General features: G+C 35.7%; 1 protein-coding gene, 1 long non-coding RNA gene, 1 other non-coding gene and 1 pseudogene across 9 annotated transcripts; 2 read left to right on the top strand and 2 right to left on the bottom strand.

The window, feature by feature from the left end:
• Window positions 1-38,447: 38,447 nt before the first annotated feature.
• LOC123601527 lies at window positions 38,448-44,690 on the bottom strand. The gene is made up of 4 exons (XR_006714148.1): window positions 44,599-44,690; window positions 41,020-41,156; window positions 39,372-39,506; window positions 38,448-38,872 (listed from the first exon to the last, which is right to left on the bottom strand). It is a non-coding gene; the product is annotated as an uncharacterized LOC123601527 (long non-coding RNA).
• An 8,526-nt stretch (window positions 44,691-53,216) lies between these two features.
• On the top strand, window positions 53,217-53,633 carry LOC123601526 (annotated as a pseudogene).
• Window positions 53,634-74,390: 20,757 nt separating this feature from the next.
• On the bottom strand, window positions 74,391-286,811 carry METTL15 (methyltransferase like 15). Of its 7 annotated transcripts, none has more exons than XM_045484835.1 (8): window positions 286,698-286,811; window positions 282,966-283,252; window positions 262,206-262,282; window positions 260,797-260,935; window positions 199,541-199,677; window positions 138,291-138,482; window positions 134,066-134,244; window positions 74,391-75,001 (listed from the first exon to the last, which is right to left on the bottom strand). In XM_045484835.1, exons 2-8 carry the CDS (start codon window positions 283,233-283,235, stop codon window positions 74,976-74,978), a joined length of 1,020 nt encoding a protein of 339 aa, XP_045340791.1. In that variant the 5' UTR covers window positions 283,236-283,252; window positions 286,698-286,811; the 3' UTR covers window positions 74,391-74,975. The 7 variants fall into 7 exon arrangements, with proteins under 7 accessions (XP_045340791.1, XP_045340785.1, XP_045340788.1 ...); XM_045484829.1 differs by lacking the exon at window positions 74,391-75,001 and adding an exon at window positions 94,449-97,979; XM_045484832.1 differs by lacking the exons at window positions 74,391-75,001; window positions 286,698-286,811 and adding exons at window positions 94,449-97,979; window positions 264,187-264,310 and having other exon boundaries at window positions 282,966-283,070.
• LOC123602784 lies at window positions 89,450-89,556 on the top strand. The gene has a single exon (XR_006714556.1). It is a non-coding gene; the product is annotated as a U6 spliceosomal RNA (small nuclear RNA).
• Window positions 286,812-288,358: the final 1,547 nt, after the last annotated feature.

The raw sequence follows: 288,358 nt of genomic DNA, 5'->3' as shown, positions 1-288,358 counted from the left end.
CCTTATAGCACCTAAGAAGGGAAGAGTGTGGCAAGCCTGCCTGGTGAAGGCCTAATACCTCAGTTCTGTGGGCAGCTGAGGCACTTGCGGTCCACAGGATGTCTAGTAGGAAGAAGCCCAAGAGGTGGGCAATGAGAGGCTTTAACAGCCATGAGAGCTTTGAAGTCAAGGAGCATCTATGAGCCTCAGTTTCCTTGTTGATCAAACAGGGATGAAAATATTTCCCCTATATCAACCTTTCAGACTGGTTGAGTGAACCAAAATATAAACAGATAAAATTTGTGCGAGTTCAGTACAAATCATAAATGCTAAGGATTATAATAATATAAGCAGTCTTACAGGTGTTTAAAAACATGTCTTACAAATGTTTAAAAAACACAATTTTGCATTGAAAGAGCAGGATCAGACAAAAGTGGGGATGGGATCTGTTTATTTGGGTCTTCTTTAAACACCTAGCAAACCCATTGGTGCATTGGGCTTATACCTCAGACATTCTTTCTGAAGGGGTAATATTTTGTCCCTAGAAAGTCCCTATTGGAATGATAGGAATGATTTTGGCTCTCCATTCTTTCTATCTCAGAATATTTGTGAGCGGCAGTATCTTCTCAGTGCATTTCCTTTTTGCTTAAGCCAACATAATTGGTTACTGTGGCTTGTAATTAAGAACTCAAATACTCAACATGTTACAGTGGAAAGACCTTTTGAATAAGTCAGAGGTGGAATGAAATGCCAGGCCCATTATATACTAAACTTGGACAAGTCACTTAACCTCTCTAAGTCTCAGTTTCTAGAGAGATTGTATAGATTAAATTACTATGAGAAAAAATACTGCATAGGCTGGTTGATGCCTAGAAGAGTTTAATATATTGCAATTGCCTTAATTCTTCAAATCAGTGGTTCCTTACCTGTCAGGATTAGTAACACCTTTGAAAATCTAACAAAAGCATTGGGTCTCTCATTCAAAAGATAATGTGCATAACATATCCACACATAATCTTGCATATAATTTCAGAAGTTCTTTGGATCCACTGAAGTCCAATAAGGGCCCAGCAAAATTAGGTTAATAATTCCTGCAATATATGGTCACTTATGACACATACTTATTTTCATTTTGAGTGTTAAATCCCTGTTTTGCCTCTGATGTCTTCTGCTACTGATACTATCATCAAGACTCAGTAAAAGAGGGCCCCTGGGTGTCTCAGTCAGTTAAGCATCTGACTCTTGGTTTCAGCTGAGGTTATGATCTCACAGTTCATGGGTTCAAGCCCTGCACTGGGCTCTACACTGACACTTATGGAGCCTGCTTGGGATCCTCTCCCCCTCTCTCTCTGCCCCTCCCCTGCTTGTGCGTACACTCTCTCTCAAAAATAAATAAACATTTAAAAAAAGACTCAATGAAAACTTTTACCTTTATAAACAATAACTACCTACAAAAAGCTTTCACATTCATCATATCATTTGATTTTCAGGAAAACCCTATGAGGTTTGTATTAGTGTCCTATTTTACGGACTGGAAGAAAAGTTTTTGCTTGTTTGTTCCATTTTTGTTTTTGTTTTTGTTTTTGTATTTTTCCTTTGTAAATAAGACTCGTGAGCACGTAGACTATATTGTTTTAGTCACCAATGCTTCACCAACACTTTATACAGTGCCTAGAACATGAGAGGTGCTCAGTGTGTTGGAATAAATGAAGGGAAAATATAAAAAAAGAACTCTCAGTTCCTGAACAGTAAAACTGAATAATTTGAGGCCAAAACAATACAAAGCTAAAACTCTATTAGAACTTCCTGGTGGACTTAGCCCAGTGTCATCAGAGATATAATGAGCTCTTGATAAATGTTGGTGGATGGATAGGTGGCTAAATAGGTGAATGAATAAAACATCATTTCTAAAAAGTGAAACCCAAAATTTAAACAAAAAGTCTGTTTCCTTAATCTATTACTGCCCAAAACTTAGTGGCTTAAAACAAGTATTTCATACTGGGGGATCAGGAATTTGGGAAGGGCTCACCTGGCTGGTTTATCTCTAAGCCATATGGCATCAGCTGGGGTGAACAGAGCTAGGGGATCCATTTCCAAGATGGCTTCTTCATTCACTTGCCTTGGCTTTTGCAGGAACTGCTGAAGGTGATCCGAGCTGGACTCCTTTCCCTCTCTATGTGATGTCAGAGCCCCTCCATGTTGTGTCTCTAGGGAGTATTCAAACTCCTTACACAGCAGCACAGGCCTCCAAAATGAAGAAGCAAAAATTATTCACCACGACCAAGTGGGATTTATACCTGGGATGCAGGGCTGATTCAATATCTGCAAAACAATTAACGTGATTCATCACATCAATAAAAGAAAGGATAAGAACCATATGATCCTCTCAATAGATGCAGAGAAAGCATTTGACAAAATAAAGCATCCTTTCTTGATAAAAACCCTCAAGAAAGCAGGGATAGAAGGAGCATACCTCGAGATCATAAAAGCCATATATGAAAGACCCACTGCTAATATCATCCTCTGTGGAGAAAAACCGAGAGCTTTCCCCCTAAGGTCAGGAACAAGACAGAGATGTCCACTCTCGCCACCACTATTCAACATAGTATTGGCAGTCTTAGCCTCAGCAATCAGACAACACAAAGAAATAAAAGGCATCCAAATCGGCCAGGAAGAGATCAAACTTTCACTCTTCATAGACGACGTGATACTCTATATGGAAAACCCAAAAGATTCTACCAAAAAACTGCTAGAATTGATTCATGAATTCAGCAAAGTTGCAGGATATAAAATCAATGCACATAAATCGGTTGCATTCCTATACACCAACAATGAAGCAACAGAAAGAGAAATCAAGCAATCAATCCCATTTACAGTTGCACAAAAACACATAAAATACCTAGGAATAAATCTAACCAAAGAGGTGAAAAATCTACATGCTGAAAACTATAGAAAGCTTATGAAAGAAATTGAAGTAGACACAAACAAATGGAAAAAGATTCCATGTTCCTGGAAAGGAAGAACAAACATCGTTATAATGTCAATACTACCCAAAGCAATCTACATATTCAATGCAATCCCTATCAAAATAACACCAGAATTCTTCACAGAGCTAGAAAAAACAATCCTAAAATTTGTATGGAACCAGAAAAGACCCCCAATAGCCAAAGCAATCTTGAAAAAGAAAACCAAAGCAGAGGCATCACAATCCCAGACTTCAAGCTATACTACAAAGCTGTAATCATCAAGACAGTATGGTACTGGCACAAGGACAGACACTCAGATCAATGGAACAGAATAGAGAACTCAGAAATGGACCTACAAACATATGGCCAACTAATCTTTGATAAAGCAGGAAAGAATATCCAATGGAATAAAGACAGTCTCTTTAGCAAGTGGTGCTGGGAAAACTGGACAGCGACATGCAGAAAAATGAACCTGGACCACTTTCTTACATCATACGCAAAAACAAACTCAAAATGGATGAAAGGCCTCAATGTAAGACAGGAAGCCATCAAAATCCTCGAGGAGAAAGCAGGCAAAAAATGTCTTTGACCTTGTCTGCAGCAACTTCTTACTCAACACGTCTCCAGAGGCAAGGGAAACAAAAGCATAAATGAACTACTGGGACCTCATCGAAATGAAAAGCTTCTGCACAGCAAAGGAAACAATCAGCAAAACTAAAAGGCAACCGACAGAATGGGAGAAGATATTTGCAAATGACATATCAGACAAAGGGTTAGTATCCAAAATTTATAAAGAACTTATCAAATTCAACACCCAAAAAACAAATAATCCAGTGAAGAAATGGGCAAAGGACATGAATAGACACTTCTCCAAGGAAGACATCCAGATGGCCAACCGACACATGAAAAAATGCTCAACATCACTCATCATCAGGGAAATACAAATCAAAACCACAATGAGATACCACCTTACATCTGTCAGAATGGCTAACATTAACAACTCAGGCAACAACAGATGTTGGCAAGGATGAGGAGAAAGAGGATCTCTTTTGCATTGTTGGTGGCAATGCAAGCTGGTGCAGCCACTGCGGAAAACAGTATGGAGGTTCCTCAAAAAACTAAAAATAGAACTACCTTACGACCCAGCAATTGCACTACTAGGCATTTATCCACAGGATACAGGTGTGCTGTTTCGAAGGGACACATTCACCCCTATGTTTATAGCAGCACTATCAACAATAGCCAAAGTATGGAAAGAGCCCAAATGTCCATCAATGGATGAATGGATAAAGAAAAGGTGGTATATATATACAATGCAGTATTACTCGGCAATCAAAAAGAATGAAATCTTGCCATTTGCAACTACGTGGATGGAACTAGAAGGCATTATGCTAAGCGAAATTAGTCAGAGAAAGACAAATATCATATGACTTCCCTCATATGAGGACTTTAAGACACAGAACAGATGAACATAAGAGAACCGAAGCAAAAATAATATAAAAACAGGGAGAGGGACAAAACAGAAGAGACTCATAATATGGAGAAGAAACAGAGGGTTGCTGGAGGGGTTGTGGGAGGGGGTATATGCTAAATGGGTAAGGGGCATTAAGGAATCTACTCCTGGAATCATTGTTTCACTATATGCTAACTAATTTGGATGTAAATTTTAAAAAATAAAAAATAAAATTAAAAAACAAACAAACTACAGATCACTTAAGTGTAATGGTTAGAGCTAGAGCACTACGTCTCCACTGTATTCTGTTGGTCAAAGCAGTCACATGATGGCCTGTGGCTCAGACTGGGGAAGTTGATCCCATATCTTGATGGCAAGATTAACAAAGAATATAAAGTCACTGTTAATCTGCTACAGTGTCCTTAACCAGGACAGGAAGCTCAGCAACATTGAACTACACAGTTGTTCTTATTGCCACCTTCAATCAGACTTTCCTCATGGCATAACTTTCATTTCCCAAATATCAGTAAATAATTCTATAAACCCTTAGATTAAAATTCAATGAAACTTGTATGCATATCTGAATTAATTTCCATGCTTCAGTGAGCATGTCTCAGGGGTAACATAGGAGTGTCTATGTTCTAGTTATTTAAGGTAATTCAAACTTCTCCAAATCTGGTGGGATCAAGCTGCCCAAAATATCATTACAGCTAAAAATTTACTCTACAGTAAAGTGTCATTACAAATCAACCCTGTGCTATCCACCTCCTGGGCATGAAAAAATTCAGCACCGCCACTTTCAGGATATTTTAGCATCTCAACAGGGAGTATGGCTAAGTAAGAGCTAAAATAGCACAATGATCCCAGAAACCACATAGAAGAAAGGAAATACAAATAGCACAAACAAGCACAGGGCATCTCGGACGATTCCAAAGAGAACTAAAGTTTATTCTCCACACTAGTTTCTAGAGGCTCCTTATTTTAAAGAATTTTACTTCTCATGGTTTTACTTCTCATGGCTAAAACCCCCACTCCCACAAATTCAAATTAATTCCATAGGCACAAGGATTATTTTCTCATTGTGTCATGATCTTAATTTCTACCTGTCACAAGCAGTTATATTACACATATATTTTCATTGACCCAAGGCTTTTCTATTAACTGATTAAAAAAAGAGGAGCTGGTTGGTTTGACCAAATTCAAGTGTACCCTTGGATTATTTAGTCCATAGGAACTTTCAGTATAAGGGCTGAGTATACTGGGGAGGAAAACATTTTATAAATGCAAGACCTGCCATACCTAAGGTAGATTTAGACACAAATTTGGAAACCTTAGAGTACAAAAGCAAAGGATAGGATTGGCAGAAGTTACAGATGGATCCCTAGAGAGGATAGCTGGGAGAACTGCCTTGTTTCTGATGGGACACAACTGTCCAGCCCCAGCATCACAATCTCTCACTCTTAAAGTGTCCATTGGAAAGCAAGATCCATGGGGAGCAAGATTCTGGTATTTGTGCTCACTAATGTATCCTAGACATCTAGAAAAGCACCTAGTACATAATGAGCATGCAATAAATATTTGTTCATTTTTAACAAATGAAGCTCTTGAGAATTACTTTAAAGGAATCCAGGAGGCTAATTGAAGGTGGGTGCAGTTCTGCTCATGCAGCAGTTAACTCTGCCCTGGCTAATGAGAATGGAGACAAGATACCTGCCAACACTGAGGCAGCTCTCAGGATCCTTGCCCAATGGACAGTGTCTAATGAGGGGTTCTTCAGTGTCAAACAGAACAACCCACCAGAGCTCAGAAGAGGGGCCCCACAGAGAAATCCTATTCTGAGATGAAAGTGAGAAAACTGAGAAAAGGGGACAATTACAAGGCTGCTGCAACCCTGTCAGCACTTGGGCATTCAGATCCCAAGCCTTGTTAGCAGAAAGGGGGATTGAGACACAATGGAGGGGACACCACATGATCTGTGGTGTGATACATAACATAATTCCAAGATTTATTCTACTCAAAATATAGGAGCAATGTGAAGAACATCACTATTCACCATCTTTTTCTCTTGGTTGACTTAGGAACTGGGGGTTGTGCCTAAGTCAACTTGAAGGGGTGGGCATATGTAGGTATGAGAAAACAACAAAGGCTGGCATAATCTATCTTAACCCCTAAAGCAAGAATTCTAGTCTCTCTCTTATTGAGATATTCTGAATCTGAAGAGTTTTTCAGCAAGAAAGTATATAATATCCAGTCTCTAAACTTAAAAAAAATTTTTTTGAACGTTAATTTATTTTGAGACACAGAGACAGAATGCAAGAGGGGAAGGGCAGATAGAGAGGGAAACACAGAATCTGAAGCAGGGTCCAGGTTCTGAGCTGTCTGTCAGCACAGAGCCCAACACGGAGCTCAAACCCACGAACCATGAGATCATGACCTGAGCTGAAGTCAGATTCTTAACTGACTGAGCCACCCAGGTGACCCCAGACTCTAAACTTTTTAACGCATCAAGAAGAATTGATTTGAACAGTTATCCATGGTAAGTTTTGTAAGATTCACAGTATAAAACTAGAGAATAAAAATTCTCAAAATCTAAGTAGAACACAAGCTAAAGAGATCCAGCCATTGTTTTCTGAGATACCAAAGATGATAAATAAATGATAGATAGATAGATAGATAGATAGATAGATAGATAGATAGATAGATAAAATGTACAAATAAAGGGGGGGAAGTCAAGGCCCATTCTGGTCTTATTCAATGCTTCATTACTAGCATGGCTAATAGTGATGAATTCATAATGAATGAAGGAGTTTGGCCTTGCACATTCAAGACACTGTCTTAACACTGTCAAGAAGTGGTGTTCACCAAATGGTTCATGGGTAACAGATGCTGTGTTCCCTTTTAGGAGCTCTGCTCTGGAAATTCTTTTCTGCATGTCTGATCACCTGACTCCTTGCCAGCCAGCCTGCTGTCCTCTGAGCTTTCTTCCACTGCCTTTTGTAATCAAACCTCATGAGAGAACTACATGCAGTAGGGCTCCAAATTAAGAATAACATTAAATAGCCTGAGATGCTCAAAGTTGACAAAGAAAAAGAATATTAGAAAGCAGAATATACAGTAATACAGATGCATAAAAAAATTCTGAGAAAAATATCCAAGTAATAATACAGGTGAGCAGAGCAATTATAGGTAATTTAAAAATATGTTTCCTTTATATTCTTTTTCTATTTTCTACAAATAACACAAAGTATTTTTACACTGAAAATATTATGAAAATATACGATCCTATTTTTTAAAAAATATTTACTTATTTTGAGAGACAGAAAAAGCATGAGTGGGGGGAGGGGCAGAAAGAGAGGGAGAAAGAGAGAATCCCAAACAGGATTCGTGCTGTCAGTGTGGAGCCAGATGTGGGGCTTGATCCCATGAACCAGGAGATCATGACCAGAGTGGAAATCAAGAGTTGGACGCTTATCTGACTGAGCCACTCATGCACCCCCCATTTTTATTTTTTAAAGAGAGTGTATTTATGTGTGTAAATGTGCATACATAGATGCTTGTATGTGTATAGAAAAACTCTGAAACTCCAGATATCAAAACTATAAGTACTAGTTTTAGGAATATGATTGAGGGTGAGGAGGATAAAAAGAAAGAACTTAACCTCTTTTCTTTCATTCTTCTGTAATGTTTGAATTTGTATTTTATAATAGATATATTTTTTTATAATAAAAAAGAAAAAATAAGTGAATAGAAAAGATACTCTAAAGTGTCCTTTTGGGAGTCAAGTCCATGAAAAATAAATCCAATGATAAAATGAACTGTGTTACTGCTGTGATAACATGTAGTTATTGACATGATAACTTAATGTTAGTATACCATAATTGCTATTACAACAGTATTTTAAAATTGTTATCAGTTCTTTTTTCTTCTTTTAGATTGGACTGAAGAAACAAACCTGAGCGATAAGTGATAAAATACCATTCTCTAAATATAATGAAGGGCTCGTGACTTACTGTGAGTCCTTCCTGAAAACAGGATGAGAAAAAAATGTAAGACCTGCTCCTTAAAAAGTTAGTTGATTTACAGGGAAGACTTCACACAGTGAGGGCAAGTGACACCATGTGGGTTAACAAGAAGCACACACAGAATTACTTTCCCTGGAGGACTTTAAAAATAGGCTGGTGTGTCTGGGTGAGTGGAAATGTGTTTCTGCTGAAAGCTAAGGACATTGGCTTGGTGACCCCTCAAGATCCCTTCTGGTCCTGTGACTCAGGCTTACAACTCTGGCTCAGGCATAAGAACTCCACCTGACCCAAATGGCCTAACTTGTATTCAATGGCTGTTGCTTCTCCATAGGCACAGATGTCCCACCATGTCCTGCTATACCTAGAATCCTTAATCCTAACTCTATCTGGATAGAGAGTCTAATATATCTAGCAAGAAAATGGCAGTTCAGAAGCAATTTCAAAACATGAGGTCTACAAAATGCAAATTGAAGAGATCCTATAAAATAACTGCCCTGTAATTTTCCAAAATGTCAATGTCATGTGAAAACAAAGAAAGGCTGAGACACATTCCAGATACTAAAGGGACATGGAAACTACATGTAGTACACGATCCTAGACTGGATCATACAATGGGGGAAAATGCTGTAAAAGACATTACTGAGCCAATAAATGAAGTTAGAATGTACTGTATTAATATTAAATTTCCTGAATTTGATAACTAGACTATGATTATGTAAGAGAAAATCTCTGTTCTTAGGAAACAGACACTAAATAATTAGGGAATAAAGAAATAGATAGATAGATAGATAGATAATAGATAGATGATAGATACATACATAGATACATAGATACATTAGATACATAGAAGATACAAAGATGATAAAGATACAAAGATGACAAAATTGTTCATAGATGGTGAGTATGGAAAAGGGTCTACAGAACTACCTTTTACTAATCTTACCATTTTTCTACAAATTAAAAATTATTTCAAAGGGAAAGTTTTAATTTTTTTTAGTGTTTATTTTTGAAAGAGAGAGACAGAGCATGAGCGGGGGAGGGGCAGAGAGAGAGGGAGACACAGAATCTGAAGCAGACTCCAGGCTCTGACCTGTTAGCACAGAGCCCAGTGCAGGGCTCGCACTCACAAATTGCGAGATCATGACCTGATCCAAAGTCAGATGTTTCACTAACAGTCACTCAGGCGCCCCTCAAAGGAAAAGTTTTTAAAAGTGAGTTCTAATGTTCATACCATGACTTATGAGTTTCACTCCCAGGATTCCTGCCTCCTCATTTGTTCCTAACCACCAGGAGTTGCATCCATGTTGGACAACCTCAAACACTTACTTCCCACTTGGTTCTGATCTCTGGAAACACCACAGTTTTGCCCCTCAGCTTGTTTCTCCTGGCTACCCCCATCACATCTGTAACCCCATCCCTTCAAGATCAGGATTCGGGCCAGTTACTCATATCTGGTCTGACCTGATGCTGCTCACATCCTGACATGACAGCTGTCTACCTTGCTCTGAGCAATGTCCCTGGCTTGTCCATTCTTGTTTAAAAAAAAAAAAAGCAAATATAATTTTCCTTATTTTCTTAGGAGTTCAGCAAGTTCAGTAAGCTGCAGGAGAAATGGCTCGCTTGCAATTCATGTCTGTGTATGATAGTGCTAGTGTGGGAATCTTAACCTAGAAAAGAAGGTAAATTTGGAAGGGAAGAAAGGAGGTAACATTTGTGAGTGTCACCCTCATACTAAGTGATTTATGTACACTATCTTGTTTAATCCTCACAGCACTGCTGCAAAGCAGATTTTATTATCCCTATTTTATAGATGAAGACATTGAGGTTCAAAGATGTTAAGCAACTTCAAATTCACACCACTAAATGATTAAGTCATTAATCAAACCCATGTCTTTATGTTTCCAAGCCTCATGATCTAAACAACTTCATTACATGGTATCCCAATTCTGTGGGTAAACAGTAGAGAAGTACTATCTGCACTGACTTATAATTAGCAATATCAAATAAACTATGAACTATTTTACATAAGCTATTTTGTTAAAGCCCAATAAATACAAGCCGCTTTATATTGATCTTTCATTTACATCTTCTATAAAATTGTTAATAAAATTCAACTAATTTAGGGGAAAAAATCTCTTTATTGTTAGCACTACAAGTGGGAGCATTGGTCTATTCTTTTTGAACACAACTTGACAATACGTAGCTACAGCCTCAAAATGTTTATAGCCTTTAACCTAGCAATTCCTGGACATCTATCCAGTATTGTAACTATGGAGACTGGATGACTTTATGCAGCAAGATATTTCTTGCAGTGTTATTAATAATAGTTAAAATAATCGTCAAAATGTCCAATGATAAGGGGGTGAATAAGTAAATCATGGCGTATATCTCCATATAGTAACAATGCAGTCATTAAAAATTATGTTTATAAAGAATAATGACATGAAAAAATTCTGTTATGGTATTGAGTGAAAAAAATAAAAATCTAAAATTAAATGTAAAGAATGATTGCAGCTTGGGAGAAACCTTCTGTATTTTAAAAAATTGTGTCTACCTGTTGGTTGGAGAATAGATTACAGGCTGATAGGTCAACCACTTATAAAATTACTGCATTAGTCCAGGGGAACAGTGTTGGAGGTGGACTGGACTCAGGTGTTAATGTGGGAGGTGGTAAGAATCTGTCAGATTCTCTTATATACTCTGAAGTAGAGCTGCCAGGATTTCCTAACAGATTTATTGTATGGTATGAAAGAAAGAGTAGAGTTAAGAATGCCCTCCAGCCTTTTGGCTCAAGCCACTGGAGTTACCATTTTCTGAGATGGAGACACTGAGGAGGAGCAGGCTGGAAAGTACAAATCAAGGCTTATATTTGGGGCATGTTACCTTTGAGATGATAGTTAGACATTCACGCAAGAATGTTGAGGCAGTTGGATATAGAACCCAAGTTCAAGGGATGGGCTGGGATTATGGATGGAAATTTCAGAACTGTCCTCCACTGAAAGCCATGTGACTTGGTGAAATCACTATGAAAAGTGTGCAAATAAGGAATACAAGAGAGCCAAGTACTGACTCTGTTCAAACAGATTAGGAAGATGATGAGAATAGGGCAGAGAGAGAAAAGTAGCAGCCAGTCAGGTGAGAGGTATAATGAGAGAGTACCACACCATAGAAGTCAAGCCTGTAGAGTCTTGTCTGTAGGGTCTGTAGGGTCTGTAGGGTCAAGTCTGTAGGGTTTTACAGAGGAAACTATTAGTGGTGTCAAAAGTTGATGGGTTAAGCAGTGATTGTCAGTAAATGGTAGGACCTAAGTTTTATTTTGTTTTGTTTTGAATTTCCCCTTTCTGATAGATATCAGAACAGGGGTTGCCTAGGGTGGGGAAGGAAATCATGAAGATAGATAGGAAGGGGACATCAGGGAGCTTGCTGGGTGATGAAAATGTTTTATATCTTGACTTGGGTGTGGGTCACACAGGTGAGAATACTGTTCAAAACTAATCAAACTGTACACTTAATATCTGTGCATTTTACTATGTGCAAATTATACTTCAATAAAAAAATAAAAATAAATTCTATTTTTCACATTTCTGGATTTTCTAATATTACTATAATGAACATTCATTACTTTTATAATAAAAAATAAACATTTGGAAACGAAGGTTGGATTACTGCATATGTCAAACTTCTTTGAATTGTAAAGGTAAGAATTAGCAGGATATTATTTTTTCCCTCAACCAAAAACCAATGTAAATAATAATTGAATAGTGTACATAATGAAAACTTTGCCATGGATTCCCCAGGGGAAACTCACCTCTGCAAGTAAAAAACTAATTCTTATAGATAAACCAGGCAAAATCTACTTCTCCACAGGTCAAGACTGGACACTTCAGGTGATAAGTAATTTTTGCATTTTTCACACAAAGAACAATGGAAACTAATGTCAAAATGTAGTTTTATGTCCTTGAGTAAGTCAGCTAACTTTTGTATCCAGGTTTTCTACAAAATGGCAATAATGCTGTCTGCAATTTGTCAATCTCATGGTCTTGAGACAATTCCATGAGCTAATGACCATGAGAGCTGTTTGTAAGTCATAAAAAATTCCACAAGTTCAAGGCCTGGGAAATATTAATACCATCTGAGACCATGGGAAGTTCCATTTATCTCAGTAAACTCATAGAGATGTGTATTTTGAAGGTAGAACTCAAAACCTCCTTCTTTCCTGGAAAAATAACCCAGAGTAATTGCCTAAACACCTGTGAACCTGAAGCATCACCTTCTTACAGTCAGCACATTTTTGTAGTACAATGAGAAGCTCATGGTCTGAGAAATTGACAAATGACCCTACCCATTCTATACCTTTCTCTAACTCCAATTTTCATTAGAATGAGAGCCCCTTCTTATCAGTTAGTTCAGAAGGAAGTTTTAATTTATCTAAATGGCATATCAACTTCTATATGTCCCCAAATGAAATCTCTTCTTCTCTCAACCCACCAACTTGCAAAACCTACTCTTTTTCTTGTGTATAAAGCAGCTTAGCACATTTATATAATCCCTGGAAGTTGTGTTTGCAGGATAGAGAATAATTAGTATTTTCTAGAATAGAGATCTGGACCAAGAAATTAGAAAGAAGACCAGGATGATACCAGGCTAAATGAGGTGGATCCTATCTTACAGGCAAATTGGTATCATTGAAAGTTTTTTAAAGGAAGAATATAATTTTTTCTATTAAGTGATGTTTTTAGAAATATGAATCTGGATTTGGTAAGCAGAATGGATTGAAAGGAGTCAAGTAATAGAAATCTCTCAGATGAAAGTCTATTGACGTGGTTCAGGCAAGTGGAGGTGAGGTCGTGAGAGCAATAAGAATAGAACAGAAATAGGAAAGTCAGAAATAGGATATAGTCGTGAAGAAAATGAAAATATGGTTTAGGGCATGGTGAGTTTAAGGTGACAGTGGGATCCAAACAGAAATGTCAGGCATATACAACTGAAAGTGCAGGAATAGGAAGCAAAAGAATGGCTTGAAACATAATTATTTTGGGAAGAACATTCCATCAATGTCATCATAGAGAATCTGTATAGTTGCCCCTGTCAAAGAGTGTAATGAGTTTATTAAATAACATATTTAACCATTGGACATATCAGAAATATATTTTCATCATGTAAATAATATTAAAAATTACTGAGATGTTTATACTTTTTTCCCCATATTCTTCAAAATTATTTTTTCCATAATCTTCAAAATCCAGTGTGGACTTTGCACTTACAGAACATCTCAGTCTGGTCTAGCCATATCTCAATTGCTCAGCAGCTAATTGCCTATGGGTAGTGACTACAATATTGCACAGTGCAATTCTGGATGATATTTTCCTGTTTCTCATAGTTTAGCATTTATAACAGAAGTCCGTAGGAGAAGGAAAACCTGATTACCAAGACAGAAAAGGTAAGAAGGTATATAAAATTATGTTTGTTTGTGTGCATCTGTATGTGTTTATATTTATGTGTACATTTGTAATGACATTTATTGAGTTTTTATTACATACCACACAATTAATTTACCATTTTGCATATATTAGTATGTTAAAATGGCTAAAACTACTCTGTGGAGTAAGTACTATGAATATTAGTCTTGTTTTATGAATTAAAAAATAGTCTTCATAAGATTAAGTAAAATTTTAAAAGTTATGCAATACTTAAGTAGATTTGAAAAAGTTATCTACCTTCTTTATTTTTTTATGTTTATTTATTTTTTAGAGAGATACAAGAGTGCGAGCGGAGAAAAGGCAGAGAGAGAAAGAGAGCGAGAGAGACAGAATTTGAAGCAGACTCCATGCTCTGAGCCATCATCACAGAGCCCAGTGGGGGGGGGCTGGAAGCCATGAACTGTTAGATCATGACCTGAGCTGAAGTTGGACACTTAACCAACTAAGCCACCCAGGCACCCCGTTATTTACCTTCTTTAAAGTGGACCAGTCTCATCCCAAAATCTTTGCACTTAACTTATATTAAGATTTGTGGGATTTATACAGGCCAAGATGGCATTACAGCATGGACTTTTTTTTGTGTGTCATATCCATGAAATACAGCCAGATCAACACTAAACCATCCTGCACACCTAGAAAACTGATTTGAGGATTAACACAACAATTTCCACAACCTGAACCACAGAACTCAGCAAGTATGTGGTGCGGAGAGGTGGACTGGAGGAGAGAGAAGCTGCGGTGGGCAGGGAGCTGTTTTTGCTTGTGGAGAGAAGATGGAGATGGGGGAGGGTATGGGAAAAGCACCTCCCTCCAAAAGCAGCTGAAGAGAAAGTGAAAAGGGGAAACAGCCCAAGGGACTGAATAAAAAAGGGAGAAAGGAGAAAGGAGAGGGTTTAAATTACATTAAGATTCTATAAACAGAGGGAGGGCAGAGTCTGAAACTCCACAGCTTGATACCTGGCGGTGCTCTGGTGGTAAGGACAAATCCCCAGGAGCAGAGACTGAGGTCTGGGGGTGGGGGGTGGGGGTCCTCAGGCCACACAAGGAGAGATGGTTCTCCTGCTAGGGGGACATTTGGTAGAGGCTGTGTGGCAATCCCACGGGCAAAGGTCCCAGCAGACCCCAAAGAACAACCACATTCTCTAGTGTTGAACAAAGTCATTAAGGGTGAAGCCTGGTGCCAGATGTGTGCTATGATTTTCCATAATCCTTGAAACATTGCTGGTATATAATCATGTGAACTTTTTCTGGGGTAGGCTGGCACCCAGCCACAGTCTCTGGGCATCAGCCACAGCACAGTCCTGTGAATGTTCCTGGGTGTGGCCGACACCCACCCATTTCTCAGTGAGACCCTCCCACAGAAGGTCTGAGTGGGTCAAAGCTGCAGTCCCTCAGAAGTGAGGGGTTAGAAACACAGCCACATCTGAAATAAACTCAGGAGGGAGGTGCCATCCGGAAACTTGATGGCTTGGTCACAGACAGTGTAAAAGCATGGAGTGTACCAGAGCTGGAGGTAAAAGACAGGTGCACAATTACTGATCGGGAGAACAGAGTTACGATACTAGAGACTGGGTAGCTGGGTGACGCCATTTTCACCCCACCCGCATATGGGCATACATGCCTACAAGCTCCACAACAATTCACCACAGTAAGTTGAGCAGCACCTTCTAGTGAACAATGGAGCCATTACACTAAGCCCCACCCAACTGGGCCAACCTTGATCTTCAGGAACACAACAGGTCTCTCTGCCTGCTTAGTTTATGGACTATAAAGTGTTTCAGAGTTTGACTTCTAGGGGAAAACTGTGTAATTTCAACCATATTTCAGTCTGTTCATTGGTCCATCTATTCATTTTTTTCTTCTTTATCATTTTTTTTCTTGAATACAGAAAAAGAAAAACATTATTTTTATTTTCAATTTTATTAAAAATATTTCTCTTTAATTTTTTTCTACTATATTTTTTACTTTTTTTGTAAATTTTCCAAATTCTATTTGACATCCATCATTTCTTTTTATTCTATTTCATTGTATTCATTTTTTTCAAATATTCAAACTTTTTCCTTTTTTTTCTTTTTCTTTTTTTTGTTTTTGTTTTTTATCTATCCCTTTTTTTTCTCTAATCTACAAAGCTCCTCTCAACACCCAGATCAAAACTCACCTAGGATCTAGCATCATTTATATGATTTTGTGTGTGTGTTGTTTTTAATTTTTTTAACTGATTAATTCCTTTTCTTCCTGAAAAATGACAAAGTGAAGGAATTCACCCTTAAAGAGAGTAGGAAGAAACGACAGCCAGGGACTTAATCAACACAGATACAAGCAAGATGTCTAAACCAGAATTTAGAATCACAATAATAAGAATACTAGCTGGAGTCAAAAATAGTTTAGAATCCCTTTCTGTGGAGATAAAAGAAGTAAAAGCTAGTCAGAATGAAATAAGAAATGCTATAAATGAGCTGCAATCTCAAATGAATGCCATGGCAGAAAGGATGGATGAGGCAGAGTGGTGAATCAGTGATAGAGGACAAACTTATGGAGAATAATGAAGCAGAAATAAAGAGGGAGACTAAGGTAAGCACAATTTAAGAATTAGAGAAATTGATGACTCATTAAAAAGGAACATCAGAATCATAGGGGTCCCAGAAGATGAAGAGAGAGAAAAAGGGGTATAAGGGTTATGTGAGCAAATCATAGCAAAAAAATTTCTAAACCTGGGGAAAGACACAGACATCAAAATCCAGGAAGAAGCACAGTAGACTCCCATTAGATTCAACAAAAACTTACCATCAACAAGGCATATCATAGTCAAATTCACAAAATATTGAAGCAAGGAAAGAATTATTAAAGCAGCAAGGGGCAAAAAGTCCTTAACCTACAAGGGAAGACAGACTAGGTTTGCAGCAGACCTATATACAGAAACTTGGCATGCCAGAAAAGAGTGGGAGGATATATTCAATGTGCTGAATTGGAAAAACATGCAGCCAAGAATTCTTTATCCATCACGGCTGTCACTCAAAACAGAAGGAGAGATAAAAAGTTTCCCAGATAAACAAAAATTAAAGGAGTTCATGATCACTATACCAGCCCTGCAAGAAATTTTAAGAGGGACTCTCTGAGAGGAGAAAAGATGAAAGAAAAAACAAACAAACAAACAAACAAAAACACCAAAAAAAAAACAAAGACTAGTAAGGACAAGAGACCATCACCAGAAACTCCAACTCCACAAGCAACATAACGGCAATAAATTCAAATCTTTCAGTACTCACTCTAAATGTCACTGGACTAAATGCTCCAAAAAAAGACATACGGTAACAGAATGGATAAGAAAACAAGATCCATCTATATGCTGTTTAGAAGAAACCCACTTTAGACCTAAAGACACCTTCAGATTGAAAGTAAGGAGATGGAGGGGTGCCTGGGTGGCTCAGTCAGTTGAGCGTCCGACTTCAGCTCAGGTCATGATCTCACAGTCCATGAGTTCGAGCCCCATGTCAGGCTCTGTGCTGACAGATCGGAGCCTGGAGCCTGCTTCAGATTCTGTGTTTCCCTCTCTCTCTGCCCCTCCCCTTCTCAAGCTCTCTCTCTCTCTCTCTCTCTCTCTCTCTCTCTCTCTCTGTCAAAAATAAACATTAAAAAAAAAAAAAAAGAAAGTAAGGAGATGGAAAACTATCTATAATGCTAATGGTGGACAAAAGAAAGCCAGAGTAGCCATACTTATATCAGACAGCATAGACTTTAAAATAAAGACTGTAACAAAACATGAAGAAGGACATTATATCATAATGAAGGGTCTATCCACCAAGAATACCTAACAATTATAAACATTTATGCTCCAAATGTGAGAGCACCCAAATATATAAAGCAATTAATCACAAACATAAAGAAAATCATTGATAATAATACCATAATAGTAGGAGACTTCAACACCCCACTTACACCAATGGACAGATGATCTAAACAGAAAATCAACAAGGAAACAATGGCTTTGAATGACACACTGGACCAGATGGACTTAACAGATATATTCAGAACATTTCATCCTAAAGCAGCAGAATACACATTCTTCTCCAGTGCACATAGAACTTTCTCCAGAATAGATCACATACTGGGACACAAATCAGCCCTCAACAAGTACAAAAAGATAGAGATCATACAGTGCATATTTTTAGATCACTATGCTATGAAACTCAAAATCAACCATAAGAAAAAATTTGGAAAGGTATCAAATACTTGGAGACTAAAGAACATCCTACTAAAGAATGAATGGGCTAGCTGAGAAGTTGAAGAGGAAATTAAAAGTTACAATGGAAGCTAATGAAAATGATAACACCACAGCCCAAAACCTCTGGGATGCAGCAAGCAGTCATAAGAGGAAAGTGTATGGGATTCAGGCCTTCCTAAAGAAGGAAGAAAGGTCTCAAATACTCAATCTAACCTTACACCTTAAAAAGCCTGAAAAAGATTAGCAAATAAAACCCAAAACCAGCAGACTGGAAATAATAAAGATTCGAGCAGAAATCCATTCTATCAAAACCAAAAAAAAAACAAAACAAAACAAAACAAAACAAAACAAAAAACAGATCAATGAAACCAGAAGCTGGTTCTTTGAAAGAATTAACAAAATTGATAAACTCCTAGGCAGTTTGATCAAAAAGAAAAACGAAAGGACCCAAATAAATGAAACCAAGAATGAAAGAGGAGAGATCACAACCAACACAGCAGAAATACAAACAATAAGAGAATATTATGAGCAATTATACGCCAATAAAATGGGCAATCTGGAAGAAATGGACAAATGCCTATAAACATACAAAGTACGAAAACTGAAACAGGAAGAAATCGAAAATTTGAACAGACCCATAATCAGTAAAGAAATCGAATTAGTAATCAACAATCTCCCAAAACACAAGAGTCCAGGGCCAGATGGCTTTCCAGGGGAATTCTACCAAATATTTAAGGAAGAATTAACACCTATTCTCTTGAAGCTGTTCCAAAAAAAAAAGAAATGGAAGGAAAACTTCCAAACTCTTGCTATGAAGCCAGCATTACCTTGATTGCAAACCTAGACAATGACCCCACTAAAAAGGAGAACTATAGACCAATTTCCCTGATGAACATGAATGCAAAAATCCTCAGTAAGATATTAGCCTACCAGATCCAATAATACATTAAAAAAAAAATTATTCACCACGACCAAGTGGGATTTATACCTGGGATGCAGGGCTGGTTCAATATCTGCAAAAACAATTAACGTGATTCATCACATCAATAAAATAAAGGACAAGAACCACATGATCCTCTCAATAGATGCAGAGAAAGCATTTGACAAAATAAAGCATCCTTTCTTGATAAAAATCCTCAAGAAAGTAGGGATAGAGGAGCAAATCTTGAGATCATAAACGTCATATATGAAAGACCCAATGCTAATATCATCCTCCATGGAGAAAAACTGAGAGCTTTCCCCCTGAGGTCAGGAACAAGACAGGGATGTACACTCTCACCACTGTTATTCAACATAGTACTGTAAGTCTTAGCCTCTGCAATCAGACAACGCAAAGAAATAAAAGGCATCCAAATCGGCCAGGAGGAGGTCAAACTTTCACTCTTCACAGATGACATGATACTCTATATGGAAAATCCAAAAGATTCCACCAAAAAACTGCTAGAACTGATTCATGAATTCAGCAGGATTGCAGGATATAAAATCAATGCACATTAATCGGTTGCATTCCTATACACCAACAATGAGGCGACAGAAAGAGAAATCAAGCAATCAATCCCATTTACAGTTGCACAAAAACACATAAAATACCTAGGAATAAATCTAACCAAAGAGGTGAAAAATCTACATGCTGAAAACTATAGAAAGCTTATGAAAGAAATTGAAGTAGACACAAACAAATGGAAAAAGATTCCATGTTCCTGGAAAGGAAGAACAAACATCGTTATAATGTCAATACTACCCAAAGCAATCTACATATTCAATGCAATCCCTATCAAAATAACACCAGAATTCTTCACAGAGCTAGAAAAAACAATCCTAAAATTTGTATGGAACCAGAAAAGACCCCCAATAGCCAAAGCAATCTTGAAAAAGAAAACCAAAGCAGAGGCATCACAATCCCAGACTTCAAGCTATACTACAAAGCTGTAATCATCAAGACAGTATGGTACTGGCACAAGGACAGACACTCAGATCAATGGAACAGAATAGAGAACTCAGAAATGGACCTACAAACATATGGCCAACTAATCTTTGATAAAGCAGGAAAGAATATCCAATGGAATAAAGACAGTCTCTTTAGCAAGTGGTGCTGGGAAAACTGGACAGCGACATGCAGAAGAATGAACCTGGACCACTTTCTTACATCATACGCAAAAACAAACTCAAAATGGATGAAAGGCCTCAATGTAAGACAGGAAGCCATCAAAATCCTCGAGGAGAAAGCAGGCAAAAACGTCTTTGACCTTGTCTGCAGCAACTTCTTACTCAACACATCTCCAGAGGCAAGGGAAACAAAAGCATAAATGAACTACTGGAACTTCATCAAGATAAACAGCTTCTGCACGGAGAAGGAAATAATCAGCAAAACTAAAAGGCAACCAACAGAATGGGAGAAGATATTTGCAAACGACATATCGGATAATTGGTTAGTATCCAAAATCTAAAATGAATTTATCAAACTCAACACCTTAGAAACAATCCAGTGAAGAAATGGGCAAAAGACATGAATAGACACTTTTCCAAAGAAGACATCCAGATGGCTAATAGACACATGAAAAAATTCTCAACATTACGCATCATCAAGGAAATACAAATCAAAACCACAATGAGATTCTACCTCACACCTGTTGAATGGCTAAAATTAACAACTCAGACAACAACAGATGATGGCAAGGACGCAAAGAAACAGGAACACTTTTGCACTGCTGGTGGGAATGCAACCTGGTGCAGCCACTCTGGAAAACTGTATGGAGGTTCCCCGAAAATTAAAAATAGAACTACCCTATGACCCAGCAATTGCACTACTAGGTATTTATCCAAGAGTTACAGGTATGCTGTTTCAAAGAGGCACATGCATCCTAATGTTTGTAGCAGCACTATCAACAATAGCCAAAGTATGGAAAGAGCCCAAATGTCCATCGATGGATGAGTGGATAAAGAAAATGTGGTATATATATATATATATATATATATATATATATATATATATATATACAATGGAGTATTACTCAGCAAACAAAAAAGAATAAAATCTTGCCATTTGCAACTACATGGCTGGAACTAGAGGGCATTATGCGAAGCGAAATTAGTCAGTCAGAGAAAGACAAAAATCATATGACTTCACTCATATGAAGACTTTAAGATACAAAACAGATGAACATAAGGGAAGGGAAGCAAAAATATTATAAAAACAGGGAGGGGGACATAACATAAGAGACGCTTAAATATGGAGAACAAACAGAGGGTTACTAGAGGGGTTGTGGGAGGACGGATGGGCTAAATGCATAAGGGACATTAAGGAATCTACTCCTAAAATCATTATTGCACTATAAGCTAATTAACTTAGATGTAAATTAAAAAAAATAAATTAAAAAATGTATAGATAAAAAAATATTTTATAAAGGATTCAAGAGAGAAAAAAAGACTGATGGGATTTATTTGATTGACTTTCTTTTCTGGCAAAAAATAAATGCTAGGGCTATTATCAGCTAATAAGTCATTGTGTACAATTTTCATATCTCAAAATAATATTCAAAATTGTGACTCTAATGATTGTGCATAAAATTGCATATGGATAATTATTTATTTATTTCTCCTTGTCCAGATTTTGGTTTCCTTCTCACAAGTGGGGCTTTGTTGTTCAGCAACACAAGTAACTTGTTCACCAGTTTGATTGGGTATGCAAAAAGGTATAATGGGATATATGTTGAAAACTAGATTGATTGTCATTCAATTACCCAGGCATGGATATCCCTGGGGGGAGAATAGCAATATAACTATAGCTCTCCATCCCACCTCATAATATTTGCAAGAGTTTTTTTTTGTTTGTTTATTTGTTTTGTTTGTTTTGTTTTTAGACTAGAAATATGGACCAAGAAATTAGAAAGGAGACCAGAATAATACCAAGCCAAATGGTGTGGGTCTTATAGACATATTGGTATCATTGAAAGTTTTTTTATAGGAAGGATATAATTTTTTTAGAAAGTGATGTTTTAGAAAGATAAATCTGGATTTGATAAGCAGAATGGATTGAAAGGAGTCAAGTAATAGAAATCTCCCAGATGAAAGTCTATTGATGTGGTGTAGGCAAGTAGAGATGAACTTACCTAGGTATCTAAGAGACTTGGCAAAAGCCTCCATATCTGCCCAACACAGGCACAGTTGACAAATTCAGAGCCCTAGGAGCAGCCCTGAAGATAGATATGCCAACTAAATGCCAAGTCAGATACATTCTCTTGTATCTGTCAACTCCACAGGTGGGCAATGAACCGACACTTTCTGCTAACATGTGGCAGGTTTCCAAACCCAAGGCTTCTCTTCAAATTGAAAACCAATTAGTCTCAAAGTACTTAATGATTAAATCCCTCCTCTTGGTATGTCTACAGACCTGTAAAATTCCAGCAGATAATTGCAGTAGGAGTAAAAGAGATCAAACTTAACAGTGCTTATAAAACACATCCCCACTAACCAAGGCTATCTGATGTTAGTAATATTATTGAGTACTCACTGACTATGTTTTCTCCTCTGCCTCCCATTGGTCCCTCCCACAAAAATAATGAGGGAAAGACACATATAGAGCTCTACGTGAAGAAACACACCATCACATTCAAGTTTAGGCACCTGATCAGATATGATACCTTAATAGACAAAATTCTGTTATTCCAAATTGCTTTAACTAGTTAGTTTGGGATTGAGTTCTCCTGACATCTCATGGAGCAGATCTGTCCCATGTAAAACATTTACTTCTGTTGTCCACATGCTGGGTATATGCTCAGCACAGCAAGCTTTCATCATCATCATCATCATCATCATCATCATCATCATCATCATCACTATTGCTAGCATCAACAATATTTCTGAGTGTTCTCTGGAATACATAACATATGATAGGCACCTTCCTGAGATTTTCTAGGAAAGAATTAGCCTTAACAAAATTTCCAACCTCTATGCATGCCTTAGTCCTTTTGAGACCTCAATCATTCCTTCCATAGATCCTAAAACAGTTACAAGTTATTGCAAAAGAGAAAATTTTCACCCAGCCAAGATTCCAAACAAGGGTCTAGAGACTTCTAGCAATGGGTGGCAATTTCCTTTTTTCTGTCCCCGACTGGATCTGTCCCCAATGGACCCTACACAGACTTTTACCACAGCACTTATAGCACCTTATGACATTTTTTTTTTTTTGCATTCTGCATACACACACACACACACACACACACACGCGCGCGCGCGCGCGCATATACACAGACAATTAGTGTTTCTAAAAGTGTGGTCTAAGGACCACCAATATCAGAATCATGAGTATGAGGTAATTGATAAAATGGTTTCCTGGGACCTACCCCAGTCTGTACAAATTAGAATACTTGGAGAGTGAGAAGTGGAATTCAGTCAGACAATAAAGTCCAACAACCATGGCTTTGAACCCTAAATCTCTCAAGTGTAGGGAATATGTTTTAGCAGGAGAAGAGATATTTAGGGTCAAAAAAGACTTTTGAGATTTCCTAAGTTACCCACTCAGGACAGAGACCCTAGTCCTTTCTGCCCCACTTGGTCTGAAAAGACTCCAACATCCTATTTGTCCTGTTAGGAACTCTGAAATATTTCACTTTGAAAATGAAGCTCCTGGTGAGCATAGTGCACAATTTCTCATTCTCACTGTCTGGGAAAAGGTCTTTGAGCAAAAGTGCAAACTGGGATAATAATAGAATTGAGTTCCTGGGCTGTTTAAAAAAATTACTATTAAAACTAATCACAAAAGAACTCCCTAATATAATGTAGGCTGGAACTTCTTAAAAATAGAAATAATGAATTCAAATTTGTTTATTTTAAATTCATTCACTAACTCATTTACTCATTCATTTATTCACTCCTAATCCAATAAATATTTAGTAAGCATCTACCATGTATGGGGCACTGATATAATGGCTAAGAATAAACAAGATAGACAAAGTCACTGCCCTTGGATGGCATAAATCTGGTTCATTTATTCACTCATTCATTTACTCATTAATTCATTTGTTTAACAAATTTAGTAAACATGATTTGGAAACAATTGGATGCTGTGATACATTCTGCCATGCAGACAGGAGAAGAACATTCATTGACTGAAATAATAGGAAAAGGCAAATATGACTATCTATTATTTGAGGAAAAATATAACAGGATGAGTGCTTTATAGGGTAGGTTTAGGAATTGGAAAGAAAAACATCAAAACAGGTTGAATAATACCTGGCTAAAAATTTAGTCTATGTTGCATACCTATATGTGCATATTCTTTTTCTACATATCCACTTAATTACTCATTCAAAATATTCATTAAGCACCTAATATGTATCAGCTGCCATAGTGGGTGAATATATATATATCACCCACTATATATATATCTCATATATATATCTTATATATATATATATATATATATATATATATATATCTCATATATATATCTCATATATATCTCATATATATATCTCATATATATATATATCTCATATATATATATCTTTCATATATATATATATATATACACACACATATGAGATCTAATCAATACCCTCGATGACTTTAGGGATGAAGAGAGAAATTCTGAGTACATGGCACATGGGCCACTTCTATTCTCACTAATGGCTGAAATCACTAAATTAACACAGTACCCTTTTCTGCTGAGCTTATATACAGCCTCTGAATATTCTAGAACATGGAATTCCATGTAAGCACTTAAAAAAATTCAGTGTAAGAGATATTTGGAGGAGGGCTGAGATTTCCCAGTGAAGGCCACTCTGGATCAGGTTGACCATAGATATAAGAGCACTGAAGCATTAAAATTAGCTCAAGATCTGCAAAATCTTCTATCAATCCACAGACTTGTGAGAAATGACATATTATTGTTATTTTAGTCATGAAATTTTGAAATGGTTTGTGGCATACACTGTAGCAAGCTGACAAAGAATTTGGTGTTGCACATGGGTTCTGCCATCACTAAAACATAGCATATGTGACATTGGCTTTTGGTCATAGGAGCCTACATAACCTGGAATGATGAGAATGGTCATGCACTTCATGTAGTGGTGAAACAATTGGTAAATCTGTCACTTGTTGTAACAAAGAAAAGAGAAAATGTAGTAATGAGTTTTTAGATTTGACCAATGTGATTTCTAGGCAAAATCTTGAAATATTTACTGGCTCTTATTGGCTGTGTTTAATAAACTGCTGTAATAAGGAGATGGTCTAAAGAAAAAAAAAACTAGCTAGTTTATAAGCAAACACAGAGGAAATATAGAGGGTTTGCAATTTCTGGCAGGAAACATAAAACTGCTTTTCATCTTTAGCCTCTCTAGGGAGCAAAAAACTTCTCAAAATAAAATATAGCTTGGGGGGTGCACCTGGGTGGCTCAGTCAGTTGAGCATCCAATTCTTGGTTTCAGCTTGGGTCATGATCTCAGGGTTTGTGATTGGAGCCCTGTGTCAGGCTGCTGTGCTGACTGCACAGAGCCTGCTTCAGATCCTCCCTCTCCCTCTCTCTCTGCCCCTCCCCTACTCTCTCAATCTCTCTCTCTCTCTCTCTCTCTCTCTCTCTCTCTCTGTCAAAATAAATAAACTTAAAAACTTTTTTACAATAAAATATAGCTTGGGGACAAAAGATGAAATCATAGATGTGGCTATCAGGCCCTTATAAATATCTGTGAAAGAATTAAGGCAGGGCCTAGTAGAACCTCTCTGCTATACAAAAAGGCTTATAAAGGTATTCAAGATGTGGCTTTTAGTTCATGGAGTAGAATCATATCATATTCAAAGGAAATCTGCAATATTTTAAATTCAGCTGGATTGGCAATGTTCTGTCAGTATGCACTAAAATGAATTGGGACTATAGAAAAATGTCAAAATTGTAGAAAGACCTTTGTGTCCTCAATTCTTTATAGGAAAAAATCAAGAGTATTTTCCAATATCTTCTTTGGAAATACCCAAAATGGATGGAAAAGAAACAACATGCCAGAAATCTGACCCAAGAGCCATGAAGAAGAATGGACTGGGGGCCATTCCTAGGGAGCAGAACTAAAGTCTATTAAAAGAACATTCCCTATCTCCAGAGTAGGAAAAAAGACAGGATATGCCCAAGAAAAGTTCAGAATTGCTATGGACCAGTGACTGCTATGTACTTTCTACTCTTCCATTTTCTAGATGGGAATATTTGTATTGGTCATTCCTCATTTCATTACTATATAGTGAATATGTATAGGGCAGATGACTTTTTCTCAAGAAGAACCTTATATGAACTTGATGTACATCATAATACCCTAGACTTTAAGCATAATGCCAGGACTTGAAATATGGGAGTAAACATATTTCACATATGACAGCATGTTAGTAATTGTGGCCGGAAAGCAGACAGCAGTAGATTGTTTGGAGTAATAGCCCCATGTTTTCACACCTCCCTATATCCATATTTTTGGTCATGTTTTCCCACTAGAACACATGACTTATTTTGGCCAATAGGAAATATCTGACACCAGCAAAAACTCAAAAAAGCTTTTATGCATTTCTGCCTTGATCTCCCTGATTCTTGACACTATCATTAGAACATATCTGGGTTAGTCTCCTGGAAGGAATGAGAGAAACATAGAAAAGAGCCAAGTGTTCTATCTAAAACTATAGTAAATCAGACCATCTCCAGCCAATTTGCTGGGGATTAGAAATCCTAGTGGGATTAGAGGGAAAAAAATGACAGATCTGTGAAACATAATCAAAGGAAAATCCTACTAGTCTTACGGTCTGGTTGTGGAAGAGGAAGAGTGAAAATGAGGCATTAAAGGTGATCACGGACAGTCATTAATCTGCTTAAAAACCTTCAATGCTTCTTTAGGAATGTATGTGATATCCTTACTAAAGTCTGAGCTCCATGAAGGACTGGGTTATTAGAAATCATCATCATTATCCTCAAAAACTGACATCTATTGAATACTGATGCTTGTTATAACAAGCATATCAGGCAGTGTACTAAATTTGAACAAGAAATTAAATAAACATCAGTTTTTGGCATCAATGATATAAAGGAAATGAGGTTATTTATACAGATAAGAATAACCTTTGCATATCTAGGAACAGAAGGCAAAAAATAAAGGGAAAAAAGGTCATCCAAATGAGCTAGCACACAAGTTCTGGGAGTTTGCTGCTGAGAAAGAATATCTCACCAAGTTGTGGTCAAAGATGGCCATGCTATAAAGCATTCTTCCTGAGTTGCACCTGCTTCCATGTGCACTGACCCTAATTAGCAAGAACAGCTGAGAATTCACTGCTTATGTCTGTACATGTACTATTCATTGTCAGACCCTTCATATACATTCCATAATTTAATCCTTACAGCAACACTCTTAGATTGATACCATTCCTTCCATTGTGTGGATAAAGTTCAGAGAGAAAAAATGGTGGAGGGATTCAGACTTAAATCTGTCTAACATTAAAACCCTTTCTTGGGGTGCCTGGGTGGCACAGTTGGGTAAGTGTCTGACTCTTGATATCTGCTCAGGTCATGATGTCACAGTTTGTGAGTTGGAGCCCCACATTGGGCTCTGCGCTGACAACTCAGAGCCTGCTTGGAATTTTCATTCTCATATTCTCTCTCTCTCTCTCTCTCTCTCTCTCTCTCCCCCCCCCACCCCACTCATCCTCTCTCTCTCTCTTTCTCAAAATAAATAAAGTAAAAAAGAAAATAAAAAACATAAACCTTGTCTTATTTTTTTATACCATGCAAGCAGAACTTTCAGACCACTGACTGAAAGAGAAAATTACCCCCACCACTATATGGTCATTAGTCCTCAAGAAAGAAGGAAAGAATACCCAATGGAAAAAAAAAAAACAGTCTCTTCAACAAGTGGTGCTGGGAAAACTGCACAGCAATATGAAAAAGAAGGAAACTGGACCACTTTCTTACAGCATACACAAAAATAAATTCAAAATGGATGAAAGACCTAAATGTGCAGCATGAAACCAATAAAATCCCAAAGGATAACAGGCAGTAATCTCTTTGACATCAGCCATAGCAACTTCTTCCTAGATATGTCTCCTGAGACAAGGGAAACAAAAGCAAATATAAACTATTGGGACTTCATCAAAATAAAAAGCTTCTGCACAGTGAAGGAAACAATCAACAGATCTAAAAGCCAACCTATGAAATGAGAGAAGATATTTGCAAATGGCATATCAGATAAAGGGCTAGTATCCAAAATATATAAAGAACTTCTAAAACTCAACACCAAAAAAAAACCAAATAATCCAATTTAAAAATGAGCAGAAGATGGGGCACCTGGGTGGCTCAGTTGGTTAAGTGTCTTGACTTCAGCTCAGGTCATGATCTCTCAGTCTATGAATTCAAGCCCCACATCAGGCTCTGTGCTGATAGCTCTCTGCTGACCTGTTACCCCCTCCCCTGCTCACACTTTATCTCTCTGTCTCTCAAAAATAAATAAACATTAAACAATTAAAATAAAAAATGAGCAGAAGACATGAATAGACATTTTCCCAAAGAGGACAACCAGATGGTCAACTGACACATGAAAAAGATGCTGAATATCACTTATCATCAAGGAAATACAATGAGATATCATCTCATACCTGTCAGAATGATTAAAATCAGTAACACAAGAAACAACAGATGTTGGTGAGGATGTGGAAAAAGGAGAACACTCCTGCACTATTGGTGGGAATGCAAATTGGTATCAGCCACGTTGGAGAACGGTATGGAGGTTCCTCAAAAAGTTAAAAATAGAACTACCCTACAACCCAGCAATTATACTACTAGGTGTTTACCCAACAGATACAAAAATACAGATTTGAAGGGGTGCATGCACCCTGATGCCTATAGCAACATTATCAACAATAACCAAACTATGAAAAGAGCCCAATGTCCATCAACTGATGAATGGATAAAGAAGTTGTGGTATATATACACAAAGGAATATTACTCAGCCATCAAAAAGAATGAAATCTTGCCATTTGCAACTATGCGGATAGAGCTAAAGTGTATTTTGCTAAGCAAAATAAGTCAGTCAGAGGAAGACAAATACCATATGATTTCACTCATATGTGTAATTTAAGAAGTAAAACAGATGAACAAATGGGAGGGGAAAAAAGAGAGGGAAAAAAAACATAAACTTTTTTTAATGTTTATTTATTTTGAGAGAGAGGGATGGAGAAGGCAGAGAGGGGGAGAGAAAGAATCCCAAGTAGGGTCTGAGCTGTCAGCACAGTCTGATGTGGGGTTTAAACCCACAAACTGTGAGATCATGACCTGAGCTGAAATCAAGGGTCAGATGCTTAACTGACTGAGCCACCCAGGCATCCACCATAAGAGACTTTTAATGATAGAGAACCAACTGAGAGTTGATGGAGGGAGATGGATGGGGGATGGGCTAGGTAGGTGATGGGTATGAAGGAGGGCACTTGTCATGATGAGCACTGGGTGTTGTACGTAAATGATGAATCACTGAATTCTACTCCTGAAACCAGTATTGCACTGTATGTTAACTAACTAGAATTTAATTAAAATTTAAGAAGAAAGATGTTAAAAACAGAACTACCCTAAGAACCAGCAATCACACTACCAGGTATTTACCCAAAGAATATAAAAATACTAATTTGACAGTATACATGCACTCCAATGTTTATATCAGCAGTATCTACAATTGCCAAATTATGGAAAAAGCTCAAATGTCCATCGACTGATGAATGGATAAGGAAGATGTGGGTATAAATATATATATGCAATGGAATATTATTCAGTCACATGAAGAATGAAATCTTGCCATTTGTAACAATGTGGATGGAGACAGAGAGTATTACGATAAGTAAAATAAATCACAGAAAGTCAAATACTATATGATTTCACTCACATGTGGAATTTAAGAAACAAAACAAATGACCATAGAGGGAAAAAAGGTGAGAAGCAAACCAAGAAACAGACTCTTAACTATTGAGTACAAAATGATGGTTACCAGAGGGGAGATGGGTGGGAGGATGGTTTAAAAAGGTGATGGGGATTAAGGAGGGCACTTGTTGCATTGAGCAGTGGATACTGTTTGTAAGTGCTGAATCACTCAGTTGTACACCTGAAACTAATATTATGCTGTATATTAACTAATTGGAATTTAAATAAAAGATTTTTTAAAAAGAAAAGAGAAAGAAAATGTCCCCCCTTTGCCTTCAGTGGGCAATGTTGAAGAAGAAACACTTTCTCCCCTCAAATACATTTCCGAAGAGATAAAAGAATAATAAACATGAATGGTCATTTCCAGTCAGTTGAATGATTATATCAGAGTTGTTGGTCCTTATACTCGATTCCTTAAAAAGAAAGAGATTCACCCAACTTTGATTAAACTACCACCACATCTTAAAGACTATTAACAGAGAAATAAAACAGTAGTGAGTTGTTTTTCTTTTCCAACTCTGTGTCCTTATTCTTTTCCATTCTCAATTACTATCCAAACCACCTGTCTACAACAGACAGGTTTGACTAAGAATTTGGTCATCCCAATTATAATCCCATAGATGGCACAAAAGGGCATTCTCCATGAGATGGATGCCAAGTCACATAAGGTTTCGTAGTGGAAAGTTGGACTGTTTCCTATACCCATAGTTACATACTGCGGTGTTAATGGAAGGATTTCTCCATTCCTAATAAAGGCTGGGAGGGAGTCAAGAGTCCTATGATGTCCTATCCTGTGGAGACACAGTTTGCTTGTTGTCTAATAAGCTATTAGTCTGACTCTTTCCTGGAGTGTCACTATAGACTTCACTGGACATAAGTATTTTCTTTTTTTAATGCGTATTTTATTTATTTTGAGAGAGAGAGACACAGAGAGAGAAGGGGAAGGACAGAGAGCGGTGGAGAGAGAGAATCCCAAGCAGGCTCTGCACTCAGTGCAGAGCCCAACGTGGAGCTTGGATTCATGAACTGTGACAAAGCCAAAATCAAGAATTGGACTTCATTCCTCTCTTTACTTTAAAGTATTGTAATAAACATACAACTTCCACCAATGTTCCAAGGCACTTCTGACTTCTAGCCTTCTTTGTCATTTAAGGACATACATAATGTCCCCTAAGACAGCGTAGTGTTTTGAGGGCAGGAGCTCTCTAAACAGCAGTTCTGGTGGTGGCAAGATAAAACTGAGAATAGAGTGTCAGATTGAGGGACCTATTACATAAAGTAGGGTAAAGCAGTAGAAAGCTGGTCCTGCTATATTCCTGACAGGCCACGAGGTACAGGGAAGAGGCAGCAGTCCAATAGGCAGCAGTGTCACAGAGGGCCAAAAGGTCAGGCAGGTAGAGTGTGGTGATGAGCATTCCAGACAAAGGTTATATGAATAGGTGGTCAGCATCAAAGAAGTAGCATGGCTGGCCCCAGCAGGGCCTGGGGTTTAGGAATAGGACTCTAGTCATCAGGATATGAGAACGGGATCTGCTGGTGATAGATACAGGTCCATTCTCAAAAGCACTAGAGTCCTGGAAAAGAAAGACACAAGGTAATAAGATAGCAATGATCTGACCTCAGGGATGGGGAGCAGTTGGGCTTGTCAAGGAGATCATGACAGATCAGCAGAGAGACTGAGGTCCTAAGCTCCTAAACTAGATTCAGGGTAAGATGTCCCCCAGAGCCTCTGTTGGTACTCATCTTTCCTCATAGAGGCATCTGTGAGGTTTACAGGGATCAAACCAGTCCCTATAGTGACTTGTAGATTATATAATTTTGTATTCCACCACAGGTTCAAGTCCAGAACCCTGAGCATGTAGAAGACACTTAATTATAATTATATAAAAGTATATTCTATGTGCTAGACACTAGTCGAGGTGCTTGTCATGTGTTATCTCATTTAGCTACATTCTAAGAAGTATATACTATTATTCCTATTTCACAGATAAGAAATCCCAGGCAAAGGCATATGAAGTAATTGCCCAATGTCATGAATTTAATAAGAGGTGACACTGGAATACAGATACAAATAGCTTGACAACAAGATGCAATCTATAAACTACATTGCTGATCTTAGTCATACATTGTATACAAAAATTATTTGCTAAATTCATATGATGTGGCGGACTCTGTGCTAGGTATTATAGATATCACCCATGTCTTCAAATAGCTTAGGTTATAGTGGGATTATAAATGCAATAAAGATAGTAACACTTACTCCTGGGCCCTGATGGGAGACTACAGAGTGCTATGAGAGCACTTCACGCCAGGACCCAATGCTCCCTTAAAGTGAGATCTCCTGAGGGATGTGACAGAAGACAGTGGTCATGAAAACAAAGGAGGGACAAGAAATAAAACGAACAACTTGCTTAAGCCCCAGGAGCAAGAAAAAGCATGATTTCTTTCAAATTACTGGAAGAAACTTGTGCAACAGGAGTGTAGAATAGATAGGGAGGTGAGAGGAAAGGATAAGAGATGTCACCAGAGAAGTGCATAGAGCCCCATTGTGCAGAACCAGGGAGGTCACATGCAGCAATCTAGACCACTCTGATGGAAAAGCCGGGAAAAATTTTAAAGTCGAGTAACATGACCAGATGTACATTTTGGGAAATTATTCTGGCTTCTGTGTGGAAAGAATGGATGAATGGATGGATGGATGGATGGATGGATGGATGGATGGATGGAAAATCAATTCTTGTTCTTCCTCCTCCATGAAATAGGCCATAGTTGGTTTACTTGCTCTGAAAACCCACCTGCCCCTCAGTCTTCTATGAGGGCCTAGAGCCCAGAAGACAGCCCCAGAGACCAAGTCTACCAGCAGGAATGCTATCATATGGGAACAAGGACTGATTTAATGGTGGTTTCCTTTCATGGTTTGCATGGCCCCTCATGTTCCCATCCCAGCCAGGCAGCCTTTGGTTTCTGAGACTTCATGCCCAGCTTTTATAGGTCTGACAAGTCATCTACAACCCTCCACCACTACTTCAGTAACTGTAAACATATGTTTTCTGTTCTCCCCACATCCCTGCATCAAGCCACAGGTCATGGCTTGATGCAGAGAAAAGGGGGCACAAAAAAGGTCTGGAATGTTTGGTGCAATCCCACTCACACAAAAGGTCTTGGCCTTATGTGATAAATCATACCTTCCACATCTGTCAGTGGTAGAACTGAAAGGGCACATCTTTTCTTCTGTGTGTGGCCGAATGGTTTTCTCCAAGCATTAAACAAGCCCATTTGAGGTACAGGGTGGCAGGGGTCATTTCCTTTATTATCACACACATTTTAACAATCCAGGTGCTCATAGAATACAAAGTTCTCTAACTGACAAGAAAGACACGGCTTTGAAGAGCCTTTGCTAATGCTTTTCAGAAGGAATTAGGTGCAGGAAATTCTAAGTGTTGTATTGAATTTATGCTGTTCTTTGTGTTTCTATCACCTTCTTTGTCATATGTACAAACCTTCTCTACACTTTTACCCTATCTTATCCTCCATGCAGAGAACCAAAGAGGAGAGAGGGGCCTATAGTAATTACCCACCTTGGGTAACAAGTGATAGGTTAGACATTTTTAATTCTTCTCTGTAAGATTAAGTCTTTTTTTTAACTTATTAGCAAGGTTAGTTTAAGACAACTTTATAGCCATTATGACTATAAAAATGATGTAATATTAGCATTATATCAAAATGACAGATGCAAAAGCCAGTAGGGAGAAACATTCTGAGCAGTATAAAAAGCTTTAAAAATGCAAAGTATTATGACTAGGTGTTTCATTAGCCCCATATTGCTATGACATCCCACCTCTACTCAATATTCTAGCATTCTTGTTCAGAATAGACCTGATGAAAAGAAATACTTCACTTGCATGAAACTTGGTAATGAAACAATCTTACTTTCCTGAGACTGAAAGAGATAGAGGAAGGAGGGAAGGAAAGAAAGAAGGAGGGAAGGGGAAGGGAGGGAGGGAGGGAAGGAGGGAAGGAGGAAGGAGGGAAGAGAGGAAAGGAGGGAGGGAGGAAGAAAGGAGACAGAGACAGAGACAGAAAACAAGAAATCAAGAAAATAAAAGAAAAAAGAAAAGTGGGTCACTGATAAAGCAAAGTGATATAATAAAACTCATGCACTTTATTCACATCGGGATGTTCCTGGGGCTCACATTTAGAGTTGATCTGCTCATATTTTAGGCACAACTTTAATGAGCATGATTGTTTAGTTTCCCAGTTCAAGGTATCCTGGAGGCAGGTCACAGGGAGATACACACTGGCAGCATCAGAAAGTGACAGCTGGCAGCCTGAGAGTTGATGAAGACAGGAAAAGTCTGAAAAATTGATACCAGAACTCTAAACTGGAACCCCCACAGGTTCAAACACAGAGCCCTGAACTCAACGGGCTCTGTTACAGCCCTTTAGAATAATTTATGATTGAGTCATCAGGACAAGATCAAATTAGAATGTTCTATTTAATAAAGAAGGGAACTATACATATATTTTCAAAGACGTTCACCAAAAATAATTTAAATGAACCTATTTTTATACACATGAGCGTTGTAACCAGAACAACTCATTTCCGTAGTTCTGGATAGATAGCTGACATTTTACTGTACATTAGTTACCTCTCAATTTTAATACCAAGCCACCTGCCCTTCTTACCCCTCACTGGCCAGGAAGCCATGCTCAGGAAACACAATATGTTTATGCTAGTACTACCCCCAAGCTTAGCAAAATTAGGCATATAAAGTTACTGCTACCCTCCCCAAAATAAAATCATACACTGCTAGCCACCCCAGCCCTACACAGATGATTCCAGACTTATCTGTCCTGCTGCCAGCTGCCAATCGTAAGTAATGTATGTTATTGTATGTGCTGATCAAGTTTAAATCCAATTTTAGCAGTCCACTTAAGAAGATATCCTTCTAATCTAACGGTCTGAGTTTCTTGTGATTTGATTTCTCTTTGAATCCCTTGTGCTGGATTCTCAAGAAATCAAATTATTGTCACCCAATAGAACTGAATTCTTGAACCTAGAAGAGAAAGATAATAGATTGACTGGGACCTAGAAGATGGAGCAAGAATCTACGTAAGTGGTATTTTGCATGCTTCTTTTCACAAATGTTAAAAAGGAAAAATCAGGTCACCAATACCAGAACAAACCAGAGATAATTCTACTGTGCAAATGGTTAAGGTTTCTAGATACTGTCAATACTTGAAGTAAGAATGAAAAGGAAAAAAAAAGAAGGCAAAGGATAGGTGTACAAACCCCAGGAAACACTTGTGGGTAGCATGCCAAAATTCTTTCACATCGTGCCAAGGAGGAAATAACCCTTTGGAGATAAGCTTTGCAAAGCCATTCATAAAAAGTCATAGTCAGTTACAGGTTGGAGGAAAGGAGGTATGTCAGTGAGGACAATGCCACAGCGGTGAACACCCCCGAAATTTCAAAGCTTTAAACAACAAAGGTCTCTTTCTTTCTCATGCTGCATCTTCATTGCCAGTCAGCTGGGACTCTGCTCTGTGTTGTCTGCTCACCTCCCTCCAGGATCTAGGCTAACAGAGCAGCTATTATCTGCTCATTGCAGTTCACAGTGACAGAAGGAAAGACAGAGTAGCAAAGCATACACTGGCTCTTAAAATGTCCACTTGGAAGTGGTCATGATCATTTCTCTCACATTCTCTTGGCCCAAATAAGTCACATAAGGAAGCTTGACTTTTAAGGGAGTAGGAGGTACTCCTTCAGGGGGCAGGGGCTTCAAATATGGGTGTGCTGGAAGGCAGTCATTAGACACTAGGGCAGAAATGACATGCTGTCCACCAGAGATCAGGACTTTTCAAAAGAACATACACAGAAATCCTGTGGAGGGCTTATTAAACTGCAGCTTTCTGGGGCCCACTTCCATTTGTCCTAATCTATCATCCTGGGTGAGGCCCAAGAATGTGCATTTGTAACAAATTCCCCAGTGATTCTGATGTTCAGGTCCCTGGAGCACATTTTGAGGAGAACTGAACTAGAGCTGTGCCTGGGAAGCAGCTGCCCAGACAGACACTGTACGTCCCAGCCTCACCCTTGCATCCAGATGGGGCCAAATGACTAGTGCTCATCAAGGCAATATGAGAAGTGATGTGTGTCACTTCTCCAAGTAAAGTGGTTAAAGAGCAATTACATATCCTTTTCTCCCACTCCCTTTTCCTATATGCTTTTTGGGTGTGGATGACTGGGAGATATTGTAGTTTCATCAATCTGAGACATCTTTCCCCATTGGCAGGAAGCACCCCCATCAGATTACTAGGGGAAAAAGAACACATGTTTTCTTTCATGCTAAACCCCTGAAATTTGGGGGTTTGTTTGTTACAGCAGGTAGTATTATCTTAACTAACATTGAAGAGAATGGGAAGAAGGTCAAGAGAATCTCTTCTGCCTCCTTAACTTCTACAAATGTCACTTTCTTTGATTCCCCTGCATTATATCTCTTTTCTTCTCTAAGTCACTGTGGTAACATAAAATTAAATAGATTAGGGTTAGAAAGTGGAAAAAACTCAGAATCACTTTAATTCCTGCCTATGGTCCCAGCTATAATTCACTCATTTACAGTTTATTTATTCATTTAACAAACCCTACCCAGTACCTACTTGCATATATCTAAGACATAGTCCCGCCTCCAAAAATGGCATAGGTATTACCCCAGCCTCTCCCACAATGATGGCAGATATCAAAAATTAAAAGAAGTACTTTTTCTCACTGAGTCCAGAGAAGGCCTCAGAATCCTTTATAGCAGAGTACTCCAGAAAGCCATTACAACTAAATCCATAATGGTGGTTTTACCATAAAAAAGGCAATATGTATCTAAGCCGTTTCTATTTGTATCTCAATAAATGGGCTTTTCCAAAGATATTGCAAAGAAGTTTGGTCTCATGTGGTCACTCATTTCAATCTACTTCTATGGTATTTTCCAGAGTAATAGAAACTGTGAAGACCAAGCTACTTGAAGCTAAGTTTCCACACTGATTAGGTTCCACTAAGCAGATATACCCACACAAAACCTGAAATGCAAAAATCAACATTGTGAGATTATAGCCTTACACAAGAGACCAGACCTTCTGGCCAGCATAACCGCGGAAGTGTTTGATTCTCCTGAGGCAGCTGTGAGGCAGGCTCTATAGGATAGTACCTGGCGTCAAAGGTACAAAGCAGCCAGTGTCTGTGGCAGTCAGGTTTCTCTAAACAAGTCCCTTGGTGTGGCTTGGCAATTCATGAGGCTGCATCGTACCTGAACAAGCAGGACCTACACTTGTTTCTGTCCTTTGTCCAGGTGACAGAGTCTCTTGTTTGGGTCCAACACTTTAAAGGCTCTTATCTAGCTCTCCTCTGGCCATCCCCTAAATACTGAGTAAGGAATATGTGGGGTCAATTGGACACACTTAATTGGAGCCCTAGTCCCAGAGTGTGCGTTGGGAATCATAGACTCAGATTCCTCACCTAACTGGCCCTGAACTTGTTTCCAGGGTATCTGTGGGCCTGCTTCCTGGGGCTGTTTTCTCCTGAGAGTGAGCCACACAATCAGTGTGGACACCTTTAGGTCTGAGAGTGGCTACAGGGCAACTTTCTTCCAGGGGTATAGATACAGCCTGGAGACGGTGGGTGCAGTGTCCACCCATATGCAATGAGAGTCCCTCACAGCACAAGAATGGAGACAGAGACAAAACGAGAAGGTGGAAAGCCTGGGCTGGGGACTGGGGTTATGCTTTCCTCATGCCATTATGCTTTGGTGAGGAACCCAAATGAGTCTGAGAATTTTAAAGTCTATCTTGACCTTCCAGCTCATTTAGGAGGTAAATTTCTCAATCAGGAAACATAGCACATTATGTTGTTAACAATCTGAAGCTGATGTTTAACTTTTGAGTACTTAGACATGTTATGTGAGTATCTACTCGTACTCTTGCCCCAAATCCCACAAATTTTAGTAGCAGAACTACTCAGTTCTCTAGCCACTGCTACATTCTGTAAACTACCTTATGCTCTGTAATAAACCTCCTTCGGCCTAAACTATCCAGAGCATATTTTGTTCTCTAAAACCAAGAACTCTGGCTGTTACAATTCCCTAGATGTTTAGAAAGGAGTGGTATTTTCCTTTTGTTGTAGATAAATCCACATCAACTCCAAAAATACAGAACTCTTCCAGTACCAACCATAGCTTTGATTTTCTGTGAGTGACTCTTCCCAATCCCAAGGTTCTGTACTGTAGCAGCAAGAGTATTGATGTTGAATGAGAGCCTAGGTTGGAGACCCAGCTCTAACACTTAACTGGTATGCACTTTGAACAAGCCATGTTTAACCTCTCTAAACCCTAATTTCTCACCTGAGGACTGAATAAGATAATATGTGTACTTTACTGAATGCAGATGTAACACTGTTATTTCTAATGCTGGACCTAAAGAAAAGAGTTAATAATAGCTGACTCATTAGGTATATTCCCTGAGGCCTTTTCTTTGTTTACTTCAGAAACCCCTGTTCCAATCACTCCCCTCTGGAAAACCAATTCCACTGTCCTAACTTATGACTGCATTAGGAAATATTTCTAGAAAGCCATTCAAGTGTTTCCATTTGCCAATTCCATTCTGGTACTTCAAGTTCTAACTCCTTATGCTACAGGAAACCATGTTCTTCCTTGCTTGCTATTTAAACGCTTCAAGGACTTGTCAAGCATTATTATGTCATACTCACCCTACTCAGGGATTTAATCACACACTCCATGCACTTCAAGACATATTCATTTTCTGGAGTATCCAATGACATGATCTGCAATAGAAAGATAAGGATTCAAGCATTTAAGTTCCTCTTTGGTTTTCTTGATTTTCAGAATCTTAAGGAATCTTTTAGAGTTAGTCCTATAGCAATACAAGTTTCAAACAGCTTTCATAGCATGATGCATTTTCTTTTCATTGCATTTTTCAGATTAAGAGCCTACCACAACAGTAGCCTATGCTTAACAGGAAGATAAGCTTTCTGTTTCTGGTTCAGAAACTTGGAAAAGGGAACATTTCAAAAGTTATTTTATTGGCATATTTCAGTCAAATGTCTAAAAATCCATAATGAGATGAGCAAGGGCTGCATTAAGTAATTTTTATTTTTAGAAGATTCTTCTAGTTTCCAATGGTCGCCACCAGATGGTCCTGTAAAGGTTCCCCCAGCCCCCAAAAGAAAATGATTACTTGGAATTGTGGAACCATTGAGACACGGCACCAAACATAGAAGCTTTGGGAAAAACTACTTTAAATTTTGGAAAAAATTGATACACCTATAGGCGCTGTGGCTAGGAGCTTGGGCATGGTAGCTCCATCCTTTGTCTTTCTCCAGCTCAGCTCTCCATTAGAGGGAGAGACTGAGCCCTGCAGTCAGTGTTTCCCAGGATCCCAGATCAGCTGTCTTCTGGCTGAGTTTTGACAAGGAAAGACACGGGTCAGAGATTGAATGGGGTGGGAGAGAAGCCAGGGCCTTTCTCTTCCTGCCTCTCTACCTGAGGCATCTTCTCAACATTTGCTTCTCCTTTATGGCTACAGCTCCTTGGTTTCACAGCTCAGCAGGTTTGTCTTAGTTCCAGCTTCCATCTGATGACTCCCTGGGCATTAATACCACTACATGTTTCATCTTTCTAGCCCAGAGATGGTAGTGATTTCCTGCTGTTTAACTTTGGAATACCTTACTACCTCCTCTGTGGGTCTCAGAACTTCCATCACCTGTGTAATAAATCCTTGAATTAAATTCACTGTGTTGGAAAGTCTTAAGATGGTTTCTGTTTTCTTGGTTACACTCTGATAATACAATGCGTTGATTTTTTTATTTTTTTATTATTTTTTTTTTAACGTTTATTTATTTTTGAGACAGGGAGAGACAGAGCATGAACTGGGGAGGGTCAGAGAGAGAGAGAGGGAGACACAGAATCCGAAACAGGCTCCAGGCTCTGAGCTATCAGCACAGAGCCCGACATGGGGCTCAAACTCACAGACCTCGAGATCATGACCTGAGCCGAAGTCCGACGCTCAACCGACTGAGCCACCCAGGCGCCCCAATGTTTTTTTTTTTAATTGGAGAGAGAGAGGGTGCAAATAAGCGAGGGTGAAGAGGGAGACGATCCCACGAGGAGCATGGGGACGGGGGCAGGGAGAAGGAGAGGGAGAGGAGTGGGGCTCATCCGAAAGGGAGCGTATGTTTACCCCAAGTGGGTCTCGAGCTTATCCGAAGCGGGTCTCAAGCTCACCCAGAATGAGGCTTGAACTCAAGAACCGTGAAATCATCACCTGAGCGGAAGTCAGATGCTTAGACTGAGCCACCCAGGCTCCCTATATGCATTGACTTCTGAAACAATGCACATGACCATTAGTGCACTAATAGGAATGTTAAGGACCTGGACCTGGGATACAGTAAGTCACTATATATATATATATATATATATATATATATATATATATATATTTTTTTTTTTTTTAGGATACTACATTAAATGAAGCGTAAATTGTGGAACAAACAGCCCCAGCAAGAGCCACAAGACTAAATCAGAGGCACCAGAAGAATCTGGGAACTTAATTGCCCTTTTCTTTTTCCTCTCTCCAGATAAAACAATATATAGGTGAGCAGCGAATGCAAGAATAATCACTCACCTATTTATCAGTCTGACTTTGGGCCAGCAGGTTTGTTATTGCTGCACTATTATACAGGCTACACTAAGATGTTCATTAGAATAGCTCAAGGAAACATCTGAAAATATTATGTCTGGTGTGTTAACAAAACAAGTGCCAAATATTGTATAAACCAAAATCACAGAAACGTCTGCCTTCATTTTGATCTCATTCTTTCATTTACTCATTAAGTTCCTACTGTGTGTCATTCTTCTATGTCCTATAAATATATCCCTGAATAAGGAACAACAACAAAAAATAATCCCTTACTTGTGTGGAGCTTATGGTCTGGAGTGGGTAGAGGTGGTATTTGGACCAGTATCAGCCAACAGGTGGTAAACTTCATATGAAAGACAGCCAATTAACACTTCGATATGTTTTCTAAGCTATTTCCGTCATCTTAAATCCTAAAAGGAAAAAGGAGATTGTCGTCTTACTCTCTAAAATACAGTTTTATAAAGGTACTGGATTTGAAGTTTGGCAAGTTTTGCTTTGAGTTCAAGTTCTTTACTAATTTTTTAAATCGTCTTATTTATTTATTTGTGTGTTTGTTTAATTTAAATTCAGGTTAGTTAACATACAGTGTAATCTTGGCTTCAGGCATAGAACCCAGTGATTCATCTCTTACATACGACACCCAGTGCACATCTCAAAAATTGCCCACCATAACCACTGTCACCGGTTTAACTCACCCCACCCCCCACCCTCTCCTCCAGCAATCCTTAGTTTGTTCTCTGTATTTATCAAAGATCACTCACATAGGCTCCCTGAAGTAATTTTAAAAGTAGAAAATTATGTTGAGATTAGAGATATTTAAGTTTGGAAAACTGAAATTAGTGAATAGCTCTCATTTTCATTTTATTCTTGATTTTCAGCAAATGGACCATGATGTGCTTGTGGATTGTTGCTGCTGTTCCAGAATTGGGGGTTTTATGTCATTAATTTTTCAGATTTATTTTTCTGCCTTATTCAATATCTCTACATCTGTGACTTCAACTACAGTTTCCTTTTTTTTTAATGTTTACTTATTTTTTGAGAAAGAGAGAGAGAGAGAGCATGAATGAGGGAGAGCCAGAGAGAGGGGCACAGAGGATCCTAAGGGGACTCTGCACTGACAGCAGTGAGCCCAATGCAGGGCTGGAATTCACAAACTGTGAGATCATGACCTGAGCCAAAGTTGGACGCTCAACTGACTGAGCCACCTAGGCACCCCAATTACACTTTCATTAGAACAGTTTATAAGGTCCCATGGTCAGTGAGAATATATTCTTTCTATTTTATTAAATCTTTTTTTCTCTGTTCTTCAGAGTAGATAATGTCTATTTTCCTATCTTCAAGTTCAATAACTTCTTTTTTTTTTTTTCCAGTTTCCAGGCTGTTGTTAATACAATCCAATCAACTTTTTAAGTGCCAGACAGTGTGTTTGTTAGTTCAATTTGGTTCTTTTTTATAGTTTTCATTTTTCTGAGATTTCCCATTGTATATCTCCTAATACATCTTTCCTTTTAAATTCTTAAATATATATTTTAATAGCTAATTTAAAATTAGTACTCCTAACTTCTGAGTCATCTAGGACTTGTTTCTTTTGGCTTCTTTATGTCAAAATTATTGGTCGCCTTATTTTTTATTTCTTCTTATATCTAGTAATTGTTAAAATTTTTATGCAAGACATTTAAGGTAACATTACATTACACATATACATATACTATACATGTATATATAAACATATATACATTTAGGTTAAATCACATTATAATGAGTCTGATTATTTCATCTTCCTTTAAGAGCTATTAAGTTTTGTTCTGGCAGGCAGTAAAGTAGCTCCTTCTTTTAAATGTCCTCTTTTATGGTCTCACAAAGTGCCTCCTATTCCTTCAAGTACATCGGACCAACTTCCTCTACCATAAAAACTATCACACTATCAAACTATCTCTTTTCAGGAGAAAAGAGTCTATACAAATGATCAGCAATTCAGAAGTTGTGCGTATTAGAATTCGAGATCCATTTCATCCTTTTATTCCAAGGGTACTTCTGTGTGAAGAACCCACTACACAGATTTGCATATGTATTATTTTGTATTACCTATAAAAATTAAATCCTGTAAGAAACTAATATAAATTTTGTAAAGTGTAAATAGTCTTTCCAAAATCAGTCTTAAAAAACATCTTAGTATAAAAAGCTTAATTTGAAAAAAAGGGATTATAATATCAGGGAAGGAGTACAACACTTTCATGTTTCAGATTTTCTGAAATTAGAGCAAGTAAGAACAGTATTTTGGAGGGAAAACAAACAATACTACTTGGTAATCTCCGGATGAAATATGCATGAGGACTAAGTCAGCCCATGTCTGAAAGGGTGTCTTTTTCCAGTTTGAGCCCACGCTGTAAAACCCATTTGTTTTGTTTTGTTTTGTCTTAAAAGAAAACTATATTTGTTGTAAAAAATGTTTTAAATGCTTAAACTATAAAGAAAAAAATGCAGTCTTCTCAAAGATAAATAGCCAAACATATTAAAGTATTTCCTTTAAATTTTTCTTATGCATGTGTGCATTGGAAATATATATATATATATATATATATATATGTATATATATGTATATATGTACGTGTATATGTATATAATATATTACAAAATTGGAATGGTGCACTCAATATGATGTGTCTTATGTATATCACTAAAACATAACATGGGCTTTTTCACATCTCTAAATGATCTTTGAAAAATGTGATTTTTGATAACATTTTATTGCATGGATCATTTACTCATCCATCCCCCTATTATTAAAGATTATATTGTTTTCAATTTTTTATTATCAAATAAATAATTGTCCCCATGTATGATTCTTTCCTTACAGTACACTTCTGAAATAGAAATGGTGAGAAGAAGAATGGGAATAAAGATGGCAGCATATGAAGCCAGTGTAATGTAGAGAGAAAAGCCTGAAGCTCAGAAAAAGAAGGTGGTTTTAGCTAGCATTGTTTTCGTAACTGAAATGAGAAGGAGGGCATGCCAAAGCAACAGGCTTTCATAAAATAGTGGCTCTGAATTTCCAACAATCATTGGAAAATGGGAGCTTAGACCAAAGACTTGTAAAGCTCCAGCAGAATTCTCCATAGCAGAGTATCCATTGTGTGGGATTTTAATAGGTGTTACATTAGGGAAGTGTTCTGAGGTATAGTGACTTTGAGAAATACAGACTTAAAGCGAGACAAGATTTTTGCTATTATGTTTTACTGCAGGACTTCCCAGAACCTTTAATGTTCTTCTATGTTTTTTAACACACCAAACAGAGACTATAACATGGAACAATTCCCAAACTTATTTGGCCACAAAATCTTTTGTGCACTAAAGTATCTTGAGAGAAGAGTGTTCTGTGGAACACCAGATTGGGCAAAATACTTGAACAGGATTGAGGAAAAGTAAATTATAGTCAAGGCCAGTGGAAAAACCACATCAGTTTAAGTTATAGATTAGGTTAAATTGTTTAATGGCAAGCATTGCATGTTTTGAAATCTTGATTTCAATTTAAATTCCTTATCTCTTTAAAAATGCCAAATGAGCTATATTCTTCTTTTGTCAGTACATAGCTCTACACAAAAGTAGGATTTGGTGGACTGTGAATTTCATCTCATCATGACATGTTTTTGTGGAGGCCATATAATGAGGTGACAAAGTCCCAATGTAGGAGTTAAAATAGAGTCATTGGCTCAGCCACTAGTTAACTTTGTGACCTTAGAAAATTAACTCAGGCTTCCTGAGCTCTGCTTGGCACAGTATACATATACAATAAATGGTTGGATCAATGAATGATTTGAACTAGATGTTCAGAAACTTTTCAGTCATTCTCACCTGGTGTCATTCATGGACTTCAGGAAGATCTAACCAGCTTCTCTGTGCCTAAGCTCTGATGGTAATCTTTTTCTCTAAGACCCACAGCATTTTTAATAATGATGCTATACTGTAAAGACATAAATCAAGAGGAAGACAGATAGTTCAACTTCCCATCAATAATTAAGATTTAAGTGCATTTCTGTCCTGCCTTTTACCTAGACAGATATTTGTGCCCCAGAGATCAGGGACCTTGCTCAACTACATTTTCTGTATTTATCTCCATAGTTCCAGGTCGGCCTATGGTTTATTTGCCCTCACAACAGAAATGTTCAGTCTGGGGTTACTAAGCTTCAGGGGGCCCTTGAAACCCATGAACCTGTGTATAAACATTTTCTTTTTACATGAGAACATTCATCTTTCTGGAGACACACCCCATGGCTTTCAGTAGATTTTCAAATGGAATTTTAAGTCCCTCAAAAAAGTTAAAACTTACTGCTTATAGGTTTCTTAAGGTTTTAGAGAGGTACATGAAGAACAAAACAGGCACAAATTAATGCTCAAGTTCAAAATACTAGTCTAAGTTACTGCTACAGTAATTTACCTATCATCAGAATCATCATCAACCTCAGGGCACAGTAATCAGCGCAATTGCTAAAAGGAAAAAAAAAAAGCTATTTAAAGGGATTTTCTCTTCCTCTTAGCTTCCCAAGATCCCAACTGCTACATGGAAAAAATAAAATAAAATAAAAAACAAACAAACAAAAAATCCTGTAGGAAAAAAATATCTTAATATGTTATAAAAACAGCAATTAACCAGATAGAAGTGTCATCATTGGCAATAAATGAGATAATATTTACCCATTTATTAGCCATGTAGAGACCTTAAAAAGAAACATTTCTATAGGATTGTCCAGTGTCATCAGAGTGCCTATGAAATAGTCCACAGTGATTAGACCTTTTTTGGAGAGGAAAGCCTGACTGCCTGTAGGTAATTTGGCTATCTTTAACCTAATCCTGATTCATTTTGGTGATATATTACCTTCTGCATGCTCTTGAGTTCCAGGTCCCAATTTATTAACTCCTATTCTAGATTAAAATCACATATGTGTCTCCATGCACCTCTGAACATCACTGTGTGACAGTGTGGGTGATGATGGTGATAGCTGATATTGGTCTAGTACTTAGTATGTGCCTCACAGAAAGCCTTGGAGGTAGTGACTATTATTAACAAGTTTACAGACAAGGAAACTAAACTATGGAAAGGTTATGTAAATTATCCTGGATCACAGAGACAGCAAGCCCAAACCAGAACTTAAGCCCAGTCACTCCACAGTTTATTATGCTACTTGGCCTCTATTTGCTCATATATTCCTCATTTCTCGTCAACCCAATTTTTTCCATGTTTGTTCTCCTCAGCTCTCCCACTCAGAATGTCAAAGTTCCTTCTATATTCAACTTCCATAAATTTCCAGCATTTTCTGCTGGCCAAAATGGAGTGGGATTAAATGGAGTCATCCTAGTGACCTAGGATGACCATTTAGGGACCTCGACCGTCATGCACCTTGTTGGTCAATTATGTCTGAATTCAGTTGTTTAAGAAAGGAGGTTGAAACATTTATGTTGCAATGGCCTTAACAAAGTTGGAGTTAAACTCTGAACAGTCAAGTTTAATAAATTATATGTAGAGGTTTTATGGATCACATGTAGAAGACTAGGTATACTGGGCTGGCCAGGGATAGATACTACATTGATGGCTATTTCCCAAAGCTTGGCCAAGACTTTTCTTCAGTTCTGTGCTATCTGTGCTAGTATTTATTTAATATTTTGATTTAAATATACTCTTTTTTTTAGTTAAATGAATATATTTATAAATGAAAGCTTATTTCATCACAATAAATGGAAAACTAGTACCATGTAACCTAAATAGAGGGCAATTTTCAAAGCAAACACAGAAACCATGTTGTCAAATTCTATCTAGATTTATGGCCTTCTAAGTCTAAGTTTCATGCTTCTTTCTTATTGTTAAAAGGGGAAATTATGTAGTATTAGAGAAAAACTAGTACTAAACTAGGATTTCTCTTTGATCCAATCAGAAGAGTTAAAGGGAAATAAAGAAGAGAATAACTTTTATTACTGTATGATTTACTCTTATTTAACGCCCTGTCTGCGCATTACCTAAAATTCATCTTGAGTAATACTGTCCAATAGAAATATAATGCACAGCATAGATAATTTAAAATTTTCTACTAGTCACATTAAAAAAAGAAAAAGAAACAAGAGCTTAATTTCAATATTTTATTTAAACCCAGATATCTAAAATATTATTTCAACATATTTAAAAATATAAAACTTACTGTGTGAGATATCTTACACTTTTTTCTTACAGTCTTTGAATCAGGTATGGATTTTACACTTATAGTACATCTCAATTCACACTAACCACATTTCAAGTGGTCAGTAGTCACATGAGACTAATGTTACAGTAATAGCACAAAAGCCCCACACTGCTTAAGGAACTATAAGCTGGAATCAGGAGGTCTGGGCTCTAGGACCCTTTGTGATTAACATGGTTATGACCCCTGGCAGCCAGTTAACCTTTCTGACCTTCATTTCTGTGCCTCAAAAGTAAGAGGATTTCACTGGCTGTCCCTGTGGTTTCAAGCTGTCCTGCTCTTGTCCTGCCATTTGTTTCTTTCCTACTGAAACTTTACCTAAAGCTTCAATCCTACTCTCAGAAATCTCCAAACAACAAGTTGCACCATAACCTTTCAAAGGTACACATTGTTGGTGAATATTGTCATAGAAGAGCAGATACAGGGATGGTTTATACATAAAAGTTACAGTGCCTTAAAGCAGCCTCAAAAGAAGCAGCAAAGCACATGAAAAATCAGTGTTCCTCTGCATGTTCTATCATTCATTAGTTAACTTATTCATCCATTCATTCAACCAACGTCCATTGAGCCTGCTCTGTGTCAGGCCCTATGTCAGGTGTTGGACTTAGACAGTTGAATAGGATACAATCTCGTCAGTGGTAGGATGGGTTGGGAAGAGTTTGGAGAAACAGTGTGACAAGTACCATTGACTGAACTCAAGTTTCAGAAGCAAAGAAATGGGACTCTAAACCCAATCTAGGGCATCCTGGAGAAGTGGACACTTAAACAATGAATAGGAGGTAGCCAGGCAATAAGCAAGAAGAATGTTTTAGATAGAGGAAGCAGCAGGTACAAAGGCCCAAAGGCAAGAGGTGTATCTGGAGAACACCAAGTAATTGTCATCAGATTCAAGGTGGAGATGGTAGTGAGAGATGACAATGTTGAAGTAGTAATTAGGGTATAGATTTGGAAAGGTCCTCAATGACATCTAAGGATTTAGACTTTGTACTGAAATGAAGAGCACTGAAGACTACCAGTTGGTTGCAAAAAAATATTTATATTTGATGAGTATCTTTCTGTCTGCAAGGTATAGAAGGAATAACAAAGAGCCAAGGAGATTGGTTAGGAGACTGCTTCAGCAATCAAGACTTGAGAGAAGGAAATGCATTGGAGAGACATTTAGTAGGGAGGATCCATGGATTGAATTGACTTGTTGCTGCTGGTGAGGGAAAGGGAAGAGGCAGAAGGAATGATACATGTTTTGGCTTAGTTCGCTAATAGATAATGGTGATATTCTCTAAAATAGGGACAAGAGAAGGGGAAACAACTTTATTGACCTGGAATCTTCCATATTTTGTAGAAGTTCTGGAAACTACTAAAGCAGGCTTGGGTAGGCTTTGGAAGGTTGCATGCACAGGAAGTGGATGCTTATCTTTGGTAGGAGTTATACATGTCTATTTCACATTCACTGGTAAGGAAACAAATGGATCAAAACATACAATAATATGAAGCTTTACTGCATGGTTTAAAATTACAGGTTTTTTTTTTTTTTTTTTCATAGAGACCTTGAATCATGCTGAAAGTAAGATAAAAGATGTTCCAGCAGTAATTTAGCTATCCTGGAAGTATCTTCCTACAAGAGTGATTTGGCCTCTAAAGTTTATGAATTACAAGGGAACAGTGTCTTTTTTTGTTTTTTCTTTTGTCGTCATTTTTGGTCTCTTTTAGCCATCCAAGATGAGGATTGACATCTTCATCAAAGCCAAGTAAGAGCTTCCCTTGGTTCAGGAAGGACCAAGTGCAGGTTTGCTGAGAACTATGAATGCATTCAGCTATTTATTCCCAGGTGTGGCACTGGTTGCCTTGTACGGATTTCACTGGTGCTGCTGTTTACAATTCTCATTGCAAAGACAAAGATTAGAAAAGGACACCAAATAAATGAGACAGCAATCATCAAGACAATTACTCAATAAAAGAACAGAGATAAAAACAGTAGGGTCAACAAAAGGAAAACCATATAAATCACACAAAAGATGAGAGAGAACCAGTGAGTCCTCTTCTCCAAATCTGGAAAAATGAAGATGATTTTTTTAAATCCTGATATTTAACTAAAAAAAATAGATTAAGTAATTACTTCTTCGGGGAGGTAAAAGCCCCCAAAAGGATCCTCCCCAAGCAGATATTCTTAGACAGAAAGCCATAGTCAGCTGATTTTTCCTCCAGGCAAGTAATAATAATACCAATAAAAATAATGGATTCCCTAATTTAGGTATTTCATTAAATTGAATCACAAATATGGCAGTCTCACATCCACTTGAAATCAGTCAATTTTTGTCAACATTAAAATGGCAACAGATACCACTGGGCATGTCATTTATTTATGGGGAACTTTGCCAAATAAAAATCTATTGTTTGCTGTAAGGAAAACTCGTTGGCTATTTTTAAAACAGAGATTGGTAATGATTTCCTCTTGACAACTGTTCACACACACTAGTGTGTGCTCATCCTAGTCCAGTGGAAACCTTGCAGTTAACAAGATTTCAAATAAGTCACTGCTCTCAAGTGTTTTCAATCCTGTTCAATTCAGCGCTGAATGAAGCTGGTTAGGAGGGAAACTGCTTGTCTTTCCAAATTCAGTGTTCCGAAAACACGTTGTTATAGTTAGTGAACACTACACGAGCCATCTAAATTTAGCAAACATTTTCATTCTCTTGCCCAAGCCCACCCACCGCAGTGGATGGAACTTTGATTTCATCCACCCTCATCTGGTTAATGTAAACCCCTTGGGTTCTACAAAGCCTGCTGAGCAAGAAAGCTGAATGCAGAAATGTTAGGAAAATATGTAACCTTTGGACCTAAAGAGGAGTGCAGGGGTGGGGGCAACTAAGACTACATTGACTAATTTCAGTTGGCTTTTAAACTATTCCTCACCTTATCCACATCAGATCTCCTTTGTTTGTCTGGGGAGCACCTGGAAAGATGCCTAATTAGGGGAAGCTGGCTTGCTGTTTATCTGAGGAGCTGGCCTTCAGCACTCATGGTGCCTCACCTCTGAGCAAAGGTCAGGTTAGGACATCATAGCTCCCTTCCATGTTGATGACTGTGAGTGCAGTCATGTTTAAAAATTTGTAGGCTTAACATGGAGTCTGGATTACCAAGGTTGAATGGAAGCTGCCTTGTACAGTATAGGACTGCTGTAGGGAAAGAAAACTTGCTCCATACAATGCTATACATAGTAGGTTGTCAATAAATTATGGGTGAATAAATAAATTGTAGCCATCTCTAAGCAAAAGGCCAAATCTATGGTCCTGAATCAAATCTGCAGAGCAATTTTTCTCAAACTTTACTGCTTAAGTGCAGCAAAGAATGTGAGGAGGTAGAGAAAAAAGAATGATCTAAGATTAGGCAAAAACAGGTCATTGTAGGAATTTCTTTGAAGTCTTAAAAGTTCATGCAAATTTTATACTCCACCCCATAGTAGGATATAAACATTTAGCTTATGGCTTCAGGTACCATGCTGCCAAATAGTGTGGGTAACATGGCAATTTGTCATTCTCTCTGTTATGTTAACTAAAGAAAAGTTTAGAAAAAGACTTTGTGAATGACATATCTACCTTGAATTTATATATCAAATGTTTGTGTAAATTATATGTAAATCTTTTTAATTTTATTTTTGGAATTTCATTATCAATCAGTAGATGCATTTTGATGTTTTCAAATGATTAGAAAGATTTTATACCTTAATATATTGAGGTCTGTATTAGGGGAGAAAAGCAAGTAATGAATATAGTAAGTAACCTTGTATTAACCACTTGGTATGTATCTGTCACTACTACAGTATAGAATTAGCTATTAGAAAAAAATTGCAAATAATATTCCAACATATGTGCTATGAAGATAAATGATTTAAAAAAAACCCTCTTGACATTTAGATACATTGCTTTATAATAACACCTTCTACATACAATGAGGATGCTATCTACAAGTTTTCTTCAGAGAGATGAAAATAAAGTTCCATTTTCCCTTTCTTATAGTAGCTGCTACAAATAAAAGAGAACAAAATTTCCCTACTTTTAATGCATTGAAAATAATCCACACTTACACCATAAGTGCTGAGTTCTTATACTTAGATACTAAGTTCCAGTTGTGAGTTTCAGGCAAGTGTGATAAATACTAAAATATGCAAATTAGATTCCTATTGTTCACTTGGGTTATGTTTTATTAGTGTTACCCAAAATTCTTGGATATTATATAATATATTAGATATTTTATATATCTTGGATATATATATCTTGGATATTGGAGATATATATATATATATATATGATCTCCATCCCTGCAGAATTGTCCAAAATCAGGGCCAGGGGCAGACTTTTATATCTCCATGTTGACCAGGGGACATAACCTTAGGTGAAGTAGCTGTGTCTCCAGGATAAGGCCAATCTCCTCAGGGGCCTCAATCATGAGCTATCAGTCATCAACATGCAGCCAATAGGGGAATTAGTATTTCAGTCTTAAAGCAGGTAGGATGGGTAATCAGGCCAACATACTACAATGACTACTACAGTAACCTCTGTTCGGTCTCCAGGATCATACAGGAACTCAACTACTTTCTCTTAGAAGGCAGACAAAGTATTCTCACTATCCCCGTGCCTTAACACAGTGCTTGACACCTAGAAAGTGCTCAGTGAGTTTGCTGACTAGCATTCCCCTGAAAATCAGAGTCAGGCTTGTGCTTCACGTGACACTAAGTTCAAAAGGACAAACAATCTTGGGTTCCAAATTGTGAAGGCAAAATCAAGTCCCTTTTGAAGTAGAAGGAAATTGTGGGCAAGGATAATTGTCAGATAATGTAAGAGAATGCTGTGTATAAAATATACATGTGGAAGAAACTCTTCTAAATTGATTTCATTATATTTTATTTTAATTATGACTGGTTTATTAGAATCAGCTCACTGCTTCTGCAGATTTCAATAAGTAGTGTGGTTGGTGGGAAGGAATCTGCTAAGATGTAATCTTAAACATGGATTGTTTTGAATAAATGATTTCATTCATTTAGCTTATGCTTAATACATATTCATTTGTGTATCAGGGACCATGATGTGCATATAAAGATAAGTAATGCTTGACTCTTTCATAGCCCTGGGAAGAAACCAGCACAAACTAATGATTATAGGAAATCAAGGTAAGAATTTTGTTGGAAAGGACAGAAGAGCCACTTCCAGAAAACAGCAGCAATGGTGTCATTAAAAAGATAAAGTTTCATTAATGTCTTTATGTGTACACCTCTCTTTCAGTGTAGAATCTAGTTATAAGAAAAATATCTAGGGGCACCTGGGGGGCTCAGTTAAGCATCTGACTTTGGTCAGGTCATGGTCTCACAGTTAGTGAGTTCAAGCCCCGCATAGGGCTCTGTGCTGACAGCTGAGAGCCTGAAGCCTGCTTCAGATTCTGTGTCTCCTCTCTCTCTGCCCCTCCCCTGTTCACATTCTGTCTCTCTCTCTCTCTCAAAAATAAATAAACATTAAAAAAATAAAAGAAAAATATCTAATATCTTCAGTGCATGTGGACCTCCCAGCATAGGAAGATTAGAAGTGAGTCCTTAAAACATTCTAGGAATTTTTTAGTATTGAGAATTTTTGTCTTCTGCCATCTCTAAGACCACACTCCTTTTTATAACTTCCATCCCCCCTATTTGTGAGCCACAGTGTGTCAGTGAAACATCAAAAGGAGAACAAAAAGAAAATTAGACCCAAATATGACTGAATGTGATTTTCAGAGCTGTACAAATTGAATAATACCAAAATTCATACAAATTCCTCAACATTTCTGTTGTGGTGAAAGATTTTCTAATTGTTCCTGCTCCTTCCCAACTGCCCTTACAAAGATATATTTTTTGTTGTTGTTAACCATCTGCTAATTAACAGAAATGGAACTCTTATGTGTCATAGAGTCTTGTGACAACCAAATCTAATTGCTCAAGATTGATCTTTCCTTCCTTTATCTCTTTGTCTTCTTTCCTTCTTCCTTCCTTCATTAATCTTTGAGCAAAGTATAAAGTACAAGGATAAAAAGGCATGACCCCTACATATACATATATGCATATTGATACATACACGTATATGATATATATGTATATGTATGCACACACATACAGTGCACACTTGCCATTTTAAATACATATATAGTAGTATGCAGAAGAGGCAGTTACACAATTTGGGAAAGAAATTCAAGGAAGGCCTCTCTCGGGTCCTCGTTTCCAAGATGACCAAGAAAAGAAAGAACAATGGTCATGCCAAAAAAGGCCGCCGCACGTGCAGCCTTCTGGCTGCACCAACTGCATCCATTGCGTGCCCAAGGACAATGCCATTAAGAAGTTCGTTATCTGGAACGTAGCAGAGGACGCCGCGGTCAGGGACATTTACGAAGCGAGTGTTTTCGACGCCTATGTGCTTCCTAAGCTATATGTGAAACTACATTACTGGGTGAGTTGTGCCGTTCACAGCAAGAGAGTCAGGAATTGCTCTCGTGAAGCACGGGAAGGACGGAACACCGCCACCCTGATTTAGACCTGCGGGTGTTGCCCCACGACCTCCACCAAAGCCCATGTAAAGAGCTAAGTCCTTAAGGATTGAAGAAAAACTGTTCTCTGGAAAAATAAAAGAAAACAGAGATTACACTAAAAAAAAACACAAAAAGAAATTCAAAGAAGGCTTCCCTGAGGATTAACACCTAAGTGATAAATGATGATGTGGTAGTAGCTACCCTTCAAGATGGCCCCCAAATGATCTTCATCTCCTGGTGTTCACATCCTTGTGTAGTGTCTTCCCACAGTGAAGCAGGGCAGACCTGCATGACCAAGAGAGGACTACAGTAAAAATGTTCTCTAACTTCCAATGCTAGAAAACAAAAGGCTTTGCAACTTCAGCCTTGGTCTCTTGGATTATTTGCTCTAGGAAAGCCAGCCCCCATGCTATGAAGACTCTCAAGCAGCCCTAAGCAGCGGCCCATGTAGAAGGGCCACCTGCCAACAGCCAGCCCCAACGTGCCAGCCATGTGATTGTGCCACTTTGAAAATAATCCTCCAGTACAGTTAAGTCTTCAAATGGCTCCAGCTGACACCTGACAGCAACCCTTGAAAGACCCAAAGCAGAATTGCCCAACTAACCCACTTCCAAATTCCTGCAGAGACACACTGAATAATAATAAATATTTATCATTGCTTTCAGTTATTAAGTCTTGGGGCAATATGTTACACAACAATAGAAGACTAATATAGTTGGGCAGGCTTAGGCAGGTGAAGGTCATGGGAGTTTAGTGAAGAAGGAAAATGGAAGGTGTTCTATGAAAAACAGAAACAACAAAAGCTCTGAATATGTCAGGAGCTAAAAATGAAACTCTAGTGCAAGAGAGTTAATCTTAGGATAGAAAAGTTTTTTTGTTGTTGTCGTTGTGGGTTTTTTCTAATGTGGTTGGAGAGGTAGCCAGAGCCAAGACATGAAGTGTTTTATTAGTTAATAAATTTGAAGTGGATCCCAACAAAGATTCTCAACAGCGGACTCTCTGCGTCTCTAGGTTCAGCTGAATTTACAGAGTTAAAATCTTTGTGGGCATAGCCTTCAAATATGCTTTTTAATAACATCCTCAGCTGATTCTCAAGTCCATGCAAATTTAAGAATGTGGTGACAAATGAAGAGCAATTGACAACTTTTTAAGAAAAAAAGAACTTAGTCAAAACTGAGTTTCAGATGGACCATGGCAGCTATGTGGTGAGTGGATTGGAGAGGGACAGACTGTTCACTGGCAGGCAGTTAAAACCGTTTTCACAGGGAAAGCTGCTCGCTTTCCAATCAACCTAGCTGAAATCCTATGTCTGATATTTGCTTATTATCCAGGACATCAAATTCAGACCTAATCTGGCCTTTAAAATCTAGCAATAGACCATACTATCTAATAATAGCTAATGTTTAGTGTACATTTATTATCTGCCAGGCATGTTAAGAAGCACTTTTATAACGCATAGAGAAGCTAAGTGAGTAGTTCAAGGTCACAAAGCTGGTAAGTGGCAGAGCCAGGACTCAAACCCAGAGCCAGTGTTCTCACTCAGTGTCTTCTAATGTGGTTCCTGTACTTCACAGTTTGTTATCCTGCAATGGGGTCCCCATGGAACACTTATCTATTTACCTTCAAAAATTTCACATAGCTAGTTGATCTTCACCACTCTGATTTTCTGTATAGCGTTTATCCTCCTGACATGTTTTCTCTGTTTCTAAAGCAGTGGAGAAAACACCAGCTCTGGAGTCTGTTGTGTTCAAATCCTGCCTTTGATTAAGTAGATATATGATCTTAGAGAAGTCTTTTAAACTCACAATTTGTTTTCTCATCTGTAAACTGGTAATAAAAAAAATGTTTATAAGATTATTGTGACAATTGGGGAAGAAAACATTTTTAAAATGCTTAGTATACCTCCTGGCCCACATGAGGTGCTCAATAAATGGTAATTTTCTGTCTCTTTCCTGTCAATGTCTTCTACAGTTCATAGGTCACAAACTCATGAACTTGAGAGCCATATGCATCTACTAGATACATTTAATTTGGTTGGTATAATGTTTTTTTGATGTGTGTGTTAAAAAATACATAGCAGAAAATTTACCATCTTAATCATTTTTAAGTATACAGCACTATAGTGTTAAATATATGTACATTGTTGTGAAATAGATCTCTAGAACTTTTTCATCTTGCAAAACTGAAATTCTATATCCATGGAACAACACCCCCTTTTGTCCCTCTCCCTAGCCTCTGGCAACTACCATCCTACTTTGTGTTTTAAAGAGTTTGACTACTTATACAGGTAGAATCATGCAGAGTCTGCCTTTTTGTAACTGGCTTATTTAACTTAGCATAATCTCCTCCAGGTTCATCTATGTTGTAGCATATGCCAGAATTTCCTTCTTTTTAAAGGCAGCATAATATTCCACTGTATGTATATTTCACACTGTTTTTATCCATTCATCTGTCAGTGGGCATTAATGTTGCTTCTGCTTTTTGGAACTTTTAAAATTAATTCTGCAATGAATATAAGTGTGCAGTATCTCTTGAAGGTCCTGTTTCAATTCTCTTAGATATACACCCAGAAATGGAATTGCCGGATCATACGGTAATTCTATTTTTAATTCTTTGAGGAACTTCCATATTGTTTTCCGTAGGGGCTGAACCATTTTACATTTCTGTTAAAAGTGCATAAGGCTGGGGTGCCTGGGTGGCTCAGTTGGTTAAGTATCTCGGCTCAGGTCATGATCTCAGGGTCATTAGATGGAGCTCCACGTCACGCTCTGCACTAAACATGGAGCCTGCTTAAGATTCTCTCTCTTCTGCTCTCTCAGCCCCTCTCCCACTCACTCAGGTGCACACATGGGCAAGTGCTCTCTCTCCCTCCCTCTCTAAATAATAAAAATAATAATAATAATAAAAGTACACAAGGGTCCAATTTCTCTACATCCTCACCAACACTTGTTATTTTCTGTTTTGTTTGTGTGTGTGTGGGGGGGGGGTGTTTGTGTTGCTTGTTGTTTTGTTTTTATCTCTTATTGCTAGTGGCCATCTTAATAGGTGTGATGTGATATCTCATTATGGTTTTTATTTGCATTTCCATGGTGATTAGTGATGTTGAACATTCTTGTTGGCCATTTGTATATCTTCTTTGGAGAAACATCTGTTGAAGTTTTTTGTCATTTTTAAATCAGTTTATTTGTTTTGTAATTGAGCTATAGGAGTTCTTTATATATTCTGGATATTAACCTCTTATCAGATATATAGTTTATGAATATTTTCTTTCATTCTGTAAGTTGTCTTTTCATTGAGTGTTTCTTTTGTGGTAGTTTTTAAGTTTGATGTAATACCGTTTGTCTACTTTTTCTATTATTGTTTGTGCTTTTGGTGGGTCATATCCAATAAATCATTCCCAAATCCAATATCATGGAGATTTTCTCCTATGTTTTCTTCTAGAAGGTTTATAGTTTTAGGTCTGACATTCAGGTCTGTCTTAGTTTATTTAGGCTTATTATCACAAATACCATAGACTGGATGACTAATGAACAATAGAAATGTATTCCTTACAGTTTTTTTAAAGAATATACTTAAAAGAATGCTTGTTTGTTTGTTTGTTTGTTTATGTCTGAGAGAGAGGGAGAGCACAAGGAGGGTAGGGGCAAAGAGCAAGGGGGGGTGTGGGGGACACAGAATCTGAAGCAGCCTCCAGGCTCTGAGCTGTCAGCCCAGAGCCTGACATGGGGCTTGAACCCATGAACTATAAGATTATGACCTAAGCCGAAGTTGGACATATAACAGACTGAGCCACCAAGGCACCCCTATTTCTTACAGTTCTGGAGGCTAGAAAGTCCAAAATCAAAACAGAAGCAAATTTGATGTCTAGTAAGAGCCTGCTTTCTGATTATTAGTTGACTATCTTCTTTCTCTGACCTCATATGGCAGAATGGGTGAGGGAGCTCTCTAGGGTTTCTTTTATAAGAGTATTAATCCCATGCATGAGGGTCTACCCTCACAACCTAGTCACCTCCCAAAGGTCCCACCTCTGAACATCATCAGATTGGGGGTTAGTTTCCAACATAATTGTGCAGGGACACAAACATTCATTCACTGGGCCCCCAAAATTCATGTCCTTCTCATAGCAAAATACAGTCATTCCATCCCAATATCTCCCAAAGTCTCAACTTATTCCAGCATCAACTCAAAAGTCTAAAATCCAAAGCCTTATCTAAATATCATCTAAATTAGATAGAGGTGAGACTTGAGGTATGATTTATCCTGAGGCAATTTCCTCTCCAGCTGTGAACCTGTGAAATCAAACATGTTATGTGCTTCCAAAAGACAATTGGACAGGCATAGAACAGGCATTTCCATTCCAAAAAGGAGAAATAGAAAAGGAGTGACAGGTCCCATGTAAGTCTAAAACGTAACAGGGAAAATTCTATTAGACCTTAAGGCTTAAGAATAATCTCTCTTTAGAGGTGCCTGGGTGGCTCAGTTGGTTAAGCATCTGACTTCTGCTCTGGTCACAATCCTATGGTTCATGGGTTTGAGCCCTGCATCGGGGTCTGTGCTGGCAGCTCAGAGCCTGGAGCCTGCTTTGGATTCTGTCTCCCTCTCTCTCTGCCCCTCCCCCTCCTCATACTCTGTCTCTCTTTCTCAAACATAAATAAACATTTAAAAAATTAAAAAAAAAAAAAAAGAACACTCTTTGGCTTGCTATTCTGCCTTCTAGAACCATAGGGCTAACATTGTCACCCCCAAGGCTTAGCAGAACATTCCTATGGCCAGCTCTCTGCTGGGGCCTGCTTCAGTAGTTCTCTCAGAATGAGGTTGAAATCCTATGGCTCCAGGAAGCTCCATCCTTTGAAACCTAGGTAGAGGCAGTCGTGCCCCTTGGGCCTGTGGTGGCAGAGATGGCACCACACAGATGCCACCAAAACTTGCTGCCTGTTCTGCTCTGCACTGGGGCCCAGGGGAGCAGCACTTGTGGTGGCTGAGGAGCATGGTGCTATGGAGCAAAGAGCAGAGCCCTGGATGCGAGGCAGTGCTGGGTAGCAAGCACCAAGTTTCTTCAAGTGCCAGAAGCCTCTCCTTTGAAACTGTTCTACCCTATGGGCCCTTGCACTCTTCGCCTGTGATGGGAGTGGCAAATCTGATGATCTCTGAATTGCCTTTGGGGTCATTCTTCCATGGTCTTATGGAATAGCTCTGCCTCAAGTTAAGTTGGCCCACTTACACTTATTTCATTAAACTATCACATGGCTACACCCTTAGTGTTTAATTTAAAAAAAAATTTTTTTAATGTTTATTTATATTTGAGAGACAGAGCATGAACAGAGGAGGGGAGAGCGAGAGGGAGACACAGAATCTGAAGCAGGCTCCAGGCTCTGAGCTGTCAGCACAGAGCCCAATGCGGGGCTTGAACTCACGAACTGTGAGACCATGACCTGAGCTGAAGCCAGACGCTTAACTGACTGAGCCACCCAGGCGCCCCATAGTGTTTAATTTTTTTAAATGTCGAAAGGCTTAGAATTTTGTAAATCTTTTAAGTTCTACTTCCCTTTTCCTTAACAGTTCCATCTTTAAGTCACTTTTCTCTTCTCATATTTTCCTATAAGCAGTCAGGATGTGCCAAGCCACACCTTCAACACTTTGCTTAAAAATAGCTTCAGCTAAACATCCAATTTCATTGCTCAAAAGTTTCACCTTCCACAAAACACTAGAACATGAACACAATTCAGCCAAGTTCTTTGCCACTTTATAATAACAAGGATGACCTTTCCTCCAGTTTCCAATAACATGTTCCTCATTTCCATATGAGATCTCATCAGAATGTCCTTTACCATCCATATTCCTACTAACATTCTTTTTAAAATTATTTAGTATTCTCTAAAAAGACTGAGGCTTTCTCTACAGCTCCTTTCTTTTTCGAGCTATAAATAAAATCACCCTTAACAGTCCGTTTATAACAATGTAGGTTTTTTTCTAGCGTGCACCTCAAAACTCTTCCAGCTTTTGCCCATTAACCAGTTCCAAAGCCATTTCCACATTTTTAGGTATTTGTTAAAGTAGCACCCTACTTCTATGTACATATTTCTATTTTAGTCTGTTTGGGATACTATAACAATACCATATAGTGGTATAAACAACAAAAATTTATTTCTCACCATTCTGGAGGCTGGGGAGTCTAAGATCAAGGTGCCAGCAGATTTGGTGTCTACTGAAGGTATGCTCCCTGCTTCACAGATGGCTGTCTTCTCACCATGTCCACACATGTCAAAAGGGGTGAGGAAGCTCTCTATGATGTCTTTTATGAGGGCATTAATCTTTTACATGAGGGCTCCACTTTCATAATCAAATCTTCTCCCAAATGTCTCATTTCTAAATACCATCACATTGGGAATTAAAGTTCAACATATGAATTTTGGGGAGGACACAAACATTAAATCTATAACAAAGTGTTTAATGTATTTTGAGTTATTTTTCTTTTTTTTTTTTTTTGATGGTAGAAAATCAAATTTACTAGTGTATATACAAGGAATCCACACAGATATGGGAATTCCAAAGACAGTCAGGCAACATGTATGTGTGTATACACACACACACACACACACACATACACATACACATATATATACATATATATAAATATACATACATATATCTGTAAATATTCATACATATATCTATAAATATACATATATATAACTATAAATATACATATATATATATATACCTTAGGTTTTTTTAATATCGTATAAGATAAAGGTAAATTCACTATTTCCGTGGATATTCAGTTTTCCCAACACCATCTGTTGAGACTATCCTTTCCCTGTTGTGTAGATTCAGCAGCACCCTGTTGAAGATCATTTAACCATAGACATCAGGGCTTATTTTGGGGCTGTCTATTCCATTGTTCCATTGGTCTATGTGTCTGTTTTTATGCCAGTGCCATACTATACTTTTTTGATTACTATAACTTTGATTACTGTAACTTTTTAAAATCAGGAAGTATGAGGCCTCCAGCTTTGTTTTGCTTTCTTAAATTTGTTTTGGCTCTTCAGTGTCCTTTCAGATTCCATATGAATTTTAGAATAATTTTTTTCTATTTCTGGAAACAATGCCATTAGAATTTTGAAAGAGATTGCACTGAATCTAAAGATCGTGTGGGAAGAATGGACATTTTAACAATATTAGGTCTTCTAATCCATGAACATGGATGTCTTTCATTTATTTGTCTTTTACAATTTTTTTTATCATTTTGTAATTTTTAGTGTACAAGTCTTTCTTTTCATTATTATCTTGTTATATATTAACTAAGAACTATATTATTTGTAATTCATATAGAGTACCCACTTTTTCCTTTTCTCTTTCCCCACTATTTTATTTAAGGAGTGTTTATGGTGATTAATTTTCTAGTATAGTCTTGAGGCCATAGGATGTCCCAGTGCAGTGTGTCTGAATAAGAGCAAGAATTGACACGTTCAAATGCACAGGTGACCAAAAAGGCCTTCTGCCCTCCAGTCTTTGGAAGCACCAGTGTGTCATTGGCATGACAATAGCTACAGGATCTTAGGCCATGGCTCAGTGTTGCTGCTGAAACTGGGAGGTAAGGTAGGAGGTGAGTACAGGGGCTAAAAGCCCAAAGGGTGCCCATGCTGGGAAGTCTGTTACCCAGCCTGTGTGTCTCAGCAGCTACAAGTCTGGAAACCATGGGCCTTTGCTGTCTGGATCCCTTATTGGGTTCTGAGATGAAACCAGTGTGAGGTTTGGGAAAAGCCACTATGGTTCAAGCCAGTGACAGGCATGAGGCTTTGCCAGAACCCTAGACATCCTTCCAAAGTTGCCCACATCAGAATTTCAGGCAGCCAGAATCAGGGTGGTGGGTCTCCATGAATGCCATACTTCCTGATCTCCTGTCCATTGTTCCAGCCTTGATCTCTCAAGAGATTAAATTATTAATCAAGAGATTAAATTATTAAATGTCTTTCTGCCTTAAATTTCTCAAGTGGTTTTGATTTTCCTGACCAAACCCTGTAAAATAAACTGATGCTGACCCGGGTAGAGACAGTTTCCAGTCCCCTCCTCGGTGAACACAACCCCACATTACTGTCAAGGGGAGACAGAGACCCTCTTGAGCTGCATTTCAAGAAGAGGCAGAAAATGAAAACTCCATGTGATGGTAAAGAAGGATATGAAAGACCACCCTGGAATGAGTGTCTCTTCCTCTTCCCATCCAGAGGTCACAGAAAACTCCAAGTGCTCCTGCTTTGAGAGTTTGGTTGTCCCCAAAGGCTGATGGACTAGGATTCACCCTGGAACTCATATACTGTCTTTGGAAGTAGTGTCCTAGTTGTTCTCTCGGAAATCAGGACTGGGACTGCAAGGCCTCCTCAGACATCTGGAGTTTTCTGGACACCAGAAACTCAGACTGGGTTTTGCTATGGGATAGGCACTCTTCATGTCTGAAGGCCTACAGCAGACTGAGTCTGTGGTGCCACATGAGATCGGTAGTCAGTGCAGTCAGTGTCAGCAGAAGCAGAGCGGCTGCTACTATCTTTGCAATAGAGGAGTTGGTGCTGCTGGCACCACTGCTACCTCCATGTTGGTGTAGGTGGGCTCTGGTGCTTCAGCAGGTTATACACCATTGTCATCAAAAATGAGCACTCACAGCTCAGCCACATTATGAGTTTGTGGGCCAGGGCTCCAGTATGGAAAGGTGAAGCACAGTGTGATGATACCTGAGTGAGTCAGTGGCTGCATCAGGGCTATAGCATGCATTCCTAAGGAAGAGTAAGGAGGCAAGGCCCATGGGCAGTGGCTGGAGAGGAGCAGCATTAGGACAATCAGCTTGTCCCAGGTCTGTGACCTACTTGGTTAAGTTGATTTCTAAGTAATTTATTCTTTTTTATGTTATGCTAAATGATTGTTTTTCTTCATTTTTTTTTTCTTTTTAAGATTATTTTAAAAGTTTATTTATTTATTTTGAGAGAGAGAGGGAGCATAGTGGAGGAGGAGCAGAGACAGAGGAGAGAGATAATCCCAAGCAGCCTTTGCACTGTCAGTGCAGAGCCTAATGTGGGGCTCAAAGTCATGAACATGAGATCATGACGTGGGATAAAATCAAGAATCAGACACTTAACTAAGTCACACAGGCGCTGCTTTCTTAATTTCATTTTGGATTGTTCATTGTTAGTGTATAGAAATGCAACTGATTTCTATATGTTGATTTTGTATCCTGAAATTTTTCTGAATTAAGTTTTTAGTTCTGACAGCTTTTTGTGTGTGGAATCTCTAAGATTTTCTGCATTTAAGATTATATCATCAGTAAATATCTTCCTTTCCAACATGGATGCCTTTTATTTCTTTTTCTTGCCTAATTGCTATGGCTAAAACTTCCAGTACTATGTTGAATAGAAGTGGTAAGAACGGAAACCCTTGCCTTGTTCCGGATCTTAAAAGAAAAGCTTTCAGTTTTTCACAATTGAGTATGACGTTAGCTGTGAGTTCTTCATCTATGGCCTTTATTATGTTGAGGTAGTTTCCATCTATTCCTAGTTGGTTGAGTGTTTTCATTATGAAACAGTGTTCAATTTTCTCTAAAGTTTTTTCTGCATCACTTGAGATGATTATCTGATTTTTTGTCTTTCATTCTGTTAAAGTGGTATATTACATTTCATATGTTAAACCATCCTTGCATTCCAGGAAAACATCCCATTGGTCATAGTACATAATCCTTTTAATGTTCTGTTGAATTTGGTTTGCCAGTATTTTGTTGAAGATTCTCACATCAATATTCATCAGGGATAATGGTCTATGGGGTTTTGCTTCTTTTCTTTTTATACCTTTGTCTAGTAATCAGAGTAATGCTAACCTCATAAAATGAGTTTGAAAGTGTTCTCTTAACTTTTTTGGAAGCATTTGAGGATTGGTGTTAATTTTCCTTTAAGTATTTGGTAGAATTCTTCAGTGAAGCCATTTAGTCCTAGCCATCCAGTTTCTTTGTTGGAAGGCTATGAATCCTGATGCATAATTGATTTATTTATGATTTAATCTTAGGAAGTCTTATGTTTCTAGGAATTCATCTATTTTTTTCTGGGTCATCCAATTTTTTGATATATAATTCTTCCTAGTAGTTTCTTATGACCCTTTTTATTTCTGTGGCATCAGTTATAATATCTCCTCTTTCATTTCAGGCTTTGTTGAATTTCCCTGTGTTTTTCTTAGTATAGCTAAGGATTTGTCAATTTTGTTGATATTTTCAAAATACCAACTCTCAGTTTTGTTAAAAATGTTACTATTGTTTTGCTATTCTCTCTTTATTTCTATCCTAATCTTTATTATTTCCTTCTGTTAATTCTGGGTTTAGTTTGTTCTTCATTTCTATTTCCTTGCAGTATAAAATTAGGTTGTTGATTTGAGATCTTTCTTCTATTTTATTAATGTAGGTGATTACCATTATAAACTTACCTCTTAGTTCTGTTTTTTCACCCCATACATTTTGGTATGTTGTTTCATATTCATTTATCCTAAGATATTTTCTAATGTCCCTCATGATTTCTTCTTTGACCTGTTAGTTGCTCAAGAGTATGTTGTTTGATTTCCACATATTTATAAATTTTCCAGTTTTCCATTTGCTGTTGATTTTTAGGTTTTATTCCATTATGGTCAAAAAAGATACTTGGTATGATTTCAGTTTTCTTAGATTTGTTAAAACTTTTTTTTTTTTTAACTGTTACATGGTTTGTAACCATATAACATGTAATCTATCCTGGAGTATGCTCTGTATGTACTCCAGAAGAATATCCATTTTGCTGTTTTGGGGTAGAGTGTTCTGTATATGTCTGATATGTTCAATTGGTCTATAGTGCTATTCATTTCCTCTATTTTCTTATTTATCTTATGGCTGGTTGTTCTATCTTATATTGAAAATAGGACATTGAAATCTCCTACTATCATTGTGTAACTATCTACTTGTCCCTTCGATTCTATCAATGTTTGCTTTATATAGTTAAATGCTCTGATACTAGTTGCATATATAATTGATATATCTTCCCGTAGAATTGATCCTTTTATCATTATATAATGTCCTTCTTTGCCTCTTGTGATGATTTGTGACTTATAGGCTATTTTTTCTGAATTAAGTATGCAAGTATGGCCACCCCTACTTTTTCTTGGTTACAGTTATATTGAATATCTTTTTCTATCTTTTCACTTTCAGCCTATGTGTGTCCTTATATCTAAAATGAGTCTCTTATAGGAGCACCTGGGTGCTCCTAACTGACTGGCTCAGTCAGTTAAGCATCAGACTCTGGCTCAGGTCATGATCTCTTGGTTTGTGAGTTTGAGCCCTGTGTCAGGCTGTGTGCTGACAGCTTGGAGCTCAGAGCCTGGAGCCTGCTTCGGATTCTCTCTCCCTCTCTTTGCTCTTTCCCCACTCGTGCTGTCTCTCAAAAAAATAGAACTTTTTAAATGGGTCTCTTATAGATACGTTATAGTTGGATCTCATATTCTTGATCTATTCAGCCACTCTGTGTCTTTGATTGAAGAATTTAATCCATTTAAATTTAAAGGAAGGATTTACTATTGACATTTTGTTCACTATTTCCTACATGTCTTATAGTTATTTTATCCTTCCTTTCTTCTCTTCCTTTCTTATGTTTTATTGATTTTTTTGTGTGTGGTAATCTGCTTTAATTCCTTTCCGATTTTCTTTTGTGTATCTTCTATAGGTTTTATGTGTTTGCATGGTTACTATGGGGATTACATGAAACATCTTATAGTTCTGGGGCGCCTGGGTGGCCCAGTCGGTTGGGTGTCCAACTTCGGCTCAGGTCACGATCTCGTGGTGAGTTTGATCCCCGCGTCAGGCTCTGTGCTGACAGCTCAGAGCCTGGAGCCTGTTTCAGATTCTGTGTCTCCCTCTCTCTCTGACCTTCCCTAATTCATGCTCTGTCTGTCTCTGTCTCAAAAATGAATAAACGTTAAAAAAAATTAAAAAAAAAATCTTATAGTTCTAACAATCTATTTTAAACTGTTACCAACTTCAATTATATACAAAAACTCTACTCCTTACATGTCCTTCCTAGTTTGTCAATGTCATAAATGACATATTTTTATATTTTGTATGCATTAATATAGTTTTATAGTTATTTGTTACAATTTTATATTTTAAATTCTTTGCCAGAATCAAATATGATTTATGCACCACCATTAAAGTATTCTGTGTTTGTTTACCATAGATTTATGATTTCATATGCTAATCATATTGCTGTTAGCATCCTTTTGTTTCAACCTGAAGGAGTCCACTTAGCACTTCTTCTAAGGCAGGTCTAATGCTAATGAACTCCCCCAGGTGTTGTTTATATGCCTAGGTCTTTATTATCCCTCCTTTTAAGCATTTTTTTAAATTTATTTTTGAGAGAGAGAGAGAGATACACACAGAGTGCGAACAGGAGAGGGACAGAGAGAGAGAGAGAGGGAGATGGAGAATCCGAAGCAGGCTTCAGGCTCCGAGCTATCAACACAGAGCCAGATGTGGGGCTTGAACCCATGAACCGAGAATCATGACCTAAGCCGAGTCCCTTCCTCAATTTTGAAGTGTCCCTTCCTCATTTTTGAAGAACAGTTTTGTGAGATAGAGTTTTCTTGGTTGGTAGTTTTTGTTTTTTTCTTTTTTTGTTTTTTTTCTTTCATCACTTTGAATACATCTCCACATTTTCCTTCTGGCTGATATATCTGCTAAAAATCTAATGAGAGCTCACTTGTGTGTGACAAGTTGCTCTTCTCATGATACTTTCAAGATTCTCTTTTTGTCTTTGAGTTTTAACAATTTGATTTTAATGTCTTAGTTTAGGCCTTGTTAGATTCCTCCTAGTTAGAGCTCTTTGAGCTTCTTCAACCATTATTTCCTCAAATAAGCTCTCTGTCACCTTTTCTCTCTCTTCTCCTTCTGCAACTCCTGTAATGCATATATAGTAGTCCCCCTTTATCTGCAATCTAGCTTTCTGTGACTTCACTTACCCGTGGTCAATTGCATTCTGGAAGCAGTTGATCCTTCCTCTGAAGTATCATCAGAATGTTAGTGGTAGCCTAATGCTATACCACAATGCCTACATCATTCACTTCACTTCATCTCATCACATAGACATTTTATCACCTCACCTCATCACAAGAAAAAGAAGAATGAGTAAAGTATAATATTTTGAGATAGAACACATTCACATAACTTTTATTATAGCATATTGTTATAATTATTCTATTTCATTATTATTGTTAATCTCTTAATATTCCTAATTTATAAATGAAATGCTATCATAAGCATGTAGTTATAGGAAAAATCATAGTATATATAAGGTTCAGATACCCTATGGAACACCCCATGGATAAGGGGGAATTACTATATTGTTCCATAGATGGTGTTCCACAAGTGTCTTTGGCTTTCTTCATTTTTCTTCTTTCCTTTTTTGTTTGTTTCTTCCTCTGAGTTGATAATTTCAAATGATCTGTCTTGAGTTTGTGATTCCTCTGTTTGATAAAGTCTGTTGTTGAATTCCTCTAGTGAATTTTTTAATTTAGTTACTATATTCTTCTACTTCAGAATTTTTATTTGGTTCTTTTTTCCAAAGTTTCTATTTCTTTGTTGATGCATGTTTTTGTCATTCATCATCTTCCTGATTTTGTTTAGTTGTCTGTGTTCTCTTGCAGTTCATTGAGTTTTTTGAGATAATTACTTTGAATTCTTTAATAGATAAGTCATCAAATTCCATTTCTTTTGGATCAGTTTTTGGAGATTTATTTTGTTTCTTTGATAGGGCTATGTTTCCTTATATTTTCATACGCCTTGTTATTTTTTTTCAGTCATTTTTTTTTGGTATTTTTATTTTATAGCCTTTTTATTTTTTGCTAGGATCTGGGCATTCAACAAAACAGCCACCTTTCTTGTTCTTATGAACTGGATACATACAGAGAAAGATCTTTCCCAATCAGCTTGGCTAGAGATTCTGGCCTCTCAAGTCTTTTCTAAGAAGGCATCTTTTCTGGGCTTGTATATGCCATTTCTGAATTAGAGGGGTTTGCTGGTTTCTTTTTCTGGAGCTCATAATCTCTCTCTCCCTCTGGTGTATGGGCTCATAATCTCTTTCTCCTTCTGGGGTATGTGCATACACTGCAGGTTTGCTTGAGTTACAATAAACCATTGAGCTCTTTTTTCTCAGAGGCCCCCACATATCCAAATATGCCAGTTCTCTATCAGCACTGTGAGTTAGGTAAGACATTGCCTGTCCCTCACGCAGTCCCCCAAAAAGCCAGAATGTTAGGCACACATTCCACATTTCCCTTTCCCTTCTTAGAAAAAAGTGGGCACTTTACCCCAAATGCATTAAGCTGTGTCAGCTTGGGGAAAGGACTACCATAGGTAAAATGCAATGGCTTTTCTTACCCATTTCAGTGCAAATTTTCTGGTTTTGCACTTGTTTGAGGTACTGTGTTGTCTTAACTAAATTTCTGAATTCTCATGAAGACTTTTGGTATATTGTTGTTAAGTCAGTGTCTCTGTGAGGAATGAAGTCTGGGATGCCTATTTTACCATCTCGCTCTGACATAGTGTTTTTGGAAAATTTGTATTTGATTATAGATCAGCAGAGCATGCAGCTCAATTTAGTCCTACTCTCACTTATCTTATACGGAGCCCTGAATGATCCCAGAATTGTCTTCCAGGCCCCTCTAGACACTCTATATCCATACATTTTCCAATGTTTGAAAACCCAGTATCAGAATACCATTCACAGGAAGCCTCACTACAGGAGTTTCACCTTCAAGAGTGAAGGGATTACCACTTCATGAATGAACTAATTCAACTGATAAATAGTCTTAGCCTTCAGAAATTGAATTTTCATGATTTTTTTAACACTAAATTGTAATCTACTTCTGTATTGTTTCTACTCATTGCTCCTATTCCTACCCTCAGGAGAAATTCAAACTAATTGGTCTGAGTTTGTTTTTGTTGTTGTTTCCTTTTAATTACATAGGGCAGTCCTTTATCTAAACATGAATACAATGACTCATTCTAGTTTCATCTGGTTCTGGATGAACATCCCCAAGCCCTTTTGTTGTATGAATCAAGGACTTCTTTCCATCTGTATGGCCTCCATGGAGTCTGGTTTGCTTTTGTCCTACCTAAAATTTTCTTTAAAGGACTCCAGAACTTAACACAAGATTCCAAATGGTGTCAAGTTAACATTCTGCTTTTTTGTCCAATCCTCCACATATTTTTCACATAAAATAATGCCAATTGAAGTCTTCCACATTCTATTCTTGTGAAAGGAATTCCACAGTTTCCAGACTCAGAGTCCTAAAGGAGGAATATGATTATCATAGAAAATAATAGGTTTTATTACTTCACTGAGACCCAACATACTCTGATATTTAATATTCCCCACCTAGCGTTCTCTCTACTCTTTTCTTATATTTTTCTTAATATCACCATTGTGATTCTTTGCTCAATTATTTGGTGGGTCCAGTGTTTTGTGTAATTTATTTGTTTAATACTATTCCTATTTGACTGTAGCCATAAGAAAAGGAATCTTGTTTATCTTGTTCATGGGTACAGCTGGTGTTTAGCATATTACTTGGCCATTATTGATCATCAATACATACTTATTGAATAAATAAAAATGCTCTCTCCATTTTTCTTTGAAGGTCATCTGCATTGGCTGGGTCTTCCAGGAAGCTGACATTGAGATGGAGTTATGAGTGTAATCAGTTTATTGGAATAATGTTTGTCAAAGATAACAGCGAGAGGAAACAGAATTAGGCAGGGAGAGCCTTGAACAGTCTTCTCCAATCCAATGAGGAGCTCTAGAGCAAAAAGTACTCATTAGAGGAATTCTGTGTTGGGAAGAAATAGACAAGCTCCAGTATCCCAACCTCTTGGGAGCCAATACTATGGTTTGATCATATTTTCTGGCATGTTATAAGCATTAAGTAAATATTTACTAAGTGAAATAGCAATATCATAGGATTCTTTATGCTCTCCTCCCCCTGTCCAGGAAGGAAAGATGTGCTTTAAAAGAGGATACAGTTCTGGTAGTGTATTTATTACAATTCCTCATTAAGAGGCAACAGAAACCAAATCTAGTTGGTATAAGTAAAGGAACATTTTTGTTTTTGTTTTTGTTTTTTTGGGGGGTGGATATATTTTAAGGATAAAGAGATGCCTTACAGATCCTGAAAGATGCCAGGCCTCACAGATTCTGGAAAGCCTTCTGGATCCCAGGCAGTGTTCCTCTTCCACATCATGCCTGAGTCTACAGATTGGCTTTCTCCATTTCTCTTGTTCTCCAGGGGAAAGTGGCCATCCAACATCTTATGAGTTTACATTGTATGGTTACAATACAAACTATCAGCTGCTTCTCAGTTCCAAATACCAATTCTCATGAGAAGGATTAGGCTAAATAATCTGCTTGGTTCATCCTGAATCATGTTTTCAGCCCAGTTCCAATCAGGGAGTGAAGTGGGATGGTAAGTGAGGTGGTTGGATTATACAATGGAAATATGGCTGGTAAATTCATCTCATGCTTGTGACCTGGAGGAGCAGTTCGAACAGAATGAAGATAGCAAGTGAAAGAATGTATCTCTGGACATGAAAAGATGTCATGGTGACTGTATCCCTGGAAATCTTAAAAAAGAAGATTTAGGAGCTCCTGGGTGGCTCAGTTGGTTGACCGTCCAACTCTTGATTTTGGCTTAGCACATGATCTCACAGTTTGTGAATTTGAGCCCCTTGTCAGGCTCAGTGCTGGCAGAGCAGAGCCTGCTTGGGATTCTCAATACCACACTCTCTGCCCCTCCCCTGCTTCTGCACATGCTTTCTTTCTCATTCTGTCAAAAATAAATAAATAAACATTAAGAAAAAAAAAAGAAGAGAAGCTTTAATGATGTGGTTTAGATATTCCCTTAGAGGCAAAACACCCTCTTAATGTCTCTTCCAGCTCCCATGACTCCAGTGATCAGGCACTCTCTCTCCTGAGGGGGGAGTTTCTTTTCTATGTCTTTTAAGACCATCTCGAGTCAAATTTACTTTTGGATCAAGCAGGTAAATGGAGATAGGGATCAAGGTGAAAGAACTACACCTCTCAGAAATCACTCAAGAGAACTGGTATTAATAGGGCGTGGATGTTACTCTCTATAAAAATCACTCATATAATTAAAGTTGCTTCAGTTAGGAGGGTAACTGATTCTGCAAATTTAATAGTCGTTCTTTTAGTTAAATCAGTTTGTCAAAGAGCATGATGGGTACAGCTTTTTATAAGTTGCAAAGCAGAACAAATAATAATTTCTTATATATATAAATTTAAAACCAAAATTTACAATGCTATCCCAACAAATACTTTGACTGTTTGGGTCTCAGTGTCAATAGTTCACTAATTCTCTTACATATTCACTCATTATTTCATCTAACAAACACATCTCACGTGTCTCCACAATGTCAGGTTCTATGCTAAGTTTGGGAGATACAAAGGTAAATCACATAGATCCTTCCCTTAAAGACACTACTATTTTGCAGAGATGGTCACATAAATAGGTAATCACAAGACACCAAAAAGTACTACAATGAAACCACATAATGGTGCTGAAGGAATCCAGGGGAGGCAGTAGGAAAGATTAACTGAAGTTTCAAAATTTAGATCTCTGAGATTCTACGTGTACTTTCTTTTTCTATTTCAGATCCAAAGTACTGCTTTTAGCATGAGGCACTTCTTCCCTAATTAATTTTTCATTTTTATACTTCATGCTTCAGTCAAAGTTGCAAGCCTGGTGTAGTGCTTTTTACTGATTCTGTAACAAATTAGCACAAACTTAGTGGCTTAAAACAACACCTTTTATTACCCTTACAGTTTCAGTAGGAAGTATAATACGACATGATTGCTTAGGGTCTCACAAGGCTAAAATCAGTTCTCAGCCTTTTGCAGCCCAAGATTCACATCCAGGCTAACTGGTTGTTGACAGAATTCAGTTACTTGTGGTTGTTCCATGGTGGGTTGATGTTCCCATTGCCTTGACACATGGTCCCTTTTATTTTCAAGCCAACAAAAGCACATAGCATCCTCCTTGTATTTTGAATACCTCAGATTTCCTCTTCTGCTTTAAAGGGATCATGTAATCTCCCTATCTTAAAATCCACTGATTAGTAACTTTAATTACATTTGTGTAATTCTGTCATGTAACAACATATTCATGGGTGTAAAACCAGAAAGAGATAAGGTCACAGAACAAAAAATCTACCTATTAAACCTGACATATGTATATTATTCTTCCTTTTTTTTGCTGGTTGATTCCTTTTGAATCACTATAAAAAGTGACCAGTGCCTTAGACAGAAGATGTACTAAACTCAAAGGCAATGCCTAATAAAATGAAGATTTCTTTGGACTAGGTCAGGTCATTAAACCACTTAGTCCTAATTTGTGGTTTTCTTTCATTAAACCTCTCAGTCATTCTAGGGTAGTCAGTAAAGGTAGAGGCTGATAACCGAGCTGATTGGTATTGACTACTTACCATGAATCAGGCACATAAATTCATGTAATCCTCACAATGCTCTTATGAAGTAGAAGTATTACTGTGATTATTTGAAAGATAAAGTAATGAAGATCCAGAGAGTCTGTATAGCCAGACAGGAAATCCTGAGATGTAAATCTAAGGCTACTATCCAGTGTTGTTTCTCCTGGTAACAAGAGAGAAACTTTCTTTTATATGTAAACTAGGTGGGAAAGAAAAAAGAGATGAGAAGGGAAGGGAATATTTATGTGTCAAACACATGCACACACACACAGTCTCATGGAATTCCCCAAGATATTCTATTTGGTTATATATTCTCCATTTATGGAAAAGGAAACTGAAGTTCATTCACGTTAAGTAATTTTGCCAAGACCCTAGACTTTGTAAGAGGTAACCAGAGAACCACGTGTAAATCCAAAGTCTGTAGTCCTTCAGTTTATGCTACCTGTCCTACAAGTGACACACTCCTTCCAAAGTTAAAAGCAAAAGTTTTGCCTATTAGGAGCAGGAAATGAAAAGAGAAATGTTCTGTGTGCAGTGAACCAGGATGTTATTAGCACCCATGAGGTTCTGGACACATCCATGGTGTCAGGCTCAAGTATGGAGCTGAATGTGCCCAATCTCTTCAAGAAATGAGCCCTGAGGCCAGCACACCTGGGCCTATGTCAACCACAAACATGCCAGGTGATGCCTCTTCTACTCAGGAGAACACCTTGGTTCAGCCAGGATACCATCTGGGTCTCTGATTAATTTGAAGGTGGGTTAGGTCTAAATACCTAGACAAACTGGTATTAACCTGTGAAATCATTCCAGATTGCTCTACAAAATGACATCATTCAAATGATATTTTTGTTCCCAGGCCTTTGATTTGGCATGGTTCAGCTGGCCTGAAAATGTTCTGCCAAAATAGAACTTATGCCACTGCTTTGACAGAAGCCACTTTTGGAGTCAGAAGATGCCAGGCCATTGTCCACCCAGCCAGAGCTCCTGGTTTGGCTTTCCTTCCAAACAAACCCTGGCCTTTCAAACCTTTCCTGTAGAGAGAGCTTTCTCCTACCTCTTCTTTAAGACTTCATAAATATGCCCAAGTAATTTCTTATGAGAAAGAGCAGAAACTTTATATATATACATTTTTTTACTTTTTCATTATTTAAAATTTTAAATAGACTTTCACATACAAAGGGGTCAGGTTATTCATTCAACAAGCATTTATTGAGTGTCTACTGCAAGTCAGACACTGTATTAGCTATCTTGGGCTCTGCAGTAAATAATATTGACAAGGTTTTTCAAAGAGCTTGGAATCCAGTGGAAGGAGACAGAAAACAACAAAGTAAATCCACACATAAGCAAAATAATTACAGATTGTAAAAAGTGTTATGAGAGAGACATATAAGCAGGGTTATGAGATACCAAAAATCCACAGAGGCAACTTTAGATAGAAGGCAGAAAAAGACCTCACTAAGACGGTGACATCTGAGCTGGGTCCTGAAAGGTGAGAAGGAGCAAAGAGCTGTTAAGTATAAAATTACAAGAAGAATACATGCAAAGGCCTTGAGGTGGGAAACAGCTTGGTGTTTTTGAGGAAGAGAAAGGCAGTTAGTGTGCTAGGAGGGTAGTGAGTGAAGGAAAAAGGTATTATGAGATAAAGTTTTGAAGGTAGGGAGAATCTAAATCATGGTGGCAGTAGGTGCTGGAGGCCACATTGTATATATATACGTATATAATATATAATATATAATATATATAAGCAAATATATATATTTGTTTGATCTTTCCACAAACCAGTTAAGGATTAATGTCTTTTCTACCAATAGAATTTAACCAACTGAATGGTGGCTTTCCTCCAAAGACAAGGAAGCCTAGCCTTGGAGAGCTACTATTAACCTACAAAATAGTTCCAAATTGCTGCATAAATAAAATTCTTCAAATATAATTTTTGTTTCCAGGCCTTTGTATTGATGGGGCCTAGAAAATTAAAAAATCTATTTAAAAATAAGAATTTTTCAAATTTCAAGAGAGACAACTTTAAAACAGTGAATGAGGGATGAAATTATATGAATACTTCCATCCAAAGTTGATAACGGAAAACAGGTTTGGGGATAGGCAGACAAAGACCTCTCAACTACTTCTGTATAAATGATTGTAAAATCTATGTTCAACCCCAAGATCACACCCAATTCCTATTCATGCCTCCTACTCTCTTCCATTGTGGTTCCTAATACCCTTTAGTTGGCAGCATACGTTGACATACAATATACATGAAGGGGTTAAAAGTTAGAAGTTCAATACTGATTTTAAAATAAGTTTTGTCAAATAGAAAAAAATGCACCCAATTATAGTGCCACTCACTGATTTTCCTTAAGCTCTATGTCTCTGTGTGAGTAGCAATGTTTACTGCCCTGACCTTTCTTATTTTGTTTGTTGGATAAGCTATCTAAGGAAGATGGAGTTTATCAGTTTTATTTTTTTATTTCCACTGCTGCCCTCAAACCATTCTATGAGATTTTTCTTCTCTGTCCTCTTAGGCCAATTTGTTAAGTTTTTTGGCCACTTCTGGATATTAATAAAACTGTTATTTTCAAATATTAGAATCAATCTAAAACAACATCTATCCTCAAATTTAGGTTCCTCTCTTTTCTAGTTTGGCATTGCACAATAAATCTACAGATTAGAGTGGGAAAGGGGATAGCCATTTCTTTGCTACTCTGATATCCCATTCTCCATATTCTCACCTCACCCCATTATGTTTCTGTGAGAGCACCAAAGTGAGAGAGCCATGTAGGCTGGTTCATTGGTCAGCTATTTTTACCTAAACATTCTGTCCTCCCAGCAGAAAGGTCAGACAGCATTTCTCACCTGTGCTATGAAGAAGTGCAGGCTGGGTCTGGGGACATCTCTAAGAGTTCAGATTCTCAAGCTCAATTTGCAAAGAAAGGAAGTAGACCTAATGTAGAGAGAATAATAAATTACATCACAAAAATTACATTATCTATACCATATACACTGACTCTCAATTTTCATCTACAGAGCCATTTTCATTCTTACAACCATGAAATCCTTTTGAGGGAAATCAAAGCCGAGAGAATAAGTGACTAGCTTCATGGCTCCAGGTGAAATGAACCTTCCAGCAGAGCTTATAAAACTTAGTCCCTCTCAAGTTTTGGCTTAAGAGATTTCTTAATCGTTAGCCATCTTCATTGAAGACCTCTAAGTCCTGCCTATGATGATTTTGCTTAGTTATAAATTTCCTGTTATGCCTAACTGAAACGTGATATGTGGCTGGGTAATACTGCTCTGTCATATTAAACTGCCTTAAGTTTATACTTAATGATATTCAAATGCAAGGACACACACTGTCATACTATGGCTTAGACAGCAACCTGTGTAGACTGATGAAGACTATATACTCCCTTACACCTGAACTGTAGGCCATGGTTTATGAAATGCTCTCTCACACACACATATCATCACACTGACTTGCGAGTAAGGCAGATACTCTCATAGAGAAGTGGGGCAAGGGACTTGAAATGTTCATGTTGCTTATTTATTTGTGTTGATGAATGATTGTTTCTGAATTCATACTTTAAGTAGTCTGCTTCAAATTCCATTAGGTTTAACAAGTAAGAGAGATTTCTTCTGCTACTGCCACACTGTCTGTAAGGAGAAACTAATGGAGCTCATTGCATTTTCCAGGTTGGCTAAACTTCTCAAATTCAGGTAGGATATGGGAGAGTGGGTAATCTTTGTAAATAAGAGTTGCTTGGTTACCAATGGCCTATTTTAATAGTTAGGGTAGGGAATGTATATAAGGAGGTTTATAATTCCTACTTCTCAAAATTTAAGTTAAAAATTTTAACTGTGATTTATTTTCTTAAATAGAGCAAAGCTCCTTAGGGACAGTGCCCAGGAAGTGAATGAATACCTGTTGATTGTTTGACAACATCACTTTGTGTTCTATATTTATACTTTTATCAATGTGCTAATTGAAGTACAAAAGGAATTCCCCAACTTGGGTCAGATGCTGAACAATAAAAAGATATAAAGGCAAAAACATGTAGAGCAAAAGGAGCGATCACCATTTAGAAAGACCAGGCTTTTCTCCAAAAGTCTTCAAACCAAGTAATTTTCTTTCTAGATGGATTTTACCATGAAAGGGGCAATTGTTTCAGCAAACTTGGGTTGATTCAGTGTTTAATAGGCTTAAATTGTAGATTATGGGTGGCCCTTTTATTTTTTTAATGCCAGATGTAATTCTATAATAAAACTACTTTTATTTATTAAAAACCACATACAAATTGTTAAATAGGAAATCTACCCTCTTTGCTCTTCCCTTGTTTTTCTCATTTCTTTCCAGTGCCTCTGAAATGGTCAATTTGCACATCTGTAGATTTGTGAATTTTGGCCATAATCCATAAATTAGAAACAATAATTTGTGTGGGGAATAAGTTTAGGAATTCCCTGAGCCTGCACTGATGGGTTAACAAGGCATAAAGAATTAGAAAGCCACAGGATGTTCACGTCCAAGTTTGGGTAAACTAGGTTAGGTAAATAGGTATAGAGAGGGTGAGGCAAAGGCCCCAGTATAGATAAGACAGAGCAAATGCCCCAATATAGAACAAAGGTATACAAGGTAAATAAGGTTAGGTATTCAGGGCAGAAACACCCCTTCCCCTCTTTAGTAGTATAGCAGAAAGCTGCTTCCACAGGAAGGAAGGACCAAATTAGGTGAACAGGTTAATAGGGTTATATACCTCTTCGGGGCAAAGTTGCCCAAAGCAGAGCTAATTAACAAAAGAAAGGTGCCTTTTTGACTCTGAGGTAGCATGCTCTGTCTTTCTTGTCCCCCTAGACCAGTTTAGGTAAACACAGGTTGTGCCTCACGTCTGCTGTAAACAAACTTCCACCAGGAGTCAGGATTTTGTTTTGTATTAACCCAAACCCTTAACATCATATACCTTCAAAAACCCCTTTCCCTCACGCCCATGAGTTAATATTGTTTCATTGCCTCTTTGTGCACTTCCATCACCATGTTTGTAAGCCTTCTGATCCTAATAAAAACGGAGCAAGTACCCTTAATCAGGGCTCTTGTCTTCTCCTGGACATTAGGAGAAGAAAAATCTGTCACATTTTTAATCCTGCATCCCGCTTTCTTGCTGGACAAGAAAGAACTCCAGACCCAGAGTATATGACAAATTTGTGGCCATATTTGTAAACAATTCCTTGGACCAGGTTATGGTGATCATCTCTATTTTGAATGCAGGCATTGCTCCTTATTTGTCTTTAGCTCCTGGAGCACACAGTAGGTATATAGTAAATGCTTGGAAAAATGAGTACATATGAAGGAAGTAGAGAGGGAAGGTTAGAGCTTGTATCCATTAGCCTAATATTGGTGGCTATCTTCAGTGTAGCAGAGAAACATTTCTAAGGGCAAGAGAAAAACCCTTCAAGATGTCCATGAAACAAACCATTGTGGCTACAACACCTTCTGTGCTATCCCCTCCCTACTCCTTTTATAATCTTTATCATTTATATTTTATTTTTTTCATCAACACTTTACTTAAAAATATTTACAAAGAAGCAAAACCAATCCTGATATAAATCACAAAACTCAATGCCTACAGGGGATGGAAATTGACTGGGATCTTCTAGGGAGATGCAAGTATTCTACATCTCAATGTGATTATATATATATATATATATATATATATATGTTATGTGTATATATATATATATATATATATATATATATATATATATATATGTTAAAGCATTGAAATATATGCCTAAGAACTGTGCTGATTAAAGTATGTAACTTTTTCCTCAATTAAAAATATATTAAAAGAAAAGAAATAGACCGGGTAACTTAAATACATTCACAATTAAAACAAAAATTGTGTTATTAACTTCCAGATAGATACTATTCCTTATAGAAGGCTCTACGCCTAAAGCTGCTCCCTTTTTAAAAGAGAAAAAAAGTATAAAAAACACTAGCAGCTATATCTCTCCCTCTCCCCTTCCCCTTTGTTTCTTTCCTTTTTTCAAAAAAAAATATTTATTAGCATTTTTCTTTCTGTTGTTCAATAGCTATGAGTTGAGTCTGACAAGGAAGGCTGCTGGCCTATGCAGAGGAAGCCAAACATAGCATGGGGCAGGTGTATTTGCAAAGAGGGTGGTGGCCCAGCAGTATCAGAAAATTGACTACCTCCAGGGAGATTGAGCAAATAAATAAATACATCAAGAACAATAAGAGTCAGGTTTCTCACTATTGGATAAAGAGCTACAAATACAGAAAAAGATAAAGCTAGAATAAATGCAGCTGCCATTGGGTTGGAATTGGATGTACCAGAGTGAGCTAAGTTTCCATTACAGATAAAGAAATAAATATAGATGTAAACATGTGTTTAGTTCCTAGCTATCTGCTGGAAAGGCTTGGGAGCAGTGGCATCTTAGTAGTAACGAATACCTCATGCTCTTGGTGTCAAATGCTAAATGAACCAGGGCTCTTTGAAGAAATGACTGAATCCGGGGCTGGGGCTGGAAAAGAACACGATGAACCTGGATCATCTTTGGTAACAGAAAGTAAGGAAATGCTCAAAGAAGGATAGGGGCATGTCAAAAGAACACAGAAGTAAACTTGAGGGGGCTCTAACTGGCCAAATAAAGGACAATTGGAGCCTTTAAAGAATGATATAACAAACTGTAACTCGTTGATTTAACTAGTACTCCACTGATATAAATAAATGAATGACTAAATAGATGGATAGAAGAGAAAGTTCCTGCATAGAGTGGAAAGCCTTCAATGAAATGTAGAAGGAATAATGGTTTTTAGAAAATTACCATTTGGCAAAAGGCATAGTAATAATTAGCCCAGGCAAGAAATTTCAGTGGATACTAAAACAGGTATGTGAAAATGAGACAAGGAATGAAAATTTTACATGGTTTCAAAGAATACTCTTACAAAGTACTTGTTAGTTACAGATGGAACAAAAAGTAGATAAACCTGGTCTCGATAAAGTGGTCAAAATGAACAACACTAGTAATGGAACAAATAGCCATAATGTGCAACTAATAAAATATAATGAAGAGACTACAGTGAGACAGTCTGGCCAAAAATACACAACGGGTATAATAATGGTTATATATCCAATAATGAAGAAACACTGGATGAATCTATACTGCAAGACATTCTAAAAAAAACAACCGGCCTGTCTTCAAAAGTGCCAAGATCATGCAAGCTAAGTCAAGTATGGATGCAAGAGGAGGACACTCTCTGAATTATGTTTATAGATGTCAGGAAAGGCTGATGAAAGGAGATGACTCACAAGTGGTCTTGTAAACATTGCCGTATAAACTAGAGAGGAAGTCATTTTAGGCAAGGGGATAGCATTTTCAAATTGCAGGGTCCTGGGTACTTGTAGTGAGCTGGGTATATCTGGAGCCTAGAGATGGTAGAAGCAGCCAGGGTAATGAGGTGAGGCCAAATTATAAAGGGCCATTTTCTTTGCTTTCTTTTGCAGAGTATTATATACATATACAGTTTGAGAAACTGAAAAAAATGATCTGAGTTAATGTATTAGTCCAGGTCTTCTGAGAAACAGGTGCGAAGACAGGATTAAATGTACAAGTTTATTAAGAGAAATGCCTGCATGAAAGGGAACTGGGAGGAAGCCGAAGTCTGGGAGAGTCATTTGGTTGTGACATACATCTGACGCTGAGTGAAGGAAAGGTAAGGAAAGTTGGTGGGAAGGTTCAGTAAAACCATTTATGAGTCCTTGAGCCAAAGCATTCCCCTGTTTCCCAGGAACAGGACTGCATTACTATCCTACCTCCCTCACTCAGTTACTGGTGAGAAGCAGCCCATAGTAGGCACAGCCTCAGTGCAAACACAGGGAGAAACTTCATAGTGCATCAGCTTGGATCCTTAGTCAATTAGGCTCCCTCTTGTAGAAGAAAGCAATATACATTCTCATGTACAAAACTCAAAAATATCTGATGATTATGAAAGGATTTAATTGACAGAAGAGGTGAAGGATATTCCAGGGAGAGGTGTGAAAAACCTTCAACTCAAGCATTTAGTACTTCACCTTTGTTGTTTTTAAATTATCAGTTGGCTTTTATTTACAAAGGAATCAGGCACTTTTGAGCCATGAGCCATGAGCACACTTATCAGTCTGCAGTTAATAAACATGGACATCTAATCCTGGAGAGCCTACCAACTTGCTTTGGCTTCTTAATGTAGTTAAAATTTCTGTTTTTATTTGGTCCATCTGTGGAGGAGGCTAACTTAAATATCACATAACTGTCTTTTTTTCTGGAATTACTTTGATCCATCATGGTAACACAAGTTGTTTTACACTGAACAGAAGCTGTTTAGTAATTACATATGTATTTCACTAATAAAATAGGGAAATACATTTTATTTATACTTAGTAGAAAAACACATTTCCCCCCCTTAAACACTAGGTTCATGTGGTAGAGAAAAGCTGGTAAAAAGGAATAGCAAAAGGGATCCTCAGTTTTGTGAAGGTTGGGAACAATTGAAATTACTGATCTTGTTGAGGTCCTATTGAGTCTGAAAAGAGTATGAATTCATAACACAATTTCAAGTTGTTTTAGTCTATTCTTAATTGCAAATTTTCTAAACCCTATTAAAGAAAGGAAATGGTCTTTCTAGACTCATTTTATCAGGTCTGGAGTCCCCTCATTCTTTATCAAGGGCCTGAAAAGTTCTCCAAATTGCATAAGTAACAACTATAAAATATGACTCACTGCATTCTTTTCACTGAGTAATGCAATTAACACTGCAATACTGTAGCCACTATTTTGAAAAAAATCTTATTAACATTTATTAACTGCTAGCAGAAATTTTTTTTAACCCTAAGAAAAGATTCAAGATGTCCATTATAGCTTTTAACAAACTTAACAATGTGCCCTTTCCTCAAAGTATGATTTGTCTGTTCCAAATGATGCCATTTAAAAACACAACAGAATATTTTATCAGGTAAAAAAAAAAAAATGGTGGCTAGAATAATTTGGGGGATTTTTTTTAATTTAATGGCAAGAAAATTATTCCAAAAATGAAATGCATACAAGAAATAGCTTAACTGGGGAATCATGCTGAAGATGTGCCTGTAAAACAGCTACATATATACTATATGTATATGTATACTCTAGCTTATATATGAGCTATAATTTTGACATTTGGTCTTCAAGATTATTCAGTTAAATGTCCTATAGTACCTGAATAAGATAGCAATATTTTATGAGTGGTGAAGAGGTTGAGGAAGGAAGATTTCCACTCCCTCTTTTTTTTTTTTTTTTTTAATAATGATTTGCTTTAAATATCTTTCTCTATAACCATCATTCCTGGCTTAATATATGCTGTGGTTGTTTCCTGGCCAGGAATGCATCAATTTACCTACAGTATAAACTCGTCTTTTAATGCTGATCAACCCTGGTGTAGTCAGCCTGAAGCAATTTTTAGAGAGGTTGCTAGTATGAATTAGTTTGATTTTGGATGTGGCTACAAAGATCTGTTTTGGTTATTTTATTTTTAAAGCTGTTTTGTAAGTCGTACCAAATGCATTGGCCCTTTAGAGAACAGGATTGACAAGATGCAGCTTCCTCCCGATCAGGGCCACTGCACAACATGGTTTCAGGGGGCATGGCTTGCATCTCTTCCCACGTGAGATGCAGTACAATAGAAGAAAATAAACTGTTCGTTTCTTCCCAGATAGTTATGGGAGAAAGTATTCTTAAAAAGGTAAAAAACTGATCACTGCTATAACAAAGCCAGGTATACAGAAAGATTGACATTTATTCTGGGCTTAATACCTTCCTGTCCAGTATGAAAGCCACTACACACTCGTAGCTACTGAGTTATTGAAATGTAGCTAGTCCAAACTGAGATGTGCTCTAAGGGTAAAATACATACCAGATTTCAAAGACTTAGTACAAAAGAAGGAATATGAGATATCTTGTTACTTTTGTATATTGATTACATGTTGGAATATATTGGATGCATTCATTTAAATAGATTATGCTATTAAAATTGATTTGAACTGTTTCATTTTACTTTTCTCAGTGTGACTTCTCAAAATTAAAAATTACAGTGTGGCTTGATTTGGTGGCTTGCATTGTATTTCCATTAGACAGCACTCATCTGGAATATTTGATCTACTCAGGTTTTTGGAAATAATTTTATCTCTTCTATTCATTGTGCCCAGTCAAAACTGTTACAGGAGCTCAGATTAGCCTTGGGACACTGCCCAAGTGGGTGATACCAAGACTGGGATCCTCGAAAACAACGTATGGAGCTTGAAGTATCTAGGACTGAAGGGACCAGGTGAACCTGAATGGTAGAAATTGTCAGCCTTGATCCTTAGATGTTTCACAGGGTCAGATTTGGAAATGCGATGAACTGAGATGTTTTTCTAGTGCTAGAGTTACTGAACTTGAGCCCATCATAGACATGAGGGCTTTATAACCACTCAATGTTACACAAAATTAGTCTGTGTGCACCTGTTTATTTAAAGAGACTCTGGGGTGCGTGGGTGGCTCAGTCGGTTAAGTGTTAAGCATACGACTTCAGCTCAGATCATGATCTCACGGTTTGGGAGTCTGAACCCCACACAGGGCTCTGTGCTGACATCTCAGAGCCTGGAGCCTGCTTCACATTCTGTCTCCCTCTCTCTCTGCCCCTCTCCCGCTTGTACTCTCTCTCTCTCAAAAATAAATAAACATTAAAAATAAATAAATAAATAAATAAAAATAAAGAGGCTGTAATTTTAAGAAGATTCTCATAGGAGGCCATGGCTTCAAAAATATTAAGGATCCTAATTCTACTTTTCAACAGAATTATTTATTTTTGCATTAAGTTGTATGAATTCTTTATATATTTTGTATATTAATGCCTTACCAGGTGTATCGTTTGCAAATATCTTTTTCCATTCAGTAGGCTGCCTTTTCATTTTGTTAACGATTTCTTTCACTGTGCAAAAGTTTTTTATTTTGGTGTCATCCCAATAGTTTATTTTTGCTTTTGTTCCCCTTACCTGAGGACATATATATAGAACAATGTTGTTAAGGCCAATGTCAAAGAGATTACTTATGTTCTCTTCTAGGAGTTTCATGTCTCACATTTAGGTCTTATTCCATGTTGAGTTTATTTTTTATGCATGGTATAAGACAGTGATCTGGTTTTTCCTGTCTTATAATTCTTTGTTATAGATTAATTGACCATAAAAGCATGGATTTATTTTGGCTTTCTATTCTGTTCCATTGATCTGTGTGTCTATTTTTGTGCCAGTACCATATTGTTTTGATTATAGTAGCTTTGTACTTTAGTTTGATATCTAAGATTGTGACACTTCCACTTTGTTCTTCTTTCTTAAGATTGCAGGATCTTTTTGGGTTCCATAAATATTTTAGGATTACTTGTCCTAGTTGTGTGAAAAATACTATTGGTAGATTGATAGGGATTGCACTGAATCTATAGATTGCTTTGGGTACTATGGATATTTTAACAATATTGGTTCTTCCAATCCATGATCATGGAATATCTTTACCTTTGCTTGCATTGTCTTCATTTTCGTTCATCAATGTTTTATAGTTTTCATGATATAGGTACAAGTCTTTCACCTCCTTGGTTAAGTTTATTCTTAGATATTTTGAATAGACATTTTCCCAAGGAAGACATACAGATGGCTACCAGCCACATGAAAAGATGTTCAACATCACTCATCATCAGGGAAATACAAATCAAAACCACAATTAAATATCACTGTCAGAATGGCTAGAATAACACACACACACACACACACACACACACGTGTTGGCAAGGATGTGGAGAATAAGGAACACTTGTGCACTATTGGTGGGAATGTAAATTGGTGCAGCCACTGTGAAAACCAGTTTGAAGGTTTCTTAAAAAATTAAAAATAGATTACCATATGATCCAGTAATCCACTACTGGGTATGTATCCAAAGAAAATGAAAACACTAATTCAAAAAAGATATATGCATTCCTATGTTTACTGCAGCATTATTTACAATAGCCCAGATAAGGAAGTAACTCAATTGTCCATCAATAGATAAAGAAGATGTGGTACATTATACATAATGGAATATCAATCAGTCATAAAAAAGAATGAGATCCTGCCATTTGCAACAACATGGGTGGAACTCAAAGATATGATGATAAGTGAAATAAGCCAGGTGGAGAAGACAAATACCATACAATTTCACTTATATACTGAATCTTAAAAACAAGACAAATGAACAAACAAAAAGCAGAAATAGACTCATATATACAGAGAACAAACTTGTGGTTGCCAGGGGAGAGGGGGGTGAGGAGATGGACAAAATGGGTAAAAGGGAGTGGGAGGTACAGGATCCCAGTTATGGAATGAATAAGTCATGGGGATGAAAGGTATAGTATAGATAACATAGTCAAGAATATAGTAATAGTGTTGTATGGTGACAGAAGACAGCTACACTTGTGATGAGCATAGCATAGAGTTGTTGAATCATCCACTATGCTGTACACCTAAAACTCATATGAACTCATATGAAAAACTCAAATGAATGAAACTCTAGAATGAAATGGCTCATTTAGATAGGATACTTCACAATTATTGTAAGGTAGTCATCCATGTCTATGACTAGTAGCCTTCTTAATAATGTGAACATGTGTATACACACATCATGAAAATGAAAGTGCATGGAGCTCAGTGAACAAGAATCACCAGCAATAAGTATAAGATGGGAAGGCTATCAATGGCATTAAAAGGAAAGACACCTGGTGTTGATTATGTCCCAGGACACTACTGATGAGTCAGCACAAAATTCCTGTAGCTCTTACACCTAAAGGTTAAGTTATAAATCCAGCTCTGCTTGAAAGAAGAAAACATCATTCACTTATTGCGTTCTCAATAGTTTCTCTCATCATTCACTTTGTGTTCTCAATAGTTTAACCTCTATTACAGAATTTAACCCATTATATTCTAACTTCTCATAATTTGCATATCTGTGTCTCAATTTATAATGTGGCTCTTCATGAACAACAGGCACAACTTTTCTTTTCACTCTTTTGCCCTCAGCGCCTAACAAGTGGATGCTCAGTAGATGGTGTTGAGTAAAATAAGTTAATTGTTGTTGCCTGACTTCTACACATCTGAGAATAAAAGATGATTTATGAAACAAATACAGCTTTAAAGATTAAAACTTAATGGAGGGCTAAATAAAAGGCTAGAGCTGTGTAGTTTTAGCCAAATCAAGGAGATTCAGCATTTGATCTCGTTCAACATCCAAAATTGAGCTAACCTGTAGAAAGACTGCACACAGATTGTGGCTGCGATACACTTTTCCCAGGCCCAAATAGTGCTGATTCATTCACCACAGTTTGTTTGCAAGTTAAGGAAACAAGCTTTTAAGTTAGAGAAATATAAGCAGTCTTAGATCTGGGAGTCATCAGGAAATGTTTGATATTTTAAAGAACTGACTGAAAGTTAAACAGGTTAATGTGACATTTCAAAGGGATTTTGAAATTCAATAGCTTTCTCTAGCAGCTGATGTTTATTCTCTGGTTGTAAGGCAAATGTCGAATTTCTTCAAAGGAACAATGATAGATTCTAGGATAGCTAGATAGGTTCAACGTTCACTATAGGTTTTGCTTTTTGTCTTCTCTGTGACCCCTCCCCATCATGAAAAATATATATGTATGTACACAACAGGAAATGGGAAAACCATCTGGCTGGCTTTAAAACATGGTTTTATTCTTCATCATCAAAGGGTTTCTGTGTGAAAATAAATTTATGGATAAAGAAGTAGATATGGTGCCATTAAAAAGAGAAAAGCAGAATCATAAAGAATATATGTAAATTTGGAAAGAGGACATAGTCATTTTTTCCCTTAACATATCAGCACTGTGCAGGAATGTAAGATGTTTGTTATCACTTAAATGAAAGTTCCATGGGTTGGACAGTCTCTTTCAGATGGACATATTCAAATTTAGAAAGACTAATGACAAAGCCATGTGATATCTAGTTAGGTAAGTTTGAGGAACTTATTTTATTGCTTAGAACCTGGATATGTATTGTACAATTGTGCATGTAAAATAATTTCATAAGTGTTCATTAATATGAAGATCACATTTAAGTGATTCAGTAAATTAGGAAAGCTAAAGAACACATTTTAAGGAATTATTAAACATTCAGGTAAAATAATTCTTAAGCATCATCTATTCCAAAACTATACTGGTGTAATCGTAAATAACAGAAATTCAACCTGAAGTGATTGTCTTTAAAAAAAAAAAAAAGTGATAGGAGGAAGGAAGGAATATAGTGGCTTATAGAGTCCAAGAATGAGCTACACAGCAAAATCATGGAAAAGGCATGGATACAGATGGGTTTCCAGAAAAACTGAGATCTGGAGTGAGAATGCTTCCAGGAGTAGCTCTCCAACTCCTATCTCTTTATTGTCTCTGCAGGTCACAGTCACTCTTTTTTTACATGGTGGGAATGTGCACTCCTAAGAGTTCTTCAGTTTTACATCTTTCAGATATGGAGGAGGGATCAAGAGATTTCTTTTTTCACATTAAATCAAACAATTTTAAGAAAAGAATGCATTATTGGTCTAGATTAGGTCAATCACTTGTAGTCAGGATTTAATCTAGTTTGCATCAGAATCCTCCCCTGGACCAATCAATTATTGTGACAAGAGTGGAGCAAGAGATTTGGGGAGGGGAAGCAGTCATGGAATAACACGACAGATTGCAAAGAAGTCATGTAGATGACAGTCAGCTCTAGAAGAGGCGGAGGGTACAATGGAATGTCTCATACAAATTCTGTCGTTTTACAGGTAAGCAAGCAAAGAGATGAATTGGTTTGTTGTAGCTTATATGACAAACTAGCAAAATAGCCAGAACTCAATAAATGAAAATAAAAAGATAAATGTTGATTGCTTTGGCCATAAACTGATAAAGTGTTGTATATACATATTTATGTTTAATACAATCACCTTATAAAATAGGTATTAACATCCTCATTTTTCAGATGAGAAAACTGAGGTCCAATGATTAAGTAAATTTTCTAAGGCTACACTGCTACTTGGTGTCTCAGGCCAGATTTATACAAAGGTCTGTCAGATTCCAAAACCTGTGCTCTTTAAAAATAATAATACTAACGATGAGATTGTTTTTATAAAGCATGTAAGTGCTTATTATAAATAGTTACACTGTGCTATGTTTAACACAGAATGAATAAACACCCCACATTCCTCCACCTAGAATTTAACATCATTAACAAAGAATATCTTCAATATATCACTAAGAAGAGTAAATAGATCAGCAATGTTTTTTTGTGTGTGTGTTTGTTTTGTTTTGTTTTTGCAAAAGGGACCCATCATGATGTATCTTATTTTTAAAATAAAAACAGAACATTTAATTTTACTTGAATTTAACTGGAAAGAAATTAGAGAGTGAAGAACTGCTGAATCTCTATTTTTTTTAACTATAAAAAACCCTTGTTTTTTTTACAGAAACAAGTTACAATTATGTAATGTACAAAATATGTAATGTACAAAAATGTACAAATTAATGTACAAAAAGGTTGGAATATTTTTAAAATAAACTATGTTTCAAATTTTCACAGTATTGAGTCCTTGCTCTAAAAATAAGGAAATTGGTGCACTCTACTTCCCTGTATCTTGACCTCTTAACCTTATAATTTTGGTGAGTTCTGTTAATTTTCAAGACTTATGCTTGTATTCTGTTCTGTAGCCATAATTCCCATAGTTATTTACTCTTAGTTCTGTATTACATGGATTCCGAGCTTATCACGGTACCCTTTACCAAACTTCTCCCTTATTGGTTTTTTTTTTTTTGTTTTTCTTATCTTGGTTTCCTTTATTTCATCATCAATAGTTACCTTTCCCTAAGAATAGCTCATGTGAGCCATATTCCTAGAGAATGCCTGTTGCCTTTGATTTTGATTTCTAGTACGTTTTAGATGCTGTTTCTAGAAAGTTTTGAGCCTTCTTGAATTTGTAGCTTGATGTATTTCATTAGCTTTGGAACATTCTCAGCCATTTTCTCTTCAAATGAGAAAATTTTGGAAAATTCTCAGCCATTTTCTCTTCTTCCTCTTTTCTCAAGATTCCAATCACACATGAATTAGACCTCTTATTGTAACTGCTAAGTTATTCATATTTTTGTGTTCCTTATCTTTTGTCTCTCCATGCATTATTCTGAATATTTCCCTTTGAAATATCTTCCAGTTCATGATTTATCTTTAGCTGGGTACAATTTGCTCTTTAATTAATCCACTAAGTTCTTAAGTTTGAATACTACATCTTTCAGTTGTATATTTTCAGTTGCTTTATTCTCTATAGTTTTTAATTCTATTTCCTTGAACATATTTATAGCATTTGTCTACATACCCTATGAGTATTTTTAAATTATCTATATTCTTCTCCTTCTTTTAAAAATTGTCTTGTCTCTTCATGACTGGTTATTTTTCTGATTCAGTAATAGACAATAAATATGAAACATAACATAAATTGTGTGCAAGAATTCTGCACCCTGCCCTCCCCACCCCCAAAGAGTATTTAAAATTGCTTTGGTCAAACAGGTAGGGACTCTAGCATCTAGGATCAGTTTAGTCCAATTTCAAGGACTAAGATGATTTGAAACTGAGTTTCAGTTCTTTCAAGGTCCAATTGACTTCCAGTTCACCTGTACTCCATAAAAGATTGTCAAAAGTTTGGTTTTCTTTCTCACTTGCCTTCTCTGGAATTAATTGGCAATTGGCAGTTACAAATGCTAGGGTTTCCTTCTTCTCCCAGATATTCTTCACTGCCTTATTAGCTTTCTATGTTTTCAAATAGACATTAAAAAAAACACATTTTTTTTCTAGATTTTCTAATTGTTCTTACTGGGATGTTTGGTCCAAGTTATTGTCTGCCATTACCAAAGCTGAAGTCCTGATTAGTATATACTTTAATTTGATGTCAATTTTAGCATCCAGGAAGACTCCATTCTCTGTTCCTTCCACTGCTTGTTATCTTGGCAACATACCCATCTTTCATCTGCTTCACAGATGATCATGGAGTGATTTCATAGCAATGCCTTCACTAAATGTAGTTCTTCACTTGGTATACCTACACCATGAGAACAAATCACATGAGACATTGTCTGGCTAGATTGGACAAAGGAAGAAAATCTGGTGAAGGAATTAGAGTGTGAGAGAAATAAAACTACAGAAGGGGTGATTTTGGAGAATGCAACAGAGAACAGGTTTTTATGGAAGGATAGACCAGTGCAAAACACTGCAGAGATAAGGTACCGCAAGAGGAAGATTAGGCTATTGGGTCTTGTAATTAAGAGGTGACCATTGTGCTTACTCTAGCAGCACATTCACTAAAATTCAAATGACACCAACAAGAGTACCATGGCCCCTGTGCAAGGATGACAGGCACATTTGTGAAATGTTCCATTAAAAAATTAAAGTCACCATTAATCATTAAGAGAACAGTTTCTATAGATAGTGTACTAGATTGGATAAATAAAAGACAGGAGAGGAGTCGGAGGTAGTGTAGACTTTAAGAAGTCAAGTTATGAAAGAAAACAGAATGATGGGTGTGGTATTTTGGTAAGGAACCAAAGGAAGACAGAGTCAAGGAGAGATTTTAGTCCTTGTTTGCTTTTCACCTAGGCACTTTTGAGTATGTTTGGCAGCAGAGAACAGATTAAAGCCTGGAGGGACAAGCAAAATTAATTGAACTAAATCCCAGAGAAAATAAAAAGAAAAGGAGCAAGGCTAATCTCTCCACTGAGATATAGGAGTACAAAATAGAGATAAAGGACAAGATTTCTAAATACTGAGATGAAGATAAAGAGGTGGGAATTACATGGATTCAGTTCTGTAGTATCTATTTCTATGGTGTTGTAAAAAAGGTCATCAACTCATTCTAAGTGTAAATAGTTCTCTTACCTTTCACTGACTATTTTCCCTTTAATATCTGCAACACACATATTTAGTCCTTCTCATTGGCTTTGGAGCCCTTTGGCATCCTTTCATTGCCTTTAGTGTGAAGAAGTAGGAAACTTTTTTAATACTTCCAAAGCAATCTTTTCTTACTTCACAAAGTACTCATTTCCTTTACCTCCCTCAAAATGTATTCTGAAAAATCTTATTATAAGGACCATGTAGGTCGGGTACTTACTGATATGTAAGTGTAGGAGGACAAATACTTTCTCCAACCTAAATGAATGTCAAATAACCTTAGCAACTAGTTCTTTTTTTTCTTATTTTGTTTTCTTATAAATGGAAACTCCACATGAAAAATGACTGCGTTTTATAGGTCCTGTCAATGTGTTGCAAACATTGGGGGCATTACATAAATAATAAATGGGGATAAAGCTTCCAAATAATAAAACTGACTATAACCCAGTCAATTGCTGCTAGTAATGTAGATACTGAACTTAAAATTACCAAGAATAAAGCACACACATCCTTAATCATGATGTCCAGAAATGTGAGTTACATTTTGGTAATTATAACTTTCAGTTAATTCATAAATATTTATTGAGTGTTTTCTATTTGACTCATAGCAACTGATGAGAAAGTACCAATATTATCCTCATCTTAAAGTGAAATAAATGAGGATTCAGGAGATTAAAGAGCCTGCCCAAGTTTGTATATTCAGCTAATATATGCAGACCTTGAATTCAAACTTGTTTTTCTGAATCCAAAGCCAATAGTGTTACTTACAATGCTATACAGCATCCTCCCCAGTCTAGGACTTATAATTATGAGTTGGATGATAATATTTTTCCTTGTGAAAGAATAAGAAATCAGAATATTTGATTGTTTATCGTAACAAATTCTAACCCTGTGCAAGGCAGACAAGTATATTGCCCAAAGTGTAAGGATGGATTTTAATGGATAGATGCAATTATTCAAGAATGAGAAATGGAAAATGTCCTGTCATTTGATTTCACCTTTGTTTTTTAGTGCCTGGGCAATGATATATTTAATAAGGCATGTACTAAGGGGCACCTGGGTTGCTCAGTCAGTTAAGCGTCAGACTTCAGCTCAGGTCATGATCTCATGGTTCGTGAGTTCAAGCCCCATGTCGGGCTCTGTGCTGACAGCTCAGAACCTGGAGCCTGCTTCTGATTCTGTGTCTCCCTCTTTCTCTGTCCCTCCTCTGCTCACACTCTGTCTCTCAAAAATAAATAAACATCGAAAAAAATTTTAATAGGACATATGCTAATGTAGAAAACTTGTTCAATATTTAAGGTAAAGAACTGTTTAAGGAGACGTGACATTACCAAAGAGGCAAACTTCTACTGTGCATATCAGAGTATTAAATTTTATTCTTTATTTTATTGTCCAACAATTTTGGTAGAATATATAAGAAAAGAATGAGGTGGACAAAAGTCGACGAAGAATTTTTAAGGTCCATCTAAATAATAGGCATAGTGACTATCACCACTGCATCTTAAGTAATTAATTCTATTGAACTTTTTAGTGCTTTGGGAAATCTATGCTGTAACTAGACTTATAAAAAATAATTTATATATATTTAAACTTTCTCTTAGTATTCCCGCAGATCATGCTGTGTGTTACCAAACATTAGCTGGAAATAGTAGCTATAAACAGATGAAATTTGAGAAAATAATATAAAAATAGTTATACTTGTTATACAATCCAGCCTCTTTAGAATATGATGCTGATTTTTATAAATCATGCTTCATTCAACATCGAACATATGGCATTGTGGTTCTGAGAAAAATATATCTCTGATCAAGATTTCTATCACTAAATTTATATTTACGAAGCACTTCACAAAATTCCCTTCTATTCTTTATTGCTTACCTCTTTCTATTAAAGAATGTTGCTTACATACACACACACACACACACACACACACACACACACACAAATCTACTAGATTAAGGCAGCAATCACAAAAACTCAGTAGAAAAGTAGCTCAATTAAAATTATACAATTTTGACCATAAGCAATTTTTAGTTAATTTTTAGTCATTACAGAAATCCTAACATGTAGGGCTGTTTGTGAGAGTACATGCTAATATTGTCTAATATTTCTTTATCTACAGTAAATATGAAACATAATGCCACCACAGTTGGTATAAGAAATTCACATACCAATGTGAACAGAAACAGGAAAGGGAAAGAGCTTAAAAACAAGACCAAGTCAAAAGCTTCCATGTTTAATGTTATCCTCTTGCTCTATAAGTAAAGCAAATTCCTTTAGGCCAGGGTCTGAGAGGGAGCTGTCTTGTCATCTGTTAGAGTAAAGTAAATATTCTATACACATTTGAAAATGGCCCTAAATAAATCTAAAATTAAAAGTTTTGAAAGAATAAAATAAAAAAGAATATCTGATAAGGGACTAATATCTAAAATATATAAAGAACTTACACAATTTAACACCAAAACAAGCAATCCAATTAAGAAGGGGACAGAGGACCTGAATACACCTTTTTCCAAAGAAGATATATGGGTGGCCAATAGACACAAGAAAAAATGCTCCGCATCACTAATCATTAGGGAAATGCAAATCAAAATCACCATGAGCTATCAACTTATACCTATCAGTATGTCTAGTATCAAAAAGACAAGAAAAAACTGTTGGTAAGGATGTGGAGAAAAAAAAAACACCCATGAACAGCTGGTGGGAATGTAAATTGGCATAAACACTATGGTAAATAGTATGGAGTTTCTTCAAAAAATTAAAATAGAAATGCCACACAACCCAGTAATTCCACGACTGGGTATTTACACCCTCAAAATGAAAAGACTAACTCAAGATGATATATATGCACACCTATGTTTATAACAGCATTATTCACAATAGCCAAGTTATGGAAGCAACTAAAGTGTCCATCAATACACAAATGGACAAAGAAGATATGATATATACATACAATGGAATATTACTCAGCCATGAATAAGTGAAATGTTGCCATTTCTGAAAATATGGTTGGAATTAGAGGGTATTATTCTAAGTGAAATAAGCCAGACAAAGAGAAATAACATATAATTTCGCTTTTATGTGGAATCCAAAAACCAACCAAAGAACAACCAAAGCAACAACAACAAACGCAGAAACAGAATCATAAATACAGACAACAAATTAGGTGACTTCCAGAGGGTAGGCAATTAAGGTAAAGGGAATTAAGAGGTACAGACTTAAAGTTATAAAATAAGTAAATCACAGGAATGAAAAGTATAGTGTAGGAAATATAGTCCATAATATTACAATAGTGTTGTAAGGTGACAGATAGTAACTATACTTACTGTGGTGAGCAAGCATAATGTATAGAATTGCTGAATCACTATGTGGTAAACCTGAAATTAATATAACATTTATGTTAACTATACTTCAATTAAAAAAAATAAAAGAAATATCACCTTAAATTTATTAATTTAATGGATAATACAGTGTAAAATAAAACTATAAAAAAGAAGTGAGAATTGTTTTGATTTCTTCCTAAATAGCTTAAAAAAATTATTTATTTAAGTAATCTCTGCACCCAATGTGAGGCTCAAACTCACAACCCCACGATCAACAGTCAAGAGCCGCATGCTCTTCCAAATGAGCCAGCAGGGTGCCCGCAAATAGTCAGCTTTTAATACATACTATGTAAGAAATATACATATACATTTTAATGGAATAAAAGTGCTGATACAGATTTTTTATTTGTACATTTATATGTACATTTTGAATTTTCCATTAAGAATTATCTCTTACTTTTTGAGTGAGAGATTTAAAATGAAATTAAAATTGCTTTTTTTTAGAAGTCTGCAGTGTAGATACATCATTATTTCTGCTTACTTAAAAACAAAAATCAGAAAAAAGAATTTTATAAACCTCTGAACATTTATTACTCTGCGTAGACTAAAGAAAATACGATTTTCAAATGCTCACAAGTGAATTTTAAGACATATAAAAAACCTACTTAGGCGTATTGGATTCTCTCATGAACTATTGGTTGTAACATAATAAATACTTCAATAAAAATGACTTTAAGCATAAATCATGTATCATATATTACATGAAATAGAAAAGATGTCTCTCAAATGACTCTAGAAACTACAAAGAGAAGATTATATAATAACTAATATACAGTACTTAAAACAAAATGAATATACAAAATAGAGATATCAAGTAAAAATTGTGTGCTGTTATTAAATTTAATTTCTTAATAAGCAACAAACTAAAACCTCTTAAGAACTGATGTACTACACAGTGGTATTGATGCTATATTAAAATGATTAATAGAAAGCAGTCAAGAAGAGATTCAGAAACGTAAGACACTTGTTTTATATTCATTATATTTGATTAGAAAAGAAATACACATTCATTTTTAAGACCAGTGTTTATTTTCTGTATGTACTGTTTGAATTTCACAAAAACATTTTCCAGCATAAACTCATTCATGTATTTTATTATATATCCTACAGCAAAGACTAAGAACCAGGCAAGAATGATTGTGGCAAACAGCCTAGTTACAGAAAATAACATATATTTTTACACTACAACATTTGAAACTAATTTGGTATTTATCGAAGAAAGGATTTCTTTCATGAACATTCAAGATTTTTTTCTATCACGGTATTAGCTTCCCAGGGCTGCTGTAACAAATTACCACACATTAGGTGGCTCTGAACAACAGAAACATATTGTCTCGTGGTTCTGGAGTCTGAAGGTCTGAAATAAAGGTGTCAGCAAAATTGTTGGCCCCCACTTCAGACTGAGGGAGAATCTCGTCCATGCTTCTCTTAGGTACTAATGGTTGCCAGCAATCCTTGGTGTCCTTTGGCTTGTAGATGTATCATTCTGATCTCTGCTTTTATCTTCATGTGACATTCTTCCCTGTGTCTCTGTCTTTCTTCTCTTCTTAGAAGGATACCATACATATTGGATTAAGGGCCTGCTCTGCTCCAGTATGACCTCAGCTTAAGTACTTACATCTGTAGTGACCACAGTGCCAAATAAGGTCATATTCTGATGTTCTGAGAAGGACATGAATTTTGGAGCAGAAACACTATTCAATCCAGTGCAGTCACTTGCCATTCAATGTTAAAGAAAAAATTCCCATACTATACAGGATCCAAAAATGACTGATGAATAAGTGAATCATTGTTATATATCAGTGTGATCTCCTATTTTCCAATCAGATACTCATACAGGAATTCACCTTTTGGAATTTTCTCATTCACAAATATGACTTACATGCAAAACATTTTTTTTTCAGAAAAGATTAGCAGATTAACCTGGGTGCATTCATTTCTTTCTAAATTGAGGACACTGCTTCCTAGAATATTTTCTAATTCTGCATAACTAGAAATTACTTTCACTGCAGAATTGCTCAGACTTGAATACAGCCTATACAGTAAAAGCTGTGGAGCACCTGGGTGAGCTAATCAGTTAAGCATCCAACTCTTGATCTTGGCTCAGGTCATGATCTCACAGTTCGTGAGTTCAAGTCCTGCATCGGGCTTTGTGCTGATGGCACAGAGCCTTCTTGGAAATCTGTCTTTCCTTCTCTCTGCTCCTACCCCACTGTGCTCTCTCTTTCTCAAAATAAATAAATAAAATTTAAAAAAATAAAGTAAAAGTGGCGCACAAGCTTGAGAACTAAAGTTAAATATCACAGAGGTAGATAAAGTAAATCTAAGGAGAATTAAAGTATTTAATTCTTATCTTTTGCCCATAGTTATGTTAATATTTTATTCACTTGTACTCACCAATTCAGAATGTCATCAGAGTGGAGAGAATGAATTTTCCCTGTATTTGAATAGTTTACTAAGCATATTAGTAGTATAAATATGATATCAGGAACTACTTAAGAAAGCAATCATTTATATACACCTTTATTCAACATGCCAATGTACCCTTTGACTATATCTCTCATTCATCCTTCAAGTCATAATTCAAGCATCACGTTGTCAGGCCTGGTTTCCTTCAGTAAATGAAATCCCTACTAGATGTTCTTATCCCTGTATTGCTTCTTTGTAGCTTTTACCACTGTGTTAATTTTACATTGACTTTTGTGATTATTTAACTACCATCACTCTTCTCCACTAGACTCTAAACTCTACAGGCTAGATACTGTGACATATTTTACTCACCTTTATTTCTCTGCCTAGTTCAGTGCTTGCTGAATAATTAAAAAAAAAATAGAAATGTTTATTTATATATAAAAAGTTTATATGTGAATTATGAATCAATGTCATTAAGAATCCTCTACCAAGTGAACGTCTCCTGAAAAAACATCTTACTATTACAGTACTGTTGGGTAAATAAAAACATTAAAGGGCACATTCCTTTTAAACTTTTTTTTTTTTTTAATGTCTATTCATTCTTGAGAGAGAGGGACAGAGTGTGAGAGGGGTAAGGGCAGAGAAAGAGGGAGACAGAATCCGAAGCAGGCTCCAGGTTCCGAGCCGTCAGCATAGAGCCTGCTTCCAGCCTCGAAATCACAAAACGTGAGATCATGACCTGAGCTGAAGTCAGACACTTAACCAAATGAGCCACCCAGGCAAAGGGCACATTCATTTTAATATCTTTAATATGCCCTATATTTTATTGCAATAGACTTGGTTGAATTATTTTGAATAGCTCAATTAAAAAATGCCAGATTCAAATGATGACAGATTTTATTATTTGTCAAAGACATTCTGGGATATTATTAAAATATAATTGACTTTAAATATTAGTTTTATGAAACATTCTCTATGAGGGCTATTGAACAATTTTGCATTTTTACTTTATACTATATAAAAATATAGTACATATCATATTGCAAAATTCCTTTAAAACAATGAACTCTGTAATTTCAAACGTGACATTTCTCAGTATGATGCATTTTAAAAATAATACTTGAAAATTTAAAATTTACATAATACCTGTATTTGAGAAGACTATGGTACTTACTAATTAATTACTCCTAAATAGAAATGAAAATTTCTTTGATGATCTTTACTTACTTATTATTTATTACTTGACCCATAGAAAGTTTGTTGCAAATCTGAATATCTAAATTCAGAACTTAGAAAATACAGATACAATTATAATCTCTATCTTCCGACAGTTTGAGTGTTCATACTTAAATAAATACACATAGTATTCTTCTTTTTAAAAATTTTCCATGATTAGGGAAAGGACTACATTTCAAAAGTCAAATATAATGCTCAGATAGAGACATTTTTCGAGTTTTGGGATGCTGCTTCTCCTTGAGTTGAACCTTCTGTGTCATGCTAGTATTTCTGAGATTTTCTTTCTAAGACAAAAAATGGTAAATACCTTCAATTTCCACATATATATAGTACATGTTTCTCTATAGATCCCATACTTCCTTATATTAAGTTATTCAGGAATATCCAATAAAAGAAGAGAAACTCTGAGGGAAAACTTGAAGGACCACATGATGAAAACTTTATCATAATTTGATGGCTGCTCTAAGCTTGGCTGAGCGTGCTCTGGGGTTATCCTGTACATCCTGATCTTCTGGAGTAAGTACTTTCTTGTGTATCAATTCCCACATTAAAGGGGCTCTGCTTATAGAGTCTCCTTCCTTGTTTTCATAACTTGAACGTAATTGTGATGCTTGTATCACCTTCTGTCTGGCACTTAGGTTAAACCTTTCTGTCATGCTTATCCCAAGCAAGAATCGTTTGACAATGCGATCCTCTAGTGAATGGAAGGAGAGGGCAACAAGGCGACCACCAGGTCTCAGAAACTTCTGAGCTGTCTTCAATCCTATGTAAAGTTCATTGAGCTCATTATTTACAAATATTCGAAAAGCTTGGAAAGTCTTGGTAGCAATATGGGTAGATCGTTGTAGCAAGTCTTTTCGTGCAAAAATAGCAGATGGAGGAAATGCACCTATAAAAAAATTTAGTAAAAACAGGAAAAAAGGAGAGGAAAAATTAATATTTTCCACTCTAAGTCTACGTTGTATTGTGTGTGCATATATTTAAGGAATTAAGTTTCTTTAGAAAATTGTGGCATTTCAGCCATACTTTCCCATTTTATTTCCAACCATTCAACCAAGATTCAAACTATTGTGTCAGAAACAGCTTTCATAACTCATAAGAGTAACTGGTGTCAAACACGGAGCAGATAAAGAGGTAGCCAAATTTTTGAAAAAATAATGATTAAAAAAACCTCCCAACTTAGGTGAAAGACATTAACTCACTGATACAAGAAGTTCAGTGAACCCCAAATATAATGAACAAAAGAAAACTGCATCTAGGCAGATCATAATCACACTATTACAAGCTAATCAGAAAAATCTTGAATACAACGAAGAAATACATTACATAAAGAAGAGCAAAGATATGATTAACAGTTATTTTCTCATTAGAACAATTGAAGCTATAAAGTACTAGAATAACATTCAAATTGTTAAGGAAAAATATCTGTCTTCCAAGAAGGCTATCTAAAACTATTCTTCAGAATTAAAGTTCAAAGACATTTTTAAATGAATAAAAAAATGAGAGGATCCACTGCTAATATGTCTGTATTCAAGAAATGCAAAAGGAAATACTTCCATGTTGAAGTAAAATGACACCAGATGATAATTTGCATATACAGAAAAAAAGAGATTACAGATACATCTTTATATATTAATTCTTCTCTTATTTTCTTTAAAATACAGGACTCTTTAAGTGAAATTATAACAATTTTTTACATTTATAAATATTTTAATATAGATAGATATGTCCTGTATATGATAGGCAATAGTGTGAAGGGTTAGAGTGGGTAAATGGAACCATACGCTTGAAAGATTCATGTTTTGCTAGAAGTTAAAGTTGCATATTGTGGTCCCTAGAGCAATCGATAAAAATAATGCAAAGAAATAAAGCTAATAATCTAACAGAGAATAAAAATAATACACAAAAATTATTGTTTAACACAAAAGACAGAAGAGAACAAGAAACAAAAATGATGCAAAGAGAAGACAAATAGTAAAATGGAAGACAGTAAAACCAAATATATCAATAATTATATAAAGTATAAATGTACTCAACATCCCAATATAAATGCAGAGGTCATCAGATGGAAAAATAGTGAGACCTAACTGTACATTGTCTAGAGAAATGTACTCTAAATATAAACACAAATAGAAGTGAAAGCAAGGAGCAGGCTGTGGAAAGTTATGCCATGTACACATAAGTATAAAGAAGAGAGGTCATTATATATTATTATATCATAATATATAATGATATTAATATTAGAAAAAACAAGTTTTTGAAAAACGGGACAATTCCTAGACCCAAAGAGGAACATTTCCTATTGACAAAAATGTCAATACAGCAGAAAGATACAACTATAAGTGCATATGCACCAAATAACATAGTTCTCAAAATTTCAATGAAAGAGAGTATCTGTACAAAAGAAGATGAACTTCAATTCTTACTACACACTATACACAAAAAGCAATACAAAATGGACCACAGACCTAAGAGTAAATACTAAACATAAAATATATATCTCACAAAACTCTCTTACCCAGAATATATAAGGAAATCTCACAACTTAATAAACAGAAGCTAAACCACCTATTTGAAAAAAAAGGGCAAAAATTTGGACAAACACTTCACAAAAAGATATACAAAAAGTCAGTAAACATGTAAAGACATTCATCATTATTAGCCATAAAAATGCACATTAAAACCACAATGAAATACCACTACACATCCACTAGATGCTACATCCTAGAAAGCAACAAACCATTGAAAATGACCCAAGAGGGGCGCCTGGGTGGCTCAGTCGGTTAAGCGGCCAACTTCAGCTCAGGTCATGATCTCGCGGTCCGTGAGTTTGAGCCCCACGTCAGGCTCTGTGCTGACAGCTCAGAGCCTGGAGCCTGTTTCAGATTCTGTGTCTCCCTCTCTCTGATCCTCCCCCGTTCATGCTCTGTCTCTCTCTGTCTCAAAAATAAATAAACGTTAAAAAAAAAATTAAAAAAAAAAAAAAAGAAAATGACCCAAGAAAGAAATAGATAATCTGAACAGAACTATTACAAGTGAAAGGATTAAACCAGTAATCAAAAGCAACCCACAAAGAAATGTCCAAGCCCAGATGGCTTCACTGCTGAATTGTGCCAAATATTAAAAGAATTAATAACAATACTTCACAAATGCTTCAAAAAAAGTTGAAGAAAAGAGAACACTTCTCAAATTACTTTATGAGGCCAGTATTACTATGAAACTAAAACCAAAGGCATCACAAGAAAATTACAGATCAATATCTCTTATGAATATAAACATTAAAATCCTCAACAAAATATTAGCAAAGCAGCATATTAAAAGAATTATATGCCATGACCAAGCTGCATGGTTATGACCAAGCATAGCTCAACACATGGAAATTGACCAATGTAATACATCGTATTTATGGAATGAAGGGAAAAAAAAAACATGATCATTTCAATTGATGCAGAAAAAGCATCTGAAAAATTTCAACACTCTTCCATGATAAAAACACTCAAGAACTAGGAATAGAAGGAAAGTACCTCAACATAATGAAGCCCGTATATGAGAACCCAGACCTAACATTATACTTAATGGTGAAAGACTGAAAGTTTTTCTTCAACGATCATGAACCAGCAAGGATACCCCGTTTTTTTTTTTTTTACCACTTCTATTCAACACAGTACTGGAAGTTCTAATCAAGGAATCAAACAAGAAAAAGAAATAAAAGGCATCCAGATTGGTAAGGAAGAAGTAAAATTATCTGTTTACAGAAGACAGGATCTTCTATGTAGAAAACAATAAAGATCACACGTATACACACCTTGTGAGAACTAACAAATGGATTCAGCAAAGCAGCAGTATATAAAATTAACATGCACAAATCAGTTATGTTTCTACACTTAATAATAAACAATCCAAAATGAATTTTTTTCACTAGGGTTAGTTTATTATTTTTTTTAAATATGAAATTTATTGTCAAATTGGTTTCCATACAACACCCAGTGCTCATCCCAACAGGTGCCCTCCTCAATATCCATCACCCACTCTCCCCTCCCTCCCATCCCCCCATCAACCCTCAGTTTGTTCTCAGTTTTTAAGAGTCTCTTATGTTTTGGCTCGCTCCCTCTCTAACCTTTTTTTTTTTTCCTTCCCCTCCCCCATGGTCTTCTGTTAAGTTTCTCAGGATCCACATAGGAGTGAAAACATATGGTATCTGTCTTTCTCTGTATGACTTATTTCACTTAGCATAACACTCTCCAGTTCCATCCACGTTGCTACAAATGGCCATATTTCATTCTTTCTCATTGCCACGTAGTATTCCATTGTGTATATAAACAGAATTTCTTTATCCATTCATCAGTTGATGGACATTTAGGCTCTTTCCATAATGTGGCTATTGTTGAAAGTGCTGCTATAAACATTGGGGTACAAGTGCCCCTATGCGTAAGCACTCCTGTATCCCTTGGGTAAATTCTTAGCAGTGCTGTTGCTGGGTCATAGGGTAGATCAAAAATTTGATTCCCAACAGCATCAAAAAGAATCAAACACTTAGGAATAAAGTTAAAAAAAGAAATGTAAAATTTATGCTATGAGAGCTACAAACAATATTTTAAAAATTTGTTTAAGATGGCAATACTCCTTCCTCCAAATTGGCTTAAGATTCAATGCAATCTCTATCAGATCCCAGCTGACTCTTTTATATAAACTGACAAGCTAATTCTAAAATTCACATGGAATTGTAAGAGACCCAGAACAGTCAAAGTGATCCAGGGGTGGGGTGGGGGATTAAAAAAAAAAAAAAAAAAAAAAAAAAAAAAAAAAAAAAGAGAATGAAGGAGGACTCACACTTAAGAATTTCAAAACTTTCTAAAAAGTAATGGTAACTAAGACAGTGTGGTACAACAGAGAAATCAAAAGAATATAATTGAAAATCCAGAAATAAACCCTTCTATCTATGAGCAACTGATTTTTGACAAGAGTGTCAAAGCCATTCAATAGGGAAAGAATGGTGTATTGAACAAACAGTGTTGGGACAACTGGATAGTCATATACTAAAAACTGGAGTTGGACCCTTAAGTTATATAGAAAAATTAACTCAAAATGGATCAAAGACATCAATGTAAGAGCAAAAATTAGAAAACTCTTAGAAGAAAAACAAAGGGATAAATATTAATGACATTGAATTTAGCAAATAATTCTTAGATATGACACCCAAATCACAAAAAAAAAAAAAAAAAAAAAAAAAAAAGAAAATTGTACTTCATCAAAGTTAAAAATTTTGTTCTTTAGGGGCACGTGGGTGGCTCAGTTGGTTAAGCAACTGACTCTGGATTTCGGTTCAGGTTATGATCTTTTGTGTCATGACTTTGAGCCGCAGGTCAGGCTCTGCACTGACAGTGTGGAGCCTGCTTGGGATTCTCTCTCACTTTCTCTTTGCCCCTCTCCTGCTCGCCGTCTCTCTCACTCAAAATAAATAAATAAGCTTAAAAAATTGTTCTTGAAAGGACACAATCAAGAAAATGAAAAGACAACCAAAAGAATGGGGAAAAAACTGCATATCATATAACTGATTAGAGATTTGTATCTAGGATATGTAAAAGAAGAAAATTACGAAGTGATGCATGTATGTTAGTATTTACATTTTAAAATATGCACATCAAAAGAGACAAGCCCCATCTAGTTTTCAAGAATAGGGTTAAATAAAAAGTGTTGATTTAATAAATCAATGAATATAATTTTATTTAGACCTACTCCATTGGCATACAAATTATATTAAAGTATAATGTTCAATGCATTTATACAGAAATTTTCTATTTAAATTTTTGTTTAATCATGTCTTAAAATTTTTGTTCCTAGAGAGTATTATCCTAGAGAGATGTAATCCTTCCAGTCCAGATTTTCTATGGATGATCTGAGAGTATGGCTGCAATCCTGGCACTTGAGTTTCCTTGGCATGCTTCTTACAGCAAAGTAAATTATACAAGGCTGATACCTCGGTACACATTTTAGTAACCTGCAGGTCCAGAAGTACATTAAGACACACCTGATTAAGCTTCTTGGGGAACTGGATCAGAGAATGAAAGAAATAGTATCTTACTTGTACCAGGGAGCTGAGAACCTGGCTGTCAACAGTTAACCAAATCAGTGTTATGGGTTCACTCTTTCCTCTACCAAAACTACTCTGATGAAAGGCTCTTAGAAGATGTTAGATGTTAGGAAATTTATCTTCTAACAACAGGTCTCTCAGAAACAAACTATCAAAGACAAAGCTGAAGAGGGAGATCACCTCTTTTCTATTTGCTATTCAATCTCCCTGCTTTCCACAGAATGAGTTTTGGTCACTGGGAAATGTATTTTAAAACATTTGAATATCTGAACACATATGCAAATCTTCATATTTTAGAGCATGAATTTAGAGGATGCTTCAGGAAGGGTGTATTCCTAAAGACTTGCATGATTCAAACCTTGCATAGTTCAACACTAATTTTCTCAAAGAAGAAATGTAATATAGAATACATTTTAATTTACATGTATTTTGATGTAAAATAGGAGGTTAACATCCATGGAGCACATGAAGCAACAAATAACGTAGCATTTAAAAAAATGTTTTTTCTTAACATTATCTCTAGTATTTTGTAGAAATAAAAGGATGGCTCAAAAGGTTAATTCCCTAGCTTTCCTGGTTCTTATCACATTTCAAGGATATATATTCGAGGATGTTGTTCTAACAGCACTGAATTAGTCAGACCTGGCTATATGTTAACTAATTTGATGAAATAACACAATGGCAGAGAGCTTAAAAATATTTGCTTGATATTGTCAATGAATGTATTTTTAAAAACTAATGAAAATAGAAAATGCTAAAATCATAACTCAAATCACCATGCAAATTCTAATATAAACAACAGCATTGGTTCATTTGACATAAAGTATGGTAGGCATTTCCATTTACCAGCTAAATGGTACCTTCCCATGGCTGAATTATCATTTATAATTCATTCAGCCAGCTAGCTGTGAAATTATGAGATCCCTAATTATTTTAAATGAAGGGATCTGTTTTTATTTCAAAGTATTTCACATGAGAATTTATTCATATTTTATATTATACAACCTCATGTTTATATAATTAATACATTAAACATATGCATACTGCATACGAATCTGCAGCTGAAAAATTAACACCACTGTGATCAGACAAGTTTTCTTTATAGGGTCTAATTAGGCCTTGCCAATGTCATATAATAGAGAGAGAAAATAAGAGCTTTCATTTTATTTAGGAATGGTCTTAAAGATAATAGGAGAACTCCAATCCATGAAAAGCTTTTCTTCCAGGGCTTTCTTATTTTGCTTAGAAAATCCTAAACTAGACTCTGTGAAATGGGTTTCCTGGGCAGGATTTCCAGGTGTGGTCTGGTGACCTCCTCAAGTCCCATCTTTACAGGAAGATAAAGAACTGCAATGGGCAAATGATGTGTTCCGTGGAGTTTTCTGGTGCTGCTCTGGGGATGAGAAGTACATATGCTGCCTTATTTTAGAGAAGTTCAATTTCTAGAACTACTCTTCCTTTATAAACTGGCACTTCTGTGTCTGTCATTTATAGGAAGAAAGGCTGACGATGCAGATTGTATAAAATGAAATTAAAAAGAAAAAAACAGAATTTAAACAGTCAGTAATGGAAATTAAAATAGTAAAAACAAAACATCAACTGGCAATGGTACACATAGACAAGAAGAAAAGACAATCCTACTATCAAGGATTAAGCAAAGATTTTTGGTCTGAATTAGCAAGTTTAAAGACAATCAGTAAATGTCCTGTGCCTGTAAGGTACCAAAAATGGGCTTGCTTGTGAAAGTCACTGGCCAGAGAGAAAGGGCCAGAGTTCTCCTAGGTAAGCAGAGACTATGTGGGAACATCTGCTGGACTCTAAATTAGGTCAGAGAAAGAAAAATATTAAAATGAGACCTGGTTCTTGCCCCTGAGGAACTAACTCCCTGTTTTGCAAGACGTCTTCCTTCTCCCACCTCCTTCTCATCGCTCATATCCTATTATCAGAAATAGAAACAGGTCTCTGCTCTTCCCTCTATCCTGAGCTTAGTCACAGATCTTAGATGGCTAATTCATTTGATTAAGGGATACAGTAGGTAAGACAGAAAATATTGACTCAATCACGAATTTGGTCCTTTGATTTGGTGCTTAGAGAAAATCTCTTTTGTGTTTTCTAGTCCATCAATGGACTTAGTTAACACCAGGCCAATGTGAATGAGTTATAAGTGGGCAGAGGTGTGCTTACTCCTAGTGGAGCACTTGTCACACTCTACTGTGATTACTAGGTTACTTGTGTCTCAGTACCTTGACGCTGAATAGGAGCTGTTTCATGTTCATTCTTCATATTCCTCATATTTAACAGAGAAGCTTGTGATTCTTAACCCTGACTGTATATCAATCACCTGTGGAGCCTTTGAAAAAAAAAAAGATGCCTGACCCCAGTCCAGACCTATGGAATCAGTTTCAGGTGTTTATTACATGGGAATCACTACTTTTAAAAAGCTTCACAGAGGATTTTGATTGCAGAACTACTATAGTAAACACTCAGTAAATGTTTATTGAAAAGATAATGGATAATGAATGGAAAAAATAAATGGATAAGTGAAGAGTATAATATTCAATCATATAAATGAACGACTAAATGAAGGGCATATTTTTAGTCACAGAAAACATTATGAACTGAATTTTCAAATAATGTGAAATGCCCTACTTTTTGGCCAAATGTGAATATGGGTAACAAATTATGATTTTAATGGGACAACTGAACTCTCAAATTTGCTAGTTATTTCATTATCTCAATATAATTATTCCTATGTATTTAATGATATTTGATAATGGCTGGGAATGAATGTCCTTAATGAATCAATTATTTGCACATGGAACAGAGCACCTGCAAATAATTTTAACCTCAGGAAATGCAAACTTGCAAGCCTTTATTAACTGAAAGTAACCAATGTGCAAGGTGAACGTTTTTGCTATTTCTTTTACAGAATAAAATAAGACATGAGAATGATCTTCAATGATATCAACCCAAAATTTTTTCCACAAAGATTAGTGCACAATACTGTTGATATTTTTTGTAAGCTTTTATTTCACTTAACACCTATGAAATCCTTAACCATGAGTTTTCTCAGTTCTTCAAAATAGCAGAGCTGCTTTCCTCCGAATACTTTTTTTTCATGTTTTGAGGTTTTTTATATCCTTCTAATACTTTATGATTGCAAAATTATGCTAGTAAATCTGACTACAAGGGAATTAAAGGTTAACATACATTTAACAGCAAGATGTTTTCAAGTTAAGTACACTTTTAACAACATATAGTTAAAAGTAAATGTACATTAAATCCACTATGCGGTAACAAGTTGTAATTTCAATTCAATTTTACATTATTTGATACTTACCTCTCACACAGTAATTTGGGAAAATTTCTCACATACGAGATTGACCCTAGCTGTTCAAGAAAACTGTTGAGTTCTGCCTCATTAGAGGTACTCGCTTCTCACATTCCAAATCAAGTTTGTTGTTGCAAGATTTTTAAAGTTCCTGACAGTCTCATATGGTTACTCTTCCCTTTCTCTCATATCAGCAATTTTTGACAGCTCTATATCCGAATTGTATCCAGAACCCCACCATTCTCACCAGTTCCACTATCACACTGGTCCAAGCCATCATCATCTTTTCCACACAGCCACCAGGTCAATCCCTTTTTTTCTTTTTTTGGGAGAGAGAGAGAGAGAGAGAGAGAGAAGGGAGGGAGGGAGGGAGGGAAAGAGAAGGAAGGTATGCAGTGAGAGAGGGGCAGAGGAAGAGAATCTTAAGCAGGCTCCATGCTCGGCATGGAGCTCAGCTCACACAACCCTGGGATCATGACCTGAGCTGAAAGCAAGAGTCCTACCCTCAACCAACCAAGTCACCCAGGCACCTCAGACCACTTCTTTTCATATAAAAATTAGATCATGTGATTATACTATTCAACACCTTTAGTGTCTTTCTATCACATGATTATAAACTGAAGGGTCGTCTGGCTGGCTCAGTCAGTTAAGCAGCGGACTCCTGATTTCGGCTCAGGTCGTGATCTCAGAGTCTCGAGATCCAGCCCCATATCAAGCTCTGCGCTGAGCGTGGAACTTGCTTAAGATTCTCTCTCTCTCTCTCTCTCTCTCTCTCTCTCTCACTTTCTCTTCCCTATGCCTTGATTGTGCTCTCTCTCTCTGTTCCCCTCTCCCCTGTTCGTGCTCTCTTTCTCTCAAAAAAGAAAAGATTTTTAAAAAGAAACAAAAACTGAAGTTCTTACCTTGGTCAAGTGTCTCTGTGCCATATGCAACCACTGCTTCCTCCCACTCCCATTTCTTTGACCTCACCTTCCTAACCTTGAGCTCTGTACTCTTAACTGAACCATGGCATTTTCCTTCCTGGGACCTTTGACTTCCCTCACATACCTGGATGGCTTATTCCCTACTTCATTCAGGTCTATTCTTAAGTATCACAGAATTAGATAGCCTTTGACCACAGTTATGAAAAGTAGTATCCTGTCACTAAAGTCCCTTACATTGTTTAATTTTTTTCCTAATATCTTATCAGGAACAAATATTCACTTGTTTACCACCTGTCTTCCTCCGCTAGATTATGTACTCAGTGAAAACAGAGAACTGTTTGTTCACTGCCATAAATCCTTTGCACCAAGAAGAGTTGGTGGATTTAACGAATGATTTCATTTGTACTTTAAAGTTATAAACATAATTATTATTTAAAAAACAAACAAAAACATATCATTAGTTGTACATGAAGTAAAACATTAATGTCATTACTCCTTAAATCCCACCCCAAGAAGCAACTGAGAGGTATACTTTATAATTTTTTTCCTGATAAACACATATAACATTGTATATGTAAATGTATCTCTGCATATAAATATACTTGTAAGAAGGAAATGCACAATAATCTGCAACTTGCTTTGTTTACTTATCATACTTTAAAAAATAATTTCAGGGGCGCCTGCGTGGCGCAGTCGGTTAAGCATCCGACTTCAGCCAGGTCACGATCTCGCGGTCCGTGAGTTCGAGCCCCACGTCGGGCTCTGGGCTGATGGCTCGGAGCCTGGAGCCTGCTTCCGATTCTGTGTCTCCCTCTCTCTCTGCCCCTCCCCCGTTCATGCTCTGTCTCTCTCTGTCCCAAAAATAAACGTTGAAAAAAAAATTTAAAAAAAAATAATTTCAGTTGTAGAGATGAATGTAATTCATTTTGCTTGTTCATATAACAAATGGGTGTAGTGTGAACCACAGTACCAGAATACCATGGTAATTAAGACAGAGGCAGTCTCTACTCTGGTGGCACTCAAGTTGCCATCACAGCAGTAACATTTAGGATTGTCTCTATTTTTGCTATCACAAAAATATTGCAGTAAACATGTGAATTACACATTTTAAATTTCTGCATGGTAGAAAACTCCACAAAGTAAAAAGACAGCCACATTGTGGGGAAAAAAAAAATATTTGTAACTATTTGAACCTATGATAGTCATCTATAGGATTAGAGTTTTTAGGTCAAAGGCTATTTACGTCCATTTAAACTTGAATCAATGCTTCTAAATTCACTCTCAATAGATTGTACCAATTTAGTTCCATCAATAGCACATCAGTCCATCCCCCCATATCTCCACTAGTACTAAAACTAGCTATCTTTTAAACAGTAACTAGTCTACTATACTGAGCAAATAATAGTTTATAGTTGTTTTAATTTACATTTCTTTGGCAATTAGTAGAATTGGGCATCCTACCAAATCTAATGGCCATTTGATTTCAGCTATGAATTGAGCAAACCCTTTGTCCATGTTCTTATTCTGAGGTTGCTTTTTTTTCTTTATTGATTTAAGAGAGCTGTTTATAAAATAAGGATATTAAACTGTTTGTCTTATATATAGTTGCAGATGTTTCCTGGATTGTGACTATCTTTTTACTTTGTGGAGTTTTTCTGCCATACAGCCATTAAAACAGTATATAGACTTTTTTTTCATATTTTTTTAGATTTTATCAAGTTTAAAAAGGCTTTCCCCATATCAACATTATGTAGTTACAATCAACTGTATGTTCTCTGGTATATTTCTAGTTTTATTTCCTATATTTAAATATTTAATCCACAGAAGATTTAATTTTAGTATGGTATGAGGCAGGGATCTAACTTCATTTTTTGAAAATTACATAGCAAATTATCCCATTACATGGTACATTAATTCCCTACTCATTTGAAGTACCACTTTGATCATATACTACATTAAAAATTTTTAATGTTGGGGCGCCTGGGTGGCGCAGTCGGTTAAGCGTCCGACTTCAGCCAGGTCACGATCTCGCGGTCCGGGAGTTCGAGCCCCGCGTCAGGCTCTGGGCTGATGGCTCAGAGCCTGGAGCCTGTTTCCGATTCTGTGTCTCCCTCTCTCTCTGCCCCTCCCCCGTTCATGCTCTGTCTCTCTCTGTCCCAAAAATAAATAAACGTTGAAAAAAAAAAATTTAAAATAAAAAAAATAAAAAAAATTTTTTTTAATGTTTATTCATTTTTTGAGACACAGAGAAACAGAGCATAAGTGGGGGAGGGTCACAGAGAGAGGGAGACACAGAATCTGAAGCAGGCTCCAGGCTCTGAGCTGTCAGCACACAGCCTGACACAGGGCTCAAACCCACAAACCGTGAGACCATGACCTGAGCCGAAGTCCAATGCTTAACTGACTGAGCCACCCAGGAGCCCCTAAAAATAATTTTTTCTTTGACCTTAAGTATTTAATAACTAATACTAAAATTGTAAGAACCCTAACTGACTAACCTAAACCTTCCAGGTTGCATTATATTCACCTGGCCAGATTATTTTCCATAATTAAACTTTATATTTCTCTTGTCATCCAAGTATAAAAATTGTATTCTGGTATTTTGAGCACACAATTTTTTTTAAAATTTTATTTATTTATTTATTTATTTATTTATTTATTTATTTATTTTTTGGTCTCTGCTCTTGTCTTATTCCTTTGCTCTAGTTTTCATGATGCACCTTTCTGTACAGGGTATCTTCTTTCTTAAGCATAGTTCCACAAGGATGAAATATATTTGTGGATCATTTTAAATCATACCCATTGTTTTCACCGATCCAAACCCTGATTTATTTAGTCCATTTATTAGTTGAATGAAATCTGACATTAACTGAAGTTGTTTCAATTAAAACTGGCATCAGCAATATTTGGTAAAATGCAGTAATGATGGGGTTAAGTGTCTGACTTCAGCTCAGGTCATGATCTCTTGCTTCCTGAGTTGGAGCCCTGCGCGTAGGGCTCTGTGCTGACAGCTCAGAGCCTGGAGCCTGCCTTGGATTCTGTGTGTGTCTCTCTCTGTTCCTCCCCCTCTCGCACTGTCTGTCTCTCAAAAATAAATATAGATGAAAAAAATTTTTTTAAATGCAGTAATGACAACCCGAATAACACATCATTCATTCACTTAGTATTTATTATGCACAGTGTACAAAACACTGGGGATTAAAATGTTTATGAGGACATCTTATTTAGTCCTTGCCCTCAAAAAATTTAAACCCAAGAATGGCATGTAAATATTGTGTAGAGGGCTATAAAGGATTGTACACAGTATGAAGGGAACAAAACAGGAAAAAAAAAAAAAAAGGAACTTTGATCCCCTGGAAAGACAGCATTTTCCAATCTACTGTTCTGGAGACAGTGACCTTGTGAACTATATAGCACTTTCAACCCCTATCCAAATACCAATGTGTCTGTTGTCAAGTGAGTCTGAGAAATGCAGCATGCTATACTCCTCTTTTGGAGAGCCACAATGCCCATTAGCATGGTAAAGCTCTGCAGATAATTGTTTAACTTTGTTTACCTCGTATTTCCAAACTTCCTGAAACAAAAACTTCAATTTTATAACCATCCATTCCATAGAATTTGTTTTCTGGGTAGGAAAATACTTAGAAGTATGCTTGGTGTTAATCACTCCACACATGTTTTTTCATTAAGATTTTTTTTTTAATGCTTATTTTTGAGAGACAGAGGGAGAATGGGGGTGGGGCAGAGAGAGAGGGAGACACAGAATCCGAAGCAGGCTCCAGGCTCTGAGCTGTCAGCACAGAGCCCTATGTGGGGTCTGAACCCATGAACTGTGAGATCATGACCTGAGGTGAAGTCAGATGCTTAACCAACTGAGCCACCCAGGTGCCCCTAGTTTTTTTTTTAAGTTTATTTATTTACTATTTGAGAGGGACAGAGACAGTGCCAGTGGGGGAGGGGCAGAGAGAGAGGGAGAGAGAGAGAGAATCCCAAGCAGGCTCCATGCTGCCAGTGCAGGGACTGGCTCGGGACTCAAACTCACGACCCCGTGAGATCATTACCTGAGCCAAAGTTAAGAGTTGGACACTGAGCCACCCAGGCACCCTCTCACATATCTTAATTATGTCATTAAATCCCTATAATAATTCTGAGGGAAAAGCAGATATTCGTATTTCCATTTAAAGGTGAAAAACTGAGGGTTAAAGGCCTCTTCCCAAGTTCACAGAGCTCAAATGGAAATCTGGGTCTTTTTAACATGAAGCCTATCCCTACACCTGTTCTTCCTATGAGACTGAATGAAGCCGACTCCTCCCGAAGAGAGGCCTAACATTTCTGACTAGTCCATCTGATAAACACACTCTGGGAAGGCCAGTTTTGTTTCGTTAAAAAAAAAAAAAAATCATTATATAGGTTTGTTATGTTAATTTTTCAGTTTCTTGTGGATGTTCTTGAGTTTTCTTGTCTTTACGTGTCCTCAAAACAAGGCAACAATTTTAAGATGGTACATTCACCAAACCACCTCATCTCCTTTTTCCTGATTAGAATTTAAGGAAGTTAAGATGAAATCACATGGCTTAGAGTGATTTGCAGAAGCTCTGATTCCATGTCTAGTGTTTTATTTCGGGGAGAAAATGAGCGTGGAATCTTTAAGCCTGAATAGCCTTTTACTGAGAGATGTTGTAATGGAACCCAAATCACTTTGCATCAAGTTGCAAGAGTTTGGCTTTCTCTACACTTTTCCCTTGGGGAGATGTGCATTGTTAGGCCTCAAGACGGCACATCTGGTGAAGGCAGAGAGTGCCCTGGTCTCTTACCCTGGGAACGGTAATGAATACCTTTGGCTTTTGTCCTTTTCGTTCTATTGAAAATAACATATTGTTAGCTCAGGTTATTAGACTGTACATTTGCCTCTCTTCTTCATCAGCTTTCTTGATAGTGGGTTTAAAAAAGAAACTGCTGTCATTATCAAAAGACTTTTGGGCAGGTACTGATTACATGTTTTTGATTAAGAATCTAGACTCATCCAATGCAGTACACACTGGGGCCTTTCCTGACTCACTTGCTAGGAAAGGAGCCCTTTATAGTTGTTTTTATGCTCCAAAAATTAGTGCTTAATATTCTCTTGCTAAGCAAAATGAGGGGACAAGCTTGTGTAAAATTAGAAATAAAGGGTTCTGGTGGCTAAAGTCTTGGGAAATTAAACCCAGCTCTAAAACTTTTTCTTTAAAGCTTCTTGAGAAATATTGAAAGAAAAGAATGAAAGATTGTCTATACATTTTATATTATGCATTTCTTGTAAATACAGTTTCAGCAAAGACAGGGCAGTGATCCTTGCTCTTGTTCTGTCTAGAATGCCCTTCTCCTTCTTCTTACGGTTTATGTCTACTCATCCCTAATGCTAAGGTGGCATCTTCTCCAGGAAGCTTTTGCAATGACCTTTTTATACATATTTCAACAAACTATTGCCATTCTACATTATTGGTCTATTAACATCTACTAGCCTGTAAAAGGTCCAAAGATCTTGTACTATCTTCATTTATATCCTCAGTCCCAGGTCTCAGTCCCAGGGCTAAGGCCTGGTGCACAGTAAGTGGTGAAGGGATAAAATCCACTAAATAAGAGACACTCCTCCAGTCCCAAAGATCAAGATGCACCATAAATGGTATTCTAAATGTGGACATTCCTGAAAGCGCTGAAATCTTTGTAAGATTTTGTGTGTATGTACAGTTTTATGTGGAGATAATCCAGGGTTTCTACTGAATTCTCAAATGCATCAGGGACCCCAAAGTAGGTAAATTCCTGGTAAAAAGAGTTGGCTGAGTTGTCAGCTTACAATTTACCGCCTTTAGTGACACCACCAAAAAAGCCTCTGCCTTCACGTAGTTTGGTTTTGCATTTTTAACTCCAGGGGTACCACCACTTAGCATCATCAGAGGCACGGATTGAGAACCCCCTTCATGCATGACAGCAGAAGCTGGAAACTGCATCAGTGAATACTCAGTTTTCTGCTGACTAACAAGGGATTTCATATTAAAAGTAAGAGAAAACCTTGCTTAGTAACAGTCTGCACTACATATAATAATAGAACACAATTTGTATGGGGAAGCTGTAAGATAGATTTCATTCATAAAAAAACACCATGCTTCTGGCTAGATAAATGACTTGAAGTCCCAGAGAGAAATTATCATTTTTAGTTCTGGGATACCCTTATGCTACTTACACTTTTTAAAATTTAATACATTCACATGTTCAAATGTATTGAGATTTTTAAGCTTGTGAATGAAATTAGCAACGTGCTGTGGCTGTCAACGTGATGCATTGCAATTCCCCCTGAGTGGTAGGGTTTAAAAATTAATTCAGCTCTCGCACCTGTTTGCCGGCATTCGTCTGTTGAATTTCCATCACATTTAATAAGTCTCTGTGACGCAACTCGTGTCCTTTTGCCTGGACTCCTATAATACAGTGTTAAATTCTCACCCATTTGAAATTCAAGTAATATTACAAATTTCAAACTGTTAATTAAAATTTGTGAACTTGAATGGTTCTGGATAAAATTGGCTTTACTCAGTGAGGTTCTTTTTAAACTTCTTCATCGTCTCATCTAATCCCCAACTCCTACAGGTTAAGTCTGATGACAACATGATCTCACTACGGGTGGTTGAGGCTTACAAATCCTCATACAATAGGGGAAAAAATCAAGTTATAGGCTTGAGCAAAAAAGATAAAGAGGAACATTACCTGCTGAGCTGAAATAAAAAACATGGCTTAGAATTAAAGAAAAGGACTGATATTTTTCATATATAATTTTTAAATAAAACATATAACACTATATAATATTATATACTATAATGTAGTATAGTACTATAATTCTATAGTATCTAAGTCTTAAAATGTTGAGGGTAGATGGCATATCTCAAAGTGAATCATGACTCCTTTTACTTATTTAGGTGGTCAATATTAAATTTAATTATTGAATCTTTAAGAAGGAATTGAGGCCTATTTGCCAAATACTGTAAACACAAAGCAGAAGAAGGTTCTAGCATATTTAAGACCCATAATAAGATACTTTATTTGAACCATTACTTTATTTGAACAGGGCAGTGCAGTACTGCCCTCTGAGTTGGGACATTTGCACTTCCCAGCACTGGGAGATAGTAACAAGAAAAGGTATGTAACTGTACTTTTTTGTGAGATGAGCACATACTCAGACCTGATCCTTGGGATCCAAGGTAAGTTGCCTGCCCTCCTGTAGCATACTTAACCTGCAGTGGTACACTGATCAGCTGTTTACAATGATCTTTAAAAAGTGTTTATCACTTCCACTGAAGCATAAGCTTGCAGAAGGCAGGGACTGCGTGTTACTCTCAGAAAGTAGGGAGTTTGCATTATCATAATTTTTCTCATAACACGCTTGTTGAAAGACTAACAGACTATCTGATTGAATTGAAGAATAGATGATTAATATCTCCAAGGGCCAATAGCATATGGATTTTAATTAAATCACAGGTTATAAGTAACTTTTTTCTACCACATCTAAATTCACTACTGAACTGCACTCTTCCATCTTTTATTTTTCCGCCTGTTCTATTCTACTACCTTCGTCTAGGAGCAGTGCTTTCAAAGGCAAAAGTCATATATGTCATTAACCTCATTAGGGAATTTAGACTAGAAAGAAAGTACACCTCTCCTCTCTAAAAATCTCTTAAATATGCACAAAAAACTATTACAGTTTTTAATAATAACCCTCACTAAGATGTACGCCAAATATTTAATAATAAGGATGTGATTAAATAAATTCTAATATTTCTTACTGATACACAGTATAGTGGCATCAAAGGTAGCATGATAAGATACCAAGTGAATAAATTTCAAAATTATATAAATTCAATCATTTCAACTAAATGATGTGAGGATAAAAAAAGGTAAAGAGATAAAGAAAATATGTAAAATTATAATCATGTTATGCTGGTAGAGTGGTGTTACAAGCTTCTAAAAGTTTTCACTTGAATTTCTTAACAATGTTGTATATATGACCAACAAATGAAAATGCTTATATAATACAGAAAATCATGGATTTTACATATTTTAAATATATTTTTAAAGTAGATTCTGTCAACAACTAGATAAGGTAAATTCTTTTTACTGACTAGCTTTATCAAGTGGCTATCATATGTCTACCATTAGGGTAGGTAGTTTTACATTCTAATTTCTAATCATCATAGCCATCTTATAAGTTAGGAACCATTATCCCTATTTTAGACAGGATTAGAGTGGTTATATAACTTGTCTAAGTTCACACAGCTAGTAAACAGCAGGGCTGAAATCTGAATCCTGGTTTTTGTATAATTCCAAAGTTAATTTCTTTTTCAATTACTCAGTAACACAATAGAATGCAGTGACATAAACCCATAAATAATGCAAGGGTGATGAGACATTAAAAAAAGACTAATAAGGAAAAGTGGGTAAGCAATATAGCAATACAGCATGTTGGCTTGATGATTTGAGTCTGTCATCAAAGTCCATTTGCATCTAAAGAGTACAGAGATAAATCAACAGCTTATAAATTCTACCTGTTAGATTACCTTTCTCAGCTTCAACTTTTGAGACAAATATCTGAAGCACACAAGACTCTAAATTAAGGCCTTCTAGTAGATTTTACATAAATGTTAATATTTTTTGTTTGTTTTTTAAAGGAAGGAAATGTAGTGCTTTCAACATCGTTGCAATGTATGCTGTGTCTAAAACAGCTCACTGAATAATAATAATTAGGCAACAGAAATCTCCATTCAACAATAATTTATGTTACTATTAATAACAATCCATTTTCCCTTTTCAAAATCCATAGACTTTTTGTGTGAGGTCTAACTTGTCACCTGGCTAATGAGATGCTGATGTACCTTGAATGAATTGGCAGCCAGCCCATCCTTAGAGTTCTTTAACGTGAGGAAGAAAAACTAGGTAGAAGGGTAAAGTGACAGCAGAGAATAATGTTTTCAACAAAAAAGGGGTGCTTTCCCCAGTCTTAGGCTTTTCGCACGCTGCTTCTCAAGGTTCAGGTTCCCAGTGCCTTTACTGCAACACTGCTGCATGCTGACATCTTAACCATTCCTTTAAAGAGTAAGACAGTTGTTGCTTGTATAGAAAGTCTTTCCTTTCCTGGTGAATTCGTTATAAAAAAATTTTTATAGTATTTGCTCTATTCACTCAAGTGCATTCGCTCATTCAATTATCCACTCACTCACTCATTCATTTTTTTATGTGCCCATGCAACAAGAGTTGAAAAATAAATAGATTATCTACTAGAGGTGCATCTCTTTTGGGCATTTAAAATACATTGTTGGGGCACCTGGGTGGCTCAGTCCGTTGAGCGTCCGACTTCGGCTCAGGTCATGATCTCACAGTTTGTGGGTTCGAGCCCCGCATCAGGCTCTGTGCTGACCGCTTGCTCAGAGCCTGGAGGCTGCTTCAGATTCTGTGTCTCCTTCTCTCTCTGCCCCTCCCCCCGCTCACTCTTTGTCTCACTCTGCTTGTCAAAAATAAATAAATGTAAAAACATTTTTTTAAATACATTGTCTGATTTAGTAATCCAAGAATCTTGTAAGGTAGTTATCATCACCCATATTTTGCAGATGAAACAACAGATTCAGAGAAGGTAATAAATGCCCAAATTTACAAAGATAGGAAATGACACAGCCGGCTCAAATCTACCTGACTCAATAGTTCTTGCTTTCGTTAATCCAGTTTGTTGACTTCTTCAACATATCCTCTAACAGATGGGTGCTGAGGCTATTCAGGAAAATGAGATGTAGTCACTCTATCTTTGAGCTCACACAGTATATAAGGGAGACAAAGTATAATGGAGCAAATGTTCATCAGATATATAAACAGCAGATAAACAGGAGATATATAAATATATTGAAAAAGTAAGCAACTTCAGGAGGAGGGTAAAAAGGAAAGTGCAGGAAGGATCCAAAGTAATGATACATAAGCCTAGTCTTAAAAGAAGTAGAGATTTTGTAGAGTAGGTAGGGGCAAGAGAAAACATGAAGAAGGACATATCCTGCAGAGGAAGATCATACAAAAAAGGATGGAAGTGAGAAAGCAGAAAGTGAGTTCTGGGAGCCTAAATGGTGAGGCTTTGGTATAGATATGGAGGGCTGTGGTGGGGAGTGGCAGTGAAGAAATTAGGTTAAAAAGACAGGCAGAAGCCAGATCATGAAGGACCTTGTTTTTCATGTGAAGGTGTTTAAATTTTGTCTTACAGATGATAGGAACCTATTAAGAATTTTATGGAGAGGTGTGATATTATGAGGCTTCTATTTATAAACATAACTCTGTAAGTATATTTTATAAACATGACTCTGGTAGAGTTTGAGGAGGTTGGGAGAGACAGAAGATAGAGTCCAGTTAAAAGATTAAGGTAGTAATTTTGGCAAAGATGATAAACGTTTACAATAAAACAATGACAGTGGAAACCTGGGGTTGGGGAAAATAGAAGGATTTAAGAGACATTTAGGAGGCAGAACTGAAAAGTTCTAGTGATAAACCTTTATACTTCAACTCAAGGTTGATTTGCAGGTTTTGATTTGGGCTTTTGGGTAAATGTAGTTAGGTGCACTGGAAACTGGGTAAATGTAGTTAGGTGCATTGGAAATAGACAAAGAGGAAGGGTCAGTGGCACTCAGCAAGGTAAGATTTGGAACACTGAACTTTATATGCTTGTAGGATACATTGACTGATATGTTCAGAAAGTTGGGCAAATATTGGTCTAAAATTCAGAAGAAAGATTTCAACTGCAGATGGGAATACAGATGATGTCAGATCTGTGGAAATGGATGTAGATGTCCAGCATCACATGTATTGTGAGAAAAGACCCAAGGACTGAAACCCCAGTAAATATCAACATTAAAGGCACAAGCAGAGGAAGAGAAATTAGTACTAAAAAATACAATCAGAGAGGTAGGAGGGAGATAAAAGGGAGATTATGTCATCATAAACATCAGTGGAGAAGGGGAAGGTAGTTAAAAGACAGAGAGTGGCAAAATATTCTGCTTCATTTTAGAATTATTTGTTTAGATGTCTAATACTCCATTAGAGTTTAAACTTCTTCTTATGAACATATAACAAGGATGGGTATATATATATATATATATATATATATATATATATAGAGAGAGAGAGAGAGAGAGAGAGAGAGAGAGAGAGAAGGAGAGAGAGAGAGAGATGTAGCTAGATATGGATGGATATATACATATATATGTATGTGTGTGTGTGTGTGTGTGTGTGTGTGTGTATATATATATATATATATATATATATATATTACTGAAAAACAAAGAAAGTAGGAAAAGGGAAGTCATCAAAAGGAAATAATCAAGAGATGTTAGAATTAAAACAGCAGTGCTTGTCCTGGTTTATTCATATTTCAATGTTTTAGAAGAAAAGGTTGGTCAAGTACCAGAGTGACACAGCTCAACAGATACACAAAATTGATGCTAACAATTATCAAGATTATGCTACAAAATGTCACATAACAGAAATAGAGGAATGAGAATTAAGCTTGAGATCAAATACATCAGGAATGAAGAGCCAATGGAAGTTTTTGAACAAGTAAATTAAATGATTAGTAAACTGTAATGTCTTAGGGGATCGGTTGAAATAATAAAAAATAAACACGAAATAATAAAAAATTGAGAGCGAAGTAACATTTAAGAGAAGAGAAAATATTAGTGACGAAATAGGATACAGAAGGGTCCCAGTACTTTGATTTATGTTTAGTTTCTTTGTATTGAAAACTCTACTCCCAGACTTGTCCCTTGGCTACTTATTCTTTAAGTCTTTGCTTAAAGGCCTCCATAAAACCCCTAACCTGCTATGTCTCCCTACTATACTTTCTCATGACTATTTTTTTCTTAACATTTATACAATTTATAATTCTCTCTTTGAGGGATTATTTGCTTATTGCCTGCCCCCCCCCCCCACACACACTGAGGCACAAAAAGATTAAATAACTTGTCAAAAATCACACATCCCTTAAGTAGCAAAACCAGGATATGAATGCAGTTCTGTCTTACTTGAAAGCCTATATTCTTCCTCCTATACCACACTGCCACAAGGAAAATAAAAGATGGACAAAATGCTATGATAGTTTAAATCAAAGACTATCCAACACAGGAGATCAGAGACGCAATCGTGAAAAAATGGCATTTATGCTGGATCTTAAGAGTGTAGATGTTTTCAACCAGTGGAAATGTTTTCAACCAGTAGAGATAGAAGGAGAATTTTGTTGTTTTGTTTATTTGTTGTTGTTTTTCCAGGTAGAGGATATAGCATGATCAAAGATATAAGCAAGGAAAGTACAAGTCATGTTTGGGGAAAAAGGACAGAACAATTAGGTAAGAATATAGGAGGATGATGAGAGAGAAGCATGAAAACTATGGCTCAGGCCAGAGAATGGACCCAAATATGGCAAACTTATGGGATAAAATGCAGCAGCAATGAAGAGCTAATGAAAGTTTTTGAACAAGTAAATTCAATGATTAGTAAAATTGTAATGCCTTAGGGGATTGGTTGGATGTTAATGAATAGAGCAAAACTCACTCAAATTAAGATAACAAAATAATAAAGGATATGTAGGGATCACAAAAAGCCAACTATAGGAAATACCATTAGACTTTACGGGAATTGGAAACCTATCCAACAAGCATTCTTTCCACACTTGTGTTTGTGTGTGCATTTGTGTGTGTGTGCGTGTGTGAACATCTCTTCCATTTACTGGATGTCTGTTCTTTCTGCAAACTTATTTCCTTCACTCTGCTCATGGTTCCCAGTTCTCTTAACTCTGATTTTCACCTTGCTCTGGACTGACAGAGAGTCAAATCTAGTCTCAATTCTACACTCCCAGTACCATATAATTATAGTTTCTGGGTTTGGTGGCTCACATTTTGAGAAAAGTATCTAATTTATATGACCTAATCAGTTGCTTCTTGGGTGACCTGGTATCAACATGACTGCCTAGGTGCACTGTTTCTTAATCAGGTATCAGGATCTGGTAGGAGACTGGGCAATTCTAAAGGAAGAGAGTGTGGGCTGGGCAGACACTTGTAAATATGAGTAACAAATGGATTTAAGGGGAGAGAGTGAAAGCAGGTAAACCTCTAAGGAGGCTCTTGTAATAGTCTACACAAGAAATAACAGTAGTGGTGGTAGGTATGGAAAAGAGAACTTAACCAAAAGCCACAATCAGAGCAGAATTTAATAAATGATCAATGGAAAAATGTGTGTGGGGGTGTGTGTGTCAGAAAATGATGCAAAACTATCTTTGAAGTTTCCATACCAGAGACTAGGAAAATGCCTGATGTAGTTTCATAAGACATTAGAGACTGGGAGGTTTAATATACCTTCCCTTTATGAGAAAATAAAATTGGGACCAGAGAGACAAAGTGACTTAAGTAACACTCAATTAGTAGTAGAGTAGGAATTAAGACTTGTGGAGATTGGGGGCGCCTGGGTGGCGCAGTCGGTTAAGCGTCCGACTTCAGCCAGGTCACGATCTCGCGGTCTGTGAGTTCGAGCCCCGCGTCAGGCTCTGGGCTGATGGCTCAGAGCCTGGAGCCTGTTTCCGATTCTGTGTCTCCCTCTCTCTCTGCCCCTCCCTCGTTCATGCTCTGTCTCTCTCTGTCCCAAAAATAAATAAACGTTGAAAAAAAAAAAAAAAAAAGACTTGTGGAGATTGGACTTGGCCAGGAAGTGGTGATAAAAATTTGGACCTTGGGTGGGGTAGAAGAAATGGTGCTGCAAGATTTCCAAGAAAATAGGCAAGAACACTATTCCATGGGAAGTGTTAGAGATACAAAAGGAAAGATACCTGTGTTAGTAAGGTGAAGATATAAGAGTAACAGAATTGGGCACTGAATAAGAGAGAAGTGGAAGCTGGTCAGGACTAGGGCTAGTCATGGTCAGGTAGGTATAGAATGTATAAGAAATCAAGTTAGCTGGGAACCAAGAACACTGAAAAGAAGGCTTACTAGTCACCAGTGGTAGTGTGAGTAGGAAGCCAGATTGACATGGTCAGTCAGCCAACTGGCAGCAATTGAATGGAATCCAGGTATTAACATATGCACAACAAACCCAGGAAGAAAAGATGGTTTTGGTGTAGAAAATTATGAATTTGTCACATTACACATTTTGAGATGGGGGTGTTGGCAAGAAATTCAGGTGGAGATGCCCTGTAGACCACTGGAAATATGGGAGTGGACCTCGGAAATGTGATCCTAGCCAGAGGCATATCTGTCTGTCTATCAAATGACCTGCTAAAAGTGACATTCTAGAGAGAAGAGAAGATGTCTCAGTGTAGCCTTATTTTGGTGGGGGTGGGGGGGAAGGAAGAGAAGATCTAAAAATAAGGCTATTAGTCTTGGACAGTAGAGTGGTGTGATTGCCACTGGAGATTTGGGAAAACTATAAATTTTATCATGCTTTGGTAGCATATTAGAACTGTTATACAGCAGTTACACAGCAACTCTTTCAACAAAAGACTACTGAAAAAGACACAAATTACAGGGTCCATTTTGTTTACCTAGGTAGATGAATTAAAGGGGAAAAAACCTCACCACTAGTCATGGCCTCCTTCTTTAAAGAACAATTCCTTCTTTAAAGCATTATTTGAATAATTGCAATCCTGAGGAGGACTCTATGGACTGACTGGAACTGTCCTAAGTAGTTCGTTAAGCTTTAGTCACCGTGCTAGTGCCACGTAATTCGAGTGGCAGGCATTTTAAATGGAACTAGTGTAAAATTCTGCCAAACAAGGAGATGCTAAGGATAACTATGGTCCAAATTAAGTCCTTGAGTTTAGGGAACTTGAATACCAGGCCAAGAAAAAGAAAGATGAGATGATGAGAAAAGAGAAAAGAAGGAGAAAGACAGAAACAATTGGCAAAAGAAGCAAAAACTAAAACACACAGTAAAAGATTACTTAAGTAGGAGCCATGAGACAGTAAAAACAAGAAAGATCTGAGTAAGCAGAAAATAGTAATCCTGGAAAAAAGTTAGTAGTAGAGAAGAGCCAAACAAAAATAATAATAATTTACTCGAGAAAAGAAGTTTCCTGTTGAGGCTGCAATACAATCGTTGAGTTGCAAAACTGTGTAGCATCCTGAACAACCTTTAAGTTGTCTTCCAGTCTTTCAGAGATCTGTGAAGCTCAGATAACTGTCTTTCTTAATAACATGAATAGACTTACAATAATTCCTTCTTATTATCACATATACCTTATAATAACCATTTATCACTTAAGTCTGCCTACATGTCTCTTTGATTTCCACAACCTAAATAGCCAAACATACGTTTTGCTCATCAGGTGAACCCTAGATGGAAAAGGGGAAGGGAAAAAGGAAGAAGCAAGCATTCAATCACAACAAACAAAACAGGATTTCTAAAGGGGATGTGTGTATATGTAAAACCCTCTGAAGACATGCTCATACTATATACATTTATGCATACAAGTGTGTGTGTGTGTGTGTGTGTGTGTGGTAAGTCAGTGGATGAAATAAATAGGAAGAACTGGAGATAACAGAACAAATCAGCACAAAATATGAAATAACTGTGTATATTTACTATTTAAAATGTTAAGATTTAAAATAATTGATAGAGACTATGCTGAAAGAATAAGAACAAGAGTATTTTTTAAAAATAGAACTTGCAGGGATGAATAGTGAATTTAAAAATTCCACAAGTGGGTTAACAGCAGATTAACTATCTCTTTAAAAGAGACTTAGCAAATCAGTAAAGGATCTTACCCAGATTGTAACATACAGAGACAAAGACACAGGAAATATGAGAGACGTGGTGAGGAATAAGTGCTGCCCAGGAGTCAAGAAAGTAAAGGAAACAAATCTGGAAAGAAATAATGTCTGATATTTCCAGAAATAGAACTATTAAAGAAGTTTGTTTTGTTTCATTAATGATCAATAAAAACAAAGTCACAACCAAGTACATCACAATTAAACAACAATGACAGGAAAATCTTTAAAGGTAGCCAGAGAAAGAAAAAGACCAACCATAAAATAATGACAGTTAGACTTTTCACCAACTATGATAAATGTCAAGAGACGATAAAATATTACCTTCAAAGTACTGAGTGAAAATATTCATAAATCTGTTGACTTTATACTCAACTAATTATCACTCAAAAGTGAGGGCAAAATAAAGATATATTTAGACAAAGTTTGAAAATATATCACTCACTGATCTTCAGTGAAAATATCAAAATATGTACTTGGGTAAGAAGAAAACTGATCCCAGAAAGGAGTGGGGAGTATATGCTAAGGAGAAAAAAAAGTAAACATGATGCTATATGCAAATAAGCACTATGAAGACTACTACCTAAATAGGGGAAAATCACTTTTTTGTTAATTCTTAGAAGATGAAAACTTCTTATTTATCACTTACGCAATTTCATCAGTGCCTACAACAATGTGGAGTCACAATAAATACTTGATTAAATAAATTGTGATGTATAAATAAAATGTGTCTCATCTCAATGTTAGGTCAAATTCCCTGCTTTGCTAATAAGGAAACTGAAGATATAGAAGACTGACCCAGTATTGTGTGACATATTGAATCTGATCCACCCTTTAGAGAACAGGAAAGATATCACAATGCCAAGATGATTATGACAGTTTCTCTTATTACTGTAGGTTTGAGTCTACTAACAATAGAAAGTGCCTATTGCTAAAGAAACTAGTTAGTTGGGAAATTTTATTATTAGCTGTCTCTTATCTCATCCATGTTCTAAACATCACAAGAACTACAAAGAAATGGACACTGATTAATTCATTCAAGAAATATTAATTAAACACCTATCATAAGCCAAATACTGTATCAGGTGTTGAAGATGTAACAATGAAAAAGATATATCTAATCCTTGCTCTCAAAGAGTTAGTAGTCCAACTGATAAGAAAGTCATTAAATGAATACTCATGCATTATGAGAATGTAGGAAGTCCTACTGCTTACTGTGTACTACACGCAAATGTAAGGGGAGAATATACGTTCTCTGGTTTATAATATGGAATGAGATTTTAAGTAATTAAAAATATGTGAGGCAGTATATTGTCACATAAAGAATAAATGGGTAAAATAAATTAAAATGCAAAACTACTATATTCTTTAAGAAAAACTTTTTTTTAATGTTTATTTATTTTTGAGAAAGAGAGACAGAGACAGAGCTTGAGCTTGCCCCTCTGGAGGGGCAGAGAGAGAGGGAGACACAGAATCTGAAGCAGGCTCCAGGCCTGTACAGAGCCCAACATGGGGCTCAAACACACAAACTGCAAAATCATGACCTGAACTGAAGTCAGACACTTAACCAACTGAGCAGCCACCCAGGCTTCCCAAAACTGCTAATTCTTGACAAAAATAAAAAGATGGGGAAAGATACAAAACAATTACATACATAAAAGATATGAAAAACTAATATGGATTCCTTTTATTTTTAAATTCTGAGGAATATCTTTTCCAGATATTCCATAATTTCTCAACTTCACAAAACAAAAGATATAACAGAAAATAATTTGGAAGCTTTTGTGTTAGTTTTTCATTATAATTAAAGCTTGGACATCAAACCTACTCTCATTCACTATTCCCCCTCCCAGCCCTAGAAATCTAACCTTTGATCTTTATCAACCTATTAACATCTGGGGTTCTCTTTCTCTGACAGTCTTTTGGGGTGGTTTAAACATTTAAACTTTGAAAATGAAAGCAGATGCTTGTCTTCAAAATATGTTCCCAATGTATACATATAACTGCTGATGTCTGAAACCTACTCTTTGGAAAAGTGCTGCACACTGTTGATCCTCTCAGTACTTTTAGGGTGAAGTAAAGACAGGTAATTGTACCTACCATGTAAATGAGATCTGAATCATGTTAATCTCAAAAACAGGATGGTAGTACAAATATAGAAGACTGCTTTATCTTAATTCTTAAATCGAGAGCTCTTGTAAATATCTAGCACCAAATTCTTAAAACTTCTGAATAACTAGTTACAGGAACAAATAATCTTTCTCCTTCTTCTTCTTTTTTTTTTTCTAATCAATAAAGATAAGGACAAGATGGCCAGGCTATTTATATACATCTTTGCAAAATTAATACCAATGTGAAAACTACTATATGCAGAACATACAATACCAGCAGATCACTTTAATTTTCACCTGTAGAAGTACACAAAATATAACATAAGAAATGGGGTAAGAAATAAGTAAAGGGATGCATTTCTCTTCTCTTGTTCCATAAAAGCAGTTTGAAATTCAGCCATAATCATTAAGACTTAGAGGACTTGATTATGCTGAATTATTGTTCTAAAAATCTAACCCAACTCAAGGTCACATTTAGGATAGTGGATACCAAGATAATGGGGGGAATTTTAGGGATTTGGAATTCCACTGGGTTTGGGGATTGGACTCTGAATTGCCTATCTTGTACTCCCTTCAGCCCTTTGAAATCCTACCTGCTATTTGTTCATTCCTTTTTTACTTCTGCGATTACTGAGTATCTACTGTGTGCCATGCACTTTTCTATAGATAGCTATCACTTCTCCCCCTAAAGACTCAACTCAAAGGTCTCCTTTCTGTAACTTCTACTTAACCCTTCTCCACAATAAATTAAACCCTCTCACTACATCAAAATCAACTTCTCCCTTCTCTGGGTTCCCATACCTTTTCATTCATGACTCTACACAGCACTTATCACAGGGTGACAGAGTGAGCTGCTTTTATGACTCTCTCCCATATGAGAGAAGTGAGATCCTGGAAGACTGAGCTGTCAGCATCCTCCAGCAACAGTTCACACTGTACCTTAATTATGAGAAAGGGATCTAGGGTAGCGTCCTAAATAAGAGCACAGAGTCTATAGTGAGATTACTTCTAATTCCAGCTCCATGTGACAAGAGACAAGTTACCTAGACTCTGTGCTTCAGTTTACTCATATATAAAATGGGGATAAAAACAGTACCCACCTTGTAGGTTATTGAGGATTGATTTAATACATGAAAATAATTTAGGATAGTGTCTTATATTTGCTCAATAAGTGTTAGCTAGCATTCATCATAATCATCACCACCATCATCATCATCATTATCATCATCATCAAATTAGGCTTGGGCCACCATTACTTGGGATTAGGGCAATCCCTGCTCCCCACGTGATACTTCAAACTGAGAATGGCCAGGTTTTTAGAAGGAAAAAAGATTTTTCAGGTTTCTTTCTTTCTTTCTTTTCTTTCTTTCTTTCTTTCTCTCTCTTTCTTTCTCTTTCTTTCTTTTTTTCTTTCTTTCTTTCTTTCTTTCTTTCTTTCTTTCTTTCTTTCCATATTTCATTTTTTTCTGAGTTGGGCTTCTTGTACAGAATGTCTCTTGGAAAGATTTCTTATTAAAATAAGAAATAAGTTTACTTATGAAATGTCATTTGATAATTTAGTTGGCATGAAGTTACCATACTAATGTACACAGTGTATAACAGATTGAACTCAAGAGATTTAAATGACAGAATTGTATTATCATAGGCGGTGACAATGACATCTGTAATTCACTGGCAAGCCATCCAATTTTGACTGTAGGTTTGACCATACTACAGAGTGACAGATCGACCAGAGAGTGACAATTGAACTCTCTGACATCTTCATTTATTTCATAATCATGGCAATGTTTGTATACAGAGTGCTTCTGGGGGAAGATGGAGGAAGTAACATGTAAGTTATTAAAACAATAAAAGGATGGCAAACTGGTCTAATTAATTTCATCAGGAAAAAGTTGCACTAAAATTTGATGGCAATGACTACTTCTTAACGAATGCTGCACTTCATTTATTTTGTATTTTGGATGTTTCTCTCCAGATTAACAAAGCTTTGTTGGAAAAATATAATGATTTCAGATACAAGCAGAGGCATAAGCTATTAATGCTACTGTGGAAAGATATACCTTATATGCCAGTGCAGAAAAAAAAAAAAAAAAAAGATTCTTCTTTTTTCTAAAAGTCACATAATCCCTAAGGGAAGAAAAGCTTGGAATGAAGCAATTAGCCTATCACAAATCACACGGTTTGGCTGTGGACAGGTATTCATTGGTATAAGATCACAGTCATAGTTCTGACTAGTACACTTGTTTGTTCCCTGGATCTTCTCAGGTCTGGATAGAGAGAAGTAGAAAATGCTTATAGTTGTATATACACTTTACAATTCACAGAGAACTTTCTTACATACCACCATCTCATTTATTGGTCATAGCAAGAATTAGTTATTCTTCTTTTCCAGATGAGGAAATAAGGATCAGAGAAGAGAAGTGATTTACTCAAGTTCACAGAGCACATAAATAGCAGAATCAGACAAAGAACTTGAGAATTTTTGATTCCATGTCCTAGGGAGTCTCATCTATTCCTCAAGCTGTTTTAATTTATACTGAGTACTTGGATGCTTAGGTCTCCCCCCTCTTCAGTGTGAAGGGGAGAGTACAATTGATTCTCAGTAACACCTAACAACTTATACTTTTTTCCCTGAATTTTCATTTTACCTTGGCTGGGAATGTACACATCTTTTTATTGATTTATTTGTTCAACAAGCATTCATTAAGATCTGGCCATGTACCCAGTTCATGAGTCAGAATAAAGGTTACACAGAAGTTTCAGTCAGGGAATAAAGTCTATATATTTAATCAACAAGAATCAAACAAATCTAAGAAACCTACCCCCCTCCGTTCTACCATTCAAAAATTGATATTGTATGCCTTCTGTCACGTTTTGATTATCAGTGCATTGATTATATATTTTGTGAATTTGAATCTAAATTCCAATGATCTGAAAAGCATACTTTGATTTTGGCATGTGCTTGGAAACTGAGTGTATTTCAATATTACAAAACATAGTTACATTATGAACAAAATAACAAATGGTCATAATCATCAATATTATTCACTTCCATTTCAAGATGAGGAAGAAAAGGCCTAGAACTGTTCGAGTCTACACAGGAAGCAAGCAGAACCAGGACTTGAACTAAACTCTCTTTGTTAAACTGAATTTAATAATTAAGTTTCCCTTGATGTATCCAGAGAATGGAAAGAACAATGAAATATGGAATAAAATATGGACAGCCTTTTGAGACAATATTCAGAGGTATGTCTAGAACCAATCCCATTTTTTTAAGCCTCTGTAAATCAAATATACACAAATTCTGCAAAATCTAGACCACAGCCATGTTTTTTAAAAAATTAAGTACATAAATCTTTTTCCTGGGGAGCTGGAGGGATTTTTATATGTATCATTTCCCATTATTAAAGATTCTTAATTAATAAAAATATTTTATTAGTGTTATTTTTCTTACCAGCACCTCTAAAGAATAAGGGAAGAAAAATATCATTTCAGCCTAAAGATGAATAAACTAAAATACTGGGAAGGCAGTGTGTTTGCCTAATTTACCTGAGTACTTTAGTGTTAATGTTATTAGTGCATATTGGTGTGGGAGAGATTCAGTTTATGGTCTACAAGACTGAACACCAATTTTTTACTAACATTGATGTTATTTCACTGAATACCAACTGTATAAAAGCAGAACCTTCCTGGATCTATGTGATTTTCTTTATTTGATAAATTAACCTTGAAAAAGCATTTACCAAATGTCTTCCAAGGGCCAAAATTACGATAAGTGCTGGGGACACCCTGATGAGTAAAAGAGTCACAGCAGTGGCCTCACAGTGCTTAGTATCTGGAGCAGCGCCATCCAATAAAAATATAATGCAATCTACATATGTGATTTAAAAATTTCTACAGCCATGTTAAAAAAGTAAAAAGAAACAGGTACAGTTAACTTTAATACTGTATGTAACTCGATAATTTCTAAAATGTTACCATTTCAACATAGAATGAGCATATAAATTTTTGAGATACATTAAATTCTTTTTTCAAACTAAGGTGTGTATTTTACATATATGACCTCTCAATTAGGAGCAGCCGCATTTCAAGAATTCCAAAGACACATGTGGCTACTGGCAAGTGTACTAGATAGTATAGGTCTAGGGGAGAAGTTAAATAGAAAGCAATAAGAACAGTGTCAGTGCTTCGGCAGGGAAATTCAGTACTATGGGGAGCATGTGGGAGAACACCTCAACTAACTAATCTGTGTAGAGCTAGAAAAACCTTCCTGGAGGAAGTGACACTTTTAACTAAAGCTCAAAAGGATGAGCTGGCATTAACCACAGGAGAGGATAGGGGTTGGGCACTCTAGTGTTAATGTTAATAATATCCAAGGCCTGGAGTAGAGGGACTGTGGTGTGCCGGAAAGACACGACCATCAGGACTCTAGCATGGCTGGAACGGAGATTACTATGGAGAAGCAACAGAGATGAAAACGAAAAGGTAGAAACCGGTCCATGAAAACCTTTGCAAGCCATGTAAAAGAATTTGGACTTTATTCTAAGGAATTCATCCTTTCTAAAGACTTAAGGCCTCTATTTATGGAACTAGCAATTTCAGACTGAAATGTGCTCCTCTTCACTGAAATACAAGGGGGGAGTAAGATAGATGGAGATGAAAAGGCTAAAATGCAAGATGACCACTTATTAGAGGTAATGAAGAATTTGGCTCTACATTAAATTAGTCCCTCAGGCCATTTTCAAGTCTTAAATTTCATAAATCCAATTTTTCAGCTATAACTGCATTAGAATAGAAACTATGCTTAACAAAATGTGACTTGTTATTTATAAATTATTTTTGGAGGGAACACTATCTAACATGTGTGACATATTAACATTGAAATTTCTGCCTAGCAGTTCTGAATAGTGTGTATGAATAGTGAAGTCCCACAGGTCGTTTTTGGAATTATAAATTACTAATTTGGTAATTTACAAAGTAATCCATGGTAGTTATAAGTTTCCTGCCTCAATTTGCAGCCTGCCTCAATTTGCAGAAGACACAGAATCTGTCTTCTGGTGCTGATAGGATATGGAAGAGTACTGGAGTATACTCATTTGTACTAGTGAAATGCACCAGGCTCTAGGTTCTACAAATTACAACTTACTTACTTGAATTATTATATAATCCCACTAAGTATATTGTGATTACAAGTGTGGTGGTCTTCCTTGTCCCGATGGATTATTAGCTTTTTGAAAGCAAGGGAAATGATTTATATTTCCATCAATATATGGGTTTTACCATGTGTCAGGAACTGTGGCATATTTCCCAGAGTGCCTGGATAATCTTGAACATATTTAGCATGAATTTATTAGAACCAGAAAAGATGTCCAAATATAGTCACAGCATATTATAGCTTGACAAAATACATGTTTGTTAAATAAAGATATTGCTTAGGAGCTGTACCAGCTTGAATAGTGTCCCCCCAAGTTTGTGTTTACCAGGAAGCTGTGAACGTGACTTTATTTCAAAATAAGGTCCTTGCAGATATAATCAAGTTGAGAACATACTCTATTAGGGTAGGCGCTAAATCCAATATGACTGGTGTCTTTATACTAAAGATAAATTTGGACACAAAAAACATGTATGGGGATAGTGAGAGTGGAGGCAGAGACTCAGTGATGCATGCACAAGCCAACGAACACCAGGGATTATTGGCAAGTGCCAGACACAAGGTAGCGTCAAGGAGGTAGCTATTCTCCCCCAGAGCCCTGCTGATACCTTCATTTAGGACTTCTGGCCTCCAGAACTGTGAAAGAATAAATTTGTGTTATTTTAAGCCACCAAATATGTGGTACTTTGTTAATACAGCACTAGGAAATGAAACTAATAGAGGAAACTTCCTGGGCCCTCCAATGCTTCCCATATTTCCTTCATGAATTAGCTCTCTTAAGAGACTTCTGTTTAATGGACTTGACAGATTAATCCCTTTCTCTGTTAAACTGTCTCAGCATGGTATTTTACTCTCGAATATTCCTATACAGTCCTGCTCCCACCAAAAGAGCTGTAAGCCAAGAGCACTTACTATTGCCATTAAATAATTCAATCAAATATTACATAAACTGGTGAAATATGAATGCAAAAAGAAAGACATCTGCTGTTCCAATGAAAAGTAAATTGGAGACTTTGGAGAGTCTTAATAAAGATAAGTCATGTAAAAAATGCAATCAAATTAGATGTAGGTGAGGTAATTATGAAAGATTTAAAAAATTATGAAAATGTAGAAAATTAAGAAAATCTAGAAAATATGCTCAGATAGCTTTGTAAGTACCTTTGAACTCTAAGTTCGTTTTAATAAAAATAAAATCAGCGCTTGTAGAAGGTATGCCATGGGTATGGTTTATGCAAGAATGGACTTTGTGGAACTGCAATTAGGACCTAAGCATCTCCATATATATAAATATGGATAGGTTCTATAAATTCTCCCCAGGTACCAACTTTTTCTATTACCCACACAATCATAACTTCAGACTACAACAAATAAGAGGGTTTCCACTATAAGTAGAAAAACCTTGTTTACTATTACCATTTTTTAATCTAGTTACCTCTGACCCATTTTTCACTAGTACTCAGTATAATGCCTGGTATATACCAGCCTCTTCCAAAATACTTTGTGAATGAATGAGCATAAAATGCAAACTGTTTTTTTTTATGTTTTTTTTTTTTCCTTTTCTACAGAATTATATCATCATCAATAAAGTTGTATTATTATGGGCTGATTTGAACTATAAAAATGGACTCATTATGGGGAACTCAATCTTTTAATGGCATTTATTAAAGCCTACACATATATGAATATTCTCACTTTTACAATATCATTTGTCATAGCCCTAATACGTTTTTCACATCATAATCTTTCTGAAAGTACTTCAATTGTTTCTATTCTACATCTTGATATAATTTCTCTGTAATGCCACAGTGTTAGTACCCCAAGTTCGAAGATTAGGACCTTGAGACCAAAAAATTAATATCTTAAAGGCAAAAATACCCAGTTATGCCTCTGATTCTAGATTAGTACAGACTCTGTCATTAATTAGGCTGTATACCTTCGAGGATACTATTGACCCTCTCAGAGTCGCAGTTTCTTCAGTTATCAGATGAGGTTTTTGATTGGCTGACTGCCCTCAGCCCTAGTCTTCATTTTTAGCACCAGAAAATTCTGGATTTTCTTATGAATAAAAAATGTGACTTTTCACTGTCATCATTTCCATATGGGAGACAGAGAACAACACATATAGCTAGTTAAATCATGACAAAAAGGTAAGGTAAGGTGGTAATGTTTAGTGAGTATGGGATGGAAAGAAAGGGACACAAGACACAGCGTGAATTAATGCAGCCTACTAGTACAAACTCTTTTTGGGAAACAAATACAATGGCATATTTTATGATCATCTAACCCACAAGAATTGTGCTCTTAGTTGCCTAAAGGAATCTCAGTGGTAAGTTGGAAGGGCCTTGAGGTATATATAAAGCTTAAAACATTTAAAGACTTGATCAACTCTTTATATTTTATTATTCTAAGTAAAATATAGTGTTATTAAGTTATGTCATAAAACAATTGCTATATGATCTCTAAATCTTGATCTGAATGAATTTATAATCAAGCTTTATTCCTTAAATTATAGATAATATTAAGATTAGAGGCAACCAATATCAGGTTCTTTTTACAAGTTATACAATTATTTATTTTTCTCCACTTCTTTAGCTACTTAGGTAACTTAATAGGAGTCATGGGAAAGAAATCCTAATACATTTGGTAAATAAAAATGATGTAGGGTTTCAGATGGCCCACAAGACAAAGAATGTAACATGAATTCTGTTAAATAACTGCAGGAGTTGTATTTTTGCCTTGGAAAACTTTCATCATGGAACACAGCTGTGAAACAACTTTGGCTTCAAACAGAAAGGCTATAATAAAGCGCCTCCTAGCTAGACTTAAGTTCAAGAGGTTTATGGTGGCGAACAGCAGAAAAGATGAAATGTTTCAATAAGCCCCTCAGGCTGATTTAGTTAGCATTCACAAAGTAGAATAACCTATACATCACATACCCTTTGTTAGCTGGTTGTTTAGAATAGATGTATGAGTCACTAGATTTTATTTTAGCAGTTGGGCAATGCAATTCTCCTTTTGCCCAAAATATTAAAATGCAGAAATGTGAAACTAAGAGAGGTAATGTCAGATCTTATACAGAATGCTTATCAACCACTGTGATGGATCAAGAAATTCTGCTCTCACCATTCCATGTTGCACCTTGGTAGGCACAATGATAAATTACCTCTCATGAAAAAACAATCTATTGTTCAACTAATCAGCAACTATAGTATATTTTCTTAAATTGTGTGGGGAGAGGTGCTGGGGGAGGGAAGCTTGCAGAACCAAAAGAAAGCTGATATAGAGAGAAAGATAGGCAAGATTCTATCCTGAATGATTTTAAGTACAAATGAATCCCTCTGGGAGTTTGGAGGATATGTGTATATGTGTGTGTGTGTGTGTGTGTGTGTGTGTGTGTGTGTATACATATATATATATATATATACATATATATATACATACATATGTGTGTGTGTGTCTGTATATATATATATATATATATACAGACACACACAAACACACACATACATATATTAGTGTTGTTCTTTTTTTCTCTGAGACACTGTTCAGAATTAATGAGGGTACCTGCAACGATGCTGGCAAGCTGCTGGGTTCTGGAGATGGGGTAGAGGCTGCGAGCCTGAACGATTGCTGAAGCGATTTTCTTGGCATGCTTCTCCTCCCCGTATGTTCTCAGGATGGAGGCAAGTGCCTGTTGATCTAAAGCGTTCACAACATCAGCTGCGGTGGGCATGTCAGGGTACCTACGCACAAGAAGAGCCAATTAGTTCGCTGACGTCAGTTTTCATTGACAAGAGGTGAGACTTCAGAGTACTGAAGTCAGGCATACACACACAGTCTAAGCATCTGAGGTTTTTCAAGTCAGAGACTGAAATCTTACACAAATGAAACAGATTTTCCATTTCAAATACCCATCATAATGGCAAGAGGGGATTGTGTGTGACATTCATCAAGGTCAAAGGCAGCAGGAAATTAAAATATTTTACTAACATTTAATTCACGAAGTTATTATTCCTTAGGCAGATTTCCCCTAAGCCAAAATAATGGAAAATGTTTGGATTTAGTTTGTTGAAAATTTAAACTACCATTTGATTTTTTTTCACATAAGAAGATACAAGATACAAGTTACTGACATATTTAAATGAGCCTATATCCCAGGAACTTAACTAAATCTGAGATTATAAAGTAACCGAGTACTGATATGGGAGCACAAATTGAACTTAGAAAGTCTATACAAGAAGGTACTCCCAGTCAGTTTCCCTCACAAAAAACTGAACAATCTTAATGACAATAATGTATATTACTTCAAATATTTAACGATATTGGCTTATAAACTCAGGACTAAAGTCACCATGGGGTAAAACTTAGTAATCAAGAAATAGTACTAAAGCCTAAGTACTAAACTTAGTACTTAGTACTAAACTTAGTACTAAACAGTACTAAAGCCTTAACAGTACTAAGCCTAAGACAATAATTTTAGGTGGTGGAGACAAAGGAAAACTTCTAGCCAAACAGAACAGATCACATAGTAGGAAACAGCATTCACTCTGTCAGACCATTGCAGTTTACTTTCCTTTAGGGAAATGTGCCAAGGAATTCTAAATGATGAACGAACCAAGAACTTACTTATTGGTAAGACAGCTTTGTTAACAGTATTGTTACTACTCCTGTAATTAATACGTTGGATTGATTGCCAGTTTCACACTGTGAGGACTTTAAGTAATAAGGATATGGTAGAGCTTTAAGGCCTAAGAGGGGGGTTGTAAAGAAACACCTGAAAATCCCTTCTTAAAAATAATAACCTGAACCTTGTTAACATATCTAGTGCCTCCAGGAGAATGGCTTGTCCCCTATTTTGTTATGATCTCTCTCTCTCTCTCTCTCTCTCTCGCTCTCACTCTCTCTGTCTCTCACTGTGTGTGTGAGAGAGAGAGAGAGAGAGAGCACAACATTGCTTTCCAGATCTGCCTCATTTTTTTTAGCTGCCATGACACCCCCAGACCAATGAACATCCTGTAAGGTAGTCCTGTTTCCATCTCAATAGGCTTTGTTCTGCTAATAATAATAACAATAACAACAACAACAATGAGGAGGAGTCAGATCAACATAGATTAGAGTACCTGACTTGCTATTCACACTGAGTAAGACTTTTAACTTACTGAAACCTCAATTTCTAACCTGTAAAATGAAAGTAAACATGCTTTACTCATAGGATTGTTGGGAGAATTAAGGGTGCATGCAGCTGTAAAGCAGACAGTAGAATGTCTGGCACACGGAGAAGGTCAATGAATGTGCATGTCCCCTAGATCTTGCCCATTCCTAAATTTTCCTGTCATCATTCTTGGCCTCATTGACAAAATCCCTGCTAGATCTTACCTAGTTGTGCATTCAACTGCCCAAAACCACTGAGCATCAAGATAAACCTTATTAATGATGGTAAATTCAGACCCAAGGAACAAGGTCCAGCTCTACCAGGAAAACTCTTAAGATTAGTATAGATGGACTTAGCAGTTCTTTATAATACCTTTCTACTGTTAAGTGAGACAATTAAAACAGCATTTTGCTCAAATAGAGTTCAGTGAATAATGGGCATAATTTTATTTTACTCTCATTCTAACATTGAATAGCAATGTACAAGTTTCCATTGTTCCACAAGACAAAAGGGGCAACACTATGAAAAGCTGACAGGCTGCTAGCAGACACATCAGGGTAGGCATTCATAATGAAGAAGTCAAAATCTGCACCCCCCCCCCAACTTAACAGGTGAGAGATTTTAACGGTTCTCCAGAGATTTAAAATGACTACATTAACAACAGAAGGAAAATATTAACATACGTGGAAATTTATTTATTAACTTCCAGGGAAGAATACAACTAACAACAGTTAGACCTACAAGTACTTGAAGCTGTGAACTAACTAAACTATGCTGTAAGATTCTAGTGATAAACGGAACAGGTTAAGAAAGCCTCTTGTGTCCACCTTCACCACAGATATATCAGCCTCCAGGATCTGACTTGCCCTACTTTTTGGTGTGGCCTCCCTCTTCCCATGACACCACTTGGGTAAACACTGCACATATTTACCATGATTCTCCTTTTCTATGAATTCATGTGAATGAACTCCCTTTTTCTGAATGCCATATACTTTCTTCAGATCTGTTAATATCTTTGATTAGGTTATACAGTCTGGGCTATCTACCTGGAAGCCACCCTGCTTTCTAAGATATATTTGCTAAACTCAAATCTCATCCATTATGTATTGACTTAGAGTTTAATGTTTAAGGAAAATTTTATTTTCAGGTTCTTAGGGGAAAACCTCAAGAACCCTGATTCACAACTACAATTTGCTGAGAAGTTTTTACATTAACAATATGGGGATTTACTACCATTAACTAGAAGCTTTGTTCATTGTATTTCAGAAGGCATCCTCTTAACAAGACATAGGAACAGCAGAAATTTGCTTGACATTTTATTACCTCTGCACAACAACCTCAATCTCCAAACATGAAAAGATATTTGACCTTTACTATTAGTCACTACTTTTTAAAGGATTTTCATTATTTTCTTTTATGATCACATTCTTCATTCAATGAATGCCAACTTGGGAAAAAGAAGGTATAAGACTCAGAACAAAAGGTTGCAGCAAGTATGGGTCACAATCCAAGTTACTAGGTCAAATCAGAACATGGGGAAAAGGCTATCTGTGAATAATTAGCATTGGACAAAGAAGTTTGTGGGAAAAGAAGTCAAAGTCAACTCAATATGAATTTGCTGACTTGAATTGGACATTAAATTTCTTATATATAGGTCCTTTGAATAGACTGTAAGAAATTTTGGAAAACCTGTTTGTCTCAGTAGAAATGTTTATGCAGGTCTAGAATTGCAGATTAGTAAAAGTAACAGAATGGTTTGCTTATTCAGATGTAAGAAAATCTAACATTTCTCTTAGAAGATAAGGTTCCCAAAGGTAGGGGCCATGATACATAATTTGGCAGTGGTGGTGGGACATGAAATGAGGGAGAAAAACATGGTTAAGCTTTGTAGGAACAGGCTGTTCAGTCCCTAAGCCAGTGTTAGGCATAGAGACAAGTGCTAATCTAAGCTTTACAAATTAATTTGGATTTAAAAGAACTTATCCTATACTTTACTAGAATGTGAGCCTCATTGTGTTCAAATGTACCTATTTGAATAATGGAATAATGGAGAACAAACTAGTATTTCCATGGTGGTGAGGAATGAACAGGAGGTGTAAAGCGGTCCTATATATAGTACTATGTGGATACAGTACCATAAACTGTAATTTCCCTGGAGAATGTTAAATAAAAGTGACTATACAAGAGACAGCACAAAACACACAATCACTGACCCCTACAATCCTGCATTTCATGCAGGACTCAAAAGAATATGTGTTAAATAGAGTTCCTTTTACATCTCACAAGAGGCATAGTTGGGCCTGCATAAAAATGGATCCATTGTTTCAGATTCACATTAATCAATATTGTAAGCAGTCTAAAAGCCCATATTGTATCTATAAAAAAGATAATTAGTATGAAAGTTATCCTCCTCACTATTTTGTGTAAAGACAGCAATGATTTTTCTTTTAGAATCTCAAATCTAGAGAAACACTAAAGTCTATAATGAGTAGCAAACAAAACTGATTTATTATGTATGGATAGTGTTAGGTGTGGGCGTGTGATGGGAATTCTGCAGTCTTAAAAGGAAATTAAATTCAGGGTGTTTTTGCAAAATTGATTTCTTGTTGTGAGGAGAAATGCTTTATCAATACTCACCTGCCACCATCCATTCTCATGTCCAAGGGGCCGTCCTTCCGAAGGGAAAAACCTCTTTCAGGAGCATCAAGTTGCATGGAGGAACACCCAAGATCCAAAAGAACTCCGTCCAAAGTCCCTGGCTGCACTCCAGCTTTCATTAATAAGGCTTCTGCCTGGCTGAACTGGCCTAGCATAGCTCGGATCTGTTTACTGTGAATAAACCCAGGAGATGGGAGAAAAGACTTCTGTTATATTAAATTCTTAAGGTCTATGATCAATGAAAGGAAGTGTATCCTATTATTAGCTTATTTAACCAATAAATATGTCTTTATGTACTACATAAAGACATTTGGAAATGGAAACTTTACATCCTTGGTTTCAACACCAGAGGTGACTTAATGTAATTTTAGTTTTGCTAATAAATGTAATTTATTGTATACCTGTGAAGGTATACAATAAGTCACTGAATTTGCAAAATCCCTTTGTCAGATCAGGTCACTCACTTTTTTCTTAAAAAAAATAAAAAATCTATAGGTTAGGGAAAAAAGCACATATCATTTATCAAAAGAATAAATTTAGGGATAACAAATGCTGATGAGGATGTGGAGAAAAGGGAACTGTGCACTGTTGGTGGGAATGTAAATTAGTGCAGCTACTATGGAAAACAATGCAGAAGTTCCTCAAAAAATTAAAAATAGAACTACCATAGGATCCAGCAATTCCACTTCTGTAAATATATCAAAAGGAAATGAAAACATTCTGTTCAAGAGATATGTGCACCCCCATTTTCATAGCAGCATTATTTACAATAGTGAGAACATGCAAACAACTTAAGTGTCCACTCCACCAAAAGATGAATAAAGAAGCTGCATGCATACACACACACACACACACACACACACACACAGGAATATTATTCAGCCACAAAAGAGGAAGGAAGTCCTGTCATTTGTGACAGCATATATGGACCTTAAGGGCATTATGTTTAGTAAAATAAATCAGACAGAGAAAGACAAATACTATATGATCTTACATGTGAAATCTTAAAAAATGAGAGAGAGAAAAAAGCCAAATTGATTAAAAAAAAAAAAGGCAGATCAGATTTGTGATTACCAGAGGTAGGAGATGGGGAAAAAGAGAATTTGATGAAGGTGGTTAAAAGGTAGAAATGTCTAGATAAATAAAGTGAATACATATGATGGATGTTAACTAAACTTATCGTGGTAATCATTTGACAATATATGTTGGTCAAATCATTACACTGTACACCTTAAACTTAATACAGTGCTATATGCATTACTATCTCAATAAAACTGGAAAAAATAAATTTTTGAGTAAGCCAATTTAATTACAACAAATAATAAAGTAGAGATCACAGAAAAAAGATATGTCAAACATCTTCAAGCCAAGCATTTTAGCTTTCTCCGTATTTTTCCCATAATTTAGGATAGGGGTGCTGTGTAGCTGCATACTTGAAGCATGAAACTATGCTTAAAATAAATACCTTCTTGCAGAAGCATGTTTTAGCTTTCAGCAGGGATTTTGAAGTCAATGGAGCATTCAAAATCAATAGACAGGCAAGAAGTTGGGATCACCTTGCAGCTATACTAATTCTCCTTCCTACACAAAGTGAGATGCTGCCTGCAGGGTTCTTCGGAAGCCTTAGGGCAACTGGTATGCATTTTGGATGGGGAATGAGAAGAGAAAAAAAATGGCAACTCTCCCAAGACCTCATTCCCTCCATCTACAGGTGGATAGGGTGAATTTGGATTTCAACAGTGTTGGGGAATTCGTATTTATGTTTACTTATGTGTTATGTTTAAGGAGAATTTCACTGCTCATTGGTAATTTTTTCCCAAATTCGAATGGAGAAAGTGATTCTCAGATTCACTCCCCAAAAATTCATTGAATGTCTGCTATCTCTCAGGCATTATGTTAATTGAAGGTATATAAAAATTAATAAAGCATGGCTTTCCGAGCTTTGAAATGAGAGGAAGAAATGTACAAATGAATAGTCTGTGAAACAACCTGATGGGGGCTAATCGTAGAAAGATGGATTGTTATGTCTGTCTTTGGAAAATATAAAATGAATGCTAATACTAATACCGGGAACACAAAAAATAGAATCATGGGATTGAAAAGCAACTCACAAATCACTTATTCCAATTATTTAACTGATGTTTGAATCTCTTCCCTCTCCACTATCACAGTTGAATGGCCTGGGTTGGGGGGGGGCAGTTATTTTTTAGCCACCTCCTGTTCACCCCGTTGGTGAGGGAAGGATTCCCATTCTAGGATTATGGACATTCATTGCTTGAAATATGGCACCTGACCACTGGACAGATGAGATTGACAGTTTATTAATCACACACACTTACAGCCCAGGGGAGGAGGGCAGCATGTGCCCTGCATGGCTACAAGGGGCTTGTACTCACAGACAGAATGGGCAGGCAGAGGCTGTAGGATGCAGGTTTTATACTAACAAAAGAGCAGTGGCCCTTCGTTCCCATGAAAGTGATTGTCTTGTCTGAGTAATTCCATGGGCAGGGAACTGAAACCTGCTTTTCAATGATAAGCAGATGTTGTTAACAAGGGTCATTTGGCTCAGGGACTTTATCTGTGGGAGCACAGTGGGGAGGACAATTTTTGGTTGGTCCACTGGAGGATCTCCTAGTTTTCCTCAGATGTCAAGAACACATAATATTGGGATTTAATTTTAAGGCCTTACACCACAATCCCCTGGTCCATGTTTGAACAGTGCCAATAATAAGAACTCACTACTGTTTTCTTAGTTATTTTTTAGTTGATAGCTGTTTCCTCACTATTTCTACAATTTTTCCTCTTGGTGTCAGTCTATGTAAAACAACTGAAAACTCACAACCATGGAAGCCTTTTACATTTCTTCTGTTGGTCATTGTAAGGGACATTTGTTGGCTACCTCTTAGTTGCCAATCTCTGTTTCAACAGGACCTCAAAATTTCAGCCATGTATTTTGGAAGAGACTCATTATATCTATGATGGCTTATGTGTCAACTCGGCTAGGCTACAGTACCCAGTTATTTAATCAGACAATAATCAAGGTGTTGCTGTGCAGGTAGTTTGTAGATATGGTTAATAATCAGTTCACTTTGGGGGAGCCTGGGTGGCTCAGTTGCTCAAGTGACCAAATCTTAATATCATCACACGTGGTGACCACTCAGGTGTGAGACTGAGCCCTGCGGCAGGCTCTGCACACAGGGTGAAACCTGCTTGGGATTCTCTCCCTCTTCCTCTGCCCCTCCCCCGCTTGCACACATGCACTCTCTCTCAAAATAAATATACTTGCACACACAATTTATATATAAAAATATATTTTATGTATAGTCTATAAATTATAATATATATCAATATATAATACAATATATGTAAGTGTGCGTGTGTGTGTGTGTGTGTGTGTATGTGTATGTGGGTATCTTTTGCTGATTCTATTTCTCCTGAGAATCTTGACAGACGTAGTATCTTAGCTCAAGATGTAGATTTGTGGGGGCGCCTGGGTGGCTCAGCTGGTTAAGCATCCAATTCTTGGTTTTGGCTCAGGTCATGATCTCACAGTTCATAAGTCTGAGCCCTGTGTCAGGCTCAGCACTGACAGTATGGAGCCTGCTAGGGATTCTCTGTCTCCCTCTCCCTCTACCCCTCCTCTATGTGCTCTCTCTCTCTCAAAAATAAATAAATAAACTTTAAAAAAAAGATGTAGATTTGTGATTAGCCATCCTAATTTACATACCATCTCCAAGCCTATATAATTTGTTCAGAGACTGGCATATGTCACAATTCTAGCCGGTGAGATATAAGAGATATTTCCTAGGGATTTAGGAAAAGAAAATTACTTTCTTTCAATGAACTATATAGGAAGAAAAAGGTTTTTCAGACTCTCACTTGACATGAAAGAAGCACACTGCCTGGACTGTTGCCAGCAAATATCCTGACCCAAAGAAAGGAGAGAGTAACCATTTTTGGCCAAAACAGCCACTAGATTGAGCCTCAAATAAAATCCCCAACTTGTCTTAGAACCTTTGAGTTACATAAACTCATAAGTTGTTTGTGATTGAAGCCAGTTAGAAATGCTTTTTCTCTTACTATGGCAGACAAACATCATAACTATTGTAACTATCATGCTCCTTTAAGTCTTCTTTCCTCCAAACCATACTCTTGTTTCTTCTGCTATATTCTCCATTAAAAAAGAAAATCTATCATGCTAGACGCTCTTTTCTGAATGTGTTCCAGTTTGCCTATGCCCCTTGATCTAAATTCTATAATGATCAGCATGGAATAAAGTCAGTTCTGGCCTTTTCTTATTGTAGTTACTATATTAACGCAGCTCGATATCAAAATAATTTTAGAATTGATTTCACAACATTGCCTTATGGTACCTAATACCCTTCAGTTTTTTTTCCTGTACACAGTTGCTAAGCTTCCTCCATCACTGTGTTTTTATAGCTTTGTTTTGTCAAATGTTGTGGATCTAAGTATAATTTCTGCCCTACACATTCTCTACAACCCTTTAGGATCCAGGTATTACCCTTTAACCACAGAATCTTCTTTATATTTCAGCAAAACCTCCAACAAATCACTCCTTCCCAGTCTTAATTCCTTAGTATTACAGCTATTATCCTGCTTGAAGCTAACATACTTATAAAATAACAAGTAACATCTTATAAGGAGTGTTTGCATTCTTGGGTGCCCTCAAACATAATTGTTTAACGCACAGTACTCATACAGTTTTATGCCTGACTATTAGTAAATAATAAAAATGCAATCCTTGTGGTACAAAACTCAGTGTAAAACACAAGTATGAAAATGTCACATGGGAACAAAAGTAACCACATGGCAATAGCACAAAGTAAATCATGTGGCAGATCATTAAGGCAGAGTTTTCTGATGCTGAAATCAGTTATATGTTTCCAGAATTAGATCGTTCTCACAGTCAAAAAACCATCCACAATGTTTACTGACCAATCTGTCGAATGAAAACTCAGCCTTAACTTCAGACCCCGGGGCATTATTTCATATATACAATTATGTTCAGGCTAATTTTCCTGGACAGGCACATTCCATGACCCCTTTTCTCTTTCTTCCTCCCTTCCTTCAAATTTTAACTTTCAGTGTTTTTTGCATATGTATTTCACAAGGATTATAAAACAAGTAACAGAAAGTGTGAATTGGCCAGGGAGGATCATGATGGTCACAAAAAATAGAGGCAAACCAGGACATTTAGCCATAATTACAAATGCACAATTTGTTCAAATTGTCATTATCGTGTGTCATCACCTTAGGCTCCCCAGGATGTAAGCAGAATACTACTGTGACTCAAAGCACATCCTATGTGAGAATGGTTCTGCAACCCAAACCCAGGAAAAACCAAAGTGCTTAGCAGTAGAGTGTCAACAATACCTTGGTTGCTGGAAGCCATTTATGAGGTTCTCTGTGATAATCTTGATTCTAACAAGTCATCTGCACTTTGAGTACAAGTGATGGGTCTGTTTATTATAAAGGACTAAGGTGCACTGGGATATACTGCGGTGGTGATATAAGAGTAGTTACAACTCACTGTGTATTTGATTTAGGATTGAATGTGGCACATTATCACTCCTCTAACTGCACATAAAGTCTAATAATAAGGGTTTAAGGATGTTAGAGATGAATTACCCTACAAATGATAAAAGTGGATCCAACTCACAGGGTTGAACATCTTGGAGTTAACATGAATACCTATCCATCTTGGTTTTAAAACCCCAAAACTCCAATGGTTTATAAAATGCTTGATACAAAAGAGGTACTTTGGCTGCCCAGGGATATATAATTTTCAGTTTCATGGAGAGAAGACTTATTTGTGTAGAATCAGGTAACACAATTTAAAACATATGTTTATGTTCAGAAGTCTGAACATAAATGTTCAAAAAACACTGAATTTGGAGACTAACTCTGAGACAGGCTAGGGAAGAAAACCATCACTATTATACTTTTCCTCATAGGATTTAACACTCTTCCACCTTCACCAATAATACTAAAAAAATGCTTTAAGTCATTATATGCCTCTAGCCTCAAGTACAGTAATGAACTTTTCCATAATAAACAAATATAGAAACATACACAACTGACAAAAACAAAAAATGGTCCATGAAAATGATTAATGACAGTCTTGGTTCTTTCTGAATCACTTAACTTTTGCTGTGTGGCAAACTACCCCAAAACTTATTAGCCTAAAACAACAATTATTTATCAGCTCATATTCTGTACATCAACAATTTAGGTTAGGCTCAACTGGGTGATTCTTTTGATAGTGGGTGACTGAGGCTTAGTTGGTCTCATTTGGCCTCAATTACATGTTGGCCCCAATTACATTGCTGGGAAGTTGGCTGGGGTAAACCATGTGCCTCTACCATGTAGCCAGCTAGCCCAACCTTCAACACAGAGTGGTCAAGTTCCAAAAATAGCAAGGTAGGACAACCCCAATACAGAAGTACTTTTTAAGTTTCTGATTATGCCAATGGGATTTTCTAATATCCCATTGGCCAAAGGAAGCCCACAGCTCAATTCAGGTTCAAAGGCTATAAAATTAGATTCACCTCTTGATAAAAATAGTAAAGATATATTACAAGGGAGTATGTAGAGAAAAGAGAGGGATTACAGTGGGCATTTTTGCAAACAATGTACCACTTTCTTTGTATTTAGGAGTGAATTTGAAAGTAGGAAGGAGAAAAAAAATTCCCTCTAGATTCTCTTCTACGGAGTTAGAATTTATATTACAGAGTAGCTTCCTCTACAGGCATCACAAGAAATACGCAGTGGTGAGTGGTGGTATTTGATGTCAGAATGCAGAGGAAGACTAAGGTGCTAGGTTCTGATACCAGAAATACAACTCTGGGCAGAGACCAACAAGGAGTCTGCCATATGGGTCTGGCAAGAGCTAATACGTGATCATCTGGGAGGGGGTAGCATGTGGTAGTAGGGGGCCTGCAAGAAAGCAATGTATTGGGAATTAGTTGTGTTCACATCAAGTAAATGTGGCAGCAAATAGGCGGGCTCTAACTGTTGGCCAGACTTTTCCTAAAAAAACAAGTCGTGTAGGACAAGTGTAAAGGAATTGAGGTGCTAAACAGGAATAAGGGAAGAGATTCAGGCATAAGACAATAAGCTTAGACACGTAATTAGAACCAGCCCAGTCACTAAAACTAAGGCATCAAATCAGGAGTAGTAGTAAAGGCAACTTGATGCTATCACTTAGGCTACAGACTAGGCCATCTTCAATCCATTACCGGAGCCCTGTGGTGAAAAATGAGGGTACACTGAACTAGCAGATGGATATGCAGAAAACTCTAATCATATGAACTAGAGTGACAAGCAGAGCAATGGAAAGCAGAAGAGAACTAACATTTCTTAAGAAGCTGCCAGGAACAGTACCCAGACACTTCAAGTTTGTTTCACTGAACTTAAAGTGAACTGAATCTAGGGTTCACTTCATCATAAACCTGAATCATTCATTTTGTGTGTACACTTGGAGACATACCTAGGTGATAACATTCCATAAGAGGATAAGAGCAAAATACAAATAGCTTTTTTTTTTTTTTTTTTTTTTTTTTTTTACTGTGGCTCCAGGTCCTTCTTACATTAGCATCAACATTATTTCATATGAATCCCAATGTACTGCCTATTTTCCAGTCATTAAATTTAATTGATCTGTAGGCAAAAAGCAGGGCCCGTGGTTGCTTTTACCATGTCCTTAGGCCTCCCAAATAGGAATTCAGAGTGAGCCAAAGCAGTGGATGAAACATGTAGTTAATTTGAGCAATGGTAAGAAGAAACATCCAGAGTGCTTTCTGTGTGCCAGACCCTATGCTTTATACTTATCAAATCATTTCAGCTCCTGCTAACCTTATGATGTAGGTGACACTATGGCTGCAATCTGCAGATGAAGAAACAAGTTCAGAGGTGAAGTTACTTATCCAAGTCATACGACTAGTAAGTGGCAGAATTAGAATGCAAACTCAGGCTAGTCTGGCTACTGAGTCTCTGTTCGCAACCACTATACTGTGATACCTTTCAACTTTCTATTTACTTAGTACCATTTCAGATCTCTTACTCCTTACCATTATGACCTTGTCATGATCCACAAATCCGCCTAGTTTGTCTGATTTTTTTATTAAAATACTTTAATTGTTTTTAGTGTTTGCCATCTCTTCATAGTTATAGGTCTGCAGATTCAGCACTCAACAAATATTTGCTGAATAAGGATTATCTATTAGGTGCTGGACACAGGAATATAAAAATGAAAGAGAGCATATAATATAGAAAGGTATATGCACAAACTCACTAAATTACAGAGGAGGTGGTTTATTTCTTCTTAAAACAACAGTGGCAGAGTGGAATGGGGATACTGCAGCATAAGGTTTATGTTTAAATCTTGGCTCTGCTACTTATTAAACCCTGTGGTATTGGACAAGTTATTTAATTTCTCTCCATTTCAGTTCCTAATATCTCATGCTATTTAAATTTTCCCCTTTTATTTTAAGTTTTTTTTTTTTTTTGAGGTTGGGGTAGAGAGAGAGAAAGAGAGAGAGAGAGAGAGCAAGCAGGGGAGGGGCAGAGAAAGAGGTAAAGAGTGAATCCTAAGCAGGCTCTGTGCTGAGAGCATAGAGTCTGACACGGGGCTTGAACCCATGAACTGTGAGATCATGGCCTGAGCTGAAACCAAGAGTCGGATGCTTAACTGACTGAGCCAACCAGGCGCCCCAAGTTTCCCCCCTTTAACTCAACTTAGTATGGAAGAAATATCTCAATAAGTTCTGGACTCAGACTGAATCAGACCATTAGCTTTCTAATTCTTTAATTATTTTTGAATCTGACTATGTTAGGTATTGTTAATCTTGACTCCAGCAAGATCTGCACTTGGAATACAAGTTATGGGTCTGCTCTATTACAAAAAACTGTGGTGCACTGGTATGTACTGAGGCAAATGTAAGAGCATTTGATTTGTGTATTTAAGATCGGATATATAACTTCATCTTTCTTCTAGCTGCATATTGTCTAATGATTCTGGAGCCAGATTCCTCATTTGCACTATGTGAACAACACAGCAGTACCAATGTCATGGAGCTTTTGTGAAGAGTATATTAATTAATGTACATGAGAACACCTACTAAGATGCCCTAGGCATAGAAAAGCCCTCAAGAAATGTTACTTCTCTTCCTCTGCTCCATGTTGTTTTATTCCCTTAGATACTCTTCTTACAAGTTGGTCACTATGCTGCCAATCAAGAGCTGGGAGCATTGGCAAGGATTTCCTTCAAGCCCACCAAATGCAGGGCATAGTGGCTGTGACCCTTTGACTACAAAGATTTTTCTCTCCAACCTCTTTGATGTGCCACTATTATTTCTCCTTCCACTTCACCATGCCCGTTTTAGTTTGAGAACTTGTTCACTTTTCTTTTGAGTTTTTATTTAAATTCCATTTAGTCAACGTACAGGGTAACATTAGTTTCAGGTGTACAATATAGTGATTCAACAATTCCATACAACAACTGGTGCTCATCACAAGGGCACTCCTTAATCCCCATCACCTATTTTTTTTGCCCATCACCTATTTAACCCATCCCCCACCCCCATCCACCTGCCCTCTGGTAAACATCAGTCTGCTCTGTATAGTTAAGAGTCTGTTTCTTGGTTTGCCTCTCTCTCTCTCCCTCTCTCTCTTTCCCCTTTGCTCATTTGTTTTCTTTCTTAAATCCCAAATATGAGTGAAATAATATGGTACCTATCTCTGACTGACCCATTTCACCCAGTATAACACTCTCTAGCTCCATCCATGTCATTGCAAATGGCAAATGCCATTCTTTTTTCATGGCTGAGTAATATTCCATTATATATTGGAATTATATATTGCATTATATGTCACACCCTCTTTATCCATTCATCAGTCAATTGGCACTTGGGCTGCCTCCATAATTTGGCTATTGCAGATAATGCTGTTACAAACATCAGGGTACATGTATCCTTTTGAAACAGTATTTTTGTATTCCTTGGGTAAATACCTAGTTGTGCAATTGTTCTATTGTAGGGTAGTTCTATTTTTTTACTTTTCAAGAACCTTCTATACTGTTTTCCAGAGTGGCTGAGCCAGTATGCATCCCCACCAACAGGGCAAGAGGGCTCCCTTCTCTCCATTTCCTCACCAACACCCGGTGTCTCTTGTGTTGTTGATTCCAGCTATTCTGACAGGTATGAGATGATATCTCACCATAGTTCTGATTTGCATTTCTTTGATGATAAGTGATGTTGATAACTGTTAACTTTTTGATATGTTTATGTTTACCATACCGCATAGAGCTCTTTGCAGACACATATATATGTAATCTAAGATATTTTGATTTTCATATTAATTATGATCACTTTTAAATATTATTAAAAGATGCCCTTGCTCAAAGAATAGTTTCATATACTGCAGAGATAGAATGAAAAAAACATTATTTTTGCTTTGCATAATTTGTTCAAAATCTTCGATAGCATTATATTTACTGACCATTGTATTTCCTTTCAGGAAATACTTGTTAAAAACTGATCTAGCCATTCATTCAAACTCACAATGTACATTTTAGAATAATACACATTTTAGAAATGATAAAATGTAATTGGTATTTGTATCTCTTACGAAATTTTTCAACATTTATTCACTGGAGTAATCTCCCCTGTTCTGGAATAATAGCTTGGCAGGCCTCATAACTTTTCCACTCACTAATTTGTTACAGTCCTATAGCTATTGTGAGTTGTAAACATAGCAAGGTTAGATATTAGACTGTCCAGTGCTCGGCTACAAAAACAAACAACAAATGAATATTTACTGAGCAACTATTAAATATCAATCATTGTTCTAAGCACCTGTGATGTAAGTAAATAAAACATAAAATCCCATGACTGCAGAGCTTACAATCCAGAAGATAATCCAATCAATATATTTGAAAACATCTATTTCTGTCTATAGCAGTTAACTTGATCAGAACAACCCTTCCATTGAAAAAACCTAGGAAAGTTGGAGAATTACAATTATCTGTTTGAAGGGATCAGACAGCTACAAAAGCAGCTAAGACTTGAGGAGATAAATGGGTAGTGCAAACAAGTGAGCCTGACATTCAAGGCCTTTGTTTATTTGCAAGTAGAAACTGAGAGGCTATGAAACTGAGGAGAACTTTTGGGAACCTTATAGGATGAGGGAGACAAAGATTGAGCTTAGAGTCCATTAAGTGGGTATGACCAGGAAATAGCCCCAAAATTTTAGATGGGACCCAAAAGGGCTAAAACTCGTGGAAAGGTAGACCAAAAATAAGTCACACAAAGACTGCAATACAGTTTCAAATCAGTTCAATACACACTGCCATAAGGTGATATGGTCTTAGATGAATTGCCCACCAGAAGCAACAGTAAATAATATCTGGAGGAAGATACATTTCAGGCTCTCAAAATAGCTCCATGAGTTTTCAAAAACAATGTATGAAATCAAATAAAAAAACTACTAGATAGACCAAGAGATAAAGCCCAAATACCTTAAGGAATAGATAATAGAAACAGACATACAGAATACAGAATAAAGTCCTTAGAATGAACTTTAAGATAACTAATATGCTCAAGAAAAGAAAGGATAAATTAAGTAATTTCAACCCAAAAATGCCTCTATAGACAATAGTAAGATGAAAATCAGAGCAAATGGAAAGCAGATAAACACAAGAATTAAAATTAAGCATTCAATAGGTAAGTTTAGAAAACAGACCATGAAAGTACTACTGACATAGAAGATAGTTTAGTGGAAAGTATTAAGACTGAAAAAGGCAGAGGAAATGATTTGAAAAATACAGAACAGAGCATAAGAGACATGTAACATGGTAATGAAATCTAACATATGTATAACTGGAATTCCAAAGCAGAAGAGAGAGGAAATGAGGCAAAAAAAACAATGTTTATAATGATATAATGACCAAGAGACTCCAAAATGATTCAAGGTTTCAAGCCACAGATTCAAAAAGCATAATAAAGTCTAAATAGAATAAATACATAAACAAGCAAAACCAAAAGGAAACAAAACCAACAGTGGGACCTTCATAGTAGAATTTGTGAAGACAAGGGAAATTAAAATATTAAGAACAAAGAAAAATGATATATTGCATTCACAGGAGCAATAATCAGAACCGAAGTAATGAAAGCCAAAAGACTGGTAAATTTTTTTTCAGAAGTGAAAGGGAAATAAAAATATTTTCAGATAAAGAAAATTGAGATAATTCACCACTAGCAGACCCATACTAAAAGACATACTAAAAATAGTTTTCTTCAGGCAGAAGGAAAGTAATCTCAAGTTGAAAGAAAGAAAATACATGATGGAATAAAGATCACTGGAATGTGTAACATATTGGTAAATCTGGATGAATAGTGACTGTATAAGATAATAATAATTTCTTGTGCCTTTTATATATGTAAAGTTAAAGCACAAGAGGCAAGCGTGTGATAAATGTAGTTAACGAATTTAAAATTCTTGCAATTCCAGTGTCCAGAAAGAGATTAAAGTACTAATTTATGTGAGATTTTCATAGCAAATTATGCATATTGTGATCTCCAGAGTAACCTTAAAAAGAATAATAATGTATAATGTATGAGCAACCAGAGAGAGAAGATAGAAAAACAACAAGAAAAGAAGACAATAAAGGAGTTTAAAAAAAAAAAAAAAAAGGAACAAAGAATAGGTTAGGCAAGCAGAAAACAAACAGGAAAATAGTATACAGATTTAAACTCAAATGTAACAGTAATTATATTAAATACTCTTAGGTTAAATATTCAAATTCAAAGACTAAGATTTTTAAAATCTATATGCTGCTTATAAATAACAACTTAACTCTTGGAGACAGAAAAGTAAAAAGTAAGGGGGAAAATGTCATACATAATCATCATGGTAGTTTTTTAAATATCACTCTTAGTAAATATAGAATAAGCAGACATATAGAAGACTCCAAATACATAATTATCAACTTTGATATAACTGAAATGTGAAAACTCCCCACTGTAAAACTACACAATATACATAGTTTTAAAGGTATACTGAATATGTAAAAAATGGACTATATGCCAGACTATAAGACTAGTTTCATCAAATTTCAAAGAACTGATACTATACAAAATGTGTCTTCTAAACATAGTGGAACTTAATTGGAAATCAATAATAGGAAAATAGCTAGAAAGTCCCCAAATGTTTAGAAGTTTAGTGATACACTTCTAAATAATACAGAAAGAATGGAAATTAGCAAATATTTTTAAACAATGATAAAAAGTACAGCATAACTTAACACCCAATGAAAATGTAACACATCGAAACTTATATTTTTAAAATTATGTTTGAAAAAAATTCACATACTTGAATGTTCATGTTTAAAAAGGCTGAAAAGCAATGATCTATGCATTCATTTTTATAAGTTAAACAACAGCAATTTAAATTCCTAAAAAGAGGTAGGAAATTCTATAGAGCAAAAACAAATTATAGAAAAAGAACATACAATCGAAAGCATTAAACAAAAACCAAAAACTTCTTCCTTGAAAATACTAAGAAACTTGTTTAACCCCTTATAAAGATGATGACGAAGTGAGAAGAGAGACATTACTAATATAAGGAATGAAAAAGAACATGTCATTACAGATTCTACAGACATTAAAAATGCAATAGGAGGACACTGTTAGCAACTTTGTGAAAATAAATTAGAAATTTATAAGAAATAAAAAATTTCCCAGAAAAATCCTATATATAAAACTGACCTAAGAAAAAATGTAAACTAGTCCTAAAACATTAAGATATTAAATCTATAATTATAAAACCTCACACAAAGGAAACAGGCGTAGATGGCTTTATTATGAATTCTTCTAACATTTATACAACATCAATATTATGTAAACAAACAAACAAAAAAAATCAGTAGTAGTATATAAGCTCTTCCAGAGAATAGAGAAAGAGGAAATCTCTTTCAACTCAATTTACAAGGTCAGAATAACCCTGATATAAAATTCAACAAAGATATTACAAAAAAGAAAAACTAAAGACCAATCTCTCTCATGGACAAAATAAAAAATAACAAAATTAACAAAATATGAGCATACCAAATCCAACTACACACATATGAGATGATAGATATCGCTAGGTTGACATCCAAGCGGCAAGACCCATGAAGCAGTTGACCACACTATACTGAAGCTAAGGAGAGAAGTCAGGGCTGGGCAGATAGCTTCTGCAATTGTCTCAGAATAGTAAGCACTTAAATTTTTTACTAAATGAATATATAACAGGACTTTAAAGTGGAAGACTTCTTCTGGTCTCCGTTTCAGGCCTGTATTTTCAGGAGATGGATACTTGATACTAAAAGAAATATCAAATAAAAATGTAATTTTCCCAAATATTTGGTCTAGAGAAGGCTTCATTATACTTGGGCCCCTCATAGGGATGTTATATATACTTTAATAGTATAAAAAAGAATAGAAAAGGAATAAAAAAGACTTCTAATAAGGAAATTTTCTTGGTAAAAACTGCTTTCTTATTTTAGCATTTCATTTACTCTTTTGACATGGTATTCAAACACTGAACTCTGATTCTATGTAATGCTCACATAAAAACACCAACATAATTGGACTGTACTATTCCAGTGTTTGCTGATCATTTCTTCCTAGATTGCTATAGAACTTACTGATGATTCATTTGGTGCTCAGTACATGCTACTTTGTAACATTATTGTGTGTATCCTGCTTCATCTGCAATAAGAACCTAAATTTCTTAAGGGTCACATGGACTAGGTCATATACTCTTTTGTATCACCCCAAAATTTGTAAGTGTATAATAAACTTTTTTTTTTTTTACAATAAAGGTGGTGATTATGTTGAGAAGCGAGAACATTTAGTATAACTCATTTCTTTTTTTAAGTCATACTTAAATGCGATCAACTACTAAAAAAGAGATGTAAGATACAAAGTATACTTATACAGGCTTTGGAGAGGAAGCGTAGTTATACAGTGTTTATCCCGTAAGTAGTTAACTAAATACAATTGTTATATGGGCATAAGTTTTAGACACTTATTTTTCACATGTCTGAGAGTTATAAGTTTTATAGAACTAACCTGTAACCACAATCAATTTAGATTATTTTAAGTTTTTGTTCACAATATCTTGCCACCTACATACAATATCAAAGGAAAGAACACTAGCATGTTCTATTATGAAAAAAATAAAAATCACAATTCATACCAACTATAGCAGAGAATTAAAGATAAATTTAATTCATTCAATAAAAAAGAAAACTTTGAAGAGCTTTACTTTGAAAGATAGTATTACAGTCACAATACCATTTAAACAAAATTTCTTTTTGGAGTATTCTTTTTCCTCATCTGGGGCACTTAAAAAGTCCCAGAAATAAATGTATTCTTTTTCATATGCAGAAAAATTTATCTACAGTCCGGTTTTCTCTGGGTAATAATTATATAGTAATTAAAAAATAGTCTTTAAACCGCTCCTTCTATGATTTCTAATATGTCTCTGTCTTTTGCATGCTGGTTAACCTCGCTCCCTTCATACTACCCTCACATCCAATTTTCTAAAAAGTAATGTGATAATTGGAATAAAAAGTATCCATTTTTCGGAGGTTTCACTTTCTAAAATTTATACCCTGTGAAGTAGGTTAGATGAATTCAGCCTCTAAATAATCACTGTGCATATACACTGCCAAAATATACCACTGATTCTATCAGTTATTCAGGGAATTCTATCACAATTTGAACATCAATAGTTTTGAATGCTTGGCATTGTTGATGCAGGATGCTTGAATGATGGCCTGAATCAAATCTGAAGGGGCCAGATGATTTAATCTAGACATCTCTAATTAAGGATGAATATCACAATCATCTGGAGAGTGTTTACAAATTATGGATTTTTTTTTTTACCAACCTAAAGAATCAACATCAAGACAAGCATGCTATATTTTGGGGATTTTCCTGAGGTATTCTCACTTACAGCCCTCTTTAAGGTGCAACAGTTAGATTCAGACACAAAGAAAAAAAAAAACTTTAGGCATGTTTATAAAGACCATGAGGAATGGTAAATTCTTGAGGCTGATAATAGCTTTTATGAAGTATGTACAACAAGCATGAAGCAAATGAGTGAGAAAAATTAAATGCTTACTATTATACTAAAGAATGATGGTTGTCACATAGACAAAGGACAGCAGCTGTTAGGAACCTGAGGCTTAGGAAGCAGGTGTGTATGTCACTCCTTGCAGAGAGAAGAGAGAAATTCCACTTAACTTGTGGTAAGCAATAAAGTCACCTACACAGAGGAAGTGGTATGGGGGCACGTGCTAACCTGCCTTCATGTATCAACTGGCCCTAACTCTAGTCAATCTGAAATTTCCAATTCCTACCCTAGTAGCCTTTGATGGATGGACTCTAAGACGGCACCTTGAGTTCAGTTTAAATAAATAAATAAAAATCACTAAATACAACCAAGTATTTTAAAATGAAGGAAAAAAATCTATAATGGAAGTCAGCAGTGTTTTTCATTTTTTTAATGTCTATTTATTTGTTTTGAGAGAGAGAGGGAGGGAGAGTGAGACAGAGAGAGACAGAGAGACAGAGAGAGACAGAGAGAGACAGAGAGAGAGAGAATCCAAGCAGGATCTATACTGTGAGCACAAAGCTCAATGCAGGGCTTGAATTCATGAACCGTGAGATCATGACCTGAGCTGAAATTAAGAGTCAGATGCTTAACTGACAGAGCCACCCAGTTGCCCCGAAGCAGTGTTTTTCAAATGAAGAGAGTAGTCATTAGTTCAAAATTCAGACCATGAAGTCTGAAGTTTTAATGTTTAAATTAATGCACATTTTTTATCTATTCTATATCTGTGTTCATTTTAATATAATGTTTAATTATAAAACCATGTTTAACTTAACAAGTTGATGCCCTAAAAGCCATATCATGTTTTTCCTGTAGTCTTGAATACTCACTGGGCAACACTGCTGACAACTACTGGAGTATTAAAATGTGTATCCAGAGAAAATAAAATAAAATGATGCATCTGAGAAGAAGAAGAAAGCATGCAAACTTTTGTCCTGTTGGTGGTTCTCATTAGCTTAGAAACTTAGTGTGGTCATTACATAATATAGCAAGAAGATTATGGCAAATAGTTAATGGTTTTAGTCTAAGGAAAAGAAAATATAACCTTTCTGGCCTCTTTAAGAAAGTTCATTAAAACTTAAAATTGATAGTGGGAAATTTTAGTAAATTTTCATTGCTTTTTTAAGTTCAGTGGGAGTAAGAAAAATTCATTCCCTCTGTAAATGCAAATTAAGTCACTGGGTGTGTGTCAGAAGGAAATTTCTTTTAGCCATACTATTTTCCAGTGACCTCTCTCTGAAAAAAGGTTTCTGTACTTTTCAGTTGCTGAGTTTTAGTCCTGTAACTACTATATATAATTTCTCATTTTAAAAGAATATTCAAGGGTATATTAGTAGCAGATAATCTCCCAAACCAAGCATGGATTTAGTTCATATATATCTTGAGTGCTGTTATTTTGCAAAAGGGTGCCTGGGTGATTAGATTCAAACCTGGAAATGCAATGTAAGAAATAATCTCCAGGATCTATTTTTTTTTTTTTTTTTGGTCAGATTAATGTTGCCTAATTCCAATACTTTTCTGGTATACAAGATTTTACTTCCTGCATTATTAACTTAAAATACATTAAACACATTACATGAAAGATTTTTAAATGCAGTCCAGTGTGCTAAAGTTTGTGTTTCTAGTCCATTTAATAATGTTAATAAACATATAGTGTCCAAATAATTAGAAGGATTTTAAGGAGTTGACTACAATGCCGATTAAGTAGATTTCATCATTCAAAGATTATTATTAGGTTTAGGTATAAAATATATTTTCAACCACTCAATATATTTCTATATATGACATATAAATTCAATTATTCTAAAATCTGGAGGCTAACTGTGGCTTTAGGTACATCATAATAATACCAGCTTTTGGCCATAATAGATTAAATCAATTTTGAAATGTTAATATCCTTCTATGCACAGATAAATGCTTTTGAGATTTTTAAGGAAATCAGTCTGCTAGCATTTTCTGAATACTTCTTTGTGTCAGGTATTATGTTAGATACTAAGGTAACAAAGGTAACACCTGGTCCCTAGTCTCCAAGATCTCACAGTAAATAATAGTACAAAGCTTTATTATCTACCGAATCTTTTAACTTAGATGATTACATTTGGAGCTTCATCACCATCCTAGAAGTTATATAATATACTTTTACCTTTAACTTATAGTTATTGAAACGTGGGCTTAGAGAATATTTTTCTCATGTATCTTTGTATAAGATTATCTAGCACACTAACGGGGAGCATAGTGGATCCTCAATAAATATTTGATAATGAGTGATGCGCTCAAGGTCACATAGCTAGTACCAGTAACACTAAGAATTAAACTCAGGTCAAGTTAATTCTAAGACCAAGAGGTCAAAGTATTACTGTAGATAGTTTTGAGAGGTTGATTCAGGGCATCTGTTTGTACATCTCTCTGATGTAACTGATTCAACAACTTCTTAATATAGTAATTCTTGAGCTATGTATACATTTTTTTTTTAAGGTGGAATGGCATGCATGCCAGGAGAAAAAGTCTATTCATTGTTCTAGTTTTAGCATCCACCCTTGAGGGAGAGGAGGCAGCAAAGAAATGGAATTATAGAGCTCGAGCATCCAGGTGAGCAATATGGATGGTTAGGGCACTGGCAAGTATTATCAGACTGAAATTATCAGCCTGCTTAAAAAACAAAACTAAACTAAAAAAAAAAAAAAAAAACAAAAAAAAAAACTTATTGTGTGCTCAAAAACAGGAATAATCCAAATCTCAATCTTGAATCAGAATTAACCAGGTTAGCCTCAGACCAGTGTAACTAGATTTCCTCGAAGGACTAGGTATCTCAACTTTCCAAAATGGAACAACAATAAAATCTGAAATAACATGGTTCTGCATTAAGTACTAAAATGAATTCACCTGAATTTTAGTGTCAGTTATTTGGGTTATTTCATTTGTGTTTAAATGAGTTTTACAATAAATTTTTATTGAAAGGCAATTTACAGGATGCGTGGGCTCTGGATGTCAAAATGCTCAGAAATGCTGTGTGTCTTTGGGAAAATCATTTCTATAGCTGGGCCTGTTTAGTCATTATAAAATACCAGGGCTAGACTTAAACAAAAAACAAAACCAAACCTCAAATATGCCAGGGAAACTCATATTCAGTAATTTTTGGACAGTGAAAAATAATATTTATTGAACCCTTACTATGTGGCAGGCATTGTTCTGAGTACTCTTGTTGTATTAAAGCATATAATCTTCAAACACACCTGAAGTAAGGACAACGATATTCTCCCATTTCATAGATGAGGAATCTGAGGCAGCAGAGCTCCAGAACTTCTTGAGGCTTACAGAGCCAATAAGTAGTAAACATGGGATTCCAGCCTAGGCAGTCTAGTTCTAAAGCCGGTCCTGTGCCATACTGCCTCTGTAGACAACAAGAGTTAATCGAGTGCAACAGCTCAATTGATGGCTACCTTTTACTGAGTTGTTACTATCTGCCAGACATTGAACTACCTTATGTTTGTTATTTCATCTAATTCTTACAGAAACAATAGTCTTTGAAGTAGTTGTTATTATACCTATTTCACAGGTCAGGAAACTGACTCTGATTTTAAAAATGCATGGTCACTGTCAGAGGTAGCGGCAGGCTGAGATTCTAACCTTGTTTGCTCTTTGCTTCTAATGCCTCTATGCTTAACCAATGTGCAATATTAGGATGCTTTGTTAGAAATATGCTACTTTTGGAGTTGGAACTCATCATATACATTTTGAACTTCAAAAGAGTTTTGGTGGGGTGGGTTTCAAGAGGAAAAGATGAGTTGAAAAAATTATATAACGTGAAGGGGTTACCAATTTATATAGAAGTATTTGAATTTTCTGAAGAAAAACAATCAACCCAATAATATGTGAGGATTAAAAAGTAGATGACACATTAAAAATAATAGTAAGATGATTGTTCATTTGAGGTTTCACATTGGAGTTAGAGAGCATTAACTTTCTTTTCTCAGATTAAATGCAAGCATCTCCTTAACTGACACAACTGAATTATTCCACAAACACAAGTTTGGCAAAGTTTTATACAGGGTTTTAAGAGCAGCTAGGTCATTAAATAAAAAACTCAAAAAATTTCCTCCTCTTAATTCTAAATGGTGGTCCCATCAGATCCAATTTGAAATGCACTGGCAGAGCTCAACATATAAGTTGATGCTTGGCTGGCTCAGGAGTCAAGGGACTTTAACACCACGTGTGGATGCACAGCGCATATTTTAGTATCGTCAGGGAAAAAAAAAAAAAAAAAAAACAGACAAACTGAACCAGGAGGAAAGCCTGTCTGTAACTGATTATATTACATTTGTACAACACGGTATTACCCCGTCACTTCCAAAGAATCTACAATTGGTAGTAAACAAATGAAATGCTATGGAGTCCTCTTAAAATAAAAGCAACAGCAATAATGACAACAAACATGTAAAACTAAGCAGCTAATCAGTATCCACATCGATAGTGAGAAATAACAATAATATATAGGTAATGCTTTTCCATGAAATACTAAGCAGTCTTAAGAAAATAAAAACATAATACGTGGCTTTTGAGAAGAAACTTTTAAAAGGCTTTATACATATATAATGTTAGAGTATATATAAATATAAACATTTAAATATATATTACACACGTTAGGAATATAAAGCATATGCATACTATGTATACACACATGTATATATATTTGTGTATTATATATAATTTCTTAGTTCTAAGAGGGAAAGAAATCTAATTGGTCAAAATCAGTCATAAAATTTTAACCATGTTTCTGCAAAAAACAGCAGTGCCAAAGGGTAATGCATCGCTAATGGTTTCCAGTGGAATAAATAGCTACTCTGACGTCAAAACTTTGTTACACTCCAATAACTGGCTCACTTGGGGTTTCAGGTACAGCAAGTTACATGTCAGTTTTAAATAAAGTTATAAAAATAGAATGCCTGGTGAACCATATTGTCGCTATGCAACCTGATACGTTATGATTTATATCCAATAAAATGTTAACAAAGGTGATAGATTATACCAAAATAGTATCTGGTGGTGTAGGATGCCCTGCTCCTTAAATATCAGATTTAAAAAATACTATATTTTATTTTGTCTGGACCTAAAGTGGTACACAGCTGAGTTATTCACTGTTAGCACAGTGTCAAATTAGAAATATTTACATATCTCAAAGACAAAGTGATTCATACACAGGTAAATCTCCCTTGATAGGTATAATGATGATATTTTAACCAAGGACTTAGAGCAATAGGAACAGTGAGTCTACAGAATGCCAAAGGAAGGGCAGGGGGCTTATTATGTTAGCTCATATAGGAATATCAGTCTCCTTTCGGAAAGGATACTGCTCAAATAAATATAGGAATTCCAATCAAAATAGAGCAACTGTACAACCTTACCCTAGAACCAGACTTGGAACTGGTAAGTTGAAAACACCTGAAGGGTGTGCTCTAATTATGTATTATATTTAATACTGAAAAGATGCTAATTGAAACAGTTTATTTCAAAGCGAGTGCAAATCAGATCTTATAAGGTTGGAACAATCCATCAAACAGACCATGCACAATCAGAATGATAATAGTTTTTTCCATACCAGTGTCTTGCTATGGACTGCATAGAGGATATATTTGTGTAAAGAAAGAAGAAAAAATTTCTGTTTCAGCAACAATATTTACTAATATATCAAAACAAAGCAATATTTATTTAAGTGATTGATGAAGACAATGATTTATACGAAAGAAAATATTTGAATTGTGTTATTCAATTATTATTTCTATATTAAAATAAAAAATATTTTATTCTTATAGTAGACACTTTTAGAACAGTGCCTTATCCATGAAATAACACCTAAATCTATACATAGTTATTATTTAATCTATCCGTATTTATTCTATTGCCTTGTTTTTCCTTACTTTGCATAAGAGAGGCAAGGAGCAGAAGATTTAGACACAAAAATCTCAGCTCCACTATTTACCAAATATTGACTTCAGCCAAGTTAGGGGAGCTCTATGAGTTGTCTTCCTCCATACATGCAGAAATAATAATTAAATGAACTAATGTATATAAAATCTCTAGAACAGTGCTCCTCACATGCAATATTCCAGGCACCGTTCTATGCTACTGAGAATCATCAGCAAACAAAACAAACAATTCTGTTTCATGGAGTTGATAGTCTGGAAGGCGTAGGGAATGAGAATACACATTTTAAATAAGTAAATTAATATAGTTTAATAGGTAATAAGTAGCATCAAAAATACAAAATACAATAGGAAAGAGTAAGATCAGAAGTGCTGGGTTGTGATTTTAATAAAGTAGTGAGGTAGACCTCATTGAGAAGATGATGTTTGAGCAAAGACTTTAAGGAGGGAAAAGAAGAGGGAAAACATTCCAGGTAAAGGAAATATCTAATGCAATCCCTTTAATTCAGAGGCATGCTTGGTAATTTCAGGAATAACAAGGAAGCAAGAATGACCAAAGCAAAATGATCAAGGGGCAGAGAAGTAATGAGGAGGCTATACATTGTAGGGCTTTGTAACCTACTGTAAGTTCTTCATTTTTTTGTAAAATAGCTACCATTGCAGAGTTTCGAGCGAAGGAGTGGCATAACTTGATTTTTGTTTTAAAAGGATCATTAATGTTTGCTGTGTTGAGAATATACTGAGGAGACAAGAAGATTGGGTAAGAGACTATTGCAGTGATTCAGGTAAGAGATGGTAGTTAGGAATAGAGCGGTAGCAGTAGAGGTGGTGCAGCCTAGGTATTCATTTATAATATATTGTGAAGTTAAATGGAGGAGATGTAGGCTGAGAGAGGAAGGGAGAAATCAAGGATGTCTACAAGGATTTTGGCCATACCTATTGGAAGCATGAGGAAGGACATAAATAAAGCAGGTTTTGGGTGAAGATCAGGTGTTCAATTAGTCACATTAAATCTGAGGTCTCATCATATATGCAAGTAGAGATGTCAAGAAAGTATTTAGGTATACACGTCTAGAGTTCCAGAGAGAATATTGATATGAAGATAGTATTTGAGGCCATTAGACTTGGTGAGCTTACTAAGGGTGTGAAAATAAACAGAGAAGAGAACCACAGAACTCCAATACTAATACCAAATTAGGAAAGCTAATGAAATTATGATTGACAATGTATTTATGTTTAATATTTATTCATTGCAATAATAATAATTTAGATTAGGATGCTCCCCAGATACAGTATTTAGGGCTTCATGTGCATGTCTAGACTCCAAATAGAAGATAATATAGAGAGGCCCAAAGGATTGACAATTTCATTTATTCACTGCCTCTTTCATGCTTTTCTCAAAGAAAGTTCTTTCTCTCTACCTTTCTGTGATATAAGTAAGCTTCTACCAGCTAAGGTGGGAGACTTCATCATTACATTCCATATAGTACTAATCTGGTTGAATAATTCAGACCTTGTAAACTCAGGGAATTCACAAGGGAAAGGGGGAGGGGAGGTATGCAGGGAATGAGGATCCTACCTGCCTATGAATCAAAAATAGGGCTTGGCCTGACCTTAACATACATAGACCTTAAAATATCTGTTTTGTTTAGCCACTGTTTTCTATAGCATTAGCTATCTTTGGTAATTTGTACTTACTCATTCCCAGCACATATAGAATTCATTTCACAAAGTCTCTGATTGGCTTATTACGTATTTTACAATTGTTTTGATTACCACCAATTACAGAGGCTTGTATATTAGATGGTTGATATATTATAGCTATTATTATTGATGCAAAGCATTACTACAAGTAAATCCTTAGGTGAGTAAGAAGAATTCTTTTCTCCATATACAATGCTTACACCAGGTCATATCCTCCTGTAGTCAATATTTACAACTTAAATGTTACACAAAATCCGTGAGATCATATAGCCTAACTAAGCCCTTACCATACAGATAAGGAAAGAAATTCAAAGAGAGCCAGTAGTTTGTCCAAGTTCAAATAGTTAACTAGTAGAAGAACCAAAGTCTATTCAGAATTGAAGTCTACCACAAGAGACTGTGAACAGGGTATGAAAAGGAATATATTAAAGAGACTGTATTCTAGGGTATTCTAATCCTTTACATCTTTATTCTCTTAATATGCAGAACAAAATCTTGGTACACAATGATTTTTCTTGGTTCCTACAAGCAATTGATCCTTGACTTGATCAATAACTAGGTGACATGTAACCACAGGATCTGAGACGACAGTGCTGTGAGGTTCGTTACCAGAGAGGATATTCTTAAGCAGGGTCCTCAGTCTACACTGATTTTTGAGTAGTTGCAAACCAAAAACAAAAAACAAACAAACAAAAAAAAAAAAAACAAAACAAAACCAAAAACCATCCAGATAACCACTAATTCTATTGCTCTAATTACCAATGTACAAAAAATTCTACTAAAATGAATGGAAAAAATGGTGAGATATTAATGTTGATTATCAGATACTAAGCAGTAATTTAGGTCAAGAAAAAAATAAATTGTATGAATAGTAACAGAAATACAATAATAGTCTATGAGCAATATTATTCAAAATATTATACTAGAGAATTGGGCTGAATGAAACACTTTCACATTTTTTTTTAAAGTTTATTTTGACAGAGACAGAGTGAGAGAGCGGGGGAGGGCAGAGAGAGAGGGAGAGAAAGAACCCAAGCAGGCTCTGCATTGTCAGTGCAGAGCCCAATGTAGGGATTGAACTCATGAACTGTGAGATCATGACCTGGGCCAAAATCAAGAGTCAGATGCTTAACCGACTGAGCCACCCAGGCGCCACAACACTTTCACATTTTTTAAAAGAATTTACTTCTCACAGTGTTGGTCACACGATTTGAACGGGGATTACAACAGTAGGGACTCAACCAGCTGTGCAACTTAGGCAAAGTCATGAGAATTTTTTAGGCCTGTTAAGATTCTATGTGGTTAAACGGAGCTTAGAATTTAAGTGTAAAAAATTAACTGCCATGTGTGTAGCACTGTGCCGAGCCCTAAGGAAGAATCTCATGAGGCATATTATGTGTCTTTTGCTTTCAAGGCATTTACCATCTTCTTAGGGGAATGATACATTGTTGACATTAAAGGTCAATATAAGTCAGAATATAACTGTGCATTTTATGTGTAAAGGTTGCATGTCTATTGAGTTCTAGAAACTGGGCAAGGTACTATACTGGAAATATGAAAATACATGGACAGTGCTTCCTAATGAGAATAAATACAATTAAGAATACAAAATGATTAATTATACAATGGTATTTCAAAATCAGAGACAGCTAAATTCTTTATATAAAAAGGAATGAAAACATATATTCAGGTTTCAGTAAAATCGAAGTCTAAAAAAGAGATACATATATATACATATATATATGTGTGTATATATATATGTGTGTGTGTGTATATATATATATATATATATATATATATATATAATTTTCTCTGTAGTTTTAGTCTTTATCCAACTCTCTCCTTGACTATAAGACTAAATTTTATTTCATCAATGTCATCTATGCCTATAAGACCAACAGGTAAAAGGCATGACAATAAAATATGAACTATAGAGAGTCTCATTTTAGATTATTACATCTAACTTTACAGAAGTGGGTATACTTAGTAAGTTTTATCATATGTAAAATGAATCAACTACATCTCTTAATATTTTGCTAATAGGAGGCTAATTTCCAGAGTATGGGAAGACAGAATGTCACCATATTCTCCTGGGGTGGGGGGTGGAGGGGAAGGGAATATCAAAGCATATATACCATGTTCAATTAGGAGCACCAAATTTCAAAAGATACACTGACCAAGAGGTCAATGGGGAAAAGCATTTGGAGGTCAGGTTAAGAGATCAAAAATGGAAGGAAGTAGAAATAATGACCTAAAAAGAAAAAAAAAAAAGTTCAAATATAAAGACTGAGGCACTCAAGAACATTAAAAATATTAAAATTTCAAGATTTGTATGAAATTGCACATCAAGTTCCTCTTTGTGGATACAGTTCTGAAGTTTCACGTGTGGGAAACCAGGAAGACTGATATTTTGAAGACTCTGAATAGATAGATAGAGCCCAGTAAAGGCAGACAGAAAAGCAGATGGCTTTTGCAGTAAGCCTGGCTAGAGATGATGTAGCAGTAGAGATGGTGAGAAGTGGCTGAATTAGACAAGAAGTATTAGTGAGGGAGAGGAATTGTGGATGACTTCTTATTTTTTGACTCAAGCAATTGGGTACTAATTCTGAGACAAGAAATAGAGGATGATTTTGGTGGGGATGAAAAAATATTTCAGGTTTGGCCATGTTAAAGTGGTGATTTTAAGTAGCTAATTAGACTACACCTGAATTTAAACCTTGAGTTTAGGAGAAAGGTCAGGGATGGAGATGAATTGTAGAGCATCATTGAAGAGCCGACTTTGGAGGTCAAGGAATCAAACTCTGAAAGTATGTAGATAGACAAGAAGGCTAGGGACACTCCAAAACTAGAAGTCTGGTAGAGGAGGAGAAGACCAAGAAGTGGCATTAATAAGGAAAACCAGTGCCTTTGAGGTCATACAAGCCTAAAAAAATATTCTATCAACAAGGAAGAAGTGGTTATTTCAGTAAAGTCATGAGGACAAAAAAACCAATGGGAGTGGTTTAAGGAGCAAATGGGAAGTGGACAATTGGAAGGAGTAAATATAGACAACTTTTTCAAGCAGTTTTGCTGGAAAGAGATGAGAAAAATAAAGCAAAGCTGTAAAGAAATTTGGGGCCAAGAGAATTTTTTAAATTGTGATATTAAAAATGCTTGTTTACTGATGAGGGTGTATCATAGAAGGGGAGAGACTGATAATGCAGGGAAGGGAAATTTTCAAGAGCAAAATCCTTGAGAAGAAAAAGAGAGTGGGGTTCAGTGCTTGAGGTCTACTTTATAAAAAAGTACTTCTCCATTACAACTATAAGGAACAACAGTGGACAGATACAGATACAGGTAAGATGGTGGGGCTGATGGGAGAAATTTGAAACAGTTCATATTTTATTTCATCCTTTTTATCTGTACCTGGCAAGTCAGTGGCTGAGAGGGAGAGAGGAAAAAGGAGCTAGGATATAAGAAGAGTGGAGATATGAAAATACCTGTCTAAGAGAATGGAAATTTACTGGCAGTAATATTGTCCCGTTGAAATTAGCGATGCTGTCTTTGTTAGCAAAGATATCAATACTTCCCCTTTCCTCTCATCAATGCTTCTATTCCTATTCTCTACTATATATTATCCTTAGCACTTGATAATATATATATTACCTCCCACTAAAATGTATGCTCTATGAAGGAAAGGATTTTTGTATTTTTTGTTTACAAATACAGTTCCAGCACTCAGACCATGTTTACTACATAGTTGATAAGCAATAAGTATCAATTAATTGAATGAATCTGTGGTAATAAATTTGAGATTTGTCCACCCAGTAAAATTATATTCCTTTCTCTAATAAAGCTCAGTTGCAGCTGTGGAGTTGGGAGTTAGGTGGGTTTAGAGAAATTCGGGGGTAATGAGAGGCAATATGACAGAGGAAGAAAGGGAAAATGATGAGTAATGACTTGAAGTGGATGATGAACACTGAAACAGAATAATAGTCATTGGATGTTAACTAGAGGTCGGAGGTCACCAAGCAGCTGAAAGTTGGCAGGTGTATTTTTGGGTAGGGGATCTAAAAGGACAGAAAGTCATGGTCAGAAAGTAGAATGTTTGAAATGAAAATTTTAGAGATCTAGGGTATGATCATGTAAGTGATGGCTGAGGTGGGATAAAAGAAAAAATCATTAGAGTTAAGGAAGCCAAGGAACTGAGACAGCAGGATGTTGAACGGAATTCATCGCGGAGACTGGTTAGTAACGTATTTCTAATATTGATTCCTGGAGTACCAGGTACCTTGTGTATATGAAGCATCTAGGACTTTGTCAGTTATTACATGGAAAGTCTATTCCAGCATTATATTACTTCTGATGGCATAAAGAATCTCAGAGCCCTAGAGTAATGACTCAGATAGACAAGAAAATTAATGACCTAGCAAGAATAAAATTAACCTTCAACAATGACTTGAGAGAGAAGTTTATGAGTTTGGAGTTAGCTGAAAGCCTTGGTCTCCTTAAAGCTAAAAGCTTTATTAATTATAAAATTTATGGCTAAGAGGGTTATGTGTAAAGAGTGAAGCAAAACTCTGACCAAAATAGGAAGTTTCTAATTTAGTAACAGGGGGCTAGGCCAAAAAATGATCATTCTCATTTACCCCTTTGCTAGAGAATAGCAGACACAGCGGGGTAGGACCATGGTATGAAAAGCAAAAGGAGTAATTTCGCTATCTCTTCAAATTTGCTTCAAATATTAGTAGGAATATCAGGATCTGCATTACTGAGAAGCAAATGAGAGGTTAGAAAGTCATAGAGCCTTAGAGAACAAGTTATATTTCACATGCGACTATGGGGAGGCTTTAAAAGGACAAAAGAAAACTCCAGATCTGATACTTTTGATTCAAGAATCACCCTTTCCCCAAAATATCCGCAGAAACTCCTGAAGCTCCTCTCTTACACCCCACACACAAATAATGCAAGTGGGACAGGAAAGTGAAGAGCTAAAACTGACAAGGTGGTTGACCTGAAACATTTTATTAGTGATGCAGAAATAACAATGTTTTGAATGCTACTGACAAGTCAAAGGTCACTGATAACAAGAGAGAAGATCTTTTTCTGGCAGGTGAAGAGCAGAGTTGAAGGGGATTTTCTGGACAAGAAAACCAATGAAGAGAAGGCTGCTTTGGCCTTTCAATCAATAATTAATTTTGCTGCATCAGCCATGCCTGCTGCCCAGAAAGTTACATAGTTAGGTTCCTCTACTCATACTTTTATGAGCAAGAAGAAAATGAAGCAACTGATGTAGGGGAAACATCATGTTTTAATGGAAAAAAAGTTTTAAAATATCTCATTAGTGTCGTACCAAATCAGTGCAACATCACATGACAACATCATTTGTTTAATAGGGCAAGGCAGCTAAATTATACAACATATTAATGTGCATGATGATGAGCATTACCTGTCTAATGATGTAAAGAAGGAACTTACCCATTAATGAACACTTACTGAATCCCTTACAAAATGCAAAGCAATAAGGAAATAATAAATTTAAGAAGCATAAGATTTTTCCCCACAGAAAATATAATGTAATTTAGGAAATAATATACTTACATGCTATAATACAATATTAGGTAGAATACCAGAGGAGTATTTCAATTTTTAGTTAAGTACCTAATGTATGAGGGTTGCTAAAAGTAGTAATTCTAATTTTTATTCACCTAATAATAAAGCCTCAAAATATATGAAGCAAAAACTGATAGAACTACATGAAGAAAAAAATAAACCCACAATGACGGAGATTTCAGCAAAAAAAGCTACAGACTTTACATTAGGGTGACCATGAGTGAATTTTTACTTCCTTCTTTGATTTTAAAATCCATCAGTTTAATTGCTTTTGCAATAGAAAAGTAAACTGAAATTAGAAAAGTTATACAACATTAGTTAGCTTCTCAGGGTAAAAAGTATCACACTTTGAATTTAAAACCATCTGCAACTGATCCATTCCCAGATGAAACGCCTTATTTTTCAATTTATTCAATATCACGTATCTATCAAATCCTTTCATACACCACTGTTTTAAACAATGAGGATTGAAAAACACCCTTACATCAAGTTATTCACATGTAGTAGGAGAGACAAACAGGCAAAAGCTCTACAATACAATAAATGTTATGAAAGAGGTAAGAAGTAGATGCTAAGGGAACACATGGCAGGTATGTAATCTGGACTTGGGAAACCAAGGAAGGCTTGCAAAGAGCGGTAGGAGTTTACCAGGTGTAGGAGCAGGAGAGGGGTTCTGGATATAATCAACACAAGGGACTGCAGGCTGGAATAAAAGGACAGGTGATAGGGATGGGGTGTAGACAGACTCATAAGTGGCTTTCAACTTCTGACAAAAGGATTTTGAATTTTATTCTTAAAAGATGAGAAACCACTGAGTAACCTGATGAGATTTACAGAATAAACTGGCAAGTATTCTTTTTCAAATACTCTCATTGTTGTCTTCAACAATAAATATAAATATAAATTACCAAGAATTTGATAGAAGCTATTTTCAAACTCAAAAATATCATTTTGAACAGGTGAATGTCTTTTTAATTATTATTACAGTTACCTATTTTAATTTACTTTAACTAGCCATTGTTGGTTAAAATAAGCTGCTTGACAGCTTTCGTTTGATTATTTTTCTGGTTGATTTCAACCCCTTGGGTGACTTGTTAGTAAATGATTTGGAAATAAAAAGTGACGCAAAAAGCCTTGAAAAGCCTTATTAATTGTTAACTCACTTTACCTTTAAGCCACCTGCTGTACCTCTAAAAGTTGATTATGGGACAAAGACGTCAGCAACCCAATAAGGAGAGAATGAGTTTTTAGTTCCGGATTTGCAACATGGTATTTTCTTTCCCCCCAGGAAGCTCTGTTCAAATTACCAATCAATCTGAAAATGTTCTCAGGTTCTGGCCTTATATAAGGCTTGATCTGTGGGTCAAATTATAAAAGATGCTAACTGATATTTATAGCATAAAAGTATGAAGCAACTCACTTCACAAACCAGTGAAAGGTATACAGAAATAAACATACTTCTTTTGAAAAGTTCCTTTTCATGAACAAATTTAATATCCTGAGAAATTAGGAAAACCAGTCACAAAACTAAAAATTAAAACTACATTATTATAAATTGTACAATTGTGACAATATTTACCACAATTTAAAATATGCATACTTTTTAATTCGCATATTCCATTTTCAATCAGTTTCCTACTAAAAAATTATAGACATGTACCAAGTTATGTGAAGAATATGTCCACTGTGGATAACTTAATGTTAAAATTATTAATGAGATCGTTTACATTCTCTTTTCTACACTAAGTTTTGAAATCCAGTATATATTTTACACTTACAGCATATCTCATTTCAAATGCAAAATTTCATCAGAAATGTTCAATCTGTATTTAGATTTCATAAAATGCAGGTGAAAAAGTAGATTCATATGCCCATGTTACTCCAAAAACATTTAAAAGCTTTCCAATAATTAAAAAAAATGTTCCAATAATTAAGTACTGAATTTTTAATTTAAATTAATTAAAATTAAAAATTCAGTTACTCACATGAGCCTCATGTTAAGTGTCTAATAAGCTGTCACATGTGGCTAGTGGCTACCCTATTTGACAGTGCAATTCTTGAAAATGGTCATCCTTGCTCATAGACATCAGCCATGTGCATCACTAATGTATCTTAGTAGGAAATGTGAGCTTGACTGAAAGGGGTCCCCCCAAAATACCATAAAAGCCCCAGGTCAATTTTCCCTGGTTTTCATGATAATAGAAGTACTACTGGCCATAGTTATAAATCTGTTGATTATGCCTTTTCGATTATGTGATGTGACACTTAAACTGCACTGATACTTAAGTATGTGATACTTAAACTGCACTTATTAATTGTTATACTTTTAAAATCATGTAATGCTATGGATGCAAAAATTCTCAAGAAGATACTAGCCTAGCCAACCGGATACAATAATACATTAAAAGAATTGTTCACCACGATCAAGTGGGATTTATACCTGGGATGAAGCGCTGGTTCAATATCTACAAATCAATCGATGTGATACATCACATTAATAAAAGAAAGAATAATAACCACATGATCCTCTCAATAGATGCAGAGAAAGCATCTGACAAAATATAGCATCCTTTCCTGATAAAAACACTCAAGAGAGTAGGGATAGAAGGATCATACCTCAAAATCATAAAAGCCATATATGAAAGACCCACCACTAATATCATCCTCAAAGGGGAAAAACTGAGAGCTTTCCCCCTAACGTCAGGAACACAACACAGATGTCCACTCTCACCAGTTATTCAACATAGTATTGGAAGTCCTAGCCTCAGCAATCAGACAACACAAAGGAATAAAAGGCATCCAAGTCAGCCAGGAGGAGGTCAAACTTTCACTCTTCACAGATGACATGATACTCTGTATGGAAAATCCAAAAGGTTCCACCAAAAAACTGCTAGAGCTGATCCATGAATTCAGCAAAGTTGCAGGATATAAAATCAAGGCACAGAAATCAGTTGCATTCCTATATGCCAACATGAAGCGACAGAAAGAGAAACCAAGGAATTGATCCCATTTACAATTGCACCAAAACCCACAAAATACCTAGGAATAAACCTAACCAAAGAGTGAAAAATCTATACACTAAAAACTATAGAAAGCTTATGAAAGAAATTAAAGAAGACACACAAAAAAGGAAAAATATTCCATGTTCATGGATTGGAAGAACAAATACTGTTAAAATGTTGATACTACCCAAATCAATCTACATATTCAATGCAATCCCTATCAAAATAACACCAGCATTCTTTACAGAGCTAGAATTTGTATGGAATCTAAAATTTTTATGGAACCAGAAAATTCCCTGAATAGCTAAAGCAATCCTGAAAAAGAATACCAAAGCTGGAGGGAGGCTTCACAATTCTGGACTTCAAGATGTACTACAAAGCTGTAACCATCAAGACAGTATGACACTGGCACAAGAACAGACATATAGATCATTGGAACAGAATAGAGAACCCAGAAATGGACCCGCAAGTGTTCGGTCAACTAATCTTTGACAAAGCAGGAAAGAATATCCAATGGAATAAAGACAGTCTCAGCAAATGGTGCTGAGAAAACTGGACAGTGACATGCAGGAAAATGAACCTGGACCACTTTCTTTCACCATACACAAAAATAAACTCAAAATGGATGGAAGACCTAAACGTAGGACAGGAAGGCACCAAAATCCTCGAGGAGAAAGCAGTTAGAAACCTCTTTGACCTCGGCCACAGAAACTTCTTACTCAACATGTCTCCAGAGGCAAGGGAAACAAAAGCAAAAATGAAATATTGGGACCTCATCAAGATAAAAAGCTTCTGCACAGTGAAAGAAACAATCAGCAAAACTAAAAGGCAACCGACGGAATGGTAGAAGCTACTTGCAAATGACATATCAAATAAAGTGTTAGTATCCAAAATCTATAAAGAACTTATCAAACTCACCACCCAAGAAACAAATAATCCAGTGAAGAAATGGGCAAAAGACATGAATAGACACTTTTCCAAAGAAGACACCCAGATGACTAACAGACACATGAAAAAAGTCTCAACATTACTCATCATCAGGGAAATACAAATCAAAACCACAATGAGATTCTTCTACCTCACACCTGTCAGAATGGGTAAAATCAACAACTCAGACAACAACAGATGTTGTCGAGGACGCAAAGAAAGAGGAACACTTTTGCACTGCTGGTGGTAATGCGAACTGGTACAGCCATTCTGGAAAACAGTATGGAAGTTCCCCCAAAAATTAAAAACAGAACTACCCTGTGAACCAGCAATTGCACTATTAGGTATTTATCCAAAGGATACAGGTGAGCTGTTTCAAAGGGGCACATGCACCCCAATGTTTATAGCAGCACTATCGACAATAGTTAAAGTAGGGAAAGAGCCCAAATGTCCACTGACTGATGAATGGATAAAGAAGATATAGTGTGTATATATATATACAATGGAGTATTATTTGGCAATCAAAAAAAAAATGAAATCTGGCCATTCACAATAACATGGACAGAACTAGAGTATATTATGCTAAGCAAAGTGAGTCAGAGAAAGACAAATTATCATATGACTTCACTCATGTGGAATTTAAGACACAAAACAGATGAACATAAGGGAAGGGAAGCAAAAATAACATAAAAACAGGGAGGGGGACAAAACATAAGAGACTTAAATACAGAGAGCAAACTGAGGGTTGCTGGAAGGGTTGTGGGTGGGAGGATGGGCTAAATGGGCAAGGGGCATTAAGGACACTTGTTGGGATGAGCACTGGGTGTTATAATAGAGGATGAATCACTGGATTCTATTCCTGAAATCATTATTGCACTATATGCTAACACACTTGATTATAAATCAAAAAATAAATAAAACCATGTAATGTTTATTAGCTTAGTTCATCCTCTCAACAATGCTATGAAACAGATGAGAGGTTAACTTGCCTGGTTCACTGTACCCTTAGTGTTTCAGTCATTTTTTTTCACAACACCCCCCAGGACAAAATAAATATCCAAAAGTTCTGTTATTAAGTAGTTAGGGCCAAGCAGCTTAATAAGTATTTATGTCTTCATCATTTAGAGACATTTGAAGTATGCATTAATTGAAACAAGGAATATTTCTATTTTATTCTTCATCACAATTACTTACTAAAGGTATATATGTATGCCTGTTAGACAATGTACAGCTTTTCAAATCTTGGCATCAGACTGAATGTTACCACCCTTACTTATTCCCACGTTGCCTTTATGTGGTAATTTTTTTTCTCATAACAACCACTAAAAATCAAGCTTTGTAAAGATATAACATCACTGAAAGAAATAATGCATGATCTAATGTTGAAATCATCAATAACCTTGAACTGGTGGGTTGGCAATATACAAAAGGTATTAAGTATCACTATGTTTCCCTTGAAAATTCAAAATACCCTTTTGTGGCCACATTAGTTAGCTTAGCCTTCTTGGTATACAGTTTCAGAAGTGGAGAGAGGTAGTTAATTACTTCCATTATTTTACAAATGGGGAAATGGGCACTGGGATTGAGTAATTTTCCCAAAGCCTCACATGACTAAGGGTAGAGTTGGGTTTTGAACAGAACTTGTAATGGTTCATCATCTGTGCTTTTTTTTGTTTTTTTAACAATTCTGCAGTTCTGATTTCCAACTGATACAGACCAAAATATGAGAAGCCAAATCAATTAAAAAGAATGTCACCCCCCATCTAGCCGGGCATCAGTTCAGGTCCTAGACATGCTTGTCTCAAATCTATCTTCTGACCTTCTCCTGCTCTGCTTTCTATTTCAGGGGGGCTAATGCTAAAGGCTGCACTCTCCGGGGGTCTATCAGGGTCAGCCAATACAGGATACTGACATAATATCAGAATGCAAAAGGAAGAAAGAAGCCAGGGGATTTCTCCACTTCCTCTGGGTCTCTTTTCCATAGCTCCAGCTTCAGCTAGGTGACCCAGGTTCTTGAGCTCTAGTAAGACTTTCATGCCTTTGTCCCCCCGGCCTAGGATTAGTAGTGGCTTCTGGCCTTTTTAATCCCTGGAAAGCCTCCCTGTTTGACTTCTCAGCTCTTCAGTTACTGTGTATATATCCCCTCCCCTCACTGAGAGAGTCTCCTTTTGTTCTAGAATCCTCCTCATACTTGCTAATACTCTTTCCAATAAGTATAAGGTTTGGATAAAACTCCAGTAGTTCTCAAACCTGGACATAATGTCAAAATAACCTGGAATATCTTTTAGAAATACAGATTGCTGGGCTATAGTGAAAACAAAACAAAACAAAACAAAAATTGGAGTTAGAACCTAGGAATGTATATGGGAGGTGGGGGGAGAAGAAAACAAACAAATAAAAAATCACCCCCAATAATCTTATGTATCTGGAATTTCAACTACTTAGATCCCACAATCTATGGGAAATGATTGTTACATTGTTTCTTATGTAAATGTCATCATGTTAAAATTCAGGTAGAGCTAAAAAAGATCAGGACAAGAAAAAAATCATTATAATAAATGACACTTTTAATATTAAAGAATAACAATAAAATAGATACCCATGCAGATACTCACCAGGCAAAGAAACAAAATTTTCTTGATCCTCAGCAATCTGATTTCCTTGCCTAATATCAAGTTATAACTAAGATCCTGAATTCTGCACTAATTATTCCCTTACTTTTACTTATAGCTTTTTATTTTTTACAGTCTATGACTACATCACTAAATATTACTGTTTACTTGCCTGATTTTGAACTTTTTTTAAAACTTGTTTTGAACTGGCTGTCCTAGCCACTTCCAGCCATTTGAGCTACCCAGCTGAGCAGCAAATTGGTCAGTAAATTTCAATGGTCAGTAAAATTGATGATTTGTCCTTTACTTTATATACTTCCACATAACCCATCTGGAGATCCTGGAATGCTATTCTTAATTTGAATTAAACTTTAATATGAATAACTTTGCTTAGGTATTTGAATGCTATAACACTGGCAAAAGGGAGAAGAATAGAATAAAACAGTTTTCTTCTCAAAAAAGTAGTTGATGTCAATGCATCATTTTATTAAGTCAAGTAGGAAGATAAGTCTTCAATCACAAATTCAAGGAAACAAACACATCTGTATGTTTTTAGATATTCTTTCCCACCTTAACTACTTCAACTGTAGCAAATAACACATTGTATAAACTCCTAGTACTAAGAGAGAAAAGATTGACCGCAAGAAGTCACAAGACTAATTCTAACCAAACCAATATTCCTACAGCTGAGTACTCTACTAGAAGTCTTGCTGGGAAACGTACACTTATACCAATGATGGCACCAAGACCCCATACATTTGAGGAACTCTTCTTTGGCATTCATCTATAAAATCATTTAAAAATCCCTCTAGAATACCAGTTTTAAACATACCATTTTCACTCTCATGCTGTTTTTGCTTATCCTTCTATTAAGATACAGAATTACAATTTTTCCTCAGTAAATTCTTTTATTTTTAAAGAGATTATAAAAATATATGTGGTCATTCTTGGCTATGAAGTTTAATCCACATTACCTCCTTCAAAACAACAAGCATTCACTCAATAACAGACACTTATGTTAATGAAATTATTAAAGCAATAGGATGTCTAGAAAACAATGTAAGAAATTTGGTGTCTGCCAATAAACAACTCTTATAGGAAGGCTGGGCTAGATTTGTAAGATTTAGTTGTCTGCCAGCTTAGCATATCCTTTCCCTTCAGAGTAGCCTTAAAGAAACTCCTCCAGGGTCCATAGAGAGCACTTTGAAAATTAACTCTAAAGTTCCTTTTCCCTGATTCTTCAAGACTATCGTGAATATTTATTTTATCATTTGAAATTAAAATAGATGCAGAAAGTCCAAGGAAGGCAAAATTGGAGTTTTATCTACCAAAACGTGGAAAGACACAAATGAAAATGAAAAGCAATAATAGATAAACATGGAAAAGGAAACTATCATGACTTTGTAATCTGATGAAATCCTTTTATTACATTTGAATAAATGGGTATTTTTATATGCTAGAAATGATATTCTCTAAATTACAGTTGACTAAGGTTTGTTGTTTGGAATCCAGCCTCTGGCTGTCTCTCTTTCTAGGATAATTTTTGCATATTAATGGTATATTTGAACTATTCTAATTCAAGAAACAAATTTTGAGCAGTGAAAATACAGGTGAATAAGACATCATTTCTGTCTTTGAGTTGCTCATACTCTGGAGCAGAGATGATGCAAAGCATGAGAGAAAATCAATAAATCTAAGTATAGTAACAAGAATTTTAACATGAATATTTAAGAACTGACAAGTGCACGCTAATAACATGCAAACGTGTGTATAGATCTTTTACCAAATACCTAGTTCTGACATTCTCACAATCCTAATCAAGATTAGAATTTTAAAGAGTTTTATTGATATTATTTTAATAGCCCCCCTATTTCTAGCTTCCTTGCATCTGCCCTTGGCCTCTTGAGAGTACTCTCAACATAGCAGCCAGAGTTGTGCTTTTAAAACATGTCAGACAATGTCATTCATTCCTGTACTCAAAAATCTGTGATAACTTCCCATTTCACTCAGAATAAAAGCCAAAGTTCTTTCAATGGCCTAAAAAGTTCTGCATGATCTGTCATCCGAGCACCACCACCCTCCCTCCTTCCCACCCATTAGCTTTCTGGCATCTCTTATTCTTAAAATCTTACTTGATCATTATCTACTCCCCATATGGACTTCCTTTTTTTTTTTTTTTTTTTTAACTTTTTCCCTTGAACACTCTGGATGTGAGTGGTATAACCCTCATGCCTTCACCCTGCCCTGGCCACTCATATGCCTCAATGTTCATCCTCGCAGATCCATCCCATGCTAATTTCTCAACTCCTCTGAATCTTTGCTCAAATGTCCCATTCTTAATGAGATCTCGTTTACCTTACTGAAAACTGCAACTAGTTTATGTCTACACTCCCTTCTCCTTCCCATCTCAACTCCTTTTGCTCTGTTCTGGTGTTTTTCCATAGCATGTAACACTTTCTCACATACTGGACAACAATATGTTTATTATGGGTTCTGCTGTGCTAGTGTTAACTCCCATGGGTAGAGTACTCATGTCTAATTTGTTCACTGATTTAACCCAAGCACTGAGAAAAATACCTGGTACATTGTCAGTATTAAAAATATATATGTTGAATAAATGAACAAATGACTGTGTTTCTAGAATAAAACAATTATTTCAAGAAAACGTTTCCAGAGTATTTTACTATTCTGAGAAATCTGATTAGCTCTTTAAAAATGCATCTTGCACACCTGGGTGTCTCAGTCGGTTAAGCATCCAACTTCTTGATTTTGACTCAGGTCATAATCTCACAGTTTGTGAATTTGAGCCCTGCATCATGCTGACAGTGCAGAGTCTACTTGGAATTCTCTCTCTCTCTCTCTCTCTCTCTCTCAAAAAATAAATAAAACACTAAAAAATGTTTTTAATAAAAAAATAAAAATACATCTTTCATTTTCTGATGATCATCTTGCTAAATAATTCCATTTAGCTTTTATTTTCTTCAAATTTGAAACCTATCAGCAAATTAAAAAATTTTTCCATTATCTGATTTCTTACCTAGGTGTCTTTTAATACATATCTCTATTGTTCCAAGCCTGTTTGGAATCTTCAAAAAATAGGAAGGAAACTGGGAAGCTGGGGAAGCTAGAATGATGTAAAATGGAGGCAAGCAAAGAGCAGAGTCGTGACATGATCTAATTTGCTTTTAACAGTTAGAATGACTTGTGCTGGTGGTAAGAATACATTACAAAAATATTATAATGGCAGAAAGAAGCAGGGAGACCAGTTAAGAAAGCAAAAATCCAGGTAGGAGAGTGGCTTGAACCATGGTACACAGTATCACTAAGGTGGTTTATAGGAGTCAATTTTGTGTGTATTTTGAAGATACGCCTAACAGGATTTCCAGACAGAATTGTACTGGCATATGAAAAGATGATATTCTCTTCTTAATTAAAAAAATTATTTTATTTTTTTTGCATGAGCAAATAGAAAAATAGAATTGCCCTTAATAGATGGTCAGAATCAGGGCAAAACATGTTTTAAAGGGGAAGATCAAAAGCTTTGTCTCGATGTGTTAGATTTGAAATTTCTATTAGCCAAGTGAAAGTGTTAACTAAGCAACTGGATGGATAAGTCTAGAGATAAAAATATGAGAGTCATCAATGGGTAGTTTTTAAAACTCTGAGACTAGATAAGATTACAGAGGGAGTGATTATAAATAGAAAAGAGGCCTGTAGAATGAGCCCCAGAGAAGCACAAATGTAAGGGGAAGATGAGAAGAAAGTGGGGAGAAGTTCACAAGAGGTAAACAGCCCAGGGAGGAGGAAAACCAGAACACCCAAATAAAATAGTTTGAAGAAGAGAGACATGGCCAACTACATCACATGATGCTGCTGGTTCAAATAGGATGAGGAATGAAAATGGAGCACTGAATTTGGCAGGGTGATATAACTGGTACCTTTGACGGGGCGCAGTTCTGGTAGAGCTGGGAGGTGCGGCAGCTGAAAAGTCATACTTGAGTGAATCCAAGAAAGAATAGAAAGAGGAATTCAAAACAATGAATGCAGAGAGATGATGGAATAACTAAAAAAGGACAGTGAATATGACACTCATGTATTTGTACTTGGATTAGCTGGGGGACTGACTACAAATTAACAATAGCATAAGAAGCAACAGCTATGGTAACAATGATTAACATTTATTTAAATAATTGAGCATTATTTTCTTTAAGCCTATAAACTACACTCATCAGGAAGAAGACAAGGTGACTAACACATAAAGGAACTTGCTCAAAGTCGGACAGTTAATGAGAGGAAAAAACTGAAGTTAGTCTTGTATTCCAAAGAGACTTTTATCCTTTAGGTTAAAAAAAAAAAATCAGCCACAGATTACATAGGAGTATCTGGATGTCACATGAAAACAAAAATGAAATAGAACAACAACAACAACAATAAAACAGCAACAAAACAAACAAGAGTTTTACGGCTCAGATGGATAAAGAAATTTATAGCAGATGTGATCGTTTATGTGAGCAAATTATTTTTAAAATACTTTTTCTTATTCTCTATACTATAATTATTTTGCTTGATTTTAAAGAATTCTACCAGTATTACTATTCAAAGTTTTAGTCTTCATTCAATTATTACTATCTATATTATTTAACCAGTAAGGAAAATACTTTGTGTCCTAATCTAAAATAGTCAAATTCAGAGGGAGAGAATAAAATGGTGGCTGTCAGGTACTGGGGGGGGGAGAGAGAAATGGGGAGACATTAGTCAAAGGGTACAAAGTTTCAGTTATAAAGATCAATAAGTCCTAGTCATCTACTGGAAAGTATAGAGCCAAAGTTAACAATACGGTACATATATTTTAAAATTTGCTAAGAGGGTAATCCTTATTCTAAGTCTTATCACACACACACAAAATGATAATGAAGAGGGTAGGAGTAAACTTCTGGAACTAATGGATGTGTTTATGGCATAGATTGTGGTGATGGTTTCATGAATGTATACTTATCTATAAATTCATCAAGTTATATACATTCAATATATATAGCTTTTTGTGTGTCAAGCACACCTCGATAAAGTGGTTTATAAAAAAAATACTTTGCATCCTAAAATTCAGATACAAAGGCATATTCATGATTTATAAATGTGTTCTACTTTTGGTATTCACATTCATTGCATTTGATAACATAAATCTTAAGACATTAAAAATGAAGTCATATTGATGATATCAGATGTGATTCCTTGATATGAGAAATTTAGATTTTTATTACGGGTATAATAAGAAATAAAGAGGAATTTTGGTTTCCACTTCAATTCCTTGCATACAGGTAGATAATTTTTTGAAAGTCCAAGCTTGGACAAGCTCTTATTCTATTTTTCCCCATGATGTGTATGCTGCTACCTTAATAAGGGGGAAAAAAATAGGTCAAGCCCTGTTAGATATTCAGAGTGTAGGTGGAGATCCTTTGACGAGCTTTCTGGGGATGCCTCTGACATGGGAATTGCTGTTGAGATTCCAGGGGAAAAAGGTAAAATTCTGTCAGTAGCAATATCTCTTACAAATAAACCCTTTCACACCCACTAAAAAGAAGGTTAGAAAGGTGCCCGAAATCTAGCAATTAACCAATATCATTGCAAAGTTTTAGTGCAGAAAATCCTACGCTGAGCCTACATATTGCACACAATATGTTCCTTTTAATATACCTGCTTATATGAAAACAATCCTTTAAGATACAAATAAGGATGTTAATATAAAAATTATTTTCTAGATTATTCTATGTATCCTGATATCTTTAATTATTACATTACTATTTAATATCATGTAGTACTGACTTTTTTTCTTTTATTTTTTTTTTTAACGTTTATTTATTTTTGAGACAGAGAGAGACAGAGCATGACCAGGGGAGGGTCAGAGAGAAGGAGACACAGAATCGGAAACAGGCTCCAGGCTCTGAGCTGTCAGCACAGAGCCGGACGCGGGGCTCGAACTCACAGACCGCGAGATCATGACCTGAGCCGAAGTCAGACGCTTAACCGACTGAGCCACCCAGGCGCACCTTTTTTTTCTTTTAAAAGAAATTATTAATTTTATCTATAGGAGCTTGACATCCTAAATCTGAATTTTTAAGTTTCAGTGAAAGAGAAACAGACTAGCATTACTAGAGAATGGAATTAAAATTTCTTATAACATATGGTATCTAAACACCTTTATGTAATGGGACTACATATATTTCCATATAGGTTCCCTGGATGTGCAGGACTTCAAGTGGAAACAGAAGTGGTAACTACTTTCTCCATAGTAAAACTGGTAATAAGGGCTTTTAGCTCATTCTAAAGTTTACTGTATCCAATCAGAGTTTATCTCCTAGTATTTCTTCATAAACATTTAATGAGTAGTTGAATCTGCACTTAGTCTTTAGTTCTCACTAGAACCTAGATCTGGACTAACATGATTTCAAACAGTGGTTTGGAGATTTAGAAGGGTTATATTTACATTGTGAAATGGAAAGCAAGATAAACTCTGCAAATTATATCTAATTTGACTCCTTTACACATGTGATCCAGATAATAGAAAATCATCACCATTCATTCATCCATCTATCCATATGACATTAATCAAGTATCTACTACAGAATTTTGAAGATACAAAGTCAGGAAAGATTACAACCATACTGTAAGAAGCCTGTAATATATGGAAGTAAACCAACAGAATAGTGTGTTAAGAACTTAGACAAGGGTTGTACAGGGTGTGATGGGGAACAAAAGAGAGACATTAAAACAGACTGGGAGAATCACTGATGACTTCTCAGAGGCCATAGTGCTTAGTCTTGAAAAGATAAGTGGGATAAATAATGCTCCAGGTAAATGAACAGCATGTAGATATAAAGTATGACATAACATGATAAGTTTATGTAAAAGCAGTTTAGTATTTCATAGAGGGTATGGGGAAACTGGTATGGAGTCATAGGAGGGGATTCTAGAGAAAAGACAGAGGCCAAATCCTCAATGGCCTCCTGTGGTAAGCTGAAAAGTTCAACTTTATTTGGAAAGATATGGCTCATCATTGAAAAACTATAAGACTTTTACCATGGAATAAAGATTGCTGTATATAAGTATTACTTGAATAGCTCATTTAACTTGATCAGTGTTATCGTTATTACAGACATTTTACTCGTCTTATGAAATGTCCGTAATATGTGTTATGTAGTGAGTATTCCCGCTTTTCATAAATATTTGTGGAAATGGTATTTTATTTAAATAACATAGAATCAGTTCTTCCATGATATAAAAGCTTATTCCTGTAACATCTAATGCTTCTGGGTCCTGACACTCACTACTATCTATTGTAAACACCTGTTTAATATCTATCATTTTTAATAACATAGGAAGGGATTATACTGCTCTTTTTATCCAGCTGTACTCCCAGAATGTGGTTAATATCTGCCCCAAAATAGGGTTTCCTGAAGTGCATAAATGAATAAAAGATAATACTAACAGAGAAAATAAGAACAGATTTTCCAAAAATAATTTAATTTTGGATTTAGAATACATCTGGTATTTTCCCTTCCGAGAGATTTACCTAACTGATCTCATTATTGGTTTACCTGTCTAGGCATTAGACAATGAACTCTCTCTTGTGGTACAGAGACCTTATCTTGGGGCTTCTGAGCACTCCCCATGCCAAGCCTATTTCCCTATACATAGGAGGTACTAAAATGCATGTTGAATTGTATACTAAATTTAGATTGTATTCTCTCAGGAAACAAGAATAAAATACTAAAGTAGATAATCCAATCTAGCAGCTGTTTGTCTCAGTTTTACTTTAAATATCAGGCAAAAGTGGGGGTGTAGAGAACAGGAAGATTATACATGTAATTATAGCTAACCTATTTTGATTTAATTAGTTTATGATGTTAGAGAAAATACAATTATTATTTTCATTCTTTTAATATCTCAGAAGCCCAAACATAAAGGGTTTTACTAAAACTTTCTCATATGTAATAATATATGTCCCTAAATATGTATTGTTTACCCAAGATAAAATAAAATGAAGTCTTTCTAGGTATAGTCATTCTTGTGCTAAACAAGCTGCTATTCTCATCCTGGTACCATATGGATATGTTCAAATGACGTAGGCAATAAAAATGGATTATCTTAAGTTTGTGAAGAGATAATTCATCTTCTCATAGTTATCATAATATGAAACATGATTTGCATTTCAAATATAATGTTGACTTCTATGAATCAGTTTTGTAAACCTTTAAGTCAAATATTCTAAGTGAAGAAATTAATCTATAACACCACTTGGAAATGGGTGTAGAGGTGTTAATAATATAGATGTAGAGTTAATTTTTTAATGTCAGAAAACAAAAACAAAATATTTTATTTTATTTTTAATTTTTTAAAAATGTTTTTAATATTTATTTATTTTTGAGAGAGAGAGAGAGCTGAGAAGGGGCAGAGAAAGAGGGAGACAAAGAATCCGAAGCAGGCTCCAGGCCCCGAGCTGTCAGTACAGAGCCCAACGCGGGGCTCGAACCCACGAACTGTGAGATCATGGCCTGAGCTGAAGTCCGGTGCTTAACTGACTGAGCCACCCAGGTGCCCCATCAAAGATTTTATTTTAAATAAACACTTGCAGACTCTGTCTCCCCATGCTGGTAATAAGCTAAATAATAGACAATTAGAACTTAAATATAAAGGCAATGAAGATGACTCAGGAATCAACCTTTCAGAATTTTCAGATTTCAGAACAAGAAGTAACTGAAAAGTAAATGCCAGAAAACCTTCAATCTTCTTTAATGGGGAAAAAGTTTTGGGGAAGGTAGCTGCATATAAATATAGGAGAGAACCAGAGAAGAAGAGACACATAGAAAAGGTCTTTTGATTGGTTGATGGCATTCGTAGAATATTAGTTATTTTATCCTGAAGCCAAGAATTGATAGAGAAATCACAATCAATAAAAAAGTAAATCGGGGAGAGGGGGGTAAAAAGGAAGACAATGATACAGCTCAGTGGAGAAGTGTTTGGAATTGTGACAGACATCGTCTTCAGTATTTTTTGCTGGTAACAGGAAAAAGAACCTGTAATAAAAGACAGAAAGCAGAATATGGCAAGGTGAGGAAAGCTGGATGCAGTGTCCCACACCTGAAATCTTAGACCAGCTCGTATCCATGCATGTTAAGGAACTAAGAAGGTAAAGACAGGAAACAAAAGCCAACCGTCATCTTGGTATATGCCAAAGAAACTTTCCATACTTTTAGAATAATGGCAATAATTATTAGTATAATTATGTATTATCTTATATAACAGTTATTATAACAAAGGAATGATAGCTAATATTTAGTAAGTAAATTGAAGCTACACAATTTAATTGTATAATTTTATTTAACTTAATAAACACACCGTGGGGCATATATTAATAGTACCTCATTTTAGAGATGAGAAAAAAACTCAGAAAGTTTAAGTCACTTATCTAAAATTCCACAGCTAGAAAGCTGAAATAAGACTCCAAACCAGGACTGATTGATTCCAAAATCTAGAGTCCTTCTCCATCAGTGGGGATGGAAATTTGTCATAAGTTAGATCCACATGAGTCCATAGAAGGAGAACCCAGAGATAAAGAAGGGTCAGAAACCCTGTGAATCTGCAAAATTTAAGGTAAGAGAAAAATGGCACATCCAGGCAGGGTAAATAGAAAAAGTTTAATAAAGAGACTATTTACAAAAGTATGACTAGGTTAAGGAGAGTCAAAACGGGCTGTGAGAAGCACCCCAAAGCTACGAGGTGAAAAGGTAAGGACAAGAAGTGGTGAGTGGAATCCCGAAGAGCCAGAGATACAACTGGTAGGAGGCTATGAACAATGACCTCCCTGAAGAGGAATGTGGCCAATGTGTCTCACACTTTGGCCTCACTCTCCTCTGCCCTATCACTTCCTTCCAGTGCCTCCCATTTGCTGAACTCAACCAGAAGCCAGAGGCAAAGAAGCCTGTTGATAAATCCATAAAGGTTATCATCTGGGATTCAAATGTGGACAAGGGTGGAGGGAGAGCCTAGGGATAAATGGAGATTATTCAGTACACCTCATAGGAATTCAGAAGAGTAAGGGTTGACTTAAAAAAACTGAGAAAAGCAATTCATTTGGTCAACTTGGAATCAGGTACCTTTCGGAGCCTGTTTATCATTCCTTCTTCCAGGTGCTATCATAGTTCTAAGTCAAAAGAAAAGTTAACTTTTGTCATATATTAAAAATGTTTTGATTATAGACATCATGCTTTATCTCTTACTTTGAAACACTATTCCACTCGCAACCATGTGTCCTTTCTTCATAGTCAGTGTCTAAAATTTTATATTCTATCTCAATCATGGCAGGACAGTTAAGCAAATACAAGTTAAGGGATGTCAGTTTTCAGGGGGTTCTAATTCTCTAGGCAAATTGGGCTTTCCAGACAGCACGATCCTAGAAGGTATAATTGCCCTCTATACCATTGGTTTCTTTCTGTTTCAACCATAAACAAACACTTGTTAACTTCCATATGTATCTCAAGCACTGAGCCAGGTTCTAGGAATATGGATGTGCATTAGACAAAGTTTCTATCTTCAGTGAACATTTAGTATACAATGTGAACAAATATGTGAAATGTAGCCATATGGAACTACTATTTTCAAAAGAATTTGATCAAGATACATAGTCAGAAATATGGTTTAGGGATATCTGGGTGGCTCAGTCCCTTAAGCGTGTCCCTTATGCGTCAGACTTTGGCTCAGGTCAAGATCTCATAGTTTCTTAGTTTAAGCCCTGCCTCAGGCTCTGTGCTGATGGCTCAGAGCCTGGAGTCAGCTTTGGATTTTGTGTCTCCCTCTGTCTCTGCCCCTCCCCTGCTTGCACTCTGTCTCCCTGTTTCTCTCTCTCTCTCTCTCAAAAATAAACATTTATATATATTATGGTTTATATAATATATATAAAGTTTAACTGCAATCCCATATGCAAAAATACAATATATTTAAATTGTTAAATATATATAACCTATAGTTAAACTGGTGATGGGGATTAAGAACTGCATTTGTCATGATAAGCACCAAGTGATGTATGGAATTGTTGAATCACTATATTATACACTTGAAACTAATAAAAATGGTACGTTAAGTAACTGGAATTAAATAAAAACTTAAAAATAAAAACAATACAATATATATGTATATATACACACATACATATTATTTCATTGAAAACAATACTTAAATTAACTTCATGTGATATACTATATTTCCTATTCTTTTTCATTCAATTCTATAAAATGCTGATCAAGACCCCCCAAAAAAGGGGTACTTGGATGGCTCAGTTGGTTAAGCGTCCAACTCTTGATTTTGGCTCAAGTCACAATCTCACAGTTCATGAGTTCAACCCCGTGTTGGATATCTCTAACATCTCAGAGCCTGGAACCTGCTTTGGATTCTGTGTCTCCCTCCTTATCTGTCCTTCCCCCTCTCATGCTCTATCTCTCTCAAAAATAAACTTTAAAAAAAAATTAAATAAAATAAATAAAATTTAGTATCACAATACTAACTTAAATTTCACCTATGAACATGCAACATAATTTTACCTTGGAATGAACTACTTTAATCCCTTCAAATCCCGTTAAAATGGGAAGCCACAGACCATCAAAGAAAAGTAGGATTTCTAGTAGGATGATCAGAAAAAGGAAACCTACAGGGCCCAATCACTACCAGCTTTCACAAAGAGTGTCAATTCCTAGCCTTTTAACTTGTTCTCACTAAATCTTTTCCATTTTACCCTCTTCCTACCCATATTCTTCAGGTAGAATAATTTGTTAGACATGCAAATATGATCATGTCAGTTTTCTGTTTCAGCACTTGGTACTTTTACATTGCTCATAAAATAAAATCTAAAATCCTTCACAAGGCACTGTATGATCTGGCCCTAGTTTACCTCTCTATCCACTTCTCCTCTCTGTCTCTCATCCATTCAAACTGTTCATTTTATAGTCCCTTCATTGGCATTCTCTTTCCTGCTAAAGATCTTTGAATATTCTGTTCTCACTACTACAAGTGCTGTCTCAACTCCATCATCCCTCCCTCTTCACCTAGCTAACGGTCACTAGTCCTTCAGGTCCTGTCTTGAATTCACATAGTAGGTAGCTTTCTAGGTATTCTAGACTAGAACATATTGCTCCTAGAACATACTATATTCATTCTTAGCCATAATCACAACTGCAATGCAATAATTAATTGTGAAATTATCTTCTCCTATCTATTTTCCATTTACTTCATGAGCTATGTGAAGGCATGGACCCTGTACCCATCCCCTGGGAGCCACTACAACAGTCACGACTGCCTAAAACTACTTAGGCATGTTTCCTCAAGCCTTGGAACTAAATGTTTAGTATATCAGAAAATCACATACGTTCATCTCCCCAAACACCTTCATCCTGTAAGATGGATATCCCTCGGGTAAAGGTTATATTTAGTAGTGTTCGGTGGGACAAAACCTAAGATGTCTTTTTAGTAATGTTTATATTTCCAAAAATAGTGAAAAGGTGACAGACCATCAACAATAGTTCAAAATGGCTTTGTTAATTTTTCCAAGTTGCTTTTTTATGCTTGCTTGTATTTATAAAAATTCTTTCACTTTGATGGTGCATAGTAGAACTGACCTCCCGTGGTTAGTAAGATTAATAGGAGCTGTGTCTCCTATCTTATCCTGGTAGTCTAAATTTTAGGTAGATAGGGCTGTTTGAGGTAGTGTATCCCTTTGTGCGGTTTTTACACTGGCCGTGGGGACAAAAAGCCTGGGTATGAGTATGGGCTCTGCTAGAGAAAATGACTAAATTTTTGCATACAATATTGTAGAGTGGTACAGAGAACATAAGTAGCAAGCCTGAACCCATGAGGTCTAGATTTGCCTTTGCCCTGGCTTCCTGTATGAATTTAAAATAAAATTTAACCAAGTTTAACCAAAAATAAGAAAATAGTCGCTTAAAATAAGAAATAGTCGCTTAAAAGGAATAAAAGTTAAATGGTAAACTTCAAAGTGCCAGGGAACAGACTATAGACTTAGAAGAGATCATTTGATTTAGAATAGATCATGTCAGGGGACCTGGGTGGCTCAGTCAGTTAAGCGTCCAACTCTTGATTTTGGTTCAGGTCATGATCTCACAGTTTGTGAGTTCGAGGTGCAAGTAGGGCTCCTCACTGACAGTGTGGAGCCTACTTGCGATTCTCTCTCCGTCTCTCTTTCTCCCCCACTCATGCACCCTCTCTCACTCTCTCTCAAAATAAATAAATAAGCTTAAAAAAAAAGAATAGATCATGTCATATGAGTAATATACTTATAACTCTCCACTTTAATGACCATAGAACAAACTTTAATCTAAAAAAATGGAGGCCAGCTATTGATACCTATTTAATCTTCTCTGAAAGCAAACAAAACAATGGATGTTCGAATAGTATCAGTAACTAAAAACTTTCCTCAAAAATGTGGCAGAATACTGGAAAAACATCTCTTCTTACCAAAGGTAAGATGAGAGCCTGATTGAAGGCAGTAGAGACACTTAATTAAAAGGTTAAGAATGTTCCATTCTTACTCATTACCTCAGAAACACAAAAATGCACCTGAAAGGATTATTTAAACTCTCTAGACAGGAATACTCTGGGGCTACCGGGGCCATTTTACCTCACTACTTCTTATGCAGGAACCAGTACTTTTATGACTACATGCATTTAGGGCTTACAATTCATACAATGTGTTAACACCAAGGGCAGAAATGGATAGGTATTGTCAAAAGGTACCTTGGATATGAAGAATCTCTGTCGAATGGAAGACTGGAAAAGCCACAGAAGTAATAGGTTACGGGATCAGTAGCATTTATAAACCGTGTTCTCCAGTAAGAATAAGAAAACAGAATCCTCCTCCTATTGGCAGATCCTAGACAATGATTCTAAAATGTTAAACTTTTTGCAGTCAGAGACTATGTGCCTCAAGTAATTTTTTAGCTTAAAATCTAAAGTGAAGATTCCAGCCACATAACACCAAATAATGAGCAGGTCAACAAAGAACCTATGCAAATAGTAAAAACTGTACATATAAATACATGACCAAGAAGGGGGCCTATGAAGAGATCCTGGAAGAGAAAAGAAGGAAAACTTTGCATTCAAGAGACAGAGCAAAAACATACTTTTAAAAAAGATTTGTTAGAAAAAACAGAAATACCTATACTTTGGATTCCATAAATTTCAAAAGTCTGCTGACTATTAAAACAAAAATGAGACAACAGAACAGGAAGAAATAAAAAGGAAATGGCAGAAAAGAACAGATCAACAAATTAAATATGGTTACAAGGAAAGATAACTTCCAATACCTGAATCAAAACATGAACAAGAGTCAATAAAAATCACAATCGACACTGTAGAAAACCAAATCTGTAACATGGAGAATAACCTTGAGGAGATGTCCCAGTATAGTGAGGCAAAGTAAAAGTAGCAGAAAACACTGAAGGGAATTAAAGGTCATGGAGACAGATAATACAACTCCAGCCAACAAATAAAAAGTGCTCAAAGGTTAGAAAATGGAAAGAAAAGCAGAGGCTAACTAACACAAAAAACTCCTTTGTAGAGAAAAGACCTGATCCACAGGCAAAATTGTTCACAGAGTATATGGAAAATTAATGAAAAGAGACCAGTTAGTAATATTTCTTAGTGAAATTTGTGAATATCAAAAATGGTCAAGAAATATATCTAGTAAGCATCTAGGCTGGTGTGGGGAGAGGGGAGTGAGAAACAGATTACCTCGGAGTGGAAAAAGGAAACTAGGTTGATCTCAGACTTCTCTACAACACTCCATGTCAGAAGAAAACAGAGTAAAATCCATAAAATGCCCCAAATGCTATGCCAAATCAAGTTACTGATGTAAGAAAGCATGAGTACCACAGTCTCTGTAGACAAAGGCAGAGATGATTCCCTTTTGCATATTTCTAGAAATAATATTTAAAGATGTGATCAACCGACTAAGATATGAGCCTACATGAAGAACTCAAAATAGGACCTGTAGTATAAAAAGGCTAGTGGAGTGCACTGACATGAATTAAATGGATTTAAGTAAAAATAATTATTTTAGGGGCGCCTGGGTGGCTCAGTCGGTTAAGGATCTGACCACGGTTCAGGTCATGATCTCATGGTTCATGAGTTCAAGCCCTGCATCGGGCTCTGTGCTGACAGCTCAGAGCCGGGAGCCTGTTTCGGATTCTGTGTCTTCCTCTCTCTCGAATCCTTCCCCACTCATGTTCTGTCTCTCTTTCTCTTTCTCTCTCTCTCTCTCTCTCTCTCTCTCTCAAAAATAAACATTAAAAAATTTTTTTAAATTGTTTTAGATATGACCGCCAAATAGTGTAAATGTTAATAAATTATCATAATAGTAGATATGAATGAATAAATCCAAGATAATACTTTAAAAGACAAGCAGGGGGTTGGGAAAAAACAAGTAAAATAAAAATGGGAATATCATTTTCTTCTGTATACTTAACAAAAAAAAAATGTTTAAATTCGTTAAATTTAAAAAAAACACATCAGCCAGTAGTAAATTAAAAAACAAAAAGTATGTCATCAAAACTGGTAGAGAAAAGGCAAACTGGATATATATATGGACAAAATAGATTTTAAAAGCCAAAAAAATTTCAATGAAACATAAAAATAGAAAAGTATAAAACGAGATCACATAGAAGAGTACAAGCATGTCCTGAATTAATTATCTGTTTACAGAACACATACTCAGATGTGTTTACACAAAGTACATCTGGTATTTGTTGTTAATAGGAAGACATCTAAAATAATATAGCATAGAAAGATTTAAAATAGCAGCAATATGGACATGGATGAGACTATAGTGAAGTTAGAATTCTTATAAATTAAGTAATAATTACATGAAGGAAACACTCTACAATCAATAAAATTATTATTTAGATAATTTAATGAAATATGAATGTGCTAATATATAATAGTATGATACATATATCATACATGATCTATATAACATATAATATATAATGTATAATAATCTGATAATATATAAGTATGATCAAATTTTATAAAATATATATGTATGCATATTGAATGCATAAACATGTTAATACTGGTGATGGGATTTTGAGTTATTTTAATTTTCTTTTCAGACTGTTCTGTATTTTATCATTTTAATCAAGAAAAAGTATTAATGAGAAACACAAAATCTGTAATAAATGGAAAAGCATATGACGCTTCTGGATTAGGATATAGAATAAATATGCCAATTCTTTCTAAATTAATTGGTTAATACAATTGATCAAAATTTTTTTTAAACTTGGCCAAGATATTCTTACAATTTAGATAGAAGTATAAAAAGCAAAAGTACCCAAGAAAGTACAAAAAAGAAATAGTACATATAATGAAATATTGATAATTAAAAAGATGGAATGAAATACATAAAATCATTACTATTGATAAAGGTGGTGGAATAATTAGTGAGTTTAATTTTTTTCCTTTACATTTTTCTGTATATTATAAATTTGTTCCAATGAGCTACCTACTTTTATAAACTGTTGAAGTATAATGTTAAAATTACAGTCAAGTGACTGGGCACCTGGGTGGCTCAGTTGGCTGGGTCTCATTCTTGATTTCAGCTTAGGTCATGATCTCATGGTTCATGGGTTCGGGCCCCACCTCAGGCTCTGTGCTGACAGTGTGGAGCCTGCTTGGGATTCTCTCTCTCCCTCTCTCTCTCTGCCCCTCCCCTGCTTGCTCTCTCTCTCTCTCTCTAAATACATAAATAAACATTTTTTAAAAAAAAATTAGTCAAATGATAGAATCAATTATGATATTTATTATTTTCTTTATATATGTCTATATTCACTCTACTCAATAGGTAGCACATTTTATTCCTGAATTTAGAAAAGAAAATCATTAAAAATATTGTCTTCCAACATCCATCTTCCACTGTGGCAAAAGTAAGCAAACACCCCACTGCTCCAATTTAAATGTGTTTTCTCTCTTACAGTCTTCAGAGGCAATATGAAAAAGCTTCAGTTTTCAAACAAGAGGTGATCTGACATGCCATCTTTTCTGAAACACCTAAAATTGGTTAGCCTAAAATTCAACCTTCCCATGAATTTCTTAGTTTTCAATGAAAATGTTGCTTTCTATTTTTGACTTCATTTTGAAAGAGTAAAGAACATGAGATTTTTCACAAGCATAAGCTTCTCTTTGACAATGGCAAAATAAATAAATGAAAGAAAGAAATTACTATATTTCCTCAAAGGATACTCACACTGAAACGAAAAACCATTTCCTTTATTGTGTACCTTACTACAAGTCGTAATTATACATGTATCTTTAAGAAGATGTATTTTTAAGAAGTTTAGGGGCGCCTGGGTGGCGCAGTCGGTTAAGCGTCCGACTTCAGCCAGGTCACGATCTCGCGGTCCGGGAGTTCGAGCCCCGCGTCGGGCTCTGGGCTGATGGCTCAGAGCCTGGAGCCTGTTTCCGATTCTGTGTCTCCCTCTCTCTCTGCCCCTCCCCCGTTCATGCTCTGTCTCTCTCTGTCCCAAAAATAAATAAACGTTGAAAAAAAAAATTAAAAAAAAAAAAAGTTTAATCTGCCCATCCTTCCAACCATTCATCCATCCATCCATCCATCCATCCATCCATCCATCCATTATCCCGAAAAATAATCCTAAGGCCGAATCTGTGTTTTTTTTAATCTCATGTATGTTCCTATACTACAACTACATACGTAGGTATTCATAAATAATATATAGCATTGCTTGGCATTTTCTACTTTCCATATCATGCAGACATGTGATCATACAATCTCTGGGTTTGTCCTTTTTAACCAATTTTCCCTTTTTCCACACATCCACCCACAACTAATTCCTTCTTCCTCAAGTACTCCATGATTATATATACACAAAATGCATATATAAAGTCTACGATAACACTGAAGATATGCTTCCTTAGATACTGATTCTTTTACTTAGATGAAATAAATTCTTAGCATGTTGTGTACTTTTTTAATATTAAAAGATGCTCACGAGAAATGGATGAATATCCTTTCCCCATATCTTCACTTTCAAAATTATTCTGTTTTTCCAGTCTGATATATATAGGATATTAGCCCTTATTATTTTCACTTCATTTCCCTCATCACCGTTATTGATATTGATCATCTTTTCATACCTTAATCTACCATAAATGACCCTTCCGTATCTTTTGTTCATTTGCCAAACTGGATTTTGTTGTCTTATCAATTTTGAAAAAAACTCTTCCTACATAATAAATATTGATCGGGTTCAGGACATGCTACCTCAAAATACATTACCTTGGCACACTGAATATTTCAAACTGAAGGAATTTGAGAAATGGCACATGAAAGAACTTGCTGACCTTCTTCTGCAGTAGGTCTTCAGACCCTTATGTGAGAGATGCCCTCCCTCTATGCAGAGGAAAAAAGCCTTCTTATCTCTGAAGATGAGGGACAAGAGAAATCTGAATGCATGGGGCTTGCTAAGTTTCTCCCAGTTGACTACACTTAGTTCATACCCTTGTCCTATCATATTTTTCCATAACTTTCCACTCTTCATCAAACCCAGTATAGAAATAATCAAGTATAACCATGCCTTAGGTACTTTACTTCCTTATGAAAGCTCCTATGTCACAGAAAACTTAAATAAAAAATGTGTATGCTTTTTCTCTTGTTAATTTGCTCAGGCTGAGAATTTAGGAGGATAGAGGAAAAAGATATTTTCCTTCCCTAGGATATCAATTCTGTTCCTATTCTCTATATTACTAATATTTCTTTTTCCAGATTGACTAGAAAATATACCATATTATTTTTGTCATATACTTTCAAAATTTTTATGAGATACTTCTAGCATTTAATTTTATAGATTTATGATTTCTAGTCTTAAGAAAGTTTCTTACCTTGGATTGTCTATATTATCTCTTCAATTTTCTTACAGAATTTTTATTTTCAGTTTTTCATACCTTTTTACTTTATCTGGAAGTTATTTTTGAATCTGATTTAAAATAGGGGTTCATTTTATGTTCTTCATAGTGATCACTGTAACAACCCTATTTATTTAACAATGCACTATTTTCTCAAAGAAGTGAAATACTTTGTCTTTTATTAATTTTTTTATAGTATAGTATATATCTATTACATACTGGAATCTACATCTAGATTCTTTCTTCCACTAATCTACTTACCTATTCTTGTGCCAGTATGATACTGATTTCATTATAGTGATTTTAAAGTATGATCTGACATCTGGTAAGGCAAGTTTCCCCTCACTTTTTTATTTCCCCCCAAAGATCTTGTCACTCCCCCCATCCCCTCAAAAAAAGATCTTGTCACTCCCCTGCCATACATACTTAACATCATATTATATAAACTAATAAACAAATGTACCTCAGTTAAAGTGAAATCAACTAAGATAATTCCTGGGAGTACATTAAACTTGGGGAGAATTGATTTTTTAAATAATACTAATTTACTTGTACTACACCAAAACAAATGTTTTCTCTTCATTCATTTCCATATGTCCTTTAATAAAATTATATTTTTTTAAAATTTAGAACTGCGCCTTTCTTATTAAATTTATTACTAAATATTCTATATAGTGTTAGGTACTTTTTTGAGAATGGAATTTTTTTCCTAATTCCCTTTCCAAGTATTTACTACTGAGTATATTTTAAAATTTTTATCTAACCATCTTATTGTATCATCTTACTAATTTTACAAGTCTTTCAGTTAAATGATTACAAGAAGAATATTTTAACCTTTCTTTTAGTTTCTTACTTACATAAACCAGAACTTCCAAAAATACTGATTAGAATATTTATAGAAGCTAAGCCATATTTAAATCTAGATTTTGATTTAAATTGTTATAGTATTTTACCTTTTGGGAAAATAATTTCTGTTTGTCCTTGCATAATAGGATATTTTACATTTAAGTAGTTTATTTATATTCCTGTTTAGCGTAGAGATTTTAATAAGAATAGTTGATTATAGTCATGCTTATCAACTTATCACTGGCTGTTTGATGTGGAACCATCTCTATATTCTTTAGGTATTACTCTTAATTAAGCTATACGTCTTCTTCTTCTTTTTTTTTTTTTTTTTGAGTTTATTTCTTTTTAAGAGAGAGAGGGGTGGGGTTGGGGGGAGGCACAGAGAGAGAGATAATCCCAAGCAGGCTCCATTTTATCAGTACAGAGCCTGATGCTGAGCTCAAACCCACAAACCATAAGATCATGACCTGAGCTGAAATCAAGAGTGGGACGTTTAACCAAATGAGCCACCCAGGTGGCCCGTATTATTCTTTTAATTAAATAATATATGAGTCAGATATGCTAGTATTTCTTTTTGAATTTTGCATCTATATTCTTCAGTGAGGTTAGACTTTTTCTATTTTTTTTCTTTTATACTATTTCTATCAGGATTAAATATTAAAACTAGGTTAGATTCAATATAAAATGAACTGAAAGGGCTTTACATATTTACCATGATCAAGAATAATGTAAAAGACAATGCTCTTTCCTATTTTTTTAAGAACTAGGTAACAACTGCAAATCTAGTCATGGTACATTGTTCTACATACTTTAGCTACCTTTCTTATCTCTGTTATGATAATGTAATGACCTACTCAACTTTCATAATATTCAGTCAATTTTAATAATTTATATTTGACAAAACATTATTCATTTCATCCAGGTTTCACATGTTACCACAGAATTATGGTTGTATTATCTTATGATTAATTTATCTTGTGTCTATGGTTGGTGTCCTCTATAGTCTTAATCATATATTTTTGCTCATTTTTTTCTTTAATAATCAGGCTATCAGGGCGCCTGGGTGGCTCAGTCGGTTGAGCGTCAGACTTCGGCTCAGGTCATGATCTCGCGGTTTGTGAGTTCGAGCCCTGCGTCAGGCTCTGTGCTGACAGCTCAGAGCCTGGAGCCTGCTTCGGATTCTGTGTCTCCCTCTCTCTCTGCCCCTCTCCCATTCGTGCTCTGTCTCTCTGTCTATCAAAAATAAATAAAATGTAAAAAAAAAAAAAATTTTTTTAAATAATAAAAAAATTAATCAAGCTATCAAGGACTTTTGTTATTTTCAAATAAACACTTAGGATTTCTTTATTCTTTTTTCTTTTTAGTTTCTTTGATTCTGATTTCAATCTGTATTAATCCCTTCTTCCTATCTTATTTTGATTTACTCTATTGTTCCTTAACTACTTTATTATGCTTGACAAAGAATTATCTTATGGATGAAGTAAAAAAGTATCAATTAGATTTGAGTCAAGGTAGTATAAAACAAAATAAAATGAGATTATTAGGCTTGAAATGGAAGAACAAAGCCAAAGGTATCATAATCCCAGATTTCAAGGTATACTACAAAGCTGTAGTAATGAAATAGTATGGTACTGGCACAAAAATAGACACATACAGCTCTTTGGACAAGAACAGAGACTCCATAAATAAACCTATGATGATATGGTCAACTGATATATAACAAAGGAGGCAAGAATATACCATGAATTAAAGGCAGTATTTTAAATAAATGGTATTGGGAAAACTTGACAGCTGTGTGCCAGAGAATGAAACTGGATCACTATAAACAAAAATAAATTCAAAACGGATTAAAGACCTAAATGTGAAGGGTGCCTGGGTGGCTCAGTTGGTTACGCCTGTGACTTTGGCTCAGGTCTGATCTCACCATTTGTGAGTTCGAGCCCTGTGTCGGGCTGTGTGCTGACAGCTCAGAGCCTGGAGCCCACTTTGGATTCTGTGTCTCACTCTCTCTCTGACCCTCCCCCCCTTGCACTCTGTGTCTCGTTCTCTCAAAAATAAATAAACATTTTAAAAAAATTAAAAACAAAGACCTAAATGTGAGGCCTGAGGGGTGCCTGGGGGGCTCAGTCGGTCAAGCATCCAACTTCAGCTCAGGTCATGATCTTGCTGTCCTTCAGTTTGGGCCCTGCTTTGGGCTCTGTGCTGACAGCTCAAAGCCTGGAGCTTGCTTCATATTCTATGTCTCCCTCTCTCTGCCCTTCCCCACTGATGCTCTGTCTCTCTCTGTCTCTCAAAAATGAGTAAATGTTAAAAAAAAAAAAAAAAATTAAATGTGAGACCTGAAACCATAAAACTCCTAAAAGAAAACAAAGGCAGGAATCTCTTAGACATTCACCCTAGCAACATATTTATGCATATGTCTCCTTGGGCAAGGGAAACAAAAGCAAAAATAAGCTATTGGGATTACATCAAAGGGAGAGACAGAGAGAGAGACAGACAGAGGGAGACAGAGAGAGAGAGGGACACAGAGAGAGAGAAATTAAAATTTTTCCCAGCAAAGGAAACCATCAACAAAACAAAAAAGCATCCTCCTAAATGAGAAGATATTTGCAAATGATACATGCAATAAAGGGTTAATATCCAAAATATATAAAGAATTTATAACTCAAATAAAAAAAACAAAAACAAACAAACAATCTGATTTAAAAATGGGCAGAGGACTTGAATAGATGTTTTTCCACAGAAGACATACAGAGGGCTAGCAGATGCATGAACAAATGTTCAACATCACTAATCAAGGAAATGAAAATCAAAACCATAATGAGATATCACCTCACACCGGTTAGAATAGCTAGTATCAAAATGATAAGAAATAACAAGTGTTAAGGAGGATGTAGAGAAAATGGAACGTTCCTGTGTGAAAAGTAAACTGGTGTAACCACTGTGGAAGACAGTATAGAGGTTCCTCAAAAAACTAAAAATAGAAATACCATACAACCTAGTAATTCCACTGCTGAGTATTTACTCAAAGAAAACAAAAACACTAAACTCAAAAGATAACAGCATCTCTATTTTTATTGCATTATTATTTACAATAGCCAAGATACAGAAGCAACCCAAGTGTCTACTGACAGATGAAGAGATAAAGGTATATATACATTGGAATACTACTTGGCCATAAAAAGAATGAAATCTTGCTATTTGTGACAACATGGATGGAACTAGAGGGTATTAATACTAAGTGAAATAAGTGAGACAGAGAAAGAAAAATATCCTATTATTTCATTTATGTGTGGAATCTAAACATAAAATGAACAAACAAAAAACAAATAGATTTTTAAATACAGAGAAACTAGTGGTTGCCAGAGAAGAGGTGGACGGGAGGATGGGTCAAATAGCTAAAGGGGACTAAGAGGCACAAACTTTTAGTATAAAATAAATAAGTGACAGAGATGAAAAGTACAGCCTAGGGACTAGAGTCAATAACATTGTAATAATGTTGTATTGTGACAGATGATAACTATACTTACTATAGTAAGCATGGAGTAATGTGTAGAAATGTTAAATCACTATGATGTATACCTGAAACTAATATAACATTTATGTTACCTATTCCTCAAAATAATAATAATAATAATAATAATAATAATAATGATGATAATGATAATAATAATATTAGGTGATGGGGCAGAATGCATATCTCAGCTTTGTTTCTATTTAGTCATATATGCCTTTTAGCAAATCATTTAATCTGTCTAGCTAATGGTTTCTACTACTGAAAACTGAAAACACAGTCTCAAGATAAAAAACTACACCTGACAAAATTGATAAAATGTTAAGTTCTATCTGAGGAAAGGAGGCTATTTGAAGGAATAAGAGACTTTGAAAAATCTGAACTGGAACTCATTGCCTTTAGAAACAACAATATCTAAGAAAAATCCAGTTTTTCTATGATAGTGAAATAGGAGACCTACATGCATTCTATGAATGTTCAGGTCATAAACAAGTGACCTCCTAAGATGTTTTACAAATATGGATGCCCTAATTAATACAAGATCTTCCTAAAGAAGATGCATCTACGGGACATTGCAGAATGACAGAGGTAGGTTTAAAAAAAAAGTATCATATCATTAAACCATATCCTCATATTTTTCTTAGAAGAAAATAACCTGGGGTCAAACTGATTTCAGGCGCTCCAATAAACCCTCTGATACTGCTAACAAAAACTTAGGTGTATTTATTCACATTTTTATTGGGAGAATTAATCACATTGATAGATTTGTAAAGAGTTTGGGACCTGAAAACGTGAAATAGACTATTCTTCTTTTTTTTTAATTTTTTAACATTTATTCATTTTTTGATAGAAGGAGACAGAGTGTGAGTGGGGGAAGGGAAGAGAGAGAGACACAGAATCTGAAGCAGGCTCCAGACTCTAGACTGACAGCACAGAGCCCAATGCGGGGCTCAAACTCACAGACTGTGAGATCATGACCTGAGCTGAAGTCGGACGCTTAACTGACTGAGCCACCCAGGGGCCTCAAAATAGACTATTCTACATTAGTAATTCAGCTTCCTATCCTTAGTCTGTGATTAAACTTTTCCATGGTCATACTTTTGCTACTTTGCCAAATGGACCTTTTCATTATTGGACAGTTAGAACTATCAAAAGACCCTGGCTTACATCAAGTCAAAATTTACCTCTAAAATTCTCATCTATTTTCTTGATTTCAGTCTCTGAAGCATAAGAGAAGAGAACAATTCCTTATTCCTGAAAATAGCCCTTTACATATTTGTAGATAGTCATCTTAACTCCAAGACATTTTCCTTTTTCAGGCTGATAACTTTTAAACAACATAGCATAACTCATCCAAAATTTTCTCTAAAGGAAGATGCTTTCACTTAGGAAGTGAACAGGAAGGAAGTTCTTCCTAAGGAAGAACTTAGGAAGACAATATTTTATATTCATTTCCAAGGTGAAAGGTCACCTAATTCGTGACAGAGGGATAGACTGCTCTAAATTTACTTGTGAATTTCAAAAAGAATTCAGAGACAACAACTGCATTACGTTAATATACGTGACCTAATGAATTCTGCAGAAGCCTCACATACTTATTAACTTCAGTAAATTCTTGGAAACTGTAACTCATAAATTCTTTAAAAATTATTTTTTAAACCAAGGCTTATTTGTCAAAACATTATTCATGGATGGATTTCAACCCATCTTCAGATTTTAGCCATAAATCATTTTTGTATTTATTTTTATGAATTCAGAAAGGATAAAGGCAGTAATATCATGTTAAGTGGTACTAAAACATTATTTACATTAATTCTTTTGAGGAAAAAAGGGAGAAAATATGTAGCATAGTGAAGCATAACATCACACAAGGGAGAACAAATGCCAAAATGGTAAACCAAGCTCTATAAAACTCAGCATGAAAATTCAATAATTATACAAGAGTATTACTTACGGATAGAATTCTGAAAGCTGTTCAGCTATTGCATAAGCTGTCGGGTCTCTGTCTAAGGCATATAGAGTAATATCTGACTCCTTCTGTAGAATGGCTCTTGTGTGTCCTCCTGAACCAAATGTCATATCTAGAAAAATCTAGCCAATATGAAAAAAGAAAATTACCACTTAGCATGAAGAAAATATTCTTGCTAGCTACCTTAATTTCTAGAAGCACATACTGAATTTCAGAGCTGATAGTAATTGGAAAAACAATTAAAATCATTTTGCCGAGAGTTGAATTTGTTATGCATGAGATCTGGATCAATTATGATCGATCGGTCCAAAAGAACGGGACAGATATCAGTAAAATGATAATCTCTGGTACAGGGTGGCCAATTCAAGACAAATTTACATTTTCCTCCAAAGGTCAAACTGGCCACAGTGTTGTACTGCTAGCTTTTTAATGCTTTCCAGCACCTGGCTGATAATGGTATTTCCAACAATTTCTCATCAAAAGGAGACAGCTTACAATTAGTATGGCTCATTTTATCTCAGTTTCTCTAAATACTTTATATTACACATAAAGATATTCAAGAATACAAAGAAAGAATGAGAGAGCAAGAGTGAGAGAAACATCGAGAGCGAGCAAGGGAGAGATGGAGGGAAAGAGAATGAATATACCCAACAATAAATAGTCACAGGACAAATCTTTAAAAATCTAAACTGGAAAAGGCTCAAAGCTAAAGTCAAAACAACTACAATAAACTCTAGCTTTGCCATGAAGTAGCTATACATCTTTCGGAAAAACACTTAAAATCCCAGTGTCTTTAGGTTTCTCCAGGCTCTGAAAAGAAAAAGAAAGTCTAGAAGAAGATACCATCAATACCTACCTAACTGGTAAGATGACATATAATTACGTAAACGAAGACATTTTTGAGAGTAAAATATTTGCCAGTAATAATTTTGCCAGGACAACAGATTAAAATGTGCAGGGGTGCCTATCTTCAATGCTTAAATCATTCTAAAAAAAAAAACAGTAAAGTAAATTGGATTTGAACCTACTTTTTGTCTATTTTATTGGGCCATACTATAAAGAAAATAGGTCTCAGTTGGGCAAGAAACCAGACCCGGACCATTAAAAACATATTTGTGAAGAACTTAATTGATGGCAGCCGATGTGAAAGTCAAGACACTCAGTGTTGTGCTCTTAGTTTAATGTACCCTTTCAATAAGCTTCATGGTATTATGAAAATAAAAATAATCACTCCAATAATATCGAATACTGTGAAAAAATAATATATACTAAGCCAAACTATTAAAATATTCAAACATATAACTTTAAAGTTATATGAATACACTGCACAAGGGAAATCCCTGCAATGAATGTGAACATTTCCCTGCCCTGAACGCTACAACTTACTTCCAGCAGAGTGGGCAGAAACAACACACAAGTATGCTTTGAATTTTTGCTACCAGCAATCATGCTGAGTCCCATCCTCTGATCAAGTCCTCAGAAAAGCTATCCTGCTATTTGAAGAATAGTATGGAGAAAATATTCCAATAAAAATTGAAAAGAAGAGAGATATAAGTTATGAGGGATGTAAATGTGGTGAAAATACACAAGCACTGCTTTTTAACAAAAGTATGTTAATACAACTTAACCTTGCATTTCTGTCACTGTCAGCACAAAAGACATGGCTACACACTCTTTTCACCATTATAAACAGTAATGTGAAAACAATACTTGAAGTCATATTATTTGTATAGTTGTTAGGAGTACGTACTTATAATCTCAAGAATGAATAATTTCTTTTCCCAGTCTGTATACTTATCTTATGCATCCATGAATAGGTAAAAATCTGCCATCTTACCGTATTTCAGTTTTAAAATTGTTAGGGATTTAGGGGCCCCTGGGTGGCTCAGTCAGTTAAAGGTCCAACTCTTGATCTCAGCTCAGGTCATGATCTCACAGTTTGTGAGTTTGAATCCCACATCAGGCTCTGTGCTGATAGCATGAAGCCTACTTAGGATTCTGTCTCTCCTTCTCTCTGTGCCCCCCTGCTTGTGCTCTATTTTCTCTCAAAATAAATAAGCTTTAAAAAGAAATTAAAAACGAAATTTCTAGGCGTTTGGCATAAACAAAAAAAACTTCTCCAAAGCAAAGTATAAATTACCTTCTTGTTATGCTCAATATCAAGTCTTAATATCAAGTCTATAATCCTGCACTTAAAATATGATTACCTTATCCCAAGCCAGGAAAAGTCCCCATCAGTAATTAAAAAAAAAAAATTCCTTATCATTAAAAATGTTCTTGAAAATGTGAGATGATGATAATAATTTACATGATTTTTTTTAAATATACAATGATTACACCATTGGAGATATACTGACAATCAAGGAAGTTTCCATAGAGGGAAAAAATTATTACCAGTCAAGTGTAACACAAAACAAAGTGGGAGACATGGGATTTATAAAACTATAAGTGAACCCCACCATATGTCCTGGGTTAATACATGACTGAAGCCATAGACTTTCATTTTTAAAATTCAAATATACATTGCTCATCAAATATAAATCATGACATCCAGGCCTTGTGAGTCAACCAGCACTACAATTGAAAAGGGAGCCAATCAGTCTCTCCCTTTCCCTGGGTCATTAACTTGATATAGGACCACATTTTTTAATTTGTACGAGTTGATGATAAAACTAGGAGATTGGACAAGAACAATGCACAAGAACAAATATATCTGCATGTTAAAAAACAATCTTTCTATGAGTCTGATCTGTGTGTGTGTGTGTGTTCATATGTTTAGGTCATGTTCCAAACATACATGGAACTCTTTCTTTGAGATTACCTGATATAATTTATCTAAAACACAAAACCCATATTTGATACTAAGAGTTTATTCTGCTAATGTCAGTTTTTACCTGTATAACCCTGGTCAAATTTTAACTCTCCGAGCCCCAGCTGTTTCATCTAAGAAAGGGGGATAGAATGTCTCCCTGTTTACTTTACAGAGATTTATAAAAATTATGTTATTTCTACCTTATGACCACAAAGTAGATGTTATTAGGTTTGTACATACACAGAAACTAAGATTACATTAAGCTAGTCAGTGGCAAATACGGGAACTGAATACAGGCACACCTGACTCTACAATTTGTGTTTTTTCTCGCACTACTCTGCCTCTGCATTAAATCAGTGAAGGCTGTATTTGCCCACTACTTCATGTTTACAAGCATTAACGTTTTCCTTCTTGGTCTAACAAAAGCTCTGTTAGTGAGTATGGACAAGTGGCGTTATTCCCATTTTTGCAAATAGAAAAAAAACTCAAGGTGCAGAGAGATGATGTGACTTGATTTCTTAGATCATATTACTAGCAAGTGAGGGAAAGAGAACTCTAAGCCATGTGTCACCAACTCTAAATTCTGTGCTTTTCTGAAAGAAAGAAAGAAAGAAAGAAAGAAAGAAAGAAAGAAAGAAAAAGAGAAGGAGGAGGGGTGAGCAAACAAAAGAAATTTTAAAAAGTGGATGGCACAGAAACAGTCACAGCAGAGATAGCTTTACAAAAATTATACAAGAAAACTTTACTTGTTTTATAGAGCACTCATTCCCACTGGAATTTAGGCTCTTGGAAACCATGTCTTAATCTTTGTGTACCAGGGTAATTCTTGAGATATGTGTGTTTCTCTCTTTTTTTCCTTTGTCCTCCCTCCTTCTCCTCTTTCAAACAGGCACCTAAGGATTCAGAGCTTTACAATGTATGTTCCTTGAGGATTTTTGCATGGCACAAAGAAAAAAGTATCTTTCCTATAGTCTGAAGACAAGTACTTTCCTGTCAGTAGTTAAAAAAAAAAAAAAAAAAAAAAAAAAAAAAAGCTCAGAAAGAATGCTAGTTATCCTGGATAGGTTAGTGTCTTTAAGGAAAAGAGACAGAGAGAGAGAGAGAGAGATTTCACTGAAATTGGGCAGAAGAGCGATGGAAATGAATGAACAAATTCCAAGAAGGTGCAGGACCAATGAATGACTGACAGGGGATAAGATCTCAAAGCAGTTGTCTGTTTGAGGAACTGAGGGAGTGTGGTCCCTCAACACAGGGTTCTCAGTGCTACTAGAGATTTCCATACCACTCTGTGGTACAGAAGAAGCAGAACCTTTGGTCCTCGAGGGCCTACACAGGTTATAACAAAAGGTATCTCAGGGGAAACAAAGGGTAGTATGAGGTGAACAATAAATGCAGGGCCTCTGCACAGCTCTGGATGGTGTGTGGAGTCAAGAGAATGACTGAGATTGATGGTTTCTTAGCACAAGGACATTGAGGCTCAGAGTCAAAATGAAAGTGACTTAAAGAAAAAATAAACAAGATTTGAGGGAAGATCCATGACTACAATTCTCCAACTTTTTTTCAAAGTTTATTTATCTTGCGAGAAAGAGGGGTGGGCAGAGAGACAGGGAGAGAGAGAGAGAATGCCAAGCAGGCTCTGCACTGCCAGCGAAGATGCGGGGCTCAACCCCACGAGCCAAGAGATCACGAAGTGAGCCGAAATCAAGAACTGGATGTGAACTGACTGAACCACCAGATGCCCCTTGCCTCAAATTTAATAGAGTAGCATCAGTGCACAGAGATGCATAGTAAATATTTAGTGATGCAATTTGAAAAAAAGAGTTCAGCCTCCCAAGGTAACAATGATAAAGATAGCAATACTCATTTGTGCATATTAATTCAGAAATACTCAAGATAGAAGATTCGTTACCATAGGAGGGCATAAAATAGTCACAGGATATCCAACTTTTGGATTTATTTAACATTAATATAATCCTAATATTACAAATTGATTCACTAATGGAAAAAAAACTTTTGCAAAACATTCATAATAATCTGATATTAATAGTATTATGTACCTTTAATGCACCATGTTCTTATTTGTTGACTAGTCTTCCTTCGCGTTTGAAATAAGAAATGAATATTTCTTATTTTAGGTTACCTCTTTTAATCAAATACAACTAAATGACATTTTATCCCCATGGTCTTCTAAATATAGAAATGATTAGGTTCTACCTTGCACCATGATGAGTCACACTTGAATAGTTGAGCTATAGCTGTGAATCTGATAATGAACAGGGTACAGATGCAGAATTTCAGAGCTGAAAGGGACATAACACACTATTTATTCCACCTCCTCATTTTACTTATGAGGAGACCAAGGACCAAAGAAGGTAGATGTTTACTAGTGGAGGGCAAAGCTAGTACTAAAACTCAGATCCTATGCTCTTTCCACTTGATCTCATAATATTCTTCTACTGAAATTATACAATAACACTGAAATAAACGATCAATTTTTGAAAAAGTATTTTTTTCTTAATATGAAGATAGATATATGTAGGAACTTTGCATCTTAAGCCTCCAACACAGTTGAAAGCAACCACTGTTCTACTGTTCTAAATTGTTTTAAGACTTTATGAAGATAAATCCAATTGAATTAAATTCCAAAGACAATTATGTTATATATATGGCCTCATATAAATGTCCACCCATTATATGTAAGAGCAACTGGGGATAACTGACTTCTTGACAAGTTACAGTTTTCAAATTGATATTGAAATTAAGAGCAAAAAATTAAAATACTTAAAATCACAGCCTCATAGGTAGAGCTAGAATGACCCATAGAAATAATGTTAATTTAATCCCATTAGTGTATACTACTCTTTCTAGAGTATCCTTAGCATTCCTTTATACCTTTCAGAAATGATATCCTTTAAGACTCAGCTAACGCTGCTCTCTGAAGGGGGAGACTGACAGAAATCAAGGGATTTGCCGAAGATCATCCTGCAGACTAGATAATTAAATGATTTGTTTTTTCCAAACCAAGAATTCTAATCATTGAAATTTTCACACTGGAACAACACTGTTAAAATTGGACATGAAAACATTTTTAGCCATGAATAGCATGAGGGCAGATCTTTCAATTTCATTTTCCTAATGTTGATTAGTCATTTCCAATCTGTGCAAGATTTTTAATAGTAAGTTCTCATCCGAATTTGGAAACAATATGGCCTGATTTCACTTTAAAATTTCTTCCTATGAATATTTTCTTTTCTGGCAATTACTAATTTTGAATTTTTAGAATTGAAGTGTTTTTGAAAGAATTTTAGTTAAGCTTCACCTATTTGCAACGGGCACCTATTTCGGTATTTTTTTAAATACTGAAACGTCTCAAGCATATACTTAACTTTCTGAATTTTTTTTCAGGAGGTAATTAAATTTTTTTTGTTTTGTTTTAATTTTTTTTTCAATGTTTATTTTTTTTGGGGGACAGAGAGAGACAGAGCATGAACAGGGGAGGGGCAGAGAGAGAGGGAGACACAGAATCCGAAACAGGCTCCAGGTTCTGAGCCATCAGCCCAGAGCCTGACGCGGGGCTCGAACTCACGGACCGCGAGATCGTGACCTGGCTGAAGTCGGACGCTCAACCGACTGCGCCACCCAGGCGCCCCAGGAGGTAATTAAATTTAAATGTAGCGTTAATTAATAATCTGCATATTTACTGAACACTCAGTACAGATAAGGCCACATGAGGTAATACAAAGATATTAAGCTATGGATCTTCAAATTGGTAAGGAATTTAGACATGCAACAAATAACTACTAATAAAAAGAAATCAGCAATACAAGAGAGAGCATATTTTATAGGAGTGAAAAAAACATATTCATGTCAATCACTTGTGAGATGGACAGAATCGGGGTAGGTTACAATTCACTCAGCTGGGCCTCGAAGACTGGGCAGAAGTCCAAAAGCACCCTATCTTCTCACTCTCCTATATTCTCCAAATTCAATTAGCTACCAAGTCCTGTTGATTTTATCATATAAATATGTCTTAAATTTCTCCGCTCCCATTTTAAATTCAGGCCCCCTTATTTCCTTGTTTTACTACTGCAATAGGCTCACACTCATATCCGCACCTCTAATCTGAATTCTAATTTTTCTTCTACACTGTTAACAGGGTATCCTTTCTGAAATAAAATTGTTAACATGTGACATTATTCTCCTCAAAAGCTCTCCAAAGGTTCAAGATAGAGTCCAAATTTCTAGGCATACTGGATAATATTCTTCAGATTCTGGCCTCTGCATTTCTGCCTAACGTTATCTCCCACCACTCACACATGAATTTTACAATGTATTCCTTAGCCATATGGTTATAAAACAAAATACAAGCACATGCAATTATCAAACATGCTGAACTGTCTCATGTCTTCTCTCCCTTCTTTCCTTGTTCCATCTCGCTCATTTTATTCTCAAACAATTACAAGGATTCTGGTATATCCACAGCTCTTTTCCAAAAGTTGGAAATACAACAGTAGGCCGAAACAGACATGGCCTCTGCTCTCATGTAATATTTAACTGGGGGCCTTAGTATCTTTAATATATTCTTCTTTCTTTCTCCTTTCCTCCCCTCTCCTCTCCTGTCCTCTCCTTTTCTTTCTTTTTCTTTCTTTCTTGCTTTTTTCTTTCTTTCCTCTCTTTGCTTGCTTTCTTTCCTTTCTTTGCTTGCTTGCTTTCTTTCTTTCTTTCTTTCTTTCTTTCTTTCTTTCTAGAATACACCTCAGGAAGATGTCCTAAACATCTCTGTCCCCAATGCCAAATAATGAATGACACAGAATATAATCAATAAATATCTATTGAATAAATATATAAAGACAAAGAGAATTAAATCTTAGCAAAGGTGTAGACATAGGAAAGAAAATGTTATATAGAGTTTGATTGGAATCCAGGATGTATTAATAGAAGAGAGGAGAAAGAAAAAGGGAGGAAAGAGAAACAAGGAGAAATTAAAACTTTCACTTATGTGCCAGATACTGTGTAATTTGTTGCGATATGTTCCCTCTCTCCGTCCTGATAGTAGCCCTATGAGACAAACTAGGAAATAATGCTGGAAGGTAGGGTGAAGCAACTGTGGCAATCCTAAAAGGCCAAAGTAAGTGATTCACATCATATTTGCTAGAAAATGAACAGCTTTTGAAGACTTCTAAAGTACATAAAATAACATAACTGCCAAGAGTATTAGATGGGTGGCAGGTTGTGAGAATATAGTTGTGACTTGGTATAGAGCATGCACCCAGGCCAGAGGACACAAAGGCTGAGCTGTCAACAGAAATGGAGAGTAATTATGATAAATAACAACATACAATGCACTTATTGAGTGCTTATTTTATGAACCAAAAATGTTGCCAAACATTTGATCTGCATCATGTATTCATTTTATACATAGGTATAAGCGCACACGCACACACACACACACACACACACACACACACACACACACACACATTCAGTTAATTGAATGTGATTCTTACGCATTCTAAGTTACTATTATTATTACTATTTTATAGAGAAACAGGAGATTTAAAAGAGGGTTAGGTGAATTGTCTGAGGCACAGCTGATTAATGTTGGAAACAGATTTCAAAAGCAATCCTGTCTCCTGAACCTAACAGCTTTGCCTTTCTATAGAGGTAGAATAGACTAATTAGATGTAGTGAGTGGAGAAGTGAGAGAAAAATGATTACAAGGCATGCTATCTGGGTAACTAGGAGTACACAAAAGACAATATTTATTGTGCAATTATTATGTGCCACCATACATTATGCCACACACTTTAAAAACTTGACCTAATTTAATACTTACAACAGACTGTATGGTACATAAAATAATTCCATTTCACAGATGAGTATATCAGAGCCATTTACTTAGGAAAACATAAATTGGCAGTGTAATTATATATAGAGGCAGAAATAAGCATTTCCTTCTCCTACCTTCCACCCTTCTACTCTGCCCTCACCACCTCCCAATTAGTGTTAGAAAGGCCAATGAACAACTTTTTTTACTCCAGAAGAGAGAAAAACAGAAGTATGAGAAGATACAGGCAGCTTGACAGGGAGAACAAAGATTTAAGAACTCCATGTGGGAATAGAGTAACTGTTTGTAGTAAACCGGAAACAGTGAAGTTAGGGGCCATACTGAGCAGAGATTCTGAAGAGAGTAATAATAATAAAAAGCTGGAAACCCAAAAACATAATAAGACCAATTATAACAGCATTAATGCATAGTGGGAGGAAGAAGTTTGATTTCCTAAAATACTTAAAGAACACTAAGTTCTAACTCTATTTTTAAAGCTCATCCTAGTCAAAAACATTGATACATTAAAAAAAAGTAAGATAAATTACTTTCATTATATATCCAAATTGTATTATGTAGCCTTTGGAAGTATTGTGCCCCCAATACAGTGTAACGTAACACACATTAAACCGAATGCAACAGAAGAGAGCCCCTTGATGTAATTAGTGAGGCAAATGTTAAAAGGGAGATGAGCTAGTTATTTGGACATGATATGATAAATATAATGGATATTTTGACTAAAAAAAATCACTAGAAGAAGTTACCTGCTTTACAGTGTCACTGGAATATTTATAATTGCTAAGCCAACTATTGTTGTACCATTGTGTATTGAATCATACAAGACTATCACTGACTTCTCTCAGACTTTACTTATGTATCTGTCTAATCTACTGACAGGTAGACATTTATCACACCGAAGAATCTGAAGACCCAAAATAAATTAGAACATATAACTGTGAACATAGAAGGCTACCAACCTTATAGTCAGCTAACATTCTGAACATTTTTTCTACCAAACTCCTTGATTTATTATTGTCTTGTCAAGCTCTGTTGAGTATCTGTCTGCTACACGCTTATTTTGTTTTATTTGTAACTATTACATGGGCTTATGTAAAAGCAAAAAGAAAAAAGTCTCAAAAGGACATAAAAGTTATACCACAAACAAAACAATCAATGCACTGCAATAAATTTATCTCTTTTCCCATTTTATCAAGAGTATTGGTGTTACTATAACTCATTCTGCAAACATTTCATCTTGTAGCTTAAATTCCATCCTATTCACAATAGAAAGCTTTACTTGTCATAACAAAACTTATTTTTCTCTTCTTCATAAAGTATGTTCTTCAGTTATATTAAATTAAATAATTATAGTATTCATCTTTCTCCAGTGATAAGTAGGTTTGGTCTTATCTGTAACACGGATGGGTTTCAGTCATAAGTCCCAACTATGTACAATGGGCTGCCACTTGATCTGCTTGCAGATACATACAATGCACGAATTAACAAAAATAGCTAAAAATAATATGGCATGGGTGGTCACAATAAGCTTAATTTCACAGACATTTCTGGCCCAGATAATGCCAATCTGTTAGCATCTTTTTAATAAGAAAAAAAGTTTTTATCTACACCATCAAGAAACTCATATGACATATTCTGGACACACTTTCTCTGAGAACGCCAGACAAATATTTTCTTATAAATATTATTAAATATATAGATTGTTTACAGTATTCGCAAAAAATAATGTGAAAATAATGGCATATTGGGCTTTTTAATCAGTGTGCTCAGCAAATGCTCTTTTCAATATATTTTTTTTTTTTTTTGTCAGAGGGGCAAATGTCATTTTACTGATGGCACTTTCAATGTGGTTCTAGTACTAAATTTTTATCAGCATTAAAATAAAGCCAATAATGGTAACATTTTCTACTACTTAGCCTTCAGATAACAACTTTGTACAAATCAAAGCAGACCAATATATACATAAGTACTGGTGCCCAATCTACTGTGTTATGTGCGCACACAAGAAGGCATATGTGTATGCACATGCATGCATACATATAAAAGCAGATGAGTACAAACTGCCAATGTACTTGACTTGTTTAAATATGTGACTCAAGGTTGGACAACTTTCAGACTCAGAATAGGGTACACTACACTACCACGAAACCCTTGTGTGGAGTAGATGTTAGAAAGTAAAATTTAAAGAGAAAGAATTTCATAGGTTAGTAAGAAGGAAAATCATTAATTATTTTGAAAATAATTCAAAATAATCAGAAGAAACAGGTTCAATAAAATATCTAAATACTTTTAGAACTGCCTTTGTGACTTTCAAGTACTATATGACTTGAAAAATAAGACATAAATGAGGCAGCAGGGTGTAAAAGAAGGAGACTGAAGGTTACAATATCTAGTTTCTAGTCCAGAATCTATTATTTAACTGCCATAAAAGTTGGGCAAGTTACTTCTCTAAACCTCAATTTCCTCATATGCAAATGGAGATGAGTATATGTCCTACTCCACATCACCAGGTTATTGGGATATGGAAATAAGACAATATACATAAAGGAATTTTGAAAATGGTATAGTGCTATTTAATAATACTATTAATAAAATGCACTTTAAGGTTAAGCATCAATTAAGTGTCTGACTCTTAATTTTGGCTCAGGTCATAATCTCACGGTTCCTGAGACTGAGTGCTGCATTGGGCTCTGCTTGGTATTTTCTCTCTCTGCCCCTCCCCAGCTCATGTGCTTTCTCTCTCAAAAATAAACAAACATTTAAAAAATGTACTTTAAGAAAATAATTATTCACAAAAGACTTAAATTCAATAATAATTTATACTAAATACAAAAGTAATTTAGCAGACCAAAAAAAAACCCCACTTTTTTTGGCTTCTGAATCTGAAGAAACACTAACAGAACATTCAGTTGGCAGATGGTCTTTAAAAGGAGACTCTCTGTAATAAAGGGAAAAAGTCATGATTCATTTGATGTGATTGGCTTCTTTTTATGTAGCATCGAGAATGAAACTGTTTAACAGCTGTAACCAATGGTACCCATCTATCCACCCAATCTTGTCTGATTGTGGTTTGATAGTATTGCATTGTCACACTAGGAAAGCTAAAGAAACAAAATGGCTTTAGTTTTCATGAAGATTGGCCTTATTAATGGACAGCTTTCCTAACAAGCGATTAACTTTTATCAGGTGTTAACATCTGTTTCAGTAACATGGCAGTACGTTTACACGTCAGAATTTTTGTTTAATTCTGTGATATTTCTAAACTGATTTGTTTAAATAAATTCAGCAAATAAAAGAAGCCTCTCCATAATGTAATGCTTCTAGAGGGAGAAATTTCAAAACTTTTTAAATGTAACAAAAATCACTAATGATAGATCTGAAATAAGACAATTTCATAATTAGTCTGTCTTTGGTATGCTTAAAACTAAGAAAATATCTTTGAGTTATCTTTTAATTCAGCTCAAATTAAAAAAGCAAAACAGTTTACTAGATGATCTTTAAATCCTTTTTCTTTATATTTTTAATTTTTTTATTTGAGTATAGTTGACACAAATGTTACACAGTTTCAGGTGTACCACATAACTAGTCAACAATGCCAAACATTATGCTATGCTCACAAGTGTAGCTACCATCTATCACTATACGGTACTATTACAATACTGTTGACTATGTTCCCTATGCTGTTCCTTTTATTCTTGTGACTTACTCATTCCATAGCTGGAAGCCTGTATCTCCCACTCCCCTTCTTCCAATTTTGCCCATTCCTCTACCCCTTTCCCTCTGGCAACCAACAATTTGTTCTCTGTAAATACTCACTCTTTAAAAATATTTTTCCATGAATATTATTTTATATATAGACTTCTGAGTCATATAAATTTTACATAGTCAAAACATAAATTTAAATTAAAAAAAACAAACCCACAAATTGGAAACATTTGTTGGTATTCTCAAATAAATAACCTAACCATGCAGAAAAAAATTATTCCAAGTGACTTTTGAGTAAAATAAAAAATATTTTAATTAAAAAATTTTATTAGCGTTTATCTATTTTTGAGAGAGAGACAGAGCACAAGCAGGGGAGGGACTGAGAGAGACAGGGAGACATAGAAATCTGAAGTAGTCTCCAGGCTCCAAGCTGTCACCACAGAGCCTGACGCAGGTCTCAAACTCACCAACTGTGAGATCATGACCTGAGCCAAAGTTGGACGCTTAACTAACTGAGTCACTCAGGCGCCCCTAAAAAATATTTTTTAATGTAAGAATTATTACTTTTCTTTTTCAGATAGTAATAGCTTTAAAAAATTTTATTATTGCCCTTTAAAATTTTATCACACTGCTGGTCATATTTTAGAGTGGATAAACAATTCCATCTAGGACAATGAATTGGGCAGTGGGGCAAATTTAACTGCACTAGTACTCTGACATATTACTAGGAACAAAGAATTCAAAATTTCTCAATTCTTAACTGACCCGGAAGACTTTACACAACTTTCAAATTGGCCAGTTTACTCAAAGTAAGCACTATTCATATGAAAATCAATTAGCTAATTATCTCGACAGTAAAGAAAAATTATATACTTATTGTATAAATTCTGTATGCAGAATACAGAATTTTAGAGTATAAATTTTGTATGGAAATATAAGAATTATTAAAATAATTCCTAGTTTCCTGATGAACATTCAATCTACTTGCAGAGACCAAACATATCTATAGAATGATTAAATAAGAAGAAAGAAAATTCCAGGCATGCTAAACACCAGTATATAATTAATGGCAGAATTAATAACGAGTAAACTATGTTTTACAGAGGCAAATAATACGCCATGCAGTCATTGTCTCAAAAGTCCCCTTTATTAAAAAATCATGGCCCAAGTCAAGCCTGGATTATAATTAACTAAATATAATAGAGGGGAAAAAATATGCCCCCAGGATACAGAAAAAATTTAAAACAAAGACAGAAAAATATTATCCTTGCATCATTCATTGATTTAATTGTTTGAAATACAAGATTTGTAATAAGAAATAGAATAGACCAGGTTGAATGTTAGATTGTTTAACCTTTGTAAGTCTGCTCCTTAGTTATAAAATGGAGTCAAAAACACTGCCTTACAGATTAAGTGAATTTTGTGTTTACATATAAAGTGCTTAACTTCCAGAAACATAGTGAGTGTCCAAATAATAACAATCACAATGACAACGATAATAATTATAACACCTACTACTTCCACTGACAAAAAGTAGAACAGACGAGAGCCCATGGCATGACAGGACTTGCACTAGGATAATAACAGATGGAGAGGAAAGGGTCCATATGAGAGAAATGACAGAAGGAATACCACCATAAAGAAGTACTCATAAGAACTAAAGCTCAGTTTGGATGTAAATACTACACTTGGAAAAAGGTTAACATTGTCACAACACTTTCAAAACTAATGACAGTGCTTACCAAAAGATGGTATCATGAAAGGAGATAATCTGTTTTTCAGGGAATTACCATGATCCTCTCAAATCCGGCCCTCTCAAAATCAGAAGCATGAATTTAGAAGCAGAGGTATTTTTCTTTAAGACTCATCATCATCTCTACTTCACCAATATAGTTTTGTATCTAAAACAAGGACAAGAACAGGTTCTATTCAAGATCACTAGCAAAAAATAGTATAGTTAGGACCTTATTTTTTTATTATTTTTAAAAATATTTTATTTATTTTTGAGAGAGAGAGAAGCAGAGAACGAGCAGGGGATGGGAAGAGTCAGAGGGAGACACAGAATCTGAAGCAGGCTCCAGGCCCTGAGCTGTCAGCACAGAGCCAGATTTGGGGCTCCAACTCACGGACCAAGAGATCATAACCTGAGCTGAAGTTGAATGCTTAACCTATGGGGTCACCCAGGCACCAGGAACCTTACTTTTTTTTTTTTTTTTTTTTAAGTTTGTTCGTTTGTTTAAAGAGCAGGGGATGGGCAGGCAGGCAGAGAGAGAGAATTCCAAGCAGACTCCACACTGTCAGCGTGGAGCCTGATGCAGGGCTCAAATTCACAAACTGTGAGATTATGACTTGAGTCAAAATCAGGAAGTTGGATGTTTAACCGACTGAGCCATCCAAGCACTCCATTAGAGTTAGACCCTTTTATTATTACTACTACTAATAGCAAAGATTTATTAGATTCTTTCTATATGTCAAGGAGAGGGTTATTTTATATAACAACTCTATGAGATAGATGCTATTATTATTTCCTTTTCATGTAGAGAAGTCACCTAAGCTTGTAGGATTAATAAATTACAGATCCAAAGGATGAAGTCTATCCTCTGAGTTTACACTCTTAACAAAACCATTTCCTACCATTTGTTTTTGAGTAGCACAAATACAAGATCACATCAACAATTCTGCTCAAAACTTTCTGATGGCTTCTATTTCACAAAGCCCTTTACAAAATATGCCCAGCACACCTCACCCAATTTGTCTGATTTCATCTTCTACCCTTCTCCTCCTGGATCACTCTATTCCAATTACCAGAGCCTCCCCACTGTTCCTCAAACACACTCCTGTTGCAAAGCCTTTGCACTTAAGTGTCCCATCTGCCTACTCCACTGCAGCCAGATATTCAAGGCTGGAGCACTTACCCTATCTTCTCTTCTGGGTCTTTGCTTAAATATAATTTTCTTAGTAAGGCTGTCTCCAGTAAAGCTATTATTTTAAACTGAAACTCTTTTCCTCACCACTAACACTCCTCAATCCCTATACCTCTTTCTTGTTTTACTTCTTCCCTATAGCATTTATTATTTGTTGAATGTATACATGGGTAAACGAATACAAATATATTGGTAATTAAACACAATTTGTTTTCAAAAGAATAAAGGAGAAAAGGCAATCATAATTAATATTTATTTAACATCTAATGTGTGCCAGGAAGTCTACTGGGTGTTTAGCATATATTAACTCACTAAATACTCATCTAATCCTCCTGTGAGATACAGATTTCCCCTATTTTATAAAACAAGAACAAACTCTGAGGTTAAGCAGCTTTTCCCAAAACAAACTGTAGTAAGTAATGAAGCCAAGTTGTAAACAGTGCCTTTTTGATTCTGAGGGTCAATGAGCTTCCTGCTTTATCACCCTGCCTCCTGTAAAGTATTTTAGGTACTAGCTAAGATTTACATATCTAATCTAGCATGTGTAAACTCCATCAATGGAGGGATGCAATCATAGGTAACTTTTCAAGTAAATGGCATCGTGATGATTAGTTTTATGTGTCAACTTGGTGTGGCTATAGCACCCTGTCACTTAATCAAACACTACTCTAAGTGTTGCTGTAAAAATATTGTGTAGATATAGTTAGCATCTAAAACGAATTGACCTTAAGTGAGATTAGGTGAGTGAGTGGGGCCTCATCCAATCAGTTGGAAGGCATAAAGAGCAAAAACTAAGGTTTCCTGGAGAAAGAGGAAGTACTACTCCAACATTATAGTATTGACCCCTACATGAGATTCCAGACTGCCAGCCTGCCCTACAGATTTCAGATCCCCACAAATGTATGAGCCAATTCCTTAAAATAAACTTCTTAATATATATGTATACATCCTATTGATTCTTTTTTTCAGGTTCCAGAGAACCCTGACTTTTACAAATACTGCCTAAATGTCTGAAACAATAAATAGGACAAAACAGAAACTCCAAATGTAGACTTCCAGCAATGCTATGAACACAGCAGGTTATAAATATTTGTTAAGTATAGATGAACAAATAGACGGCTTACTTAAAGTGGAAAGAAGAGAGGAAATCTATAAAATCCATAAAGAAAATATTATCTACCAGGAAAAGCTTTAAATAAACTTTGATATGAAATGAACATCTTGCTTGATTATTACAGTGTTATTAAAATACATTAAAGATATCCAGAATTAGGAGCACCTGTGTGGCTCAGTCAGTTAAGTGTCCAACTCTTGGTTCCAGCTCAAGTAATGATCTCACGGTTCGTGGGACAGATCCCCACCCTGGGCTCTGTGCTGACAATGCAGAGCCTGCTTCGGATTCTTTCTCTCTCTCTCTGCCCCTCGCCCACTCTCTCTCTCTCTCAAAATAAATAAGTAAACATTAAAAAAAATGATATCCAGAATTAGTGTTAATTTTATTTGTTTGAATCTTAGATTCACTATGGGCTTCTTTCAAGTGTTCTTTACTATAGGTATTGGCATAAGATAGTTCGCCACATAATTCAATAGAGTCCCAATATAGTGCTGGAAAACAGATGGGCGCCCTTAAGAACACTGAAAACGGAGTCAGCAAAGGGTGGGTTCATTTAGAAAGCAGTCTCCACTATAAATGACTTTGGAAAAGTCATTTAATAAAAGTCTCAACACTGTTGTTTAAAATAATGAGATAATTCATATGAAAATGTGTTGTACACTGTAGATCACTACACAAATATTATTTTTGCCATTAAACATTTCATGGTGGCAATAATGGCATGGCATCTAATTCTTTTTTTTTTTTTTTAATTTTTTTTTTCAACGTTTATTTATTTTTGGGACAGAGAGAGACAGAGCATGAACGGGGGAGGGGCAGAGAGAGAGGGAGACACAGAATCGGAAACAGACTCCAGGCTCTGAGCCATCAGCCCAGAGCCTGACGCGGGGCTCGAACTCACGGACCACGAGATCGTGACCTGGCTGAAGTCGGATGCTTAACCGACTGCGCCACCCAGGTGCCCCATGGCATCTAATTCTATCTCATATGTGTTTAGAAATACTGTATTTTAACTGGAATTTAAATAAAAACTTGAAACAAACAAAAAAATTAAAGAAAACTGCCTCTCAAAACGCCATATATCAAAAATGAAAAAGTTTAAGTCACTTGAAATTATTTTTTATTTCATTTGTCTATGAAAAATAACTAAGAAGCTCGAAAGTCTCACTATTAGAGATCTACTACTCTTTGAGTTCAACTGTAATGGGAATCTCAGAAGCCCAGAGCATGGTCCACATTCTTGAACAGTTCATGACCTGTGTTGTATACTTCCTGTCTCTCCCCCAATTTTCACACCTCTGCATTTCCAAAAAGTATGCTGGAATACTTGAAGCAATAACCCAAAGTATATAAATATTTTCAAAGCTACAAAGTTACTTAGGGACACCTGAGTGGCTCAGTTGGCTAAGCATCCAACTTCAGCTCACATAATGATCTCACGGTTCGTGAGTTCGAGCCCTGCATCAAGCTCTGTGCTCGACAGCTCAGAGCCTGAAACCTGCTTCAGATTCTGAGTCTCCTTCTCTCTCTCTCTGCCCCTCCCCTGCTTGCTCTCTGTATCTATCAAAATTAAATAAACATTAAAAAAATTTTTTTTAAGCTACAAAGGTACTTAAATGCCAAATATATCCATTACTACAGGAACCATTTAGGTTTCAAAACAATAATTGTAACGTGCAAAATAATTATATTTTTAAGCACCAGGACTATATTATGTTAGAATACAAGGAGCAACTTCTTAAAACAAAAAATGTAAATTGCTATAAATCTAATAACAAAAGGAAGCTAGTCTTCTCAATATATCTTCTTTCTTCCACTTTTGAAGTGGTGCTTGAGTTACTTCTACTTATGAAATGACCAAAAAGTCCAATATTTTCAATCCATTCTAAATTAAATCATCTTAACATTCCTTCTGGATTTAAGGAAGAAACATTAAACTAGATGAAAAGTCAATTTTTCCAATCATTCCTTCAACCCTTCACCTAAAATTAAATGCCTACCCTAAATTTTCTATCTCCAATTCTAGATTTATGTTGAAGTAAACATGACTACAAACAAGTTCATAATCACTTAAAGTGTGTAAATCTTTTAGTTATGCCATGTTGTGTACTGCAGTATGTGTTATCATTTGTTATCGAACAATATCATTTATGTCTTCATAATGCAAGTACTAACTAAGCCTATTTATTTGATATGATTTTAAGAGAAGATACCATAAGCCAGAGAATATGATCTTTGAATGAATACCCAATCCTGAAAAGACATACAAATAAGCAAAGAAGAAAGTTTAGTTGCCTAAGTTTGAAGTAAAACATAATATTCCAAATAACTTCAGATGATTTGATTAACCATTATAAAACATGCTTTAAATATGTAAACATTAAGTATAGCAAACAGAGATCAGAAGCAGGCTAAGAGAAAATAAAAAATATGTATTAAAATATTAGTGCAGATCAAGAAAATTCTTCTTACTCTGGCTAAGAGTTATTAGACAGAAACAATCAGCACTTTCAGTTAGTTAAGGTATTTTACTGTCAAAACACAATGCTAAGCTATTTTCTATTAGTTCTCACAAGAGACTTAAAAATAAATCAACTTTACCTTTCAGGAGTTTATCTAACTTCAGACATGTAATTGCTGTTACTTCTTAAAATATTTCTGTGCCAAAAAAACTCTTCCACAATATATTACCACTTGCTTTTTTATACTCGGAGTTCAAATTAAACACTAGAACACCATCCACAAAGCCTCAAGTATACCACATACTTATATCCGTATGGTATTTTTATAAAAACATTTTTAAGTTGTAAAAATGACTATTACTGACTAACTGTTCCACTAAAAAATAGTTTTTTATGAAACTATACAGACTTTGAAAGGTAACTTTCTTTATGCTAGATAGAAAGGCCAAGTAAAATTTCGATCTTTTTGTCTTTTTAGCCTCCATTCCAAGTTTTTCCTGTTTTTTTTAATTTTAGTTAATAATTTAATTCTCAATAATACCTGAAAGGTACAAAACAAAAAAAAACAAACAAAAAAAACAACTGTAACACAAAAGAGAAAAAAAGCAATTTGAATTACACCAATACCCAAACTAATGACATCACAAGAAAAAGAAAGCTTTCATAAATTTCATCAACTTACATAGAGTAAAGGTTTGCTTTTAAAATTTCAGACAAAATTTTAAGTAAAAGTATTGTCACCCACTTTTAAATTCCACTGGCAAGTGTAAGAACTTACAAAACTAGTTTGGTTCTACAAAACAATTTATAACTTCAGGGATAACTATAAAATATAAAACTTATTATGGTAATTATATGAAGGAAGCATCACTTGTCTTCTGGGAGATAATACAGAATCTAACTGTTGTCAAGCAAAGGTATTATTAATAGGCTCAATGTTATAACTTCATTGTATAGTATAATGTAAATAAAATCTAGTATAATTTTCATTAGTGCCATTCTACATCTATAACTTGGGTTAAACAAGTTATAACTAAAGCACATGAGCTAAGTATGACAAATATTGCCTTGCATCATTCCAAATCTTGAGAAAAAGCTCACTTAATTTTTTAAATAAATATTTTATTTTTTAAATGTTTACTTTTTATTTTTGAGAGAGAGAGAGAGAGAGACAGAGAAAGAGAGTGTGTGCGCTAATGGGGGAGGGGCAGAGAGAGAGGGAGACACAGAATCCAAAGCAAGCTCCAGGCTCAGAGCTGTCACCACAAAGCCCGATGTGAGACTCGAACTCATGGACCATGAGATCATGACCTGAGCCAAAGTTGGACGTTTAACCAACTGAGGCACCCAGGAGCCCCATAAATAAATATTTCAATTTAAGTCACATTATAATTCTACCTAATATAAACATTAATTCTGCCTTTTCTGTCATAATCACTTACCCAGGTTTTGAAACAGATAATTAGTAAACACTTCACGTATAAGCATCATGCTAAGCTCTGTATATAAAAACAGGTATGTAACTTCAGGAAGCCACTTCACCTCTCCAGGCCTTAATTGCCTAAATGATAAGGCAAGGGGATTAAAAAAGATAATCTCTTCAAGCTCAAATATTCTAAAATTCTAAAATAAACAGGATCTAAATATAGCTGACTATAAATTCAGAGACATCTTCTTTGCATTTTTAATAGAGTTAAATAGACTTAAAATAACTCTCTTATAACTTAATATCACGTCAAGTGCACTGGAAATTTAAATCCAAAGAGTTAAGTAACTGAAAGATTGATAAATACTTGAAATAATGATTTTTCCTAAAATTCCTGAAAAATAGTTGAATTTCATATATATATCACTTATAAAAATATAAATTATTTTTGTTACTGCTAGCTACAGGGGGGAAAAAGGCTCATGTGATGAAGGGATTTTATTCATGTTCTAGGATAAATGCAAAAAGAGGCCATCTATTTCCCTTCTCTAAATAATTATTGTCACACACAAGAAGAGAACTATTAAGGGAAATTTAGATGTCAGAGGTCTCTCTTTATGAGAAGTAATCTTAAAATCATCAATAAAAAACAGTATTAAATCAACTTTTGAATAACCATTGATCAATAAAAAAATTAAAGTAGACAATAAAGTATAATCACTATATAAGAATAGATCAATTACATTAACTCAAAATACAGAGCACTGCAGAGGACTCTAGCAGGAGCCCCAAAAAGAAAAAATTATAAATCAATAACATTGCAAATACACATGAAATCTGTTTCAAAGAACTTTGTGGTAATGGCTTCATAACTAAGTGCTGTTGCAATAAAAACACAGCTGACTGTGATCAATTGGGAGTTTTATTAAAATTTCTATTATAATGTTATTCGAACAATTCACAAAATACTCTTGCATGACATCCTACTGATATTTTATAAAATGTGAAGTTTACTGTACTGGCTAGCTAATCATCACTGGGAATCATCAATGCAAGTGAACTCATGGAAGTTTAGTCCAATTATAACCATCCACCCAGTTGTACACGTCAACTGATAAAAGTAGTCATGGAATCAGATTTTTAAACTGGTCTGTGTCATTTACTACCACTTCGTCCATGCTTAATTGAGACTAATAAGTTGATCCAGATTTGTTTATATTTGTCAGAATAAGAACTGGAGAATAGATATAAGGAGTCTGTAAACAAAATTCAAAAAGAATTCAAATTAGAGCTTTTGGAAAATTCCTTGGGAATTATTTCATGGTCTCTTTCTCCATAAATAATATTTGATATTGACTTTAGGCATAATCCTATCTTTATCTACTATGACATTCTGTAGACTTTGTTTCTTTCTTCGGTTAATAAAAAATGAAGATACACAGGATGAAATGCCATTAAATTAAGCACACAAAAATCTCATTTGGTAGTTCAAGTTATTAGTGACTTTGCAGCAAGGTTTATAACCCCAAAATTCTAAATACATGTTAAAGAAGGAAATGAAACTTGGAATTATGATTAAACATTAAATTTAAAATTTCTTGAGGGCTTCTGAGGGAAATAAAAATTCAACAATAAATTTACTGGCATACTAGTTCAGTCAATTTATACTATCACCTATATGCTACACTTTATTATACACTTAAGTGTGTTCTAGGAAATAAAAACAATAAAATAAGCTATATACCTAAATTATACATCGAATAAATGACGATATTTCATGAATGCAAACATTAAAAATAAGTTAAGATGAATGGGTTACTAAGAAACAAGTTAATATATTTTTATACTATCATTTATGCAAACAATCACAGTTTCCTTTGGGAAATAAATATTATTTTACACTGAAAGAAGTTAGTGATGACATTTCCCAGTGTAAAAAATATATATATAAGGTAACAGGGAAAAATCAGTTATCCATCTATATGATATGATTAAATTGACTTTGGGTAAATTACAATAACAGCCATGCTCCAAAGGGCTAACAGGTACAGCTCAGCCAAGACTATATGGAATGCACCAAGGCTTTGAAACTAAGCAGCTTAATACAAACTCAAGTAAGTCCTAACATCAGCTTTGCTACTGATATTATGTATCACTTTTTGGTTTTTTTGTTTTGTTTAGTTTTATTTTTATTTGAGAGAGCACTCCAGTGTGTGCATGCGCTCTCATGGCAAGTGGGGGAGGGGCAGAGAGAGGAGAGAGAATTCTAAGCCAGCTCCAGGTCCCACAAGGGAACAAACACAGGGCTCCAACCCACAACATGGGTTGAGATCATGACCTGAGCCGAAATCAAGAGTGCCCCTATCTACACCTTTTTGAAAGACATTTCTGGGGAGCCGAGGTGGTGTAGTCGGTTGAGTTTCCAATTTCCACCCAGGTCATGATCCCGCAATTGGCGGGTTCAAGCCCCGCATCCTGCTCTGTGCTGACAGCTCAGAGCCTGGAACCTGCTTTGGATTCTGTGTCTCCCTCTGTCTCTGCCCCTCCCCTGCTCACAGTCTCTCTGCCTCTAGAAATAAACTTCAGAAAAAAATTAAAAAAAAAAAAAAAAGATTTCATATCTGTTTCTTCTGTACATCTATACAACATTATTTATTGTTATGAATATTACAAACTAGTAAGCTAACATTTAGGCATGAGTCGAGCCAATTTTTTAATATCCGCTTGGTATCATTACCAAATGATACCAAATTAAATTCATAGTAAGTTAGTTCCAATAAGTGAATATCTGACTTTATATTTTTCATCCCTAAATAAATCCAAACAAAAGATCAAAGCTATTTAATAATTTTCACTGTTAAATATCACAAATTAATATACCATATATGCCTCAGTTTAAAACTTTGTCAGAATATTAAAATATCTCTCCAATGATATGTTTGAATTTATTTTCAAATAACATACGTAATTCATATTCTTTGATGAACCAAATGCCAGAAATAGGCTAAGTCAACTATGATATGTCTCAGAATATTTTCCCATTTAGAAAGTTAATTGGATAAAATTTTGTGAAATGGTATTCATTGTATTTTCAAATGCCATGAAAACTAGTGTAAGGAAAGGTAATGAATAAAATATTGATCTAATCTGGCATAGGCTGGGGTAGGGGAAAACCTAAAAAGAATTAATGGTAAAGAGAAAAGTACCCAAGAAAGTAATACTTGCATATCTAAATTATAAATGCAAATACTATAACACTAAAATTTAAGTTATAGTCTACAATTTTATGGAATCAAAAACATTTCTTTTCCATATATTTGATCACTTACCTGTGTGACATAAATCAAACCTCACAGTTTCTTATACATGAAAATACATAAAGCCATTCCCCCAAGTAATCGGTTAACTTACAGTAGCAGTCAAGCACTTTCAAGTAGAAATTAATCCAATTCTGCTGTCAATAAATTGGATAGTATCCATATACATGAAGTGGTGAAACTATCACCTAAAGACCTTTCCAGATCAGAATATATACTTTTTTCTTCTCTATTATTATTTTCCAAATTAGAACACTTCAAACAATAAATAACAATGAAAAATAAATAATGGCTTCTACTTCCTCCTCCTAGTTTTTCCAATATAAACTTAAGTGCTTCTTTTTCATACCTTGTTTTATACATATGCAAACATAAATACATATTTTTTATAAAGTTTATTTATTTTGAGAGAGAGAGCAAGAGAATGATTATAAGTGGGGGAGGGGCAGAGAGAGAGAGACAGAGAGAGAAGGAGAGAGAATCCCAAGCAAGCTCTGTGATGTCAGTGCAGAGCCTGATTCAGGGCTCAATTTCACAACCATGAGATCATAATCTGAGCTGAAATCAAGAGTTGGACCCTCACCTGACTGAGCCACCCAGGTGCCCCAAACATAAATATATTTAAATATGCATATATAGCTTTTCACTACAAAAAAAATAACAGATTAAAATAAAATTATACAGTAAGTCTTGTATTGCAACTATGAGGTAACTATGTTTTACTGACATGTAGAAAAAATCCAGCATTTATTGTACGCTTCCTATGTATCAAGTACTATTTCATATGCTTTTCTTCAATCTTCATAATGACTCTGAGTTATATTTTATTAATATCCCCTACCTCCCCTACCAGTCCTACTTCATCCTTTCTAAAAGCTGCATGTGCAATCTTATAATTCTATTTAAGCATTTCCTGAATGATAAATTTTCAAACATTTTCAAAATCTCCAGCTACCTAACTGCATGTGCTCAAAGTTCAGCTAGGATTTATTTAGTCAAAGAGGGCCATAAGCAACGTCAAAGTTTACAAACCCACCTACTTTTGTGCAGAATCACCTCTAGATAGGTGGAGAAATTTAGTTACTTTTATATTCATTAATTATTATTTTTAAAGAGCTAGTATACCCCATAGATTTCTGAAGCTTTCTATTATATACTTCTGAGAGGTTTCCAGTAAAGATTTACTTAAGGTTATTCAGCTTAAGCTCCTCAAGAATAGAGTTGTTTTTATATTTTTATGAGGTTTGTCTCCAAGTGTAGGTACACAGTGTCACCCTGTGTACATCCCATCTGATTACTGGAATGAAGATATGTGATTGGTAAACTAATTTATTTCCAAAAATACATACTTAAAGATTAACCAATATGAGTACATCTTCAAAGGTTTTACCAGTCTATTCTATCCAAGGAATCTCCTTGCTTTTGACAAGTATACTATACATAGATTGATTAAGCTTACTTAACCACAGTATGCTCTTCCTAAAAGTTTTTAAAAATGCTGTATTACTATAGTGTAGGGTAAAATTAAGATGATAAAAGTACTAAAGATAAACAGCTACACTGTATTTAAAAATATTTTACATAGAGGAGTACCTGGGTGGCTCAGTCGGTTAAGCACCCAGCTCTTGATTTCGGCTCAGATCACAGTCTCACAGTTGGTCCTGGGATCAAGTCCCATGTCGGGCTCTGCATTGAGTGTGGAACCTGCTTAAGATTCTCTCCCTCTCTCTCCCTCTACCCCTCCCCTACTTCTGCACACTCTCTATCAAAATAAAGAGAAACAAAGTTTGAAAATATTTTACATAGAATTATTATCCCACTAAATATTCTCAAGCTTGTAGGATTTAAAGCTTTGTTCACACTTGTCACCTATGCCATTTTCACTCATAATATAGGTACTATATATTATTGTATATAGTGAAAAACTAGGCAATTATGGTTATTTATAATTAACTATTATGAAACAAGATGTTTTCATCTCAAGGTATGAACCACTAAAACAATTTTTATTATAAATATAAAATCCAAATTCATAAAATTAGCCTTCCAAATAAATTAGTAAAAACACTGAAAAATTATATCAAGAAACGCAAATCTTAAGCATATAAACATTAAGAAATCATTTATTTTCTTGCTGAATGTAAAATATTTGATAATTATTGAAAATAATACAAATTTCTGTAATACAGGTTTCCTACATTTGCTATCCTTATAACATTATTTCTTTAACCCACTCCAATCAGGTTTTCCAATCCCTACTACTTTCCTGACACATCTCCTCACAAAATCTCCAATGACCTGTATCTAGACAAAACTCAGTTCTTATCTTACTTGACCACAGCATTTTATACAGTGGATGATTCATTCCTCAAATTACTGTCTTCCCTAGCCATGGCTTTAAATACCCTCTATAGCCTAACTTTTCATTTATTTTCTAGACCCGAACATCCAAATGTCATATTTGTCATTTCTACTTGGATTTCTACTATGCATCCTACACTTAACACAGCTAAAACAGAATACTTGATTCTACTACATTTTAAATGCATACATATATGTGCATACATATATATATTTATATGTTATATATAAATATGCATTTTATATTTATTTATGTATTAATTATGTCTTCCCCAGTAACTCATAAACTCCACGAAAACATGAATGTTTTCTTATTAACTGTTACATCCTCAGGGCTGTGAACAAACCTGTTTAAGTACCTGAAACATAGAGCTCTATAAATATGTATTAAGTGAATGAATAAATAACATACAGAATTGGAATAAAGGATTCTTCACTTTGCTTTTGCCCTGGGCTTTAAAATAATACACAAAACAGTTTTAAACCTAAAACCATCAGAGGGTAATAACTGATGAACTGTTTTATTTTTAAGTGAATTACATAACAATGGATTTCTTTTGTTTCATAGCAAAGTCAAGTTGATCCTAATCAATAATAAAAAAAAAAAAATGATGATGATTACAATAGCTACTAACTGTTCAATGGCTACTATATGCGAGTCACACTTGAAACGGCTTTATACATAATTAATCCTAATTAACAATTTTAAAAGAAAGGTATTTTCATGTTCCCAAATGCAAATAATGATAGATATAGAAACTAAGACTCAAGGTTAAGCAACCTGTCCAAGTTCTTTAAAGGGGGGGGGGGGGGGGTGTTAGGATTTGAGCCCACCCAAATCAGTCTGACTCAAAACTCAATGTGTTTAAAATAACTGTTTTCATTTCTTCTTATTTTTAGTGTCTACTCATTTTCAACAGTATTCGACTTAACCAAAAGAACTATCAATCAATAGCTACAATGTGTAACACACTGTAGGACAGTAAACAAATATACAGATATAATCCCTAGTCCTATAAAGCTTATTATATACAACTTAAGGGACCACTTTAGATAGCTTTCAAATCAAAAAAATATTTAAAAATATATATATATAAAGCAGTTATTTTATATATATTTTTTAAAAGTCAATTTTCTTCTTACAATACCCCTTCTGGCATTAAATGCATTAAGTGAAATGTGAATTAAGTAGGATTCATCATTACAAACTTCCAATATATCTCCTTTACCCAGGGATGACATATCAGGGCATTTTCAACAGTTTTTCTCCATCATACATTTGATGGAAGATGGCTTTCACAGGTGACACATACTGCTAGGAGCCTACTTACTCTGTAGGGAAGATAAGACTGGGTTTGATTCCTAACCAATACCCATCATTTACCATCTTTCCCCTATAGGAACATATATGAGAATATTTGCAAAGTATTAGGTAACATTACTATAACAATAACCTGAATCGGCTATAATTTTAAAAATTTGCATTTGGTACTAATGACAATAAGAGAATGGTAGTTAAGAATTATAAACCCAGCACAGTCCTAAGTACTTACATGTATCATCTTTAAATATTATTAGTAACAAATTACTTACAATTATGACTCATCAATGTGTCTCTACACATATGCTTGAGACCTTTATGTAACACAGTAGTTATTCATGCCTCTGGGCATGAATATTTTATTATTTATCTTGCCGTTTGGCCATTTTTGAAATCCACAGGACAAACAGGAAAGAAAGGAAAATAAATTTATTATCAGTCAATGTTTTATCTCTGTAGCTATTACACTTGAGAGGAAAAAACCTAAACCTGGTAAAAAAAAAAAAATATGGAAGATTTACTGTATGTGTAAATTATTAATTAATTACTAATGCTTTTACTTCCTTTACCAACAATAAAAGGAAAAACTGGTAACACTCAATGGCAATTGTCATAACTCAATTTTCTTATTCAAGTCTTAGAGACCACCAGTAGAAGAAAAGGCCTAAAAAATGAAATAAAATACCAAAGAATTGGGGAAACTCTTGTTCAAATGTTATCCATTTTATTTGCATTGCTTATAAAAACCATCTTGTTCCTACCCCATTTTTCTAAGGCTAATAATGATTATGACTTGAAAGTATTCATGTCAATGATACTGAGTTTTTGTTCCAAACAGTAAAAAGATTAGCACCCCAAATTTTTTTAATGGCCACATTGAAAGTAAGACATAGAGACAGAAGATTAAATGTTCAACTTTACATATAGTTAGGGAATGTAAATTAAAATGGAAACAAAATACTCTTGACAAAAAAGTGTATTAACATCTGGCCTTGTAGGAGGGCGACACTGATAACACTGTTGGCAGACTATCACCTGGTAGGTGTTTTCTGGAGGGCGATTAAGTAATATGTATCAACTACCATAAAATGGTCTATGTCAAGTAATTGATGCGAATGTAGTAATTACATAAGTGAGATACCAATTTTCCATACAGAATTGTGAATAATAGCAAAAACTAGAAACAAAGTGTATTTCTTTTTTTTAAGTTTATTTATTTATTTAGAGAGAGAGAGAGAGAGCATAAGCAGGGGAGGGGCAGCGAGAGAGGGAGATCGAATCCCAAGCAGGCTGGGCACCATCAGCACAGAGCCTGATGCAGGGCTTGAACTCACGAACCGAGAGATCATGACCTGAGCCAAAATCAAGAGTCAGATGCTTAACCAACTGTGCCACTAAGGAACCCCAAAACAAAGTGAATTCCTAACAACAATGACTGCTTAAATATGTGTGGTATATTTTTATAGCAGAATCCTATACAGTTAATATACTGTATTTATGTTTATTAATATGACAAATGTTAATGATAAATTGCTACTCAAAAATACTGGTGTAAGAGCAGTGAATGTGTATATATGTATGGGTTTTCATACTCGCATAATCTTGAATAAGCAACCACACTGCCAGTAAATGTGGCTTAGTAGAATGGCTGGGCAGGCAAATAAATGATAACAGAAGCAAATTAGGCAGTCAAGCATCAAATCATTTCTGCCTCTATGGAAAGGAAAAAAGCAAGTAACTTGGGTTCAGTATTTCTTCCAAGGAAGTGAAAAGCACTGAAAAGTCCCAAATCAGAGATGTGATAATACAGTAAAAATCACAGTCTTAAATTATAGTAAGGTCCTAAGTTCTAGTCCCATATACATACAATGAACTCATAAAGGGTTGTTCAACTTTGTTTTAAATCCATCTGTCCATCCATCCACCCTAAGCAATTAAGCTACAACCTCTCTTCAGACTTTCACATTAAATGTTCCTTCTAAGGCCTAAACACTCTAGGATATCTAAATTCCAAAAGATTCTATCACTTTTACCACATCAGATGAGGAACAGATGCCAAGAAAAGCATGAAAATTCATAAATCCAGTGAAGAAAGCATACAATTTCAAATGCCTTCCTAACTCCTCTGATCATGTGAGTAGTTTAATTTTGCAGTTCCCAGAGTTCTGTGTTCTAACTTTTACTTTTTCTTACCTAACCTTTATAATCCAAATGTTGTGCCTCCATTGCCATATTTCACATTAAATACAACTTTCAATGTGCACAGAAAACATTTTAGTTGGAGTCTTCACACAACCTGAAACACTTGAGACACTTGTCTCAAATAAAACATCTGCTTTGCCACCAAATGTTTCAAATTTGAAGACATTTGTTTCAATCATCTTTGTAGAAATTAGCATTTCTCTTGATTTGAGGCCAAATACTTACAAAAAATTACTATATATTTTTTTATGGAGCGATCTATTCCCTAGTAGAAATCTGAACAAAATTCATTTATTTTACTACTGCAAAAAAAGTTTACATAAAATACTTTCAAACTTTTAAATATTTTCTTCCAGACTCTGTGAAATTTTTCATTTCTAAAAAGACTTACCAAATATCTCAACTAATGTAAAGTTTAAAAAATAACTACAATGTGAATCATTGAACTTTTCTCCTAGTGTGTCCAGCTTACATAGAACTTTTCTCCTAGTGTGTCCAGCTAAGAATTATTACATTTATAAATTTATCAAAGCTTATCAAACTCATTAACTTCTTAATTTTACAAATATTATTTAAAAATTTAAGATACCCTTTTGATGCCCTTTATGAAGCTATTCTACTTTGACAAAAACAGTAGGTAACATTTATTGAGTATATTATGTGCCAGGAGTTTTTCTAAGTTGGTGTTTTATACGAATACTTTATTTTTCACAAAAACCTTACACAGTACCATAATAATTCGATCTTACATGTAAAAATAATGTCACAGAGTTAAAGTCAATGGTTCAAGGTCACACTGGTAATAACTGGCAACACAAGCCAGGTCCACTAGGTTACAAAGACCACACTTCCTAAGATTGGATATCTTAGTGTAAAAGAATACTGGATGATAATAATAATAGCAAATACTTATTTAAAGCTGGTTAGGTACCAGGCAGTGTTCTAAACATTTTCCAACATCAACTAACTTAACCCTTGTTACAACCCTATCCCAACTTTATAGATGAGGAAATTGATGCACAGAAGAGAATAACTTGCCCAACAACACAAATAGTACTTTGCAAGATCAGGATTCCGAGTCAGACATTCTGGCTCCCAAATGAGGCTCTTAATACTATATTACAAAAAAAAAAAAAAAAAAAAAAAAAAAGATATTTAAATTTTTTGCTACATACAAAAAAGTGTGAATAGTATGATTCCAATTCTATAAGAAAAGAACAATCCTTCAAACACAAAGAGTTTGGAAAGATATATGCCAAGGGTATTAACAGTGATCACCCCTAATAACAGGGATATTTTTGGTCTCCTTCAAACTTACCTGTGTTTTCTTAAGTTTCTAAATTTAATATATATTTATTCTAAAATGTCATTAATATTAACCCAGTTAATAGTTATAGCTTTATGACTAATGTAATTATCAAAATAAGATTTCACAAATCTAGTAACTTAAAACAAGTTTTTTTTAAATTTTTTTTTAATGATTATTTATGTTTGAGAGACAGAGAGAGACAGAGTGTGAGCAGGGGAGGGGCAGAGAGAGAGGGAGACACAGAATCTGAAGCAGGCTCCAGGCTCTGTGCTGTCAGCACAGAGCCCAACATAGGGCTCAAACCCACAAACTGTGAGATCATTACCTGAGTAAAGTCGGACGTTTAACCAACTGAGCCACCCAGGCACCACAAAACAAGTTTTAATGTTAAAAAATGTTCACCATTAAAGAAACCAACAAAAAAAGTTTTGAAATGAGGAGAGAAATTAATTGCTATGATTCTATAGTAATTTGATATATCACCTTTCAGATCTACAAACCTACATCAAAGTTTTAATGGCTGTATAGTATTTTTCTATATCATTTGCCTTTACTTTCTAAATTTATTTTTAAACAATGTACATTATATTTTTTAAAAATCACTTATAACTGAACCAAAAAGAATACCTAGAAATAAACTTAACCAAAGAGGTAAAACACCTGTACTGTGAAAACTATAAAACACTGATAAAAGAAATTGAAGGTGACACAAACAAATGGAAAGATATTCCATGCTCATGGATGGGAAAAATTAATATTGTTCAAATGTCCATATTACCCAAAGCAATATACTTTTTTCAATGAAATCTCTGTCAAATGCAAACAGCTTTTATTCAAAACTAGAAAAAATAATGCTAAAATTTGTAGGAGCCACAGAAAACCCCACAAGCCAAAGCAATTCTGGGAAAGGACACAGCTGGAGGTATCATAATACCAGATTTCAAGATATACTACAAATCTGTAGTAATCAAAATAGTATGGTACTGGCAGAAAAACAGACACACGGATCAATGGAACAAAATAGAGAACCCAGAAATGAACTCACAATTAATCTATGACAAAGGAGGCAAGAATACACAATAAGGGAAAGACACCTTCTTCAATAAATGATGCTAGGAAAACTGGGTAGCTACATGTAACAGAATGAAATTGGACCATTTGCTAACACAGTACACAAAAGTACACTTAAAATGGATTAAAGACCTAAATGTGAGACCTGAAACCATAAAAATCCTAGAAGAGACCACAGGCAATAATTTCTCTGACATTGGCCACTGCAAAATTTTTCTAGATACGTCTCCTGAGGCAAAGGAAATAAAAGCAAAATTAATCTATTTGACTACATCAAAATAAAAAGCTTTGGCACAGCAAAGGAAACCATCAAAAAACAAAACAAAAGAAAATGACAACCTATTGAATGGGAGAGGTTTTTCCAAATGATATACCTGATAGAGGATTAGTATCTTAGATATAGTAAGTTAACTTATAAAACTCAACACCAAAAACAAAACAAACAAAAACAGTACAATTAAAAACTGGACAGAGGACCTGAATAGACATTTTTTTCAAAGAAGACATATAGATGACAGATACAAAAGTTGCTCAACATCTCCAGTCATAAGGGGAATGCAAACCAAAACCATAATGAGACATCACCTTATATCACTTTAGAATGGCTAGTATCAAAATGACTAGAAATAACAAGTGCTGGCAAGGATATAGAAAAAAAGGAATGCTTGTGCACTGTTGGTGAAAACATAAATGGACACTCATCCAAAAACTGAAAATTATTTCTATTTTCATATGGTATTTCTCCATATGATCCAATAATTCCACTATTGAAAACGAAAACAAAAAGACTAATTTGAAAAGACATATGCACCCCTGTTTGCTGCAGCATTTACAATAGCCAAGATATGGAAATAACCTAAGTATCCATCAATAGACAAATGGTTAAGGAAAACGTGCTATCTATATATAATGAATACTATGTAGCCATAAAAAAGGATGAGACTGTGCTGCATTTGAGACAACGTGAATGGACCTAGAGGGGATTATGCTCAGTGAAATAAGTCCGGCTGAGAAAAACAAATACCCTATGATTCCACTCATAAGTGAAATCTAAAACAAAACAAAACAAAAACAAATGAATAAACAAACAAAATGCAGAATCAAAACTATAAATTCAGAGAACAAACTGATGGTTTCTGGTAGGGGGAAGGGAGGTATAGGTAAAGGGAATTGGGAGATACAGGCTTCCGGTTATGGAATGAATAAATCATGGGGATAAATGGCACAGCATAAGGAATACAGTCAATGATAGTGTAATGGCAATATAATAGGACAGATGGTAGCTACACTTGTGGTGAGCACAGCATGATTTATAAACCTGTCAAATCACTATGTTGTACAGCTGAAACTAATGTAACATTGTGTATCAACTATACTCAAACAACTAATAATAATGTATATTAGAGACAAATGAAAATAGGAAAAGCCCTCATAAATGTTTTAAATCTGAAGGTTTCAAAGATCTGGAGAGCCAAGATAAGAAACATCTGGAGAATCTTTCCTCCATGAAAATTTCAAAACACATAAAATGACACCCAGATTGGACGTAAAGCTTGAACATTAATACCTCTTATCCAATCCTTTGAATTAACCCTCAGATTTCACTCTCAAAACTGCTCTCTTCTCTCCACTGTAACAGTGATTTCTTTAGTTATGTTGTCAGAATCATTCACCTAGATTACATAAACATATTTATTAATTCTACCATTTCTTCTCTTTCCCCATTTTGATCTGATAGCCACTTTGCCTTCTGAAATATCTTCTTAATAAAACAAATCTAAGCATATCACTCCCTTGTTTAAAAAACCCCAGGGATTTCCTGTTGCCTACAGGTTAAAAATCCGAAGACTATAGTTGTTCTTGAGGAAAGGGGTTGGGAATGGAACAGCGTGGGTGTTTGTTAAAGGGAACTTAAGCTATATCTATTAATGTTTTATTTCTTTTAACAATTAACTAAAAGATATTATGACAAGGAGTTAACTTAGAGAGATGGGAATATGGGAGTTAATTGTACTACACATTGTGTTTTTCTATATTTAAAAATTTCTCTTTAAAAGAAGCATCACTTAGATTACTGATTCTTTTTTTTTAAATGTGATGTCTACTTTTGAGAGAGAGAGAGAGAGAGAGAGAGAGAGAGAGAATGTAAGCAGGAGAGGGGCAGAGAGAAAAAGACACAGAATCCGAAACAGGCTCCAGGCTCTGAGGTGCCAGCACAGAGCCCAGTGCGGACTCAAACTCACGAACCGGGAGATCACGACCTGAGCTGAAGTTGGATGTTTAACTGACTGAGCCACCCAGGTGCCGCTAGATTACTGATTCTAAAAAACCAAATGAAAAGGCACCTGGGTGGCTCAGTTGGCTGAGCAACCGACTCTTGATTTCGGGTCAGGTCATGACCCCAGGGTCATGGGATCAAGTTCTACATTGAGATTCCCTCTCTCCCCCTCTGCCCTCTCCTTGTGCACTCTCTCCCTCTCTAAAAAGAAAAAATAAATTTAAAAACCAAGTGAAAGCAAAGAGATTATCCTTAATTATCCTACCACATAACCTATCAAAATTTATACTTATTTTTATACCATTTTTCATTTCTCAATTACAATGGTAATCACTTGCATTTAGTATCCATACCTGTCTGCAGGTCTACACTGGACTGTGAGTTTCCTCAAGGGTGGGTGAGGCTGAGGGTGCCATGTTTTGTTTTCTTTTTCTTTTAGACATCCATGCCTACATATGGAAGTGCTCAATAAATAAGTGACAAATGGAAAGAGGGCTGGAAACAGGATAAGAAGGAAAGAAGGGAAAGAATAAGAATCGTCAGTATAAGAATCTTTCCCCAAATATAGGAAAAGTATTGAATTTAAAATTTAAATTGGGGTGCCTGAGTGGCTCAGTCAGTTAAGCGTCTGACTTCAGCTCAGGTCATGTTCTCCCAGTTCATGAGTTCAAGGCCCGCATCGGGCTCTCCACTCTCAGTGCAGAGCCCACTTTGGATCATCTGTCTCCTTCTCTCTCCGCTTCTCCCCTGCTTATTCTCTCTCTCCCTCTCTCTCCCTCTCTCTCCCTCTCTCTCCCTCTCTCTCTCTCTGTCAAAAACAAATAAACAGGACGCCTGTGCATCTTAGTCCATTAAGCATCTGATTCTTGATTTCAGCTTAGGTCACGATCTCACGGTTTGTGAGTTTTTTGATTTTGAGCCCCACATCGGGCTCTGCACTGGCAGTGTGGAGGCTGCTTGGGCTTCTCTCTCCACCCCCCTCCTGCCCCTCCCCTGCTCTCATTTGTTCTCTCTCTCAAAATAAATAAACTTAAAAAAATAGATGAACATTTAAAAATAAATAAATAAAAATTTAAAGAGTTTCCATTATTACCTTCTTCTCACTTTAATTCTAAAAAATGGATTGGCACATTACAATCTTATAGAACATAAGTAGTTTTCACACATGGATGCTAACAAGTTTTTCTTCATGTTTCTCAAAGACTAAAACAAGAATATAAAATTATTTAAAAATTAACTTACGCTGGATAAAAGAAAATCTAAGTAGCAGATCACTGTGATAAGATATTGAAATACCATCTGAGAAAACTTGTAGGGTTCTGTCATTACAGTCTAATTTGACTTTTTAGTATCTAGCACCAAAAATCTTTCCATGGAGGTAAATACCCCAGCGTGGGCTTCCTTGGTAACAAGTACCCTCTATCTCCTCATAAATAAGCTGCAGGGACCACATCACCCCCCCCCTTCTGCTCTCATTCCCCGGCAATAAGTGATCTAGATTCAGGCAGTTCAATGGTTCCACCCCGGATTTTGAATCCTGAAGGATGATACTAAGTAAGAATTGGGGATAGTTAAAATTATACATGTGAGGATAAGAGCCCGGGTGTGGCGAAAGTGTTGAGAATTTCGCAGCAGCAACAGGACTGAGAATGACAGATTCCCAACCTAGACTATTCAGTGGCATGATGCTGGTTATGTTTGCCACTGCTCAGCTTCCCTTGATTTCTGCCCATTTTCTGAACCTGGTTCTCCAGTGCTTTTGCTGACTGTGAGAACTATTCAGTTTACTTCAATGAATTCCTCTTCCACTCCTGCCTTGATAACTAGCCATATCCATTCATTTGGCAATAAGCAAAGATCTCTCAAAGTTCCTGGAAGCCCCATTATTTAATGACTGTGTCTTTCAATAGCAAAACTTGTTAATTCAGGGGGAAAAAAAAGGAACAAACACTATCAAAAGGTTAAGTCAGAACCCACAGGGTATAGAGAGAGCAGATGAAATACATAATCATTTTGTTCACACAGTTTTTAAATGCTTGTTTTAGTTTTAGACCAGGAAAGAAAGATATAATAGTGACACAGTGTGTGTGTGTGTGTATGTCTGTGTGTGTGTGTGCACATGCATGTGTAATAAAGTCAGTACCAAAATAAAGTACCAAGGAAATACAGTGATTTCATTTTGGCAATGAATAATCCCTAAGGGTGACTTATGTTTATATTTAAAGAGCTCAAGGGGTGCCTGGGTGGCTCAGTTAGTTGGGCGTCCGACTTCAGCTCAAGTCATGATCTCACAGTCCGTGAGCTCGAGCCCCGCGTCGGGCTCTGTGCTGATGGCTCAGAGCCTGCTTCAGATTCTGTGTCTTCCTCTTTCTCTGCCCCTCCCCTGCTCATGCTCTGTCTCTGCCTCAAAAATGAATGATAAAAAAAAAAAAAAAAATTAAAAAAAAGAAGAGTTCAAAATGTGAAATTTTGTTTGTATTTTCTTCAGACTTTACCAATTGCCTCTAAAATTCATATTTAATTTTTAAAAATAAATTTAAGCCCACCAGGAAAAAAGGGGGGGTCTTGATTCTTAAAATGAAAAACAACAAAAGAAATTAAAAGAGCCTCTTCCAAAAAGATACCAATTATAATTTGGAAAATACATTACCAGCATAACTCTTTCTAATAAAAGAGAAGACATATTAGTTGTGGCAAGTTTTCAAATTGGACAAAGAAAAGGCTTCCAGACAATGAAATGCACATTGAAGAATTAACAACAGTTCACTAAATTTTAGTTAAAGATAATGAAGTTCCCAAGGAACAAGCCATTTTGGGTAAGGTAATTCTAGGGGAAAATTATATAAACAAAATTATTCCACCTAAGTCATTAAGGGTGAGGAAACGTGTTTGTGTTTATTATGTATATGATGATTGCGTGATATATATAGTTCTATAAGAAAAAGGATCCTATTAAAATTAGATAACCAAGTAACAGCATGTGGACGAGTTATGACAGGAAAAAATCTGGAACAGATTTCAAATGACAGCAAAAGCAGTGCTGCTGTAGAAAGAAGTTCTGGCAAAAGGTCCAGAAAGATGGGCACATGGGAAGGCGGCCATGAAGCCTGACAGAACTCTGGGAATACAATAATAATATTTAAAATTTATGCCATACTTTTTTTCTTCAAGCATTTTACACACAACTAATTAATCATCAAAACGCCCACATGAATATTTCTCTCTTTATTATCACACCCAAGAATGATGAGTGGCTTCTTCTGGACTGCATAGTACAAATCATACTTAAAATTGTTTCTCTTTTACACTGAACTTTTCTGTAATATTTGTTGCTCCAAATAAAAATAATTTAATTGTTGCTTCTGGTGTTTTCAACAGATTCTACTGCTCCAATTAAATCCAAAATTAGACCACTTGTTTCTGATAGATCTTCGAGAATGGCATAAGGATTTATTAAAAGAATGGCTACACCATGGTTGCTGAAGCTCAAATTCAATCTGTATGGAATATTTTAAGTTCAGAATAGGTACTGGAGAAATAGAAAATTAAAAATTTCTAGAAAGTCTGAAGAAACACACTTGGATCATTTTTGTGGGCTTTGTAACATTACTGAATGATGATTTCCCAAGGATCTACTAATCACCAAATCTAATAACCTTTTCTAAAATGCTCTTAATCCTGTGATATAGCTATCATTCTCGTGTCTTTGGCCTTCTATAACAACATAATTTATTCACTAACTGCTATTTCTTATTACTGTTTCCTCTAAAATGAATGAACTCTTCAAGAATTCATTGAAACTGGGCTCCAGAGTCAGATCACCTGAGTTTGTATTCAAACCCTGCCACTTACTAGCTATGTGAAGTAAGGCAACCTTTCTGTGTGTCCATTGTTTAATATGTAAAAAGGAGATGTGGATAATAATTTTACCTATTTTATAGGGGTTTGTGAGAAATATATAAGAAAATATACGTCAAATAGATGTATAATGCATGGCACAAAAGAAACGAACAAATGTTAGCCATGAAGATATTTATTATTATATTATTATTATTATCATCCTCTTCTTTATTTGTAATATTGTCTAATCTTACAGCTTCAATGATTCCTGCTTTGTGAATGACCTTCAAAACTAAATCTTGTCGATATAACCTTTTTCTGGAACTCTAATTCTCATTTTCAATTACCTGCTGAATATCTCCATTACAATGCCCTGACAATAAGCGCAAATTCAACAGACCCCAAACCGAACTCATTACTACCCCAAAATTATTACTGTTACGTTCCTTTTTCTTGATGTAGAAGAATTCCAAATACAAGTCATATTTTCTATCCTATTTCACTACTATACCACCTTATGTCACAACCTAGACAATCATTTTACTATTACACATAAAATGAGGCCCAATTCATTGTCTCCAATTTGATAGTATATAATTTGTCTTCTTATGTTTCCCTACTTTGGCTAAAGGTATTATCCTTAAAAAGGTATTTTGCTTAAATAAAAAACTAAAAACATGGTATGTTATTACTTATTCTAACATCCCCTGTGACTCTACAGCCCATTTGTACATCAGCTGTTTCAATTTCCTATCTTTCTTACATGGAATGATATGTGATCTCCTCCATCTCTTAACTCCAAATATTCACTATTAGCATTGTTTTCTAGCATTTACATATTGTAATACTTAATATTTACTATGATTTACTTCTTTAAATTTCTCTGAACTGCAATTGGTATATTACATTGATTTGCTTTATTGTGCATATTTGGCTATATATGCAGGATTATAAGAGATGCTACAAAATATTTATTATAAAAAGGGGATGTTACCTCTGATAGGATTTATTTATTTCTTTATTTTTAATGTTTATTTTTTGAGACACAGAGAGAGAGAGACAGAGCATGAGCGGGGAAGTGGCAGAGAGAGAGAGGGAGACACAGAACCTGAAGCAGGCTCCAGGCTCTGAGCTGTTAGCACAGAGCCTGATGTGGGGCTTGAACCCACAAACCATGAGATGGCTGGTGCCACCCAGGCACCCAGGTCTGATAGGATTTAGAATCACTGTACTAAATGAAGAGCTACATCATGAAGTTCTATTGTCTTGCTAGGTTTATTAAAGGGAGGAATGTTTTGCTATTGGGTTTACTTATTTTAGCATTATGGCCACTTGGTACGTACTATATATGAATAATAGGGTAAATTTGATCATTACCAGTACAATACTATTTCACAAATGTCTTCATCATACAAGTATGTAATTATTGCAAAATCTCACTAAGCATATTGATTTCATATGTATAAATTCTATGACAGAATTAAGTATACCAACTCCAATATAAAAAATAAAAAGTTTTTAAAAAGTAACAACAGGGGTGGCGTGGGTGGCTCAGTCAATTAAGCGTCCGACTCTTGGTTTCAATTGGGTCATGATCTCACGATTCATGAGTTGGAGCCCTGTGCTGGGCTCTGCGCTGACAGCGCGAAGCCTGCTTCGGATCCTCCCTCTCCCTTTCTCTCTGCCCCTCTCCCGCTTGCTCTCTCTTTCTCAAAATAAATAAAAATAAACTTAAAAAAAAAAACAAAAAACCTAACAATGATTTTCTAAGAATCCAGGGCCACACTAGATCAGTACATAACTATGCACTTGTATTTATAAAGGATATCCAGGAAACCATTCTTAAACAGATTAAATTGTACAAAAAATCCTAAATCCGACACATAAGCCAGGTCATTAATTTTAGAATCCTATTATCTAACAAGCAATTTTTAAAATAGTCTATTAACTTGTTATGAAGAGAAAGATGCCATCCTTTTCTCTTTGACCACTCCCCAACAACAAGAATTAACTATTACACCTGTTATGAAATAAGAAAATGAGGGTTTATAATTTCAGGAGTAAGAACTAATTATCATTTCTCTTATATCTATTGCAGATTAAATAACCATGTTTTTCAGACATAATTTAAAGTAACTGTTTTTGCAGAATTTTGATGTCAAGGATATTTTCTGTTCTTTTATTGTGTTTGAAGCCCATTTTCTTCTCAGTGGAGCCATCAGAGTCATATGTCTAACACTACCAGGGAATAAAATAATTGCCCATACTATCATTTGTAAGTTTTAAGTAGATACACTTAATTTTATAAGATAAGAGGGGAAACAAATTTGTCCACAGGCAAGTTTGACAGCTCGTAAATATTATATTTTGGAGTTTTCTTCATTTAAGAAAGTGACCTTACATAAATGTTTTTTTGGTTGTTTTATTCCCTCCCCATTCCCAGAGAATGAAGCACTGGTAATTGTTAACACTTCAAAAAAAGAATTAGAGTGGCTTAAAACATCTACAAAGTGATGACATAAATGTTTATGGGCAAAGATATTTACCTATTTGAAAAGGTTATTTTTAAAGGCTTCAAAGATTCTATTGTAATAAATATCCATGGTCAGGAAGAGTTATGGTATTTTGAACTAAAGATACACTTTCCTAATACACTGAGATGTGTTAATGTTAAAGTTTCAAGCATATGAAATGCATTTATGACATGAATAGAAAGATGAATTTCTAACCATTCTATCTATTTGAAAGATACAAAATGTTCCCAAGTTATATATGCCTTAATATAAATTCCAGGTCTTCATCTCTTCCTTCTTCTCTAACTGGGTACCTTATCACGAGCATGTCTCCTAAAAAGTACGAGGGATAAAAAAGATTTTCTCTGAGGTCCCTTCCAAATCTAATTTCCTACCCTACGGTACACTTTAGACCCTAAAGAGCAAAAGTAATAACACACTAGATACACATGGGAACATACAAATTTTTCCAAGCAGAATAGCATTCATGGAGGAAATTTATACATATACCTACACAGCCTTCAGCTTAGGCATATCAGTTTCTAGTAATTCACATTTATCACAAAAATGAAGCCCATGCTTCCCGATCTACTTTCTGATATAATCCTAAGAACTTTTTAGTAACAACCTTTAAAATAATAATTGTTAATACTAGCAAGTGTTCATTTAGTGTTTATCACACATTAGTTAAAGATCACTACCAAGTATGTATCACATTAATACAGTCCTCTGAGGTTTATTGTCTTCATTAAACTGAAGGACACAGGCACAGAAAGAAGTCAGGATTTGAACTCAGGCAGTCTTTCTCCAAGTCCCATCCTCATAACCTCTTCTCTGTATTGTCCTTTCTTCTTTGTCCTTTACTCAAATCTTCAGCTCCTAGATTTATTATGGTCTCACCACCCCCTCCATCTCACTCTTGCTAAGAGGGTCTATGGGCTATTCATTCAAACACAACCGCTCCAGAAACCTGGCAAGGGAGGGAATGAAAAGACAAAGTAAATTCTAATAAAAGTTAAAGAGAGAAGGACACATTACTCAGACTGTAAAGTAGCAAGAGCTATGCTTTTTGACAGATCAAGAATTGGCTCTAAAGGAAATTTTATTGGAATAAATGTAGCATTTTCTAAGGTTGATTACTCTGCACTCTGCAGGACAATATATTTAGGTTAATACTGGAGACGGTAACATTTTAGAGGTGGGAGACATTTATTTTTTTATTTTTTTTTTTATTTTTTTTTTCAACGTTTATTTATTTTTGGGACAGAGAGAGAGCATGAACGGGGGAGGGGCAGAGAGAGAGGGAGACACAGAATCGGAAACAGGCTCCAGGCTCTGAGCCATCAGCCCAGAGCCCGACGCGGGGCTCGAACTCACGGACCGCGAGATCGTGACCTGGCTGAAGTCGGACGCTTAACCGACTGCGCCACCCAGGCGCCCCAAGGTGGGAGACATTTAAATCATCTATTTCGATCTCTGTCTCTTCCCCCCTTTCTCCTTCCCCAAAAAGAAGAGGCTGAAACATTAAGTGAACATTAAAAAAGTTGGGTGACTTTTCTCAAGCCCTAATAAGCTGTGGCAAAACCAGATAAAGAACCGATGTTGAATTCTTATTGGAAAGCAATACATTCTACAAATCCTTAATACTGGAGAATTACCAAATACAGTGCAGTAATAAGGCACAGAAAGACTTCAGCAAAATAATCAGAAGGGAAGGAACTAGGACTGGTTTTCCCTACAAATTGCTGCATTAGCACTGCAGATAACTTGAGATCCACCCTACCCTTACACTGCTTTTGTAATTCTTTTTCCCTGTGTTCTCAATTCTGATCCTGCCAGAATAAATGCCATTAGGAGAGCTTCTTCTATCTTTTGTGGCTTAATTTTCAGCAACCTTAATACGGCTTTCCCTTCCACAAAGGACAGGATGAAATTTGCTTCATCTCAAATTCACTGGCAACCAACAAATTCACTTAAGTCATATGCTACAACCATCCCAGATTGAGACAGACACATATTCAAATACACAGATTAGAATGAAGTTCCTTTAAGAGAGAGAAAGACTGTGTATGTAACTGTAAGTTAAGGGCAGCAGCATTTTTGAATATATATACTACATATCAAGCATAACTGGCAGTGTGCACATTATCTCATAAAATGAGCACAACATCCCTATGAAATAGCTGCTATTAACGTATTTTATACACAATACTATTAAAGCTTAAAGAAAAAACTTTTTCCAAAGTAACACAATATTAAATCACAGACTTCTGAGATCAGAAACCTTATTCACCTATTTAATATCAAAAACTATATACTTCATATACATTGATGCAATAAGCTGCTACCTGTCTACTTCATTCTATTAAAATTAATTCTAGAACCAGAAGGAAACCTGGAGCTTAGTTTCTTGTACAAAATAAATAAAGTAAACAAAGCCAAGGATATAAAGTAACTCACGTAAGATTACATAACAAGTTAGTTAACTGCAGGACAGAAACTACAAACTGTTCACATTTATGTTGAACTTACTACCCTGTACATAGGTTTCTTACTATCCAATTTTTTTAAATGAAAAAACTGAAGCAAAGGGAAGGTTTAAGTGGCTTGTGTAAAATCATAAAGCAAGCAACAAGAGGAGCAGAGATTTGTCCTCAGACAGTCTGGCTCCACAGCCTGTGTTTTTAACTGCTGTGCTAGAATGTGCCTTTCAATTGCAAGTTGGATCTCCTAATTCCCTTTTCAGCTCCCTTTACTGCAGACTAAATAAACAAAAATTCCTACCTGAAATTAAGATAAACTTTGCACTTATGAGTTATGGATAAAAGAATTAATAATAGAAACATCAGATAAGAACCCTAGTTTGAAAATTCAAACAACTCCATTATTTCAACTCATAATAGATATTTATATTAAAAGGCAAATGAGTCAATTTATGGAGATTAACCGAGGCTCAAATTTTAAACTATAACTTTTCCCAGCACAACTAATTTCTGCACTTAGCTCATGCTTCCAACTCTACCACATGGATGTTTGTTAAACGAGCTTAACGATTAGAGTCTGTGTCCAGAATCATTCTAAATTGGGACCTTAATTGTTTCTGTTTCATGAGTCAGTGGGTGTAATATTTTATCTGTTGGATTTTCTAAATGCCAGTTCCATCATGTTCTGAGCACACTCTTTTGCCCACTCAGTAGCCTGGGTCACCAAGACAAAATTTTGAGATAACAGGAAAATGAAGTTTTCTAATTCTTTAATTATTACAAGCAACCAACAGACTAATATTTTCCTGGGCTCAGATCTCTCTCCCTCTCTGTCTCTCTCCTTCCACCTCCTTCCACCTCCCCCCATCCCTTCTCCATGTAGCCAAGCCCAACTGTATAAATCACACATTAGAATATTTCTTTTAAAAGATTATTTTTCAAAATTAAAAAACATCACTAAAGGCTATGGAGGTTTCATAACCTTTTTCCTTTTTGCTCTCTGTGAACTGTCAAACTATAAAAAGAATGTGATGGGACCACCATTTGGCTACACTGTTTATATATTTACAGTATATAAACAAATCTCTTTCATCAAAACTGACTGGAAAGAAATTTTTTTGTATCCTGAGTCCCACTTCCTTCCCTATCATCCATTTGGAAATGAGAAATGAATCAAGAAAGCTAAGGTTACAAGATGACTGTACAGAGCAGCTTAGGCATAATGTTAATGAACCAGAAAGGAACAAGCAGGGTGGTGCAGCAAAAAATCACACACAGGCTCTGAGGCCATGTAAAACTAATTCTATCACTTCCCCACTCTGTGATGTTGGGCTACTCATTTCACTTCTCTAAACCCAAATCCACTTATCTAGAATGTGCATAAAGTAACAGGTGTGGCCTAGAGGATAGAAGGAAAATGTAAAAGTCTCAAGAAATAAAAGCAGAAATACAGATACACTAACCAATGTTACATAGTATGAATAAAGCAAACATTCATGCCAGGGGTTAACCCTCTCTAGACAAATAATTACAACTGATTATTGAAATCTGAAGGAAGAGGATGGGACCAATGATAGCTGGGGTAAAAGTTAGAAATTAAAGATACGTTTTCAGGGGAAAACTTAGAATATATGGGTCTTAAAGAACAGCCATCAGGGCACCTGGGTGGCTCAGTTGGTTAAGTGTCCAACTTCAGCTCAGGTCATGATCTCACAGTTCATGGGTCCCCGCCCCACATGGGGCTCTGTGCTGACAGCTCAGAGCCTGGAGCCTGCTTCAGATTCTGTGTCTCCCTCTCTCTCTGCCCCTCCCCCGCTCACACTCTGTCTCTCTCTCTGTCTCTCAAAAAAAATAAATAAAGGATAAACATAAAAAAGTAAAATAAAAAAATTAAGTGGTTTGGGAAAAAAAAGAATAGTCATAAATTTACTTACAATTCTAAATGTTGTTGAACAAACAGAGTGAATTTTATAAGACACAGAAGGAGGGGCAAATGGGCTAACTGGCTAAATGTTGAGAAAATACAGAGTTGGTATGATCCACAGTCTTAAAGAGGAAACAGGTAAGTTAAGAGACAATTATAAATCATGTAATAAATGCCATACTGGAAGAAAAGAAAAAAAAATAGCGTAATAAACAGTGCCTAAGTGTCATCACGAAAGAAAACAAGGGACAGAAGCATGTGCAGAGTAACAAAGACCTAAAAGAACATCACAGGTCTGATCAGAGTGGCAAGTAGGGCAAGTGGCAGAAGAGGAGGCTGAAGCGGTAGAATGGGTCTAGCGGTAAAGGAACCTGTACATTTGCCAGGAATTTATAGACGATTAAACTGAAAAGTGATATGATCACAGGTAACATTAGATCCATTTAACGGCAGAGTGGAAGATGTATTCAAGGTAAATGACCTATTATGATGTTCTTGAGTCATCCTAAGAGATGAAAAGGTGGTGATATAGTGTTTTAAAGTGGGTGAGATATTAAGCAAAAGAATACCTACTGGGTTTTGAATTCAATCACCAACCCAAACAAGTAGATTATATAGTACAATCTTGAAAGCTATAAGTTTGTTTTTAATTCAGGTCCAAATACTTGCTTTGAACATCAGGTCCAAATATTTGTCATGTGGAAACAAACAATCCCTTCCAATGAAAAGCTTTCATCCACAAAAAGCACATCTCAAACAGGGAAATCTTTTTTATTACCTATTTTTTTTATCACTGTTCTTCTGTCTGAACAGATGGGAAATTCCTCCTCTTAATCCAACTGAGGGCAGAAACTTCAAATGGTAAGAACCTTCTGGCATGGGTTTACAAAGAGTGCTTAAATCTATTCCAACAACATAGTGTGGGAGTATTTCAGCACAGGTTGGAGGAGCTTTGGGTTTATCATTACCTCCTGAGAATGCCTTTGATAAATAAAGCTTTATAAGAAAAGTAAGGCTAAAGCCTCAACTCTCTTGAATAGAGAATAGGAATTATTCTCTTCTGTTTTTAATGTTCTAACCCTCATGGGCAGGATTCCTAAACTGCTGATCACCAGAAGTTAGAACAACATATCCCATCCTTTAGAATGAAATTATATAAACGTTAGGGGGTTTTGTTTAGGTTTTTGTTTTTTCCTCAGGGGCATGTATGTATGTGTAAGGGGAGAATCTTTCATTTTTTAAAAATCATCTACACTTCGAATTCAGTACAGATATTCCCAATGCATCTTCCCAACTCAATATCCTCACCTTTTCTCCTTTTTCCATCTCACTGTCTCCTCCTTCTCCATGTCCAAAATGCTAGGTATTTGTTTGTGTGTTTGCTTGTGGAAGAGGTGTTAGTGATAAGATACTGGTCAAATTCTTTGTTCCCATAATCTCTCTCACACAAATCCACCTCAGTACCAAGGCCGAAATAGAAATAGTAAGAAAGAACAGGGAAATAAGCAGTAACAGGGAAAAGGCAAAAGAACCAGTAACAATGAAGCAGGAGCCAAGCTGAAGAAAGATCAGTATATACTGACATAGTAAAATTACTGAATTGGAAGGTATCTTAAAAATATTCCAGTCTAACTACTTTGTTGACCATCTGACACAAAGGAGAACTGGAGTACATAGGAGGGCATGGAAAGAAGAGCTTTTCAACCCTAATCTGGCTAGGAGTTGAAGACTGCCTGCCCAAGAGATGCATCCTGCACAGTAATAGGCCAGAAGTTTGTATATCTGAAATTTAAAGAGGCTACATTTACCTTAGATGTGTAAGGACTATAAAAATATCAGATACTACTCAACTTATTTTTTCTAAATTCTACAGTTAACTCAGTGAGCACTTTCCAACTGCAGGGATGTTTTCTTGTCTGAGAATTTTATGTATTGACTCTCAATTTGAAAAACACAAATGCATTTTAAATGCACTTTAAGCACTGTTTTGGTACAGTGCTGTGTGTGTGTGTGTGTGTGTGTGTGTGTGTGTGTGTGTGTGTGTAACTCCTTCTTGTAGTTAAAATAATTTTTCTATTGGAAGCAGATGAATCCTGAATAGTCATCTACCAGTTTGTTTAGGGTAATCCATCAGAAATAGTATAATGAAATAAAAGAGATAGCCCAACTCTCCTGTCATCTTTAAGCCATCCTTAACTACTACTTGCCTGGCCCCAAAATATCATATATTTTAAGCTGGGATAATATCTTTTAATAATTACCTAATCCAAATCCATTATTTTATCTATTTAGGTACAGTGGCCTAGAAGGGAAGGTGACTGGTGAAGTCACACAGAACTAGGACCAGAACCCAGGTCTCCTGATTTCTAGTCTAGAAAATACAAGCTGCAAAAATGGCCCTGGGGTGGTATGTCCGCTACCCAGCTAGGCTTGCTAGACTAGAACAGATTGTGTGGTTTCAACTCCTGCCCCCAAACTCCCCCCACACACACTTCAGCTACACCCATATTCCAGTACTTTTTGGCACTTTATTATTGTCATTGTCATATGTACCAAGAACTGTTAAATGCTTTATGAACAATGTATAATTTAATCATCAGAAAATCCTATGACATAGGTTCTTCAAAGTAGAAAAGGCTAAAACATAATATCAGAAAACAGGCTGAAGCCAAAAAGATGTGGTGGTAATAAAAGCATCAAGCTTCTTGAAATAAATTCAAGTGTTTAGGCTAACTACATAGCTTGATAGGAAAAATGAAGTGTATTATTCCCTTGCTCAAGAGCTATCCTACTCTGGCAATAAAATTGCTAAACAACCTGGCACCAGTCCACATTTCTAATCCCATTTCCTACACCCTTAATGCAGTATTATACTTCTCAGGGTCCCCTTTATATGCTATGAATGCAGTAACTTATGACTTAATGGGTTTTTCCTCACTGAGATCATAGGATGCTTAAAAGCATGAATATGTAAACTCCATGATGGCCACTACCATTTTAGAAACATACTTCAAACTCAAGAGTACTTGCTAGCAGGCATAATGATCACAAGCATAGCTACAAGTACCACAGGTAAGAAAGGAGGAAATTGGAAAACACTGCAATAAAATCAGCATACCTGAATGCTTGGTGACTGAAAACACATGATGATCTATTGGCCAACAGGAAGACTGGTAAGAAGTTAGTTCAGCTTAAGCATAAAAAGCCAAAAGCAGGCTCTGTTGTACAGAAGTGCTAAGAACAGGGCTCCAGAAGCAAGATCATTAAAATATACAATGGGGAATGAGAGTGTACAAATATTACATGATTAAATTCATAATCCCAACAGAACACAGAATTGGTAAGTAAACTGAGTCCAGATATTAGGCAGAGGGCAGGGGGAAGGATAGAGAGGAGGGGAGTGGAGGGGAGGGTCAGGAAATAAGAAGATAAGTAAGAAAAATAGCAGGGAACATACTCCTCCTTAGTAAGTCCTTGGAAGATGAAAAATGTCATACCTTTGAAGAGATCAGCATAAGATATGTAAACGAGTCTCCCCTAACCTACTGACCTTTAGATGTCATAAAATGAAAGAAAATGTGATTTATACATTTGTAATTTATACATTACCAAGAATTCTCTGGTTGTTTAGAATCCTTAACAAATCTCCAAACACCCAGTTGATAAGCTTCAAAAATTTTGCTAGCAAATGAGGAAAAACTGTACACCAAGACACAACTCAAGAAACTTTAAAAAAAAAAAAAAAGACAAGAAATTGGTAATGAGGTATGATTAATACATGAAAATAAAAATAAAATGAGGTTGCATAAGAAGTCTGAAAAAGAAAAACCTGTTAACCACTTAAGGTAAGACTCTTAAGTGGTGATACCCTTAGGCAAGAGTGTAATCCAGCATTTCCCAAAGGTATAAGCAGGGTATTAAGTTCTTCAAGCGCAAAAAGACAAAAAAAAAAAAAATACAGGAGATTCTTTGGTCAAATAAATTTGTACAACAATGAGTTAAACAAAGTTAAGTATATTTTACTTTTCACTTTTTTTTTTTTTCTAAAATGCTTATATGCTACTGTGCAATGAGAATCTCCAAGAGGATAGAGTATGCTATGTTTCTAAAACTTCGTTGACCATTGAATTTTTTAGACCATCTCATTAGAGCAGACATAGGAAAAAATGAAAGAAAAACCAAAAGGTTAAATGGTTGCTTTTGTTCTTAAACATTTCTAAGGAGTGACAAGAACAAAGACTATCTACTGTATTCCAACAAATCTAACATCATACTGATTATAAGATGCAGCATTAATCTTACATACTATAAAAAAAAGATGCTGCCAATTAAACTGACATATCATCAGTCGTAAAATGTTTCTCAATTTCAATGAAATAATTTCAAAGGTAATGGTTAAGAGGAATGATTAAAAAAATGTGTCATCCATTTATTGTCATATAGATGGTCTATTGTATAACTAAAATAAATACTTTTCTTGCTTTTTCCTTTGGCATAATGCCCGAATCTGGCATGAGACAGCACACTAAAGAGCTGCCATAGATTGCCTAAGGTGTTTACTATACACCTTATTGTGTAGGACTTTGAATTGTGAAGGACTTTGAATAAGTTATTAACTTGCTGGGCTTCAAGTTCCACATTTGATTGTGGGTAAATAAGTCCCATATTAAAGACATGCTAAGAGCACTTAACGAAATAATATATGCAAAGTACCTGGAAATTAGTAGGCACTTAATATGTGAGTTTTCTTACTTTTATTTCTTTTTCCCCCTTACTAATTCACCTTAGCGTTTTATCATCTTGCCAGAACATATTTGACCTCTCAGCCAAAATATCTTCCTGGTCTTAATTTCTTGTTTAATCTTCTGTAAACATGAAGAACACCTAATCAATGTCCCCCTTGCAAAATCCTTCATACAAATGAAAGTACTTTCAACAAATCTAAGTACAATAAAGAAAAAGAATCTTTCAAAAACATGTCATCTTTAATGAATTTATTAAGGTCAAATTAATGCAATGTAAAGAAATCTATATAAGCCATTTAATTTGTATTTGTTAAATTAAACACATGGTGTTTCATTGGAGAAGGGGCTCTTATTTGATAAATCAATATACTATTATTGTATAAACTAGTTTCTGTGGAGCATAAAAGACTTCTCTCGTGACCTGATAAATTAGCAAGCCAGAAAGAACAGGAACTGTATTGAATAATTTTTAAAGGAAAAAAGGCATCAAGCAAGGGAGAAATTAAACACAAATGACACAAGGTTCATAAGAGAGCTTAAAAAAAAATCAACATGGTAACTATAGGTCTATTCAACAGATTAAAAAAAAAAATACATAAAGCAAAACAAAAACCTAAATACCAAAGAACAATTAAGCAAGTTGCCAAAAGACAAAATACTTTGGTGGGATGTCAATCAGTAACACTGAGCTGACAACTGTGCCTTAATTAATTTTGAAACTGTTTCCAATTAGTTCGTATAGAACACTAGAGGCTTCATGCTGCCTATGACTCAGTGCACTGACTCATCCACCAAAACTTTTCTTACAGAAGAAATATCCAAGCACCCGCCAGGATGCAAGATCAAAAGGAAAGAAGGTTCACCAACCTTCTTAGTTAAAGGCCTGTGATAAATTTAGATGACCGGAAGGATATGGAACAACTTTTCAGAAAGGTTTAATAGTCAAAAATAGCTTGAAAAGTTTGATTTGTTAGCAAAACAATGAAAATATATTACTTTAAAATCAGTTTTGCAAATATATCCATAAGGAATGCTAGTTGCTTTCTAAACAATATAGAGGATATTAATAACTCATATTAAAGTGTTTAATGAAATGCACCAATTCATCATATTTATATATATATATTTATATTTATATATATGTACATATCCCATATTTCCTAACTCTTTGTAAATAGCAATGGATATAAAATTTAGATATGAACAAAAGCCTAGAAACATTAAAATACATTTAGCCTATGGGAACTTTCTTATATTTTTTTCAGATTTAGTTTATTCTTAGTGTGATCCAAGATTACTGACCTTTCTAGAATTAATATAAATGAGTTAAATCGTTCTTCAAAAAAATTACAAAACATAATATAAAAAAGAAGGCAAGTAATTAGCTTTCCTTGCTTTTAGTATAAAATTTACTTCTACCTAATTCAAAGGTTTTATTAGATCATAGAGTTATAATATAGGTAACTATTTTTAAAATACTTAAAAATTGCTTTGGGGTTGGGAGAGTGGGTAGAGGACCAGAGAAAAAAAGAATGAAAGACTATTGCCTGCAGGGTAGACAAAGAAGACCCTGTATTCACAAAATAGAGTCTAAGAGAGGGGGTGTTCCACAGGCCCCAGCCAGTCTCAATATCCTGGAGAGCCTAGAGAATCCAGTGAGAGAAGCCAAAGTTAACACCAAGTCAGTTCCCAAACGAACTGCCAATAGGAGATCCATGTCTACATGTAATTTTTAATGCCTTGTGATTCAAAGAAAATTTAAAATGACTTACAGAGAGAAATCAGCACAGAAAGTAAAAAAGCAATGAAATGGAGATAGGAAGGGGAGGAAGGTGGCAACAAAGACAGAAGAAATTAAAAAGTATAATTAAAATCAGTAGTAAGACTATTAGTCAAAACACAGAACAAAGAATGTTTATGTCCTCTGATAAAGGCAGCTACAAAATTTACCTGAGTATCCCAGAAACCACTATAAAGAGAGAAACATAAGCAGATGCATCATTTGCCATATCCACAGAAAATTAAACACACACACACACACACACACACACACACACACACACACACAAACCATAGTCATACAAAATAAGTCTTCCTACTTACTGTACCTTGAAAAAAATTTCCTACTAGTCTTCACAAAGAAATCACAGTAAACTACCTTCTCCTCCAAACTTACAAGTGATCACAATGGTGAGTGTCAGAGCTGTGTTACTTTCAGTATCCCTTGATATAAGCTATGGAATAACACAATTCAGTAAAACCAGTTCTAAGAATGTGAAAATGATATGATCTGAGTACAGTGCAGTCCTTCATAAATTCTATTTCCCCCCAACTTTTTATATGTATTAGGTGGCAAAGAGTTCAAAGTCATAACCTACAATAAAAACTTGGAGTATAGCTATTTTATGATGTTTGTTAAAGAGAAAGTCTATATATTTTACCAGTAAGCTAAGCAGGGAATGTGGTTGATATACACATATAAAACCTAATGAGTCCAATGAGAATACCTGCCTAAATTAATTAAACAAGTGCTTAAGGAGTCCCATTTTCAACAGATAAGGCAGTACTTACTGAGGATACAATAGTGAACTTGTCCTCCATCCTCCCAAGGTTAGAATATTGGGGACCACATGCAATTAAATAATTATAGCAATGATGAGGACAATAAAAGGGTTCAGTGGCAACTGGAGAAGAACCTAACCTGGAAATGAAACGTTAGAAAAGGCTTTTCAAAGAAACGACTATCTAAGCTGAGACCTAACAGAGGAGTCAGCTCAGAGGTTACAGTCAGAAGTCAACATAGATTGGTCCTTCTCTAGGCTCATCTTCCTAACTCGAACCATTACATGATAGAGCTACTTAAGATCAGGACACTCTTTCATTTACTCAATGACAGGCAAAATCATCTGAGCCTATGGCTTCAATTTTTACTTAACATGCTGAAAAATCAGTGATGTAACGAAAATCATTAATGTGTCACTGTTCCCAAAAGTGTTCCTTGACTTTCCTCTCCCTAAGCCATCCGAAGAACATCTGGCTTTGTGCTCCCAGTTTCCCTACCCTCCATTGCCAGGAAAGCCCTATTTTGTCAAAACAGGACAAAACAGTTACATCAATTTAAGCAATGAGGAGCAAAAAACAAAAGATAAAGGAAGAGTTAGTATAAAAGTTGGCCTGAATAGGAGGGAGCAACTTCTTCAGGAGTGTTGAAAACAGGGGTGGAAGAGCAGCTGCATGTGACGAAGAAAGAGGAAAACGGAACAAGAGCATTAACACAAAGTACTGCTGAGAATTAGGAGTCCCATTCACAGTTTTAAGAAATGCACAAAGGATCTGCATTATTTTGCAGTAACTGTTTTGCTGGACTGTGTTCTTTTGACCACAACACTCTTCAAGGACTGCATCACACAGGTTATGACTTAAGAAATAAATGTGACAAACTTTGGTCTCATGTTCATAACTCTCCACTGAGCTTCTGAACAATGTATCTAACTAGTTCTGGAAACTCCATTTTGGCTGTTTGAAAAGCACCTAAAAACATATCCAAAAAGAAATACAAGATCTTTCTTCCTTTAAAAAATTGAGTCTTTATCCATACAGTAACAAGGCCAAACACCTTCATTAACAGCTGCCTTTCTCTTCACCTCTCATATCTAACTCCTCACAACATTCTGTTTATTTTAAATAGAAAACCTCCCAGATCTGCCCACCTCTCTCCATCTAAACTGCCACCACATTAGCCCAAACTATCACCTCTTTAGATGAATTCAGTTGCTTTCCCACTGTCTCCTCTCATCCACCTTTGTACAACCCTTTGCCAGCCTACCACTTCTAATCTATTCTCCACAAGGCAGTCTGAATGCTCTTTACAAAACACATCTAATCCAGTTACCCCACAACCCCTGATAAAAACTTTGTAGTAGATTCCCACTGCTTTTTAAAATAAAGACCAAAATCCCTAACATGGCCCCACGCCTGGCATCTTCTGGTATACCTTCCTTTCTTTCCATCTCTTCTCTGCTGTCTACCCTTAGCCACACTGGTCTTCTCCAGGTTTCTCAAAAGTACTCTCCTTTTCCCACAACAGAATTTCATATGATGCTTCCTGTCAGGAATGCTCTTCCCTGTTCTTTAGATCTAAACTCACGAGCCCTTCTCAAACCCCCATACTAAGTCAAAAGTCTGTTAGCCATTCTCACAGCAGTACATACCTTTCCTTGATGACATTTGTCACAATTGAAACTCTTTTATTTGTGTGTATTATTTCTGCATTACTGTGCAGCGTATTAATGTGCTGTGTAACAGGTTACCCTAAACTTAGGGGCTTAAAACAATAAATATTTCTTATCTCACAGTTTCTATGGGTTAGGGATACAGAACAGTTTAACCAGGTGATTCTGGCTTGGGGGTCTCTCACAAGGTTGCAGTGTCAGCCAGGACTACATTCATTTGAAGGCTTGTCTGAGCCTAGAGGATCAGCTTCCAAGATGGCTGACTTACCTGTGCTGGCTGTTAAGAGGCTTCAATCCCACCCTATGCAGGCCTCTCCATGGGTTGCTTAAGCATCCTAATAGTATGGTAACTGGCTTCCCAGAGCAAGCAAGCAATCCAAGAGACAGAAAGGAAGAACCCACAATTTCTTTCTTTTTTAAAAATTTTTTATTAAATTTTATTTATTTTTAAGAGAGACAGAGAGTGCAAGCGAGGGAGGGGCAGAGAAAGAGGAAGAATCTCAAGCAGGCTCCTCACTGTCAGCACAGAGCCCACTGGGGCTGGAACTCAGGAACCATGAGATCATGACCTGAGCCAAAACCAAGAGTGGGACGCTCAACAGACTGAGCCACCCAGACACCCTTACACAATTTCTTTTCTGACTTAGCCTCAGATGTCACCCACCAGCATATCTGTAATATCTTACTAGTTACACAGGTCAACCCAACTCACTGTGGGAAGGAACTCCAAAGACTGTGAACACCAGGAGGTGAAGATCAACAGCAGCCATCTGTACACTGAATATCACAGTGTGTTAACTGATTTTTTGTAATGTTCCCCAAGAGATTAAACTCCAGGTCCTAAACTCAAGTGACTATAGTAAACCTGAAATTACCTTGAAGTCTGTGCTTAATCTGAGTCACAGCTCCCACCCCCAAGGTAACCTATTTCTTGCCACGTTCCAAAAACATCCTCTTTAAAGCACTCTACATCTGCCTCCCGCACTTCAACCACTACCTAGCCCAACTACTCTAAGAGACATTTTTTTTTAATGCTTATCTATTTTTGAGAAAAAGAGACAGAGTGTGAGAAGGGGAGGGTCAGAGAGAGAGAGGGAGACAGAGAATCTGAAGCAGGCTCCAGGCTCTGAGCTGTCAGCATGGAGCCCGATAGCGGGGCTCGAACTCACGAACTGTGAGATGATGACCTGAGCTGAAGTTGGACACTTAACAGACTGAGCCATCCAGGTGCCTCAAGACATTTTTAAAATAATTTTTATTAGTGAGCTCTACGCCCAGTGTGGCCTCGAACTCAGGACACTGAGATCGAAAGTTGCATGTTCTATCAACTGAGCCAGGCAGGCTCCCCTAAAATCAATATCAATATTTGGAGGAAAAAAAACTTACAAAACTACATATCCTAAGATCTTTAATCTTTTTCTTAAATCAGATTACTCTTAAGCAATATTCTCAGGATTTTTTCTTCATGACATGATAGGTTTTAACAAATATTAAAACTTTTTATTTTCGAAGTTGCAATTAATTTCCTTATGCATCATTATTCCAATAGGTCTATAGACTTCCAAATCTGAGGAAATGAAAAGTGAAAGTTAAAAAATATATCTTCCCTTTAATCTTACCAACTCTTGCTGATTTTTGGAATCAGTATTAATTCAATATTTTATTCAAATAAAACTTGCTAAGATTATAATATACAGTAAGTAAATGGAAGTTTCTGAAATTTGATTTTCATAGAACTTTTCAGGAATTTGTCACTGGTGGCAAAAACAACAAACAAGCAAACAAACAAAACACTATACACCATGTATCAAAGATGAAGAAGTAATTCTCTAATATACCACATGCCACACCAAAGTGAATTTCAAAGAATAGATGACTGAAAAACTCATTTATGGTAAATATAAGCTCAAGTATAGTTTACGAAAAACTCATAGGGGAAAACCCCCACAGAATGAACTTAAAAGCAGCTGAAATTAATTTAATTGATTTAATAGACTCATTTTCAAGATTATTAAGGGGCCATGATAAAAAGAGTAAGACAGTAAGAACAAATTATTTCTACCAGTTTAAAACACAGACTAATGTATTAAGGTTAAGGGACAAGAACAAATTGGATTTATGAAAGATCTATTTTTTCTCACATAAAAATGATATATATTTTAATACAGAAGAAATGTAACTGAATAAAGAGATGCCACCCATGCATATAATTGTGATGTAATTACACAGTGCTAGGCGACCATACTAGTGCTTCATTTCAAGATCATATTTGTTGCTCTGACCTTTATATGGGGAAAAAAAAAAAAGGTTCCATTTTTACAACTCTGGCTAATCTGCAGGGAAACCCAAGAGGCATAACAATTAATGCCAATCACAATGATTTTCTTGGCATGGACATTTCTCCCAGGAAACAGACTGAAAGTAGGTATATTGCACAAAGCATGTATACTTAAGGAACTACAACGAATCTTCACTATTAAGGATGGGGTTTTACTTCCCAAGGGAAGCTATAAAAACCTCATCAAACCTCATTTATCCCTGACTAATCATTTTTTTATCATCCTAAATTTTTATTTAAAATGGAAACTATTGGGGCGCCTGGGTGGCTCAGTCGGTTAAACATTGGACTTTGGCTCTGGTCATGACCTTGAGGTACAAGAGTTCGAGCCCCACGTTGGGCTCTGTGCTGACAGCTCAGAGCCTGAAGCCTGCTTCAGATTCTGTGTCTCCCTTTCGCTCTGACCCACTCCTGCTCGCACTCTGTCTCTCTCTCCCTCTCTCTCAAAAATAAATAAACATTTAAAAAAAAATTTTAAATGGAAACTATTGTTCCATATTTCAAAAGTAACCTAATTTTATTTATTTTTATTTTTTAATATAATTTATTGTCAAGTTATGTAACATACAGTGTATACAGTGTGCTCTTGGCTTCACATGCAGATTCCCATGATTCATTACTTATATATAACACCTAGTGCTCATCCCAACAAGAAAAGTCACCTAATTTTTAAAAAGCACAATATCTGAATGGCACAACTTGACCAAACTTTACTCTTTCAAAAGCAATACTTTTGATTAAGATCACCAGAAGCAACCTGCTGCAAATGAGATGATTCTTCCAAAATAACAAAACCTGTTGACATTGGACAAAGGTGACGCTATGAAAGGTTTATCATTTTGAGCAAAAGATGAAACAAATAATTCTACTGCATTTTAATGCATTGGGTTACGTTCACAAGCAAACACAGAAATTCAATGATTACAATTTTATGCAACACATTTACTGATGGCAAGGAAAAAATGAGAATAAACATTTAAATGGGAATGATAAGGCATTTATACCAGTCTTCATACAGAAAAGGAAAGCTTGGAAGTTAGCAGAAAGGAAGTAAAATGCTAATGTAGTTAAAAGTGAAATTATGCTGAAACTATACTCTTCACCAAATCCAGTCAAGAATTCTTACTGCACCGGGCCATGAAGTGTTAACATAGGTTGGCTACCAGCTGCAACTGGGCTGGGGGTGGCTTGGAGGAAGGAATTAATGAGGACAAGAGGCTAAGATGGTAAGAAAACTTTACCACTTTGCACCATTTCAACTTTGTATCAGGATTCTACCTGGAACTTTGTTACCAGGTAATTCCCTGCCTCATATCTCTATAATATTAGGTCACTGTGCAAAACAGGATCCTTTTCCTGGGATCCAATCCGCATGCTACTCTGTGCCTTCTCTCCCCTAATTCCCTGTAATGCTCAACAGGAGCATTTTGAAAATGTGCTTAGGCTGTACAAAACATTAGAGGACACCGCTAGCTATCAATGGATGAGGTACAGGAATGCTGGATGTCCTGCAATAGACAGCACAGTGCTGAAAAAGAACCCAAATTCTATAGGACATACAGTTCACAAAGGGGGTGGGGGAAAGGGGAGGACAATTATGCCAGAAACCAAATTTAAATTTACATATCACACAGTACTTTTTATAAGAACTTAATATACAGTAAATTTTCCAAGAATGCAGCTATTAGGTAAATTAAGAGAAACTTTACCAAGAATAGCTTTCCATTCCAGAAAATCAATTCACGTTTAGCAATGCCACTTGTCATATTTAAGTGGTCAACAGTCAATACCACACCCCTTTGTCAGTCTGCAGAGGTTGCATCAATCATTCTGTCTGTAAGTACAAAACTCTTAATACTTTGACAATATGTCCATCTCAAATCCAGTGACCTTTACCTCTCACAGTCAGTTACCAGACCTTCTCATCAATTCAACATGTTCTAACTAAAATTTTTAATTCAAATAACCTATTCTTTATCCACAACTACTCCAGCTCTTGCATGGACACTACCACATATATTCTTGTTCTCTTTCCCTCTCCATACCACTTATTCACTGCTTCATCCCTCACGTTTCAAGTATAACAATCAGAACTATAATTTATAGAGTATTTGCGAAGTACCAGACACACTTTAGAAGGTAAACATTTATTAACTGTCACAATATTCCAGTGAGGCAGGAACTATAGTTATCTCCATTTCTCCATGAAAATTGAGGCACAGAAAGATAGTGTACCCTTCCTGTGGTCACACAGCTAATCAGTAGCAGAATTCTAGAGCTCAAGCTCTTAACCACACTGCATTTCTCAGTGACTACTCCAAATTTTTTTTTTTTAGTTTTTTTTTTTCAACGTTTATTTATTTTTGGGACAGAGAGAGACAGAGCATGAACGGGGGAGGGGCAGAGAGAGAGGGAGACACAGAATCGGAAACAGGCTCCAGGCTCCGAGCCATCAGCCCAGAGCCCGACGCGGGGCTCGAACTCACGGACCGCAAGATTGTGACCTGGCTGAAGTCGGACGCTTAACCGACTGCGCCACCCAGGCGCCCCAAATTTTTAACAACCTCGTAAAACCCCTACTTTAATAATTTCTTCAAAGAACCCTCAGATTTACAGACAACATTGTCTTTGACCTTATCATGAAAGTAAAGGGACTCAGACTCGATTCCTCTCAATGTTTCTGACTCCTTACCTACAAATTTATCTTTAATCATCCTTATCCTTACTTCAAGTCCCAAAGGGTGCAGTGACTCTCCTCTACCTAAGGCCAGTCTAGTACCTGTGTTCTTGAACCAAGACTCTCTGGCTTTTATCAGACATCCCCTCTCCTGTATCTCCAAAATTTCATTCTGCCCTACCCCATTCTCATAAAAGTAAATCAATATCTATTTCTACCTATCTACCTACCATCCTACTCACCCACATACATACGAACATACACACATACATAAAACCTTGTCTTGACATATTTCCATCCATATTCTCTCCTTTACTCACCTCAATTTTTTTTCATATCAGTTTACACTTGCTCTTTCTGTCCCTTCCATATAGAAATCTAATATCTAATGAGCAATTACTCCATTGAAACCGCTGTTTCCCTACAGTAATCATTTAACTGTCAACTCCAAACACTATTTTTCAGCCTCTACCTTTCTGAAATTTGGGTGCATTTGCCATTGTTGATGGTCCTGTGTTTTAAAGCTCAGTTTCTTTGGCTTCCAGGCTACCAGAGTCTCCTGGTTCTCTGCATACCCCTTCAACCATTCTTTCTTTCTCATTCCTCAGGTCAACTTCTTCTACCAAATTCATATTACATTAGTTTTCTCCAGCTTCCGATCTTTGGTGCACATTCTTTTTTACACACAATTATTGAGTGATCTCATTCCCTTTTTGGTTTTAATAATGGTTTGCTGATGACTCCTTAGGTTATTATTTCTCATCTGGTCTACTCCTCCTTGCTTCGGACTATTCCAATCAACTGCCTTCTATAACAGGAGAACCTAGATGTCCCTTAGGCACCTCAAATACACAAATAAAAAATTAATTCATCATCTCTCCCCCAAACCTCATCTTCCTCCATTATTCTCCGTATCATGTCACCATCCTCCATCTGATTACTCACACAAAAAAGATAAAAATGATGTAAAGCTTTTTCCCCTTTCATCCAGTCCACTGCCACAACCACTCATTTTTCAACTCCTTCCTTCAACACACTGATTACTACTGTTCTTCTTCAGATACTTACAATCGTTTATCTAATATAAAACATCAGCCTCCTTACCTACAAATTCACCCAACATATAGACATCTGAGGAGCCCATAAAAAATGGAAATTCAGGGGCACCTGGGTGGCGCAGTCGGTTAAGCGTCCGACTTCAGCCAGGTCATGATCTCGCGGTCCGTGAGTTCGAGCCCCGCGTCGGGCTCTGGGCTGATGGCTCGGAGCCCGGAGCCTGTTTCCGATTCTGTGTCTCCCTCTCTCTCTGCCCCTCCCCCGTTCATGCTCTGTCTCTCTCTGTCCCAAAAATAAATAAACGTTGAAAAAAAAAAATGGAAATTTAACCAGGTGACTCCTTGACTTATACTCTTTTTTTTTTTTTAAGTCTATTTATTTTGAGAGAGAGAGAATATACACGCACACGAGTGAGCAGGGGAGGGGAGAGAGAAAGAAGGAGTGAGAGAACCCCAAGCAGGTTCTGCACTGTCAGCCCAAAGCATGACATGGGGCTTGATCTCATGACTGCCAAGATCATGACCTGAGCCAATATCAAGAGTCAGACACTTAACTGAATGAGCCACCCAGGTGCCCTGGACTTATACTCTTCAAAGACTCCTCCTCACTGGTACAAGAAAAGACTCCACACACCTTGATCCAATTAGTCTAATGATATTTTCTTCCAGGAAGATGACTTAAATAAAACTGTTCAGTTCTCACTGAATGCAAAGAAAAGGGGCACACACAGAAGAGTACACACACATATCTCTTAAACAGGTAGCATACAATCCAATCATAGCTACTGACAATTAACATAATAGCCAGACAACTTAACATGTAGTTCCTCCCAGAATATTTTCATTTTATAGAGACTCTTGATAACACGTAATGGCAATAAATCTTTAAGATATAGAGATTGGTGGGACATCATTCCAAGAGAACAGAAAGTATTCAGTCAGTTCTGGCAAAAAAAAAAAAAAAAAAAAAAAAAAAAGTGGCATGCTCAAACTTGGTAATTTGAGAATGATAGCTTAACTAAGGGTCTACTTCAAAAACATGGACAGAGTCTAGGGGATAGAGAACAGGGGATAGTGCACAGTTCCTGGGGATCTGGCAACAAGAGATAATACCATCCCTAAGCCTGAAGGGCAAGAGGAGTAAGTAATTACCAGAATCTAAAAAGGGGTAATTATATAGAGAGGGCCTCCTGACAGGAGGTATAGCTTTTGGGAGAGGAAAGCAGCCAATTCAAGGCAACACAAGGGAGGGCACCAGGGGAGTAACTACCCTGACTCCACTTTCACCTCACTCTCTGATCTCCAGCTGGTGACTCCCATTTGTGTAATCCAACCAGAAGCCACAGGGCAGGGAAGCCAGATGATTTGGCTGGGGAAGGTCAGTCTCCCAGGACACAAATAGTGTAGACAGAGGTAGAGAGTAGTTCTGAAAAGGTAAACAGAAGATATCCAGTCCATTTATAAAGTCAACTCTGATAATTACAAATAATCTGTTACAGTTTAAAAGAACCCTTAAAGAGGAATATAGTTCCAAAATCTTCCTTTTCCATATTAGGAATTGAGGTTTAGAGAATCAAGTGACATTTCCAAAGTCATATCATTACTTAGGAGCAATACATGTACTGGAAGTTAGGTGATAATTTCCATTACACCTCATGAGTTCTGTAAGCTTCCATTAAACAATGAAATATTCAAGTCTCCAAAAGCATAAGCATCTTTCCAAGCCTTTATCAAATGCCACCTTTTCCATAGTGTATTTTCTAAAGATCTCTATTTAATATAATTGCTCCCTCCTCTAATTTGAATAATACACCTTCGTTATAACACTTACCTTTTCAACTAGTGTTACTATTATGGTCATCTACATATGGATTATTCTCACAGGTTGAATTATAAACCCTGAGAGAAATTTAAATCCATCCCCACACATACCACCCCTAACATGTGACTGCTCCTTAAGTAAGAGAAAACCCACCCCTTTCCCCCATGAAGACCCAAGCTATTTCATACCTGGGCTCTTTCTCCACCAACTCTAGATTTAGATGATCATCCCACAAACACAAAATAAGGGCCTTCAGTTAAAGGATAAAATCTTCTTAGTTTTGACTATCCCCTCAATATTTATTCACCCACTATTTTGATAACCCCTACGTCTCCAAACACAATGCCAGACACATAAAAAACATTCAATACATACTTACTGAATTTTTTAAAAAAATTTTTGAGCATATAAAAAGATCCATAAGTAATTTGATATAACTTGAACATTTTCCCCATCATTAGATTAGAAAGAAAAAAGTACAAAAATGAATATCAAAGTATATGAGTATGCCTTTCTTCTGCAATCTAACAAAATCAATATAATAAAATGTTATGAAAACTGGGGGGAAATCTAAACAATTTCAAATGTTCAAGATAACCACAAATATCTATTCACAGACATGTTGATCTAAAGTCCACTGACCTGCAGTGTAAATGAATAGAATCTAAAAGAGCTCTCATTTCTGAGTCATGAGAATAAATTAACATAACAAAAAGCAAAACCATCAAAGACTAATTGATGCATTTTGTCAATTTAATGTTTTTGTACTCTCCTAAAACACCATCAGTGCTACTTTAAATTACAGTCTAAAAACTTTGGTTGATGGTCAACACATCCCCAAGTCATCTAATATAATTAAATAATAAAGCCTTACCTATAAAATCTGATCAGGAAACTCATTTGAAAGAATTTAGTTTCCCCATTCACATTCTTACAGGAAATCATATATCCCTGATTTTAGTAAAAAGAAAAACAGTGAATGCGTAATTTCTGCTCCGTTTTGAACTTTTACACAAAACATGAAAAAACAAAACCCCAAAGATTCATATAAAATGTCCATTGCAAAACAACAACAATTAAGTTTCTATCTCTAGCAGTAATATTATCTGAGGAAAAACTATACAAAATAACGTGTCTGATTTTTAAGCATCTTGAAAATGTTTATAGCAAGCATACACATTCATGTTAATTTTCAGCAAATGACAACAAATTTACAAAAAACATACACCCTGAATGCCTCTCTTAAAACATCATACAAACTCTACTTTTCAATTTGGAACATTATGTATATGTAAGCTAAATTATTCTTATTTTAAATGTTCTCATTGACTATAAGTGTGGTATATAGTGTACCTTTTAGCAACATTCATTCATTTTGAGAGTAGACTATTATTCCTAGTTAGTTTTCTGCTCTTAAATTTATTTACTTATTTTCCTTTTGTTTTTTTTACCAAATCTATACAATACCATCAACATATAAATATGGAAGAGAGGTTTATACCTCGATTAAAACAGTTGCCATAAGAAAACGCCTGGGTGGCTCAGTCAGTTAAGAGTCCAACTCTTGATTTCAGCTGAGGTTGGGATCTCACTATCCTGAGACCGAGCCTCAGTGGGGCTCCGCCCTAGGCATGGAGTCTGCTTAAGATTCTCTCTCTCCCAGGTGCATGCATGCTCTCTCTCTCAAAAAAAGAAAAAAAAAAAAAAAAAAAAAAACAATGCCTACAGATCATTTAATGGAAACTCATATGCAGGAAGATCCTTTCTTTTCTCCATTAGGTATGAACATTATATATAATTCATCAAGTAGGTCCAAAAAGACAAAATTAAAATTCACAACTTAAGGTGTTCTGTTACTTAATTTACATGGAAATTAAGTCTTTGAAAGGTAATAAGTCAACTAATAGGTTGAATATTAGCCCAAAGCATTGAAGCTATAAACACATGGAAAGAAATACAACAAAATTCAAATAATGGACCAGAGATGGGTAACCTCTAGTTCAAAGCTGGCAATTCAAAACAGAGGGCACCTGGGTGACTCAGTCGTTAAGCATCAAACTTTGGCCCAGGTCATGATCTCTCCTTTCAGAGTTCGAGCCCTGGGTCGGGCTCTGGGCTGACAGCTTGCAGCCTGAAGCCTGTTTCGGATTCTGTGTGTCCCTCTCTCTCTGCCCCTCCCCTGCTCGTGCGCTCTCTCTCTCTCTCTCCCTCTCTCTCTCTCTCTCTCTCTCAAAAATAAATATTAAAAAATAATTTAAACTGGGCAATTTCTTTGGAATTCCTTTTTGTAAATAAATCTGTCAAGATTAGTAGTGATACAGTATTAGTTTGATTAACTGGATCTATGTGGTAAAGTTTATTCTACATAAAGCAATAGCAATGTAAAGCTTTTAAATAAAGTCATTTTTTAAAATTTAAGTTTCTAGATTAAATAATGCATATATTGCAAGTGGGTGTTTTGGAATTTGGATGAAATGCTATTAATTATAGCAAGGGAAGAGTTAATCCTAAATATAAAGAAGAAAATAGTCCAGGTATTAAAGATGTTATAAATCATTTTTGCCTTTCACTTGAGCTGTTCACAGAGCCAGAAAACAACCTTTTCCTTCAAACCCCGGGCCAATGGGCCAAAAGTAATGAAGCAGATTAGACTAGGTAGCCATTCATTCCAACTTACTTTACATACCTACCAACTTCTCTAACCCTTTCTTTTTCTATCTCCCAAATTCTTTTACAGCTTTGATATTCAATGTGTTATCCAAGAACCTCTTTTATCTGCCTTAACAATCATATCTACTCTCAAGGGTTTAAATATCACTTGTGTGATATATTCAATCTCCATATCTAGTACCTACCTCTTTCTAGTCTCTTCTTTCTGCTGGTGAACATTTCAAATGAAAACCTTATCTCATCAAACCCAACTGTCCATCTTTCCATCTCTACCCCCGAATGAGTTTTAACTTCAGATTCCACACCAACCTGAAGGTAATGAGAAAGAGGAAATGACCAATGTTTCCAATCTCCAACAGGATAAAGTTCCTATGTTATTAGCATTCCTTAGACATTCCTTCATGTTCTGAACTTTTGCCTCCCTGAACAAATGTTGCCTTCTCTTGCCTTTTTGCCTTTCTACAAATAGTTCTCTCTAGCTAGAATGCCTTTCCTCTACTTATCCACTTAGAAAACTCTGAAAATGTATATTAGCTTTCCATATCTTCTGTGAAACACCAGGCAGAAGTGTTTCCTTACTATTATCCCAAAGCAATCTATACATTATCTCTAAAATAGATACCTTTATTCCAGAGAGCTCTTTTACCACAGGTTATTTCTTTTCTGTATCCCCATTACCTAACACAGTGTCTAACATAAAAATAGTGTTTTAATAAGTATCAGTTTCATCCAGTGTTTTTACCTCCTAAATATCTCTCAGATCTATCCATTCCTCTCCAACTCCACAACCATCACTACTCATTAATTTTGGTCTTCATCCAACCACTTGCCACATCTCTCTCCTTAACATCTCTCTTACTAGCATCTTTCTGTTCATTCCTCCATTCAGTAATTATTTCAAAAAATATTTATGGGGCACCTTCTATGTGCCATGCATTGTTTTCAGGGTTGAGGATAGGGTTGTAAAACCCAGCCAAAATCCAAGCTTTCATGAAGCTTATATTCTAGGATTCCACAGAGGAAGGGTATAAGACAAGGGCAACAGACAGTTAAGAAGACGAAAATTAAATATATACCATATATATTAGTGATAAGTGCTGAAGAAAAAGAAAAAAAGGCAAGAAAAGAGGACATCAACTATTGGGGGGGGGTGGTAGCTGAAATTTTAGATAGGGTAGCCAGGGAAGGGGGTCTCTAAAAAGGTGTTTTTTAAAGAAAGACCAGTAGTAAGGAAGCCAGTCATGTGGATAACTAGGCAATGAGTATTTGAGGCTTTTTTTTTTTGACTCAATAAATGTGTTATCTACTTTCACCTACAAACTCCCCAATTTGCTTAGATTAGCTCTATATTGTAAGTAAGTATGTAGCTCTTGCTGTAAGTCTGCATACTACAAAATGAACACCTGCAGAAATAATTTAAAAAAAAAAAGGCATCTAGAAATACATAGCCATGTAGGGATTTAGATAAGGGAGAAATTAAAGCACTAAGAATATCACTGTTACACAGAACAGAAAAAGAATATTGAAAATTACTACCATAAGTCAATTAAGAAAAGTTTAACTTAAATGCGCATATTCTAAGGTAAGTAAGTTTGCATTTTTGAAAGATCAGATTTTAGAAGGCTTTTATCCAAAAACCAATACAAAACAAGTGAACAAAAACAATTATAATACTTAAAGTGGTAACTAAATATGCAATCACCCTAATTCAAAATCAAACATAAGTGTTAGCTATGGTTTGTTTTCTCATTTAATTAGTTAGTTCTTGTTTTCCCGTTATCATAGAAGTACAGTGAAAAGGGCCCGAGGTATGCAACACTGTGGTTAACATCTTAAACTGACATAATGAACTAGACAGAAATGCAATATTGAATCCTATTTAAAACATAAATTAATATCTTAGTTTTCATATCACCATACAAATGAATATCTGCCTTTGCAGATCATAACTCAATTAGAGTTTGCTCCTATTTCAGCAAAATGAAAATCTATATTAACTTTGATATATCATTTAATATTAGTTTTGTCAACAGTCTCCTATCCTGAAACCTAGGCTGCTTCTCTCTTACCTTCAATAGGAAACTCTAAGCTATTTTTGGTGGGCACCAGATTATATTCTTGTTTCCTCAAATGGAAGAAAAATGTGTACCTTGCTATGCTCTGAATGTTTGTATCTACCCAAAATTCTTATGTTGAAATCCTAACCCCCAAAGATGATGGTATTAGGAGGTGAGACCTTTGGGAAGTGCTTAAATCATGAGGATGGAGCCTTCATAAATGGGATTGGTGCCTTAAGAGAACCTGCAGAGAGATCCCTAGCCCCTTCCACCATGTGAGGACACAGCAAGAAGGTGCCTGCAATGAACCAGGAAGAAGTCCCTTGTCCTACCATGCTGGCACCACGATCCTGAACTTTAACCTCCAGAACTGTGAGAAATAAATTTATGTTGTTTGTAAACACCCAATCTATAGAGTTTTGTTATAGCAGTCCAAATAGACTGAGGCATATCCAAGCAGTTGGTCAATAAATATTTATTGATTAGCCATGAACAAAAGAACTTTCTAATTTTTATGGTTACATCTTCAGAAAAAATAATTCTGGCAAAAGTCACTCATTAATCATTTATAAAAAACAATTACTTTTTGGATTTTTTCCCATATATAATTATAAAACCAAATGTGTCAAGTAAGATAGCTTGGGTGTAATTAAAAAATTCAGAACAGAACACACAGAAAATAAAATGAACAAACAAAAAATGTTAGTTTTAGATGGATACCAATTGCAAAAGGTTCAGAAATAATACATTCAGCATAATAGAGCCACAGTAGTGTCAATCTACTTATGTTAGATTTTACAGGAACTGAAGAATCTGACACAACACCACTTCTCACCTCTGGCTTTCAGAAGGCATAGTCACGTTAAGCAGAACTGATTAAATGTCCCTGATATACGTTTCTCAAAGAATTTCTAATATATACTTTGAATGAATCCCGAAATAATTTTTTTTGTTTTGTATGTTATGAATCATGCTTTAAGCTAATGGCTTTTCAGGGGAAAACTTTGTATCTTTAGAAAAATCTGGGCAGTTTCTGTTACTAACATATTACAAAAATAATCATTAACACAAGAAAACATTATAAAACATTTCTCTCTCATTAGTATCTCTATTCTCATTTCTAAAAATCTCATTTTGTATTTAAATTCTACAGTAATCCTCCTTAGCAAGAGAAATTGGTTCATTCTTTAAAGTGATTCACCATTTTGATCATTTTAAACTGAAGTAAAATCAAGTCTTTCTTTTTGTCGTTGTTGTTACTTGAAATACGCATTACATACTGTGTAGTTTCATTCAGGTAAGAATAGGTCTATTCCCACATGTTTCATACATATGTTTACAAACATATATATCAATGAAAGAAGGTGTTATTTGAATAACAGTTTATACACAGCTAAGCATATAGCTTTCACATATATGTCTACACATATGTGTAGAAACTTCTACTGAAAGAAGATGACACTTGAAAGACATTATACACCGTGGTTTCAGAGTGTGAAGCATACAGCTATTCCCATATGATTCTACACATACATTTACAAATACATGTATTTTAATGGCACAAAAATAGACACAAAGATCAATGGAACAGAATAGAAAACCCAGAAATAGACCCACAACTATATGGGTTGTGGTTCAAAGCAGGAAAAAACATCCAATGGAAAAAAGATAGTCTTTTCAACAAATGGTGTTGGGAAAACTGGACAGCAACATGAAAAAGAATGAAACCGGACCACTTTCTTATACCACACATGAAAACAAATTCAAAATGGATTAAAGACCTAAATGTAAGACAGGAAACCATTAAAATCCTAGAGGAGAGCACAGGCAGTAACCTCTCTGACATCGGCCATAGCAACTTCTTACTAGATATGTCTCCTGAGGCAAGGGAAACAAACTATTGGGACTTCATCAAAATAAAAAAAAAACTTCTGCACAGTGAAAGAAACAATCAGCAAAAGTAAAAGGTAACCTACGGAATGGGAGAAGATATTTGCAAATGACACATCTGACAAAGGGCCAATACCCAAAATATGTAAAGAACTTATAAAACTCAACACCCAAAAACCAAATAATCCAGTTAAAAAATGGACAGAACACACGAATAGGCATTTTTCCAAAGAAAACATGCAGATGGCCAACAGATACTTGAAAAGATGTTCAACATCACTGATTGTCAGGGAAATACAAATCCAAACTACAGTGAGATATCACCTCACACCAGTCAGAATGGTAAACTTAACAAAAAGAAACAACAGGTGTTGGCAAGGATGCAGAGGAAGTCCTTCTATTTAACAATGTTGGTTTCATACATAGGGCTCAAAGAAAAAATCATCTTAGTGATGATATCCTATATTGGTGGAAAAGTTAGTCTTCATAGGACAATTATGAAGGTCATTTTTAAAAAGGGGGTGGGGGAGAATAAACAATTTTTTCATGATTTCTGCTGCAAATAAACAATAAAATCAAAACACAGAGAAGAGGCATATGGTAGTAAGGTGTAGGAGAAAGAACTGAAAACGTATAAAAGATGGAAATTCATGAAGCTGTTTCTCTCTTTAGTATTAATACTGTTCTTCAAATCATCCTCTTAACAGTTTCCTTCCCTTGACCCTATCCTTTCCCTCCACCTTCATTTCTAAGCCTTAGTCACTTAATGGCTCTAGTCAATTTATCCTATACCTTTATTACACGAATATACCTCCCTCTCCTGTCATTAGAAATACAAGGTTTCCTTGCCAGAATGAAAGATCGATCTTGAAACAAGCTCTGAAAAACCTAGAAAGTAGACCAAAGAGATGTGTCAGGACCCCTTGCAGAGTGTTGTGATGGCAAAAGCAGCATAATGTGCTCTGAATGACTGAGTACTAACATAGTCCCTAGAGTGTTTGGGAAACTAGTTATCTATTTTCTAAGGATATTAGGCCAAAATGGCTGACGTAAGGGATTAAGGGACCAAATACAGATCCTGAAGATCTTGTAGTCTGAACACTAGATACAAGGGAACTAACACTAATGGTGGAGTTAAAAAGCATACTGCATAATCTGATTATTAGCTAGAAGCATTCAAATCCAACCAATATCATTTATTACTACATGGTTCCAGTAGCACAGAAGCACTGGAAATATTTCCTTTCCTACTTTCTACATTTAACATGGTACTTTGTACAAAAAGCTACTGAGATCAGACCTAATGAAAAGCACAGACAATATATGAAAGTGCTTTGCCAACAGTAAAATCTTACATAATTCTATGCTATTATTATTAATAATATTCTTATTAATGTGGAAAAACCTCCATCTTTATGAATATATTCAATATCCAGAGTTAACTTACTTGCTTTCCAGAAAGAAAAAAACATACAACAAAAGAAAAAGCTAGGTTTTATTTGGAAATTCAATATAAATATAGAAAAATACTGTATGCCACTCAGAGAAGATAAATGACAAAGATAAAATATATGCTTAAATTAGTATGAAATGTGATATAATGACATCTCATATACTGAGGACCGAACAAGTGCAATGTTTACACAGAACAAGAAGAAAAATAAGGAACTATAAAAAAAATGCACATAAACACTTTCTAAAACGACATTCATCAAAGTAAATAAAACCTTTAAAGGCACATTACCTCCTGGTAAATGGTATTTGTTTCACCCAAGAGAAACAAAAACTAGCACCCGCAAAAAAGAAGAGAGAGAGGGTTCACAGAACATTACAAGAAGATGAGTCATCATAAAGCTTTGCAACTTGGTTTATTATAAAATAACATTTTAAGTATGCTACTTACAGCTCAGTAGTTTGTTATATGAGGAGAAAGTAGTGTAGGAAGAATAAAAATATTATGAGAACTTACAAGGTCAAGGTATACTTCCTACCACTCTTAAAAACAGTATGGGACTTAGAAAAACAATAGGAAAAGAGAGAACCACTGAACCTAGCCTCTTGCAGTAACTATGATTAGACTATTGATTAAGGACTAGTGCTGACTGACCTAAATAGAGAGTAACCAGTACCCAGGATGACTCATGAGAATGTGTTTTGGGAACAAAAAAAGTCTTATTTCTCCTGTTTTCTTTGAGCTTCCATTCTAGAATGGACCTCTGTTTTCTTCCTGGGTCTCTATTTACTGAACTAAAAGAATGACTCTTAAATACATTTTAAAAATCAGTACATAAAGCTGACTTTTAGACATGGTGGAACATCATTTTTCACAACCACAGAAGCATATTTATTTGGGGGGTTTTAACTGGACCAGTGATTTTTAAAACTGTAGTTCCTGACTATCATTTAAGTTTAATTTAAAATTTAAAAATCTTTATTCTTATATTTTAATAGTAACAATGTAATAAAGATTCAGCTTCTGGACTACAAAAATGACCAAATTGTAGGACGATAATGTGAAGACATTGGATAGGCCAGACAATCAAGTTAAGTAATTGGCCTTATTTTTCCTACGCCTTCTTTAATTTGATTGTAAACTCTAATGAAAAAAATTATATTCAGTGATAAAAATGCATTAATTCGCTGGTAAAAAAGCAAGAATATTCTCATGGATGTTGAACTTAAAGGAAAGGGTGGATATACATGCAAGAAATATACAGCACTTATTAAAGATTTCAATATGAAAATTAATATATGTATTATTTACATAAATGTGTACAAAAATACATATATGTAAAATAAGTATTTTAAATAGTATCATATCATTATGAAAAATAAGCATAAACAAGTTATTTTCCTTTTAGTTTTAAGTAACACATTTATATCAAAAACTTTAAAGGAATTGTTAAAGAAACTAACATTTTAGGTATGACTGAATAGCTCATTTCGTTACAAAAGCTTTATTCCTTTATATATACCCAGTAAAATTTTAAAAAGTAACCAGAAAACTTCTTTCTGCATCAATTCTCAACATTTTTTATAACGAGACACAAGCAAGCATTTTATAAATAACATTAACTATATAAATTCCCATTGAAAACATTATATTAAATTTACCACTGGGTTCCATACTCCCATATGATCCACCTCAAAACTCTAAGAGGAATTTCTAAATTTGACAGTCTAAGTAGATGGGATTTACTAATAATACACATTAACATTTTCATAAACAATAAATTTTATTGAGAATATTTGAAAAGAAGGGGCACCTGGGTGGCTCAGTCTGTTAAGCAACTGACTTCGGCTCAGGTCATGATCTCATGGTTCCTAGGTTCGAGCCCCACATCAGGCTCCGTGCTGACAGCTGAGAGCCTGAAGCCTGCTTTGGATTCTGTGTCTCCCTCTCTGTCTGCCCCTCCCCAGCTCATGCTTGCCTCTCTGTCTCTCAAAAATGAATAAACGTTAAAAAAAAATTAAAAATATTTGTAAAGAAAATATTTTAATAAATGATCAAAAAATATAAGGATTTAACATTTGTCTGTTTTACGTTTACTACTGTTGACTCCCTATAAGATTTTAAATACTTTAACAGTATGTTCATCACATCATCAGGTAGTGTAGCTTTCTATAAGTGCTTAATAGTTCAAGTGAAAGATAACAAAATAAATGTCACTAATAAAATATTACATATAATAAGCACAAAGCTAATCATGAAATTCAGTACTAATAAGATTCTTAAATATATATTAAAGACATATTTTGGAAGTACACATAGAAAAATCTGCAAGTATACAGGCTTTGTGCTGTTAGCTCAGAACCTGGAGCCTGCTTCAGATTGTCTGTCTGTCTCTCTCTCTCTGCCCCTCCCCCACTTGAGCTCTGTCTCTCTCTCTCTCTCTCTCTCTCTCAAAAATAAACATTAAAATTTTTTTTTAAATAAAAATCTGCAAGTATAAAATTTGCAAAAGAAAAATAAAAAAGCAACAAATTCATTTTACTCGCAAGCTTCATATTAGACAATCATCTATACCTAGAACCATAAAGTAATATAAGAACTGTGCTTTCTTCAAAAAGGTAACTTGCTTTAAAAAGTTTTATTGTGCTAAAATACACATAAGAAAAAAACTTACCATATTAACCATTTTTAAGTATACATTCAATGGTAGATATTAAATACATTCATAATGCTGTGCAACCGTCACCCCATCCACCTACATAACTTATTTTATCTTATCAAACTGAAACTCTGTACCAATTGAACAATAACTCCCTATTCCCTATTCCTCCCAACCCTTGGCCACTACCATTCTACTTTCAGTCTTTATAACTCTGACTACACTAAATACTTCATGCAAGCACAATCATCTAGTATCTTTTTATGACTGGTTTATTTCACTTAGCAAAATGTCATCAAGACTCATCCATGCTGTAGAAAACAGCAGAATTGTTTCCCTTTTTAAGGCTGAATAATACTCCCTGTATATATATGCCACATTTTGTTTATCCATTTATCCATTAATGAAAACTTGAGTTAAATCCACATTTTAGTTTTTGTGAATAATGCTGCAATAAACATGGGTATACAAATACTGCTTCAAGAACCTTCTTTCGGGGCGCCTGGGTGGCGCAGTCGGTTAAGCATCCGGCTTCAGCCAGGTCACGATCTCGCGGTCCGTGAGTTCGAGCCCCGCGTCGGGCTCTGGGCTGATGGCTCAGAGCCTGGAGCCTGTTTCCGATTCTGTGTCTCCCTCTCTCTCTGCCCCTCCCCCGTTCATGCTCTGTCTCTCTCTGTCCCAAAAATAAATAAACGTTGAAAAAAAAAAAAAAAAGAACCTTCTTTCAATTCTCTTGCATATATACCCACTGTGTCTCCCTCTCTCAGTGTAATTGCTGAATCATACAGTAAGTCTATTTTTAATTTTTTGTGGAAACACCATCTTACTTTCCACAGCAGTTCTACCATTTTCCATTCCCACCAACAAAACACAAGGATTCCAATATCTCTACATCCTTACCAACACTGGTTTTCTGGAGTTTTTTGGATAGTAGCCATCTAATGGGTATGAGGTTAAACCTCATTGTGGTTTTGACTTGCATTTCCCAAATGATTAGTGATATCAAGCGTATTTTCATTCAGATATCATCTTTGGAGAAATGTCTTTTCAAGTCCATTTTGAATTGGGTTGTTTTTGCTGTTAAGATTTAGAAGTTCTCTATATATTCTGGATATTAAACTCCTATCAGATATACGATTTGCAAATATTTTCTGCCATTCTGTGGGCTGCCTTTTTACTCTGTGGATAGTGTCTTTTGATGCACAATTTGTTTTTTAATTTTCATAAAGTACAATTTGTCTATTTTTTTTCTTTTGCTACCTGTGCCTTTGGTATTATATCCAAGAAATCACGGCCAAATCCAATGTTATAAAGGTTTATGTTTTCTTCTAAGAATTTTATGGTTTTAGGTGTTATATTTAAGTCTTTGATCCATTTTTTGAGTTGATTTCTGTATATGGTGTTAGGGAAGGGTTTCACTTCATCCTTCTGCATGTGGATATACAGTTTTCCAGCACCACTTGTTGAAGACTGCCCTTTCCCTCTTGAATGGTTTTGGTACTCTTGTTAAAAATCATTGCACCATATATTTAGGGGTTTATTTCTGGGCTCTCTAGTCTATTCCATTTGTTTACATGCCTGACTTTACACTAGTACCAGTTTTGATTACAGTAGCTTTGTAGTAATTTTGAAGTAACAAAGTATGAGTCCTCCAGTTTTGTCTTTTTCAAAATTGTTTTGACCCTTCAGGATCCCATGAGATTCCATATAAATTTTAGGACAGATTTATCTATTTCTTCAAAAACATCATTAGGACTTCGATAAGGAATGCATTGCATCTGTAGATTGCTTTGGATAGTATTGACATTAACAATATTAAGTGTTCTAATCCATTTATACAGGATGTTTTTCATTTTTGTTAGGTCTTCTTTAATTTCTTTCAGCAATGTTTTATAGTTTTCAGTGTACAAGTCTTTCACCTCTTTGGTGAAGTTAATTCCTAAGCATTTTTTATGCTATTGTAAATGTAACTGTTTTTATAATTTCCTTTTCAGATGGTTGATTGTTCACGTACAGTGATTTTTGTGTGTTGACTTTGTATCCTGCTACTTTACTGAATTTATTTGTTCTTATAGGTTCTTTCTTTTTCTTTTCCTTTTTTTTTGGGGGGGGGGGGAGCCCATATAGTTTTCTATATATAAGAGCACATCATCTGCAGATAATTTTACTTCCCCTTTCCAATTCAGATAACTTTTCTTTTTCTTGCCTGACTGCTCTAGCTAGAACTCCCAGTACTATGCTGAACAGAAGTGGTGAAAGCAGACTTCCTTGCCTTGTTCCCAAGCTTAGAGGAAACACTTTGTCTTTCACTATTGAGTATGATGTTCACTGTAGGTTTTTCATTTAAGACTTCTGTTAAGGTAGTTTCCTTCTATTTCTAGTTTATTGAGTGTTTTATCATGAAAGGGTGTTGAATTTTGTCAAATGCTTTTACTGCACCAATTGAAATGATGTGGGTTTTCTCATTCTGTTGATATTACAGATTACATTAATTTTTGTATGCTAAACCCTCCTTGCATTCCAGGAATAAAGCCCACCTGGTCCTTTTAATATGCTACCTAATTCTCGTTGTTAGCATTCTGTTGAGGATTTTAGTGTCCATGTTTATAAGGGATTTGGGGCTATAGTTTTCTTGTAGTGTCTTTGGTATAAGATAATTCTGGCCTCATAAAATGAGTTAGGAAGTATTCCCTCCTCTTCAACGTGTTTGGAAAAGCCTGAGGTGCTATTAATTATTCTTTAAACATTTGTAGAATTCACCAGTGCAGTCATCAGGTCCAGGGCTTTTCTTTGTCAATAGATTTTCTTATCAGTGATTTAATATCCTGAATAGTAATAGGTCTATCCTTATTTTCTATTTCTTCATGGTTCAGTAGGTTTGGTAGGTTTGTTTTGTTGTGTTTTTTTGTTGTTGTTGTTTTGTTTTTTAAGCAGGCTTCACACCCAGCAAAGAACCTAACACAGGGCCCTAACCCATGACCCCAAAATCAATACCCAAGCTGAGATCAAGAATCAGACGCTCAACCAACTGATACACTCAGGTGCCCCTAGTCTTGGTAGGTTTTGTGTTTCTATGAATTTGTCTAGTTCACCTAGGTTATCCAATTTGTTGGCATACAACTGCTCATAGTGCTCTCATATAATCCTATTTCTGCAAAATTGGTAGTAATTGTCCCCATTTTCAATCTCGTAATTTGGGCCATCTCTTCCTTTTTTAATTGTCCCTCTAGCTAAGATTGCCAATTGTGCTGATCTCTTCAATCTGGCTTCACTGATTTTCTCTATTGGTTTTCTATTTCCTATATCATTTAATAGTGCTCTAATCTTTAATTTCTTTCCCTCGGCTAATTTTGGGTTTAATTTATTCTTTTTATTTAGCTCCTTAAGTTATAAACTTAGATTGTTGATTTGAGATCTTAACTGAAGTATAGTTTACATACAATATTATTTTGAGGTGTACAACAGCAATTCAACATTTATATACGTTACAAAATGCGCTTATATACGTTATGGAAGATTTGGCACCTTTCTTGATTTTTAATGTAAGCAATTTATAAATTTCTCCCTTAGCACAAATTTCACTGTGTCCCATAAATTTTAGTATGTTGTATTTTTTTTCATTCCTAAGTATTTCCTAATTTCCCTTGTGACTTCTTTGATCTTCTTTGACTTCTTAGTTGTTTAGGAGTATGTTGTTTAATTTCCACAAATTCATGAATTTTCCAGTTACCATATGTTCTATCCCAGAAAATGTCCCACGTGCACTTGAGACAAACGTGTATGCTATTTTTGGGTAGAGTGTTCTGTATACATCTGTTAAGCCTAGTAAGTTTATTGTGTTAAAGCCTCTACTTCTTTATTAATATTTGTTCTCGTTATTGGAGAGGCTATTTTGAGTGAGGTATTAAAATCTCTAACTATTATCATAGCACTATTTCTCCCTTTAATTCTGTCAGGTTCGGGGGCACCTGAGTGGCTCAGACAGTTGAACTCTTGATTTTGGCTCAGTCATGATCCCAGGGTCATGGGACTGAGTCCGTGTCAGGCTCCATGGTAAGCATGGAACTTGCTTGGGATTCTCTCTGGCCCCTCACCCCCACTCTGTCTCTCAAAAATAAAAATAAAAATAAAAATTCTGTCAGGTTTTGCTTCATATAATTTGATGGCTTGGCACTAGGCACATGAATATTTACTAATATATAGTGTCCTTTTTAATCTAATTAAAAATTCTCTTACCACCTCAATTTAACTACAAATTAAGCTGAGGGGCACCTAAGTGACTCAGTGAGTTAAGTGTCCAACTCTTGGTTTCAACTCAGGTCATGATCTCACAGTGATGGGACTGAGCCCCACATCAGGCTTCGCACAGAGCACGAAGCCTACTTAGAATTCTCCCCCACCCCTGCCCTCTAGCCCCCTTGCATACACACTTTCTCTCTAAAATAAAATAAAAATAAATAAATTTTTAAAAAATTAAGCAGATTTCAGGAAGACTGTTTAAAAAAATTTATATTTTATAAATTATGAATTATAATTTACCTTTGTGAATCCAAATTATGCAAACAAAAAAAATTTTTTTATTAAAAAAAAAGTGGGGGAGGCACCTGGGTGGCTCAGCCAGTTAAGTGTCTAACTTCAGCTCAAGTCATAATCTCACCGCAGTTTGTGAGTTCAGGCCCCACACTGGGCTCTGTGCTGACAGCTAGCAGGCTGGAGTCAGCTTCAGATCTTGTGTCTCCCTCTCTCTCTGCCCCTCCCCTACTTTTGCTCTGTCTCTCTTTCTCAAAACTAAACATTTAAAAAATTTTTTGAAATTATGCAAAAAAAAAAAAAAAAAGACACGGATGTTGATTTTGAAGTTTTGCACTCAACAAAACGCCTCTGTTCCGTAACTGACTCTGTCACAACTAAATTATATAAACAAATTTACACTATGTAATGCTGTTTTTATCTGTCTTATGTTTGGGATTATTTATTAGAGAGAGAAAAAATAATTCTGTTGTTAAAAAATGTATGAAAAACAATATTCTATGGCTATACCATGGTACTTCCTAGGGCAGAGAAACATAAAACAAAGGTTTTAACTAGGGAACATCAAATGAACAAAGACAAAAGAACTCTACAGACCATACTGATTTTCAGAAACGTAAGGCAAAAATTCTGCCATTATATAATTCACAGATATCTCATGGCATCATGAGAATCATACCTGGTATTGGTCATACCAGCTGAAGAGCACCAGCTATTCATATTTCTCCCTAAGGCTACAGTGACATTAGGTTGGTAGGCTGAAATGGTCTATAATAGGAATACATATATCATGAAAATCTGTAAACAAAATAAATCAAGGTTTTTTGTTTTTGTTTTTGTTTTTTAACGTTTATTTATTTTTGAGACAGAGAGAGACAGAGCATGAACAGGGGAGGGTCAGAGAGAGAGAGAGACACAGAATCCGAAACAGGCTCCAGGCTCTGAGCCATCAGCCCAGAGCCCAACGCGGGGCTCGAACTCACGGACCGCGAGATCGTGACCTGGCTGAAGTCGGACGCTTAACCGACTGCGCCACCCAGGCGCCCCTTGTTTTTGTTTTTAAAGGTACACCACACCCTGACTCTCAGACCAGGCACTCAATATTTACCAGTGTAACACTGGAAGTATCACACTGCAGAAAGTATTTTGATGCAAAGTTCACTTAATTAGCTACCTCATTTTTTAAGATGGAAACATTATTTTTTTTCAAATAATTGGTAGAATGCAATGTAAAATAAAAATTTACTTCAAAGAAACCTATACTTTAAAAAATATGGGAGGGGCACCTGGGTGGCTCAGTCGGTTAAGCGTCCGACTTTGGCTCAAGTCATGATCTTGCGGTCCATGAGTTGAAGCCCCGCATCAGGCTCTGTACTGACAGCTCAGAGCCTGGAGCCTGTTTCAGCTTCTGTGTCTCCCTCTCTCTCTCTGCCCCTCCCCTGCTCACACTCTCTCTGTCTTTGAGAAATGAATAAACCTTAAAAAAAAAAAAATTAAAAAAAATATATGGGAGAGGAAGCACTACATTTTGACAGTCCATTCCATCTGAAATTTTAATAGTCCTTCCTAAAAAAAAAAAAAAAAAAAAAAAGGCAACTCCCTACAGGAGCTATGGCACTGGTCCTGTCTCTCAGAAAAGTTCCTTTTTAAATAATTTGAGGTCAAACAAAATAAACTCCTCCTCTCTGTGACCAATCAGCCTTCAATTGTTTAAGACAGCAAACATATAGTCTCAGGATTTTCTCTTTGATGTTTACTCTACATTAAAGATTATAAAGATTTTCAAGTAAAATATTGCTCCTGATCTTAAGAAAAATCCATTATACAGGGAATAATGAATCTTTTTATAAAGAAAATTATCATAACTGGTACCGGGACAACTTCAGTAAATCTAGTAATTATGAAATTAATATTAAATGTTAGAATATCAAAATAGCAAGATAATTATTTCAAGTACATATGAAACAAACCTTACAACCTTACTCTGATATTTATCATAATTGATTTTGCATCAGTTTAGGTATCAGCTCATTTTCTCAGTCCTTGTATCTACTCCCTCACCAGGGACTAGGCCTGTCACACTGAAGTTGGAATCATATAAAGTCTTGAGCCCAAGAAGCAACCTTAGTACCCAAGGGACATTCTTTTTATTTGTGCCTCTCATCTGTCCTTCAATTTGACTTTTACTCATTCACTTAAAAAATCATTATAAAACCCACCATGTTGTAGGCCTGTGCCAGGCACTGGAGATATAATGGAAAAAAAAACAAAAACAAAAAAACACACCTATGACTTCATAGAGGACAGTCTGTTGGAGAAATGTCCACTGAACAAATAATGTCATTAAAAAATTACAATTATCAATTATTATTAATGCTATGAAAGAAAAACATATGACTCAATGAATGTATAACAGGGAGACCTGCCACCTCTGGAGCCTTAGAAAAAATTTGCCTGATAAAGTGAAATTTGACTCAAGACCAGAAATATGACGATAAGGAGACTTCAATAGTGCAAAGGAAACTACTTTTTCAATTCCAGACATACTGGTTTCACCTTTCCTGAACTTTTGTTTCCACCTTTGTTATCTCTTGGTATTTTTTTCCTAAATTTTATTGTATCTAGCTAGCTACCAGCTCTGACCCTTACTATCCCCCCTAATAATAACAGCTAATGTTTATTGAGTTCATACTACTTGGAAGACATCATTATAAGCAATTTACATATGTGAACTCACCTAATCCTTACAGTGACCCGGTGGTACGTCATATTTCCCCATTTTACAGATGAAGAATCTGAGGCACAGTCATGATAAGCTACTTGCCCAAAATTACACAGCTACTGGTACTAGTCCTTGCAGGTCCATCACCTGCCTCATAACCTATCACTCTCACAGAAACCCCAAGGCACCAAACTAAACTGGCACTACTACTAGGAAAAAAATAAATATCAAGTCTCCTATATCCTCCAAATTGCTATCATCTTCAACTAGGCCTAGAAACTAGGATTTTCTTTTAATCCAAATTTATAAATATTTTGGGGGCGCCTGGGTGGCGCAGTCGGTTAAGCGTCCGACTTCAGCCAGGTCACGATCTTGCGGTCCGGGAGTTCGAGCCCCACGTCAGGCTCTGGGCTGATGGCTCAGAGCCTGGAGCCTGTTTCCGATTCTGTGTCTCCCTCTCTCTCTGCCCCTCCCCCGTTCATGCTCTGTCTCTCTCTGTCCCAAAAATAAATAAACGTTGAAAAAAAAAATTAAAAAAAAAAATAGTTTATAAATATTTTGCATGTATTTGCAATAGTAATATAAATTAATAACAGTAAATTGGTTATGATATAGAAGAAATTCCCCCAAATTAGCTTGAAGTAAGCAACTTTTAAATGTTAAAGAAAAAAAAATTACTATTAAATGAACAAGGCCTCATTGAAAACTATATTTAGATATTTTTAAGGTTCCTGTTATGATCAAAACTTTCATTTGTTAATTCACCATTGAAGGTGATGTGAAAAACAATAATTATGTGGGTGATTGATACAAGTGAGTGTATGACTCATAGTTTGCAAAAGAAAATGATTTGGGGGAAAAGGCTCAGGAAGAAAGAAGCAAATAATGGATTCTGGAAGAAATGAAGACCTTTCCTGTCCAAGAACTGTCACCAGTTCTTTATTACTTGAAGATTAAGGGAATAGTGAATAAAGCTGTCTGCCAGACAGCAGAAAAGGTAAGAAATAACGTTGTCTCTAAATGTACCTCACATGAAAATTTTCAAATATAACATTCATAAAATTAAACTTTCTATAAAAAGTTACCAGAAAACCCAACTCAAATCAGAACAATGGAAATGTCAAAATAAACCAACATTACATTTGTCAGGAACCTGAACAAATGAAACAGCAAGATAGGTCAAGTTGTAAAATTGTCTCATTTTATTCCACTTGGTTTTAGAACAAAGGCAGATCCGATACTGATTTAGTAGGAGACTTTGTGGGGTTTATTTTTGTTTGGCTATTTTTCTACTTTAGTTATTACAAAATAAATATTTAGTTTTTGTTACTAAGTTTCAGCAAATTTATACAACGAGCTTTAGTTTCTGGTTCCAGAGGTCAAATTCAAGCCACTAAATTCAGTTCCACTTTTTTACTAACTGCCCCTTCCCTCTCCTATAGATCTCAAATATATCATATATATTTACATGTATTTTTTCTTAGACTCACATTAAGGTATGGGTATTAATTGCTATCCTTGCATTATGAATCTTTACAGAAAATGAAGAGAATTTCATTTTAAGTCATATTTAACAGGAAGTTTGATCCAATTTTTTAATTTATATTTTCATGTATACTTTAGAGTCCCTACTATATGACAGCATTGACCTAGATGCTTTATACACATAATCTCATCTAAGAATACTGGATTTACCTTGTTATATATATACTGCCTAAGGATAAGATAAATGAATATTTTTGTGGTAAAGCAACCTAAGTCATATTAATGAGGGCTTTCACATGAGCAACATCCACCCATTCCAGCATACCTTATGTGTATAGCTTAGAACTTAGTTCATGAAAACTGTCTGATGTAACTTGAACATGTCTCAAAAAAAAAAAAAAAAAAAAGAGCTGTGTGTGTGAATGTATGTACACACTTGTGTGTTAGATGACGGATTCAAACCTAGGAAGTCCAATTATAGAATCTTTGCTCTTAACCATTAAGCCACTATATCCTGGAAAAGAACCAAGGTGCGACTTTTAAACGTACATAACTGATTTAGGGAATAGTAACTTCTAAAATAAGAGATCATATTTCTGAAGTCAGTAAGCTAAGTATCAGCATTAGGTTATAAGAACACATCTGATGAAAATTTACTATGACAAAAGTTTTTTTTTTTTCTCTCTCTCTTGTGAATGAGCTTAATTTCCAGAAATTCTAGCTTTATCATATTGGATATTATATTACCTAACATTTTTGTGATCTCTTTATAGAGTTTAAAGCATTTTTGTATCTAAAACCTTATATAATCCTGCCAGCAACACTATAAATAAGTCAAATATGATGGTTAATTTTATGTCAACTTTGCTGGGCCATAATACCCAGACATTTGGCCAAACATTATTATTCGGGATGTTTCTGTCAAGGTTTTTTTGGGGGGAGTGAGATTAAATTTTAAATTACTGGACTGAGTAAAGCAGATTACTCTCCATAATGTGGGTGGTCCCATCCAATTAGTGAAAAGCCTTAATAGAACAAAGACTGACATCCTGAAAACAAGAAGAATTCTGCCGGCAAACTGCAGACTCAATTTGGACTCAGATTTCTTACTTGGGTCTCCAGCCTGTCAGCCTACTGTACACATTTTGGACTTACCAATCCTCTTTAACTGAGGATTGCTATTCCTCAGATAAATTCCTCAGATTCAATTCCTCAAAATCAATCATTCAATCTCTTTTCCACCTCACGCATGTGTGTGCACACACATATGTACTCACATACATGCACATGTACGTACACATATACATGCATCCACACAAACACACACATCCTGTTGGTCCTATTCTCTGGAGAACTCTAAATCAAAAAGCAGGGTAGTTGAAAAGTCTAACAAAACAAGAAAACAGGAATTCATATCCTTATCTTTGTCTATAGTCATTCTTAAAAAGATACTAAAATTCTCAAGCTATGCTAGAATTGTTTTCATACCCAAACCACTCAGCCAATGTAATGTTCTTTTTCTTTTAAAACAGTTACTTGACAAAACTAATCAACTCCGTAAAACAGTATGGCAGATCCTCAATGAGTTAAGTATAGAATATCATATGACCCATCAATTCCACTCCTAGGTACATACCTGAGTGAAAACATATGTCCCTACAAAAACTTGTACATGAATGTTCATAACAGCATTATTCACAGTAGCCAAAAAGTGGACACACAAATGCCATCAATTAGTGAATGGATAAAAAGGATGTGGTATATCCATAAATGCAATGTTGTTCAGGGAAAAAAGAAATGAAGTACAGGCACATGCTATGACACGGATGAATCTTGAAAACATGCTAAATAATACAAAGCAAATGCAAAGGGCCACATATAATATGAATCCATTTATATAAGATTTCCAGATTAGGCAACTCCATACAGACAATAGATTAGTAGTTGTCAGGAGCAAAAGGAAGGCGGTCAATGCGGAGTGAATGCTAATGGATATGGGATTCCCTATTGAAGTGATGAAAATGTTCCTGAATTAGATAGTGATGACTGTACAACCTTGTGTATATACTAAAATCCACTGAATAATATGCTTTAAAATAGTGAATATTAAGATAAGTGAATATCTCAATTTTCAAAGTGTTAAAAATTAAAAAAACGAATCAACTTACCTGGCCTTTTTGTGGTGCCAAACAACGAACAACTTCATCCACCATTACTGGGATATGTAATTTAGTCATAGCTTCAAAATCTCCATTTTGAGATCTATGTAACTCCTGAGCTCCAGTTTGATCTGTTTGCTCCTGGGCTTCATATTCATTACATCTTTCTGTTGTAGCATGTATTTTTTTTGGCCAGATACCTAAATTAAATATGCCAGATTCCAACCAGCATGATAGAAATTCTTTATAGATTTTACAAAAATATGGGTATCGAAGCATCTTGTAGGTCAACCAATCTAGAAAAAATTAAAAATATCATGATTGTTGGATTTTTAAAATATGTAATTTTGTATAACTTTTTAAAATGGCCTGGTAAACTTCTAAGACCATTAACATGTTAATTATTAGGAATGTAAAAACTGCTTATTAAGTCATTTTTCTGAAATATACTTTTTTTTAATGTTTATTTATTTTTGAGAGAGAGAGAGAGAGACAGAGCACAAGTGATGCAGGGGTAGAGAGAGGGGGAGACACAGAATCCAAAGCAGGCTCCAGGCTCTGAGCTGTCAGCACAGAGCCCGACACGGGGCTCAAACTCATGAACCATAAGATCATGACCTGAGCCTAAGTTGGGCACTTAACTGACTGAGCCACCTAGGCACCACAGAAATATACTTTTCTAATTTTAATTAAGTCTAAAGAACGGATTCAGTGCATTAGAAATGTTTATTTGAAAAAACTATCTGGATGATTGAAGGGATTTAAATATTATCCTATTTTAGGTTCAGGTAGTCTTTCATTTCAAGCTCTTCTATTTGTTTTTTCTCATAATGCTAAATCTTCATCTTTAATTTAACTTTGAGGAACTGTCCCTGGAAAAAGCTACATATGTTTATCTAAAAAGAAAGAAAGGTAAAACTGTCTGTGAAAATCTTGCAGACTTGTTATGAACATGCTCTGACAAGATTGTCTCAAGATGGCCTGTATCAGCGAAGCATGTTTCAATTTAAATTATAACTTTACTGGGGCACCTGGGTGGCTCAGTCAGTTAAGCACCTGACTCTTGATTTCAGCTCAGGTCATGATCTCACAGTTGTGAGATGGAGCCCTGTTTCAGGCTCTGCACAGACAGCGCAGAGCCCACTTGGGATTCTCTCTCTCCCTTTCCCTCTGCCCCTACCCTGCTTGCTCTGTGTTTCTCAAAAATAAACAAATAAACACTTAAAAAAAAAAAAAAAAAAGCTTAGGAAATCTATAAAAATAAATAAATAAATTTTAACCTTATAAACACTCAACTGAGCCTACTTTGGCATTTCGTATTCACCTTTGTTTTAACTGTCTGTCCTTGCCCCCAAAAAACAAGAAAATAAAGATTAAGTTCCTTAACTTTCTCACACTTGTTCCTTTTTATTCTGCAATCTGTAACTCTTAAATGCAGAGGAAAAAAGTATGCAAATATATTAACAGAAAACGTTTTAAAAACATTATGCTTTTTATACAGGTTGTAAGCAATGTTTTTAATACTATTATAGTAAATGCAGAGTTAACATTGTTTTTTAGTCCTCATAGATTAGGAGTTATTTAAAAATAAGATAACACCTTTTTATCTATAAAAGCAGATGCACACTCAGTGCTTAGTGTTTTCTGAAAAAAAAAAGTGAATGGATGGATAATTCTACAGAATTAATATTTTTAACAAAACTTGCTTTAGGAAATTTTGCCTGCCTGACAGACCCTACTAAAAACCATATTCTCAAAATACTTCAACACATAAATATCCACCTCCAAAACAGAAAAAGAAACATAAATATCTTGTTTAAATATGCCTTCCCTTCCTTTTGCAATAGAAAATGAAAAATGATGTTGAAAAGTTGACCACACGTAATGACTAGAAAAGAAATACATTTATATTATATAAATATAGTATCAACAAGATGTTACCTTAAAAATACGCCAACTTTTCCTAACGCATAATCCACAGAATTTTGTGGCAAACGTGACACGGGAAAAATATTGGGGGGTGGGGGAGGTTAAATGTTTTAAGTAAAGTTTTCAATGTTCACCAGTTTCAAATTAGTCAAATTATTAATTATGCCTCATTTGTTTCAGAAAAGTTATACAGGGGCACCTGGGTGACTCGGTTTAGCATCCAACTATGGCTCAAGTGGATGGTGGGTTGTGTCCCAGGTAGGGCTTTGTGCTGACAGTGTGGGGTCTGCTTCAGAGTTCCTGTTTCCCTCTCTCTCTGCCCCTCCCCCATGCATGTGCACGCAAGGGTTCTCTCTCTCAAAAATAAACATTAAAAAAAAAAAACTTCAAAAAAATAAAAAAAGAAATCTTATACAAAGTAAACCCTACTACCCTCAAAACCTAGTGTTTCTAACATTTTTCAAAATAGAGGCTAACATTTATTAAGCACTTACTAAATACCACTAAACTCATTCTATCCTTACAACTCTTAGAGATAGACAGTATACTTATTTCTATTTTACAGATGAGAAAAATAGAGAAGTAATTTGCCAAAAGGTCACATACCTAGAAAGCCATAAAGCTAAAACTGTAACTCCAGCATCCTATCCCAAGCCTTTAATCTTAGCTTCTATGTTACAAACATAGCCCACTAGCTCTATTTAATGCACCCATGTAATTGCACGGCACTTTAATTATACTGACTGTATATTTGTTGTATCTCACGGATTACTTTTTCTGTAAAGAGCCAATATCCTATTGCTTAATCCTATATCCATATTTTTATATTTAAATATATACCTAGATAAATGTATGATATATATTTAACTAGACAGATATACATACATCTATACATCTCTATAATATTCCAGTACAGGAATCAGAACTGCACAGGAAAAGCAAGTAGAATAGAAAAAAAAAGCTTCCTTTGCCAACCATTAATTCTTTTCTTTTTGCATTCAATTTATATGTATTTACTCAACTATGTTTCAAGTACAAAGCCTGAAGATTTTATTATGCAGCAATTGGCTACTAACGTGGGTTAACATGGAGAAAGGACCTCAAATAATCTTCCTCTTTGGTGGTTTCCTTGACTATCTCCCAAGAATGGAAGGGGACAAGCTCTAAAGGAGGATGTTCCTTTCCTTTCCACAGCCCAGTGTCCTACCAGATAACCCAGAGTGCTCATGCAGTTGGCTATGAACCAAACACCCTACAGGATTTAAGATCCTTTAAAAGTTTCCCTCTGGTCACAGGAAGGAAGCGGAGAGACGGGAAACCGGCCGCTTGAGCCAACTCTGGTTTCCTAGGTAAGTCTTTTAGCTTTGCCAGCAAAGTTCAGTCTCAGCTGTTGAAAGCAGGGAATTGGCCAGGTTACTCTTTAATTGTGGGTACAGAAGTGATACCTTTGAAAACTACTTCCTCAACGGTGCCGTTACCATCTTAGCACTCAGCTTTCCCAGTGGAGAAAAACGTTCGAAAACTTAATTCCTAAGGCCAAAAACCCAGCCTGGAGGCTGGCAGCCGAATGGAGAGAAACTGAAAGAGGTTCTAAATTTCAGGAAGAATGCATCCTTTTGCCTAAGAATTATACTCGGAAGAGGGAAAACTGTTCACAAACTTCTGAACTCAGGATGAGTGTTTAGGAGGGAAAGCGGGAGCAGGGGCGTGTTTCCTTTTGTCCTGGGCGAATTCAGCGACCTCTGGAAGTTCCCCCAAAGGCTTGGGGTGAGCTCCAAGAGAGCTTCCGGGACTCGGCCACCTTCTCCTCACCTGAGGCACGAAGAATTCACTGTTGGCTTCTAACTCGGGCCAGCGACGACCACTACTACGGTGCCAGAGAACACGAGTTGGCGCACGTCTAGGTCCCAGCCTTGGGGGAAACTTGCAAGGACGGACAGATCGGGTCCACGTCCGCCCCAGCAACCGAAAACCGTCCGCCTTTCGTTCCGCTCTTTTCAGGCCCCAGCTGACAAAGGGTCCTGCAGGCGCGAGGGGGTTGAAATAGCGTTCCTGAAGAGGGGGCGGAAATAAGAACCTACCACTGCCAGGTTTAAATTTACTTTTACTTTTTTTTTTTTTTTTTTAATGTCTGAATCAACTTTAAACCTAACTCCATTTTATTCTTAACTCCACTCTATTCCGTTTACTATGAGCCTCTGTTAAATTTCCGTGTTCTATTGTAACACATTATACTCCCAATTTCTAACAAAAGGTGGGAATTTCTGTCTCCTTTAGTCCTATGTTTTTATGGTTTCGGTTCTTTTTCCTTCATTTCGTTACAAAATACACTAGTCTCATACTTTGTTTTATTTCTTGATGTCTTGCCAAACAGAAGCCAACTGGCAGAGTGATGGCATTTATTGTAACATTAAAGTTTCTTTGCTTTGACTACACAATACTTTAAGAATATAGACCTCATCATCTAAATGTGCTAAATGGCAACTGTAAGGCAGAATTTAAAGTTAAATGTAAAATAAGCACTTAGATTAGGTGTGGAAACACCTGTTAGCAAGGCTTATAATGTGGTGTCGAAATAAATGAAATCTAAAACACTTCTTATTCACCAATAATGAACGTAATTTTACAAGAAATTGGTTTTAAAATACCTATTTTCAGAATAGATTAAGTATCTTAAGATCACTTAACCTAGAAATTATTTCTGAGACAAATGCCTCATTTCTGAATTGGCTGGTTTGTACAGTTAAATTTCCTTTAGGGATCTTCTGAAAACTTGTTTTTGTTTTTTAAGTAAAATAAATTGTGCCTGTATCTCATGGGCTATTTTGAGAGTGAAATAAAATAACATAGAGTTAACAAAATGCCTGGGACATCAAGTATACATCAAGTACTATAGAGTGAGTACATATTTGAAATAAAATAAAAAGACTTCTCAATTTTATTACCAAACCCAGCACCACACAAGTAACTATTGCGTTAGCTAACATATATGTAATATAGCCAGCAATTAATATCTTTATTGATGCACTATCCAGAGTTCAGAAACAATCATATAACATGCATCGTATACAATACACTGTGCTTCTGATTTTCTTTAAAAGGAAATAAGTGTCCATAATGTAGAAGTTTTCATAATTGTTTCACTTATAATATTCTGCAATGTGTTGTGCCATCCTATTTATTATGGTGATAAGCTCCATATAAGAATATAAGCTCCAAGAAGGCAGGGATTTTTTATTTATGCTATTATGTCCCTAAAGTCTACAATCAGTAATTGCAGAATGGATACAATAATGTTAATATAAAGAATAACAATGACATTCAGATCATACTATTAAAAACATCCTGACAAATAAAATGGACTTATCTTAGCAAACATATTTCCCTTTTTTTCTGGTATTTTTTTTTCTTTTTAAACCGTACATTTTGAAATAATATCTACAATCTAGGACTTTAAAAAACACTGCATCCAA

Source organism: Leopardus geoffroyi, chromosome D1 (assembly GCF_018350155.1).
Source record: "Leopardus geoffroyi isolate Oge1 chromosome D1, O.geoffroyi_Oge1_pat1.0, whole genome shotgun sequence".
Taxonomy (NCBI): domain Eukaryota; kingdom Metazoa; phylum Chordata; class Mammalia; order Carnivora; family Felidae; genus Leopardus; species Leopardus geoffroyi.
This window is presented reverse-complemented; position numbering and strand designations above follow the sequence as displayed.

What these genes read in the sequence shown, in the direction of transcription:
- METTL15 (XM_045484829.1), bottom strand. Translation starts at nt 283,235, where the DNA reads ATGCTTCGATACCCATATTTTTGTAAAATCTATAAAGAATTTCTATCA. An exon ending in TGGCACCACAAAAAGGCCAG is followed by an intron (nt 262,283 to 282,965) that starts GTAAGTTGATTC and finishes TACTAAAATCAG; the next exon opens with GGATATATGATTTCCTGTAA. An exon ending in CAGCTTTCAGAATTCTATCC is followed by an intron (nt 138,483 to 199,540) that starts GTAAGTAATACT and finishes GTTTATTCACAG; the next exon opens with TAAACAGATCCGAGCTATGC.